Raw genomic sequence first — 288,358 nt, 5'->3', positions numbered from 1 at the left:
CTCGGAACTTGATTCTGCCAAAAATAATCGGCAAAAACCTCAGCAGCTACTTTTTAAAAACAACATACACAAATGTGTAGATAATAGAAATCGTGCTCTGAAATTCAAGGCTGGAATTTGAGAGTGATACATGTATTTGTAGGTGATAAAATATAAGTGCTAAAAGTCACCTAGCTAACACATAAATTTTTCAATTGTTACCTAAAATCTTCTTAAAAAGTCATTTAAGCGTCACCAATCAATTCTCATGGTATGGCATCACTCACGTCATAACGTCCGAGGTTCCGCATACCTCTACTATAATGGATAGCGTTTTCTCAATTTGCATGCTGTGCCGAGTTTGTACTTTGATAATATTACGAGGAAGTTATGCAAATTATTTCAATATATCAATCGTTATTCTTAAAAATAGTGTCTATAAGATTGAGTAGGGAATAAGTTTAAATATATTAAAATTCTTTTAATAGAGATGTATTCAAAAAAAAGATTTTAAGTTGAAGTTTTACTGTGAAAAAAGTGTTTTACAGCTATTTTCGCCTTTGCAATTATAACAAAACAATCCCGATTAAAATAACGCAATACTACATTAACCGTATCTAATATCTATGGCATAGATGCGAGATATGTAGTTATTAATGACATTCCACCGATACGCCCTTGCTGATGCTAATGTCATGACATTTGTTCCGAGATCGAGTCAGAGACATCGACAACATTCTCGACCTTCTACAAGTATGCATTGTCGTGAAATGTCTGATTGAAAATTTTTAAGGCTATTATTTTTCACAATCGTCAATCAATTAACAATGAAGTTCAAGGAAAACAATTGTAACAGTAACACATTTTTGTGATAATCATTGATAGTTTCATCATTTCATCATCACTTCTATCTATCGCAGTCCGCAGCTGGACATAATTATGCCTCCACAAGTTCGCGCCAAAAATTGCGTGGACCCGTGTGTGTTGCCCATAGTCACCACGCTATGCAGGCGAGTAGGTAAAAAATATATGTTACAAAATATACATCTACTTTTAATGAAACTTGGTGGCGGTCTTATGAGCTCTTTGATAGACCTTGTCCGGAAATTCGTTGATAAAGTAATAATACGAGACCATCGTCGATAGACCATGGGAACTCCTAAAAGACGTAACATAAAATCAATGTTGTTACTACATACAATTTTTTTTATTATATGTACCAATACGTTTTTATTTACATAATTTATTAATGAACAAGTAAGGTCAAGAGGCCAACCATTTCGATCGGTTTCAAATCTTTTGTATCTGACGAACCGAGATGCCATACAGTTGAAATAATGTCAAATGTCAATATAATAAACTAGAATAGTCGACAGCTGATATTATAAATACAACATACTAATAAACAGTTGTTTTCTGTTATATATTGCATTTATCATAGCAATAGTAGGTACGCTAATATTGATCACGCTTTCGCCCTTGACTTTACTTAGACTTTGGCTGCGATTAATAAAAATTAGTAGTAGAAGTCTGTGTGGCTACGGCACTAAAGAATATAGCCACCCCCCTCTCTTCCCGTGGGTGTCGTAAGAGGCGACTAAGGTATAACACAGTTCCACTACCATCTTGGAACTTATAAAGCCGACCGGTGGCGGGATAACTATCCAACTGCTTGCTGGCTTTGAAATGCACAAGCCAAAGACGGGAGCGTCTTAGGTGTGACGAAGCCAGCCCTGCGGTCACCAACCCGCCTGCCCAGCGTGGTGACTATAGGCAACACATATGTGTGGCGCTAAACCTATGTTCCAGCAGTGGACTGCAATAGGCTGAAATGATAATGATGATGAATCATGAATAAGAATTAAGCAAAAGCAATTTTGATATACAATATTTAATATTTAGTAGACAGCAGTCCTAGCAGGTTTGGGTAGATATAATATATTTTATTTTAGTTGATAAATTTTGTTTAAATATGTTCAAATGTGGTGATAATATATATATGATAATTGTTCCTGTATTGGAAGGAACATGGCAACGGAAATTTACAAAACGTCTGATAATGATAACAATCACACTGTTTAGTGCGATGCCTTGTGAAAATATAATCACGCAATGATCACGACATCGCCTTTTGTTTTTATTACTAATACTATAATCAAAATAATCAACATTAGACAGTCTTTACTTTCATTTATTTACACGTTTAAATATTAATAATATTTTTCATCAATAAAGATACGTCCAAATAAATGAAAGTAAAGCCTTTATTTGAACAACAAAAAATATAATGAAAAACAACTAGGTAGTTACAATTATAAGTTACTAGCTGTGCCCGCGGCTTCGCCCGCGTTGAAATTAGTGTGTCACAAAGTTTTCCCGGCAAACTTCCAGTGAAACTCTCAGAATCGGCTTAGCCGTTCCGTAAACCTTCCTCTTGCCTTCTTGGTGGAGCCCTCTCTCCACTGGCGAAACCGCATGAAAATGCGTTCCGTAGATTTTGAGCGAATCGATTACATACACTTTTGGGGACTTTGTTTTATAATACACTAACTGTTGCCCGTGACTACGTCCGCGTGGTTATGAAGATATGCATTGCTATTAAGATGTTTAACGCAAATTATTTTTTTTATTTCAGTCACTTGTAATGCTTATCAAACTGAGTAACTTTTAAAAGGCACAATTCAGTATAATTTAATAGTTATTTTTATAAAACCTCTTTATACACCACATTTTTAGTTTTATTTTTAGGCTGTACATGTTTCATACAAACTATCAACCCCAATCAAACTCCCTTAGTGGTGGAATATGGTAAAATCCGTTTTTAACGAACGTCTGCTAACTATAATCTACCTTCCCGCCAAATTTTATGTTTGTCCAACCTGGATGGATAGACACCATCCAGCGGTTTTTGAGTTCTCGTGATGAGTGAGTTAGTGGACTTTCTCTTTAATATATATAGATTACGATGTATTATTTGGACACCTCGTCACCATTTATAGAGCATACATTTTAAATTTCAAGTCTCTTACTTCAAAAACACAATATTTTCATACAAACTTCCGACCCCGATAAAATGTTATCCCCTTAGGGGTCGATTTTCATAAAATAAGTTCTTAGCGGATGTCTACGCCCTATAAGGAACCTACCTGCCAAATTTCAAGTTTGTAGCTGTTATAGTTTCGAAGGTTTCGTGATGAGTGAGTTAACCTACCATCCCCCGTTTTAACTCCAAAAGAGAGTTGATTTCTAAAGATACATTATTTGGACACCTCCTCACCATCTATAGAGCATACATTTTAAATTTCAAGTCTCTTACTTCAAAAACATGGGACTTTCACACAAATTTCCAACCACCGTTTTACCCCCTTAGGGGTCGAATTTCGTAAAATCAGTTCTTAACGGATGTTTACGCCCTATAAGGACCCTTCCTGCCAAATTTCAAGTTTGTAGGTGTCATAGTTTCGGAGATTTCGTGATAAGTGAGTCAACCTACCATCCCCCGTTTTAAACCCAAAAGGGAGTTGATTTCTAAAGATACATTATTTGGACACCTTCTTATCATCTATAGAGCATACATTTTAAATTTCAAGTCTCTTACTTCAAAAACATAGGATTTTCATACAAACTTGCAACCCCCGTTTTACCCCCTTAGGGGTCGAGTTTCGTAAAATCCGTTCTTAGCGGATGTCTACGTCCTATAAGGAGCCTACCTGCCAAATTTCAAGTTTGTAGGTGTTATAGTTTTGGAGATTTTGTGATGAGTGAGTGACCTTTCGCTTTTATATATATTATTATATTATATTATAGATTTACACACAAATGATGCAAAAACTAATATAATTGACATTACTAAACATAAATTTACTTCCTAATTTCTTTTAATTAAATAATTTATGATGATATAATTGTCTTAACTTGTTTTATTACATCGAAAACTCCAATAATTCATCGACCTAGATAAACTGGTAAGCAATAAAAGTACTAAATTGTCTCTTACTTTTTATTTGTGTATTTCAATTATACTTATCTAGGTGACTAGGTTAAATTGAGCCATGTTGTTATATCAACAGTGTAATAAGATACGATGTCCAAGTCAAATTACTTATCTATTATATTGTCATTAGACGAACCGCTCGGTTTCACCCGCTTTTTTGTTTCCTGCTCCGATTATGGCGTAACTTGATGTTTTAGAGCTTCGAATCTTTTCTTATGGATAGGTTTTCTAATGTAAATATTATTAAAAAAAACGGAGTTGTAAAACAGCACACTCAAAAAAAACAGACAATCAAACAAAACTTACTTTTTGTAATATTTGTACTAATTAATGATATACAAGTATTTATATAGCTATAATTAAACATGTTTTTTTTTTTAATTATTACAATTTTTTATCTTTTATAGATGAAATATCAAGCAATTATTTATGATAATCTGTATATGTTTTATTTATGTAACAAAATTGTAAAAGAAATAGCATTGCAATTAAAGGATATTATTTATAAAAGTTACTCTTATTTATAACTGTTGAATAAATAATTAGAGTTTTTTCCTTTAAATGTCAATAATATATTAATTATCTGTATTTAGTAGCGTTGATAACTCAATGTTTTTCAAAAGTTTGTTAAATAAATATTACTTCCTTTGCATTTATATAATAACGCATTTTGTTCAGCATAAAATAAACTTTTTCTTACAAATACTTAAGCATAAATCGAAGGAAGTACATTAAGTATTTAAATACGACAAAAAGTGAAATCAGACGAAATTGTTTTTTAATTTGACAGATTTAAAAATCGCAGAACAATTATGTTTGTTTAACACCGCATTTCACAAATCTTGCTGTTGTAATCTTTTGTTTCTAATTGTTTTGTGACGTCATCAAAATACTATTATATACTAAACAATGAATAAAACTACTAATTACGTACAATTATTTTGTCACGTAGGACAGTGACACGAAAGTCATATGCCTATCAAACAAACTCGTTGAGTCGTAAAAAAATGTATACCTCATCTAAGCTCATTTGGCACTATTGAAGGCCATTAAAAGAAGAAGAAGAAAAATTTACACTAATTTAATAAAATTGTAGACTTTGTTCGAAGATGCTAATCTCAGGTATAATATATATATCTAATCCAGTCCAATTTATATTTTATTCAAGCAATATATGTCGGCGCAACAACAATAGTTCGTTAATTTAACTGATTCAGTTATATATATATATATATATATATATATATATATATATATTGAATATTGATTGTTTTATAATTACCCACTTCATGTTGTTGATTCATCATTACACTGTAAAAATAATTACTTTTATTTTAAACATTATATTGTAATTCACGTGTAATTTTTTGAAAAGCTTCACCAACACATGTATCTACGTGCAATGAAGTGGTTAAATACGGCCGCACTCAGTGTGCTAGATTCCCTCCAGGGTTCGGTGCTCTCACCGCTTCTCTCTTCATTATATACGAATGACATACCTGTACCGAGAAATAATTCTTAAAGTTAGCTCTATTCGCTGACGACACAACAATTTATTCATCAGGAAGCTCTGTCAAGGCTATAATTTCTTGACTCTAATCCTCGATAACCGCTCTAGGCACGTGGTGTAGGAAATGGAGAATCGAAGTAAACCCTGCAAGTCTTGCAATATTTAGCAGAGTCTTGCCAATACATAGCTAGAGGAAAGCTACAGACTCAACTGAGACGTCCGATGCACGTCTTAAGCGACCTCGACGATAGGATGCCCCGTACACTAACACACACGCGGCACACATACTCCGCCGGCGGAGATGGGGTCCCCGGGTTCTGACGGCTCGCACGCGCTTAGCCCGCCAGTAGCTCGATATAGCACTCCGCACAGCGAACGAAATCAGTATGACATTTTGTCATGTTCTAAGCCGAGGTGCGATCTCGGTTGGTAGACGAAAGGACATCCCGAGCTCTCCTAAAAGGCTCCTCTTCTTCTTTTACGGCCTGGTCTCAGTACACCCCCCCCCCCGGGACGCTGTCAAGGTCGATAGGGCCAACAGTAATATTCACTTACACTCCGTCATACTTATACATACATATACTTATGTCTTCCAAACATTCTGGTGTACTGGCGCTGGTAGTCGTCTTAACGCTGACAGCCAAAAAAAAAAATCGCTGGAGGTCGCAAGTTTAATTTGCTCCAGGCAACATGTTTGTTTATTAAAAATATTTGTGTCTGGTCAGGGCATCCTTATGAGTCTCCCAAAAGTCTCTCGTCTATACCTGTATATCTCGGAGGGCACGCAAAGCCTTACATACCTACTCTCTTGAATCCGTCAAAATGAAGTACGTTTTAAAACGTAAAAAGGACTTTTAGAATCATATTCGTAAACTAAAAATAACACGACTATACAGACAAACAAACTTATCATTTTTTATATAACAAACTACGTATAAAATTTGATACATGCAAAAAACAATCAACGTATTATTAACTCACACAGATGATATAATTACGTAATTTAATATTTTGATGTAACTTTAATCATTAGATTTCTATTATTTCGATGGGCAAGCCTTCACATGTGGGGTCAACTATTATTCAACGTGGCGGAATGTTTGTACTGTGTCGGTGTTAAGGACGTCAACTTGTCTCGATTTTATTTCTAAGAATCTGCGTCTATTATGTACCTCGATTGTATTGTGCCTATTATTTGTAATAATACGCTTCAGCCTGTAATATCCCACTACTGGGCATAGGCCTCTTTCTCCATGTAGGAGAAGGATCAGAGCTTAATCCACCACGCTGCTCCAATGCGGGTTGGCGGATGTATTCCCTACTATGAGTAACGATGGCTGTCAGGTGTACATGATAACAACCGGGACCAACGGCTTAACGTGCTCTCCGAGGTAAGGTGGGGTGACCCACAAGGACTGCACAAAGACCCATACTACGGCAAACACCTGTATGGCCAATACAAATGTTTGTCATTTGTAATAATACGGATGTTTAAATGTTAGATTGTCGATACAAGGCACCAGTCAGATGTCAGTCGTACAACCGTTGATTTGAAACACAGTAAAATATCTAAAATAAATATTATTTTTAATAATAAGTACGTATAGAAATAGATTTTCCGGGTTACATTCTATGTCCCTGAATCTTAGCGCGATATCTTAAACCTTATAAACTTAATTAATAAACGCGCTTTTTAGCTTTGGAAAAAAATACAGTTTTTTTTATTGGACAGTTAGGATGTGATATTAGTGGGTACACACTGTTCTGCTTTATAATATAGATACAATAAATACTTTAATTTACATTTAGATCAAAAAATATCATTAAATAATTCTTTAAAGTAGCACAAATTAATAACCAACTTTTGTTGTAATAAATCGATACAAAAATATGGCTGTAAATTTATTGTTTAAGGTGAGAAATATGTTGATGATAAGGATTTATTACATATACCTACGTTTAATCGAAAAATTATCGTTGTGAAAAAATTATCGCTTAAAGGCGATTAAAAAATAATATATGTACTATCATCAAAATTTTGAGATTATATAGGTACAGATTATTGCACTAATTTTACAAAAATTAAAAAGGTTAGGTTAGGTTAGGTTATTAATTGATCATGATTACCATGACGATTTCAAAACTTAAAGAATCCTGTGTTAAATCTGATCTTTATCTATTTACTCACTACTGTTAGTGTTTCTGTAGTTTTGGTGTGAAAGAGTAACAAATTAATTATGTTCATACATTACAAACATTATATCTTTGCGAATAATTAACACTAATTCTAGAAATTTCTTTAGCGAATCAATTTAGAATAAGCGGATGTTTATTCAGATAGAGACTTGTTTTCGGTAATAATTAAAAAAAAAACAAGAATTAAAGATTCAGCCTTTTTCATTAAGATAAAAAAGGAAACTAAATGTCAATGTCTAAAAACGATGCTTTGTATTTTATATTTATAAAAATAATTTTGAATTTTGCTATTGGTCATCCTACTTAGTTCACGTGGAAGGAAAGTTATTTACATTCCTTTTATATCTCATTATGCACCCGTATTATCAATGACATACGTTGACAGACAGAAAGTTATTCTTTCGTATTCATAATACAATAAGTAGATATCAATACTTAAGAGATTTAAATGATACACAGTATTTATGATTAAATTTGATACCAGTCCTAATATTAAGAATGTGAAAGTGGAACTTCATTTTTATCGGCCTGTTCTGTTTCACACTTCAACAGACAAATTGTGAGCACACGAATTATTTAAGAAAAGACGATGAACAGTGTCGGTCTTTACTTTTTTTCTTCTTTAAAATTATTTGCATTATTGTGATCTCTAACCAAGTTAATTTTATTATTTAGAATTTTGCGTTTGTTTTTTAATTTCACATCTTTCTGTATATACAGGGTGTCCCAAAAAGTAGTGATAAGCGGAATTCCAGAGATAGAGCACCCCTTGGGGTATCCGAATCACCCCTATGTATGTTCAGCGATTTTGCATAGTTTTCGAGTTATGAATTTTTTTATATGTTTTTGAGAATTTTCCACCTGAACAACTTTAAAAATTTCTAAAAAAAAAATTGAAGACTTTTTAGAATTTTTGTTTTTGTATCTAAATAATCATGAGCTGTAACTTCCCGCTTAAAAGATTCAGCTTCTTAACTTTGATGGAAATTGTGAAAATCTAAGTGTAAAGTGAAAATTTTACGTTTTGAGAACTATGACTTCAATTTTCAACTTAGAATTAAAAATCAAAACAGGCGATTTTATGGTTTCTAATTAGGCTTAAAAACTTTTCCAGAGTCTCAGCTTTCATAATCATAAATAAAAAGTTGTACTTAATGGGGCTACTTTTGCTAAAATTTGCCTTCAAAGACATCAAGGTGGAAAATTCTTAAAATTACCAATTTGAATAAAAAAATTTTTTTGCTCAATTTATTATTCCTTTAAGGTTAAATAGTTTTGTCGGCGCTCTAGCTGGGTCATACGTATAGGATTCGTGCGGAGGAAAATGATAAATCCGTAGACTGAGTGATATGGTTCCAAAACGATGGTGCTCCATGCCACTTTGCAAGAATAGTCAGACAACATTTAACAGAAAGATTTAGAGACAGATGGATCGGCCGTGGAGGGCCCATTGCATGGCCGCCGCGGTCCCCAGACTTGAATCCAATCGATTTCTTTGTCTAGGGATATTATAAAGAAATAGTTTACGCTAAAAACATTAGCAACGTAGCGGAGTTAAGACGAAAATTGAGGCAGGCAGAAAAAACAATTAAAAACAACAGAATAGCATTCGTAAGACTCAAAGAAAACTTTTTAAGACGATGTAGAACATGTATCGAGCACGAAGGTCGACATATTGATAACTTTTTATAATAAATAATTTTCAGACGATTACTTTTCGTTTTATTAATTAAACCTAAATAACCTCCAAATGTTTATTAAATCTTCGATCTTAGTTTTCTTACAATCTTTTGGTTGGTTAACAGACTAATACTCTTAATAACAGACTAATATTCTTAATCTTACGAATGCTATTCTGTTGTTTTTAATTGTTTCTTCTGCCTGCCTCAATTTTCGTCTTAACTCCGCTACGTTGCTAATGTTTTTAGCGTAAACTATTTCTTTATAATATCCCTAGACAAAGAAATCGATTGGATTCAAGTCTGGGGACCGCGGCGGCCATGCAATGGGCCCTCCACGGCCGATCCATCTGTCTCTAAATCTTTCTGTTAAATGTTGTCTGACTATTCTTGCAAAGTGGCATGGAGCACCATCGTTTTGGAACCATATCACTCAGTCTACGGATTTATCATTTTCCTCCGCACGAATCCTATACGTATGACCCAGCTAGAGCGCCGACAAAACTATTTAACCTTAAAGGAATAATAAATTGAGCAAAAAAATTTTTTTATTCAAATTGGTAATTTTAAGAATTTTCCACCTTGATGTCTTTGAAGGCAAATTTTAGCAAAAGTAGCCCCATTAAGTACAACTTTTTATTTATGATTATGAAAGCTGAGACTCTGGAAAAGTTTTTAAGCCTAATTAGAAACCATAAAATCGCCTGTTTTGATTTTTAATTCTAAGTTGAAAATTGAAGTCATAGTTCTCAAAACGTAAAATTTTCACTTTACACTTAGATTTTCACAATTTCCATCAAAGTTAAGAAGCTGAATCTTTTAAGCGGGAAGTTACAGCTCATGATTATTTAGATACAAAAACAAAAATTCTAAAAAGTCTTCAATTTTTTTTTTAGAAATTTTTAAAGTTGTTCAGGTGGAAAATTCTCAAAAACATATAAAAAAATTCATAACTCGAAAACTATGCAAAATCGCTGAACATACATAGGGGTGATTCGGATACCCCAAGGGGTGCTCTATCTCTGGAATTCCGCTTATCACTACTTTTTGGGACATCCTGTATATTGTATTTTTTATTTTGCCAAGTTTATATTCTATTATCAAAGAATTTTATATTAAAATCATTGACATTTTATAACTTGTTTTGTTATAAATAGTGATAAAATTTTCATTTCTTTAAATATTGATATTTAAAATGTTATTTATCGCATAATTAATGTGCTTATTGATGAATGCGTGAGAGTTAGCACATTAATATTTTATTAAATAATGCTGAAGCATCATATTGATATTCTACTCTAACCATCTATACTTTTGTAGTGTTAATCAAACAATAAATTACTACACATAAAAAAATTAAAATACTAATAAAATAGTGATCTTTAGCAATATTTTATAGGTAAACATGATGCAAAGGATACACAAGCGAATATTATACGTGACTCATTCGCACAGAGAATTTAAGTGCTATTACGACATCTATTATCCGTGCAGCGAGAGCAGGATTCAATTTACATTCATCGCTCAGAACACGTACTCTATCGATCAATGTGAGTCGGCTGGCAAGATTATCGGATTGCGAAATATTTGCCATTGTACTAGGATCAGGCGCCACCGCGCGTGGTCGCATCCGTACCGCCCCGTCCGTGTCCTATGCCTATCCCATTCAAAAAACAGAAGCCTTGACGTCCATCACACTTTTAATAACTGGTGTTATTGTTCAAACACGTTATACATGCATTCCTGTCATTGTTACATTGCTGTAGATTGTATCGTAGACATAACCGAGGCGATTGCTTAAACATCACTCGTTCATACGTATTTGTTTTACCTTTCTCTATTTGTTTGTGCGTTTGTTAATAGTTGTTTTATGGATAGACTGCAAAATGGCTCTTTCTGTTTTAACAATAAAAATTTGGTTAAAATAGTCTAAATATTTTCTTTTGGTAAGTATACTTTCATTTTTTTTTTTATTGACCTCGCTATATTTTTATATTTAGTACCTGGGTGACCGAGCTTAGCTCGGTATTTTCAGTAAATCGTGTTTTTTGGAAATCATATTTAAATACGAATTACATATTGATAAAATATGAATAATATTTTCCGATTTTACCCGCATAATAATAAAAAATATGAACTGGTTATTTAAATAAAAAATCATGAGTGCAATGAGAAAAAAAAAGGAAAAAAGTAATCGATCTGGAGACATGGGGATTTGAACTTCTCGGTCGATTCCGACCGACCGATTTCCCACCTGAGCTATTACAACTTTATTGACCATTGTGAAATTTACCTTCGTATTCTAACGATATTGTAGCCATTTTTTCCTTGCCTAAAAACAGGGATAAAACGACATGTTCTAAAAATGAATCCTAGCTATATCGATTTATCGCCCCCGAAATCCCCTGCATACTAAATGTCATGAAAATCGTTGAAGCTTATATATATATAATTTAATTTTTAAATTTATATGCTTACAACTATCAATATTTATATCGTTAAATTTTAATTTAAAAAAAAAGTTAGATTTCACACGCACAATTAATTTGGCTAGTAAAATATATGTAATAGACAGAAGAGAATAACTATTCTATAACAATAAACTAAGGCTTATCTGTTTGTTAGTTCGTTTAGCACGATAATCTTGAAATCCAAATATTAACCGACAAAAAAGGAGGAGGTTCTCAATTATACTGTATTTTTAAGAGTATTACCTCATAACTTTTTATAGGGTGAACCAATTTTTTATATGAATATGATCTAGTCCTGAGCGGTACTTTTTGAGCTATCTCTAATAATGTGTATTTACTTGACTATTTTTTCGTTGTATTACTAACCTACGTTGTATTACTTGTCACTGTAATTGAAATCAGTATTTTCTCGTTTGCCAACAAACGCAGCTATATAATTATTTAACCTTTTTTTCTGTATTAGACCTGTCTTAGTTCCATATAATATAGTATATTGTTTATTTTACGTTTCTTTATTTTAAATTTTTGACTTATATAGAAATTGTAAAAACTGTAATCGCTTCAGCCTGTAATATCATACTGCTGGGCATAGGCCTCTTTCCGCATTTAGGAGAAGGATCAGAACTTAATCCACCACGCAGTTCCAATGAGGTTGGCGGATGTATTCCCCACTATGAGTAACGATGGCTGTCAGGTGTACATGATAACAACCGGGACCAACGGCTTAACTTGCTCTCCGAGGTAAGGTAGGGTGACCCACAAGGACTGCACAAAGACCCATACTACGGTAAACATCTGTATAACCAATACAAATGTTTATCATGTGCGGAGATCGAACCCACAACCGCCAGTGCAACAGCCACAAATCAGTGATGTAACCGTTGCGCCAACGCATCGTAAAAAAAAATTCTTTTGATTCAAAATGAGTGAATATATTGTATATGCGAACTTGGAATAAACATATTGAATAACGAAGAATATCAAAACAAATCAAAATAAAAATTTCGTTACAATCTTAACAAAAGAAAATTTAAATAAAATTTGAGTTAATAGACATAGGGTGACGTTAAATTAATTCATTCGTTCATATCGTTTTTAAAATTGTTTCATACCATCAATCATTTTTAAATACATTTTCAAGATGCTTATGACATTCGTAGTGACGTAAGATCGGTCGTGAGATACTTATAACATTTTGAGATTCGATTAAGTTTCAAAATGGAATAATTATTCGCTTTTAGCTTTTAAATGATTATAAAGAACGTTATCGGCATTTATCGTTAAATGTTTATTATGTCCTAAGAATTTTTATTATAATTTATTAGTTTTAGTAATTTTTTCGCAAATATTCGTCCAAAACTTTGATTTAAACTACGTTTCTTTATGAATTTCGGTTGAATGACTGACTGTGAATTCGTTTCAACATTATTTTATCAGATTTTTTTTTTAAATTTTGACAGATTCAATTTCTCCATTTCTATTTCTAACCTTTTGTTTATAATTGTCTGTAATAAAATAATTTAAACTCGATATCAAGCCTGAGAGCTTCTTATTAAAAAGTGCTAAAAAATAAATAAAATAAAAAGAAAATGTTTTTAGGTAATGTCTGAAATAAAATTAAAAATGTATATATCATTCACATATTATAATATTATATTAAGTATCGGTTATTCTTCCTATGAAACATGAAAGTTTAAATAATTTTCTTTCGTTTTATTACATATAGTTTACAATTGACTACGAATTATACCTATTGTAACAGTCATTTGTTTAGGACGTGAGTTACGTACTTTATCTAGGTTCAATGGAACGAATAATTTATTTTTTCTATAGTAGCCATGTATACACTTTGATAAAAAAATGAGCGTACTAAAAATAAAATTTATTAAATAAACAAGTTGTGTTGCCATCTGCCTGATAAGACGTGCACTAAATTGTAAATGTTTAATTTACTTTAAGGTATCAATCTACATATGTACGATATTATATTTAAGGATTCATTTACTTTTTCTTGTCGCGGCCTCTTACGGACAAAGGTATCACTGAAATCTTTCTATCTTTATAAATCTGTAATAAGGATTAATTAAATAATGGATGTTATTACATTCTAACTGGGGCTCATTTAAGGTGATACTTCTTAAAAATTTCTTTTAGAATGGCTTCACCCATTCAATTCAAGACTCGCAGTATACACTCATCGAACATATTTGGGTCAACCTTTATATTCTCGAGTTAGATGTCACCGCACCTTCCACAAGAGACATACCCGAAGAACGAATAAAGTAAAGAAGTCACAAAACTTTTTTTTAAATGTGCGCTAATACAATATAGTTTTTATCGAAATTTTATTTATCGTTTTTAATTAACATTTATATTGTAGATCATTGAACTCAATTCGTCTAAGCGTGCTCTACGAGCGAGTGAACTTATCTTTTATTTTACCCATATAAGTAGATACAGTCAGTCTATGCTTATAAAAATCACATATTCTTATTAAATTGTCAAATTTCCTTCAAAACGTATTATTATTTCTTTTTTTAATGTTACACCAAACAATAAATTCCAATTACAAAATTAAGAAAAGAAAACGGCTTTTTCACAAAGGATGTAATATCGAAAATATTATCTGTACAGAGGCGTAATGTAGGTATAAATTTACCATCAGGTTATTCGTCTATTCGTTGACTGTTTTTTTTTTGAACAAAAATTTAATTAATTTTACCTTTACCTTTAATTATTTTCTTAGCCAGTGTGGATGGATATCATAAATTCATATATAATTAATTAAAACAGGCCATGCCATTACAATTATATTATTATTCACACATTTTTGACTAATTTAGTTTTATACTCGTAATATAAAAAAAGACTTTTCAACATCAGAAAAAGAATGATTGAAATTTTTGATACATGCGTTTTGTATTCGTATAATTATATAAGGTATAAAAGGTACTACTAAGGTACTAAATATAAGGTAAATTACCTTATATTTAGGTATATTTTTTTGTTATTCTTTCTATGCTGCGATTTCTTAATTCTGAAGGTTTATATCAAAACATCACTTTAGCAAAACCAGTTAAAAAATGATAAGTTTAAAAATTTATTAACTTTAAAGGTTATTTATGGATATTTGAATGAAAGTGAATAGAATTTACTAGAGATTATTCGCAGTGATAAATTTGAGGGCATGTCGACACCTCGAAGTTATTAAGAGTCCATCAACACTGGCGTGGCGTCACGAAGATTTACCTACCTATAGACTCGAATCGTGCTCCGATTGAAATATTACAAGCCCGTTCAATGATTTCTTAAGAAACCTGGTAATTTTAGTTTGTTTTATTATTAGTTTCTAACATATATTGTCAGTGCCTTATTAATTAATGTTTGTTGTTAACGACTTGCAGTGTGTACCGTGATAGCGCAAGTCTACTAACTTAAGTCTCGTGATTATAGTTAAAGTATTGTGTAAACTTTTTAATGACAAAATTTTGACTGTTAAAACTACTTTTGGTAGATATATATATATATATATATATATATATATATTAATGTCTCACACGGACTCGAACTTTTTTAAACCGCAACATATTGGTGACATTTATTTTTTTAAATATATTTTATTTTTCTAATTATTCATGTTATTTATTATCTACATTAACATTTAATACTTTAGATCAGTATCTCCGCTCTCAAGAACGAATTAATTTTTAATTAAAATTTGTTTTATTACTGCTTACCTACATGTCTTAATTTGTACCATAGCTAAGCCATAAGCTAAAAGGGAATAAAATTGTAAAGCTATACAAATATTAGCAAAATTTAATTATAAAAATTTATTGTAGCTTAAAACTATACTACGAAATATTATAATATTTACTAATAATAAAATATACTTATTTTTCTGATTTTTAAGATTCTTTAATGTCGTATTGAAAAGTTTGTACACACGAATGAACCTTCTAAGTCCATGAACAATAACAAATATTTTAAATATGAAACAATTATAAAACTATTTGTACAGCAATAATTGCTTAAACCTCTGAATAGGCCAAGGCGAAAATCGCTTCCCATTGACTCATCAAAATGCGTTGGTGTTCAATACTCATTGTATGTAGGTTCGAACTTGGCAGGTGTTTCATTACCAAAACATTTATTAAAAGTCTATTCATGTCAAATATATTTTTTTATTATCTTTGTAAATGATATTTATTATTATATTGTTAATGTTCATGTGTAAATTATCTCATATTTGTTATGACAAAACTGATGTCTTTAACTGTACGACTCTTGTAATACTAAAGCTTATTACTACATATGACTCAATGCTTACCATCATAGTATGTATGTCATAGGCGTAACTACAGTATATATAAGTGTTATTCTAGGTGTATAAATAATGATGATCATTAGGTGTATATAAATTATATTCTTCTTAATGTAGAAATTATGTCTATATACTTATACACATAGATGAAACCACGCGGATCATATTACGTGTATCTAGTTTGTATTTGTAGATTTTTTTTGTTAAAAGGGCTTGATATAGCCCTTGATGTCTTGGATCTCATATAGAGTCGGAAAATTATAGCAGAAACACCTTAAATTCTAAGCATAACTATGTCATAATAAATTTATTTTTTAATATTAAAAAATATGAAAAATAGAGCGTTTAATTAATACTATATGCTTTAAAATACAGAATTTAGTTTTTTACTAACGTATTTATATTTTTAGTATTTATACATCTACACTCGTACTGATTATATTTTCTAAAGGCTGCAGGTTGACTTGATAACTTTACCGATTACTATACATATACATACCTACCATTTTCACACCTTTTTGTATATTTTTAGTATAGTGTACCTTAATTATTTAAAAATACAAAGAATTTGTATGTAAAACTCTCTGTATGTAAAATACTGTGTGTTGTGCACTTTGTTTTAATAATGTTATTTTGAAAAATAGACTTATGATTATAGATATAGTGAAAAATAATATTTAAATCTGAGGTAGAATCTGAGGAAATATCTGATAACTCCTGCTGTACCTGCCGTACGCTTGTTTGCCGAACTATATATACCAATATAAAAAAGAACGATTACATTATATCGAATACGTAATAGAAGAGGCAAGTATTTAGGTACTCTCTAAGTCAAGCGTGCATTAAGAACTTTTACTTCAAAAAGTGAGGCAGAACTTTGGTTATAAATTATAAGCGATAATGAGTGAATAATAAATAATAATGTACTTAATCTAAACTGCTATTAATAAGGATTCAGGGTATCTAGAACGTGCAGTGTAATGTAGGTCTTTCGGTATGCATTAATCACGCGCGCGCCGATTTGCGGACAATTTGCATGTAAAATACGCATTGTTGTATTGTTTCTCAACACTCGAAAAGCTTAGCCGTATTTGTCATTATTGTTATTATTATATTTAGCTTTTTATTACAGGCAAATATGTCGAGGTCTTTACTTATTTGGAAAAGGTTTTTTAAAGAAAGTTACGGAACAAAACATGACATTTGCACTTTTGTATGGATATATTTAACTAAAAATAAAATTCTATTCTTTATTTTTCGATGCAACGTTGTAGAACATTTATTAACGTTTAAGAATTGCATATGGTATTTTTTACGGTGTGGTTATCGTTTATTTCGTGTTTTATTGACGCTCGCTGGCAATTGTGTCTTTAATGCTTATTATTGACTGTTAAGATGCGCTCGCTTAATATTCAAACAAGTTATTCTCAAGGGCATGTGCATAAAAATCGCACGTTCTTGTTACTTTTATTAAAATATTCTGTACAAGTACGCTTCTATTTATTTAAATGCTTCTTGGAATTGTTAATTAAAACAGATAATTAAATTTTTTCGTCAATCATCATTTTATTTTAATATTAGGTACTTCTTAAAATTTAGGTACACGTAAGCTTTTTTGCTGTTTGAAATCAGTTTTATTCATCTCGGATGTTATAAGAAATTTAAATATTTTTATCTGTATAAAACGAAATTTGATATCATCTGTTAGGTACTCATTAGGTTACAAAATATAAAGAGAATGTTTACTAGATACATATAATATAAGTAATAATAATAATAATAATCTTTATTGGACACAATCATAAATTATACAATACAGATTACCCTGACTCCTGCACTAGTTTGCACTGTGTTGCAGACGCCAGTATCCTCCCCTTAAATATATGTAATAACAAATTATGCCCTTAAAAACTAGTTATTATCAATTCAATGGTACGAAAAAAATCAAAACTAGCTAACATTAACATTAAACTATAATTAACATTTAGATGGAAAACATGTGCCATGTGTGTTTAGTTGATCACTATTTATTACCATGTGTATGTGTGTGTGTGTGTGTGTTTGTGTTTGTGTGTGTGTGTGTTTGTGTCTGTATATATGTCTGTGTATATCACGTCAGTCAATAGTTATTATTTAACTGTTATTAAAAGATTCTCTGTAGCGTTGTAATCTAAGCATTTTAACCAGGCAAGTAATTTTTCCTTTAATGTATAGTTATTAAGCATTCAGATGTTGAAAATTGTGTTAATTTTATTATAAAGAGTTGGAGCATGGTGATTGTAATGTTTTCGTCCAAACGCTGTTTTCGTAGTGTACGTATAAGTGTACTAGAAGTTCGTGACGTTTCTACCTGCATCGATATTTATGTATACCTAATTACCTACTGATATCATGATTAGACCAATTTTTTATTGTAAAGTATGGTAGATTAGATTTTTAATTCCAAAGCATTATTAATGTATGTCTAATAATTTTAGAATTTATCAATAACTAACATGAGACTAAAATTTTCAGCCTTGCTGGAAAAGTCACTTACTTTAGTGACAGAAATTAAAAAAAAACAAATTACCATTATATGATAATATTTATAGTTGTAAAAAAACACCTGTACAACGTACATCAATAAGTTTTACTAATTGGAAGTGAAGACGGATACATTCGTTACAGGCCAACCTCAAAACATCAATATTAACAATGTAAAACCCGATTCCCTTTGATTCATTCCAATGTTTACTCAGTTTCGTGACCTGTCACCTGCCTAGTAATTGATTCAATAGAAACAAATCGAACGATTTGATACCGGGCGAGTAGAACGTACCATCAACATAAGTTAACGATTGCGTTACTTATTACACAATATAGTAACTTCATTGAACTTACGCAAACATAAAAGATGAAAAAGCATTCCAGATTGTGTTAGATAAAAGTTGTTCAAAAGCTATTGTTGTTTAATGTTTAGAATGTTTTATAAGTCGTGTTAAATAAAATGCGTTTAATACTAGGATTTAAGCTAGGGTAAAATGGTTAAATAAGTTCTACTTTTCTATTTTGTTAAATTAAAAACATTTAAATAAAATTATTATTATCTATTAGAAACTATCTATTACATAAACTAATCATGCCTTTATTATTTCGTAATTTAGCTAGTAATTTTTTTATTTTTCGGATTACATTCTGTAAAAAATGTCCTCAATTAATATATCAATAATAATAATAATCAATAATAGGAAAATCACGATAAGGATAATAAAAGCAAAATATGAAGGAAAGATCTAAAGAAAAAAGATAACTTGTTTATTGCCTCACATAATAGTTACATAATATATCTTCGACATCTACTGCTAATGATTCATAAAGAAATTACGCTTTTCCTTTTTTACTTTTCTCCTACTATTGTGTCCAATTTTTCTTTTATTTTTGGGCACATGTTTTTGTTCTTAGTTTGTTTTTTTAATAAATTATTTTCCGCTTCTCCTTGAGATCCAGAAGTTCCGAATAGTTCTTACAAGTTTTTCATTTTACTTCCATTTTCTTGGCTATGAATTTGGGTGATGTAAATATTGTCGTCTTTTGTTTTCTGTAGCGTTTTTTTAGTGTGATATTGAGGTATTACGGGATAGGTCTTGTAGCGCTTTTGATGTCTTCTAAGGTTTCAACTAGGATCCCATTTTGTCTGCTGGCTTGGCTGATTCTTATTGTCAATGTCCTAAATGAAGTTATTGATTCTTCTTTATTAATCAAAAAATGTAGACCCAATACCCTAAGAAATATTCAAAACTCAAAAAAAATTGTTAAACCGAAGGCTAGAAATTTTTACGGAGTTAGAATGTTAAACACCATTATACCCGTATTTGTTAATGAACTTCCCGAAGACCTACAAAAGTGGACCTGGACAAACGTAAATATAGAAGATCACTCAAAGAACAGTTATTGAAATCTTTAAGCGTTTAATAGTCACAAAATTTTGGTATTTTTTTTTTAAATATCACTAGGTCAGCAAACACGCTTACGGCTCACCTGATGGTAAGCGATTACCGTATCTTATAGACGCCTGCAACACCAGAAGCATCGCAAGCGCTTTGCTGACCCAATCCCCAATCCTCCCCAGGAGCTCACCTTACTCACCAACAGGAACACAATACTGCTTGAAAACAGTATTATTTAGCTGTGATCTTCTGTAAGGTCAAGGTACTACCCCAGTCGGGCTGCTCCATATTTTGAGCAGGAAATTCCTGCTGTGCCCTACCTCAGTTAATGAATTAATTACCTTAGTTTAAATTTAATTGCTATAATATGGTACGGTACGGTATAGATATTATATGATAAATATGGTATGCGACGCGGCGGCTTGTCCGGATAAGCTCTTGTGAGTTTTCGTGGCAGGATTATGTATAAGTTTTAAGTATGTGTTTTTTTGAGACATGGTCTGTGCTACAGGCTCTCCAGAGGTGCCAAGTGGACGGCAGGTACGTCGAGGTGCTGAGATACTTATACTTTAACGCCACAATGTCGATCCGATTACAGAGCTCGAAGCCAATACCATTTCAGCGAGGCGTGAGGCAAGGGGATGTCCAAAGCTATTTACAGCCGCGTTGGAGGACGCTTTCAAACTTTTGGACTAGAAAGGATTCGGCATCAAGATCAATAGCGAGTACCTTACCCACCACCGCTTTGCCGATGACGTAGTCCTTATGGCTGAGACCTTGGAAGACCTGAGCAGAATGCTCGAGCATCTCAACAGTGTTTCCCAAAGAGTGGGCTTCAAACTGAACATGGACAAGACGAAAATTATGTTGAACGTCCATGTCGCTCCCGCTCCAGTTCCCTTTGGTAACACTATTTTCGAAGTTGTTGACCATTACATCTACCTAGGGCAGTCAATTCAGTTAGGTAAGTCCAACTTCGAAAATGAGAGCTCTCGCCGAATTCAACTCGGATGAGCACTCGGGAAACTACGGAAAATCTTTGCGTCCAATATCCCGCAGTGTCTGAAGACGAAAGTCTTCAACCAGTGTGTGTTGCCAGTGATGACATATGGATCCGAAACGTGGTCGTTAAATATGGGCCTAATAAGAAGGCTCAAAGTCGCTCAGCGGGCGATGGAGGGGCAATGCTCGGTATTTCCCTGCGTGATAGAGTTAGAAATGAGGAGATCCGTAGGAAAACCAGGGTAAACTACATTTCTCGAAGGGTCACACAGCTGAAGTGACAATGGGCCAATGGGGCGGAAAGGTTCTCGAGTGGAAACCACGTACCGGGCGCCGCAGCGTTGGTAGGCCCCCCACGCGGTGGACCGACGTTCTGGCCAGGGTCGCGGAAAGCCGCTGGACGCGTGCTGCGTAGGACCGATCGTCGTGGAAAGTATTAGGGGAGGCTTATACTCAGCAGTGAACGTCCGTGACCTGATATGATGATGATGATGATGATGTGTTTTTTGTTTTTTTGAACAAAAAAATTCTTTTTCAGTGACCTTTGACATCACATCGTCTAGAGCTTCAGCCGTTCACGATGCTTTGGATGTTTTTATTTTGTAGTGTCTACCAAGAAATAATCTGTAAATAACAATTGTGGCAAAAATTTAGGAATATTTCATCTATAATATAAAACAGGGGCGTATTTCCTAGAATGGGAACAAATATGCCCCAGTGCTTTAAGTCTACGAAACTTGCACGAAATTCCGGTAATTTAATGGAGGTTATGTATTTACGAAAACATTGAATTCTATACACTCATAAAAATACTTAAATAAATTAAAAATATACACCTAAAAAACATACCCATATAAGTCCTGTTGAAATTCCAACAGTTTTTGTAAAATATATCGTTTTTTTTTTCTTGACAACACGAAGTACAGTCGTATCTATCGAATGGCGCGCTCACTGTTTAACTTGATAGTTTGGTGTGTGTTTTTAATCGACTTCCAAAAAAGGAGGTGGTTCTCAATTCGATTGTATTTTATATATGTACTAGCTTACTCGGCAAACGTTGTCTTGCCGCTAAATGCTATTTAAAAATAGGAGTTGGTGGTAGAAGGTGAAAATTTAGGGTTGTATGTATTCTTCAACGCCAAATCATAATAAAATAAAGAATAAATAATTTATCTAAAAATTAAAAAAAATATTAGGGTTTGACTACCCTTAGCATTTAGGGGGATGAAAAATAGATGTGGTCCGATTCTGAGATCTACCCGATATGCACACAAAATTTCATAAGAATCGGTCAAGCCGTTTCGGAGGAGTTTAACTACAAACACCGCGACACGAGAATTTTATATAGTAGATGTTACCTAAGAACTTTTGATTGGGTGGACCGATTACGATGATTTTTATTTTAATAGAAAGATGGCGCGTGTCATGTAAATTTAAATTAAATTGCGATCTAACAAGTACTTTTTGAGTTATATCTAATAATACGTATTTACTTAACTATTTTTTCGTTGACCTACATTGTATTATATCACATATAACTTTTCACTGAGCATACCAATTTTGATGATTCGTGTTTTATTCGAAATCTGATACTAGTCATGTATTCTAATTTGAATTTTATTGAGATCTGATCACTACTTTTTGAGTAATCTTTGATAACGCGTATTTACTTGCCTATTTTTTCGGCTACTTACGTTGTATTACTTGTCGATGTAATTGAAGTCGGCTTTTTTCGTTTGCGAACAAACGCAAATTTTAGTAATATAAGTACGTAAGGCCTATTTGCTAATGGCGCGTTTTTACCATTATACCCTATGCAAATCAAAGCTGAAGGAATTATAATTTCATTTCAAACTTTTTTACACCATCATTATACAGCTAAAAAACTACGTTATTATATAAACTAGTTCTACGAATGTTTTTGTATTTAATAATATCAAATAATATATGACAAGCAGTTTTTTAATATTTATCACGACAGAAATAGAACAGATGATCATCATCATCATCATTTCAGCCTAATACAGTCTACTGCTGGACATATAGGCCTCTATAAGTTCGTGCCAAAAATGGCGTGGACTCATGTGTTTTACCCATAGTCACCAGGCTGGGCAGGTGGATTGGTGAACGCAGGACTGGCTTTGTCGCACCAAAGACGCTGCTGCTCATCTTCGGCCTGCGTATTTGAAAGCCACCTGTTGGGTGGTTATCCCGCCATCAGTCGGCTTTTTAAGTTCCAAGGTAGTAGTGGAACTGTGTTATCCCTTAGTTGCCTCTTACATTACCCACGGGAAAAGAGAGGGGATGGCTATATTCTTTATTGACGTAACCACACAGCTGGATAGAAAAGATACAAGAAATAACTTCAACAGTAAACAGTACGGCATTCTTCAGACAACGAAGCGGTCTTTGTTTAATGACATTTAAGAACGATATCTATCAATCGAGAGGCTTAAATTTAAGCTGTTTCGTTTTCTAAACGTACTTTGATGATCGGGCAACAATGCGGATGGCATTCATAAACTCGTATCAAAGTTCAACTCACCTGACGTACCTCTGCTTTAGTGCACTCAAAATTATAAGAAATGTCAGGCAAAGGTCGCAGAAGTCTTTGAAGTCTTTGTTTTAAAATGTAGAACACGTATTAACTTTGTTCCGTAGTGTAGCCTTGAGTAGGAAAAATACGAATTAATTTGCGTGTATATTAGTGTTTTTTTTAAACTCAGCATATCATACGCCACATGACATCACTAAGACCTTCATAGCCAACATCGGACATAAAGAAAATCCTGTTTGTATTCTAGTCACCGTACTATTACAGTGTTATAATAAAATATTAAATAATAAAATATTTGTTGCAATCCCTCAAATTGCAAACCGGTGCCATAGCATCATCAATTACTTTAACGACCCCTTTCAATATTCTATCTATCTCTGAATTTGCTTACGAGGGATAAAATTTGTGTAAGCTCCATACAATTATGTTAAAAAATTATCGCCAGTATGCAAAACCACAGATTAATAGATTATTGAAACCGGCCGTAAGTTATTTTCTTGTGGCGTCTGAGCACCTCGCCATGTCAGATGCAACATAACTAATATGCGATTAAGATAAATGAAATAAAGCTTAGTTTGAAAAGATCGACACAGTAAAAAAGTAGGATACATTATTTATATTCCGATTACACAAATCACACATCAATTGAATTCTAGTTCATCGAATGACTCGCTGACATTTGACATTGCTGTCCATACCATAAATACAATTTGTTACGTTATGCATACTTTTATCTTTATTATTTAAGAAGTTAGATAACATATGCTGTTTATCTGTTTATGTCATACTTTACAAAAAATTTGTTCATTTTGAGCATCGATTTTGAGCAGGCTACATCCGGCTGTGCTAGTGCTGTTGTGTCTTAACTCAATTTTTTTTTTTTTTGATCATTGATATAATTTCTGTAGCCTACAATGTAACTCTTAATGCCATTTTAATAAAACTTCGTCTCCCGTTCCGGTGTCCCGCTCAATTCCACTAGCATTGACTTTGATTTATACTCATTGTTCCGCTCTAATAAATATTTATAAGTAATTTAATTTAAAAAAATTAGATCGGATCGGTAAACTGTAAAAATTTAACGATATTCCTAATAAAGCGCCTAAATATGCGCCTTAAATCAAACATTTCTACTTTATAATACTGTGGTAAAGGTGATAATACTATTTCATCATTTTAATTTCTAATGTTGGTTTATAAACTATATAACGATCATTGAGTTATGGAGTTAGTTTAATGCCTTCATGGTTTAATGGACGCTATGTCGTAAGAAGTTATGTTAAAAAACATAGGTAATTATTATAAGTACATATATAATTCCATAAAGAAAAGTCCAGTGTAGCTGCTAGTGTACATTTCGCAATAATATAATATCATTTTAAAGATGACGTGAATGAGATCGGAATTTACTACTTACGAGTTAAGTAAAGCTCGCTTCTATCCAGTTAAGTAATATTACAAAACCAGTTATCACAGATAATAAATGGATGCGCTACAATGATATACAACCTCCTAAGATTAATTGCCGTGAAACTCGATTACATGTTTGTCTTAACCATCAGATTTCAGACATAGCTTTTTATGTAATCCTTTGTCTAGTAATGTAACATGATTATAACAAAACAGTTACCTCATGCTAGGTATCATTTAGTAAAAAAATTAATAATGATCAATATATTTTAGTTAAATAGTAATAGGAAGCACGTAAAATATTGTAATATTATGTATATACAAATACATAGACGGGTCCGGGAGTACAGACCGCGTCTTGACAAACGCAGTGTGGGACGTCTTCCGGCCCAGCAGTGGACTAGGCGTAGGAGTGTATTAGGCTGAAGTGAGTGAGTGAGTGAGTGAAATACATAAATGAATCTAGAAAAATAAGTTCTATGTAGAAAAAACGAATATGTTACAGATACCTAACAAAAATAGAAATACTTACAAGGAATTTCCATCACTAGTTTCAATAAATTATCTAACCCAATGACCCTAGTCCGATAGAAAAAATTTTTTAAGAAAAATCTCTTGGTACTACATTCCAAATTTAAGGTCGTTATAGAAAAAAAATAAAATTCTGAAAATAGCCATGAAATTACCAGGACCAACACGAGATATCCAATCTGCTTACGATATTTTGAAACAAATCTGTAAAAGCAAAGATTGAACCGCAGCCTGGACTCCTATTATATATTACAATAGACATAAAGGAATGAACTTTTTTTTCTAAGCCGCCATTTAGGAAACATTAGTAAGTAAAAATGTTAGTAAGTAAAATTTCTCTATTAACAGTTGTTAACAATTGCAACGATTCAGTTATTCTGTTATATTAGTTCCAACTCTAGTATTCAGACCGTTAGCACTCTCAAGTGAATGAAGAGCTACAATAGAAGTGGTATAAGCTTGTGATTAATTCTTGTACGTTTTCATTTCAATGCACGGCACGTTACATGATTAAAATAATATTCACTCATATAAAGATTTGTTAGTTTTATGTAAATCTTGTATTTATTAATTTTTACACTACAGTATAAAAATATATATAATTTGAATTTAGAATTTTCAATATTAAAAATAAAACCATATATAAAAATAAGGGATAGCTGGAAAAGGCAATGTTTTATAAATCTAGTATATATTCAAATATTCATTTGTTTATGTTTGTCGCGGTTAAACTATATAAATGATTCTCTGTTTTAGTCGAAAAGGTCAGAATCGCTACTACTTAACTAGTATTTACAGGTCAGTCTGATTAAAACAGTTTCACTAATTCATCGTGATATTGGGAAGTGGTTTCAACCATATCTACTAATATTATAAAGGCGAAGAGTATGTTTGTTTTTTTTTTTGCATCAATCTCTTGTTCAGATAATATTTAGATTTTAGACGCCGCGTTGGCGTAATGGTCACAGCCATGGATTGTGCCGTAAAACATTTGTATTGGCCATACAGGTGTTTGCCGTGGTCTGGGTGTTTGTGCAGTCCTTGTGGGTCTCCCCACCGTGCCTCGGAGAGCACGTTAAGCCGTCGGTCCGGGTTGTTATCATGTACACCTGATAGCGATCGTTACTCATAGTAGGGAGTATATCCGCCAACCCGCATTGGAGCAGCGTGGATTAAGCTCTGATCCTTCTACTACGATGAGACACTATTTCCTTATATACTGTTAGTTTACAAACAACAAAACACGTCTCTTTTAATGTAAATAAAAATGATATGAATCAAAATCCGTAGCTATTGGACACATAACTAACTCGCTATTATGAGAATTAGAACGCTATTCAGGGTCCGTTCAAGGAAATAAGCAATATCAAATATACTTTACAACAATTAAGCAACATCGTGAATGTGATTCGTTCAAAAATAAAATAAAGAAGGTTTTACAGAATTTATAGTTAAACATTACTTATCTTAATAGTCTATGAATTTGTAGGCCTATCACGAAGATATCAATTGTTATTATTATACGTTACGCTCTTTCACTAACGTTAAAACTAATTTATGTAATTAAATAGTAATAGTCAGTACTAAAATTTTAGTATGTAATGTTATGTGATATAATATCACTATGTATATGTGTTTTTATATTTGTATATATTTTAAGTGTAAGTAACTTATGCCGAGTTGCACGAAAAGAAATTAAAATTTAAGTAGTGATTAAACTAATTTTTCGCAAGAATTGTATGAAATTCTTGTGATTAAATTAGTTTAATCTCTACTTAAATTTTAATTTTGTTTCGTGCAACTCGGCGTTAAACTTGAAAACCTATTGCAACATTTTCAAACTATTCATGGATTTGAAGTGAAAACAATACGATTATTATTTTGTATGAACGATTGTTATTTTTTCTCACTTAAATCATCAATAAGTATGCAAAAATACCTAAAAAGAGTTGTATAAATCTGTACAGTTGCAGATGAAATAATAGTATTTAGATTATGTGTCATGTACTTTGTGTCGTGTACTTGTGTACTTTTAGTCTAGCTAATAGGCCGGGTAGTACTATACTTTTAAAGAAAAACGTAATATAAATTTATTTTTATAAACTTTATATAATAATCAAAACCCAAGATCGGGAAAGTGTCAACACTCCCAATCTTAGCTCTCTATCTTTCTTTTAGCTTAGCATTAGACAAAACTAATGGATTATTTGCCACAATAAAAGAAACAGAACTATGTGAATGTTAACGATTACAAATCGGTTCAGTGAGTACTGTGAAACAACCAAAATTATCTACTAGTATCTTCTGGATATAATGGGTTGCGTAAAAATATTCTCAGGGTACCACGGTTGTCGACAATGTGGTGGTGCAACGGAGTGTCATCTGGCAGTCGCACGCGCAGCCCCATACTAACAACTCATGCGATTTCTTTGCTCATTGAAGCAGGTATCTGGTGTTCAACGCGTAACTTACTTGAAGTGATTTGCCCCGCGGACAATGTGCTGAACAATACTTTTATTGTTAGTTGACACGTTTGAACAGTTGTGCTGTGGAGTGCTTATAAACATGCGTAATGTGGCTTGTTGGTTATTTATGTAGTAGTAAAATATTGTTATACAGATAAAAACTGCAATCTTGATTAAATCGATTTGTTAGATTTTAAACCGGAAAATGTTTGAAATTGCTGAATAAATGTTTGGCTCTTTTAAAAAATGCTATGTTGAAAAACGAAGTTGCATTCTTTAAATATGTTGTTTAAAAATATATTTTTGCTATAAAAAAATCTAAATCCCTAGCTAGCTGTTTACGTACTTAGTTTTAAGTTAATCAGTTTAGTAATTTTTGAGAGAAAATAATCCATTATCAGCATTTTAAGTTTTTATCATATTTCATCAGAAATTTTCCATTTATAGTTTTGTCTTTATTGCCTATGTATTGATTGTACGGGATTTTTACGTTCCATAGTTATTAGTTCTATGATTTTGAAATAAATCTTTAAGTGACAATATCACATAACCGCTTAATGTTAATATTACATACAAATGAAAAGGTCGAAACTTAAAACATTATTTTTAATATTCAATGTGCAATACTCAAAAGTACTCTATCTACTCGAATTTAAATTTGATTTCTTGGTATAATAGTTTATTAGTATTACGTAAATGTAGTCAAAGTTAGAAAACAACTTAATATTTCCATTTGTCTTGCTATATATTATTTTGTGCAAGACACTTTTTAAATACTAGCCGCCCAGACAGACTTCGTTCTGTCAAAAGTTAATAGTTTTTTTTTTTTTATTAGTATTAAAACTTCCTTAGGGCCTTAAGGAACATACAAAAAAAATTAATTTGGCAAATTGGTCGAGCCAATCTCGAGTTATGCGCTTAGCAACATTCATTTTTATTTATATAGATTTTTTACATTTTTGTCCTTAATATTAAATATGTAAAATATGTGTCTTTTAAATTTCGAATAATGTTTCAAAACATTAGCTTTCATTTCAAAATTTACAAATAGCCATAATGAATCCTTATGGAAATTTAAAATTAAAAAAGACAAACTACAAGTTTTCATACATATCATTCTTTTATACTTGTAAATATAAGTCTACTTATTCTACGTGTCTCTACAAAAAATTTTTGTATGTGACTAAGTCAATTCATATATAAAATTTGACATTGGTAGGTAACGCTGAAATCGAGTTCTAGAATTTTTAGGACAGAAGCAGGAACTGACATATTTTCTGTCGGATCCTTTAGCAGCTACATACAATTCTATAAATTAAGTAATTTATCACATTTAGATTCATAAGAATGCATAGATTTAGGAATTTCATCGCGATTTCTAAGTCAATAATCGTTGAAAGTTTATCAACTGAGTGAACGAACGATGAGTTTCTCCTGAAGCCCTAATTACTAACGGTCGGTTGGAATAATGTCACAGTTCAATGCTCTGATAACTCGCTGAATATTAATTAAGCTTAACTGCAATTTTTTTAATACATGCGGTATATATATGATTTCTTTCTAGTTTTATAAATTAAAAGTAACAACAATTTGCAAGTCGCATGCAATTAATGTCGCGGTAATTATCGACGCATTTCCTGTTCAAACACGTTCAAATAACTGTCGTTATAACTACTGGTTAACATTTTAAATGTAATAAGAAAATTGCATACACTTAGAATAACAGTTGTAATATGGAAGTCACTCTAATATTAATGTAACTATATTGAAATTAATTTACAATTAAATTATTTTCCTTGACATCTGCTCTGTGGACAAGAAAAACGAAAATTCGTCGAGTACATAGATAAAGCTTAAAATAGTAAGTACTATTAACATTTACGAGTGGTCACCGCAAATGGCAGTCGCCGCATATAGTATTATATAGTATTTCGAGCATGTCGATCTCGCTACCTTTAACCTATTGCTGTTTGATTCGGTGGGAAATCTGTAGTTTCAATACATGTTGCTAAATACTGATCGTATCGTTTAACCGTATAGTACAAACGCCTAAATAAACCCATAACATTGTCTTCGGTGATGTATTATTATATAATTCTTTCGTCTTTATATAGGTACATAGATAAGCTTCTGTAGTAAGTAAGAAGGTGTACTTAGTATACAACTTTGGTGTATACTCGTCAGTAGTCGTCTAAAACACTGACGGTTTGCGGGTTCGATTCCCGCTCGGGATGGATATTTGTATTAGTACAAATATTTTTTTCTGGTTTCGACGTCTGTCTTGCGGGTCTCCTCACCGTGTCTCGGAAAGCGCGTTAAGCCCTTGGTCTCGGTTGTTATCATAAATACCTGATAGCGATCGTCACTCATGGTAGGGAAAATATCCGCCAAACCGCAGAGTGGTGCAGCTTGGTAGTTTAAGCTCCAATCCTTCTTCCATGCAGGAGGCCTATGCCCATCACTGGGATGTTAAAGCTGAATGCAACCTTCCAAAATTTTGCTGGTGTGCAAATTGCATTCCTGCGCTGTTCAATATTAATTTTTAGAAAGAAATTTTTTTCTTGGGTATCTTATAGCGGGAATTCAACTTGCCAAAAGCTTAAGTGTAAGATCTAAGCACAAAAAAGTGTGCTTCTGTGGTCTACCACACGACTGAAGTAAAATTTCTTTAGTTTCATCTAACTTATCTCCCTCTCAATTCCGTTCGCCTCGCCCGAACACACTTTTGGAAACGCTCTCGTCACGCATTCACCGTCTTACTCCCCAAGTTAAGCGTGCGTAAAGAAGTTTTACTTCAATAAAGCTATGCATTTATTGTCTTGATATATAGAACATCAAACGAAAACACTATTATTTAACTCCCAAATCATTTCAACACTTTTCAGCCATGCCCTCATGTTGGCCTACTATTCAATATTTAAATGAAGTCATAAAGGAGCTGTTAATTTTCACAGACGTAAGATAAAATCATTAAAGGCATGCACAGACGTGTAAATAAATGCTTTATTTTATTTTTTTACTAAATTTTTGGTCATCTGAATAACTTCGTTTCTGTAGTTGTTTTTTAATTAGAACTTCTTACTTTTATGTTTAACTATATAGTAGTAACACTATATAAGAACTTTATTTTGGGTTTTTTTCTACGATTACGAGGGTTTTCTTCTAAATTTTATCATCTCGTTTGAGAAGTTTTTATATGTACCTATTACTTTTTAAATTTTTATTAGCGCTAGTGTTAAGTATTGTAGTGTATTAGTTATTATCATTTAAACTATAAAAAAAAAATCCTACAATAACAGGATTAGGGACACATAAATGATTGTTCTGCCGCAAATTACACTTGAGTTTTATTAACAGTTTGACTGAAGTTCCACCATTTTAAAATTCGTTAGACAATCCTAGATGTTTGACAATAGTTGTGTAATGTGTGAATCGATTAATGATAAGTATAAAAAGGCACATTATTGTTTAAACGCTGTGAACGCACCGAACCGAATTACGAATGCCAAAAATATTGATATAAAATAATTATTATTTTTATGATAGAGCATACTTCGCACTACAAATTTTTCGTTAATGTATCATTTTTTTATTAGGTTCTCTTATACGAATCTTGTCCTGACAAATAACACTTTGGCGATTCTTATTTCTACAAAATACCGAAGTTAAGAATTATCATTTATTTTTACTGAGTGCCTTGATATTAAGATTTCTGCATCCATAAGGCCGCGGTGTCTATCCATGCAAAACGATGTTAGTACGCCTGCCAGTTACCGACTTACCGCTATGCGTTACGATTAGTAGTTAACTCATTACCGTATTAGACCGTCAAACTGTTATATGTCCGATATGCATTTTGATGCACAAGTGATCATAATGTGCATTGCTTTATTAGATTTTCCAATAGATACAATTTAGTTGTTTGTATCATTGAACTGTTGATAAATTATAATATTAATTTTATAACAAAAATATAGGAAATATAAAAGTAGTTATAAAAAAAGAATTTAAATTTGTTTCGAAGTAAGAAGCAAACATGATTGCACTAAATTTAATTTTTACACATTAAAAACAACAAAAATATTAATTGAACTTCAAAAAAGGCAGAAATATGTAAATTTCATGCTCTATTTCTTTCATCTATCCTCTTTAATGGTAAAATTTCAATAATTCCTCACTGTTTCCTTTTCCTAGGTACTTTACTCAAAAACAATAAATAATAATCGATATGTTTTAATTACATTTTATCATCAGTCATAATCATCAGGGATACATCTGGGATACAATTTATTGATCATCTATGTCGAGACTATGGCCTAAACAGATTTATAATATCTATTTGTGATTACTGGAATGTATTCAAATATCGTATTACAGTACAAGGCCTGAAGCTCAAATGTGCATTGAAATAATATTGTACGTTTGCCAAATACGGCAAGCCTATGCACATTCATAGTTCAAGGATTGTGTTTGTTATTTTGAGCCTGAGACACAAAGCAAACGATTACACAAATAATAGGTTTGTAGTATCATAATTATATTAAGGTATTTGAAATTGACTATACGCTTGCAAGTGTAGAACTATGGTTAGTAAGAATTTTCCATCGGACAAAGACGACTCCTGTCATAAGTCTCAGTGATTTAACTGTATCTAACATTGTTTACTACTCTATTTTTGCTAAAATTTTCATGGAATCATTCAAATACAAAATATATTTAAATATGTCAAAATTCTATCTCTGGCCAAAATCACAGATAGCCTGTTACGAGTAGCTAATCGTAAGTGGAAGTAAAGTTGTAAAATCAACAGCTATGGTTTAATCGACTTATCCGCCTAAATAACGCTCTTTATGCACAATCTACGCGTCATCTTTCTGTATTCAGATAAATATGATTATACTTTAATAGCATTTTATATTACCTAAATGTGGCGTATCATTTCGAAAAACAGTATTACGACATAAATAAGACATTAAATAACTACTGTTAACATCGCAGCGACGTTTAAAACATTTTTAAACATTATAATGTTGAAACGTAGTTATTTATTATTCAAGTAAACCCACAGATCATGCCATTATTATGTTAGTAAAACTTTAATTTTATTTTTATTCATTTTAATTAATACCTACAACTTCTTTACATAATAGTTTAGACCCTTAATGTACATGATAACTCACTCCGATTATTATGTAACATAAGTTGAAAACAGATTAAGATCAGGAAATAGACGAAGTACAAACGATCCAAGTCATCAGATCAGCAACATTAACGGCACATCAGTTGCATAAAGCGACCTGGCCGTTGCACAATCGCTTCCAATTCACTCTCGTTGCCTGTAGCCTGTAGCTGCCATTGTCGCGCACGCGCTTTACTGAGAACGTTCCCGCGTAAAGGGAGCAAAAAGCGCGGGAACCGAGTCATAATAATGGCCGACATAACGTTTCAAATGTTATCTATTGAGTACTTCCATTTACAACACAGCAAATGTTCTCATTATTTGTTACGAAGTACTTCGTTTGTTTGCATTTGATCGGTGAGATTTTTTTTACAAATAAAGAGCAATTAATATTAAAACATGACTTTTGTTAAAGTCGTTTTAAAGTTTTAGTAAGATATAGATTTCCATAGTACTAGTATATATTAGCTGACCCGGCAAACGTTGTTTTGCCAGTAAACGTTATTAAAAATTTAGGGTTGTATGTATTTTTCAATGCCAAATCATGATAAAATAAAAATAAAAAATGTTGCCACAAAAAGGAAAAAAAAGTTAATATTTTGGGGTTGCTATCCTTAAAACTTAGGGGTATTAAAAATAGATATTGGCCGATTTTGATATCTACCCAATATGTACACAAAATTTCATCAAAATCAGTCCAGCTGTTTCTGAGGAGTTTGGTAACAAGCACCGCGACACCAGAATATTATAAATTAGATAAAAGTTAGTCAGATCATAAATTAATTAAGAAAAAGTCTCCTTTTTAGGCTTCTTTAAATAGAGAAGAAATACTTGTTAAGTTCTTAGTCATGTTGCAATAACAGAAACTCCAATTGTAAACTAATACAGTATACGTTTACAGTTTGCATGTATACTGTTTTAACATTGCATAAATTACTACATAAGAATTTGCTACATCATTCAAAAACAAAACACGAAAAAATAAACAAACAAGCCACATTTGCAAAGCACTTCATTCATCACCAGTCTTGTGACCTAATGCCAATAGGTGTTTACAGGCATTGGTGCATTAAAATATTGCAAGTTAACTACATGATATAGCTCGTATATCATGGGTTAAAGCAATCAGTTGTTCAAGTGTTCTTGAATCGTGGGAAAGAAAAGTAATATTTACGCAACATGGTTAATGGCAACTATGTGTTGTATGGGGACAGACCCGCATCAGATTCGGAGATTGTGAGCGATCACGTTCAAACACGCACAGCTCAAAGAAAACCTAAAAGAAAAACCAATAGATCTACTTTCGGCAACGACAAGCATTTACGTGATGCGGCCGAGCTAGACAATGAAACAGATGCTGTTAAATATGAGAAAAAAATAAAGGAACCAAGACTTCTACGTTACGTACCAACTACAGACGTTGAGGAAAACTACATCACGGAGAAATTTGAAACGTATGATTTGAAAATCGAAGAACTGCCAAAAAGACACACTTTCACAAAAAAACCTAAAAATCCTGCCGATGGATCAGTGAACTATGCTTATTCGCGTTCCAGTAGTAACTGCAGCTCACCTAATTTACCAACGATATCGGAGCACGGCGAGCAGTATGGAACTTATAGAGTCAGGTCTCTACATTCTCCGACTGGTGGGATCGATAATGTTTATGAGAACAAACTCGATAGATATTTCTCTAAGCCGAGGGAAGTCAAGACATTTACAGCCAAGGTAGGATACAACGTAAGTTGTTTTGTAAAGTTTTTACATTTTTCCTTATAGAATATAAAGCTTCAATACTACGTTATAAATTGAATCAAATCTAAAACTGTAATGGACAAAATCACGAATTTTAAGTCTAAATATATACATGTCGTCAAGTTATATTGTTTAAAGGCATCTAAAATCAAAACAATTCTAAGAATTTTAAAAACACTCGAACTAAACCTTTGACAGAAAATGTAATGGATAAAAATGCGGTTCATACATTTTATGAATTTTGTGTTTATCATTTCGATTTTTGTGTATACTTAGTAACATAACAGATTCAAGTGAATTGTTGTAATTTTTATATTTTTAGGAGAATCCCATTGTAAAATACGTCGAATAACACTAAAATACGAACGTGTGTAAAACAATACACACACATTTGTGTGTAATGCATTAAACATTGCGTATTAATTGTATTTTAATATATCGCTACAATAATATTGAAGTAGGCCAATAAATTTTGTTATATCCGGGGCATATTGTATTAAAATAAATCGATTATGCAAATCCAATTGCACTCACACGTTATAAACTGTAACATAAGGGTCAGGTGAGCCTAAATCCTTTGGATATTATTGACATGTATGATATTAACTTATATAATTTAAGTATTAAAGGATACAATTTACCGCGTAATTTATCTCCACACGTGTCTAATATAGATTGCTAATATCAAAACTTGCATAAGATTGATAAGTGTTTCTCATGTATAATTTTAGTTTATATTATATTAATAAAACGAGGTTTATTGGTAATTAAGTTTGTATGTTAATCACAAAAAGTGGAGCAGTACCTAGTGGAACTGTATTTCATGCAAGAGGTTACTTAGTTTATAATTATTTACATTTTTTTTAAATAGTAAGCGCTTTCGAAGATTACTTGAATAAAGAGATTTTTTATTTTATTTTAAGTGATTGAACTTTTTAAGAGCATATTAATAAAAATAAAATAAAATCGTATACCACAAGAATTTTGTAGCATTTTTTGATTTAAGATAGTAGTAAAATTTGATTATAAAAACTTACTAGTAACTTGGGTAGTACCTGCATGGTTAAAATTCAAAGCTTACTTGGTTTTTTTTTGACATAAGATGGGTCAACAGGTCCAGGTTTGTGATAGTTGAATCAAAAAATCTGTCTACACTCTCACTACTAAATAGGCACATGGCGTTTTCTGTGAATAAGTTCGCACAAGTAATTTATATTGTAAAAGAAATACGTAATTAAATTAATAATTATGATTCAAAATATACACTAGCACTGCGTTTAAAGGAATATTGCAATATTTTTATATGGGTCAGTCCCGAAACGGACATGGGAAACGGGCATTTTTATATGTACGTATAAATTGCAATTTCACTTAATTTTAATAGATAATAGAATTGATAATTATAAAGATATAGGCGTTCGATCATATTAATAGTTATAATGTACAATAAGTATTTTTCTTGTCTACATTTTTTCTCAACAGATAAGAGCTATTTCATATGTAATTCCTGGAAGTTTAAAAAAAGCTTTTTTTGGAGTACTCCATAATGGGTTTAGGATTATGTCAATAACTATTAACTAACTGTGCATAGTCATTCAAACCAAACTAATATGCAAATTCGAGCTCGATCGGTTAGGGATAGCCATATTAAAATGCTGTTGCAAAATTTGAGTCATACACAATAACAAAATAAAAAGTTGTTTAAATTTTATTAAGTAAATAGTAAATAAAATAATATTTACTTTTAATTTTAATCAATAGATCTAAGATACGGTCCTGTATATTAGGGCGTATAGATAAAAAAAAATAAGTAAAATTTTTAGAATATTAAACGCAATACATTCCATTCGGCATTCTATCTCATAAAAGCCTCATAAATTTTGAAATCACATTTATTGAAAGTTACACAATGTTGTGTTATATATTTAAAGCATCGAAAAGTATCAAAACTAGTGTTACGATGCTACCCGGGTGACTTCAGCTTTCTCTAAGGTCAGGGGCCATCCCATCAGTGTGTCATCTCAACCTTAAATCGTCGTTATATTCTTTCAATACGAATAAATTATTCTGGGTTCCACTAGTCTCGTTAAAAACTAAAACTTGTTATATAACTTTTTTGTTACATAACATTGACGAACATTTAAATTGATATTTATTATTTTAATTGTAAGTAATAATAGAAACAACTAAATTATCATACCTAAATCAATATTATTTATCTACACAAATAAATAAAATTGAAGTGTCTATTTGTAATATTAAAATAACCGCTTTTACTAAATGTATATGGACTTATACACGGTACATATAACAAAAAACATTTTTTATAATTTTTGTCTGTCTGTCTGTTTGTTCCGGCTAATCTCTGAAACGGCTGAACCGATTTTACGTGACTTTCATTGGGAGATAGCTGACGTAATAAGGAGTAATTCAGACTACTTTTATTTTAGAAATTAATTTATTTTATAACTCTGCGAACTGAACAAAAGCTTTTTTCCTAAATTCCACGCGGCCGAAGTCGCGGGCACAGCTACAACATGCAATAAAATGATAAACTTTATTTTTATAATAGTAATGTTTAAAATTGTCTCTACAATATATTTTAAATCTGTACAAGGTCTAAAACGTATAGGTGTGTACCGTACCTATACAGTCCACTGCTGGACATAGGCCTCCACAAGTTTACGCTAAAAATAACGTGAACTCATGAGTTTTGCCCATAGTCACCACGCTGGGCAGGCGGGTTGGTGACCGCAGTATTGGCTTTGTCGCACCGAAGACGCTGCTGCCCGGTTTCGGCCTGTGTATTTCAAAGCCAGCAGTTGGATGGTTATCCCGCCATCGGTCGGCTTCTTAAGTTCCAAGATGGTTGTGGAACCTTGCTATCCCTTAGTCGCCTCTTACGACACCCATGGGAAGAGAGGGGGTGGCTAAATTCTTTAGTGCCGTAGCCACACAGCAGACCGTATATATATATATATATATATATACGGTCTGCTGTGTAAACATACATTATATATATATATATATATATATATATATATATATATATATATATATATATATATATTATGTATGTTTGGGGATAACTCCGGCCCGGCGGGCCGAACCGATTTGGATAATTCTTTTTTGTTGGAAAGGAGATATCCTTAGTTTGGTGCCATGATAAGGAAACCAGGATCTGATGATGGGATCCCAGAGAAATCGATGGAAACTCTCGAAAATCCGCATAACTTTTAACTGGGTGTACCGATTTTGATGATTTTTAATTTAATCGAAAGCCGATGTTTATCATGTGGTCACATTTAAATTTCATCGAGATCTGATTACAACTTTTGGAGTAATCTTTGATAATGCGTATTTACTTGACTATTTTTTCGTCTACCTATTTTGTATTACTTTTCTTCGTTTGCCTGCAAACACAATTATCAATAAATACTTTTTTATTAAAAAATATTTTGGCATCATAAAAATAAAAGATTTATAAATAATTTAATAAAATGTCTACAGCATATTTCAAATTACTTCAAGGGCAGACGCATAGACGTAAAACTAGTAGTTGTATATAGTTCCGATTTTATTTTTTATGAAATTCCTTTACGAAATACAAGAATTGTGCACAAAAAGTTTCATTTACTTTATAGTGTCTTAGGTCAATAAATGATATCATAGCATACAATGAATGCTATTTCACGTGAGGACTTATTATGTTATGTAGGAAATTGTTAAAACGGTGTCTTGGATGGATTAGTTTCAATATCTTTTTTTTTAAATTAAAGGTATAAAAGATATCTTGATCAACAAAAATAATAATTAGAACGTTTGTTTTGCAAATAATGACAATAGATGAAAAAATCTCTAAATTGACCCTAAAATCATTAATTGACTCTAATTGAAATTATAAAATCTCTATAACTGGAAACTAACTTATAAATTATATTTATTTTATGCAGGATATTCAACAATGTCTTCAAATGATCCCCTACTAGATTCCCTACACAGTTCTTGTTGCACGCGGTGCACGTCTTTCAGTTCTTTTACCACGCGTTCTTTTAATTTTTTAGTCATCACAGAGACGTAAAACGTTTGTCGATGTTTGGAGATTGTTTTGACCATATCGTTAAGTCAGTACGACGACGTTGCTGAGGCCGCTAACCAACTTCAGACCTTTCGTCAATCTCGTCACCAGGAGTGTCCCTCTCCTCGGACTCAGATTCAGATTTATGGTTCTGCTTTTCCAAATGTTCAATGTCTTCGGTAAGGCTGGGCTCAGCTTAAAACCTCGTTTTTATGATTGACTTCAGACGGCCATAACTAAATATATGTAATTTGTCTATTATTCACTTATATTCCTAAATTACAAAGTAATTATGTGTTATAATAAGCTTATGCTAATAAGTAATAACAACAACACGTCAAAGTTTACTTTAAAGTTAATTTTATCACAAGAAGAGTTAACGAGAAACAAAAATAATTATGTGTCAAAAATAGTAAGGTATTTATTTGGTCGCGTGGTTTACATTACTGACGTGGTTTACATATCTGATCTAAGCATGTTTGTGGAGATGTTGTGACAGAACCAAGTGGAGCTTGGGCTCATGTTTTACAGAGTACGTTTTTTGAAAATTCATTTGGAAATACCTGGAAGCACACAAAGCTAACGCTAACCAATTTTTAGAAATTATCGGATTTGTATGGATGGATTTAATATGTAATCCACGCGATCGATGCAAGGTACGAATCATTAAAAAACAATTAAGAAATGTCGACTTATAATTCTGAGCGGTATTCCCCCGTTGTAACGTATTATTTTATAATAGAAATCAATTAATAACTGAAAAAAAGAACCAAAAATAATTGCTTTTACAGTGCAAGAGTACCAGTACCAGTAAAATAAGAAAAACTAGTTTTTTCTATTTCGCGATTAGTATGATGTATTAAAAAGTCTTATTTCGTAAAAAAAACAGCTAACATTAACCTCGTACAGAAATGACCTCGCTACAATATTATTATGTGTGTAGAATATCGATTATGTAACAAAACTTTGATGAAACTGTAAATGAGGTGTTTCATATAAACGTATCAAATCATAAAATTTATATGAATCGAACATTTCACGCCTCTAATGTAAATAGTAGTTTTGATGATCCGTCTTATAATTCCGCGCCATAAAATTTTGTAACCTGCGTCAATAATCTCTTTAAACTTTTTATTAATATAATCTTTGATTTATATTTACCGTCACACTTAAAGAAAAAATTTAATTACGTAAAATGTTTCACTTCTTAGCGCTAATACAAAATTCCTTTTAAGTACTATAAATAAAATAATAGATAAATTAAATTTTATCTATATAATCTAAGTAGCTTCAATATAATGAAGATATAAGATAAACAATAATAATTAACGTTAAGTGTTTGTATTGAATTTATATTAGTAATAATCATATACCAAATATGTTAATTATATTATATACTACTTTTGGAATATAATTATCATAGTATAGTAAAATATCATTAAAATAAAATGATACTTAAATTACTATAAAACGTGTGTCATTTTAAAATAACCTTGAATTGAGGTCACAATAATATTGATGTACCTACCTATTTAAGAATCTTAAAGTTATATCTGTTTTAATGTTTGATATATATGTATTTAATATTTTTTAATCGGACAGACCATTATAATAAAACTATAATGAATATGCATTCAGCATGCATTACTTGCATATTTCTCCGTTTATAGACCTGAACCTTAATTTTGAAATACATACTACATGTACATAAACACAAATTTTGGTGTTTGGGGCTAACAATATTTTTAATTAATTATTTTTTTGATATTAAAAAAAATATATATATTATAATTTTAATGCCACTTTATATATTTAGAATTATATCCCTAGTTTAAATACAGTGTTAGTTTTTTTAATTTAAAACAAATATTGTTGCAGGGTTCACATCCAGACAGCTTATACCGCGTTGCTAATGATGGCAGTGTCGGCGCTGACAAGCTGGTTCGCGCACTACGTTTGCTGCGATGGCCGATTGCCTTGTTTACCGTATGCGTCGCACTCGCAGTCTTCGTTTATTTCCTAATGCCGGGTAATTTATTAACATATTTTATCATGAAATAAAATACACATTCTAAAAGTATAAACGTACAACTCGTAGGCGCATTGGAAAACATTTGTGTAGGTCCATCACATGTTTACCGTGGTCTGGGCGTTGCTCGTGCATAATGTATATTTCCGAACCCCTGAAACTGGAGTAAATTTTACTGGGAGGCATTAACTGGGGTACTTCGGAAATATTTTAATGTTATTAATTTATAAAATTAAATGTGCCTTTTGTTTTCGAGTCATTTGAATATATTTGAAACATAGAAAATTTTAACTAAATACTAGTTAAGTCGTACATCTTTAAATTGTTTTTTTAGTAGCCTTTAAATCCTTCTATATTATCTTATTTTAATAAAAAAAAGCTTTTAATGTAAAAACTTGTAATGTTATTGTCAATATAGGGCACAGCAGGGAATATCTTGCTCAAATTTTGAATACCCTTAAAGAAGATCACACTTAAATCATACTTTAGAGTAGCGTTTTTGTTCCTATGATGAGTAAGGTAGCCGAACTGATATATCGGGAGTATCGGAGGATAGAGTCGACTACGTGTTTGCGATGCTCCTAGTTTTGCTGGTTTCTCTCAACTAAGGTATCCGCTTACTGTCAGGCGGACCGTAGGCTTTTTAATAATAATAATGTATTAATAAAAATTTATATATTCTCAGGACCGAACTTAACATAATCTTAAATCATAACATGACGTATGAAAACAAGAAAAATATTATTAAATAACATTTAATACGAAAACTTACGATATTATACATATTTTAGCCACCCTTGTTGTAATAAAAAAATATGTTAAATACACACTTACACTTCAGCCTATCGCAGTCCACTGCTGGACATGGGCCTCCATAAGTTCGCGCCAAAAATGACGTGTATGGCCGTGTGTTGTCTATAGTCACCACGCTGGGCAGACGGGTTATTGACCGCAGGGCACCTTAGTCGCACCGAAGACGCTGCTATAGTTCAAAACTGTACTGTTATTCTGTATTTCAAAGCCAGCAGTTGGATGGTTATCCCGCCATCGGTCGGCTTTATAAGGTCCAAGGTGGTAGTGGAAGTGGTCCCTTAGTCGCCTTTTACGACACCCACGAGAAGAGAGTGGTTGGCTATTCTTTACTGCCGTAACCACACAGCAGATGTTAAATATATAACAAATTAAAGAAGACGATTGAATAGATTGGTAATGAGTCTTACTTCTTTTATTTGTGTAATTATGTAACGATTACAAATACATTTTTGTGTATTACTTTTTTGTTTTTGCAATTTGCCACAAATTTTATCACTCACTATAATAATCTATAATAATGATCTACTTCCATGTTCGTTTATTGCACTTACATTAACAATTAAAGTTATCGAAAATCCACTTCCTATGTTTACCTGCTATTCGATTCTATTGTGAATTACTTTCACCACTTTTAAAAACAATTGTATATCATCGATACCTTTCGTTCCTGTTATGTAATATTTAATGCTAAAAATTTATCTCAAAGTCGCAGAAACATTTGATGTAACTTAGTTAATAATAATTATGTTTGCCCGCAAACAAAAAAAATTGACTTCAATTACATCGACAAGTAATACAAGGTAAGTAGACGAAATTTTTTTTGAGGGATTTCCTCGTTTTCTCTGGGATTCCATCATCATATCCTGGTTTCCTTATCATGGTACCACACTTGGGATATCTCCTTTCCAACAAAAAAGAATTATCAAAATCGGTTCAGAAACGACGAAGTTAACCCTATAATATATATATATATATATATATATATATATATATATACTTTTTTTGAAGTCGGTTAAAAAATTCCATCAGAATGGTTGTGTTACAGTTGCTCGGGTGGATTAATGCCTACAGTCGGCTTAACGCTGAATGTCACGGATTCAATTATCAAAAACACCTAATTGTGTTTGCTCACAAACGAAAAAAAAACCGACTTCAATTTCATCGACGAGTAATACAACGTAGATCGACGAAAAAATAGTCAAAATCGGTACACCTAGTAAAAAATTATTGCGGATTTTCGAGAGTTTCCCTCGATTTCTCTGGCATCCCATCATCAGATCCTGGTTTCCTTATCATGGTTCCAAATTAAGGATATCCCCTTTCCAACATAAAAAGAATTGTCAAAATCGGTACATCCAGGAGAAAGTTATGCGGTATAATACAACGTAGGTCGACGAAAAAAGCGTCAAGTAAAAACGCATTATTAGATATAACTCGAAAATTAGTTGTTAGATCTCAAATAAAATTAAATGGGACCAATTGACACACACCACCTTTCGATTAAAAAAGAATTGTCGAAATCGGTCCACCCGGTCAAAAGTTCTGAGGTAACATACATAAAAAAAAAATACAGTCGAATTGAGAACCTCCTCCTTTTTTGGACGTCGGTTAAAAAAGGTCCTTTGCATAGTAATTGTGGATAAACGGATTAAAGTCTAAAGTAATTTGCAGTTTTTGTATTAAGTATTTACATAAAGTATAATGTAACTACTACAAATTCTATAAATATTATATAGTTATTATTTAACACCACAATTGGTATGTAATTTATTAATAGATGGAGAACTAGATAATATTTATTCTCAAACTAAAATTGATTTTAAACGTGTGTAATTTTCCAAGACAATTAGTGTCACATATAACTTGGAGCGTTCTTTGCTCAAAAGCGTTTTATGTAAATTATTTTAAAATAATTTATAGTAAATACAGATAACATGTAATTAACTGCCATATTGTAAAAAATAAAAATCGTCTCTTGCTTCATTTTCGAGGAAATTTAAAGCTGTGTTTTTTAGTATTTTAACTAACCAATTTTAGTATTTATTTTTTTTAAATAATAAATAAACATTTATTTAGTCACTTACGTACTATATTTAAAGTGATTATAAAATTTATAGATGTTTCTGAATCTTTACACGTTCATAAAACAATTTGTGACATAAATCACAAAATATTCATGATCACGATCAAAATTCAGCGTGTGGTATCCCACTGGTGGGCGCAGGGCTCCTTCTCCATGTGGGAAACGGATTCGTGGGTAATAAAAATAATATAAATATAAATTTTTCTATATGTGATAGCTTGTTATTAGCTTTTTTTTTATTCATATTCTGTATGAGGTATAGTTATAATAAGCTGTAAGCTATCCAAATAAAATAAAATAAAATAAATAAAAATAAGAAATAATTCTAAACATAAATCTTACGTATGTAATATCGCTTCAGCCTGTAATATCCCACTGCTGGGCCTGTCCTTTCCTCATATAGGAGAATAATTCACCTCACTGCTCTAATGCGGGTTGGCGTTTGTATTCCCTACTATGATTAACGATGGCTATCAGGTGTACATGATAACAACCGGGACAGACGGCTTAACGTGCTCCCCCAAACACCCAGGCTACGGCAAACATCTGCATTACCAATACAAATGTTTGTCACGTGCGGGAATCGAACCCGCAACCGCCAGCGCAACAGCCACAAACCAGTGCTGTGACCATTGCGTCAATGCGTCGTATGTAATTACCAATATCGATACTTCGTGAATCGTGACTCCATTCAATAACTTTACTTTCTTTTATAATTTTTAGTCACTTTTTATAAACAATTATTTTGTCGTTTGATTGAATTCTTGTGTTGTTTGATTATTTCGTGTTGTGTCGGCTGTTTTATATAAAACACAAATTTTCAAATTTTAGACTAATCTTAGATTATGTTGATATGATTGTTAATTAAAGGAAAACTAATGACTCCAATTACATACTAATATTCCATAATAATATCATTATAGTTGTTTGCATCTTAATCTTGTTGGTCCATTCAAAGTTAAACTTAAAATACAATTTGCCAAGTCACACTTCTAAGCTACTCTCAAAGTATGGTTACATAGGTGCGTTTCGAAATTACAGAGTTATCTGTGACTATATGCAAGTTGAAAATTAAATAACATACTTCATCTATGTATCAAGAACATTAATTCATTAACAAGTTATTTAACAACCACTTATATGTTTAGATTATTTAGTGAAAAAAACATTTTCTAATTTTATCTGAAACTACCCTCAGGTAATAGAAGTGTTATTTTGCATAATAAGATAAAATACACGATGCATATCCTGTAACATCCCACAGCTGGGCATAGGCCTCTTTCTCCATGTAGGAGAAGGATAACAATGGATATTTTTTTTTCACTTAAACAAATGTATCTCTAGAATCTAGACAGATACAGAAAGCATATAACCGCCTCATCTCTTCCCGTGGCTGTCGCAATTAAGGGATAACAAAGTTCCACTAGCACCTTGGAACTTAAAAAGCCGACTGATTGCGGTATACCATCCAACTGGTGGCTATGAAATACACAGGCCGAAGACTGCCAGCAATGTCTTCGGTGCGACAAAGGCAGCCCTGCGGTCACCAACCCGCCTCCCCAGCGTGGTGACTATGGGCAACACACATGAGTTCACGCCATTTTTGGCGCGAGCTAATAGAGGCATATGTCCAGCAGTGAGCTGCGACATGCTGAAGTGATGAAGACCGATACGGATCAATTTATAATAATCTATGTCGATTTCTAGAAGTAAAAATTCTTAACCCTAAGTATGTAGATTATTCGAAAACCAATACGATGAATCAAATGAGCCAGTGCGGCAGTTTCCTTTTAAAAATCAACATATTTATAGCGAATAATACTAAAATAATACCTGAAAAAGTACAAAAATGCCCTTTGAATACAATAAGGCAACTAAAATATGCACATCGTAAACTTTGCGACAGTTTCAGGCACATAAATATATATATATTATAGTAGAAAGTTAAGAGATAATCGAAAATTACCAACACAATTATTTTCCCTATATCTGTATATATTATCTTACGTTGTTTTTGTGACCATTTAAAACCAATTAGCCGAAATACTGCCAGCGACATCGTTTACCAGCTAATATAACTGGTAAAAATACGATAATTACAGGAGGGCAGCTCGGAAGGGTCGTAAATAACTTTCTAACCAATTACAGTCCTTTTCGTATGTACTCATTTATTTTGTTACCTATGAGCCTTTTACCGAGCCTTTGATCTCTTCATAAATATTCGGACACTTTCTCATTTCACACGCGAAGGGCTAACAGCCAATTATAAAAATACAATCAATTTATCGCTTAAGGTTCAGACGAGATTGCGTACCCGAAATCCCCATATCTCTTTAAGGTACTTTGAATTGACTTTTTACAATATATTGTATGGATTGTCGAAAATGAAAGTTGACCTCACAACAGCTATTGTGCATCTTTGCAGTGCGTACATAATGCATGAATTTTACACAATAAGCCCTCTGACCCCACTTTCTTTTATGCATTTTTTACGTGTAGTATAAAATTGATATAAAAAAAAATTGTTGCACTTGAATAAACATGTAACATATGACACTAATATTTTATTTATTATATAGTTTAAATTTTGTTAAATATTTAAGTTAAATCCAAATGATTGATTAAGAGTATGATTCACTTGTTATATGGGTAGATAATAATCCGGCCGCAAACACAGCCATGGGACACAGTAACCATTAAACATCAAGTGCCGTCTGCTCGTTTGCTCCGCGTTTTATTTGTTAAAAAATATACTAGTTAAATACACGATACTTAATTAGAACTGACTATTTTCTATTTTATTATTATAATATGGTTGCTGCATAAATTTAACAAACGAAATAGTCTTATTTTACTAAAATATTCTATTAATATACTCGGACCCCCAACACAAGAGTAAATTCTATTACTACTATTAGTATTTATGGTTTATTATTTTCAAGCTTTGATCACATACTTTTTTTTTAATTATATAGATTTTAAAGGAGACAGTGGTTCTAAATTATGCTTACGATATACATATGTCACTAGAATAAGTATTATATTAACATGTTTCCGAGAAATTGCTTTTAATTTGAACGTGTTCATTACATAAGATAAGTAAGATTATAACTATTAGCTACAAGCTACATAGCAATAGCCACAAGTTACATAATTAGCAGTAATTAACTAACAGTTTCCTCTGACGTCATATATTTTGACAGTCCTATATTAATTAAACGAGTTCATAATTATGTACAAGTAGTTGATGCCTTGATCGTCACGGGCTCGATTTCCTCTTGAAATAAAAGAGTAGCAAATATGGGTATCTAATTGAAAAAATAAAACTTAAAAAATTTATTCTAGGTTTTATGGATGTGTCTTTTTACTTTTATATATATTATCCGCTTGTTATTGGTAAAACTTAACAGCAGTCATTACACTTAGGGAGTGAAACTATTCTAATCTGACTGGTTATTGTTTTATACTGATTATAGGAGTCATAAGTACTATGAGAACTGTTTACCAAAATTAAAAGAAATATTTTAGGAATTATAAATTAAGTTCATAAAGTATTTTATTTTAAGTATTTTATATTAAACTATAAGATTAGTGTATGTGTTTTTATTAACATGTGTCATGTCAACAATAAAGTAGCATGCAATTACTGACATCAAATTTAAGATTACATAGAACAGAGATTAAAAATAATATCGTTTTATGTTATGAGGTCATTTTTAATATGAACTATGCCGCTAGCTGAAATAAATTTCGACTATTACTGTGTCATTCTAAAAATTAGAACAATTTGTATGCAATTAAAATAACAAGCCAGCAACTTAATACATAACGCTCGGATAATTGGTCCGCATGTTGAGCGTTCAACTATAAATCTACATAAGCTATATATCTAATAAATGTCTTTTATGAGGGCTATATTGATTAACTGTTTGAAGGAATATTACGTATAGGAAGGTACTTAGTTGCTTCGCTAATTTCTCATACTTGAGTGCTTATAGATTCAAAGCTATATGCTAACATAGTTGCTTGATTTCGTGCTTGATTCGTCAGCTGATGTTATTAAAATCCATAATACGTTCTAAGATGAAAGAAGTTGTGTAACTGATAAGGATTAATGCTGAGCAGGTCGAGCTCGTCTTGCGTAGTTGTGGGGGCGTGCTAGTGACTTCTTTAACCCCGCTTTCACTGTCTCACGTCCTCTCGTGCAGTTACATCAATTCGAATATAATTACTTTAATTGTAATAAAAAATTACTCGTGTTAATATATTACTTGATATCGAGCTTTTTGTCTTCATTTACAAAGATTTTTTTTTCTATATATTTTTTTAATTTTAATTATTGTAGGTATCTGATGATCGATCTGAGACGCCGCGTTGATGTAACGGTCACAGCCATGGATTGTATCTGTTGCGCTGGCGGTTGCGGGTTCGATCCCCGCAAATGACAAACATTTGTATTGGCCATACAAGTGTTTGCCGTGGTCTGGGTGTTTGTGCAGTCCTTGTGGGTCTCCCCACCGTGCCTCGGAGAGCACGTTAAGCCGTCGGTCCCGGTTGTTATCATGTACAACTGATAGCGATCGTTACTCATAGTAGGGAATATATCCGCCAACCCGCATTGGAGCAGCGTGGTGGATAAGCTCCTTCTCCTACATGGGGAAAGAGGCCTATGCCCAGTAGTGGGATATTAAAGGCCGAAGCGTAGATATCTGATTATAATATAAAATGGTAGTGAACCAATAGACAGATACGTAAATTGACACCAAATGATCGTCCATTTGTATCAGGGCTCAGTTTTAAGTAAGTGCCAGATCTGTATTAATTTCATTTCGTTCTCGGCGATGTTTAATGTATGTCAGAAAACATTATAAGCAATCCTGCATATTTAGGCAGAAATTCTGTGACCTATATGTCCACTAACACGCAATGAAAGAGTTTGGCCGATTAAGCTTCAAACCTCCTCCTGAAAAGGATTAAATTAATGATATTAAGAGTATAAGGAGGTCACTTTAGTCTAGTTTAAGTTTTTAGTTCGCCACTACACCTGTTAAAATATGCAAAGCAATCTTTTTATGACAAAAAGATTCGGATTTTAATGGAAGGCGCATTGTTTATTATCACGTCCATGGATGCGACACAGTATCGAACATAATTCTGTGTTTATTGCGCATATGTGTAAATTTCATTCAAACTCACAAAATTCTTAATTTATCACGCTCTAATTTTACTTTAAAAGGAAATAAACATCCGAAACATATGAATTAAGTAGTCGGTGTCTTACTCAAGCTTGCTCAGATGTCTGTTAAATGTATTTAGCAATGATTGTTTTAATATTTATGATAATGGATATAATGAATATATTTCATATTAAAATTACTACATAAGGTAGATTGATATTTGATACAAATTTTATTATTAAATGACGAAAGATGTGAGTATATAAAATAGTAAATACAGTCTCATTGATGAATAAAATGTGATTCTTTACCGAAAGTAATTGTTCCCTCCTGAATCACTCTCTTAGCCATAAGATCGCTTTTTTACATTTTTCTGTATAAAAAATACGTAAAAGCTTTACATGTTTATGTTTCGGTGTATAATATTCATTACAGCCTATACAGTCCACTGCTGGACATAGGCCTCCACAAGTTTACGCCAAAAATAACGTGAACTCATGTGTTTTGCCCATAGTCACCACGCTGGGCAGGCGGGTTGGTGACCGCAGTACTGGCTTTGTCGCACCGAAGACGCTGCTGCCCGTCTTCGGCCTGTGTATTTCAAAGCCAGCAGTTGGATGGTTATCCCGCCATCGGTCGGCTTCTTAAGTTCCAAGGTGGTTGTGGAACCTTGTTATCCCTTAGTCGCCTCTTACGACACCCACGGGAAGAGAGGGGGTGGCTAAATTCTTTAGTGCCGTAGCCACACAGCACACGGTGTATAATAAAGAATAAATAAATTATAAAAATACATAAAGTTGTGTAATAGTTATGTTACTGTACTCTGATAAACAATATTATGCGATAATTCTAATATTATTTATTACAGTTAATATGGACGCTGCAATGGACACTGTGAATACAACGTACTGGGAGAAGACTCTTTCAGAAGCACAATCAATTAATAAGGCAAGCGAACTAACCGTCAAACCAACTTTAAATAAAGGGACGGAAAAGTCACTATCAAAAGGTATTTGTATTCTTTTCAATTATTGATGTTAATAATGTTTGGTCTTGTTTTGAATGTATACACAATATCGTATTAGCTTGAACTCCATCACTATGTTGTTTTGGGTGTTAAATGCTGTTTGTTAAAAAACAGAATTTTCTTTCTTATGTTGCTTGTCACTTTAAACAACAAATATCATCTTTAAAAAAAACAGGTTCAAAACCACCGGAAATCGACTTTTACGATTCTGATCACAACTACGATTTAACTTCTGTGGTTGACATAGTAACTGAAACATTGCCGAAAAGAAAATTACCCCTACCACCAGTATTTCCAACACACCTTTCTCCTGAAGTACAATATGGGAATGAAGAAGCAGATTCAGAAAATTTACGCTCTCCAAAATTACTCAAGATCTCTACAATTGTACCCAGCGATTCAACATTAAAACCACACATAACGCAAAAACCAGAGAAACCTCTAGCTATTTACTTCAGAGACGGTAACGGAATAACAACAAGTACCGAAACTGTACCGATTACCGAGAGCATCACACACGCAGAATCATCCAACGATATATCTAATTACTTAAAACAACAGGCAAACAAAAACAACATGGAATATTCTAAACCTGAAATTCAAATTCAAAAATCTTCATCTTCTCCGCTTGTACCGCACGTCGGTACGAAAAAAATGAATCAGCCATTCGAAACCACACCTGACGTTCCTCCTGAAATACAAGAATACTACAGACGACCCGTCGTCAACACCGATGTGAAATTCACCTCAGGTCATTCGAAACTTTTTGGTATTTCTATAGAAGACGCGGAAAATATGAAGTCGACCACTCAAAATTCTCTTTATAACACAAGAGTTTCTCCAACTCTACCAACATGGCGGGATAGAGATTCCACCACAAAAAAGTATCCCATAAACGGTAACTTCGATGGTAAGTTAAAATCTTATTACATTAATACCATGGTGCTTTTGGGTGGTGGTATATGTATGTGATAAGGTAAGTTTGAACTTGTTTTCTTTTTACATTTTTTTTTTTGTAAGTATGCCAACAGTAGTTACGTTGTCACAAAACAAATTAATGTTGCACTATTACCTAATAAATGTTAAGAAAATAACATTAAAATAAGGAAAAAAAAAACGTTTTATTATACAAATCTATTCATAAGTTAATTAGCAACTTTAAATGTATAACCACTTATGTGGTTTATACATTTTTTTATTTAAATAAAATATTAAAAGAATCCGCAGATATAAATATGTAATTATGGTAAATATATAAAATGTTGAAACTAATACCCAATGATTTGGCATAATACCTACAGATATATCGAATTATTTAATCAAATATTTTTTTTTTAATTACAGTGCCTCAATGTCGTTCAACTCGCATCCCTCTATGCCGTGGAGTTCTACCATATGACTTAGCTGGTCCTCCAGCTACTATCGGTAATGTGGACGTCACGACTTTGTTACCGCAAATAGAGTACCTTGTCAGTACAAACTGCAGTCAACGAGTTAAACACTTCGTTTGTTCACTTCTCGAGCCAGAGTGTAGTCCACAGCCTTACTCGCCGCAACTACCGTGTTATAACTTTTGTAAAGGTAAATTTACTAATACAAAAAGTATTTTAGTGCTTTTGAAACGAAGATTAAAATTATACTATATAACTAACTATGCTTATAAAAATATGACCTTTTAAATTAGGCAATCCAAACTTGTATACCAATTATTATACTGTCTGTCGTTACGGCAGTAAGAAATATAGCCATCCTCTCTCTATGGGTGTAAGAGGTTACTAAGGGATAACACCACTTCCACTACCACCTTGGAACTTAAAAAGCCGACCGATGGCGGGATAACCAATGCTTGCTTTGAAATACACCGGCCGAAGACAGGCAGCAGCGTCTTCGGTGCGACAAAGTCAGCCCTGCGGTCACCAACCCCAGCGTGGTGACTATGGGCAACACATATGAGTTCACGCTATTTCTGCCCTGAAATTGTGGAGGTCTATGTCCAGCAGTGGACAGCGATTGCTGAAGTGAATTATTTATAAGCGCCTATAAATTTTTTGTGGTACCCTAAAGGCAGAACAATTTATCTTATTGACATTTGTAGCTATCGCCGATAACTGTGACGGAATGATGCCAGCTGAGCTACAGGCTATGTTCAATTGTAACCAGTATTCTAGTAATAATTGTGCAACTGCCCGCATGCCTTGTTTTATCCGTGAGCTTGCTTGTGGAGACGGTTCCTGCGTGCCGAGAGACTGGGTGTGTGATGGGACCAGGGATTGTCCAGGTGGAGAAGACGAATTACCTTGTTCTACTTGCGAAGAAAATGAATATCGGTAAATATAAATTAATTACCAGTATTTACTTCAATTGAAACACATGGGTTCACGTTATTTTTGGCGTAAACTTGTGGAGGCCTATGTCCAGCAGTGGACTGTATAGGCTGTAATGATGATGATGATGATGATGATTTACTTCAATTTATAAACTAATGTAACAGGAAAATAAAAGTACATTAGAAAAAAAAATGAATCGTTACTTTCATACATACATCGTCATTTCATAGAATTGAGTCAGCAGATGAAGTTGTTTCTACGTAGTGAACTAGAACTGAAGAAGTTACATTCCTTATTTTCAGGTGCAGCTCTGGTATGTGTATCACTAAGCGATGGCTATGCGATGGATACGCGGACTGTCCTAGTGGTGAGGACGAGAAAGATGACCTGTGTCGTGGGAGATCTCGAGCTGGTGATGCGTTCGAAGTAGATGTGAGAGAACCCGGAGAGGAATTAGCTGGTTCAGCCCCAGCACCTTCAGTACGCAAGCCAAATAGGCTACCTGTTCCACAAGATAAGAACTATAGTGGACATCGTAATGGTAAGTGTAAGATATAGTTTTGTTAATTGAATTAATGATATAAATGAGAAAGTCCATGGTGTTTATAGAGATATGGATGAAAAGTATGTTAAAAAGGCTAAACATGTAAACAAATAAAGTACGAATGATAACTTATAACTCCTTAGTTAAATCTAACATTGAATATTTAATAGAATGTGTTATCAGCAATTCAATACACTCCAACATCAAAATTGGTACTAAACATAATTTAAGAACATACAAATGCAAAGTATGGTAAGAAAGCAATATACAAATACCAATAAATAAATAATAATTTACCAAATCATCTTCGAGATTCGGATAGCATGAATATTTTTAAATCAAAATTAAAAGAACACGTATATACAATGTAATTGTAAACATTTCGATTCGCTCCAGAGGTAAAAATTGTTACATCCTATATAGTATATTGATTGTATCTCATTATAAGTGAACGTTATGTTTTTGTGAGAAATAAATTCTTTAAACCTAAATATGACTTTTTTTAGGAGAAAATGATAGTAGCCAGGAACTACTCATGACTAGTGATAGTAATAACGCATTTAGACGTAACTTCACGCGTCGGCCTTCACCCTCACGTTTAACTCCATATAAACGTCCTACGCCATTACCGATCAAACAAGAATCAGAAGAAAAAGAAGAGACAAGCGCTACTCCGATAAGATCAACAATGGCGCCACATGAAAAGAGACCAAAACCATTTTCAAAAACTGTAAATACAAAGGAAGAATTAGAAGAGTCGACCAAAAACATTAATTTAGGTGATTTGGGATTATTCGGTGATATTGAGAAGGAGAAAAACAATGATGCAGAGAAAAAAGACACTAAGAAACAACGTCAAAGGCCAAATAGATTCAAACCAACTAATGCGCCTGGGTCTGGACCGACGAGGTTAGACAAAACTATGAATAAACTAGAAAAAGTGATCGACGGAGCAGCCATGCTGAGGGTAATTTATTATTTGTTTAATAGTAGATAGGAATATAAAACTTTATTGTTGGTAATCAGTGAATGTACAGTAGGTATTGAAAAAACGACTGATAACTTTTTTACTAAGTTATATTTACAGCATCGACGGGCTTTTAGATGCCCATGCCATTTTTACTACATAAAATATTTGTTACTATACGGCGTGCGTATTTTTTTTACAATAGTTTAACTTCAGACCAGCAGTTCTAAAACCGTCTAGAATTGCTAGGATGGTCTGACACTGACAGCTTTTTGTTGCTATAACAATATAAAATATGTAATAAATTTATTAAACATATAATAAAGATACTAACCTATCTATGCCCGCGACTTCGTCCGCGTGGAATTTAACAAAACAATTATTGTTCAGTTCGCAGACTTATAAAATGAAACTAAAATAAAAAATTACTCCTTATTACATCACCTAGCCAGTGAAAGTCCCGTCAAAATCTGTCCAGCCGTTTCAGAGATTAGCCGGAACAAACAGGCAGACAGACAAAAATTACAAAAAATGTTATTTTGGTATATATACCGTGTATATATACATATGAATTTAGTTAAAAGCGGTTATTTTAATATTACAAACAGACATTCAAGTTTTATTTATTTGTATAGATACTATATATTAGATTTTATATATTTGTAATAGCTAACGACATCTAGTTCCTATTAAAAATAGTAATATAGTTTCTAATTAGAATGACATTCTACTTACTATAGGTATTTATTCCTTATTAGATTTTTTTTTTTTAATAAATATCTACACATACAATGGCACTAAAGAAGTGGCTGCCATGTACATAATTAATATACGGACTACTATTTGTAATGCTACTACAGAAATGAATAGATAGTACAACACCCCAACAATTTGTGTTACAGAAAGCAGCACGTGACAACGAACAACAACAACATGCTATGGAGTCAGTAGAGAGCAAGGCGGAAAACAAGACGGAGCAATTTGACGCGTACGCTTACAACAGTGCACATGCGTCTCCGTGCCCTAGCGGTGAGTTACGTTGTGTGGACGGACGGTGTATCACACTAGCGCAACTTTGCGATGGGGCCGTCGATTGCTCCGATCACGCCGATGAAGACAATTGCTACACGTAGGTTACAGGTTCACTATACCTATCTTTTATTATTGGAGATAGAGTCTCAGTCAGAGAGTCAGAGATCTGTCTTCAGGTATTATAATGGATGTGTGGATAGAGTAGTAGCATAGGAATACGTGATTTAAGTTCTGGACAAAAGTCCAAAAGCCATGTCAGTACTGTGCGTTTATAGTTTACGCAAAGTCTAGCAAAACTTATTGAACACAATAGAGCTGTTTAACGGTGTTAGTAGAGTGTATTTTACAATTTTATCAGCGGAATTGTATGTCTTTTAATTTACGCGCATTCGATAACGCGCAGTGGGTATACGGCCTTAATGTCAAATTCAAGCCTTGGAAACCAGTGATTTATTTAAATAATAAATTTATTTTAATTATAAGAATTTTGAAATCAACGATGAAACTTTCTTTATTATGTCATATAAGTAGTTGTTATGTCTTGTCTTAATGCATAAATGTACATGGCTTACCTTTTATTATAATAATGATTATATAGATATCTATTTCTTTCTTGATATCGACAAGATCAACTAAATTTTTCATGAAATGATTGTCAATTTTATTTTATTGGTTTCGTACAAATAATTCATCTTCTATGTGGTAGAGTCATAAAACACCGTCTACGGCAAAAACTTTAAACTCTTACAGGTCACTGTTGCATAAAAAATAACGTCACAGCAGACCAATATTACAATACACAGTATAAAAATAGGAACTTTATGTTTTTACAATGTATTCCGTGTGTTTCGTAATATTATGTCGTAAGTTATAATTATACTAAGTCTAAATTACCAATAGATGCTTTTATCAGAAAAAAAAATTGGTTGTCTGTAAAGTTCGTTTACGGACGACAGTTTAACGTGACAACGTCATAACAAAACATCTCCTCGGACGCACAGGCCAATCGAGTGGGCCACTGAGCGTAAAGCTACAATGTGCGTAACGCTACATTAAGTCATCCTTTTTCATGCATGCCGCCGGCGTTCATCGATTTGTTAAATGTTGTCACGTCAAAAATATCTCAACGGAAATTTGTATTATTTGATAATGTGTTTTTCGTTTATAAGTTAGTAATAAGTTAAGTGTAATGTATAATTTATTATTCAAAATTACATTGTTTAACTTTTCATTTAGGTACTTATATTTATTTTAAAGTGTCTGTTTTGAAAAAGATTTTTTGTTATAATTCCATATTTCCGCTTTTTAGTCTTAAGTAGCTTTTACCAGTTTATTTAAATTTTGCATGGGGGGGGGGGCAGGCTTACACCGTTTTTTAAGCAAATAACGATTTTGATATCGTGTTATAGAATTATATTAATGAATTATCATTTATATTTAGTTTTACTATAATTATAAGCTGTGATAAAGCAATGCACGTTATCGGTAGAATAAGTATGTAATATTAACATACGAATTTATACGTATTTTAATACGTATACCCATTAAAATAATAATGTTTTCAGGTACTTTCAAATTAAGTTTAGTTTTTTTTTGGATTACAAATTTGAAATTGTTTCTAATGAGCACAGACAATCTAAAATGATGAGTTACTGTTATTATATTCAACCTTTTTAGTTCATTAAGTATGACTAAATTGTAGGTGATTGGATATTCGATAGGATTCCGAAACTAATTTTGAAATAGTTTTAATATTATTGTCATTAAGTTTTATTTGTAAATATTATTTGCTCTATTTATTTATTGCTTGATGATTGGTTTGTGAAAAACGCTTACTTCTTAAAAAGGCAGTGTACTTAAAACACATTTTTTTTTTCTTTGCCTCGCTGTATGTTTAAAGATATTTTAAACATTTTTAATCTAAGACCACACACAAATCACACAGAATGACAAAGTTTGTAGAGTAATGTTCAACATTTTAAAACATACAAGTGTTAAGAATAGAAGAGAAATTCAAAATTTTCGTAGAATATTGTAGGTACCACACTATTAATACGTTATAAAATGACTATACTTCGTTAGTAAATTATTGATTTTTTTAATCAGTACGATGTTTTAATCTGTTAACTAATTTAGGATTATACAAAACTTTAAGTGAAAAACACTTTTTTTCCTGACTATCCTTTGTGGCCACATTTTTAATAAAATACTGGACACGACAATGTTTATTTCAGCCATTCATTATTACTACGCAATGTTGACGCATTAGAGTAAAAAAAACTTATTTATACTATTAATTCCCATTGATCTATTCTATAGTGTACTCGTATATTTTAAGCAGAATATCCAAAGTAATACGTCATAATAACATCATTATAATACGCCGTAATTATAAGTTATTAATGCAAATATTGATTAAGTAATATACAGTTTTGTTCAAAAACAATTTTCTGTTATTAATATTACTATTTCTTGTAAATAAAAAGCTTTTATTTCAGCGATTATGATAAGTTCTTTTTGTAATTTTGATATGATAATAAATATATTGCCATGTTATATTTTATTTTATTGTCTTATATCTATCTATCTATTGATATCTATAATTTTATTTTAATATTTCTTTAATATTTAAAAATTTGTGATGTGGGTACTTATTATGGACAAATAGTCGTTTTATTTAAATCTAATACTATTAAACGAGCAATTCTTGTACATACATATATATATATATATATATATATATATATATATATATAATCTGAATCTGGGAAACGGCTCCATCGATTTTCATGAAATTTATATGCCGGGGATTTCGGGGGCGATAAATCGATATAGCTAAGATTCATTTTTAGAAAATGTCGTTTTATGCCTGTTCTTAGACAGTGAAAAAATGGCTACTATATTGTTAGAATGCGAAGGTAAATTTCGACATCGTCAATATAGTTGTCATAGCTCAGGTGGGAAATCGGCCGGTCGGGATCGACCGAAAAGACCACGGTTCAAATCCCATATCTTCCAAATCGATAACACGATTTACTAAAAATACTGAGCAAAGCTCGGTCGCCCAGGTAGGTAGGTACTAATATTATATTATTACAAATAACTATAGATAAGCGTAAAGAATATTCCAGCCCTACAAGCTATGAGCTTATAATATACTCCTTTTACTTAGTTTTTGTTTGGATACTCTCAGTTAGATAAAAATTATAGCCTTAATATCTTCTTAAAATTTATATTAATTTTAAATTAAAAATAGTAGAGTCCGACGTAGGTAGAGCAAGGTAGGCCCTATCTCGAGTTCGTTTCGTTCCCAGAATTGACACTTGGTGACTGCCTTTGTTCTGATTTGGAGAGCAGGCGAATGCTTAGGAATCGTTATGTAACGTAAGTAATCGAGTTTGTAGTGAGAACAATTTATACGATAATTTATACGAATTTATGTTCAGAGATTTGTTCTAATTATTTGAAGTTAATTGAGTTTTATCGTTTTCTCATACTCCACCCCAAATTTGTCGCCGTCGGAAAAACGGAAACCCAGAAAATTCAAAAATCCGGAGAAAGTTATTACACTAGAATAGAAAATTTAAACTTTTATACAGATCGCAAGTAGAGACCGTCTGACAACTTAAATTTGAATAACATATCGCTTCATATAACAAAACTAAATTTGAAGAGCAGGACTAACGAAGACAAAAATATACGAACTCTACATAATAAATACTTATGGCTTATCTGACTATAGGTAGTTTTCTAGCATTAAATTAAAGACCGCTTAAAAATATTTGTAGCTTACAAAATAGGAAGAATATTTAACATCGCTTTAGTTGTATGTTACAAAATTTTAGATATGTAATTCTCAAAATGTGTCCACTTATTGCTAGCAATTTTATGTCGAGATTGATAAAACTACCGATTGCGAAACTTAACTCTAATGGCTATTTAGAAATATTTTACGAAACTCCTATTTAATTCATCTTACGAATCTTGTTTTTCGCTAAATCTAAATATAATTTAGGTGGAATAATTTAACAGTTAATATTGCTAAGCATTAAAGCATTTCGTTCACGCTCTGTGATCTGCATTAGAAACTGTGATTCATGTTTCGTATTTAATAGATCTGACGAATTTTGTTCTAAAGTATTAACTACGTGAAGATACACGAAAATCTTCTTTTTCTTTTAATGATACGGCTTATTTTCCAGCGCAGGTAAATTTAATTACGGCCTTACGCAGCTACGGCCGAATGTTTTTGTAGGTATATATTTTTTCATTCACAGAATCGAGCGATTACCTCATCGGTATTGCTGTTCTGCGCAAAACTAAATCTGCTTCGATTACACGGCGATCTCCTTGTTTTTATCGTTTTGGAGGATTCGAACTTCGGTTTGAGGTCAAACAGTTTCCTGTTACTGTGTTACAGACATTCATAAATTTATTCATAGTAACTTTTTATACACTATATCTATAAATAAAACTGGCTATGTGTAGAACTGTAGAGTTTGTAGGTTGTAGCGACCAGAAATATGATGATACTTATAAATAAATGCAATTCATATGTATGTATGGAGAACAATACAATTTAAATTGTTTTTTATAAAAGTGTTATTATATTCTTATTTTAGCGAATATTGGGGTATTTTGATATCATATGATATGATAACTTTAAAACTCAAAACATCAAGAAATCTCTCGTAGGTACATGTCAATTAATTAAAATATATACTTATTATTTTTATTTACCCTATATACCTAGGTATATGTGGCGCTTAGTTAGGTGGCGAGTGTCATCGACCGCTGGTTGGTAGAAAGCGGTGAGTCAGAGACCGACGTGGCTCCGGGCTACCTTGACGACACCGCGGACCGCCGGTTGCACCTCACCACCTCGCCGTCAACTACTAGTCTTTCTCAATCTTATATAGGCACGGGATTACCCGCGAGAAATATATCTAAGTATTATTACTCATAAATTTTAATTAGACAATGTAACTAACTGCTATTAAAGTAAATTTTTATAAACATTTTTAACTGAACTGTTTCATATAGGTATATAAAGTAAAATAGAAATATATGAAATACAAATTGAGTAAAATTAAATAACCTAAAAAACTTTAATAACTAACAAGCTATAGTAGGTTATTAAAAGTGCGAGGTGGCGAATGCTAACGCGACCCCATCTCGCCCCACCCAGGCGGACGACTGCTCACACGTGGTGGTTTTTAGTCAGTAGGAGTCTGACATAACCCTCTGGCGCCCCCGTGCTGGAGGGATCCATGATGGATTTTCCCCACGTAAAAAAAAAAAAGGTTATTAAAAGTGAGTAAAGCTATCATAAATAAAGTAGATATTAATCGTAAATCCTTTAAGTGACTAAAGGTATAGGTAGGTCGTATGAAAGAGAAATTGTAATAAATACCTATTCCCTGTATGTCGTCTGCTTGTCTACGTAGTATAGCATCTATAAGTCTGTCCATGCCCATCTAAGGTCGTACAGGCTTTTCTGTGCAGACAGGTTAGAAGAACACAATCAAACGAAAGTAAATAAACATTGCATTCTCGAGGTAAACAAACCTCAAGACTGGTTTCATGCCTCGTTAGACTGACTAGACGTAGGTATTTATAGCTAATACTTTCTAAATGTCTGAAATCATGTTTAACTAAGTACCTATATTGCATATGACACTAAGTTTGATGATTAACAAAATCGTAATATGTTTAAAAAAAAGGTAATTTTTACACTTTTTTGTGTTCGTTGTTGCTGACTGTTTGCCTATTATTTCAATTATATTTAAAACATGAGAATTATTATTGTAAATGTTAGTATGTACATAGATTGGATGGAATAACAAAATCTGATGGAGTTGAATTATGACAAATTAGATTAAATATCTCAATTTTATTAAAATTTCTATCATAAAGGTTTTTAAAAATGACTATAGTCATCAAACAATTTTCAACGAGTTCTAATTTTTTTCTTTTTTTTTTTGGCACATTATAACTAAATATTTTTATGCAATATCGTAGTACGTTGGCTTTATTTTAAGCTCAATGTTTCGATACACATGTATCAATAACAAGTTTAACCTTATTAGGTACTTACTGAAAATTAAATACTGTTATTGCACACGAATATTACATAATAAAATAAAATACATACATAAAATTACAAAATTAACAATTACTAATAATAAGAGATGTGTAAATTATACTACCTGCTAACAGACAGATTAGATTATTTACGTACCCTATTCATGCTCTAAGTAGGTAGTAGGTATGAGATGGTTCTCAATAAGACTGTATTTTTTAAAATGTGCGTTTATAACTTTCATTGGGTGGACCCATTCCGACGATTCTTTTTTAATCGAAAGGTGGTGCTTGTTATGTGGTCCCATTTAAATTTGATCGAGATACCTATTATGAGCGCTTTTCGAGTTATCTCTAATATCCCGTATTTACTTGGCTTTTTCTCCGTCGTCCTTACATTCTATTACTTGTCGAAGTAATTGAAGTCGGTTTTTTCGTTTGTAAGCAAACACAATTTTAATTAATTTTTCGCTGCCTTTTTTCGCACAGAAAAAGTATCTACAATTATCATATACTAATATGATTATCTTAATAATAACGCCGTAGAAGATACTTTATTCATTTTGACTTGATATGTACCTATTGTGAAAAATGTTGTTGTTTGCGTAAAACACTTATGGTACTTAAAATACAAAAAATGTTTACCCATTATATTTCGTTTAATTCTTTATCTGGTTTCATTTACCAGATATAATAGCGACGTTGCGGTGTGCGGTAACGCGTAGTACTTATGGCATTGCAGAACTGAGTACGCTGGATGGTGATTCATTTCTCGGAATTGACCTTGCTATGAGTCATTCGCTGGAAGGCAGAGTCGGGGATACCGCGCCTGTCTGCCGGCTGCTTTCTAGACGCTCTCCGTTCACTGTGAACGCTTTTATGTCTAAAGTGTTTTGTGTAAAATCTAATTCCAATCAAGTTTTTTAAAATGTGTTTAATAAAAAAGCGTAGGAAATTAAATAGTTTATATTTCGCTTAATCAAATATTTGTAAATATTTTTGTGTTTCCAAAGTTGGATATCATGATAACAACCATGACGTCATTCATATTGTTGAAGGTAAGATTATTTTGTACTTCATATTTAATCTTAATCTAAATAAGATATTTAACAATCATAGCCACTTAATTTTGATGACTAATTAACAAAAAAAAATAATCAGTTTCTTATTTGACCTAACTGGATACTTGACGTTTGACGTTTACATTTCTACTATTATTGAATGTTGTACACAAGCAATCTATCTCTTTTTGACTTTGCGTAAATACGGCGTCTGTAAAAGAGACAACGGAATTTTACTAGAATTTAAAACATTCAGGCTATTTAGTGCTATGAGCTGTAGGTTAGAAAGAAATAAAAGACAAAAACTTGTTGATCTCTGCGTAAGGTAATTTGTTGATAATCTATTTTCATGATTGTTGTTGTAAAACCTTAAAACTTGCTAAGAATGAAATAAATGTTTAAGCAACGTAAACTAAAATACAAGTGGCGATGTGTTTTTTGTTACAAACGTACGAGAATTTCGATCATCTGTTGCGTTGAGTGACACTTGTTGAACAAGTTTCAACTTTTCAGACAAACTCTTTTTTGTTGAGAATGAATAGAGAGGATAACGTAAACTGGTTTCATGGGAAAATATCTCGGGAGACCGCAGAAAAGCTTTTAAAAGAAGGTAAGTACTTTCGTAAAATTGAAAACAAAGCTGACATTGTTGACGAACGTACTGACCATCTCGTTTCACGTTTCAGAGGGCGAAGATGGTGTTTTCTTAGTGCGTGAGAGTAACTCTTCACCTGGAGATTTCGTACTTTCCGTACTACATCAGGTAAAATTAGTTGTATTTGTTAAAATAGTTTATTTCAAATTACTTTTAATTGTAATAATAAAACTAGTGATAATGTTTGCTACAAAAATAAGTCGGCTTTCAGTGTTTCCTTTTAACCTAAAATGTTGAATTCAGTCTCTGGGCAACCTTATAGTAGAGCTTACGATTTGTGAAAGAAAGTGACTCGTGAAAGATGTATTTTAAGAACAAAAAATATAGTGAAATAATTGGTTACATATTTGATTACTTAATGCTTTTTAGGGTGAAGTAGTCCACTACCAAATCAGGAGACATGGGGAAGATGCATTTTTTTCCATTGAAGAGCACACCACAGTGCATGGTCTGGATACACTCATACAGCACTACCGTGGAGACTCCAATGGGCTTGTCACGAGGCTCTCCGTTGTGTGCAAAGGGCAGCCGCCTCCACATGAATCTAGAACTCAGGGAACAACTAATCTATTGCATAGGTAAGTTCTTATATATACCTTTTTTTGGGTGACTTATTCTACTTATTTTGAAGTCATTATTTCATACTTAGTGTTTGTTTAATGTTTTTAACATTTAGGCCATCAGATCGATGGCTCCTAAGTATACTGAGTCAACTAACAACTTTTGACTATTTCATTTTTTTAAGATATTAATAACATTTGCTTCATTTTCTATCTACCTGTGTAACAAAAAAATAAAGTTATTAGAAGTAGAGTTGACTCAGTATACTTAGGAGCCATCGAGATACCAGTTTAATGGCTACTTATTAAAAACCATATAATTTAGCGGCGTTTTCAATAAACAGACAGATTCAGTCACGTTATTGTATGTTTGTATGTAATAAGACCAAAAGATAGTTGTAAATATTCTATAAAAGTATTTCAAATCATTTGCCTTATGTAGAAAAGTTTCCTTTTAGGTAAATACTGAATAATATTGGTGTCCAGGACAATTGTTTCATAATGCAATTGGTAATGCTAACTAATTGATTAAATCATATATATCATGACGGAACAGTTCTATTCAATATTTAGTTGTAGCCACGCTAAAACATGGTAGATTTCGAACAATCAAATTAGTACTGTTTGCAATTTCGATTGTCATTTATATGTAAACATAATTGTGTTTGCTCGCAAACGAAAAAAAACCGACTTCAAAAAAATCGAAGAGTTATACAACGTAGATCGACGAAAAAATAGTCAAGTAACTACGCGTTATTAAAGATTACTCTAAAAGCAGTTATCAGATCTCGATAAAATTTATATGTGACCACATGATAAACATCAGCTTTCGATTAAATTAAAAATTATCAAAATCGGTACACCCAGTAAAAACTTATTGCGGGTTTTCGAGAGTTTCCCTCGATTTCTCAAGGATCCCATCATCAGATCCTGGTTTTCTTATCATGGTACCAAACTAGGGATATCCCCATTCCAACAATAAAGAATTATCAAAATCGGTACATCCAGTAGAAAGTTATGCGGTATAATACAATGTAGGTCGACGAAAAAAGCGTCAAGTAAAAACGCATTATTAGATATAACTCGAAAAGTAGTTGTTAAATCTCAAATAAATTTAAATGGGACCAATTGACACACACCACCTTTCGATTAAAAAAAAAAATTGTCGAAATCGGTCCACCCGGTCAAAAGTTCTGATGTAACATACATTAAAAAAAAATACAGTCAAATTGAGAACCTCCATTTTTGGAAGTCGGTTAAAAAAATAACTATATAGCCTATAATACTACTAAAAGTTATTCAAGATATTAAACCTAAAATGATTAAAAATACCAATCATATTTAATAAAAAATACTTTAACATATTTTTTTATCACATAGTTCAACTAGCTGATAAATTTATATTTTGGAATGGACTTGAATTTAATTTTTTTAACCAGTCATCATTATTAAAATTTTTTAACATTGTTTGAAAAATGAATACTTTGTTATTAATAACATTACAGAAACAACCAATGACTAACAAAATTGTATTTATCAGCATATTATGTTTATGTGATCCATTAGCTAATTGACATTCTTCTATAGCTTATAATATTTGTGTTGTAACTGACACAGCATTCCATGCAAGCAAACATTGAAATTGTTTATTGTGATTGTCAATAACAATAACAGTTGAAGGAGGAAGTCCTATTAAGAAGTGAGCTACACAAATTGCCCTTAATTTTTCTTGTTGTTTTATTGCAACAGCGACTAGAAAAGAATAAAAGGGATTAATCTTTTATTAGATAGGCTCATATACTATACAGTTTTAGGATTATTTTAATAATATATTTTGTCATAATTTTACAGTTAAAAAATATATATGTTAATTAATTAATTTTTGAAGTGAAACTTTATAATACTTGTGATTTGAAACTCGATGGATAATGCGTTACGATAAAGAAACAAACACATACATGCATAGTATAGAATTGGATAGAATACATCACTACTTAAATCACGTAAGCGACTTGTTTTGCATAGCGTATCGACTCTTATCACAAGACAGTGATCATCATTGATAGAACAAATTGCTATGACCTTCTTACGACTTTTCAGAAGTTTCACTACTGCTGCTCTTTTATACTATTATAACATTTTAAATAATTAATAGATTTATTTTAGGAGACCATACATTCCAATAAAACGTCTAATTAGCAATAAATAAATTTAAAAGTATACTAATTTAGAATATTATATACAAATGTTTATAGGATTTGCTATACATTTTAGTCGATCATAAATGTGTTTATTAAAAAAAACCAATAAACTAGAATCTTTATCATGAAAACTTTAGGACCAACTTTGCAAGCTATATTTATTACATGTTTTGTCTATAAAGTATTTGTAAAGTTATAGAATTTGATCGTATTGCTTGATCATAATCAAGATTTTGTTTTAATGTTGTCAAAAACTATATGAGACTATAAGGAAAATGAAAGGCATAAGGTTGATAGCCTTGTGTTTTACGATATTGCATTAGTTGATGTACTGTAAACAGTGACAAGTTTTATTGATGATTTCCTGCTCTGCAGCCAATATACCCATACAATAAATATTAAGAAACACTGACCATCTGAATGATAAGGTCATTTGTTGTACCGAGTTCAAGTACTGTTTTAAAGTCAGGGAGAATTAAAAATAAAGTAAATGTATATAATATGTTAAAGAATAACAATAAATTTAAATAATCATTATAAAATTGCTGAATAAAAGCTATTGTAATAGTTATCTTTTGGTTGTTTATGTTTTTTCGTTGTTTTAGTAAAACATTTAGCATTGTGACTTGATACTTTTGTTTTGATATTAGGATCAATGTGGAAATAAATTATTTGTACTGTGTTTAAAATTATTACTTGTATGTAGTCCAAAAAACATCTCACTTGACAAGAAGGTAGATTAAAAAAAGTAAATATAAAAAAATATATATTAATCCCTCATTTAATTATGTTATAAACGTGACAAACTGCTTATCCGCTTATCATGGAACTCTGTATACATATTCTTGGAGGTATTAGAAGTAACATAGGATACCTTTTATTTAAAAAAAAATCAATGCAAGCTAGCGTAAAAGCTAGTATTTTTTATAATTAATAGGTCACTACTACGACTAATGTTATTAAAGATCAGACAAAAGTTATTATCGAATTGTAAGTCCACTTTAAATACATATTCGAATTGTTCTTAAAATTTTCTAAAGGTAATTCTATCATGTGTTACTTAATATTTAAATGGTAATCTAAAAAATAAATATATAATAACATCACTGAGAAGTGTTAATGTAATTAATGAATCATTAACACAAATAATGACTCATCACAAAGCACAGATGTATCTTGAATTATCTCTATGATAATATTGTCATATGAACATTCTCAAGACATGACTAATATTATTTAGGTATTAAAAATATACTTTGAGAATTAATTATTTCATATACTTTGTATTCTGAGAATTTTTACTGGGAAAAAAATTATCTCAAGATTAAAATTTAAACAAACTATACAAAAAAAAACAACATAAATGGTAATATGTGAAGGTATTTAAGTGATGAAACAAGAATAAACCATCCTTAACACAATTTTTTTTTATCTCGTTATAACATAGTTCTTACATTAATGAGACACACAGAAACGATATTGTACAAAAAATATTGTTAAAAACTGTTGCAGTTTATATACATTTAAATTATTTAGGTGGTACCGTAATGTCATATTTTTACTGAATAAATAATGAATATAACAAAAATTTATAGTTGTTATATTTAGTAACTGTGAAAACCAAAAACCTATCTTCGATAATATAGGTATATACACAGTGGCAAAGTTATCCTGCAAATAAGTTACGAATAGACTTTAACAGCAAGAGCTAGAATAGACAATTAGGACCTGTTTCTCCACAATTAATACTACAACTTCAGATTCATATTTACAAATAGAAATACGTTATAAATATAGTGCAATTCAATGATAAAAAGGAATAATATTTCAAAAGCTTTTGTCTGTCGGATACCGCCATCTGTCAAATAGCTTTACTGGTGAAACAGAACCTGATTGTATTTAAAAATTAGATCTTAAAGTTGATGTTGACTGATTGTAAATACTTTTTATTTATTACCAGGGCAACGGAAGCTGGTGACTACAACATTGTGTCGAAGCTGCTAGCATGTGGTTACCGCAGTAGAGACGCAAAGAATCAAGATGGACAGACCGCAGTACATATCGCCGCTAAGGCGGGTCGCGATAATATTCTAGCGAAGCTGATAGAGAGCGGCGCCACTGTCAATGTACGGGACTCATTTGGTTACACTCCATTACATGTGAGTATATTTGAGTTTTTCATTATAGTCATTGATATTTTTTTATACGACTAAGGTGGCAAACAAGCTTACGGCCCATCTAATGGTTACCATAGATCATAAACACCTGCAGCGCGCTGCAAACTCTCGTCCTCACAGGAGGTCTGGCTACCTTATTGACCATAGGAACCCAACACTAATTCAAGGCAGCAATATTTGGCTGTGATCTTTTATAAGGTTGAGGAACTGCTCCAAATTTTGAGGAAGATACTTGTATAACTTTTATTAATCTGCTGTATGTTCTTAAACTTTCGTATTGAGGCCTATTTAGTTTTTTAAATTACAAAACATTGAAAAGTATTTTTATAATATTGTGCTCTTTGTAAAATGAAAACAATTTGTGTTTTTGGAGTATTATTAAGGCATCAATAAAGTAGCAAGTAGTTTTAAATAGGAATCTCATTGTTAAACAGTACACATGTCAAAACAACTTGGCAAGTACAACGGAACTACTGATAACTAAAGGAAACGCTAACTATCAAATGAGACACGCGCCTACTGGGAAGGTTCCGCTACACGACGCTGCACAAAGAGGACATATTGAATGCATAAAGGTACATTTATATTTTTTATCTATTATATTTAATTAATTAGCTGCGCTTGGCAGTTTTACCAGTATAGCAGCTTCCGATCCCGTGGAAATATCAGCACAATGAGTAGCCCTAGTTTTATACTGGATTTCCAGTTATATAAGTACTAAATTTTATCCATACAAACTTTTCCATATATAAAGTTAGTAGGATAATATCATTAAGTGCAAACATTTTTTTTTTTTTTTTGAGTAATAATGCTGACTTACTAGTGAATATTTGTACGCAGTAAAAACCATGACATGAAAGTAATGAAATCAAAATATGAATAATAAAACTGCTACTAATCTCGCGGCTAGAATAAAATATTTGAATTTTCGAATTTGTAAGTGTAAATAAGCTAATTGGGTTTTTAATGTTTTTTTAAGGTGTTGTTGAGATTGAAAGCTCCGGCTCATCCACGAACATTAACCAACGACACTCCTGCTCAACTAGCTAAGCATTATGGTCATACAGAATGTTACCAATTACTAAGTAAGTATAAATATGGAGTTACTGGACTAGAACTTATAATTAAAAAAAAAAAAAACTACCAAACCAATTGTCAAAACATCAAAATTAATAAATTTAAGTACTAACTATATATTATACATGTTATTATATGCATATTAAATGAGTTACTAATTAATATCAAAATCATTCCAGAAAATTATAAGCCAGAGGAATCAAATACCACAAAAATACAGTGGTATCATGGAACATTAAATCGTGAAGAAGCAGTTAAAACATTGGAAGAATACTGCAAACAACATAACCTGAAAGACAAAGTTACAGACGGTGTATTTCTAGTGCGATACAGTGAAAGACACACAGGGGCGTATGTACTGACGATGCTTAGTGAAAACACACCATATAATTTCATAATAAGAAACGAGGTATCTAACTTTAGTTAGCATAATATATTAAAAAGTGTGTATCAGCTCAGACACACGACTTGAGTTTACTCTTTAAGAATGATTGATGATATTTAAAAAATTAAAATGTTTATTAAATCCAATTAATTTTAATAAACCTTTAAAATCAACATAAATTAGTGGCTATCCATATTGGTACAGTATTTAAGTACTAAGTTTAACTGAGGTAGGGCACAGCAGGAATTACCTGCTCAAAATATGGAGCAGCCCGACTGGGGTAGTACCTCGACCTTACAGAAGATCACAGCAAAATAATACTGTTTTCAAGCAGTATTGTGTTCCTGTTGATGAGTAAGGTGACCAGAGCTCCTGGGGTTGTTAGGGATTGGGTCGGCAACGCGCTTGCGATGCTTCTGGTGTTGCAGGTGTCTATAAGCTACGGTAATCGCTTACCATCAGGCGAACTGGACGCTTGTTTGCCGACCTAGTGACATTTAAAAAAAAAAAAAAAAAAAATATTACTATAGGCTAAGATACATATATATCTTACATAAACAGCTAAAAATGCGGTAAAACGTCACTCAACGTTACTGTTTGACATGATTTATTATATTATAGATTTTATTTATATTTTCCATACCATGGGTCTTACATCTTTTTTTTTTTATTTGCAGAATGAATGGCTATTTATAGATGACGGTCCATATTTAGAGTCACTAGAAAGACTCATAGAACACTATAGCAGTGTGCCAGATGGATTACCCACTAGACTGACTACACCCGTACCTCCCAAGCCTAAGCCACCCTTGCCAGAGGTAAGATTTTAGCAATGTCATTTTATATGAAAGAAAACACATAATATTTGCAAATTTTTAAGTTATTATGTTTTAATTTTTTTAGTTCTCAACAATGCCACGAACAAAGAAATCACCGTCAAAGCGACATAACTTGAATCAGTCATTGTCGCTTGTAAAGCACAATGTGTTGAATGATGAACAAACATCCATCAATAATAACGCATTTGAACTCCTTACAAGAAATTTATCTTTCTCTTCCGACTTCAACAACGACAGTATAAACAATAATGACGACGGACAACTAGACAATGACACATATAAAGTACCAGTTAATAACAGTGCTGTTGTGTCCCTTGCTGAAAATTACAATGAAATATCAATTAACTCTGATGGCCAGCTATCCACGCTGCAAGGTAATTGTGTTAATTTAACCTGTTCTTAAACGAATTTTTTTTTTTTTTTTTTGAAAATAGTACATACCAATTGCAAAAAAAATCCACTATGAAAAAAAAAATTGCTATGCATAATCTGTGAACAGAATAAGGATATTTTTCTGGGAAAAAATAAGTAAAAAGGCTCCTATCAATATACATAACATATGACTTCATGAATTAAGCTAATTTAGGAATCTAAACATGTATTTCCTAACAATAAAATTGCATATACAGGGTGGCCGATCACTTGACGTCATAAAAAAAAATTTAGGTCCGGTATGTTGTGGGGTATCCGAATCACCCCCATGTATGTTACGCGATTTTTTATAGTTTAGGAGTTATGAATTTTTTTCGATTTTATGAGAAATTTCGACTTGACCACCTTAAAAAATTTCTAAAAAAAAAGCAAAAAATTTTTTAGGGTTTTATTTTTTGCAACTGAATTCGCATAAGTTATACTTTTATGAATAAAATAATCAGCTTCGTCGCTTTGATGAAAGTTATGAAAATGTTGGTCTAAAGTCAAAAATCTACGTTCCGTGAATTAGGACTTAAATTTTCAACTTTAAATTAAAAATCTAAACAGGTGATCTTATGATTTCTTAGTTAGTCTTAAAAATGCGCCAGACTCTCAGCTTTCATAATAATAAAAAAAAGCCGTACTTAATATGGAAAATTTGGCTAAAATCGGTCTTCAAAGACAGCAAGGTGGAGAATTCTTAAAATTAGCCTATTGATTAAAAAAAATTTTTTATCATTCCTAAGGCTAATTAATGATTAGAAAATGCTGGAAACCTATTTTGTTGGTTGGATAAAAAAAGTTTTAGGCTTTTAAGTAAGAACGAGATCATAATGTTAAAATCATTTAATATTTTTAAAATTTATAATAAATGTTCAACGTGGCCACCTTCAGCAGCAATGAAATAACGAATGGTGACACAAGTAGCAGTAAACACAATGTGAGCACAACTGAGATCAGTAACTAACGAACTAGCTTTGATCGGTTGCGATCGGCCTCTTTGCCACCGAGAGTGAGGGAGATAGCAATATAGTTTCTTATTCTTTTAGCCCATTGTTATTGCAGGTAAAATTTGCCGTTTTTTACGACGGTATAGAATGTGTATTGTTTCTGGAACTGGCCACGTTGAACATTTATTATAAATTTTAAAAATATTAAATGATTTTAACATTATGATCTCGTTCTTACTTAAAAGCCTAAAACTTTTCTTATCCAACCAACAAAATAGGTTTCCAGCATTTTCTAATCATTAATTAGCCTTAGGAATGATAAAAAAATTTTTTTAATCAATAGGCTAATTTTAAGAATTCTCCACCTTGCTGTCTTTGAAGACCGATTTTAGCCAAATTTTCCATATTAAGTACGGCTTTTTTATTATTATTATGAAAGCTGAGAGTCTGGCGCATTTTTAAGACTAACTAAGAAATCATAAGGTCACCTGTTTAGATTTTTAATTTAAAGTTGAAAATTTAAGTCCTAATTCACGGAACGTAGATTTTTGACTTTAGACCAACATTTTCATAACTTTCATTAAAGCGACGAAGCTGATTATTTTATTCATAAAAGTATAACTTATGCGAATTCAGTTGCAAAAAATAAAACCCTAAAAAATTTTTTGCTTTTTTTTTTAGAAATTTTTTAAGGTGGTCAAGTCGAAATTTCTCATAAAATCGAAAAAAATTCATAACTCCTAAATTATAAAAAATCGCGTAACATACATGGGGGTGAATCGGATACCCCACAACATACCGGACCTAAATTTTTTTTTATGACGTCAAGTGATCGGCCACCCTGTATAATAGTATATTTAAAGTGTTATATAATATACTAGCCGACCTGGCGAACTTCGGACCGCCTTATTTTTTTTTTTTTTTCTTGACTATAATAATTATAAATATATAGAAATAAAATAAAGCCTATCTTTAAATTTGGATCAAACTACAAATGGTGACCAAATTTGATTAAAATCGGATAAGTAGTTTAGGAGGCCATCGCGGACAAATAATGTGACGCGTGATTTATATATATTAAGATATAGATAGATGTGACTCTGTAGGACGTGAATTATCACGTTGTACTGTATCAAGTCCTCGATACATCGAGTCAAAAGAGTCGCATCAGGCAGATCCGAGAGGACAATAGAATGGTGCGGTTCTTCTGGTTGAAGGCCCCTGAAGTTCCCTGCGCGTGGAAAGCTTCACGGACGCGCGAATCTCTGCAAGACAGAACTGGACCCTATACTTAGTTTTCACGCAGAAAGAGAAGAAGTTGCTGGTGGACCAAGGATACGGAAAGGGGAGGGGTCCGTGTCTTGACTATCCACGAGGCCCAGGGCCAGACGAGTGAGTGTCATCGTCATCCAGACGAGGAATGGGAGGCTGCGAATACACGACAGCGTTTCGCACGCGGTAGTCGCGGTGACTAGACACACCAAGGCTTGTCTCTACTACATCGACGACAGGGATGACGCGATCTGTCGTTTCGTCAGGAGGGCGGACGGGACGGCGAAGACTACAGGAAAAAACATTCTCGAGCATAATCTCAAGATGGCGGTTCATAGAGACACCGCCGTCGTTGAAAGTGTTCTCGCGATGTTAAAGTAAAATGCGAATAGATTGCTTTGCTTGGGGGCAGTAGGTGGCGATATGATACTCGTATAATATTAAAATAGGATTTTTTAGAAAACGTTTAGGCGTGTAAATAATGTAAGATTATGTTAGACTAGCGGACCCGGCAGACGTTGTCCTGCCCGGAAAACAGCTACCAAATTTGATAGCTTACATACCGATAGCAGCGCCACCTAACGGGTCCAATTGAGATAAAAACTAGCATATCTTCCAAGTTAGACAAAATTACAAATACACAAACAACAAAGTTACATGCATTTAAAATTTTCATTGTTAACGCCCACCCCCGTAATACTTATTGGGCATGAGTTATCCTAAAATCCGCTCATCGATCATTTCTACATTACAGGAGTTTCGTACCGAATTTGGATTCGATAGTTTAAAAACGGGAATTTTCCTATTGTTAACGCCCTCTCAACAATATAATAGGTTATGTGAAATTGCTAGTTAACACCATTTTTACTGTATGTAAATTAAATTAAAATGCGGTCTAATAAGATCAATTTAATCATTAATAACTTACGTAAAATGCGCCCTAATATATTATTTAACATGAACTTTATTGAATGGCAATAAAATTTCAATTGACTCTACATTTTATTTAGAAAACGTTTATATGGGAAAAAGAAAAGGGCTGCTTTTAGGGTTTTCCCGGCAATTATTCGAATTTTTCTCACCTTTTAAACCTTCCCTAGACCTCCACGAACATTTCAAGACCAAGATAAGATAAATCCTTTCAGCCGTTCTCGAGTTTTAGCGAGACTAACGAACAGCAATTGATTTTTATATATAAGAAGATTATGTTAGATATAAATATATTATTATTGGGAAAACGTGTTGTTCGTTTAGATAATGTAAGATATAATTATATAAAATAACTTTAACAAAAAAAAAATTAAAAAGACAATAAAATAATAATAATAATAAAAAATTATTAATAAATTTATACATCTAAAATAAATAATAGATTAGTTACAAAAAAAAAAATGTATCATACGTTAGAATAAGAACCGGTTGGTGGACTCACATCTCTGTTAGAGACACTAAGTTAGTCTAACTTAAACAATGATGTTCCTACTCATACGTCTCGGGTAGGAGGGCTCTCGGTGAGAACCCCACGTTGGACGGGATCCTACGGGTGCGCCGGATGGGGCAAGAAGCACCAATGGGGAGGTGGGGGAGCAGCCGCATGGCACACGCGTAACGGCTGCCTTGCGCCCGGTCCTTGAGCGGTGGATGCGCCGTAAGCGCAAACCCCTCACCTTCCGTCTGACGCAAGTTCTCACCGGGCAGGGCTGCTTTGGTGAATACTTGTGTCGGGCGGCCCAAAGAGAGCCGACGACTGGATGTCACGATTGTGGCGCGACGGTGGACTCGGCCCAGCACACCCTCGAGGTGTGCCCGAGATGGGCGGCGCTACGTCGCGATCTGACGACAGTCCTCGGAGGGGACTTGTTACTGCCAAGCGTTATCACCGCGATGCTCGGCGACGACGAGTCCTGGACGGCGATGGTCTCCTTCTGCGAGACAGTAATGTTCCAGAAGGAGAACGACGAGCGGATGAGAGAGGAGGCCACCGACGAGGCCTCCGTCCGCAGGCGACGAACAGAGGTGCGTAGGAGGCGCTACTTAATGCACCTCCAGTAACGCCCCTGTGCTCGTGTCGGGCTGGTCCTGCTAGACATGGCGTCGTCGGGATTGTTCAGAGGTGAGCCGGACAGTCCCCATGGAGGAGAAGTCTGGCCTTTTCGCCGAGGCCAGCCTGTCGCTGGAAGGATCCTGTTGCCTGCAGATCCGGGACCCTCCAATTAAAGCGGCTGAAGGCTCCCGCAGGGGTTTTGGTCGGTAGTGTACCCCCAAGTGCTGAAGCCAACATACGGTCTCGGAATGCCTACCCGGGCATCCTGGATATCACCCGTAAATGGGTTACCCTGCGATATCAAAAAAAAAAAGAAAAGTTGTTGAATAACGCCTACCTTGATTTAAAAAAAAAAATAGCATGTTTAAAAAATAGAAAAAGATATGGGTTTCAAAAGCCCGTGGATGTATTTTAATTAAATAAAAAAAAATATCATCGTCTTGCAGAATTCATCCCCTTCAGCGAATTAACGCTGGGCGCGGTGCTCGGCGAGGGCGAGTTCGGGTCAGTACTACGGGCGGTCTATGCGGCGCCCGGCCAGCAGCCCATCGCCGTCGCCGTCAAGACACTGCATGTACAGCACACTGACACCAATAAACAGGAGTTCCTGGCTGAGGCCAAGGTCATTGTTTTTACTATATTATTTTATTTTAATTTTTTTGTAAAATAACATTTATTTGTTTCTATGCGTATAGTTATATATATATATATATATATATATATATATATATATATATATATATTTGTTTAAACAACATTTTAAAGTAGATTCACCACTAAGGCAATCTGTCCGGGTGCCCAGTGTTGAGTCCGTTTCGGGTGATATCACCGTCAGATTTACCGAAAAAGACGTTGCCACGGTTATATCATCTATGAAGAGAGGTAAGTCACCCGGCCATGACGGTCTCAGCATTGAGCATTTGCAACACGCAGGTGTGCACCTGCCTCGAATTTTGGCTATGTTTTTTAACCTTTGTATAAGTCACTGCTATTTACCTAAAGACCTTATGTATACTGTGGTAGTACCAATTGTTAAAAATAAGACTGGGGATGCATCTGATATTAATAACTATCGGCCAATATCTCTGGCGACAATCATGGCCAAAATACTGGACAGTTTGCTTGACAAACAATTACTTAAAAACATTAATCTTAATGATAATCAGTTCGGCTTTAGACCTGGTCTATCCACAGAGAGTGCAATTTTATGTCTTAAGCAGACTGTCCAGTACTACACTGGCAGATGTACCCCCGTGATTGCCTGTTTTTTAGACCTGTCTAGGGCGTTCGACTTGGTTGATTACGGGGTTTTGTGGCAGAAACTTCATCGTGAAACCACATTACCACGTGAAATAATCAATATCTTTGGTTATTGGTACAGTAACCAACTCAACAGTGTAAAGTGGGGGGAATCATTTTCAAATGTTTACCGGTTGGAATGCGGAGTGAGGCAGGGGGGCCTGAGCTCGCCTCGTCTTTTCAACCTATACATGAATCATCTGATCGATGAGCTCAGTAACAGTAGCATAGGGTGTCATGTGGACGGAGTGAGCATCAATAACATTAGTTATGCAGATGATATGGTGTTGCTGAGCCCATCGGTCAGTGCATTAAGACGATTACTGTCTATATGTGAAGTATATGCTGAGGCTCATGGACTCAAGTACAATGCCAAGAAAAGCGAAATCATGGTTTTTAAGGCGGGTGCAAAAGGTTATAAAACCATACCTGAGGTATCGCTCTGCGGATCACCGCTACTTAGGGTGACCAGCTTTAAGTACTTGGGTCATTGGGTAACCGAAAACTTAGGCGATAATAAGGATATAGACAGGGAGCGAAGGTCACTGTCAGTTCGCTGCAACATGCTGGCTCGCAGATTTGCACGTTGTACAGAAGATGTCAAAATAACTCTTTTTAAAGCCTTCTGCCAATCGTTTTATACGTGCAGTCTGTGGACCAGCTATAGCTTGCGTGCTTACAGTGACCTCCGCGTACAATACAATAATGCGTTCAGGATGCTGCTGGGGCTGCCGTGGCGCTGTAGTGCCTCACTGATGTTCGCGGAAAGGCGCGTCGATGACTTCAAAGCTATCATGCGCAAGAGGTGCGCGTCATTACTTAAGCGTTTCCGCGGCAGCCACAATAGTATTCTGAGAGTATTTGTAGATAGATGGGAGAGTCCAATGCTGCGACATTGGATAAAACTCCATGTGATTTGAAAAAAAAAAATGTATAAATATAAAAACTATTTTATATTTATTCTCTGTTGTTGTACTAACACTAGGTTATAAGAAACATTGTTACTAACACTATATGGGCTAGTCCCGAAATAAATGTCATTATTATTATTATTATATATATATATATTGTGTATTGTACTCGAAAATTGATATCGTTCTCGGTGACACTAATCGTCACTTCTTTTTGTACACTTCCCTACCGCTTTCACTACGCTGTCCTATATGCCCAAAGGTTGCCTGGAAGAAATCACTCCTCTAGCGATAAGACCGCCTTTGTACACTGTTTTTTATTAGTAATATGTTGTGTTGATTGTTGTTGTGAACAATAAAAAATATTATTATTATTATAACTATAAATAGACGTAAAACGCGGTATAAAGCCATCGGTAGTGTAACACGCTTGCTCCCGGACGCGCGCAGGTGATGATGTCGCTGCGGCACCCGTGCATCGTGCGGCTGCTGGGCGTGTCGCCGGGCCCGCCGCTGGCCATGCTGCAGGAGCTGCTGCCGCTGGGCTCGCTGCTGGCCGCGCTGCTGCGCGAGCGCGCCGCCGCGCACGAGCTGCGCCTGTGGGCCTGCCAGGTCTTTGTTTTGGCTCTCTTCCTCCCAATGTTCATGTTGTATCGAATTTTGACTTTGACTTTAAATGGAATTTTAATTTCAATGGCTTTCAATGGTGCTGTGTGGCTACGGCACTAAAGAATTTAGCCACCCCCTCTCTTCCCGTGGATGTCGTAAGAGGCGACTAAGGGATAACAAGATTCCACAACCACCTTGGAACTTAAGAAGCCGACCGATGGCGGGATAAACATCCAACTGCTGGCTTTGAAATACACAGGCCGAAGACTGTGGTCACCAACCCGCCTGCCCAGCGTGGTGACTATGGGCAAAACACATGAGTTCACGTTATTTTTGGCGTAAACTTGTGGAGGCCGATGTCCAGCAGTGAACTGTATAGGCTGTAATGATTGATTGATGATGATTTTAATTTTATTGTTTCTTTTGTTTTTTCTTTAAATTTTATTGTTGTCTTTTGTGTAGAAAATTTACGAATGTTGTGTACACTTCGCTAATGACATTTATACCAGTGATTGTTTATTTATTTTTTTAAATATTTACAGCATACACTTTATTGTGATTGTGATTTTGTGTTTGCTGTATCAATTAAAATTACGAAATAATTGAATTTAAAAAAAAAATACGTGACAGGTGGCAGCCGGCATGCGCTACCTGGAGCGACGGCGCTTCGTGCACCGAGATCTCGCCGCTAGGAACATACTACTCGCTAGCAGGTACCACACCCTAAGGACCTGCCGTACATTCCAACAGACATTTATATATATATACATAACATGGTGGAACCAAATCACTGAACTGCTCAAATCTGAAGCAGCCCGTCTGGCGAAGTACCTTAACCTTATAGAAGATAACGGTTAAATAATAGGTACTACTCTCAACTAGTGTTGTATTCCTGTGGTGAGTAAGGTGGCCAGGGCTCCAGAGGAGGATCGGGGATAGGGTCGGCAACGCGTTTGCCATTCTTCTGGTGCTTCAGACATCTATAAGCTAAAGGAAGCTTAGCGGCTTAAAGTCAAATTGCCATGAAACGATTCACAATTCAGCTTGTAACATCCCACTGCTGCTATGCCCATAGGCCACTTTCTCCATGTAGGAGAAAGATTCGAGCTTAATCTTAATTAAAGAGTCTACTAGTCACTTCCTAATCCTTCTCGATTGGGAAGTAACTAGTAGATTTAAAGTAATACTCATACAAAAAATCAATTTATTTTTCAAGGCACCAAGTGAAAATAAGTGACTTTGGCTTATCACGCGCCCTGTCAGCTGACAGTTCTTACTATAAGGCGAGTCACGGCGGCAAGTGGCCCATCAAATGGTACGCTCCAGAGTCCTACAACTACGGCACCTTCAGCCACAAGTCAGATGTCTGGAGTTACGGTGTCACCTTGTGGGAAATGTTCTCTTATGGCCAGCAACCATATGGTGACATGAGAGGAATCGAGGTTAGTATTCCGATATTTATTTATCTTAATATTTCAGACTGATATTGAAGATTTGATGTGCATTATTCAACTGGTAGGTTATTAGACATATTACATTAATTATTGATTGATATTATCATTACTACCTTTCCTAGTAGTCATAACAAAATATTTTATTCTTTAATTATTGAAGAACCTATACAAAATGTTTCTTTAACTTAACAAGAAACTAATAACGGAAGAAATTAAAAAAAATAGTAAGTTATTGTTTATTTTTGAACCAAAAGCCTTATTTCATTTAAAGCTATAGTTTCCATCTCTATTTAATGTCAATATATTTAAGATAGCAACATTCAGACAGATTATACATATAAATGTTAAATATTACAATATATATATTTTTACAGGCTATACAAATAGTAGAAAGCGGTCAACGCTTAGAGCAACCTGAAGACTGCCCGGACGAGATCTACCAAGTTATGCTTGACTGTTGGGCATACAGCCCGGACCTCAGACCAACTTTCAGCAAACTTGTTGACGTATTTGCTCAGAATCCAGACTACGTCAACATTTGTCAGATAGCTATAGACAATGAATGATTTATTGAACAAAAATATATAAATTAGGATATTTTTCTAGATATCATGACATTTGAAACTGATACATTTAATATATGAATTATTTAATCTTTTGCCACTAGCAAAACTAGCAAAATAATTAGACAAAGAAAAAATAGTAAAGACAAAAAGTGGTGTTCAAAGCATGACAATTCCAATTTATAGTGCATTCAACGAGCCGAGATACCAAACGTAAACAAACAAAATGCGAGGTCATTCAACTATGCAGTGTTTTGTAACCTTTTTTTACTTACACAAATTTTTAAAATGCAAAATATATTTCTATTTTACTTAATTAAATATAATTAATTAAATGTAACTATGTATATAAGGTTTGATACTCCTTAAATAATAATTATCAAAATATAAAAATCATCCCGAGCGCTTCAGGACACGGAATGAAATAAAAATAAATAATACAAAATCAAAGGGTCATCTGCGGTCCGAATGTTTTCAAAGCCAGTTAAAATATCGTTCGATCTTGCAGAAAGACGTGCAGCAGATAGCAAACAAACAAGATACTACGAAAAAATGATGGGTTTTGTTTACGTTTGGTATCTCTTCTCGTTGAACAGACTTTAGGTTTATTACTTTTGTTGGGAATTATCGTTAATTTTATTATGAATTCCCTAAATGCAAATTATAAAACGTTTATGTGTGATCAAATTATTTATTTACTAAAATTGTTTATAAATCTGTATAATTTTAATTACCACTAAAGTATTTAATGTTATAATCAAATTTCAAATGAAATATATATATTTTTAATTTAAATTATAGAATTATAGAATCGTATCGGCTATGTAGTATGAAATATTCAATTTAATTTTAGTAGATCTAAAAAATTATTTTTACAAAAATGCCATGATGTGCCTGATGACGAATAAATTACAAATAGGACTTGTAAGTTAATATGTACAAAGTAATTGTAAGTATTTTTTGCAGTGATACAAATTACATAGTGGATTATATTTTTTGTAGTGTATTATTTATTCTTTTACAAATATTTGAATGCTCGAGTAATGTTCATTTAAAAATATGATAATTTTTATTTTTATATGTTATCTATCTATCATTCTTTAATTTATTCTAATGAGTGTTTTTGTTTTTTCTAAAGCTATCAAATTAATTTTTATAACTATTTACATAGGATTAAAATCATTATTTTACAATATAATTTATAATATTTTTACGTTCCTTTAGATTAATATATACAAATGTGTAATAAAATTATTTCAAAGAGCAAAAAACTAATTTCATACTATTTTACATTCCCGTTTACGTGTTAATCATATTTAGATGTAAGCTTTTGTGTGTAAATTGACAACCGATTTTATAAGTATTTTTATAATTAAAATATTTCTTTAGATTTATATAATTATTATTTCAGTAACCTACAATGGTGAAATAATGCCATGAAAATGCCATAAAGTATTTTGATGCAATTATTGCCATGAGGTTGTGTTATATTATGTACAAAAATCTATTTAGTTACCTATATCATCGATTAGTTTATAAAGAATTTATATTAAATTCTATTTTACGAGTCTGACTAAACATAATTTTATATTAATTTAAAATCATTAATTACGTAAAAATGTGATAATGGTATTTATGAAGTAAATAAAATATTATATACTTTTGCTTATTTTTCTTTATTTCATTTCAACTATAAATACAAAATTGTCTTAAAAGTAAATAAAAACAATATTAAAATACTATCTTATAGTTTTTTGCTTAAAGTTGCAGTTGATGTTGGATCACAAACCGTTAACTACTTTTCCTTAAATCTACACTAAAACAGCACAAATGTCGAGAGAAAATAGACTTACATATATCAAATGCGTTGCTAAGCAACATCATAATTAAAATGAACACGTCTCTTTCATACTTACAATTATACAATTAAAAAAATCACATTGAGTAACAAGTATTACTTAGGTACTATAATACACAGTTCAGAATGTTTTTAATTTACCTTATACATACCTATTCTTAAATTATTTCTTACTGTAATACTGAAGCTGACTTATGCTAGCAAGTCTATGTACATATGTATAAGATCGCCAAAAACGCAGAAAAATATTTATGGAAATTTCCGCAAATGCCTCAATCAGATACAAAACTATATGAAATTAATTTTAGACAAATTAGACGTTACTTTTAATAGATAAGAGTAATAAGCAATAATAGGAAACTTCAATTCGAATAATCACAATAATTAAATAAATCTAACTGAACATTGCCTGTCTATACAAAATTATACTCCAGTAATTGCCTGATACCATACGTTAGTGTCGTGGAAGCAAAATGATGATTTATTTTGGTTTCCTTTGTCTGAAGTTTTTTTTTTTTTTTTTTTTTTTTAAGAAAAAAAGTGGAAAATGACAAATAATATTTCACACACGGAAACCACTTGATAAATTTTACCAATACGTAGTACATGCAGCCTTTTTCTGCGCAGCACAACAAAAGACTTTGTGTCAAGAAATACAAGTTAATTATATTAAATAATAAACAAATTTTATATACAGTATGGCGGACAAGGAACGACCTAATTTAACAATGAGTAAAAAGCACTTAAATTCTAGTTAATAAAGTTATATATATTCTAAAAATTATGTACTTAAACGGCATTCGTTATAAGGCGGTGGAGGTGTTTCCGACCTATCTTCAATGCGTATTGCGTCAACATGCAAGCCAGCGGCGCCATACGATGGAAAAGGTGGAGCTCTGTCAGGTAGTGATAATTCTCTACGATATACAGGTGGAGTTTCGAAGTCTGGATTTGAAACATGGCTCCTAAGTAGATTAGTTCTCATATCCCCATCTCTTTGTCTCCTTCTTTGTCGTTCCTGACCGCTCTTACAAAACGACGGAAAGCAACACCCCATTAACCAAATGTAAGTTATGAATGCACCGATCGTTAGACCTATTTCGAGGCCAATAATAAAAGCTTGAACGGCTGAAAAATCTCGATCAAATTTTTGAAATGGCGTCAACATTAGCGTCTTGTTTGTTTTATCTTTAATAGTGTTATTCTTTTCGATAGTTACATTCCATACTTTTACAATATCAACGCTATCTCTGTTAGGAACCAATGAAATCATCTTCTCGGACATTTTCGGTAATTTCTTTGTACATTTTTTTTCATATTTGATGTTGTGAGAAGTAATCCAAGTTTCGACGGCGATGAAGTCAGGGTTGCATTGCCAATAATCATTTCTTAATTCTATTCTATCTAGTTTTCTTAATGGTCGTATTACGTCCAAATTGAATGTGATCATATAATTTTCACTAAGATCTAGTTTTTTTAAGTTGGGCAGTCTATTAAATAGACGCTCAGGTAATGACTTAATACGGCAATCATTAAGATTTAAAACCTGAAAAAAAAAATAGCAACTGTTAATCTATAATATAAAAATGAGTCGCTGAATGTGTTGCTAAGCGCAAAACTCGAGAACGGTTGGACCGATTTCGCTAATTCTTTTTTTTAAATATTCCTTGAAGTACGAGGATGGTTCTTACGGAGAGAAAAATTCTAAAAAAAATAATTAAATTTTCTGAAAAAGTCTAAAAACAACACTTTTCTATACTCCCATACAAAAGATTTGTGATAATACTTAAAAGTCACTGTTAGGCGATACGAAGTTCGCCGGGTCAGCTAGTACGACATAAAAATATGTATAAATGAGCAGATTATTTTATCGAATACGATATAACTGCTTTTTAAATTATTGTTTCATACATTTATTCGTAGGTTAATTAAATTGAAACAATTTTCAGTTTTAATGGATCAATTTTCATCTTTATTTCGTTGGCAAAGTGTTAATGGTGGCTATGATTTATACCCTTATAAAAAACGTATTTTTTTGTTTGTTTTTTTCGGTGATTGTTGTTAATTTAATATAAATTATGAAAAATAAACGTTAATAAAATTTAATTAACTTATAATTTCAAGTTATGAGCTATCAATATTATGAAAAATCATAAAAAATGAGCAATGTTATACACACCTCTAACTTTGGGTGTATTATAAACGGTTCATTCTTCAGTTTCTCGAAAACGTTCGACGACAAGTCCAATATTTGTAGTTCTGGTGTATCCCAGAATAAGTCTGAAGGTATAAACCTTAGTCTATTGTTACTGATATCTAAGTTCACCAATTTGTCCAGACCAGAAAATGCGTGTAGTCCAATCCAAAATATTAGATTATATGATAAATCCAATCTTTGAAGGTTGGTGTAGCCAACAGTCTGTAAGAGAAAAACACAAATTTAGTATTATTAATTCTTGTTAACACATTCCATCCCATGTGTGTATGTACATGGGAAGGTATATCAAACAAATTATTGACCACAAATAGGGTCATTGCGCCTGTTCGCGTCCACCGCCCAATTCGCGTCCATTTTACGGATCTCACTTTGAAAAGTCTCGAAATTAAGTATACTAAGACGCCAATAAGTCGAAAAATAATTACCGGCTAATACCTCAATGTATAAGAGGCACGTACGCATAGACAAAAGTTCCGTGCATCCAAGCAATCCTGGGTAAAAAAAATAGTTAGTGAGGGCTGTTCAACAAGAGAGCGCGAAGGCACGGAATAATGAGAAGAAAATAGTGGGCAGCGGTTCGTTTGAAGGTGAGTCTTTTATTGTTTTATGTCTATTTTGGATACATAGCTGTTTCTAGGCGTTGGTTATGATAAAAGGAATTATAATAATTATGAATTTGCTTATTTTTTTTATAGTTAATAGTTAAAATAAGGTGGACGCGAACTGCTACACCGAATTTATAAAACTTCCACTTTGCGTCCGCAGTGGACGCAAACTATACCTAAAGGGATTAATAATAAAACTAAATCGCGTCCATTTTTTAAATTAATTCTATAAGTTTAATACATAAAACTAAAAGTTTAATACCTATTCTACTTTGAATGAAATAAGTAATTTCTTTCTTATTTTTTTTTTTCTATTTAAGATGAGTTCTTTGCAGATAAGAAAGAAGAAGGAAAAAAGAACATACACAAAGGAAGATTTAAGGGAAGATTTGCAAGAGAAGAAGAAATCGGTAAGACAAGCACCTATGCAAAAAATATGCTATTTCGATATTGGACAAAATCAGTGGGTGCAGACCAAGAGGGTACAAAACTTATCTACACAAATAAATAAAATTGGAGTGTCTGTTTGTAATATTAAAGTAACACCTTTTTACTAAATGTATATTGATTTATACACGGTACATATACCAAAATAAGCAATCTCTTTACTGTATGATGCCCTAATAAGAAGTCAGCTTGAGTATAATGCGGTAGTATGGTCTCCACATGAAGTCAAATACAGTCTCATACTGGAACGTGTTCAAAATAAATTCACCAGGTTTCTTTACCATAGGCTTTATGGCGTGTATCCCTTGATGTATCCAACATTGTTTGTATTGGGCATGGTTGGATACAAGTTGGAGACTAAGAGAGAGCTGGCTCTGGCAACTTATATTTTAAATTATTCCGCGTTGTTGTCAATAATCCAGGGGTACTTCAGTGGATAGGTTTGAGCGTACCCGATAGGTATCATCTACAACGAAGACAGCGACCGAGCTTATTTGCAGTACCCCACGGCAGAACCGAGCTAGTGCGCAACGGTCCCCTTGCTCGTTCAGTCAGAACGCTAAACTTGGTGGCTGAAACACTAGACCTTTTTTCTTGTTCGTGGAATGAATTCGCAAAAGTTACTTTGTATATAATATGTTATGAGAAATGAATTTAATATTTTTATATTTATTATTGTTTTGTTTTTAGTATTATGTTCAAGTCAGCCAATTCTTTTTTAATTATAGTTTACATTTTTTTCCTTTCGCTTTTTGTCTCCTTTACTATGTCTAATGAATTGGGTTATGCCTGTAATATTAGATGTAAGAAAATAAATAAATAAATAAAAACATTTTTTAGAATTTTTGTCTGTCTGTCTGTTTGCTCCGGCTAATCACTGAAACGACTGGACTGATTTTGACGTTACCATCTAGATAGCTAATGAAATAAGGAGTAAATTAGGCTACTTTTATTTTAGAAATTTATTTATTTTGTAATTCTACGAACAGAACAATTTTTTTTTTATTATAATTATAATTATAATTCCACGCGGATGAAGTCGCGAGCACAGCTAGTATCAAATAAAACCAAGTAACGAAGAAGAAAACAGCGGTATTATTAATATTTAATGCGAATGGAGATATGTGTGCACCTCGTATTTGGTTTCCATAATTATTATTAATCAAGGCTGATCTTTGTGGTGCTGTGTGCTTAAGAATATAAACACCCCCTCTTTTCCCGTGGGTGTCGTAAGAGGCGATTAAGTTCCTCTACTACCTCGGAACTTAAAAAGCCGACCGATGGCGGGATATCCATCCAACTGCTGGCTTTGAAATACACAGGACGAAGACGGGCAGCAGCGTCTTCGGTACGACAATGCCAGGCCTGTGGTCACCAACCCGTCAGCCCAGCGTGGTGACTATGAGCAAAACACAGGAGTGAACTTGTCAAGGCCTATGTCCAGTTTAATTTTAAGTTCTATCAATGTTTAGAAGAATAAATAGGTGTATTATTTTCTTTATAGTGATTTATTAATGTTAATGTGTTGATTTTTAAATAACTATAATTCTTCAATAAATAAATTATTAAAATCCAATGTCTCTTTAGATTATCATAAAAATACCACCTCTTTATTCCTTTTCTAAGCTGGTGGACGCGAAGTGGTCCAGCGGGTGGACGCAAATTGGATTTTATGGACGCAAACTGGGTAAATCGCCTAATTCTGACGTTTGTATTTAAATAAAATAATAACAAGATGTTTCGAACATAACTGAAAATTAATCTTTAAATAGACTATATAATGAACACAGTAAATAAATTTTTCATAGAAATTAGTGCGGGGTCATTTTTATTTTCTTCTTCAAACTTGCCAACTGCACTAAGTGGACGCGAACAGGCGCAATGACCCTAATATATTTCTAAACATAAATGTGAAGTACATTTTTATACTTTTGTTAATCACAAGTAGCTCATACCTTTATAATCATTTTTTATCTTCTAGAAAAGTTTCGTAATACCTATTTCAATTGCTTATTATGAACACAATCTAAATCATGATTTAACAACAAAGACTAACAAAAATTATATTAAAATAAAATATAAACTCTCCCGAATTAGACCACCTATTATTTTTTATAATCTATTATCATAGCATAACTTACATTGTTATGAAATGCGTAAGAGCGGAAAAGCTATATTACATATATACAATTATACATAGATCATAAATCATATCAATAAATAAAGTAAAAAAAAAACAAGATACCTTTATCTATGTATATTTACAAACTTACCTTAAAACAGAAGTTTTCAAGTTCACTTATGACATTTCTAGTCAAACTGTAAATTTGCACTTCCTTAGGCACACCCACATCCACACTCACAATTTTTTGGTCAACACACGTAGCCCTGTTTAGGCCGTCTGTCATATCACAGTCGCATTGTTTAGGACAAAGGGTACTTTGACAACTGCTAATCGTTGCAAATATCACGAAAAATACTAAGACCAACATTGTTCTTTACAAATAAACAGAATTATCGCACTCTGATTTAACTATGCACTAAAACTTGTGATCTGACACATTCAAGTAGAAATGGGACAGCGTTGGATGATCTGATAAACTGATAACGGCACGATATGATAACGTAGTTGTCTTTGCGACTGCGAGGTAAATACTAAAGTTGAAATGAAAGTTCGACCACTATTTATTCGAAATAAACTTTATTTGTACATCATTAATTAATTACGTTATAGAAGTACATTAATGAAAATCGATTACTTTAGTAAATTTTATTTAAACACTTTAATTAGTTATCAACTAATCACTAAAGACTTGACAAATTGACATTAATACTGATTATAGTCATTACAAATATTCACAAAGACATTCTCTTATTAATATTAATTTTATTACTGAAACTTTAATACTGATTAATATTGTCGATTGAAATATTTACTATAACATGATTTTTTTTTTAAATTATTGTAGACTAATGATTGTCATTAGCTAAAGAGATTCGTACTATGTCGGTGTTGAGTCACGGCTGTAGAAAAACATCTTTTCATTGTATAATCGATACTCATAATGGCATTTCTTAGATCGTATGCTGAAGCATTAATTGTTTCAAATGTACCGGCCAATTTGTCGACAGCTATGGCCTGAAAATTAATGTAGAATATTATATGTACCCTGTTAATAACTACTAACTAAATATGTTATTTTCGCAACATTTACTTGTACACCTAACACTTGTTAGATATAATGAATATTTCATTAACTGTTTATACATTCTTTTCTTTAAATATAAGCCAAAAACTAAATATTTGGCGATATTCAGGCTATACAACTAACTCTAATATTTGTTAATAAAAAGACATTAGCAGTTACAGAGACTGCCGATAGAAATGAAAACTTAGAACTTTAAGTATTAAAGTTGAAATTTCATAATGTTCGAATTAAAATTATATGTACCTATAATATTGTACAATACGTCAGCTGTATAGCTACAGATATACTGCTATATGCGTGTCGGTGACGCGAACGCACGAGATTTTCCCCTACCAAAAAGTGGTCAACGCGGCTAAGAAGTTTTCACTTCAAAAACTGTATCAGGCGCAGTTTGCTTATGAAGAATGAACTACTAAACATATAAATAAATATTTAATTTTCTATATTCTTCTATTTTTAAACCTTACATTTTGCCTGATCAGATTATGAGATACATACATTTATATTATTTTACACATTTATGAATATTCAGTACCAGCTTTTATATATAATCTTTAAAAAACTCTGGTTCAAAGATAAAACATACATACATAGGTAATGTAAAGATAAAACGTGCACCAGTTTTCAAGTTAGATCTTCAGAAAAACAACCGCGACCATCATTACTACATTAAATTACATTCAGTAGTTTTTGCGTCACGTAGGACAAACATACAGACAGGCGGACAAAAATTCTAGAAATAATATATTTTTGGCTTCTACTTGCCCTATATATAAAGACCCACCATATATTTTTTTATACATATCTTCTACACATAGACACAAATCAGTTACAGTTTTGCAGTGAGAATAGATTACGGACTTACCTGTTTATGTGATGCTTCTGCTATTCTTTCCATTGCTTTTGAGTTGTTGACAGTAGCTTTTGCTATTTGCGTCAAGGCTGAAGCCTGCTGATCCATAACTTCCACCTAAACATGAGTTTTTAATATATATATCCATATATACTACTCTTAATATATAAAATTCTCGTGTCACAATGTTATTTACTATATTATCCGAAACGGCTGGACCGATTTTTATGAAATTTGTGTGCATATTGGGTAGGTCTAAGAATCGGACAACATCTATTTTTCATTCCATTAAGTTATAAGGGGGGGGGGGGTGTATTAATGGGGGTAAGCATATATGGGCAAGCAACGTTTGCGGGGTCAGATATTATTTTAAAAAAGGCCCTTTTCAATATCTATACTAATATTATAAAGAGGTAAAATTTCTAACTTTATTTGTTTGTAGTGGGTAATCTTCACAAATATTGGTTAATATTGCTACGCTATTCAGGGGTGATATAGGCTATACTTTATTGTTATTGAAAAAATATCAGTAAAAAATAATAGTATACGTAAATCAAGTCGGAGAAATGAGAGGGCGATGAAAACTACTACGAGTATACATTTGCATCACAAAAATAATTAAGAGCCATTTCACATAAATCGGTAGCAAACTGCAAAATTGTAATATTTTGACATCGTTAATCTCAGTGTTGGATGCAATAATGTAATTTATATTCTTGAAATATAATAGAGCAACCTATGTTGTAGTAGGATAGTCAGATCAGAATTTTGATTTATATTATGTGTATAAAATTATTAACATTTTCATCAGCCTCTTCCCTGGGTAAACGGTCGCAATGTATACTTTGAAGTCCTACTTTTCAATAACATCTACGTTGAAACCGTTTAAAAAAATATCGTAATATGTGGAATATAATTTAGTTGAATACTAGAACGGATTTTATTCCATTTGTATCTCTATTAATCGATAAAAAAAAATTAGTTACGAATATTTTCCGAATAAGTACAATTTTAAAAGCGATATTTTTCTTAGAAAACTAAGAAATTTTAACGAACTATCTTCATCAAAGTAAACTTACATAATTAAAGAATACAAAAAAAAAAATAATTAAAATATGTAATTATTTTTAATACATTTTGTATTAAATAATAAAAAGATGGTATATATTACCACGCATCAAGCCCAGTAAATCAGTCGAGCGCCAGCGCTCTTAGAGGTAAGTTGCACGCCAAATTCTGCGCAGCCGTCTCTTTCGCTCACACGCGCCAAGCGCCTGTTGTTATAGTGTGATAAACCGCATTTGATACTTTCATAAAAATAAAAACATATTACGAAAATGACTGTAAATAATATAATGATAATTTCTGTAAACAAATGTATGATTTAATTTTTTTTCTCACATTATCAATACAAATAGTCATTTCAATCTGTTTGTCTTGTTATTTGTTAATTAATATGTTTGTCGGTGTCATTGAGTTTATAAAAAATTGAAAACGGCAAAATTTGATGGTCTACTTTCATCCAAAACTATGCAATTCACATTCACACACAGATTTTCTGGGGCATAATAATATGCTATTTTATTCATATCGTAAATATTAGATTCATTCGTAAACTCAAATTCTATTACTACTCTATTGTTGCATAAAATTGATTTTTTATTTTTATTTTAAATTTATTGACTGTTGTTATATAACATACTTGAAATTTTTAACAAATTAATTATGTAAAAAACATTTTATACCATAGTTATTAATTTTTATTATACATTAGAAAATGATCAAGATGGTATTTTGGTTGTCACACTATACTAACTAGAACAAAGATCCCGCGGCTCGTACGACTCGCGCGATGCGACCAAATTTACCTAAACTTGCAGAGCGAAAAATCGTGAAATGGCTCTTAACACCCAACGAAGTGGGCACGGATCGGCTAGTATATAATAATATGGAATATGGGTCATAATAAATTCCTCATTTTATAATTATAATAAATGTAACTCTGTAGAATCTTAGGGCAAATATAAGACTCAGTGTAATTACGATAAAATTATACGTAAACAAATAGGTATTAACATAATCACTAGTTCAAATATTTTAAGAAAACAAATAATTCAATTTTTACTATCAAAACTTGTAATTACTTATCAACTCCTACATCCAACAATGTACAATTTCCTATCCATAAATAAAAGAGTGATAGTTATATGTACCTATGTTTATATATTTTATAAAACAGCATTACTATATTAAGACATTTAATTCGGGCATAATTAGTACTGACACAAAATAATGTATCATAAATTCTATTTATTTAATTATTTATAAAAAGGTTGCTAATAGAGATAATTAATTTACCAATAATTAGCAACAACCACAATATGAAAAATTAAAACTTACAAAAACAATATCTGCAAATTTTATATATTTATATATACTAGTGGTCGCGCAATGGTCGAAATTCGACCATATGTATAACTAAACTAATAGATAATTATATTGTAATAAATAAATTTATTCCGGATATGTTTGATATTCAGTAAAGACAAACAACATTAATCTATAAACTATAATATATTCTCAATTTGACCACGGACTTTAACAATAAACAAAAAAGTATGCGTCTGTGTGTCAAATACATAGTAGTGTGTAATGTTTTTTTACTGATTTAATGTATTTTTTGAGGATATTTTTAAAAAAACATTAGCATTTTGCACACCTCTCTTCCTTCTTCCTTTCGTGAAATTTTTGCTTCACATATCATTACATAGTATAAAACAAGGTCGCTTCCCACTATCTGTATGCTTAAATCTTTAAAATAACGCAACGGATTTTGATGCGGTTTCCTTTAGTAAATAAATAGTAGAGGAACACTAAGTTTTTGCCATTGTGCAAAGCCAGGGAGGGGGTCACTAGTAATTATATAAATATATTTATTGAACTTATACATATTTCTTTGTATACATATAATATAATAATTGTACACCTGTAAATGATGAATATACTATTTCTGGAAAAGCAGATCACTAGTGGCCACACTCTGGTAACCTAATTTCCGTTTTTTTTTTCTATCGCAATGTTAATTAACTTGGTGTACAATAGAGTTATTATTATGATTATATATAATAATTCAAGTAACTAAAAATAAAAAAATAATAATTTTTTTACACAAAATCATAAAAAAAAATATTTACCATTTTTTCCATAATATTCATATGGCGTTCATCAGTTTCAGTTGACAGTAGCCGACTTGTATCCTGAATTTCTATATCACTTTCATCTTTACTAAATATATCGTCCCCAGAATCATTATCTCCATTGCATGGCTCTTTTTTTACTGCTTTATGTCTATCTAAAATAAATAAAAGTTGTAAAATATAAACGAAAAACGGCTGGTCGGGATCGACTGAGAAGACCATGGTTCAAATCCCCGTGTCTACAGATCGATTTTTTTTCTAATTGCACTCATGATTTTTGATTTCAATAACCAGTTCATTTATTATTTGTTTATTATTCAGTTTTATCATTATGTTGGTGAAATCGGAAAATATTATTCATAATTTATCAATTTGTAATTTGTAGTTAAATACGATTTTCAAAAAATACCATTTACTAAAAATAACTGATACAGATTAGAAAACCACATATTAAAATAATAATGATGTTGCATTAGCATTTTTTTAGAATACTTTTTAATTTTCAAAACTATTTCAGTGCACTTTCCACAATTCTATCTAAAAATAATTAAAAGTAAACTCATTTGTAATAAACCCATTTGGTAATTGGCTACATTAGTAAACTTTATGTAAACATGTTAATGATAACTAATCACTAAAGACTTGTCAAATAGACCTTAATACTGAATATAATCATTTCAAATATTCACAGACATTCTTTTATTACTATTGATTATTGAAACTTTAGTATTGATTAATATTGTCATTTGATATTTTTACATTTTTTTTTCTATTATTGAAAACTAATAATTGTTATTAGCTAAAGAGATTTGTATTATGCAGATGCTGTGTCACCGCTGTAGAAAAACATTTTTCAGTATTTTTTCAGTGTTCATTTGAACTCATTTGTAATAGTAAAAAAAAGCCATTTACAAAAGACCTTATTATTATTACTGGATATATTAGACAACTTAAAATTAATCATCTGAAAACATTTATTTAAAAAAAAAACTAATTTCAGATTTTTGCTAATTATCTCTTATCTCATGTTATCTTTTATGTCTATTGGCAAAGTATTATATGATGACTATCTAAGATTTAGATGGTTGAAATTAAATTACTCACTGGCTGTCTTCCCTGTAAAACATATGTTTAATATCTTCCGCTCTAAAGGTGTGAGTTTATCTTGGGATTTTCCTTCATTGTAATGTTTATGTTTTAACATAACACTTCTTCTTTTATCTGACCAAAACTATAAAATGAAACTTACACATAAATAGTGAACTAAGTATTGTATTCAATATCAAATTTATAATAATTAACTAAACAATTTTTAAGTTATTTTCAATCTGTGTTAAGCTGAAATTATTCAGAGCTAATGAATTCTACCTTTATCCAGCCTTTAGTGGATTTCATAGCTCCCTTCATTGAGTTGGCAGTGTTAGAGAGCTCTATCCACAGTTTTTTAAATTTTTCGTGACTCATTCCATATCTTAGCTTTCTGTGTGCCAGATCAGGGTACTTTTGCATAAAATCTATTACAACCTTCACTTGTGCTAAAGAAGGTCTTGTCGGCTAAAAGTGAAGTTTTTTTATTAAATTGTTGCAAACGTTTGGTATATACAAGCTTTCAGCTATTAATTAAATAAATAAAATGCTTACACGTTCTGTACTTTCAGAATTTTCAGTATCCGTCAATATTTCTGCCATAATTTCTTTTTTTTTTATATTGGTATATTTGATTAAATATTTAACTTAAATATACTGTATAATTTTGTACTAAAATTATCTCTTCCCGGCTGTTCATGTGCGTTCTGAGCATCAAAATAATTTCAGTCTGTTTTTGCTTATATTAGAGCAATTAGAATACTTTATATTTATATGTCTCAAAGTTTACAATGATTATAAAAGCATACCACACATAAGGAATAGTATTTTTGGTACTTTTATGAGAAATAACAAATTAAATAAATAAAGAATAATACCGATTGTTTGACAGCTTCGACAATTGACATTACCTTTTACCTACATAAGCAACAAAGACCATGGGCGCATTCCACCTATAGTCTATTTCACGTAAGATGGGTACGGTGACACATGCCAAATTAACTCTATAGTGAGGTGACCGTGCATAATTAATTGATTTAATTCGATTATCGAGTACAAATGCGGTTAACCTTTAATCGATTATATAAAAAAAAATTTAACTGCTTATTAAAAATTAATCATTGCTATAGTGAATAAATAATATTTTAAGGGAATATTTGAAGGGTGTTAAACGCGAGAAATGAGTTATCGACAAACCCATTAACACAGCTCACGTGGCAAATTATTAGTCGTTCGCCTTTACCCTCCGGTACTTTAGTCGAAGAATGAGCAGTGTCGTCTGTCCATACTTTGCCAACAGTATGATTGGCGTTCAATCATGTCTAGTCAAGGAATACTAAGTTGTTCCAATCCGTAATGTTTTCGCCTTTTCTAAGAATGTCACAAAGTTTTCACGCACTTTTCCGTTTGTTAACTTTTTTTATTTTATGGAAATCCAATTTTATTTAAAAGTCGCCATAACGATGTCACACTTCCATTAAATAATTTAGCACCTTTCAAAGACATTAATTATTGTAAAACTGTGGGCAAGTCATTTCTCCGCTAACAATCATATTCAACCTCAACGACCAAACATTTATTTCCTTTGCCTCTTTTTGGGAGTCGATAACTTATTATCTTCCATATTGGTGTCACCATACTTTTCTTTACTTATTTTTGACACTAAGCTGTGTGGCTACGGCAATAAAGAATATAGCCACCAGCGTCTCTTCCCGTGGGTGTCGTAGGAGGCGGCTAAGGGATAACACAGTTCCACTACCACCTTGAAACTTATAAAGCCGACCGATAGCGGGATAACCATTCAACTGCTGGCTTTGAAATACACAGGCCGAAGACGGGCAGCAGCGTCTTGGGTGCGACAAAGCCAGCCCTGCGGTCACTAACCCGCCTGCTGAGCGTGGTGACTATGGGCAACACACATGAGTTCACGCCATTTTTTGGCACGAGCTTGTAGAGGCCTATGTCCAACAGTGGACTGCGATAGGCTGAAGTAATGTTTGACACTGTATTACGGCTAATTTCAAGTGCCTGTGCAACTTGATCCACTACTATGTGGTTGACAGATAATAATGGACCGCTATTTTCTCACTCCCGTTCAAAGTATTCCTGAAAGCGGACAACCAATTGACTGTTTGAAACGGTCTTCTTATGTTCTTTTCGGCATTTTACAGAACAGAACACACACACAAAATGAATAACTAAAAAAATAATAATAACAGAACTAAACAACAATAAAACAGCAACAAATACAACTATAGCAACTGGCAAAACCAAAACACGGGAAGCATACAAGAGGCAGAAGGTACTGATTGAGATATCTCGAGTCAGTGAGATGACGCGTTTCACAAGATGGCCGTTACGATTATTTATTTTAGCCGATTACTACGTGTCAATCCCTATCATTAAACGTTTCGTTTCATGCCTGTAATTTTAAGTTATCATTTTTTCTGTACCTTTTTTATTTTGTTTAAAATGTAAAAACGCATATATAAATACAATTTCAATCTAATCAAGCATTATTATTTACTTTGGAAACTAATTGGTGATTTTTAAAAATGTATATTTATCCGATTTGTTGAAAATAGTGAGCGTGTATTGGAACATATCAAATGTCACCGTACCCATCCTATGTGAAATAGATTATAAGGCTCACCTAAGGACCGCTGAAATTGCCGTTCCACTAACGTAAAAAAACGCCGCGGGTGTTGTGGGCGAATTTCACAAGTAGAACGCATATTTGGGCGCTATTAGGTGTCAGCTGTGTACTCGCAATATGGCGGCATGGTGAAGTGAAAACATGCAGCTGTGGGGCAAGGGCAGATCGGGGGGGGGGTTGTCATGGAGGTCATGACCTTCCCCTGTGCTGTGTCCAGTATCTAGATGGACATCTAATTAAAATTGTTACACATAATATTTGTGTATATTTTTTGTCACAATATAGATATTTTAAGTACAGTACTTACATACATTAATAAAATACCTACTTTTTACGTGTATCTATTATTATAAAAATAAAATTATAACTTTTCGTGACTTGACCACGACTATGTGACCCCCCCCCCCCACCGAAGCTGGATCCGCTTTTGCTGTGGGGGTTGTAAATATTTTGTATGGATTGGAGTAAAAAATAATGGATTCCCAGGAATTTATCGTTGCGTTTTTGACGAATCGAATGAGAGATAACATTCACAATTTGACATTGACAGTTGCTTTTTCAAATTCTCACCAGGTTTTGATAAAAGGCAACTCTGACCCACCTATATTTTATGTGCGAAGTGAGCGCAATGTGTTCGTGATTATTGACGTCGTTTTACACGTCGAGCGATCGTTCGCGACGACCACGGGCTTTTGTTATGGTGGTTTCTTCTTAAATAACGATGGCGCTATAAATAACGAACTTCTTCTTCTTCTTCTTCTTCTTCTTCTTCTTCTTCTTCTTCTTCTTCTTCTTCTTCTTCGTCTTCTTCTTCTTCTTCTTCTTCTTCTTCTTCTTCTTCTTCTTCTTCTTCTTCTTCTTCTTTATTAGGATTACAAGGTCAATTCCGGCCCTACTCACCACAGGAACACACAACAAACACGACTTGAGGTTAATTTCGTTCTTTTCTATATCTACAGATATACAAAATTCTCGAACACAAACTCATCAAACCAAACAGTGCCGAAGCCAGTTATAATCAAAGCATTCGAAAATTTACAAAAATTAGAAATAATAATGCCAGTAAAAAACAGTGACTCCATATACAATACAGATACAACAACCGTTCGGGTACAGAAAGAATACAAGTTATTTATTTTAGCGTTCCAGGTGGAAGCAGTGAAAGGGCTTAAGGTTCTGCCGACTGAAATCAATCATTGGTTCAATAATTCTGTTTTGTAAATAAATTTTTGTTAGATATTTGCTATTTTGTTTTTTTTTTTTTTTTTTTGAGAGTACATTGTCATAAAAGGTAAGGGTGTATAGAGCTTTCTCTCTAGATGAGTGAGTAATAGCAAATAGAAAGAGAAAATATGAAAAGTAGATAGTGAATGAACTGAGAAGTGGATACAAGGAATACTATTTCGCGAGTTTTTTAATAATTAACCCTTTAATCGGCACCAATGCAATAACACGAGTACATTCAGCTAATTGTAAATAATTTTATGGTTTTTACCAAAACAGAAAAAATCGAATGTCGATTTTCAAGGGTGAAATATCGATTCACTGAATCGATTCAGTACAACATATCGTTTTAATAATTGTGTTTGCTCGCAAACGAAAAAAAAACCGACTTCAATTACATCGAAGAGTAATACAACGTAGATCAACGAAAAACTAGTCTAGTAACTACGCGTTATCAAAGATTACCAGTGGCGTAGCGTAGTGGGGGCGGGGGGGGGGGGCGGCCCGCCCCGGGCGGCACTTTTTAGGGGGCGGCAAAATTGAACAACACTTAAATAATAAAAACAATTAGTAAATACTAGCGGCCCGGTACGTGCTTCGCTACGTATAAAGTGAAATAATAAAAAAAAAATTACATCAAATTCATTTGTTAATACAAAAAAAAATATATATTAATTGCTAGGCTATTTTAAAACTTAATCCAAAACATTTGGATAAACAGTATTTTTTGTTTTTCCATTTTGAGAAGCAATAGTCGAAGACTTTTTCGTAGTCCACAAATGCCATACACAGCGGCTGATTATATTCTTCTGTCTTTTGTATAATCTACCGAACAGTATGGATGTGGTCTACAGTGCTGTAGTCATTTCGAAACCCCGCTGCTCTGGTAGTTGGAATTCGTCGAGTCTTCTGGCGAGACGATTCGTAACAACACTCGAAAACAGCTTATAGATATGGCTCAGAAGTGAGATCGATGTGTAATTCTTTGACAGAGACTTGTCACCTCTCTTAAAGAACAGCACCAAACACACTACTGGACCACACCTCTGGCGTGGTACCTCGGTGGGTGACAGCGTGAAAGAGTCTCGCCAAGACTTTTAGGGCAGGTCGCCCTGTGGCTTTAAGTAGCTCAGTCGTAACTACGTCATCCCTATTCTGCTCAATCAGAGTAGCAATCTCTCTTGTATTTGAGCAGTGGAGGTCTTGGCGTACAAGTTTTCGTATCTTCTTGGAAAGAGCCCTCTGTTCTGGCGAAGCTGCTTGAGCAGTGAGTAACTCGCGCCTCCGCCACATTAGATCCAAGGCTTCAGAAGAGAGTTGGACTGCTTTGTTGACTTCGTCGGCGGAAAGTGCCTACGACCTAGTGTACACACCGTCTTCACCACGTTGTCGGTCATCTCTTCCACGTTGCCAGTAGTTTCCAGCGAATCGAATCGGTTTTGAAGTTCCCATTGAAACTGCTCGGAGCCACATAGTAATTGGGGCAGCGTACGTCGGAGAGTAGATTTCACTAAGCGGGCCCGCTCTTTTCGGAGGTATATATTTAAAGTGCTCCGCAATAGCCGGTGGTTACTGCCAGTGTTAAACCAATTAACCAAGGAGACATCTCTGAATATATGTCTTTGATCCGCTATGATGAATCTATCTCGTTCCTCATCATAGTGTTGGGGCTTTGCCATGTACACCGCCTTTGGGGCTTCTTCTCAAAAAATTGAATTCATCAAGAAGAGCCCCTCTGACTCGTAGTAGTTGACGAGCATCTGCCTCCTGCGATTCCTGCGCCCCTACCCGTGTGGTCCGATCCTCGATTCGTCGCGGTCTTGTATTCCCACTTTAGCGTTGAAGTCTCCCATAACAACGTTGTAGAAGGCCGAAGTAGTCCCATGCATGGCCCTAGTAATATCGTCATACAAGGCTTCGACTTCATTGTCAGATTGTGCTGAGGTCGGCGCATAGAGCTGCATCACTTCTAGGGAGTACCTGTCAGTGAGTTTAAGTACAAGGTACGCTACCCGGTTCAACACATTGCTGACTTCCACAACGTTGTTAGTGAGAGTCTTGTGGACCAGAAAATCGACGCCACCTTGGGAAAGCCCATCACCTTCACGGAAGCCGAACAAGTGCCCGGAGTCCAGGATCATCGTGTCTTCGCCCTCTTTTCAAACTTCAGACAACCCCAGTATGCTTCACTTAAGTTTAAGTTTAAGACTCGGTTTTACTTCCAGTTCGGTAAGGTTGTGGTCCAGCCGTAACATGCCTCCATTATACGTAACCGGTACGTAGTACCTGTAGTTTTGAGTGGCAGCCTCCCGTATCCCGGTGATCCTCAGCACCCTCCGCCCCACCGTTACCGCGGCCGCTGCTGTAGCCGGGAATAGTGGTGGAGCTACCGAGAACTGAGGGCCTAAAATTCTATAGCGAACTCATGAGGGTTTTTGTCCATAGTCACTACGCTGGGCAGGCGGGTTAGTGACCGCAGGGCTAGCTTTGTCGCACCGAAGACGCTGCTGCTCGTCTTCGGTTGTGTATTTAAAAAGCTAGCTCTAGGATGGCTATACCGCCATCGGTCGGCTTCACTAGTTCCACAGTGGTATTGGAACTTTGCTATTTCATATTATTAACTAGCTGACCCGGCATACGTTGTTTTGCCAATAAACTATCTACTATAATATAAGTGTGCGGGGATTTACTTATAAACGAAAACGTTGTAGACAATGAAAGTATGCTTTATTTAGTGCACAGAAAAATTAAAATAATACGTATAACAGTCACTACTACGATCGGTACACAAATAAAACCAAAAAAAAAACAATGGCCGAAAACAGTATAGTGAGTAAGACCGGCTTTATTCTCATCCCCGTGATGTTTGCTGGATGAGAGGTGACAACGTAATGTAGACCTCTAGCGGGGATAACTGATCGATTGATAGTTATCGACCGGCGAAGGCAGGAGATCAAATTTGAGTTCGATTTATCGGGATTTATACCATGTACCTTTTTACCTTTGAGGAGATCAAATTGAATTGAGAAAAAAATCACAATTAAAGGAAATTGTTAAAAATAATAAAAAATAAAAATTGTGATGGAAAAATAGGGTTTGATCGTAGAAAGGTTGAAAATTAAGAGTAATATAATTTTTTTTTATTCTAAGTCATGACAAATAAATATAAAAATCCTGCCAAAAAAATAAAGTTTATAATTAACAAATAAAATATAGGGGTTGATCGTAGAAGGTTGAAAATTTAGGGTTGTATGTATTTTTTAATGATGTATCATAAAAAAATAAAAATATAAATAATTCATCTAAAAATAAAAAAATAATAAATAAAAATTAGGGGTGGACTACAGTTAACATTTAGGGGGATGAAAAATAGATGTTGTTCGATTCTCAGACCTACCCAATATGCACACAAAACTTCATGAGAATCGGTCTAGCCTTTCGGAGGAGTTTAACTACAAACACCGCGACACGAGAATTTTATATATTAGATTAATTTATTTATTTTACATGAAATAGTATGTCTTAATAATGATCACTAATCTAATAAAATGTAATAAGTACTATTAATTATTTTGTATTGTTATTTAATTGATTCAAATTTTGATTTGGGCAAATTGAGATAAGGATTGATGAATTTTGCATGGAATTAAATAAAGCTTTATCATTATTATTATTATTATTGGAACTTTTCTATCCCTTAGTCGCCTCTTACGACACCCACGGGATGAAAGGGGGTGGCTAAATTCTATATGTCGTAGCCACTCAGCTAAGTAAGTTTTAGTATACTTTAAATTGAAATACCTAAATAAGGGGGCGGCAAAATTTTCTTCCGCCCCGGGCGGCCGACAACCACGCTACGCCACTGAAGATTACTCAAAAAGTAGTTATCAGATCTCGATAAAATTTATATGTTACATATACCCATGCCACATGGCCACATGATAAACATCAGCTTTCGATTAAATTTAAAATTATCAAAATCGGTACACCCAGTAAAAAGTTATTGCGGATTTTCGAGAGTTTCCCTCGATTTCTCTGGGATTCCATCATCAGATCCTGGTTTCCTTATCATGGTACCAAACTAGGAATATCCCCTTTCCAACAAAAAAAGAATTATCAAAATCGGTACATCCAGTAAAAAGTTATGCGGTATAATACAAATTAGGTCGACGAAAAAAGTGTCAAGTAAAAACGCATTATTAGATATAACTCGAAAAGTAGTTGTTAGATCTCAAATAAATTTAAATGGGACCAATTGGCACACACCACCTTTCGATTAAAACAAAATTTGTCGAAATCGGTCTACCCGGACAAAAGTTCTGATGTAACATACATAAAAAAAAAAAAATACAGTCGAATTGAGAACCTCCTCCTTTTTTGGAAGTCGGTTAAAAAATTGATTTATTTGGTCCGAGGAATGAATTCTTCGATTAATCGATTACAGAATTCAGATCATCTTACCTACTTCATACAGTTGGTAATTTAAATACTCTATGGTTGATAATGTTGGTATTTCGGCGATTGTGTTTTGTGTCCATGCAGTTTATAGCAAAGAGTAAAATAACTTGCCTAATTGTTCTATGTGTATGGCATTTTTAAATTGCCATTAATATTCGTTGAAAATGACTGACATAAACAGTATATTTGATTGTTTTGAAGAATCAGTCCAAAACGAAGCTGCGACTCAATTGCCAAATATAGACCCCAATGAAAAAACGTTAGTATTATAACCTCCGTTACTGTGTGTATACAACTGGGTTGAATTGTGATAAGGATATTTTAAGCATAAAATCATAAAATATAATTTGATTTTAGAATACCTGATGAAAATTTGTCTTCCAGCAAGAAACGACCGCATGAAGAGGTTCAATATGCAGACACAAAAAAACCAAAACAGGAAGAAGAAGACGAAGAAGATTTAATGAGTGATATAAAGTAAGTTTTATTACACTCACAAACTGATTTACATTAAGAATATTTCAATTCATATAGGTTATAACAACATAATTTAAAATTGAAATTAAAAAAAATGTCTAAATTATTTGAATAATATTGTTTAATCATTTTTTATTTTCAGTGTTGAAATGTTAAGTTCAAGAATAGTAATACACACACTAGAGACACATGAAGGTTGTACTCATGAAGTAGCTATACCTCCAAATCATGAGTATGCACCATTAATACAAACTACGTCCGAACCTGCTAAGCAGTATAGTTTTATACTTGACCCTTTTCAAAAAGAAGCCATTTTATGTATTGACAACCTACAATCTGTGCTGGTCTCTGCTCATACATCTGCTGGAAAAACTGTTGTTGCAGAGTGAGTATTTTCTAGACAATAAAATCCTTAAACTACTCTTTAAGTCCCTTAGCTTTTTCCAATATAATTTTACCGTATAAGTAATGTTTAATTTTCTGTCCAGTGTTAATATTTATTTATTTTTGAACAAAATTGTAAAGAATATCTAGTCGTCATATAAGAAAAATAGTAAGAAAACATCCAATTGTCTGGATGTGGCTGTCTTTGGTTGCATTGATTTTCAATTATTTTTAACACATATAAAATGTTAAGTAATCCTTTTCTTTAGGTATGCAATTGCATTATCTCTAAAAAATAAGCAGAGGGTGATATACACCACCCCGATCAAGGCCCTCTCTAATCAGAAATACAGAGAGTTTTCAGAAGAATTCCACGACGTGGGTTTGATTACTGGAGATGTCACTATTAATCCATCTGCATCATGTCTCATAATGACAACGGAGGTAAAAACTAAATTATGCTTATGATTTTGAACATTCTTGGTTTTTTAATATGCTTCAGCCTGTAATACCCCACTGCAGGACTTTTTCCCCATGTAGGAGAAGGATCAGAGCTCAGAGTTACTCCAATGCGGGTTGGCGGATATATTCCCTACTATGAGTAACAATCACTATTAGGTGTACATAATAACAACTGGGACCGACGGTTTAACGTGCTCTCTGAGGCACGGTGGGATGTCCACCAAGGACTGCACAAAAACTCAGACCACGGCAAACATCTGTATGGCCAATACAAATGTTTGTCATGTGTAGAGAAGGAACCCAATACCGCCAGTCACAAACCAGTGCTCTGACCGTTGCGCCAATGCGTCATTTTAATGTTTTTTTTTTTTTTTCTGTGAGATTTAATAGTTAAATGCTGTAACTGTAGGCAGCTGTAGCTTTACGCAGCTGAGTAGTATAAGATAGAAAACATGTAATGCATTGAAATGGTATGGGTTACCCACTGAAAAGGCCATAGTTGAGACATAAAACTTTATGGTATGAAAAACACATTCATATTATAATTCAATTGTACTAAAAGACCAAACAAAACTTACTATATTTAATATATATTATATTTAATAAGTTTTGTTTGTTTGAAGGAAGTCTAACTATTTAGTAATTATTTATATTTATTTATTTATTTATTTATTTATTTATTAGGATTACCAATAAAAATTACAGAAATAAAACAAAAAGAAATATTTTACTTAATAGATTAAAGAAGTTTAATTGTATTTCTTTTTAAAGGTAATCACAACATGCAATAATCAAACAGTAAATCACTACTCGAAATGCGGTTTGTGCCCCCGGTTGTAACTTGAATTGCATATAAATTAATTTTGTGTATCGATTCTCATGATATGTAGAAATATTCATATTTATTTTTATGAATTTTTTATATGTGTACCAATTTTTAATATTAATTATTGTTATGGTTTTATTAATGTTTTTTTTTTTAATGATAACCGCTTTGAATTGCTTTGTGTCTGAAAATCGGTGTTGAAGGATCTTGATTCTCCAACAAATGCTAAGCGTCATCCTTTTCAGTACTCCCATAAATTCATTGCTATGCAGATTGTCAATTTCTTTTTTTTTTCATATTTTTCATTTTCTTTATATATATATTTTTAAATTATTGCTATTGTTTTTATGTTGGTATTTACCTATAGTTCAATGGAGTAATTATCTTGTAATTTTGATTTTTTTGTCTAGTCTTTAAGTTGTCTGTATATTGATGTATGTGAGTGTGAATAAACCATTATTATTAATATTATTATTATAAATAAAAAAAAAATTAAAAGCCAGATTGTATAATTAGATAAATTGATATAGATTTTTTTTATATAAAAAAAAATTATAAATTTGTGGATTTTGTTTCATTACAGATTTTAAGAAATATGTTGTATAGAGGATCAGAAATTATGCGAGAAGTTGGTTGGGTCGTATTTGATGAGATACATTATATGAGAGATAAAGAGAGAGGTGTTGTGTGGGAAGGTGGGATCACAAATTACACTTTTAAGTAATATTTTATTAGTGTAATTCTACACAATATTTACCAAGGCAAAAAGATTTGATACCATTGCATCGAACTGTCGAAATAATTATTAAAAATATATCTATAATAATATATGAATTATATTAATTGTATTTTATTTAAATATAACAAAATGTTTATACCGGGTGATTTTGAAAGCGTTTTGGAAACGAAAATTTTGAATTATTTATCAATAACAGAACCTATATATAACGTTAATTTAATAATATATGTATTTTTTTTTTTCATCAAAGTCGATATTCATATCGTTTACAGATAAAAAGTGAGAACCAGTAGTAGCGCTACACGGTAGGTACATTCTAAAAATAGAAATACTATACGTTTTAATAGCGAGTCACAAAATCGTATTAGCCAATAAAAACAAAGCTACCGAGTTGCGCCGGAGTCGACCAATGAAGGCGTTGCTCACTTGTCCTTGTAATCGTCGGCGTCCCGCGTCCCTGGCTTTCAGTCGGTCAGTAATACCATAGCGGTACATGCGTAAACAAGGTCAAGGACGTTTAAATTATTATTCGGCGGAGTTTGAAGATGTTATTGAGTACTTCGAGCGCGATCCCTGGCGGAGGACAAGGATGGCAGCAAGAGAATTCGATGTTAGCCAAAACTTCGTATGGAAGATATTACGTACACAAGGATTACACCCGTATCATTTTCGTAAGGCTCACGTAATAAACAACGCACCGGAAAGAATCGCCTTTTGCCAGTGGTTGTTAAATAATACAAACGACAACATACTCTGGACGGACGAGTCACTGTTTACTCGAGTGGGACTATACAATGTGCACAATGAGCATTACTGGGCTCTAATTAACCCCCACTTGATACGAGAAAACCATCACCAGGTTTGTTTCAGTGTGAACGTGTAGGCCGGTATTATTAACGACCAACTAATAGGGCCTATTTTTATTGAAGGTCATCTAACCGGCAATTCGTACTTAGAGATGTTAAGGAGAGTAATATCTGAGTTAGTAGACGATGTACCTGGACAGTGAGTTTAGTGATAGGTGGATAGGTCGAGGAGGGCCTGTGTCTTGGCCACCTGGAAGTCCTGACTTAACGCCCCTGGATTTTTTCTTGTGATCGGAAATAAAAAGTTATACACGTCAGTCAATATGAAAGCTGTGATGATTTACGCATTGCGATAGTGGACGCTTTTGATAAAGTGAAAAGTGATCAAGACACATTAAGAAAATTAAAAGACAATTGTATTAAACGCGTACGTTTGTGTATTGAACGCAGCGGACTCCATTTTGAGCAGTTGCTTCGATACAGAGAAGTGTAAATAGTGTAAATAAACTGTTAATAGGTATGTAAGTTAATTATTCTGTAGAAAACTCCGACTTTTTAAATACGCCTGAAGTTTATACCTACAGTCCGTTTATAAATTGATTTGTTGTGAAAAGAACAATCGTGGTTAATAATCGAAAAGAAGTTTAAATAAAATAGGTATTTCTGACGGTCCTAAGCCCGTGTAAAGTATGAAGGACAAACGAGTCTATCTACGTAAGTACTCGCTAGCTCGCGCCTATAGGTATACTTTTATCAACCGAAACGCGCACGGACGTGTTTCATTCATATAAAATAATGAATGAATGATCAGTGCCTTACTACTTTCCAAGTCGATCGAATAAAAATGAATATTAAAATTGAAACTTTTTTTTAGTCAACATTACAATTGATTTATCCATTTTTATATGTACTATAGATGATTCCAAAGTAAAATATTTCGTTTCCAAAACGGTTATAAAATCACCGTGTATTTCGTAATTCAATTAAATTTACAAACAATTTAAAATTATAAGTTTATTGAACAATGCAGAAATAGTTTTAAACATTGTTTTTTCCTTTGCAGAGACTCTGATTTTATTGCCAGATAATGTCCACTACGTGTTTTTGTCGGCTACAATTCCAAATGCGCGCCAATTCGCCGAATGGGTGTGTCGCTTACATTCCCAGCCTTGTCATGTAGTGTACACCGAGTACAGACCAACACCTCTCCAACATTATATATTCCCTGCGGGAGGAGACGGCATTCATCTTGTTGTAGATGAGAAAGTATGTATAATTTTAACTAAATGTAAAGCTATTTATTTTAAATATTGTGTGTAAAATTATTTTAATTAGCCGATTTCAAAAAAGGAGGAGGTTCTCTGTAATTTTTTTTGTCTGTACTTTTGGTTAAAAAACCAGACTGATACTAACACAATCTATAAGAAAGAAAAAAAATTGAAAAAAAAAACAGTTAAATTAGTACGCTTCATCAAAGATAACTTAAAAAGTAGGTTTAATTCAAACTTAAATGGGACTACAAGACAAGCATCAGCTTTCGATTAAAAACAGAATTATCAAAATCGATACACGTCATTAAATACATCATTATTAAATAACAATTACATACTTAATGTACTTTTTTTTATTCAATAACTTGGTATTTAATATAATATTTTTGTTTATGAATATTCCATATCTTATAAATTCTAACATTATGTCTCATCACTACTGTCGGATAAATACGACATAGGCGTTGGAAGTCAATACACTTTCTCCGGGATAATATTAGTAAATTTACCTTAATTGAAATAGTATTTTATTTTGTTTCTTGATATAGTAAATCTGAATTGTAACACTAATTAAAAGGTTGAATTGATAAACTTTCGAGAAAAAAATGTATTTTAGGCTAAAACATCATAATACGTTTAGAAATTAAATATATAGTACACAGGGTTTTGTGTCGATAAATCCAACTCAGGCGGTGAAAGGGTTAAATAAATGACCCTTTTTATATTATATAGTCAGTCTGGCGACATTCGTGGAAAACGTTAGCGTAATAGTAATTGAAAAAAAAAAGTATTCTCCGATTATAATCAACGTATCACTAAAATCAATGATGTAAATAAAATAATATTTATACATTTTTTATTAAATAAACATTTGATGTTTAATTTTTAATAGGTATGTTCGATGTCGACTAATTTCTTTTAAAACTAGTGTTTTTTACCAATCAAGTCTAAAATTCGTCTTTTGTTTTTCTCAGAACGTGCTCTAATTTAATAAAATCAGCACCCCTTTCAGCTATCATCATCGTAGGCGCGTTAGTATTTACACTAGTAATAGTAGGCATTATACTTGCGTCAACTACTCTTAAATCTTTTATACCTAGAACTCTTAGTTCATTGTCTACTACACTGGTTGGGTTATCAGCTGCTCCCATTTTAGCTGTTCCTACTGGATGATAAACGTTATATGTCAAAGTTCTCGCCATACATTCCCAGTAATCATCGCTACGAAACTCAAAATTATTGCAATCTTTAAACTTTATTCTCTCAAGTTTTGCTCCAATTTCTTTAAAAATTTTTGTGTCGACTATATCAGTAACTCTTTTCAAACTTTCTATGAAAATGTCCATATCTTGTTTATCATTGAAATATTTCGGATATATCTTTGGATGATCAGTAGGTATTTTAGAGCGTAACAGAATTTTCCCTCTCGAGTATGGTCTACATAAGGAAACGAAAAATATTATCATTTCGCTATTTGCGTTCATCTCTTCGAACTGTTTACAAATTTCATCCGTAAATGACATTATATTTCGACACATGGGATAAACATATGACGTATTTGGAAGAAAATAATTATGATCAATTTGTACATCGGGTAATTTTTTTCCATCTGGTACAGAAATAAAAGCGTTAATATTAGGTTGATCGAAGTTGATAGCATGTGGTCCATCTTGTTCCAGTAAATATTGCGCTGCTGCTTTCAGCCAAAAAGTATCCGAAAGCTGTTTCGCTCTTGTATTCAAAGTGACAGGTACAGGTATTCGTACGTGGTCTTGTAAGTTTTCACCCACCGGCAAGTCTGCAACAACCTCTATCTTTAGTTCTTCCAAATGTTGCTTTGGTCCAATACCAGATAACATAAGAAGAACTGGAGTATTCACTGCGCCAGCACTCACGATTACTTCTTTTGATGCATAAAACTTTAAAGATTTTCCTTTGATATCTGTAGCTTTTATTCCGACTGCTTTTGAATCTTCAAAAATAATTTGATTAACAAATGTATTTTTTAAAATATATAAATTATCACGATTCTTAATCGGATTAAGAAATGCTGTCGCCGTACTAACTCTTCTGCCCTTGTGATTTCCACCTTGTAATCTCCCAATTCCCATCTGTGTAGGTCCATTTAAGTCATCCAGATAAGTTAATCCCATTTCAAGGTATGCATTGATGAGCTTATTAGCAATTTCAGTATGAGTGAAATTTAATTTGTCAACGACGAATTCTCCGTCAGTTCCGTGATTATTTCGTAACTCAGGATTATTAAGAATCAGTGGATCAACCATTTTTTCACTTTTCATGAAGTATTTTTTTATACTTTGCCAATCCCAACCGTCGCCATCTTTTAAATGCCATGGTTTGTAATCACCAGGACTGCCTTTCATGTGAAGAAGACCATTGATAGATCCAGTGCCACCAAGCATCTTGCCTCGAGGCCAAAATGATTTTCCATCAAAACATCCTTTATTTGTTGTTTCATCTTTTTCAGTAAAATATTGCCATACTTGGTCCAATCTGTGAGTTGCTCCAGAAAAGTTTGGAATCTAAAATCATGAAAATTATTAACTTTGTGTTAATATATACAAGATAAAACCTAAAACTTCGGTTATCAGGACTTTTTTACCGGAGTACATTAGTATTCCTTTTAATTTGGTGTTTACCAAATATCTTACTAAACTTTTCTTTTTAGTTTTCTTAAAGTTATAATATAAATTTTACATAATCATTTTGACACTTGAAATTTGTGTTTGTATGTTAAGAGCCATTTCACATTTTTTCAATCTGCAAGTTTAGGTAATTTTGGTTCCAGCGCGCGAGTCGCACGAGCCTCACGGTCTGTGTATAGTGTGACAACCAAAAAACCATCTTGATATTTTTCTAATCTATACATCTATACCACTTCACTTCAGCCTATTGCAGTCCACTGCTGGACAAAGACCTCCACAAGTTCGCGTCAAAAAAAGGCGTGTACTCATGTGTTTTGCCCATAGTCACCACGCTGGGCAGGCGGGTTAGGTATACATCTATACAAATAAATAAAATTGGAGTGTCTGTAATATTAAAATATCTGCTCTTTACTAAATGCATATGGATGTATACATGGTATATATACCAAAATAACTTTTTTTTTCATTTTTTGTCTGTCTTGTCTGTCTATTTGTTCCGGCGAATCTCTGAAACGACTGGACTGATTTTGACGGGACTTTCAACCGCAGATAGCTGATGTAATAAGGAGTAACTTAGGCTACTTTTATTTTAAAAATTTATTAATCTCATAAGCCTGCGAACTGAAAAATAACTTTTCGTTAAATTCCACTCGGACGAAGTGGCGGGCACAGCTGGTGTATAATAAAAATTAATAACTAACACGTGGTTCAATAAGTCCCGAGACTAAGTACTAAAAAAAGGTCTTTTTTATAAAATTAATTTTTATTCATCAACATAGTCTCCTCCAAGAGCGATACAGTCCCTCCAACGCTTTTCTAACTTTTCTATCCCATGTGTGTAGAACGATTTGTCTTTGGCTTCAAAATAAGCCTCCGTTGCTGCGATAACTTCACTATTTGAGTCAAATTTCTTACCCTGAAGCATTTTTTTGAGGTCTGCAAACAGCCAGTAATCGCTGGGGGCCAAGTCTGGCGAATAAGGGGGATGAGGAAGCAATTCGAAGCCCAATTCGTTAATTTTGTCCATCGTTCTCACGGACTTGTGACAAGGCGCGTTGTCCTGGTGAAACACCACTTTCTTTTTGTTCATGTGAGGCCGTTTATCCGCAATTTCGTACTTTAATCGCTCCAATAAGCACATGTAATAGTCACTATTTATATTTTGCCCCTTTTCAAGGTAGTCGATGAAAAGTATTCCATGCGCATCCCAAAATATAGACGCCATAACCTTACCGGCCGATTTCTGAGTCTTTGGACGTTTCGGGCGGCTTTCACCAGCCGCTCTCCACTCCGCCGCCTGCCGATTGGATTCCGAAGTGAAATGGTATATCCAGGTTTCATCCATTGTTACATACCGACGTAAAAAATCCTTTTTATTATGATTCGTCAGCGCCAAACATCGCTCTGAATCATTGATATGTTGTTCCTTTTGATTAGTTGTAAGCAAACACGGCACCCACTTAGAAAAAAGCTTTTTCATGGCCAAATTTTTATGTAAAATAGGGAAAACACTACCAGCTGAAATCTTCACTATCTCGGCTATCTCTCGCACCTTCCGATCTTCCAATACGATTTTGAGGACTTGGTTAATATTTTGTTGAGTCACTGCTTCATTTGGACGACCTGAGCGTTCCCCATCATTGGTGTCCATGCGACCGCGTTTGAAGTCGGCATACCACCGACAAATGGTTGCTTTAGAGGGAGCTGATCCTGCATAACATTTTATAAGCCATTGCTGTTCTTCAACGGTATTTTTTCCCATTAAAAAACAATGTTTTATCAACAAGCGAAACTCGTTTTTTTTCCATTGTATCGAAATTACAACCGTAGCGTCACTTAAATGTTTCAAAATCAATAATTTTATTGTTCCATTTTTAAAAATTTGACACATATTCTTGTATTGATAGCCAGTACTTTTTAAAAATCAAAAGAGTTTTTAATATATGCGCCATTTCTAGGTTAGTCTCGGGACTTATTGAACGATCTAGTATTTAATAACTAAGCGCTGGCGCTCTACTAATTAGACGTGAGGCGTATTTATTGGAACAGATAAAAATAACAGGTATTTGAAAGTAACAAATAACAACTGTTATTCTGAATTTGAAATAACTGTTATCTAAAATAACATTAAATACAGATATATAAATATCAAATACTTATACCAAATACTATTGTTATTATTTTGTTACCGCAACTGTTATAAGCAGTCTGTTATTTCTCAAAATCTTATAACTTTTCTTATCTCACTCTAGCTCATAAGTATCGCGCCGTGCAAAGCAGAGAAACACCTAGTTTTTTATATTCACAATTACACATGTTTACCTCTCAGTTGCACTACAATGCCTATACCATGCCAAAAAGAGAAGCACCTAGTATTTATTACCCCAAAAATATAGTTGATAGATTTTAAGAACAAATGTCATTGAAAAATTAACTCCCAAATGTGGTCATGTTATGTATTGTCTTCTTATTCGGATACATTGTAAGAATTGTAGTGCCATATTATGTGAACCATTTAAAACTAAAATAAATAAACATATTACCAACTAAATGTTTATATTATAATACGTTAATAATAAATAATATTTTATGAATCAAGTACTGTAAAACCAATTTTATTATTTAAATATAAGTATTTTAATAGCTAAACATTGTTAAATAAAATATGTGTCACTCGTTTGAAATCATACTGCTTATCCAAACATTGGGTCATCCCGGTTTGACATGATTGATCAATAAATTAACCTTGTAAATTCAACTTTACAACATGAGAAATAAGAATGATATTCAGTTGTGATTATGATTGATAATGTTTAAACTTTAAAATTCCCTCTTTATTAAAATTTCATAATCGAACGAATTACAAAGCGTTTTGAATTTTGGAAGTGATAGAAGAAATTTTAAGATTCTTGTATTTCTTGTTTTTTAAATTAGTTTAATAGCTAGTTAGTTAGTGTTGTTAGTTAGTAATAGTTATTTAGTATTTATATTCATTGTATATATAGTTTAGATTTCGGTTAAAAATAGTATATAGTTAGTTAGTTTTCTTATTATTTGTTAGGACTTAGGTTTAGGTGTAAATTTTTTAACTATTTAGGTATAAAAATGTCTTTCAATAAAAAAGTGAGTGAATTTTCGAAATCGGTCTACCCAGTGAAAAGTTCTGAGGTAATACATAAAAAAAATACAATCGAATTGAGAGCCTTCTCCTTTTTTGGAAGTCGGTTGATGAAGGGAATTGTTCAGTTTACAATTTACAAGAACAAACTTCGTTATCCGCATAAACTTAAATAACAGGCTGTTATTTTATAACAGGTATTGATATCTGTTATTTTTCCATAACAGTAACAGATATAACAGGTAACATGTTTCACCTGTTATAACCCACGTCTACTACTAATATACTGGGTTGGATGCGTGGTATTAAAAATAATTTTTTTTCTGTTCCTTAATGATGTAAGTTTAGGTATAGATAGTTCGTTCAAATTTCTTAGTTTTCTAAGAAAAATATTGCTTTTAAAATTGTATTTATTTAGAAAATATTCGTAACTTTACTATGGATTGACGGAGACACAAATGGAAAAAAAATCTAAATTATGTATCAACAAAAACATATTCCACATATTACGATATTTTTTTAAACAGTTTCAAGGTAAAGATTATTGAACAATAGGACTTCAAAGTATACATTTCGACCGTTTAAACAGGGGGCAGTTGATGAAAAGTTTAATAATTTTGTACACACAATATTAATCAAAATTCAGATGCATTGTGTTACTACAACAAAGGTTGCTCTATTACATTTCAATAATAGAAATTATATTATTGCATCCAATACTGAGATTAACGACGTCAAAATGTTACGATTCCGCGGATTGTTACCGATTTTTGTGAAATGGCTCTTAATCGTCACAGCATATTTTAAATAACCATGGAATCTGAACTTAGTTTTAACTAAATCTTCTTAACAAATAGTATTATTTTTACTACTTACAATACTTTCAACTGGAGGATTATCACCAGCTTCTACTAACAAGACCTTCCATTCTTCAATCTGTGTCAATCGATTGGCAATAATCGATCCAGCCGTTCCAGAACCAACGATAATGAAATCAAACTTATCATCTGCAAACAAGTTAATAGGAAAGAAATAAATGAACTGAACATAAAAAAATACTTATTTAAGATAACATTGATACAAATAAAAATAACAAAACAAGTTATGACGTATGTGAATGTAAAATGTCTTGTCTCAATAAGCGGTTCAGATTTGACATATCGGCTATTTTGGCTCTGGCAATACTAATGTCATTCTTGCTTTTTCAGAAATTCAGTATATTATTAATAGTTGACGAAATGAGTCTCTTTACGCTTCAGCAAAAGAGAAGGATTGAACTTTTAAACAAAAAAAAAAAAAATTTGGAAAAATATTAAGCCGTTTTTTGTTTTATTAATTTTTTTAAATCTGAACTTCTAATTGGGACTCACCTAACATATATGAATTTAAAATACGAGATCCCACAAATTATTACTCTGTACATGCTGCTCGACTTTGGAATTCCTTTCCCTTGTGGATTAAATGTTCTCAATCTCTTCCTATTTTTACACGCTTTTTATTAGCTTCACTTGTATGTTTGTAACCGACTCCTTAGACTTCGTTTTAACCTACTTCAAACGTTCGAATTTCATTTAAACTTAGTAGACTTATCGAGGACCGATGACAATAGACTAATTTGATAAGATTATTTCTGTTTAGTTTGTTTTATTTACATATTAATACGTTAAGAAAAAAACTTTCTACCCATTTTTACGAAAATTGCGCGGACGGAGGAGTATGAAATTTAGCACACTCGTGGTTTAAATTATGCATAAAAATACATTAATCAATAAAAAAAAAAAACATTACAAATCCTACCATGTGTTTGATACACACGAGTATATACTCTTTTGTTTATTGTTAAAGTCTGCGTGTTGAATTATTGTCGAATTTCGACCACTGGACGACCACTAGTTTATATAAAAGTTTGTTTTTTAGCTTTTTTTTTTTAACTATTATTAAATAATCGTTGAACAACACTTTCTTAAAATGGATGGGATTTAATCTTTAGATTTGGGTTTCTAGTTTTTTTTTTTTTTATTTAAAATTAACATCCACGGGTTCAAAATGTCCATGCCTTTTGTTAAACATGCATTATAAAACCACAGGCGATTTATTATTAGAACCACAAATCGACAGTCCTGTGACGTTGTTCTGTGTTTAGGCATACTAAATCTACGACGTGGTCCGACGTATCACTTTAGGTTTTCAGTATAACGATTATCGCCTGTTGCTATTAATCTTGTTTACAAACTTATTTATGTAATTTAATTAACATATAGTTCTTATATATCTTTGGTTGAGGTACTTCCCAAAATGGGCTGCTCCAGATTTTGAACAGGATATGTCCTGCTGTACCCTACCTCAATGATAGTTGTAAAAGTAAAGCTTCATAATACCTTTGATTCGATGCCTCTGGTTTTCTGGCCATGGCTCAGTGATGAAGCATTGAGCTGTCATCAAATGTGTCACCAAGTTTACAAAAGCAGCTCCTGCTGAGCTATGACTCGGTAACGAACAAGGATTGCTTAAACAGGCCATTACCTATTAAATTACTTGACTACAACAAAAAAAAAGAGAAATAATAACTATAATCGGACCGATGGAGGTGAAATGGTCACTGTAGGATGAAACCTAATAAATATTAAAAAAAAAAAAAAAAAATCAACTCCGCTACAACTTTAAACCGATGACGACTTTGGACTGATAATGAACAAATAACTCAGTAATAAAACATTATTATCATTTATATACAGTTATTATCGCATAGATTGTACAATAACAAACTTTCATAACTCTGTCGGTATCACATTCATTATTAGTGATACTATTAATAGGAAAAAATTTAATTAAACTTAAAGATCGAATAATAATAGGAATAAAATTGTCGTACGGTTATTTCTAAAATTAATAAAGTATTTTTCTGTCTTAAATAGAACTGTATTTCTGTAAGAAATCTCTACCTATTATTCCTTGTTGCATACATGGTAAGGTAATCTATAACAAAATTTGTGTTCGAATTCCGGACCGATTTTTTTTATTTTTTTTTGTAAGTGCCCATGCCTTTTTTATTTATATTTTTATCATCAAAACGTTGAGGCGAATTATTTTCAACACTGCATGCTTCAAATTATGAACTAAAGCTTATTTTCTCTAATTCAATGGTGAGTCCAAAACTGACTGTGATATATGTAGATTAATAATTAAGATAAGTATTTACGACGTTTGGCAATGGTTTTTTTTTTTTTCATCCTAAATACTCTATGCATTACTAACGGGTGATTTTTTAAGCGTAGATTTTTGAAAAATCAAATAGAACACTCAAATTTGCATCACACATTCAATTTTTTTATTGAAACCGATAAAGTGGCCTTTGCTATTTACGTTTTAAAAATAACTTCATGTAAATGTTGTCTGCGACTCCGTTTCAAATGGTTCATGCGGAAGGTCCAATTTTGCGTCACTTTTTCGAGCATTTCGGCCTGTATTCCACGAATTACGCGTGTTATGTTATCCTGTTAGGCCTCAATCGTGTTAAATTCGTGTAAGTATTACAAGCGAATGTCATACACCAGAAAGGACTCCTTTCTGGGCTATGATATTAGCATATGTAATAAAATTCCACAAACAATTTTGCAATTGTCTCAACATAAATGTAGTGTTTATTAAAAAGGAATTCATAGATAAAGCGTACCTATTATTCGTGCAAGATTACATAGGGGGCGTTCATAAAATACGTGAGATGTTTAAAGGGGGGAGAGGGTCGAGTCAAATCTCATCTAATCTTACGTTGGAGAGAGGGGGGGGCCTCGGCAAATATCATGCTATTTTTTTTCTTATTGAAACAAAGAATACTATTTTGGTCCATTTAATCCAGATTGTACATGCTTAAGGTTTAATCTTAAGCGTAATCGTAATACGATTAAGATCATTCAATAATTCGTTCGAAAGAAAATAATTTCATTCATACTTCGACGTTATACATCTACTGACTGTCAAACCACCATATTTGTTTTATGAAAACGATTTAGAGTGGCTAGATCAGAACGAAGTTGAAGGAGCAGATGATTTTACTGAAAATCATATGGACATGTTGGTTCCAATATTGTAAAATTGGCTCTTGATGCCGCGCATGATTTTCCATGGACTGAATTAGAGTGGATATTGTTTTTTTAATCACAGTGGTTACGATTTAAGTATTCTATTATTAAATTTTTATTACACTCATAATTAAATTCTCAGCAATAGTTATCACTAGTCTTAACTAGTCGCAAATAAAAGCACGAAGCAATTTTTTTTTTTCTTTTTACAATAACAATCCAACGCGTTTACGTAAGAAACCCACATTTTGAAAAATCTCACCTGAGATTGGGGGAGGGGGAGGGGGTTGAATAAAATCTCACGACATCTCACCAGGGGGGGGGGGGGGCAGAAATTTTAAAAGAACACCTTACGTAATTTATGGACGTCCCCCATAGTTGATGAAGATGTGTGGACTTGGTGACGCTGTATTTGATGCAAGATATTACTAATTTTGTACTAAAATACAGTTTGTATATTATTTTCAAAAGAATAACTGCAGAGTTTCTTGTCGATTCTTCTCTGCAGAATCTAAAATCGATGGTAGCTTTACTTAAAATAATAATCACTTTAAAATGTTAATTTGTAAAATGACGATTCGAAGGGGCTTTTGAGGCCTGTTTAAATAAAGAGATTTTTGATTGATTGGTTGAATGAATCGGTTTTTCTATCTCGACTGATAACTTATTATTAGAAATCTCTATCTAAAAATATTGGATTAATCAATAAAAACCATTATCAATAAAAAGATGCGTAATTTTATTCTCAACAATAATGGTCTTAATAACTATTGCCCTGAGGTACATAGTTTCCGGATATCGCCCAAAAACGTTTTTTCAAGATAAGCTTGAAGCTCCACGTTAATCTGTCAGCATTTTGTGTTTTTATACTCAGTAAGAGACTTAAAAAAAAAATTGGATCGAAAATTTAGTGCGAGGGTAATATTATATTTACTGGCCTAAATTAAAACTGAAAATATGTATGAAATAACTGAAACATTTTGAGTATAAAAACAGGAAACACGTCAGATGATGCCATCCAAAACGCACGCTAAGTGGTGGCGTTTGAGCGGCACAAATTTATTTGAATATTTTTAAGCATATTTATATATTTTTCTACGTAATAAAGTTGTAAATAATGAATTTGAGGCAACAAAATCATGCATATTCCCAATTATACGTATTTACTTGACTATTTTTTCATCGACCTACGTTGTATTATAGCGAGCGGAGAGCGAGATCGGACTAGTACGTTTTGAGTTATCCCTATAAACAATGCGTATTTAATGGTTATTAATTTATTGGACTACCTACGTTATTTATCGGTGTAAATTGAAGTCGGGTTTTATTCGTTTGCAATAAACACAATTATTGTATTATATAACAATTCAATAAATGGCTGAGGAAAAATGACTAATAAGAATAACGATACAAGTCACAGGGTCGAAATTATGGCAACTATTGAGTTTTCGGGAAGTTTTTTTGTTTAAAACATCTTTGCTTAGCGGTGAGTGTAAAGAAACTTGAATGTTTCGAAAAAGTTGTAACCTCTTGACATTCTATTTTAGTCATTTTTGAGGTATGCAAATATAAACATGTACAACAATGTGCTTAAATGTTTGTTTCTTCGTAGGGACCTTAAAATTATATTATGTAGAATCTACAATTACTTTTATACATATTCAATTGTACTAATATTTATTTCAATGATATAGAATATTAATTATTATATTTTTTAAGGGTTTATTCAAAGAAGATAATTTCAACACAGCAATGGCAGTACTAAGTAATGCCGGGGACGCAGGCAAGGGTGACCAGCGCGGACGCAAGGGTGGCCCACGGGGAGGGAATAGTAACACAAACATTTTTAATATAGTCAAGATGATAATGGAAAGAAATTTTGCTCCAGTGATCATATTCAGTTTTAGTAAAAAGGACTGTGAATTGTACGCTATGCAGATGGCCAAATTGGACTTTAATACAAGTAAGTAATTGTAAAATGTCTCTAATATCCTAGATTGTTGATAAATGAATATTTACAAAATATTAATTAAATTTGGGATCATAAGAAAAAAAAATCCCTTCTTTATAGTATTACTAGCTGACTCGGCAAACGTTGTCTTGCCGCTAAACGCTATTTAAAAATAAGGGTTGGCGGTAGAAGGGTGAAAATTTAGGGTTGTATGTATTTTTCAACGCCAAATCATAATAAAATAAAAAATAAATAATTTATCTAAAAATAAAAAAAAAATGGGTTGGACTACCCTTAACGTTTAGGAGGATGAAAAATGGATGTTGTTCGATTCTCAACCTACTCAATATGCACACAAAATTTCATGAGAATCGGTCAAACCGTTTTGGAGGAGTTTAACTACAAACACCGCGACACGAGAATTTTATTATATATTAGATTACTAATATAGTTTTTCAAATATTTTGAGATTTGGGTTCTCCTTTATAGCTTATTCTGTTAGTAGTAGAACATGCTTATACATAATATAGTGATTGTTTCTTTTTTTCCAATAAGTTAAAAAATACACAATTTTTACATCAACATGATTGCAATTAAGCTTTATTTATATTTTGCTGACTCAAATAACAAAAGCAATAACAAAACATGTTTCTTGGACATTGATTACTGTGTTATTATCACACCAATAAAAAATAATATGTAGTTACTATACACACATACCCAAGTCTTGGCTGCTATACTAAGATGAGTTGACCCATATACACATAAATTCCAATTTTTTTTTTGCAATTACATGTATCCCAGTAACCTACAAAATATCTAAATATATTATTATTAATTTTAGTTGAAGAAAAGAAGCTTGTAGATGAAGTATTCAATAATGCAATGGATGTGTTGTCCGAAGAAGACCGGAAACTGCCTCAAGTGGAAAATGTGATACCATTATTGAGGCGTGGCATTGGCATTCACCATGGAGGATTGTTACCAATATTGAAAGAAACTATTGAAATATTATTCGGTTTAGGACTTATAAAGGTATATACTATACAATAGATTATCTGCATCTAAGTAGTATAATAATTTAAGTATAATTTTCGGATAGCTTATTTTTTCTTACACATACTTTGTTAAAAACAAAGAAAACAATAGAATATTAATTTCTAAATATTATTTTTTCACAATTTTACAACAAAAGTTCTTTGAGGTACGGAACCCTAAAAATAGTTAATAAATGTATGTGTAATGTTTATAATATTTTATGTATATTATTGTAAATATTTTATATGTCAATATTTATAAATTTATTTAATTACCAAATTGTAATTTTCAAAATCAGAGCTGAAATTTAGCAAACAAACTTCGTATGATAATTTGTTCTTATTTTTAGGCATTATTTGCAACAGAAACTTTTGCCATGGGATTGAACATGCCTGCTAGAACAGTGGTCTTTACAAATTGCCAGAAGTTTGATGGAAAGGATTTCCGATTTGTAAGTAATAATTTCAATACTGTTAATAAATTGAACTAGTTAAATAATACAAATTATAAATTTTTATATCTGTATAAAGTAAACTTATACCTATGCAGAAAAACACCATTGTTGGGGCCAGTGCCCTGTGCCGTAATGGTTAGGGAAAACTGGTACCCGATGCTGGTTAATAAAAGTGGACTGTATTTTTTCGTATCGTATATTGTAGTTTAAAATACAAAAATATATAAAACTATGGACGGCTTGGCGTCGCGGATAAAGAAAAAATAGTGTTGACGGCTCGGCGTCGCGGATGACAGCTTAATACGTCGGCGCTGCGCTCGCATCGTCGCCGGCACTCCCCGCCGCCTCGCGTCGCCTGCGCCCCACGCGATCATCAGGCGCGCACGTACTCAAACATACTCCCCGCGTTGAAGAGTCGTCTTCAATATTTACAGTCGGCAGGGGGGGGCATATATCATGTTGAAGACTCGTCTGACTGCGACCTTCCTGGTGCGAATGTCTGCCACCTTGCAACTCCATCTTCACCCGTAAGCACTCGAACAATTTGCCCCAGCAACCACATGACTGGTTGACTGGCTGGACTGGAGACTGGACTTGTTCTTTATCACAACCAATGCACCCTCCTTCAGCGTCTATTGTGACAGCATCCACTTTGTTTTCTGCTGAAGTAAAGTAACATATTCATTAGAGAACTGATTTCAAAAGTGTTGCTTCAGTAGTTCGATTCTGTTGAATCTCGCAAGAGATGACATTTTCGTGACAGTGATCACAGACTGCGGCGCGAATAAGAGAGATCGTCCAATAAGGAGATGAGCTGGTGTCAAAGGACAAAGATCAGATGGATCGTTGGACAAGGGTGTAAGGGGACGTGAATTTAATATTGCCTCTAATTGAATTAATAAACTATTCATTTCTTCGTAGTCCAGGAACGTTAAAATCAAAACATAGAATAGGCTGGAATAAATGTAAACCTTATACCTTCTTCAGTCGTGTCTGCCGGTGAGAGCCGCTTAAGAAGTATTGACAAGGCATAAAATGCATCTTCTAACAAATCTAACCTATAAATAAACCTAAAGCTAATTTAAAATAAATTAAAAGCTTCCTTCGTCAGGTCCAAAACATGCTATAAATGCAAAGTCCCTATTGCTCAGCATACAAAATCACAGACGTAAGATTTTATATGTTTGCAGTCTTGTTTCTAGGTACTATCATTACTGGCTGGTATGATAAAAAAAGGGAAATAATACGTTGTTATTTTGAAAATAATCTAAATCTAGAAATTAAATTACAAAATATATAGTTTTATTAAACGTAAAAGAAAACACTGACCATCGTATAAAGAAGACAACAAGCACGTCTGTTCTTAACCTTCGTGAACCGATATCTGCGGGATAGACCTTGGAAAGGATACCACACGATTTGGAATTTGAGACACTTTCTTATATTTTGATATAAAATATATTCAAAAAATAAAAATCTGCGTAGAGTTAAAAGAAAAGAATACCCTAAAGTCGTGGGTGATTCCTGAAGTATTTTGATTACAGATGGAATACAGAACGACGAGGGTATCATCTGTATGTTATTTAAATTAATACAAGTCGAAGGAAGACATTTGATGACGTTAGGTAAAATTATATAATTATTGCCTTCCTTATAGTCACTAGCATCAGACTCCATTATAAGAGAGCGTGACTGTGAACTATTAAGGGACTGATTACTGGTATCAGAAGTTTGAGTTTTAATTGGAGTCGTATTAAGTACGCCTGCAGTACCATCTAGCTCATGAAATTCATTTAAATGTTCACTAGTGATATCCGAATGCACTGAAGTATTCATCGTATGCCCAGAACCAAGCCAGTACTGATATTCATCATTAAGATCTGGCAAGTCTATGTTAGGAAGTTCAACAACCTTACGCTTGTGTGAATGTGCATAAGAGCAAACCGGAACCGAAGTGTCCCGCGAAGGAAGTGAAAGACTCTGGATCAAGGCACGACCGGCAGACACGAGAGAGTAGTACTGGCAATCGAAGGCCTCGCGTCCCTGAGCCTCGTCCTCAAGTATATCCGAACACTCGTCCAGCTCACTCTGTAAAGCATCGAAATCATCGTATAAACCTTCAATTTTATCTAAACGCAATTGAAGTTCGATCTGTGTTTGCAAATCATTAGTTAGTTTACTGTGCGTAAGCGATTTCAAAAATTTACTAAAGCTAATAAGCTTTCGCTTAATTATAACTTGTTGTCCAATCAAATGTTTTATTTGTTTATCACTCATTGTTAACTTTGATTAAAATATTAAATATTATTCTCAGTTATTATAATTTGTTAACAATGAGTTATTAATTTGCAAGAATTATTTTAAAGATTGTTTTTTAAGCAAAGGCAAGCAAGGTTTTAGTACGTAAGAAACAAATTTAAACTTCAATTCATTAAAATTTTAAAAGCAATTTGTTTGAGTTAAAATCCTTATGAAAAAGTAAAGCAACCAACTACTAGTATATGCGATTGCTATTTAAAATAGCTAGGTACCTAATATTGCAACTACAATGGTACAATTTTATTTTTGAAATACCGACCTGTAAATAAAAAATTATAGATTAGCAAATTTGTTAAAAAATCAATTTGAATGCGAGCTACAACTAATGAAAATGATGATATAAGCTATTATTTAATGAATAGTAATGCTAATGATTGTAAAAAGCTGGCGATTAATTTATTTACGTAGGTAGATGCTAAATTTATAAAAAGTTAAAATATAAAAATATTTACGTAAAATATTATGATTTAATCTTATTTCTATAGAATTTTATTGGATGAATACTCTAGTTACTGATTATGATGATCTAACGAATCCAAGACTACGAAATAATGAGATGAATAAAATTTTAAAAAGGGTATGAAATGAATCGAAAATGAAATGATGATTGATGAATGATAGGATGACACTAGGATATGGAACGATCTCACGTGTATCCTTGATGTATGATGATCGCAGCTTCTGTCGTATCCAAGACCTGATGTATTCCTGCTGACTAATGAATTGCTTCTTGTCCGGGAATGTCAGCTATGAGTGCAGCAATGTTCACTCCGGCGAAACAACTTGAACAGGAACAATGCAAGGCGGTGACTTTCGCTCGACCTTTGATGTAGCCGTTTCGATGTTTTATGCGGCTCGATGAACCATATGTTGGGGCCAGTGCCCTGTGCCGTAATGGTTAGGGAAAACTGGTACCCGATGCTGGTTAATAAAAGTGGACTGTATTTTTTCGTATCGTATATTGTAGTTTAAAATACAAAAATATATAAAACTATGGACGGCTTGGCGTCGCGGATAAAGAAAAAATAGTGTTGACGGCTCGGCGTCGCGGATGACAGCTTAATACGTCGGCGCTGCGCTCGCATCGTCGCCGGCACTCCCCGCCGCCTCGCGTCGCCTGCGCCCCACGCGATCATCAGGCGCGCACGTACTCAAACAACCATTTATGCTTTTTTTTTAACTGTGTGTTATAATTTTATGAGCTTGTAAACCATTCAGCTTATAGCCAGCTCATAAAATTGATTAAAAGGTAAATTTTGTATTATATAAATGTTTTGGAGAAATGAATACAATCAAAACTTAATTAACTTTTAGATAACGTCTGGAGAGTACATCCAGATGTCTGGGCGCGCGGGTCGTCGTGGTCTGGACGACAAGGGTATCGTAATATTGATGATCGACCAGAAAGTAACCCCCAGCGTCGTTAAATCTATGGTGCAGGGGAAAGCTGATCCTATCAATTCGGCTTTCCATCTAACCTATAATATGGTATGTTTATTTCCTTTTGGTAATAATATGGAACTAATTTTTAGTCGTAACATTTTAAGAATATTTTTTTTGTATTTAATACTATAAAATATATATATTTTTTTTGTATATTAAATAGGTTTTGAACCTACTGCGTGTGGAGGAAATCAATCCAGAATACATGTTGGAGAGGAGCTTTTTTCAGTTTCAAAATCAAGCAGCAATTCCGGAATTAATTGACAGTAAGAAACGCTCGTATATTTTTTATAGCTTAAGTAAGTTGCGATAGCCGGTAAATGCAGCTGTTGCTATTACATTAAGTTAAATTACAATATGCAAGTACTTATTACAATTTAATTTTGTATATGTATATAAATGTTGGTACTGCAGAAGTGTTGTTTCATTATAAATTTGGAAAAAAACTTAACAGTACTTCAGTCACGCACTCGCAGCTAAATTTGGAGTAGGAGATTTTTTTTATAAGACATACAAGCGTACGATTCACCTGATGGTAAGCAGATACCGTAGCTGCCTGCAACCTGCAATACCAGAAGCATCGCAAGCGCGTTGCCGACCCTACCCCTGACCCCTTTCAAGAGCTCTGGTCACTTTACTCACTGCAGGAGTACAACACTACTTTAGAGCAAAGCTATGATCTTCTGTATGGTTGAGATACTTTCCCAGGTGGGCTGCTCTGAGATTAAAGGACTTAGGATATGAGAAGTGAACGAGTTAGTGTTTTACTTTGAACTTGAAAAAAATAATCACAGCCGTACTTTAATCATGCACAGACATCTTAACTATCCAAGCTCCACGCTCACAGATTACAAAAACACTTGGAACTAAGCCTCCACGGAGCTTACAACGCTAATAAACCATCCCCAGAGCTAAAGGAGAAGCAGCGCCAGCTGGCGCGCCTGGAGGTCCCGCAGGAGGCGGCGGTGGCGGCCTACTGCGGCACGCGCGCGCAGCTGGCGCAGCTGGCGGCGCAGTTCCGCAGCTTCGTCACGCGCCCCGAATACCTCAAGCCGTTCCTGCAGCCCGGCCGGCTCGTCAAGGTATACCTCTACGTGAGATCACAACTGGCGCTGCTGGCGGCGCAGTTCCGCAGCTTCGTCACGCGCCCCGAATACCTCAAGCCGTTCCTGCAGCCCGGCCGGCTCGTCAAGGTATACCTCTACGTGAGATCACAACTGGCGCTGCTGGCGGCGCAGTTCCGCAGCTTCGTCACGCGCCCCGAATACCTCAAGCCGTTCCTGCAGCCCGGCCGGCTCGTCAAGGTATACCTCTACGTGAGATCACAACTGGCGCTGCTGGCGGCGCAGTTCCGCAGCTTCGTCACGCGCCCCGAATACCTCAAGCCGTTCCTGCAGCCCGGCCGGCTCGTCAAGGTATACCTCTACGTGAGATCACAACTGGCGCTGCTGGCGGCGCAGTTCCGCAGCTTCGTCACGCGCCCCGAATACCTCAAGCCGTTCCTGCAGCCCGGCCGGCTCGTCAAGGTATACCTCTACGTGAGATCACAACTGGCGCTGCTGGCGGCGCAGTTCCGCAGCTTCGTCACGCGCCCCGAATACCTCAAGCCGTTCCTGCAGCCCGGCCGGCTCGTCAAGGTATACCTCTACGTGAGATCACAACTGGCGCTGCTGGCGGCGCAGTTCCGCAGCTTCGTCACGCGCCCCGACTACCTCAAGCCGTTCCTGCAGCCCGGCCGGCTCGTCAAGGTATACCTCTACGTGAGATCACAACTGGCGCTGCTGGCGGCGCAGTTCCGGAGCTTCATCATACGTCCGGAGTACCTCGAGCCCTTTCTTGTAGCCCGAGCGACTTATCAACAGTCTGAGACTACAAGTTTTCTTAAAATTTTACTATAGTCAGTACTAACGCAGTTTAATACATGCAAATATTTTTTAAATTACTTCAAAAAAGGAAAAGAAAAAGAAGTAAGAGAATGTTCTTAATTTTGTGTGTTACCTCATAACTTTTTAGTGTTGTACCGATTTTATCATTTTTTTTAATCGAAAGGTAGTCCATTTCGTGTGGTATAATTTAAATTTTGGCACAAACCTTTTGGGTGTATCCGATTTTGATGATTCTGTTTTTAATCGAAATCTAATACTCGTCATGTGGTCCCATTTGAATTAGATTGACGAGAATTGTTTGATTTATCCCAATAAAGAGTATTTAATTTACTGTTTTATCGACTACTTAGGTACGTATTACTTGTCGCTGTAATTGAAGTCGGTCTTTTTTCGTTTATGAGCAAACATTATTATTATCAAAACATACTTAGTTTTATTTATTTTTTGAAAAACACAGTGTATGTGTGTGTATCAATCTGAGGTTAATGATTGGAATTGTCGATTTAGAAACTTATTACATACTAGATATTATATATATTTTTATTTTTAGATGAATATAAATATGTAGTTTCTGTATGTTCATTGTGTTGTGAGAATTTTTTTACAATTGAGTAATATGTTAACAAACAAAATGACCCTATTTATGTTAAAAGCCCTAAGGAAGCTTCCCAATTAGTACAACGTGGGCATTATCCGACTTCAGTGATGGTTTGGTGGGGTGTTAGCTATGAAGGAGTGACTGAATCATACATTTTTTTAAAAAGGTATCAAAACATCGGCACAAGTGTATCAAGATACCATTCTTGAGAAGGTAGTTCAGCCCCCTTAACAACACCATGTTCCATGTCCTTTCAGCAAGACTCGGCGTCGGGTCATAAAGCTCGATCCACCCAATCTTGGTATGAAACCTCCTAGTGCCGATCTTAATCCGCTAGATTATGATTTATGGTTAGTTTCAGAGAGTTTGGCTTTCTCTAAATGCCATGATAAGTTGGAGTCCCTAAAATAATCCATAAGATTGGCAGTGAAGAAATTTTCCGTTGAAAGAGCGCGTGCTGCTATTGATAACTGTCCTCAACGTTTAAAAGTCTATTTCAGTCAATGGAGATCGCTTCGAATAAGTTTTAATATTTTTAATGGTTTTATATTAATGTATTAAATTACTACACTGTAATAGTCATAAATGTTACGTGCAATAGAAAAGATGTATTTTTTTCCTTTGTAACAATATTTAGGGCAAGACTATGTATATGTCTTACTTTGTTACAACTATTTTTTCTATAGATTGTATAAGTCTTATGGAGGTTGTCAGGTTTTTCCTAGCGAAAAAATTAATAAAAATTAAATAATTCTCAGGTTAAAACAGAAAAGTACGAATACGATTGGGGAATTATCGTCAACTTTAAACACAAAACAGGAAAGGGTAAAAAGCCGCAAGATGAAAACCCATTAACAGCGGAAACTGTTATAATAGTTGATATCCTGCTTCACGTGAAAAAGAGTAATCCTGATGACCCCGACATTAACGCGCCTTGCCCGCCGGGAGAGGTATCTACGATAATTAATCTATACTATCGATTCAATTTAGTGATATTTGGTTTTAAAAAAGTCTTTATATGTTTTAATTGTCGCAGCAATATTTTTGTGTTTCATGTACTTTAATTGTAATAAATACTTCATTTTAATTTAAATTTTTAAATTTAATTAAATTTCTGACATGTGACAATGAACAAAAAAATTGTCTATGTTTTTCGTTTTGTAGCCCGGTGATGTCGAAGTAGTGCCCGTCCTACACACTCTCATATACCAGATCAGTTCACTGCGTGTCTATTATCCTAAAGACCTTAGACCGCCAGATAACAGGAAATCAGTTCTCAAGACTATAGGTGAAGTAAAGAAACGCTTTCCTGAAGGGCCACCGCTGCTGAATCCTATAAAAGATATGAAAATTGAGGATCCAGTGTTTAAAGAATGCGTTGATAGAATTAAGATTTTAGAAGAAAGGTAATTTGAAGAAAAATTTTATTTTTATTTTTATAATAATCGCTTATTTATTTTCAAATGTATTTACATAAGAGCTTACAGGTAAGTATATATTAGGTACTGATTAAATAGATACAGATTTGAGTTGTTTTAGCCAAGTGGGTCTGTGACTATAGATAATCGTCATATTTCTGTTTTATTTGTTCACCTTGTAATTCTAATAACTGTTTAATTTCTTATAGACTATATGCCCACCCCTTACACAAGGACAAAAACCGAGGAGCACTCGTAGCGGCGTATGAAAATAAACAGGAAATACACGAGCAAATGATGTCCGTTAAGTCAGAATTAAAGAAAGCGAAAAGTATATTGCAAATGGACGAATTAAAGAAAAGAAAACGTGTGCTCAGGAGATTAGGATACTGTACGTTATCTGATGTAATAGAACTGAAAGGCCGGATAGCCTGTGAACTAAGCAGGTGAGTAACTTTGTAAATATCTTTTGAAATTTTAGAAGATGGAAGGATTTACCATGATTTGTATTCTTCTTGGCTGTAACTTAGTAATGAAATAATGTTTATTATTCAAACTTGATAATCTCGTTGCAATGTGGCTAAACGCTGTAATTTTTAGGTCATTTTGTTGCATATCGAGATTTTTCATTTAGTATAACATTTGAATCGGAGAAGCTACGTTGTTCGTCACGCTTCAAAAACTAACTAAAATTGGGACTGTATATAGTAAGCTGTCAAAATGTGTATAAATTTTTTTATTAAAAAATTATATTGTCGGTCTGTACGCGTCGAAGAGCCAAATCAAATTATAGGTGAAGGGGAAACTGCCGCCATTTTGAGGTCATTTTTATTACTTTTAAACATTAAAATTAAAACTGGTTTTAATTTTCATTTATTTATTTATCATACTTTGAAGAAGGAAGTTTGCACTATCTGAAAGCATTGCGGCTCGCGCTAGCTTAAAAAAGCTGCGTCACAGGCCAGAGTGTCTTTACCAAAACTGTTTTGCCATTACAATCAGACTGGTTTTAGATAGTAAAAACGTAAAGGCAACGAGTTTGTATACAAAGATGATAAAAACGTAGTATAGTAAAGAGTGTGTCGTGGTGTTCAGCGCGGACGAGCTGCTGCTGACGGAGCTGATCTTCAACGGCGTGTTCAACTCGCTGAGCGCGGCGCAGAGCGCGGCGCTGGTGAGCTGCTTCGTGTGCGACGAGAACTCCGCGCAGGCCTCCGGCGCCGGCGACGAGCTGCGCGCCGTGCTGCGCCAGCTGCAGGCGAGCGCCAACCTACCACATGCCCTCACACGCACACGCGCACATGCTACATGCTGTCTCACACACGCGCACGCGCACATGCGACATGCTCTCTCACACACGCACACGCGCACATTCTACATGCTCTCTCACACACGCACACGCTTACATGCTACATGCTCTCTCACACACGCACACGCGTACACACGTACACGCTAACAAACTCACACGTGCACCCACATGGACGAAGGCACACCGACACCTGCGTCAACACATAACATACCCACACATACGTATACCTAACTTCTCATACTAGCACTAGTTATAAGAATGTGTTGATATATATACAACAGCGCGTTGACGTAGCGACTACAACACTGGCTGTTGGTCTGGCGATTGCGGGTACACCATACACACTCACTCACATTGTAACTGTGTTTGATCTCAAACGAAAAAAAAAAACCGACTTCAATTACATCGACAACGTATATAGACGAAAAAATTGTCAAAGAAATGGATGTTATTAGAGCTCAATCAAAAAGTACTTGGCAAATTTCGTTTAAATTTAAATGACCAGATGACAAGCACTAGCTTTAGAAAAAAGAATCATCCAAATCGGTCGACCAAGTAAAAAGTAATGAGGTATAATACACATAAAAAATTCAGTCGAATTGAGGATCTCCTCCTATTTTGTAGTCGGTTAAAAACAACACAACCACATACGCATGTAATGCGCACACTTTTTTTACTATTGCACATACGACATAGTATTCTGTAGCTAATAGTTTTTTTCTAATCGATCAGGAATATGCGCGTCGCATAGCCAAGGTGTCGATAGACGCTAAGATGGACCTGGACGAGGACGAGTACGTGGGCAAGTTCAAGTGCACGCTCATGGACGTGGTGCTGGCGTGGGCCAACGGGGCATCCTTCCTGCAGATATGCAAGATGACTGACGTCTTCGAAGGTAATCATACCATATTTACTTTATTTTATATGGTCGTGTATTGTACACGTCACTGCTGTAAATAGGTCTCTTTTGTTATGTTGTTGTACGTCTCTTGTAGTATATAATTATATATATATATATGACTAGCCCGTTGGCGCAGTTTGTAGTGACCCTGCTTTCCGCTCCGAGGGTTGTGGGTCCGATTCCCACCCCGAGTCTTGGTGTAATATAAATAATTATATATGTATTATTTATGGGGCAAAACACATGAGTTCACGCTATTTTTGGCGTAAACTTGTGGAGGCCTATGTCCAGCAGTGGACTGTGATAGGCTGTAATGATGATGTATTATTTATAAGTATGTTTATTGAAAAAAAAAATGTAGCTATACCAGTCTGCTGTTACCTATAACACAAGCATTAAGTTGCTTACTTTAGGATCAGACGACCGTGTGTGTATTGTGTAGATATTTATTTATATATCAGCGCCGTCAGCCTAGATGAAGATAGTTTTGTATCTATTTACATATTCTGTCAGCATTCATTTCACATCTCGGCTGTTTAATTTATATATCCTACATACCTACTCTACTGCTCCTGCTCTCCAAGGGAGTTTCTTATTGAAAAAGTCGAAAACATGGAACTATTTTGACTTGTTCGTTCCAAGAAAAATCACGCTATATAATTAAATGAAAGCAATAACCGTAAATATAAACAAATCTGACGGGTACCAAAAATCGATGCTGGTAATGTCTCGTTATAAATTCTCTTTATAAAATGTCTTAAATCTGCATTCCAGGTTCAATAATCCGTTGTATGCGTCGTCTAGAAGAGGTCCTGCGTCAGTTATGCCAGGCCGCCAAGAACATCGGCAACACGGACCTCGAGAACAAGTTCAGTGATGCTATCAAGATGTTGAAGCGAGACATCGTGTTCGCGGCCAGCTTGTATATGTGAATCTACTGCTCTAGATTTAGTAAATTTTGTATTAAGTTCTAACAAGCTGTTTTTATTTTTTTGTATAATGAAATCGAAGCCATTGTGTTACCTATTCCATTATCATATAAAATTTATTGGCAACCCATCTACAAATACTATGGTAAGTATAAGTCTAAGGTTTTTTGTTGAGTATTAATATTAAGAACTCCACCTGGCTGACATATTGTATTTTATACTGAAACTGGGTCACAGAACTAGACTTTATACGAGGTACGAGTACCTGGGTGCTTCTAACCTGCCACACCTGTATTTTTTAATTTATAAAATATACACCTCGCGATCAACGGCGCCGACTAGAATTTTCTCCTGTGACGGGGCTCCGGAAACAATACACAAGCAAACGTCCAACCATGGGAAACACTGCTGCGCCAACGCGTCGTCAGGTTATAAATAATAAATAAATAAACGCTTCACACTTGATATAAAATGAATAACATCAATCTGAGATTTTTTACGCTTCAGCTTGTAATATCCCACTAATCGGCATAGGCCTCTTTCCCCATGTAGGAGAAGGATCAGAGCTTAATCCACCACGCTGCTCCTATGCGGGTTGGCGAATATATTCCCTACTATGAGTAACGATCGCTATCATGTGAACATGATAACAACCGGGACCGACGGCTTAATGTGCTCTCCGAGGCACTGTGGGGAGACCCACAAGGACTGCACAAACACTCAGACCACGGCAAACACCTGTATAGCCAACACAAATGTTTGTCATGAGCGGGGATCGAACCCGCAACCGCCAGCGCAACAGGCACAATCCATAGCTGTGAGCGTTGCGCCAACGCGGCGGAGATTTTTTAAATATCACGTTAAAAAGATGTAATTCTTAAAAGTTATTTTTGTACAGTCGAAGGGAAGGGGGGTTCAAGGCCTCAGAAAAAAATAGACAGAAATAATTTTTCACAATATTATAAGAGAACTTTATTTTTGTAATTACGGTTTATCTATAGCATGAACGGGCAAGTAACAAAAAGAAACAGTATTCGACTAGAATTACACTAGAGAACCATGTTCACAGTCGGCCGTGCCCAGTACACAACAACTATATCACTTAAACTAATTATAATAAAATATAATTAAAAAACAGCGACGTCGAAATTTACTTCCCATCTTCCAAAATTTTGAATATTATCTAATATCTAAAAGCGTTAACAAGATAATGATTAGTGATATGAAACAGGATACGAAATAAACAAGTAAATGTCTCGTAGAAAAGTACACCGATATACACCGATAATTGAACGTGGCATAATTTTAAAAATCACTGTTCCTTACATAAAGAATTATTGCACATATATCTTAAAACGAGCCCATTGAGACCTCCTTCCGTCTCCGAGTCTGATCTCTGACGTATACACATCGACGTTACTACCAGTGCGGTTGTTGTTTAATAAAATATTGTTCTATCTTATTTTTATTTATACTTCGAGCAGCCATCGGACACGAAAAGGAGGTCTCCAGAACTTCTAATAATATAACAATCGAAAATATTCAAAAAATCGCTTACGCTATAGTCTCATTTGGTGCCTGAATTGATATGTCCAATAACTAAACGCGAAATGAACACTAAATTCTGTCTAGCTATTATTGCGTAACTAAACGAGGTAATTGTTTCGTGTCTATACTCGTGTACATACCCGCCGCGAGGCCGCCTACGCTATAAGTATACTATATTATTATCGTTTAATACTTAGGTAAAACAATCGCCCCGCGTTCGACTGCTATGGAAGACTCGACGCTTACAAGAAGCACTTTCAATACATTACCACGCCACTCACCAGTTGAAACTATTCGACACAACGACTCCTTACTGTATTTATATCTATACAAAATGTACAATATTTCAAAAGCGTCCTCACAATTATTAACGCAGGTTGTGAGAGCACGGTATGATAAATATAGTGATAATTTCAGAACTCTGTCGGTAAATCGATCACAGTAAACAATATCTCATAACTTGTTTTATAACAGTACGTAATTTTGACAATAAGTGATCGGTTTATATGAAATAAGATAACATGTTACAATTTTTGTTATAGTCAAATAAGAGAGAGCTATGATAGTACTGTGATTTTCCCAAGACTGGACTTGCGAGCATGCTATTGTCCTTTGTTTCTTTCACGTAACGGTCCCTTATAAAATCCATAAATCATGAACGCTCTGGTTTGGCACACAATGCGAGATTTTATATATATTTGTACTATTTCAGATTATTGTTTCAAGGGTAAAAATAATTTGAAGTGGACAACAGCAAGCTCCAACTGTATTGCCGCATTATACTCGATTTTACTTTATATAATCTATATTTTATAATGTTAATATGAACGTGATTTAAGTTTCTAAATAACGTTTTATGATAGGTTACAAACAGATTATTCAATTAAAGTTTATTAGATGTTTCATTTATATATTTAACGTTACATAGCTAGGCCGTGTATATAGCGTTATGAATTCTCGTATAGAATGAGTAATGTAGATATCCGAATAATTTGTGAGGTCGACACGATTTGTTTACAATGTAGGACAGAACAAGTCGAATTCGAACTATAAACGTAGCAACACACATTAGTATATAGTAGGCCTTCAAAGGTAAATATTTACAATAAAAATGAGACCGTTTATAAAATCTCATATAGATTAGATACATTATTCGAAGATTAGACAAGTCTGCCAACAACTAGATGAATTGGAGTCGGCCGAGAGGACATCGCGAGAAATTTTGGAGCAAAAGTTAAATTTTGTTAACACCAATCAAGTAATTAAGGTTGAACGGTATTATTATAAGATTACGAGTAGCTGACCCTGCAAACATTGTTTTGCCATATATGTTATTAACCCCCTTAATCCCCCCCCCCTTTTAAAATAGGGGTATGAAAAATTGATGTTGGCCGATTCTCAGACCTACCTGATATGCACTAACATTGTGACACGAGAATTTTATATATATAATTAAGATGATGCCAGTTCTAATACAACCCTGTACAGCAATATGTTAAAATATCTAATTTACGATAAATCGAAATGATATTTTTGATGAATATAAAAATTTCGGACTATTTTAATGTCTTTTTAAATGATGGTCTTAATTTATAATATAAAGTTACGTAGCAATGAGAGTACATTTGATTTTGATGCTTTAGTACTTTCATTCTGCTCCTTATGGGACATTAAAAATGATTTTAGAGTTGACACATAGTCATTATTTAATTAACTCTACGATGCTTACTCGTCGACTCGTTAATTTAATACTAGTATTGATAATTATACACAAGCACACATAAACATAGCAAAGGAATTGCCTACAACAAAACATCTCTTATTTACAATAGAACACAATAAATCTAGGCAACTAGTAATATATTATTTTGCAATCAATTTGTTGAAACTATAATATAAAGAAATAAATCGTGTTAGGATCAACATAGGTAAATTTTTCTAAAACATTTTTTAAACGATATTATTATTATTTTACATTTATTATATTTAAATATCTATTAACATTAGCTATAATTTATAAGTTCATCAAGTTTGTGATAATCATCAATTAAATTTAACAAGATATTACCTACCTATTAAAAGTATGCGACCGCATCGTAGTTACAATATCGAAAACGTCAACTTAACGGAGGAGAAAATGTTTTAAACGTTACCTTAACCTAGTTCGAATCGATAATCCTGTCTCAAAACAAGATCAAAAGTTCACTTGGTCGGACCAAAACTTCAGTCTGTAAAATCGTCAAAACATTAAACATCTCGCAAACACTTACAAAACGCACCGCGCCGGATCTGAGGCGCGCGGTGACGCTAATTATATTAATGTTACCCGCTCGCCGCACCCCAGCTCGCCCGGACCGGCCCGGACCGACCCGTGGCTGACCGGACCGGCCCGGGCGTCCGGCGCGGGGACTCTTGCACAAAAAGGTTCATACAAACTGTCCATTCACTCTGAAACGCGAACACTTAGGTACAGTGACTGGCGAAGCTTTCGAATAGAAGACTACGAAACGACGATTCGGTAAAATTATTGTTATCTTTGATATGGAACTCGATATGGTTTTGTAGAAAGCTTCAGACGGTCGAGAGACCTGCGGTCAGATAGTGGTTTTGTGGTCGGTTTAGACGTTGGACAGTCACGTTGAGAGAGTGAAGGCGAGCCGGAAGATGACCGCGGCGACCGCGGCGAACAACGGTCTCGGGATAGCGCTGCGACTGCACGACTGTATCTCAATTTCCTGAAAGTAATAACATAATCTATTGATTGTAACATTCATATATTTCTAAGTTGAAAACTTTATCGTTTGTAGGCTGCTACAGCTACGGACCTATATTTGTATACTTAATATTAAGGTCAATTTATAACAGATCTGGCACTGATGAAATGTCATGCTTGGAGGTATTCCTAAGCATACCTCGGAACACACATGTTAGCCCCTTATACTTAAACGGTCCGAACGGTAAATATTCACAGTAATAATGTGATATGCTCATATGAGGATATCTCTCTGATATCTAGTGCGTTTGCGGTGTATGCGCCAAAATATCGGCGATTCCGGATTCGATTCTCGCTCAGGATGAATATTTGTTTTTGGGCAAATATTTCTTTCTGGTCTGGGTGTCCTTGTGGGACCACCGTACCTCGGAGAGCACGTTAGCTGTCGGTCCCGGTTGTTATCATAAATACCTCATAGCGATCGTTACTCAAAGTAGGGAATATATCCGCGTACCCGCAGTGGAGCAGCGTGGTGGATTAAGCTCAGACTCTTATTAGGATATGAATAATCTTATTGGAAGGAGAAAGAGAGGAGAGAGAGAAAGTGTTCAGCAGTGGGATGTTATAGGCTAAATCAATCAATTAAAATGGTTACATGACGTGACATGATATTGTTCTTGTTCCCTGGTTCTTAGTAGAGAAAATGGCACAGCAGAGGTATATTTATAGAAAATTACAGAAGGGCAGATATTTTCGCTAGACTTCTGTGAGAATGGGAGCGCTGTAAACGTGATTACTATATTGAGAAAACGGTTAGTTTTACTTACGAACCCTTAAATTTAAAACAAGACGTGTTCTAAATTTAACAGTTCTAAAGTAAAACGAATCGTTAATATAGCAATCGGACATAAATCAGTGGCAAACGCAGTGTGAGATGTTTTCTGGCCTGCTGAACTAACGATTTACGTAAAATTGCTGGTGGAGGTTGGATGAGGATTACGAAGAATCGGCACGTTTGGTGCTTATTTGGGGAAATCATATGTCCAAAAGTGGACTGTGATAGTCTGAAGAGAGAGAGAGAGGTTGGCAAAGTATATTTGTCGGCCTACTTGATGGTAAGCGGTTACTCTAGTCTATAGACGTCTGCAACACTAGAAGTATCGCAAGCCCATTGTTGATCCTATCCTCCTCAAGAGCTCTGGCGATCTTATTAGCAACAGGAATACAACACTACTTGAGAGCCGTATCATTTAGCTGCGATCTTCTGTAAGGTTAAGGCACTTCCCCGGGCGGAATGCACAAGATAAAGTGAATCTGGAGTTAGTTTTTTCAAATCACTCAGCGAGCCCTTTATTTTGATACCCATACTGTAGGACAACATAAAAAGTCCGCCATATCGGTATTGGGCAGGAGATATCCCGCCGTGCCCTACCTCGACGAACGCAAAGCAAGCGGTACCTCGGGGTGGTAGGACACGCAGGCGGGCGGGCGGCGGCGCGGCAGCGCGCGCGGCGCGCGGCGGCAGGCGGCGCGCGCCGGCGCCTCGCGCGCGCGCACGTCCAGGCGCTTGGCGCCGCACGGGCACAGCGTGTCCACCACCAGCAGGATCAGGTTGCTGTGCGGGATCTTCTGCACGCTGAACGGCCTGCACGTCACAAGCTCGATCATTGACGATGCACAGTGTTCTTGAATTGATACATCGCTTGGTATTTTATAAGAACGCGGGTCGATACACAAAAAAAAATGTATGTCTGTCTGTCGGTGGATAATGAAAGCATATTTTTTTCGTCTTTAAAGAATTAATGTTTAACAAGTTTTAATAAGGTACTTACTAAATCGTGAAAGTTTTTCTCTTCTCAACTATTTGGATGGTATAATATAGTACTCGTAAATATTCAGATAATTATGCTTTAAAGTCTACGCGGTAGAGGTAGTATATATTTTACCCGTTGGGGCAGTTTGTAGTGGCCCTGCTTTCTGCTCCGCGGGTTGCGGGTTCGATTCCCACCTGAGTCTGGATGCAATATTGGTATTTATGTATTTATTATTTCTATGCGTATTTATTAATAATAAAAAATAAAAAATAGGTATATCAGTCGACTATTACCTATATAACACAAGCATTAAGTTGTTTACCATAGGAACAGATGACCGTGTGTATGTTATAAGATAAGATTTGATTTTATACATGTTGTAAAAATCTAATTTGAAAGCATTTTCTTTTAATAAAAATAAATACCAATAAAAATTATTATTTGAGTAAAACAACAACAAAGTTACCTTTCGCATCCGGAGTTATGACAGTTGGTGAGTTTCCCCTTGAGCGGTTGCGCGGCATTGAGGCGGCCGGACTGCAAGGTGAAGAGCTCCGCGCTGGTGTCGCAGGGGCGCACGGCGGCCGAGCGCACGGCGGAGCGCGGCGGCTCGCGCGCCGGCCCGGGGCTCGCGGCCGGGGCGCCGCCCTCGCGAGACACCTCCCCTAGCCCGTCTATAATGATCTCGTAGGTTCCACGGTCTCGGTCCGGGTCGTCCTCGTTCTCCATATCCTCGTTTTCGTAATCTTCGTAGTCTTAAAGAAACGTTTAGCATTTTTAGGTTTCGTTCCTTGATCATCGACTGATTCATCATTATCATCGTTTCACTGAGGTAGGGCACAGGAGGAAATATCTGGAATGGAGCAGGCCGACTGGGGAAGTACCTCGACCTTACAGAAGATCACAGCTAAATAATGCTGCTTTAAAGCAGCGTTGTGTTCCTGTGTTGCGTGAGGTGACCAGAGCTCCTGGGAGATTGAGGATAGGGTCGGCAACACACTTGCGATGCTTCTGGTGTTGCAAGCGTCTATAAGCTACGCTAATCGCTTACCATTAGATGAGTCGCACGCTTGTTAGCTGACCTAGTCGTATAAAAAAATTGTAACTTTAAACTACAACTGTTTAACAGTGTATAATATACCTAAATCTTCTTCGGTGTGTGCACGAGGACGCGCTTGTATGGTCTCCCATAACGGAAACCAAACTGCTAGCAAATTTATCACGTATCTACCAAGCCAGGACAACGGTTTCATAGGTGTCAACTTGTTGCCGTCCCCACTGAAGGGATTCCTTGAATCTGGGCATCGACCCTGATGGTCGTGTACCGTCACCTTTTTGTAAATTCTATCTTGTACAAGAGAATCCATTATAGTTCCATCCACCTGGCCAAAGAATCTACCCGTTTGGGAGAGATCTTCTGATAAAATTATAAAACCGTTGTCATCTAGAATGTAGCAGTCCAACTCGTCACCGGCGCATGTCTTCTTACAAACACTTCCCGGTGTACACTGTTAATAACAAATCCTAATATTTAATATTACTAATAACAAGAAATCGACGTTAATTTTAAAATTTTCGTATTTTCACATCTTTCGTGCTTAAGTGGACATTTAAAAATTATATTAATTCTATGTTAATGCTCATTCAAAATATTACAGATTTATTTATTGAGATATAGAATAGTACGAATTTTAATCATAGCATAATTGACTGTTGTTTATGAATTTCATTGTAAGTTATATTTTGTCGTGAGAGTATAAAGCTATGAATAGTAACAGTAAGGGTAAACGAACCGTTGATGTAACGTTTAAGAAATGTTTCGCTAGCGAGTCCAGTTGAAAGTACAATCCGACGACGGCCGCTGGAGCTCTATGCCCTCTAGATTCTACGAATACTGCATGAGTTGCGAGAACAAGAGGAGGTTTCCCACTAAAATCTTCCGGCTCCGAACCATCGCGAAAGGGAACCGAGTAGACGAAACTTTCTGGTTCAATGGAGTGATGTTCTACGGCGCGGCGGTACCATTCGGAGTCGTATGCACGCGCATATTTTTCGCTGAAATGTCTGGAAATAGATTTATGTATTTTTAATGCAGTAGCTTACAAATAAAATTAAAAAAAAAAAAATTAATGTATTTACAAATTAGTTACATAATTATACTTACGGTTCAGAAGAGTCAGATGACCTTGAGCTATTGATATTTTCATTCCACTTGAGAAGGCCGCTTCTAGTAGCGATGAAAGACAAATTCACCACAAACTTGTGAAAACGCCCTTGTCTGTAAAAATATCAGTTCTATCTTACAAAAGGAACTTGCCTATAGGTTTTCATAATAAAAATAGCATCTGATATAAAAGTTTCACATCCATTTACATAATTATACATTAATAAATGCAAGTTATAATTTTTTTCGTTACACTACTGTTTCATTACATAATTGTAAAATAACATTACAATTTTCCGATTTATTTTGAATTTAAACATTTTTAAATCACAGCTTTGTCTTTTCTAATGTAGAAACAATAATCTTTCATTTTGAAATAACGTTAAATCGTTATTTAATTAATTATTTTAATAATATAATTGAGTAAGGGTAATCAAACATCAATGAATATAAATATAAAAGAAGTTTACATGACATAATTGTTTTTTTCGAAAACGAAAAAAAAACCGACTTCAATTACATCGACGAGTAATACAAGATAAGTAGATAGAAAATTCCGTAATCGGAACAAACGAAGTAATCGTAATGGCTTCTAAAGAAAGTGTTAGTTTTATATAAAATCATAAACCTAGTCAAGATAGTGATTATTCTTATAGAGCAGTTTCAAAAATCTTGTATGAGAAATAGTTTCGGTTTAAAAAAAAAAAAACTCGAATCTTCGACCGTTCCTAAGCTTAATGCTTGCGATTTCTTAATCTTATAATGTTTACTCAGTTCATACATCAGGTGTGATTTAAAGTTATGATAATAAAAACCATAGCTTTTAACATGACTCTCCTTTTATTTCTTGGTTGACATTTGAAGTATCTACGTGTAAAGACTATTATCGCACCCAGCACAGAGAGGATCTCAGGGGATCTTGAAGATAATGAGTATCCTTTGTATATCATTGCAAACGACTGTGTTTCTGTTAAATGTGGTTCTTATATTGTACACATTACCATCTCCGTAGATGATATAAGGGGGAACAACACTTTACATATAATAATGTCTGGTTAATGCTCTGACCAACTTAAACTTCTTAGACTATACGTGGACATCTATAGTATGTGCAACCAACAATTATAAAAAGGGAATTCTTCTAATATTTGAACCATTTCAACACAAGTTTTACTAATACGAGTAGGTTGAATGCATATAAGTAGGTATTTATGACGGTTCTCATTAAGTTAATATTTTAAAAACAATTCATTTTTCAACAGTTTGCCATTGCTGTCATTGTTTGAGTGCTATGCTTATTTTTCAAGCTTTTAAATTTTTTTTTTCATGAAAAATTAATTTATCATCACACCGAATCTTGCTAGCTCTTAGGCGGGTTTGCAATGTACCCAATTTTCAGAATAACTTTTATCTAATTATGCATTAGCGGAGCAACCGGTTCGTAGGATAAAGTTTTGGAGTCAAGAACTTTTTTTAATATCTATTTATACGTTTATATTATCCTATATACGTTTTATTAATCGTAAATAAATCCGTATTTGTAAATAACGCAATGTATAAGTTTTACATATTAGAAAACAAACGAATTACGAAATTCGAAACATATACATTACAATTCAAAAACTTGAGTTTATGTTGAGTTTGGAGTTTCTAACCAAAAGTCGACTATTTGGGATCAAAGTGGCCAGTTCTAGTAAACGTCAAATTCCAATGTAAGGGCCTAATAGTATAAAATTACATACTGCGTGATACAACATTTTTGGTGTGTCGAAGTTTGTCTATAATTGATTTGAAGAGGATATATATTATAATATTTCCCTCATATCTTAAAAAATACATTGAAACTTTTTAAGTACTAAAAATGTATGTACATTTAAGACCTAAAATTTTGTTTATGTTTATAATAATACCTTATATATAATACCAAACCCTTATTGCTTTTAATTCCTTACATTATAACATAGTAATGTCAAAAATCCATTGTCCAAGCTAGCTAGAAAACTCTTTAGGAATAAAACAACATTATTTCTACCATAAAATTACCTTTATCCTTGGCCGCTTAGTAAAATTTGAAAAGCAATCGCATCGTATACGTTACGAAATACCCTAATCTCTACAGACTCCAGACTGACATAATTAATAATACACAGATTTGTTTCCCAATAAAAAATAAAAATATGTTTAAACAATTAATAAAAAGATTTTTTAAAGTTTTTTATTTTATTTTATGCATATTGCTTTTCATAAAAAAAAAATATACTTAAGACTTTTTTAAGAATACAAGTGAAAACGTTCATAAGGGACATTGATTTTTTAGCACTACATTGTACGCCACTTATATCGTTGCGATTGTGCAAGCTGATGACGATATGTCAAAGATATTATTCATCAAGAACACACCTCGAGGTTGAGGCACATAAAAATCATGATCTAGCCGCTATGGTTTTTAAATGGAATACTCATCTATATAAAGGGATAAAGGGAAAAGTGGGTTAATTTACGCAATTAGAATATTCTTATCTCTAAGCGTTTTTAAAGGAACTAAATCATATAGCCTACAAATTAGACAATACTCAATTTCACGCAAAAACTCCTAGGGTCTTACAGGTCCACACAGTTCTTTTAATCTACTTTTTAAAACATTTTTATCGTTATCTAATTAGCATCGATTGTCTAATTGCTTATCTATGCGAAAAGTTAAAATGGATTAGTTTCTTTTACTGTACCTTGCAAGTAGAACCATTAATGTCGCTATCGGGCTATTCGTGTAAAACATATAGAAATTAGTGATCAAAATAAAATTAAAATAAAGTGCATTTAGGTGTTACTTAAAATCTATGTGTGCAAGTGTTGCATGCAACATTTACGGCCGGTCTCAATAATTTACAAATAGTTAAACTCCACCATCTACTAGCTTTTCTACATGTTTTTTGACATCTAATTATTTTTTTTTCTCATATATAATTATAAATGGTACATTGAACTAATAACATTAAATATTTATGGACTCTTTTACCCAATGAGATAAACATCTAAATATAATAGATACGAGTACGTTATTTTGAAATAATATAATATTTTAAGCTGAACAGTTTTTTTTTTCTGTTGCTCTGCCTGTCTGTAGACTTGACAGATGGACAATTTTAAGTAGGTACAAAATCCAATCTATTCCACTTTTTCGACAGGCAAGTTTCAACATGACTTCAGTGACAGCTAATATTATAAAAATATGATATCTAATTTAACAAGTTATTGAAGGTACATTATGTTATTGAAACCGGCCATTAAACAGTTTGTCGATGACAAATTCCATTCTATTCTTTTCCATAAAATTTTGTGGCTTTAATAGTTTGAATTGTTCTGTTTTATATTGGTAATAAAGACTTTATTAAAACCAATAATCATGCTATTTATTTTGATGTTACTTACTGAGAGTGATGGCTCGTATGTCCAGTGTGAGCGTCCAATTCTTTTATTACCATTGCATCCCGTACTAAGGATTGCACTAATGTTTTATCACCTGTGCAAAAAAAAATATATATTTTATTTTGGAAGCCCTGATACAACCGTTTAACTGTTTCCTAATCAATTTATCAATATTATTGAGAGTAGTAATGTTATTGTAATTGCACGTCTCCAAGGATGCTGTGCTTTACTTTTACAAAATAAAAATTACGGGAAGCGCCTACACTAAAAACTCTATATTTTTATAACAATGCATTAATATGCTATAATATAAAACCCTGTTAGAACCACTTGACTTTATTATTATATATTATGTCAGGAAACTATTGATTTAAAATGCTATTGAATATGAAGGTCGAAATATTCTTTTATTTTTTACAATAAACATCTGCACGCTTCCAAGGCTGTGCTTTATTTTATATTTTTATGCTATTATCAGATATTAAATAATTGAAACTCAAATCTTCTTTCGACAGTAATAAAGGACATACAATATCGGACATACCTATATTAAGCATTCAAAAGAGGCTTACATTCAGAAAATTATTCGTTTTGCTCGAGTACCTTTAAATTTCGAACACGACATGTTCTTATTTTAATGTTTTGTACGCAAAACGAATCGTTTTCTAAATGAATACGAAATAATAATAAAAAATAACGATAAGCGCCACACACTCAACGGTCTCCACTAGCATCTGCTCCAGCCAAGCACAAACGCCCAGGCCACGGCAAACATCTATATGGCGAACATAAATGTAAGCCATGTGTGGGAATGGAACCCGTATCCGTCAACGCAACAGCCACAATCCAACGCAGCGACCACTTCGCTAACGCGTCGACGAAAATGTTTCAAATTTAACGCATCGTAAGCAAAACGAATCGTTTTCATAATGTAGAAACCGGGCCTTAATTTATGTACTCACAGTAATAGGCGTCGCGGTCTTGCTTCTTGTGCGCGTTGTGTAGCGTGAGCGCACGCGGCCGCAGAGACATCCACTTCCAGCCGGGCCGGCCGGTGCGCGTCAGGAAGTGCACCAGCTGTTCCTCCGCCGACGTGAACGTTTGCTCCGATGTTGATGCATATTCGCAATACACCCTGATAGAATTCATTATAATTGACTTGACTTAATTGTAAGGAAACAACTTTTTCGGATTTTATCGTGGTTTATTAAGTTTTTGATGCCAAACGTTTTGGATATTTTACAGCAAACATGGTCACGAGAGGATTCTCTATATCTCTATATTCGCCAAACCACAGTGAAGCGGTGTGGTAGATTAAGCTCAATCCTTCTTCTACGTGAAGAAAGGGACCTAGGCCCAGCTGTGGGATGTTATAGATTGAATGCCGCTCTATATTTGTAAAATGAATCGTCAAAATGTAGAGGTATACCTGCATTACTTTTGAACGAATGCACAAAATTTAGTAAGTGTTTCCGGTTACCTTAGTGTCGGGAAGGTTTTTAAACTGATAGAGTTAATAGTAATGGACACACCATTTATAAAATGTATATAGTGCAAAATTTATGAACAAATGCAGCAAAAAAATTAAATATTTTTTCCTAAGATCGGCAAACAAGGGTACGGCTCACCTTATAGTAAGCAATTACCATAGCTTATAGACACCTACTACACCAGAAATATCGTAAGGGTGTTGGCGACCCTACCCCCAATACCCCCAGGAGCTCTGGTTACTTTGCTCATCACAGGAACACAACACTGCTTGAAAGCAGTATTATTTAGCTGTGATCTTCTGTAAGGTCGAGGTACTTCCCCAGTCGGGCTGCTCCATATTTAGAGCAGGAATTTTTCTGCTGTGCCCTACTTTAGTTGAAATTAGCAGCACCGTCTAGTAGCTTGTTTAGGAACTAATGATCGACCATGCATATATAGCTGTGATCTTCTTTAAAATCAAGGTACATCCTCAGTCGGGATACTCGAGATATTGAGCAGGATATTTCAAGCTGTGCCCTACCTGAGTACTTAAATTTATATTCAAAGGATATAAAAACTGTAGATTTATCTTCCTAATAAACATGAATAAATAAACTCACCAGTCGGGATGAATTTTCCAGTTATCGCCTTTAAAGTATTCTGTGACTGTGTGAAAAAAATAACAACTTATATTAATATTTATCATCATATATATTAAAACGTTAAAGTTAAGATGTTTGCCTCCCTTTTTCGCAAAAACCTCACAATTACGCCACATAAATTATTTCTTATTTTAGATCATTGCTTGCTCTACCGATATCCACAACAAAAAAAATATTATTGAATTTGTTTTTTTAAATTAATTAATTATTAAAATTATATATATGACGGTTTTAATTTTAAAACAACGTCAACGACGTATATAATGTAACGTGACAGTCGGTAATTTTTTTTCTTATTTAGTGCGAGTTATTCATACGGGTATGATAGGAAATTCGCAAAACATTCGCAATAACATAAAAGTGTGAAGGACCTCCATCTCATGTTGGAACTTGTTTAGTAGGTTTTTTTACAAATACACAGATAGGTATGAGGTTTGAATGATTCAAAACTTCTATTAATAAGAAAATTAAACGCTGCAATGTATGTACGCGCATAAGTTTCGAATGACTGCACCAATTTAAATAATTTTTCTCTTTAAGCGTTATCAGCGTTGTCAGGACACATTAAATATTAAATCATATTAAAAAAAAAATTAAAAAAAGACAATTTATTGACCAATTTTTTTTTCTTTGTTTGTCATTTGTCAAGACAAAGTTTTTATAAAAAAAAAACGAGTGTGATTTAAGCCACATGACTGAAGTAAAACTTTCTATCTCCCACTCAACTTCCGTTCGCTTCGCCCGATCACTCTTCTCGTAACGCTCTCATCACGCATTCACCAGCTTACTCCCGAAGTCAAGCGTGCGTAAGTTTTACTTCAAAAAGTAAAAGCAATCAATATTTTCACCATTCACCTGGTCTGTTGGAGATAAATAAGTTTTAAAGGATATAAGGATACATTGATGTGAGAATTACCATTGATAGGGCTGTGCTTGATCTCCTGCTCGGCCTGCAGCTCGTACATGCCGTACCCGTCCGGCAGCACGGCGGCCAGCGAGTACGGCGTGCCCTCCACTGGGCTGTAGAAGTAGCGCTGCCTCCGAGTCGACACGCGTCGCATGCCATCGTACTGGACTTTCACACCCATCTCAGTCTCCCCCTCGCGCTGCTCTATCATGTCATGTCGCAACTAGTGGACAAAAATAGTATTGTTTATTGTATCCAAGTAATGCTGCCTGCAGATGGACAAGCGGCGCATGCCTTCCTATTAGACCTTTACCACTCATCTCTGTCTCCCCTCCGCGTTGCTCTATCCTCTCATGTTTCAACTGGTTAACGAAAATCATATCTATATTTGTCTATACTGATGATGATGATTCAGCCTATAACATCCCATCTGCTGGGGAAAAGGCTTTTTTCTTCCTACATTATTAAATTAAAAATCTGCCACTATTGGTCGTATATATAGTCTTATTATTTTAAATACGCGTTGGCGTTTCAGTCACAGCACTGTTCTGTGGCTGTTGCGCTGGCGGTTGCGTGTTCGATCCCCGCACATTACCATACAGATGCCATGAGATGATGTGTACACCTGACAGCGATCGTTACTCATAGTATATAGCTTATCTGGCAATCCGCATTGGTGGATTAAGCTCTAATCCTTCTCCTACATGGGGAAAGAGACCTATGCGCAGTAGTGGAAGATTACAAGTAATAGCAAGCGATATTTTAAATAATTTTTAACTCAGTCTTTCAAGACAGATTCTTGTTCATCAGATACAAGGCCATATTGGCCATTAGTAATTAATGAGAAAGTATTATAATATTATTATTAATACTAGCGACCCGCCCCGGCTTCGCACGGGTGCAATACTAATACTAAATATACTACAGAATGTCTTTATTTATAGTGTGAAGCTAGCTTATAGCATGGTTATTAAGTTAATAACAACATAATATGCGTCGTAAGATTACACGTTGTTACAGAATGCGTTGAAGAAATAAAGGTTCACTACTCGTTCTCCGTAGGTGATAGCGTGATAATATGTAGCCTATATGTTGACCCGATTTCATAATATTATTCGTGCCAAATTTGAAGTAAATCCATGCAGTACTTTTTGAGTTTATCCCGGACATACATACAGACAAACAGACAAACAGACAAAAATTCTAAAAATTATATTTTTGGCTTCGGTATCGATTGTAAATCACACCCCAAGTATTCTTTAAAAAAAATATTCAATGTACAGTTTTGACTTCCTTACCATTTCATTATATGTATAGATAATTAATGTATTTAAATCTACCATAATATTTAAGTATTCGAATACATTGAATTTATATTTAATTATGACCATATACGAAGTCTTAGTATCTAGTTTTAATTTTGTAAAATTAATGCAATAGTCATATATTTGTAATATACTTACATCAAGAAGAAGAGATGTTAGATTGACTCGAGGATTGTCTTCTGAGTCAACTAGAAGCTCTACGTCTGTTATATCGACGCTGGAGTACAGAGGTCGTAGCGTTTCCGTGTACTGTAGTGAAGAACGGAAGACACATTAATAACTAAATATATTAGTTTTTGTCTAATACAAGTTTTTACAGTCGATTTGTGTTAAGAAAATAGTGATTTATTGCTGTCGAGAGCGCTTGATTGAAGAGTTAACTTCCACTGATAAAATTTGAAGACGTCGTTCTAATTTACTATGATTTAGTTGATCAAGGGGCGTGAGCTTGATAACAGAGATAAATCATTATTTTCTTAACGATAGGTATAAGTCTAATCAAACAAGTAAATCAATAATTTTTTCTTTCTTACCTCCTCATTGGTGTGCTGAAACAAAATAATTATAAAATTATTATTTGAACCAAAGTTCGTGTTTAATAAATTTTATTAAATCAAAGTAAAAGAAACTTACCAAAGGCCTTAGATCAGGATGATACAAAACATGCCCGTTGTTATCCACCATAAATGAGTATCCATTTACGCCTAACTGTAAAAAATATTTTTCGATTAATGATTATATTACCCTATATAATTAAAATTTAGTTTCTAATGCTTGTTTTTTTACATTCAAAGTTGACTTTATGAAAGTTTAGTTTTTTAAACATATGTATTGAAGTTTACTCCTTAAAAACCGATTTTCATATAAGGCCCTCAGTACGGAAAAAATATGAGGAAAAATCTACTAAATGAATAACCTCGTTACGTTTTTGTGCACCATCTCCAACCCAATATTTGATTCGTTTATTTACTATTTGATATGGTATTTATATTTTTCTTAGACTAGTAAGCCTTTTTTATGCCTGTTTAGACAGTCAATCTGAAGGAGTAAACTCCAGTCATGCGTCGAAGGTGACACACACATTTTTTTAAATTATTGTTTAGTTATATCTACGATTTTATTTTTTGTGTTACCCACACATTAGGGATTCTAAACATTTTTGAATATCATATCAATCTCCGACACGGTCAGTCGGAGACGCCGGTTCGAACCCCGCTGGAGCGATCAATTTTTGATATGATATTCAAAAATATTGTTTAGTTGTCTAGTAACGTACAGTATAATGGGAGAGTAGAAGATATGTGAGCTATTTGTATGTGAAAAAATGTCGATCAATTAAATTTTATTTTGCTAGCCAAAATTGAACCTTATATGGTGGCACGAGCTTCTTAATTTGATCGACAGGAACGTCGGTACCAACTACTCCGAGTAAGTTGGCTTCTCTTTGCTGAAAAAGACACATTTAATCAGTAAGACTTTTCTTACTCATATCTTAAAAAGATAGAACAATTTTTAATAGATAAAAGATATGTACCGTACGATTTCTCCTGTCGAAAATTGGAACTGAGACGGATGTCATCAATTGCCCCATACCGTCATCGTCCAGACTGCTGCTCTGTTTTGTGCAATAAATTTCCAACCATCAATTTTTAATTTGGTTTTTGACGAATAAGGTAAAATAAATTGGATAAAAGAAATAAATTGGTGGTATTTTGTATGCAGAATGTTGAGTGGTGAGTTAACAAATCAGAAACAAGTTTTTATAGAATCAATATCTTTACAAAGATATTATTAACGTAGAGAGCAACTGTATTTTCGAGGAAATAACCATAACTAGTATGCGTGAGTATGTTAAATAAGTGATCACTGGCGCATAATTGGAGCGATAGAAAAAATTAATTAACAACAGATATGACAGGAGTCAGGGACGGAGTGGAGATAATGGGGGAGAGAAGATGTTGTTGGCTTCTTATGTTATGTAATATTTACCCTTCCACCGACATAAACGGGGCTCCAGTGCACTGGGTGTATGGTTTGGTACATGACCATCGGTCGTGCCAGCACTTCCATGAAGTGGAGCACTTTACCACGAATCTCCCCGTGGTCATTGATTGTAACGTGGAAACCTTATAACAATAAAAATATTTTTAAGGCATATAATTAAAAATGTAGTACTTTCATTTACTTCTTTCGGCAATAAGAAAGCCATTTCAAAACAATTGATCGATTTTCCTTTAAATTTAACCAAAGATGGTAAGTTAAATTTGAAGAGCGTCATCTAAAATGGTCTATATATCTAACCTAGCCTTACCTTAAACAACCTACACGTCTTACTAACCTTTATTTGTGCAAGCCATGTCCATCATATTATGGCCGGAAGCCGCATCTCCCCCCACACGATAAGTGAAGATGCGCACAGGCATATGCGGCCAGTTCCATGTACGGAACACGGCCTTTACTCCCCCTGCACCGCCGCCCGCCCCCACCACTGCTATCGCTTGGTTACACTGACATCCTTGACCAGTGCGGTTATACTGTGTGTACACATAAAATTACATTGAAGTAACATTAATAATGGTAAAAAGTTATTTTAGAATTTTCATAATTATAACTCGTATCTTACACTTTAAGTCAGGTAAATCTTGTTGTACTAATCGTTTAAACCTATTGTATATTAATAGCAATACTTTAAGATCACAATGTATCGATAAAAAAGGTCAACGAGACTAAGAGTTAACGTTCTATACAAAAGAGTTTTTATACCCGTTGGAGTATCGCAAAGGCCGTGGTGAGAGCGCCGGTGAGGTTGGCAGCGCCACCTGACGCCTCAGATGCCCACAGCGCACTTTTCAACTCCCGTATAGTTTCAGGTACAGCCTGAAAGACGTGATTTAACAATATCTTTTCCTATAGATAGAGATCCTATCTATAGACAAAATAATGTGTTTAGTATTTTTTTAAATAGCAGGCAGGAAGATTTTTTTTAATAATTGTATATAATGTTCTAGGTATATTATTATTTAATTTATTATCTTTCTAAAGAATCTACGACAATTACCAAAAGAAAGTGAAACTGTACTATCTTGTAGTAATAATCTCAATGAAAACAAAATCAGGCAATTTTATAATTAATTATATTGTTGGGGTATGTATAACTAAAAAGACATTGTCACATAAATGGGACTTCGTAACTTCGGACCAGCTCGATTGTATATTTAGACTGTACTAGTAAAATAATGAAAAAGCTTTGATTTTATTCGTAAAAAAGTGCCTTATATGTTTTTTTTTCTGTTAACTTTAAACGCTGATTAGGAGAGAATGCCACTAGGCACTAATTCCGTTATTCTTCCAACTGTTTTATTTGAAAATGTTTGTTCATAAAGTTTTTAAATAAATAAATCGATTACATATTATTTTTAACGTAAAAGTAAGTTTGTTGGTACTAGAGAGCCTCTATAATAGCCGAGAGTATTCCCTCCCCCTGTGAAGGTTAAAAAAACTTGAGAGGGCCAAGGATTAATGTAACGAATCCATTTTGATGTATTGCTCGGTTATGTGTATTAATAAAATATATAATTTCATAATTTATTACAGTTATATGGAAGAGTTACTACAATATTGCATTTAAATATTTATTTGATAGAAAGTTATTTATTTATATTGTTAAGATAATTAATTAAATCAACACATGTGGAAACTTTCGTTTCACGTGGGACTTCTTTAGCAGAAAATATTTACAAAATCTTTAAATTTACTCTAGTATGTAATCTTTCTATACATCTTTAAGTCTATTGATAATCGACTACATCAGAGTATTAATTTTTTGTATTCGTTATGTTTTGTTGGTATTGCTAAAGAAAAAAAAAAAGATATATTCACGAAATAAAAATAGGGCAGTACAAAGTTCGCCAGTTCAGATAGTAAGATATAAAAATGTCCACAAAATTTTGGAATATACAAAAACATTCATTAATATCGTGTATATTCTACAATTAGTGCTTGTATTTTGATTCTTTAAATCTGTAGGTATTATTTGCAATGTCAGTACAAAGTTTCCTTTTATAGAGTTAGCTATATTTCTCATTAGATTACCATCCATATAGTAAAATATATTTTTCATGTAGTGCATTGGGGTTCAACACTTAATTATTATTCTTAAGAGCCATTTCACAATTATACGCTCTGCGAGTTTAGGTAAATTTGGTCGCATCGGGCGAATCGTACGAGCCGCGCGATCTTTGTGCTAGTGAGTATAGTGTGACAACCAAAAGACCATCTTGATCATTTTCTAATGTATAATAAAAATTAATAACTATGGTATAAAATGTTTTTTACATAATTAATTTGTTAAAAATTTCAAGTATGTTATATAACAACAGTCAATAAATTTAAAATAAAAATAAAAAATCAATTTTATGAAACAATTTTTTTTTAATTGATTTAGTTTTTTCAGTTTACGAATGAATCTAATATTTACGATATGAATAAAATAGAATTTTATGACATCGACACCGACAAACATATTAAATAACAAATAACAAGACAAACAGATTGAAATGCCTATTTGTATTGATAGTGTGAGAAAAGAAAATTAAATTATACATTTGTTTACAGAAATTATCATTATATTATTTTACAGTCATTTTCGTAATATGGTTTTATTTTTATGAAAGTATCAAATACGGTTTATCACACTATAACAACAGGCGCTTGGCGCGTTTGAGCGAAAGAGACGGCTGCGCAGAATTTGGCGTGGACCTTACCTCTAAGAGCGCTAGCGCTCGACTGATTTACTGGGCTTGATGTGTAGTAATATATACTATATTTTTATTATTTAATATAAAATGTATTAAAAATAATCACATCTTTTAATTATTATTTTTTTATTCCTTAATGATGTAAGTTTACTTTGATGAAGATAGTTCGTTAAAATTTCTTAGTTTTCTAAGAGCAATATCGCTTTTAAAATTGTACTTATATGGAAAATATTCGTAACTTTAAATTTTTTTTATCGTTTAATAGAGATACAAATGGAATAAAAATCTATAATAGTGTGCAACAAAATTATATTCCACATATTATGATATTTTTTAAAAATGGTTTCAACGTAGAGGTTATTGAAAAGTAGGACTTCAAAGTATACATTGCGACCGTTTACCTAGGGAGGAGGCTGATGAAAAGGTTAATAATTTTATACACATAATATAAATCTAAATTCTGATCCGACTATGGACTACAACAAAGGTTGCTTTATTATATTTCAAGAATATAAATTACATTATTGCATCCAACACTGAGATTATTGACGTCTTAATATTACAATTTCGCAGATTGTTACCGATTTTTGTGAAATGGCTCTTAATACATAAATCAAAAATTCCTATAATTTATCTTTTCTTCTTATGTCTGCCAATATCACAATTTGTCTTTTTGAAACTCCATTCTTTGGTAACAACTAACAATACCGATTTAAAACGTTTTACATTGCACACCTCCAAGGAGGCTGTACTTTATTCTCACAAAATGAAAAATACGGGAAGCGCTTACTCTTAAACCTCTATATTTTTATAGCAATGCATTAATATGCTATAAAATATACACTTATATACAGAATACACATCAAGCTAAAAATTAAATATCGTTTGAAATATTTTTTGAATACTATTTATATTATAATAAAAAGAATCGATTAAATACATTTTATGTTGGGCATATTATAATATTAAATCATACTTTTCACTGAAAATCGATAAAAACTAATTCACTCAAAAACTATAAATCCGATCCGATTTATTTGCAGCTGTCACGATAACGCTATGAAATCGACTGGAAAAAGATAAAAGAAAATGAATACTTTGTACGAAACCGACGTTCCTTAAAAGAAAAAATTATAATATCAAGTTACCGTTGAAATTAGTACGCAGTTTTGATTTAGTTTATCTCAATTTTTTTCTTCAACATATTGCAACTATTGACCGCGACTTCATTCACATATAAAGTTTTAATATTTTAGGTTCTAAATGATTTATAAAGATGAAACATACACCAGTTTTTAAGTTAGACCTAAACCGCATCAAATTTTATTTAGGAGTTTTTGAAAGAAAACCGAAAGTAACGAATTTTAAAATTAATATTTTTAGCTTCTATTGGCCCCATGAAGATATTTCATACATTGTTTTTAAACATCTATGTACAGATATACACCAGTTATAGTTTTACTTTCGGTACAGATAATCGCTTAATATTTTTATACGGAACTTCTGTAAGCTAACTGAAAAAAAAAATTTATACACAATACCAATACACGTGTACAACCAAAACTATTAGAAGAAGAAAATAGCAGAAAACTGTTCCTGCAGTTTTGCAAAGAAATTGCTGTACTTGTAAATAATAGAAATAGGACTTAAAAAATTATGTTTTTTAAATATTGTACATATATTTACATAAACATATAGTTATAGTTAGTATAAGTAATATAAGGAATAGTTATAAGTTTTGTAATTATTAAAAAATTGATTTGTAAAAATCGATGCCTAATTGAAAATTTGTAAATAGACATAAACGGTCTCCATAGTGTTAAGCATGTATGTATAAGTTTAATTGTAAAAAATATAATATTGTAGCAATAAGGGAAAAAAAAGAATACATAAATAAATATATATATGCTCCCTCCCTATGTCACTCCCCCCTGGTGTGTTGCACACAGTGCGAATAGTTTAGATTTAGATTTGCCTTATTTGTATTGAGGGGAAATACCCCATAATGAATGAATGTGGACGGATGAAAGAAGAAATTGGTATGCAGAATGTCTGTGGAATAAAAGCGAGAAGTATGACAAAGAGGACTAGCTTAAGTAATATAGTAAATTTGTAAAAAAGGACTCCGAAAAATAAAAATCGGAGGCGTACGAAAAAAAAAAAAAAAAAAATACACGTGTACATTTTAGTTAACGTTCGTATACTTACGCGGAAAAGCATTACACATATAATCGCGCACGGTGTCTCAGACCGAGATAAGACTAAATCTAAAATAAATAAAAATTATTAATTCGTCGGTCTGTGAGACCGTTGCGCGAGAATATGAAGGCTAATCAATAGAACGTCTCTTCAAATGTTGGCCACATACTTGTCAGTAAAGGAAACACATAGCATTGCAGTAGTCATAGTACATTGTCGTGGATAAAACCACACGGTTTGTTTAGTATATGTATTGCATATTCGGTAGTATCAAAAGTAATACTATTTAATATTCCATAATTCATGTTTGGTAATACCCGCCGACGTGTCGAACTTGTCATTTCGAATACTAGTCGTGTGTGGAAGTCGAAGCGAACTTTCCAACTTGGCCGATAAGGGTGCTTGTCACGAAAGTCACGAGCTAGCCCACTCTTCTACGTGGATTTTATCTCAAAACTTTACAATTTTATGAAAGGTCGAAGTAAAGCTAAGTGAAAATCAGTTACTCTGTCACTTTAAATACATCTTTACTGTTATTACGATATCATTAGAATATGGGTCGATCATTATTTTCCAAACAAGTTTTTAGAGGCAGCTGCTAGGTATAAGCTGTAAACAGTACTTACAGTATTGTTCGAATTAATGTGAACACATCAACATTTTTCACAATTTAACTTTTTTTCACAGTTGGCAATACTTTTATGTCAAAGGAGCGGCCATTTTGTTTTACTGTTTTGTCAGTCAGTAATTGGTCAGTAAGTAATAGCATATAACAAGGTACAGACGCGTTGCATTTGTTGTTTTTGCGAATTATTGTATTTTGAGTGAACTAAGGCTTTATTTGCTTTTTATTTGTGAAGATGGATATTACTCCCAAAAAGCGTACTAAAATTGTGACTTTGAATGAACACACCTCCATGACTCAAAGAGATATTGCCAAGGAGTGTGGTGTAAGTTTAGGAGCTGTCAACAAAATTTTGCAACAGAAAAGGGACACTGGGACGATTGAAGTAAACAGAAAAGGGAAATGTGGAAGGAAAAGAAAGACAACAGCAAGGGACGAAGTTTTTTTAATTAGAGAAAGTAAATTAAACCCTAGGAAAACCAGCCAAGACCTTCAGCAAGACTTAGCACACGCTGGAGTTATTATTCATGACTCCACCGTACGAAAACGACTCATTGAAGGGGGAAGAAAAACAATTAGACCTCAAAAAAAACAGTTACTGACTGCTGCTATGATGAAAAAACGATATGATTGGGCAAAGAAATATGTGAGCTGGACTGTTGAAGATTGGAGAAAAGTGTTGTTCTCAGATGAGAGCCATTTTTTGGTACAAGGACAGCGATCTCGTTTCGTTAGAAAAAGTGACAACGAAAAGATTACGGCAGCTCATATTGATCAAGCTGTTAAACATCCATTAAAGAAGATGTTTTGGGGCTGCTTTTCTTATAAAGGTACCGGATGCCTTGTGCCAATTGAAGGGATGATGAACTCGCAAAAATACAGAGACTTGCTAGAACAAAGATTGGAAGTTGAACTAAGAAAAGTTGATGCTAACGGTCAAGAAGTTTTTCAACAAGATTCGGCTCCATGCCACGTGTCCAAGATCATGAAGAAATATTTCAAGGACAACAATATATCATGCCTTGAATGGCCAGGGAACTCGCCGGACCTTAATCCCATTGAAAATCTGTGGGCTATTGTAAAAGCTAGACTTCGTAAAATGGATTGCACAACAAAAACAAAACTAATTGAGGCTGTAATCCATACATGGTTTCGAGACCAGCAAATAAAAGAAAACTGTAAAAAACTTGTCGATTCCATGCCAAAACGTGTTGAAGAAGTTATAAAAGCCAAAGGGGGACACATTTTCTATTAAAACAATTTAAATTGTATTCATTTCTCTATTTTTTTTGTCTTATGACTAATAAATGTTGATTTTTTCAAATTATCATTTGTGTTCACATTAATTCGAACAATACTGTATAAAGGAGTGCGTTGAAGCGTGCAATTTTTTTTTTTTTTTTTAATCTTTATCCAAATCTTAATTTATCTTAATCTTAAATTATCTCAATTGATGTTATTAGTAGTTTTCATACATTTAGTAATAATAATGGTCGTCTAGTGGTTGAAATTCGACCACAATTAATATCGATTATAAGTTTGAACATGAGGTTCTGTTGTCAAAGGCAATACTTCTATGATAATAAACAAAGGAGGGATATATGCGTGTGTGTGTCAAATGAGTACGCGGTAGTGTGTGTAATGTTTATTTTATTAATTTAATATAATAAATTGCATTCTACACTTCCTCTCTATATAAACTATAAGTGTGCGAAATTTCATACTCCTGCGTTCGCGCAATTTTCGTAAAAAGGGGTACAAAGTTTTTGCTTCACGTATTAATATAAAGATGAGTACTTAATTCAAATCATCTTACTTGTAAATGACACAGTAACCGTGTATGCATAATAAAGTCAATTTTTTTAACATATATAAATAAAATATTAAAAATTGACAACGCTTTGTTATCACAAATTTCTGTCATACAAATCAGAGATGTTTTTATATATGCGTATACTTCACGTCACTTCAAGATTAATAAACTACATATATACTTTTAAGGATCCACGCAAGATTTTTGTCGAAGGCTGGCTTATCCAGCGGTGGACTGCGGACAATCTTTAGCCAATGAAGCGAAATATATACTTTTATTACATACATTTTTACAAAGCTTTTGCCCGCGAATTCGACAGCGTTTTTTATTTTTTAGGATATTAATTTTGCGAATAAATACACTTCTTCAATTGCTTGATGCGTTTTATTCCCGATAAAAAGTAATTTTGTCCTTTCTCGAGCTTTAATTAAATGTTGTATCAAATTTCATTAAAATTTGTCAAGTGGTTTAGGCGAAGAAGTGTAACAGACAGACCCAGTTACTTTCGCATTTACAATATTACTAGAGATTATTAAAACTATGTATCTTCAAAGAAAAAATATAGTTTAGAAACCATAAATTTTGTCGAGGAATATAAGAGCTAACTTTTCACTTAATACAAGCGATGTCTTATGGTTTTCAAACTTCACCGTCACTGTGGGTGAAGCGACTGAAAAGTTGGCGAATTTAATGAGATGTTTTGAGAATATATTTATGTATTCATAAGGCGAAAAAAAGAAAAAGAAGAAAGTAGCAACAACTTAGTTGAAACGAGTAATTAATTAATAAACGTTTCTTTTTTCAACTTTTTTTAATTAAGGTGCTTATATTATATAACTATTTTTACATAAATAATTAAATTTTAAATGAAAAAGCAAATCTAAAAGTGTTTAAAAGTAAATTAGCAAGTAAATGAGTATTAAAAATCAATGAATAAAAATTACCATTATTTTTTAATACGCGATTACTAACATTTTTATTATAATTATATATTTTATATAAATATAATGTAAGTATTTAAATGTACATAATTTGTGAGTTATTGCATCAATTGATTTTTTTGTGTGTGTTCGTTTTTGTATTACTCGTAGTAGTGACAAGTTTTATGATGTATAGAAAATAAAAAAATAAATAATTGCTGTCCGTTTGCCTAGTTATTCACAGATTAGTTATACATGTATTAAATTAAAACAAATTTGTGTCAATTTCCAGAATGTTTTCTTATTTGTACAATTGTACAGACATAACGAACCTAAAAAGACTTTGGTCCTTTTCCTTCCATATTATCTGGTTTAACAAAAGGTTCGTTTGTTCGACCGTTGTTGTTTAGTACATTATATAAAAATGAACCTATATCATTATTTGAGTGAAAAAGATTTAATCTATTTTAGCATTTTCCAAAAGTCTGATATACTGTTTTAGTCTGCGCTATATTTTACATTACCTACGCTAAACTGCAAATGCCTCTGTATTATCATTTATCTATATGAACGGATTGCCGAGTTCACCAAGTTTTCATATAGAGACGACTGTCGATGAATACCGACGGAAGGCAAGGTAACCGACGTGACAAGAATTGGAACCAGAAGGATCAGAACAGCAGACCGCTACTTATAGTATGATTATCTAATGTTAAATTCGAATGTTAAAGTTGAATTGTATTTAAATTTACAAATTTAAATTTCGAGAACCAAATAAACACGAATCACTTTAATTACTAGTAATTAAGCTTACTAAACACAGAGTCAATCACGGAAAAATTCACATTTTATTTCAAACTAATCTGTAAAAAAAATTGAAAAAGTAATTTTTATGACGTACTTTATTATAAAATATATGACGACGCGTTGGCGCAACGCTCACAGCACTGGTTTGTGGCTGTTGCGTTGGCGGTTGGGGATTCGATCTCCGCACACAACAAACATTTATATTGGTAATAAAGATGTTTGCCGTGGTCGGGGTATTTGTGCAGTCTTTGTGGGTCTCCCCACCGTGCCTCGGAGAGCATTTTAAGCCTTCGGTCCTGTTTGTTATCATATACACCTGCTAGCGATCGTTACTCATAGTAGGGAATATATCCGTCAACTTGCATTGGAGCAGCGTAGTGGATTAAGCTCTGTCCTAGATGGGGAAAGTAGATACAGGATATTACAGGCTGAAGCATGAAGTGTATAAAATTATAATCTACTACACACGGTTACCTTTTTTGTTTTACAATATCTCCACATAGATTTGAATACCATCTTGAACTTAAAATGTATTGGCATTATTATTTATTTTATTTATTTATTAAATTTTATTGCACACACAAAAAGAAGATACATTTTAGAACGATTAGATACAAAAACAAATAATGTATGCAAAGGCGGCCTTATCCCTTATAGCGATCTCTTCCGTAACCTTTAATAAAAGTATTATATGAAAAATATGTCGGTAATAGGTAGCGCGCAATCAACAACGCAAGTTTATTACACATAATTAAATCAATTTATAATACTAATTTGTATTAACTGATATTAATTTAAAATTATTAATTTGTATTAACTGATGATAGATATACATAACGTTGACTAGCCCGTTCGCGAAGTTTGTGGCCATGCTTTCTGTTCCGCGAGTTTCGGGTCGATTCTCGCCCGAGTCTGCGTGTAATATTTATATATTATGTATTATTTCTGTGTATATTTATCAAAACAAAAAATATTTAGCTATAACAGTCGGCTGTTATCTATAACACAAGCATTAAGTTTTATACTTTAGGAACAGATGACCATGTGTTTATGTTATATATTTATATAAAAAAAAGAATTATTAATATTTTCTACGACAGAGGCAGTGTCCTGCGAAGCTAAAGCTAACCAATTACAAGTCTTGACGTGTAATACTTCTTGCATGGTACTGCACTCGTATATTTGAAATGTTAAGTAAAAGTAGCTTCACATGAAAATTTAAAAATATCTTTTAGTTTTCACGACGCACTTGTTTCTAGTGCTTTCTAAAATGAATTTTAGGAACTTTTATCTTTAAAAATTTTTGACATAGCATTAGAAGTGATTTAAAAATAGACAAATTTCGAGCTTGACGACAATTTTCACACTTGAATCTTGTTATGCAGTTGAAATACGTGTAATAATTTATAATTAATTTATATTTTTTTAGATTGGAAGAATTTCCCAGCCTGAAGTAAATCACGCCTGAAGAAACGTATGTATGTATGTATTCCGCTCTAAAAAATACACGCTTCCCTTGGAATAACGTAATATATGGGATAACATAAACTTTCTACGAGAACGAAATCACAAACAAGAGCTAGTAGTCCATAAACTCACTCAAGCGCGTTCAATCAAACCATCTCTTCAGTTTTCTAAATGCATTGTTAACATTTAATTTTGAAAAAAGCAAAGCGTTTCATTTGTTTTGAAATTTTAACTAAGAAAGCTTGCTTGAATGATAATGTATATATGTATAGATAATATAGTTTCAGAACATCATAGACTCAATTGAAGACTAAATTGATGTACCGGAGTTACGAAATTACATTATTTGTGTCCCTTTTTTAATGGATCTGTACATTAAAGTTCTTTTGATTTAATCCATTAGGGACGTACACACTACGGCCAGATGTGTATCGGGCCTAGCACGCGATCCGTGCATTTGCTTCATACTTTCCTAAAAATTTCAACGAAGCATTATTCTTTATTTTTAACGAATCTCAACTGGTTTTATTTAACAGTAGAAATAATACCTAGTTAATTTGTTTGTATTGAAGTAAAACTTCTTTACGCCCGCTTGAACGGCATTTGAGAGGGAGATATAAGTTAATGAAGATAGAAAGAGAGAGAGTTACGTTTCGTAAGTTTTACTTCAGTCGCGTGATCTAAAGCACACTCGTTTTTTTATATGATATATATAACTTTTATATTTTTCTAGATGATCCGGTGACCTTTGTAAATAATAATAACCTTGTCCTGACTACAACGAAAAAAAAAATCATTTATTGTAGTCGTACACAAGTTATGAACGTACATACACTTTTGCGATTTTTGGTTAAAAATTAATAATCTTCTATAAATATAAAAATGAATTGATCCAATTGACATTCAAATATCAAACTCCAATAAAATTAATCTAAAGTTAATGAGATTTAACACAAAAAAAAAAATAGAAATCATTACTATAAAGCATAATTTTACAATTTCATTAAGCTTTAATATGCGTCTAAAATTTCTCAACGTGAAATTCAGAAAGGATTTATAAAGCGAGATCAAAGACTCGCTCTTCTTTATAGTACCTCTATATCCATCCTACGCAATGATGAATTCCACGTGTATGTAAATTATTATCGGTCTCATCCTGCGAATATGTTTACGTGAGCGATTTGACTACGTCTATTTACCGAGCTCGATTGATTTAATAACAACTGAGGAAAATATTATACGTCTAAGTTATATTTAATGTCCCTACATATATTTTTTTTATATGTTACATTTTATTCACGACAAGTGAGAATTTTAAAAATAGATATTTTTTGGCATTTATCATGTGGTAAAGAGCTACTTATACTTTACGCCTTTAAATGTCAAGTACAAAACGGTAATATTAATAGCATCATCTCTTAAATTAAATGTTTCTTCTAGAATAAAATCTATTAATTTCTATTTACATACCTGGGCTAAAATTTTCGTATAGCAGGGATGCAACTCATTCACAGAATCATTGTATTTGTACACGTTAACAAAGTCGTTGGGGCCGAGTGTATCGAGCAGAGCCGATACTGTAGCCTTCGCGAGGCGGCGGTACGACGAGCCGAGGTCGTCGGAGTCGTCTAATAGGATCACGAGGTCTTTAGGCGAGGTAGCGGCTTCGACGAACCAGTTCGACGACCTGAAGTCGTAGAAATCGCGTGCGTGGTGCGAGTAACCGTCCTCCGGTGGCCAAGACATCGCTAATAGGAAAACGATACAGAGATTAGACTTGTTAAATCAAATTAATTCACATCAGGCGTACATACGCGTGACATAATTTCATTTTATATAAAGTGTATAGAGGCTCTATATGCGGATATACAGGCTACTGTGTGCAAAAAAAATTATAATAAAACAAATTGTTCAAGTAACATATGCATGTACCTGGGTAACGTCTCATGAAGCCAGTGGATGAGGCGTAGTACTGCCACGAGAGGGTTGGGTCGATTTCATAATTGTTCACAAAAAGAGGATCTAAGTGTTCGGACCATGCAATCTGGTTTTGTACCTCGCCATCTGTAAAAAACAAAGCAAAATAACGTCACGCAGCAATATAAAATTGTATAACGTAATTGAAATTCTAAAATAAAAATATTATCATTCAAATTATATTCTGTAATTTTAAGAACATGTATAATTTGGTTGGTAAAAATCACAAATATTTAGATAATAATTTGGAAAGGCCAAAATATTTAAAGGATAAAATATGTGAATTAACATGTTAGGCAGTCACAGGAACAAATCAAAGTTAGTACCGCTGCTATTTAAACTGCTCAATTGGGGTAATAACTGTTGGGGTTAGCGGTGTAAGAACCATGCACATATTGTAAAAATCTGAGATAAATGTATTCGTCAACTCACGATGGAGTCTTATGAGGGAAAAACTTTATCCCTTCTTCATCAAAGAAAGTATTTTGGCCTAGAATAAGAGAAATTAGGGACGATTGAAATATAGATACAACGGCATAACTGCATTATACAGCTTTTTTAAATCGACTTCAAAAAAAGGATGAGGTTCTCAATTCAACTATATTTTTTTATTTATATAATATTACCTCTGAACTTTTGACTATGAGGACCAATTCCGATGTTTGAAAGTTGGTGCGCGTCATGTGGTTATATTTAAATTTAATTGAGATCTGACTAGTAATTTGAGTTTTTTGATTTTGAGTCAACTCTAATAATGCGTATTTACTCGACAATTTTTTCACATCAAAGATTATATCTGTCAATAAAAAATGAATTGTTTCGTGTTTATATAAAAACAAAAATACAATTCCAGTAAGTAAATTTCGAACAATGAAGCATTTAAAAAAGAACTATGAAAATGAATTTATCTTCCATTAGCATCGGAAAAATATTTTTTACATAACGACTATGGCTTACAACGCATACCATCGCTATATCGAACTGATGACCCACTTTCGAAACAGGCGTTATATTTATATGTTATGTAAAACAAGAAAACAATAATTTATAAAATCACTTTCTACTTTATTGTACTAAGGGTAATATATAAAACGTTGTAGACGTGAAAAAATTCTGTCTTACAAATTAAAAAACAAATATCCGGTCCGCTTTAACCTTTTTTTAGAGAATACAGAGGTTTTTACGATCCTTTTGAATTACAATACAAGACTATGTTTTTCTGGTTTCTCAACATAGCCAGTTAATCCAACAACTCACTTTTTGACTTGTAGAAATTTTTATGTTATCGATTAATGAAACCATAGGGTGAACTGTAATTCCAGTAAAATAACGTTGATAAGGTTCTTGAACTAAAAAAGTAATTGTTTATAAAATTGTTCTGATATATAGCGCCTATATAAGAAGGTGAATTAAAAATAAAGTTTGACGGCTGTCAATCCGTATCTAGCAATGGTTGTTTTACTACAAAAATAAACCTATTTCTCGACTACGACAAAACACCCACCAAGATGTTAAGTTTTTTAACTTTAATCAAATTCGAAACTGGAAAGAATGATTTTACTATATTAGTTCTTGTCCGGGGTATCTTTGACGGCCATATAGACTTGAGAGAACTACGCATCATTAACTTGATCTGTTCATCTTTCTGGTAACCGATGACTACCCCTTCGGTGTTCTCAATCACAATATTTTTCCAAACTTTAGTTAACTCTTCATGTGATCCCCTTCGCCCCTTCGCTTCGAGGGATCGCCCCATGTGATCTAAGCACTTAAGAATGAATTTAGACCATGTGAGTCTTTTTTGGATAAGGTTAGGTTTGACCGATTGTTGTGTTTCGAAGTCCAGGGTATTTTTGACATTTCCTAGAACTATATTATGAAAGCATCTATCCTTTTCCTTTCTTAGTCCCAATCGGTAATATAATATTCCTATAACACTAATCGCCCAATGACAACCGCTCCAGTGCAGTGATCACAGTAGTCGCCTAAAACACAGACGGTTTTCGGTTTCGATTCCCGCTTGGGATGAATATTTGTATTTGTACAAATATTTCTTTCCAGTTTGGATTTCTAATCTTGAAGGTGTCCCCACCGTGCCTCGGAGAGCGTGTTAAGCCATCGGTCCCGGTTTTTATCACAAATACCTTATAGCGATCGTTACTCATAGGAGGGAATATATCCGCCAACCCGCAGTGGAGCAGCGTGGTGAATTAAGCTTTAAAATCCTTCTCTTATATGGAAAAAGAGGCCTATGCCCAGCAGTGGGTTGTCACAGGCTGAATGCGAATAACACTACCCATTACTATTTTCATATTCCATATATATTATTTATTGGGAATACCATCTTTACGAACAGAGGCTCGTTTTCAGATGAATAAACTTAGTTAACAAAACAAAACTACATTGGCGTAAATTTTCATAAATAAAATATTAATATACAAACAAAAACATTAGAGTTACGACTAACATCTGCAGTCGGAGGTTCGAATAAAATTACGAGTATCGATTTTCATTGATTCCACATGTTAAGAAACTTTTCTTCACTAGCAGTTCAAATTCAATGTAGGTTAATTGTGATCCCGGCTAAAAACCTTGGCGTAGAGTTCACTTATTGTAGCTTACAGCTGAAACGTAGAAACTCTACTATCTTAGAACACACGTTTTCATTGTAGCTATTTACTCCTTCTATACATTACATTTATTTTTAGACTGTTGTTAGTCTGTTGACTGTTATCGTTCGATTAATCTTTTCAATAGTATACTATTATACTATAATCATACATTTATATAGTTAAAGGTTAGACTAAATAATTTCAAATTAAATAAACTAACAACAACGCATCCATTTCACTTATTTTCGTTTACAAATCTATTGATACGGTCACTAAAATCAATTTTAGAGCAAATTAAGTTCAGCGATTGTGTCAGTTTAGTAAATGTTGTGGAGTCGGGGCTGAAAGCAAAAATAGGTAAGTACATTTGTTAATAAATCATTTCACCCGGTCACCCGACCTCTGCGCCTCCCCAAACCCTGACATGTCAACAACATATCGTATCGTTATTTAAAGGCGCAAGACTCTGACTGACATGTGGCGTTACCATGAGCAACTAGTGATACAAAATGTATAGGCAATTAATTTCGTATATAATAAGCTCCGTAAATTCAAACTCGTTTATATATTATTGTAATCAAACTCAAAATACTCTTTAATATAGAGCTCTGCCATGTCAGTTATACGTGTTGCTAGCAAAAGGATTATACTGCAGATTGTAACGAAAAATCGCTAAGCAACAGCTGATTTTAGTAGGTACTCGTAATAAGTACGAGTATAATCAGTAATTTTGCTTGAAATCTAACCTACATCAATTAAATGCTGTATATAATATCCTATAATCTGGAACTAGAAAAATAACAGCCGCCTAACATGAAATTTTAATACTATTTTTGGTTTTTATAGATATACTAAGTAGGTCATATCTGTACGAATCCAATTTAGGTGTCATACTTAATATCTACTAATAATTTATCGCTCGTTTCATGTTATATTGAAGTTACCTTATAAAGATAATGAGAAGCACTTGAATACATACATGTACAAAATAGCTAAAAATATTATAAAGAGATTGTTCGTTTGCTTACATTTCCGTTATCCAAGGTAGATTTAGGTTTCGCGTGTTTTTTTTTTCTTTGTTTTCCTGTTACGTTATTAACAATTTACCTTCAACCCTTATTTTATCTTCAGATCTTAAGATCATTTTGATAAAATATCTTGATCTACACACGCAAACAATTTTATTTTAAATTTTAAGTAACTTTATTTTAAACAAAACAATATTAAGATTAAATCGTCCCATTTTTAATAATTTAAGTACATATTTTGTTTTACAAAGTCAACTCCTTGTATGAGCTAAGACCTAAATAGTTTTAAATATTTATCATCAAACATTTTTAGCCACCACTCAAATATTAATATACATATTTATTTATTTAATATTTATTTATTGAGGATAGCCACAGCGCAAAAAAGTTATAAAAGAAACAAAATATAACTATTAAGGCCAATTACGACTACCCATTCGTTTAAAATTAAATTAAATAGAACGAACGTGCAAAAATATGACACAAAACTTTCCGTGTTTTTTAAGCCTCTATAATTTGATTTAAGTAGTATAGTTGTTTTTTTTTATTTGTTCGAATGAAACTTTTAAAAGGAACACAAAATATAAAGTAATAATCACTTATCATCACTTCAGCCTAATACAGTCCACTGCTGGACATAGGCCGCCATAAGTTCACGTCAAAAATGGCGTGAACTAATGTGTTTTGCCCATAGTCACCACGCTGGGCAGGCGGGTTGGTGACCGCAGGGCTGGCTTTGTCGCACCGAAGAGGCTGCTGCCCGTCTTCGGCCTGTGTATTTCAAAACCAGCAGTTGGATGGTTATCCCGTCATCGGTCGGCTTTATAAATTCCAAGGTGGTAGTGGAACTGTGTTATCCCTTAGTCGCCTCTTACGATTAAGTAATAATACTTCTGTCTTATTATTATATTATCTATATTCGTGATGAGATAACATATAATCGAAATAATTAAAAATGAAATATTAGAAATAAATAAATAGAGAAGGAAATTTTGAGTATTTAACATTCAAAATTAAAGTTAGTAAAAGTACCGAAGGCTGTACCAAAATATTCTTTTAACCACTAATAAGCTACTGGACGATCTTTTATTAAATCATATTCAATTATGCTTAGCTGCACTAATTTAGGTTCTATTCATTAGAGAATCGGACGTCATTTAGAAATCCCGAGGCTTGCAAATGCTTCAACTAATTGGATTAAGACTAAGGTTATTCAATTCGATCAAGACTGACTTGTCTTTATAATTGTTGAGCTCAAATGAGAACTCAAAAGCGGAACTCAAAAGAATGGATTCCTAACTAGATTTCTATAGAATTCGTAATGTTCAAATTTCAAAGTTTTTTTGTATTTAGGATTTTTTAAACTTATTTGCATTTATATGGAAAGCGACTTCATTAGAAAGAAAAGTCGCTTCAACAATACTTAGAATGATTTTAAAACTTTACACACTCACGAAAATATAATGCCAGGGGACCAAAAATATGCTTAAAAATATTAACACTATATATGCAAATATAGCAATCACGAAATTGCCTTATTATTACTCAGCCAAAAAATTTAAATTCCATTTTAGCACTTTTTTAAATTGATTTATATGAACTTAACGTACGGTACTATAAAAATTATCACAATGTATTTCCTTATGCTTACCTTCAGTGTTTATATAAGGTGGCATGAGCACCGCGCTGTAGCTGGTATTGACGGCAATATGATCGAAATGTCTGCTGGGTGATAGGAGCAGACGACGTGCCCGGGCAGCCAGCGTGCCGTCGTCTGCGTGTACATTCAACCAGCGCGCGTCGTAGTACGAGCCCGGGGAACCGTCGGTGCTGCTGCTGCCGGCTGATAGCGCCGCCGCCTCGGCTGAGTCCATGATACGCTGGAAAATTTTTACATTTAGGCAATTCCGTTCTCGTAAAAATACATTTGAGTTAAACATTATTTAAACTTAATATTGAAACAACTGAACAAAATATTCTTTTCAAAAAATAGTATAAGTACACGACTAATATTGTTTAAATAATAGAGAACAATCAAGTACGTTTTTGACACTTTAGTAGAGAGAGCGTAGAAACAATTAGAGTTTATGAGGCGAAGAATAGATTATTTTCTTCAATAATTACAGAGGCATGCAATAATATTCTTTTCTTCCTTCTATAAAATGATACGTATTCATATGTATGATGCAAAAAATATATATCCGCCAATTCGCATTGGAGCAGCGTGGTGGATTAAGCTCTGATCCTTCTCCTACACGGGGAAAGAGGCCTATGCCCAGTAGTGGGATATTACAAGTTGAAGCGTAAGCGTATGATGCAAAAAAATAATCTTAATTAATATACAGGGTTACTTGTAAAACACCAGCATCCTTGCAGGACAAGATAGCTACCATCATAAGTAACAACATTTGTTCCACGACTTTTGATAATTTATTAGATTTTATTTTCATACAAAAAAAATATTAATTTAATTTTCCGTTTGAATGTTATAAACTCTACGCGCATCCCAAATATTAGGTAAACAGTTACTACTTGCGGGTGTGAATGTGAGGGGGGAAGGAAGGGCCGGAGCTGCGCTAGCGCCCTTGAACTTGAACTATTTCGCTAGCCGAAGCAGTCGGCGCGGCGACTTTGATGCGCCCGCGTCATACGATTTTGTGTGCCACTCGTATTTATTTTACTCGTATCGATCGATGTATTGTATCTGTACTAAAGTAATTTTATAACCATGGCGTACCGCTATTCTAATGTCGAATACACGGAAATTGTGAGGATGCTGGCTAGGTGTGATGACAATGTATCGGAAGCCTGTCGGCAATATGCCGCTAGGTATCTGAACTTTCCTACACCGAGCCGTGAGACAATGTTTCCGGTCGATGGATTGGATATTACACCAATGGACTTTTATTTATGGGAACACATTACAATGGTGTGGTCGCGAAATTACGAGCGGTGACATGCTCATTGACAAAATAATTTGTGCGTTCAAACAAATTAAAACTAATTCGGAAGTGTTAGCACGTGTTAGTGAACAGCTGATTTTTAGGTGTGGTCTGTGTTGATTGTGATGGTGACTATTTTAAACGCTATCTACGCGATGTAGAGGTAATAGGAATTTAGTTTGTAAATATTATTTTATTGTCAATTATTTTTTATATTTTAATTATTGTAAACACGCTAATTCCACTTTTTAAATACGCCTGCATTACACAATGAAAAGTGAATTATACCTAGCTACCAATATTGAATATTAAATTGGTTTCATTAAACTTAGTAAACGTTAAAGAATAATAATTAGCTACGTCAATAATTTTCACATATTTTAGATTTTCAATATTCAGATAGCTAATCTACATACACATCCGTGTTGCTCTTTGTACATACACATTTACCTAAGTCACTGCGACATACATACTGTGATACTGTCTACAAACCCACCAAGCAATTTATATTATTAACTAGAATTATTTTATTAACTAGAATTATCGGGCAAAGTAAGTGTTATTTATTATTATTATTAGCAGTGCAAGCGCGCGCGAGCGTCGCGTCGTCCTTTCGACAATGAATGAATCAATGAAACATAGACTTACAAATGTCAGGACAGTACAATAAAAACTTAAAAAATCATTTTAAATTAATGTATTGAGTTATGTCAAAAGTCGTAGAACAAATGTTGTTGTACATAATATAAGCTATCTTGTCCTGCGAGGATGCTGGTGTTTTACAAGTAACCCTGTATAATTATGCATTCATGTTAGTAACAGTTGACGAAAAAACGCCAGTCGTTACAAATCGGCGCTAAAATAAAAATAACTTTTTCTGTAATACAAAATCGGGATTAGTCTTACTAGACATCTAAGAATCCTTTGAGAAAAAGATATGACTATACACAAAAGAAAAACGTTTTTAACGAAGTAGTATCTCATACCATCATTCATTCGTAGTTCGTATAGTAAAAAGAGAACAAGACGCAATTTAATAACGTTCAGCATATTTTTTTCATCTCGTTTTCAAAGATAACGTCACAGTATGAATTTTGTTTGTATTATAAACTATATATAATAATGTACATCTCCTATCCTAAAAGAGTTTAAACTCAAAAAAAGGGTTCTGTAGATGTATAAAAATGCAATAAAGAAAATATTCTTCATTCTACTTTAGAATGCTACAACTAAACGAAGTATAAAAATAAGACAGCGTAAATTTTTCTGTTCATACTTACATCAAATTTAAGTGAAGTAAAAAAGTTTCATCAAAGAAAAATCAAGTTAAAATATCGTCTAATCCAGAAATGTTGTGTGTTTAAAAATTCTCTTTCTTATGCTATTTTTGAGAGAATTTCAATCATATATTTGTGTTTGCAGGCAAACGAAAAAAAAACCGACTTTAATTATATCGTCAAGTAATACAACGTAGGTAGACGAAAAATTAGTCAAGTAAATACGTATTATCAAAGGTTACTCCAAAAGTTGTAATCAGATCTCGATGAAATTTAAATGTGACCACATGATAAACATCGGCTTTCGATTAAATTAAAAATTTTCAAAATCGGTACACCCAGTAAAAAGTTATGCGGATACAGACCAGCGGCCTTATTGCTGAAAAGCGATCCAGGCTCCTCGTATATTATTTTGTTAATTTCTTAAGGCAATAATTGTGCATTAACGAGTTAGCAAAAAAAAGTTGAATTCAGTTTATAAATGAGATGAGAGTTTTTAGTAACGAGACGGACTAGTCCCATCAGAGGAATAAGCTTGAACTAGAGGCGAAGTAATTAAAACTTGCACTCGTTCCTCCCGTTATAGCATTTGTAGAACTGGACGCGCACTTACTAAGTGTTTTACATAATTAAAAATCTAGTTAATTTTAAAACGACCAGTTAATGACTTATCTAGCCCTTTACCAATAAAACCGATTATTTCCATGCCACGACTGTATAATTGCTATTAAGATTTAAAGAGACTCTTTCGGAAAGTTTAATTATACAATCACTGTCTCTGTTGTATTTAATATAATTTATTATCATCATATTAATTTACTTGAAATGTTTTATTTTATTAAATTATATTTATTAAATTATGTAAGAAATAATCTGTAAAGGTATACCAATTTTAATTGCTTTCCTAAAATACGACAAATTCTACTTATAGCTACTATAATAAACTACTTGTACTATATAGTAAAGCAGATTGTCTACGTGAATGACTGCAATCAATCTTTAATTTAAAATGAGGTTTTTTTTTCTTTACTGGCTTTAGTAACGAATGAAAGATTTACATTTACACGCACTTAAAAAATATCTGAAACATGAAAAGAAAGTCATGTAGGAGCCGAATAATTGCAAAAATGTGATCTCGTTTATAAAACATAGGTTATGCATATATGTTAAACTGTCATATCAAAAGGTACAGAAATAATTAAAACGAGGTAGGACATGCTTATAAATTTCTTCTGTAAAATAGTTTTGTTTTATTTGAATCACGTTTTCATTTTCAATTATTAGTTTCGCCGAGGTCCTCAGAGAAACTTGGCATTGATTAAAAATAAAAGCGTCTGCAACACCTCAAATATTTTAATGTAGCCATTAAGACCCGCAATGAAAGGCTCCTTATTCCTGAAACAATACTTACTGCTCTATAAATGCGGAATGCCTTTATTTTGTTTCTGCTACAGTTTCATTAAGTGCGAAATGTTGGCGTCGTTTTTTCTTGGCGACGCCCGCAGCGTAATCTCCCCGATTTTTCAACTATATTGTTGAGCTAAGTTCTAGGTGCTTTGGCTCGAGCCTTGTTCACAACTTATTATGATACCGCCTATTCTTACTTCAACTTTATGTTCCCTTTAAGTACTTATTTTTTTCCATAATTATGGATATACTTTTAGCTTTCAATTATATACTTTTTCAGTTGCTTTCTTCATTTAACCGTTTGAAAATGATATTATAAGCTTTAATCAATACTTAAAAATGGGTTTCATATATTATATTTTAATTGTATTTTAGATATATCTTCTTTATATATGCAAAACTTAATGACCGCAATATATGTACGCGCCTAACTTAATAACGACAGCACCAAATTGGGTAGTTCTTTTTTTGAAGTTTTTATTATTTTCAGATTCATAAGGTTGTATAAAAGATAACTTTGAAAAATCGATAAATTCACGAAAATTATTATTAAGTTCGTTGGGTCGCCTAGTTCTAATTTAGCATAAAAGACTTTACGACGGAATAAAATCCTACTGCTAGAATACTAAACTGTAGTTTGGTTGTTTTACTCAGCCCGTAACATCTCACTGCTAGGCATAGACCTTTTTATCCGAGTAAGAGAAGGATCGGAGCTTAATCCACTACGCTGCTCCACTGCGAGTTGGCGGATATATTTCCATAAGCAAATATCACTATCACGTGTCTTTGATAACATCCGGGCCCGACAGCTTAACGTGTTCTCCGAGGCACGGTGGGGAGACTCACAAGAATAGGCACCCAGACCGGAAAAGAATGTTTGTACAAATACAAATATCCATCCCGAGCGGAAATCGAGAACGTAATCACCGGCTGTAGGCGCCTCACGGCGAACGCACATCAGAACGGCGGCTGCGTCAACTCTACTGTGGTTATAGCTATTTAAACTACAAATCTATTGCAATTAGTAGTACATATAATCAACCAATTCATTACATATCTTGTATTTCATTGATTAGCCGTAGCTTTAAGAACGAACAAATTTTACATATAAATGATAATTAAATAGTGTCTTATTATAACATGGTCATAACTACCATAATATAACAGGAAAATTACACAAAAAATAATAGGTTAAATGAATATGAGTGACATTTGCGTTTTTGAGTTCTTAGGGACTTAGAAGTACACTACGAGATGACGCGTCGACGCACGTCAACGACAGACGCCACTGCTCTCGTCAATGCAGACATATTGCATTATGTCAGGCGTCTAAGACGAGACCACGACGCGACGCCCCGTATAAACACTTTCAAACTACTTAGAACACTTAGCTAATTTAGCCTCAACGACTTGACTCATCTCCAAGGGGTACAATATTTACAAAATACTAGAATATATTAGTTTATACTCAAGCAAACTATTTACAACATTGAATATTTCATTGTTGAGTTATTCCGCTGTCTGTCGTTTTGTCATCTTTGGAACCGTAATTCGTACCGTAAGTACTTTAATTATTATTTTACATATATTATTAATATATATATATTAATGATAGTTTCAAAAATAATAATAAATATAAAATAGAAATATTTGTCTAGAAGAGATCTTTATAAAGCTTTTGATCATTATTTTTATTTGATTTACAATTAACCATTAAAATTAAATAAATTGTAGTGTTCAACATTTTTAGTTGGTACGGAACACTTTGTAAGGGTAAGTTATTCTAAAATTATACAGACTATACAGCCTTTGATTTAATATAAAGCATCTCAAAGAGATGTATCTATAAATATTAATTAATAATCTAATTATTATAATTTGTCAAGTAACTCGTTGATTACTAAATTTAGCCTTAGTACTTAATAAGGCTTGGCGTTTTTTAAATATACTACGAGTAGATGTTCTCAAGTGTCTTGTGGGTCACGTTGCAAGTTTCATTAATATTCATTAACATAATTAGAGTACTTCCTCACAATATTTTGATGATTTTTATCGTTCCTTCATGAATAAGCCTACATAATTTTGTTTTAATTTTTATCAAGAATCATTAATGAGCTAAGAGGTTTTTATTCTCAAGTCCTAAACATAAATAATTTTGTAGTTATAATTATATAACACATATTATTTGCCATTTTCATTACGAAACGTTACCGTCTATTCTATAGTAAAACACATAATACCTCCTTGGAAAATAAAAAATAAAAAACCAAGAAGATTTGCCAGTTACTTTAGTTTCTATAGTAAACTTTTTACTTATCCCTGTTCAAATCTAACCGAAACAAATCCATAAACAGGTAAAGTGTAAGTTGGAGACCCCGAACACAATAAAACATTTACGGGCGCTTGTTTATCGCGTACATATGTTAGAACATAGCCGCAATACTGTCGTCTCCAGCTCGTAATAGGAATCGTATTAGTGGAATGGTGCCAACGGCTACAGTTCTTTGTCGTGCGCTCTTTCTGTTCAAGCCCTGGATTTCAACTATGATAGTTAGACGTACATTGCAACTTTTAACTTGATAATTGTTTAATTTTTATTTTACTCATGCTTATTGAGTTTAACTTAGGCTAATAAGCTTTTTTTTTAAATTATTTTTCTAAATTATACAAGAAACATGTTTTTCTACGAGTCTTGAAAGGGCAACGTTTTTTGATTATTTTTATTGTGATTTTCATACCTTTCTCATGATTTTAAGCAAACAATATAAAAATATAGTTATTTTTCTATATTTTATTGACGTGCGTTAGTGCAACGATCACAGCACTGGTTTGTGGCTATTACGCTGATGGTTGCGGGTTCGATCCCCGCACATAACAAACATTTTTACTGGCCATACAGATGTTTGCCGTGGTCTGGGTGTTTCTGCAGTCATTGTAGGTATCCCCACCGTACCCCGAAGAACACGTTAAGTCGTCGGTCCCGCTTGTTATCATGTACACCTAATAGCGATCGTTATTCATAGTAAGGAATATATCCGCCAACTTGCATTGGAGCAGCGTGGTGAAATAAGCTCTGATCTTTCTCCTACATGGAGAAAGAGGCCTATGCCCAGCATTAGAATATTACAGGCTGAAGCGATAGCTATGTTTTATTGATTTACATTATTAATTTATAACACCTATTAACACTTCATAGTGCACGAAAAGGTTAGCTATAAATTAATATTACTTTTATAAACGCTTCACTTTGAATAGATTGATCAAATTTTAATCAAGGCGTCATAAAAATAGATTTTACTTTAGAATTATATTTCCGTCGAAGATATAAAAAAAGTCCGACAGTTTGCTTGCCCTTGCGTAACACAAATTACTATCTTTTGAAATTTAATAACAATATTCTGTCCTATCGGTTTTTTAATATTTGTACAATAATTAAATTCGTTTTATTGTAAATATGCGTGTCAGTGCAGTAGTCATTACATCTATAATATAAAAATGAGTCGCTGAGTGTGTTGCTAAGCGCAAAACTCGAGAACGGTTGGACCGATTTCGCTAATTCTTTTTTTAAATATTCCTTGAAGTACGAGGATGGTTCTTACGGAGAGAAAAATTCTAAAAAAAAAATTTAAATTTCCTGAAAAAGTCTAAAAACAATACTTTTCTATACTCCCATACAAAAGATTTGTGATAATACTTAAAAGTCAATTTGAACTTTAATACCATACGATAAAGTTTGTGTTAGGCGATACGAAGTTCGCCGGGTCAGCTAGTAACAGATAAAATTGCGTCAATAGAGAAATTTAAGTTGTAATGTATGTCGTAATGTACGCGACTTCAAGTATAAACAAATTATATAATAAAATAAAATTATTATGCCATAAAGCAGTTCTTTTCAGTTTTTATTAAGGATTTATGAATGCAATGGTGACACGTTTTACTCCAGATTCATTGTTGCGTGCCTTCAGTGTCTTCTCTCAGCTTTGCAATGCGAACAATTGCAATGTGATCGATGCAAATCGTAAAATTATATGTCTCTATATAAAATATATTAAATTTCACTATTCAAATATCAAAAAAAAGTAATCGTAAAGTATTATTTATATATTGTTAGAAAATTTTTATATTGAAATGAGACGTGAGTATCATGGAATTCTAGTAACTAACATAGATCATAATTATCTATTATAATTGTGTTTGCTCGCAAACGAAAAAAAAACCGACTTCAATTACATCGACAAGTAATACAACGTAGATCGACGAAAAAATAGTCAAGCAACTACGCGTTATCAAAGATTACTCAAAAAGTAGTTATCAGATCTCGATAAAATTTATATGTGACCATATGATAAACATCAGCTTTCGATTAAATTAAAAATTATCCAAATCGGTACACCCAGTAAAAAGTTATTACGGATTTTCGAGAGTTTCCCTTGATTTCTCTGGGATCCCATCATCAGATCCTGGTTTCCTTATCACGGTACCAAACTAGGGATATCCCCTTTCCAACAAATAAAGAATTATCAAAATCGGTACATCCAGTAGAAAGTTATGCGGTATAATACAACGTAGGTCGACGAAAAAAGCGTCAAGTAAAAACGCATTATTAGATATAACTCGAAAAGTAGTTGTTAGATCGCAAATGAATTTAAATGGGACCAATTGGCACACACCACCTTTCGATTAAAACAAAATTTGTCGAAGTCGGTCCACACGGTCAAAAGTTCTGATGTAACATACATAAAAAAAAAAAAATACAGTCGAATTGAGAACCTCCTCCTTTTTTGGAAGTCGGTTAAAAATATGTATCTATACACGCATATTAATGACATTCACTAGAATTTTTTTTGTTTTTTTTTTATTGTTTGGAATTTGGTCCTTGTTGGTCTTCCCACCGTGCCTCGGACTTTACTCTCAATTTCTTTGCGTTGTAATAGATACAATTTTTTTTTTTTTTCGATTATAAAACCTAGTCATTTATATGAAGTTGCTTTCGTTTTTAGTAAAACATAAATGTGAATAGAAATCAATAAAACGAACGATATCAAAAAAAGTGATTGTAGTAGTACAGACAGTGGCGAGCGCTACGTTGCGGCAGGTCGTCGACCCGCGCCCTTCACATAGCCCGTCGCTCGTCGCCCACGCGCTACGCTACCGCTACGCAGGGCTTCCCTCGCATAGCCAATTACGGCGTGTTTTCGTTGAATACTCTATTATCGATTAGTTAAAATGAATACGTAATAGGAATACAATGAATACGGAATCAAAACAATTATGGGTATGTTATTATGTTAGAACGTATACTGATTATGCTACTAGTAGTTATAAAAAAAAATCTTTTTTTTTTATTTATTGTTTTTTTTAATATAGGTACTTTGATTACTGATTTTTTTTAATTTTTTTACTTTCAAGTTTATTTTTTGTCTTTACTTTTTAAATTATTTAAATATGTGATAACACAATAAACATGCTAACCTAAGTGTTAATAAGCTTAACTGAAAAATACTTTTAATTTTAAACGAAGAGGCAGAAGCTTTGTCAGAATACAAAAAAAAACAGAGTCCTAAAAATAATGGACTAAGCATAAGTTATTTATGAAAGTTATCTCCTGTTTTATACTAAACATAAAAGTATTCAATAAAGTAATCTAGAACTTATTTAGAGTTTGTCAAAATTCATTAACGTATGTAATACAGTTGACTAGCCCATTGGCGCAGTTTGTAGTGACCCTGCTATCTGCTCCGGGGGTTATGGGTTCGACTCCCACCCCAAGTCTGGGTGTAATATAATATTTATACGTATTAAGTTGCTTACTTAGGAACAGACGACCGTGTGTGTATTGTGTAGATATTTATATATGTTATATCTTAGTTTATTATCTAACCTAACCTAACACACGAACTAGACGTGAATCTTCACCCATCTGCTTAGTGGATGAAAAATAAATATATTAACAATAATTCTCTTCTTTAGTATGTTAAAGATAAATCGCGATAAAGGTGAAAATTTCTTGTCAGGCTACATTATTTACGGCAAACACCATTCAAACCACACTTTTAGTAATCAACTCTATGTCATCTTATTTGCAATGAAATACTCATTACGATGTAAGATTTATTAATTAAACATGTGGGTGAAAGCAACTAGAACATTATATGTTATTATATCTATTTATACCTGACACCCAGTAGTTATGCCAGGATAATAATGAAAAACGCAACGTTTGTATTTTCTACAGGCTTTATATTGCCGATAGTTAAAATATTTAAACTCGTAAGTGCATTTTTTTAATTTTGTGTTAAATGGGGTCTGACCAGGATTTTCAATCAACCCTTTTGCGATTATTTTGTAATATAATAAAATAAATATAAAATAATTTTCAGATAGGTGAAGTTCGTCTCTAGTTCGAATAAACGTTAATGTGGTGGTAAAAATAACGTTATTGTATATGTGTATAAACACTAGCTGAGCCCGCGACTTCGTCCGCGTAAAATTTAAAAAGTTCTTGTTCAGTTCTCAGAGTTATTAATTAAATAAATTTGTAAAATAAAAGTAGCCTAAGCTCCTCCTTACTACATACACCTATACACAAGTGAAAGTCCCTTCAAAATCGGTCCAGCCGTTTCAGAGATAGCCGGAACAAACAAACAGACAGACAAACAGACAGTCAAAATTGTAAAAAATGTTATTTTTGTATATGTACCATGTACACATTCACATGCATAAAAAGCGTTATTTTAATATTATAAAAAGACACTCCAATTCTATTTATTTTTATAGATAACATAATTAATGTTCTGCTTATTGCATACATTTTTAAATAAAGAACAATAGAATAAAATAATTGTCGTATGTTTTAAAAGATATCGACTAATACATTTTTGTTATTTTTAAAAATATTTGTTTTAAAATACAAGTTTGAGTATACTTATTTATTTATTTATTTATTTATTCAAACTTTATTACACAACTCCAAAAAAAAAAAAACAACATAACAACACATCAAGATAGCACGTTGCGCAAAAGGCGGACTTAAGGCCGTACAGCCTTATCTACCAGTCAACCTTAAGGCGTAAAAAAATAGTAAAAGTAAGTGTTGAGGTAGGACTATAAAACAATACAAGCAAAATAAACATACGCATATAAATACATAAATATACTTATATATATACATATATACATACTACAAACAAAATATATAATATAAAATACTATATATGATATACAAAATATATAATATACTATATATGTATACAGTACACAAGCAAACAAGCGAAATCGCTCGGAGTGCGTGTTACTCAAGCTTTAGTGCAGGAGTCCCGCGGCTTCGGAATATTGAGTAAGTAGCCTGTGGGCCGCTCACATCTCGGGTGCGAGCGAGATGAAGCACCGTCTCAAGACTGCGAATCAATAAAGTCCACTCGTATAAGTCGGGTGCAGCGGATGTGGGTCACGGGTAGTCCGTGCATCCGGCGCACCCGCTATTTAATAACCCGCCCTAGACCAGACAGTTATTATTCGATCTACCATCCGATGTTTACACGAAGAATCCGAGCGATTTGAATGGTTAAGTGTTCCGTCATAAGCCTCGGAATGGCATTCGATAGCTATTACCACTGCATTGGGATTTCCCTTAATATACTTGTGGAAAACCGATGTTTATGTAGACTTTATGATTATATACCATGCTCGTATCATCATTTCACCTGCATTTTTAACAGAGTTCTGGTTTTGTGAATATCGTTTTAAGTTATTATAATAATAAATTCTTTATTTGGACCAAATATTTATTTACAATTTCTTAACCAGCCAAACTGCGTAACAGCTTATTGACATCGTCACAGTAAATACTTAATCACGTGGATGTAACAAACTACGACGGTTATTTCACTAAATATAATTCTACGTTTTTTTCTTCTTTGAAATTGTTCATTATTTATTAGTTGACTATTCTAATGAGTAACCTAAATAGTAATTAAACAACAGCAAATTTTATTTATTTATTTTATCTTGCCGTAGTAATTAGGTATATAATTATTGGCATAATAAAATGAGCTTGTAATTTAGAATTACTTTGCTCTACATATTTTTCAGATAAAGACTCTTTTTTTAACTTAAATTAAATAACGTATATTGCTTCTAAGAAAAGAGGTTATACATCATTTACAATTCTCAATCTTATAAATTGTTAAAGTTAATATTATTTTATACTGAGGTTTAGTTTTCCAAAAAAAACATGCAATTATTTTACAATTCCATACATCCATTTCTGATTATGGAATTCACTTTTTTAAATAGATACAATAGTTTGTCATATTGCTCCGAGTTTTGGTATTTATACCATCATTTGATATCCCTTTTTCGATTGGTACATGTACCAAAATACCAATAAATGTATTTTTTAAGTAGAAGAGCTTTTAAGCCTGTGATATGTCCATGTATTAAAAAAACTTAAAAGGTACCATAAAAACTAACAAGCTTATATTGGTTATTGTAATATTCTATTATAGATCATGTCCGTCAGCCACAAAGTTATGGTTAGAATAATGTCGGAGATTTCTTGTCACCAGCAGATGGTTTGCAATTTGCTGATGGCGGCATTAAGGTCGAGATGCAGCGAACTTATAGGGCCTCCCTCCCTCACTGCATGCACCCTGCACACTGTGGTATGCCTCTGGAATTTGGCGGCACGCCTTACACTACATAGTTACATACACGTAGCTAAAACTCATAAGAGACCCCAGCATTTTGTGGTTTATTTGGTCATGTGCCACTAAAAGTCAAAAGTTTGTCGTTAATTCCTTTAATGTTATAAAGAATATAGTTTTATTAAATTATATAATAATTTTAAATAAAGAATTAATTGTTATAAAAAATGTAGGTGATATTTATTTGCAAATGCTGAAACAAAAACTAACAGCAACAATATACAATGGTCTGTTTATACAAATTGGTCTGTATTGTACTGTTTATACAATGTTCATGTACGAGCATAAAACAGTTCACACGAAATCAGATTAACGCGATATTGATATTTCGACACGTGATCACAATGTGAGCGTGTGCGATTAGTTATTAGTAATAATTACGTACATGTCGAATAGCTATTAGCAAATTGGGAACTAGGCCGTATTTTATGCTGGTATTGCTGGTTCATTGCTCCTTAATATTAGATACGCACGGATATTACGCAGATATGACACATTGAACTATTGTTTGCGACGTTTAATTAAGTGCGTTGGGCGTAATTATAACCAAGTGTTTAAATTACAGATATTCATTGTAAATTTTTTATTCACTTTCTTAAAATATTTAAAAAATAATACAATGACGACTATACAGTATATGAATATACGCGAAAACCAAAATAAATAGATTAAGGTAAGAAAGACACTTTGAAATAATTTTATATAATAATTGGAATCTAATTCATATATTTTATTTTGATTTCATATGCTCAATTTCATTTTATCTATGAAAATGTTTGTTAGCTTTATCCCCTGATATGTACAATTATACTTTCATTTAGGGCATGATAAATCGACGACGCGTTAGCGCAACGGTCATAGCACTGGTTTGTGGCTGTTGCGCTGGCGGTTGCGGGTTCGATCCCCGCACATGATAAGATTATTGGCCATACAAATGTTTGCCGTGGTCTGGAAGTTTGTGCAGTCCTTGCGGGTCTCCCCACCGCGCATCGGAGAGCACGTTAAGCCGTCGGTCCCGGTTGTTATCATGTACACCTGATAGCGATCGTTACTCATAGTAGGGAATATATCCGCCAATCCGGACTGGAGCAGCGTGGTGGATCTCTGGTCCTTCTCCTGCATTAATAAAGAGGCCTATTACAGGGGGATATTACAGGCTGAAGTGTAAGCGTTGGAATTTTGATATTTATAATAATATTGCTATTAACTTATTTTACATTTGCGTTTATGACTTATTCATTACCTATGGCCGTAGCAGGATGTCTTATGATGTGTTCTTAATTGGTAAATAAGGTACTCAAAAGTAATTTTTTAAAACGGTTCGTTGGAACTCTAGAATAATATGCTTTATCAAATAAACAAACCTTTTTACTTTATTATATTTAGTTAACAACTGCTTTTTTAACCGACTTCCAAAAAAGGAGGAGGTTCTCAATTCGACTGTATTTTTTTTTTTTTTTTTTTTTTTTTTTTTATGTATGTTACATCAGAACTTTTGACCGGGTGGACCGATTTCGACAAATTTTGTTTTAATCGAAAGGTTTTGTGTGCCAATTGGTCCCATTTAAATTTATTTGAGATCTAACAACTACTTTTCGAGTTATATCTAATAATGCGTTTTTACTTGACGCTTTTTTCGTCGACCTACGTTGTATTATACCGCATAACTTTCTACTAGATGTACCGATTTTGATAATTCTTTTTTTGTTGGAAAGAGGATATCCCTAGTTTGGTACCAAGGAAACCAGGATCTGATGATGGAATCCCAGAGAAATCGAGGGAAACTCTCGAAAATCCGCAATATCTTTTTACTGGGTATACCGATTTTTATCATTTTTAATTTAATCGAAAGCTGATGTTAATCATGTGGTCACATATAAATTTTATCGAGATCTGATAACTACTTTTTGAGTAATCTTTGATAACGCGTAGTTACTTGACTATTTTTTCGTCGACCTACGTTGTATTACTCGTCGATGTAATTGAAGTCGGTTTTTTTTTCGTTTGCGAGCAAACACAATTATTTAGCAACCGCTCTGGTGTAGGTGTGCGTACGCGTCTAAACATGGTTTGCAAATTCGAATCCCACTCAGGGTGGATATTTTTAATTTGAACAAATACTTCGTTCCGGTTTGAATGTCTCGTTTTGTGGGTCTTCCCATCGTGCTTCGGAGAGCACTTTGAGCCGTCGGTCCCGGATGTTATCAAAGGTACGTGATAGTGATATTTAGTTATAGTAAGAAATATCCGCCAACTCGCAGTGGAGCAGCGTAGTGGATTAAGCTCCGATCCTTCTCTTACTCGGATAAAAAGGTGTTACAGATTGAATCATGATATTTAATTTACATTTAGCTACTTTATCATAACGTTATGCTTTTCAGTGAAATCGAAAAGGTGATAATACAAAAAATCCTAATGTCAATAATTTCACGTCAAACGGTAATATTCTAAGTAAGTAGCTCTGGTTTCTTAGCCCAGAAAGTTGGTACTTAGTGATTAAGTTAAAGTAACGCTATTAATATTATAGTTTTTAATTTGTCAACGTTGCTTGACATTTTTTGTCTCGTTAAATGAAGTATTGTTTGGAAAGCGGGCGGGGATGCCGAGGTTAGAGGGTGGCGTCCTGTTTACATTATAGCTAGCTATTATAATATTATGATTTATTGCTCAATCGGTGCCTCGCCAAGCATAGCGGCTTCGTAATTTCACCTGAATTTTGTTCACGTTCGCACACTTAGCTTGAGGAATTTAAACTACGCTTTAGCATGTAAAGGAAGGCTTTTGATATGGATTATTCACGTTTAAATGAGCTCAAAATACATATAAACTAGAAGGTTATATTGAACTGTATCAAATATAATATTATAATTTACTTTATGAAGTAAATTCTGTTTTTCAAAACTATTTTTTGAACCTTCGTATCAAACTACAGAATATTAAGATTTTTCATTACTTTGTGTATTTTTATTCAATATATTATTGTTTTATTTTTCATATTTTTTTTACAACATCAAACGTAAAATTCTATACTACTTCATTTTCTTTACAATAATAAAATGTAAAAACATAGTAGTTTAAAGTTTTGATGATGATGTTCATTTTGATGATGATTTGATTGATGTTCATTGTGTTTTTTCATTTTCGTGCCCCATACATTGTTAAATATTTTGTGATATTAAATTGGAGTGGGGTCATAAAGAAAACCGAATCGCTGTGATTGCATTACACAAAGTAGGTATGGAGCCAAATGCAATTTTTAAAACCCTCCATACGCTTGGTATTAGTCAAATGTTTGTGTACCGGGCAACAGCCAAGGTACGCAGAGGGAGGTCACAGAAAAATTTTGGTTACGGATAAGAAATTTTTTACAATTGAGTAATATTTTAACAAAAAAAATGACCCTATTTATGCTCAAAGCTCTAAGGAAGCTTCCCAATAAGTCAACAGAGTACAACGTGGGCATTATCCGACTTCATTGATGGTTTGGTGGGGTGTTAGCTATGAAGGAGCGACTTAGCTATATTTTTGTGAAAAATGTATCAAAATATCGGCGCAAGTGTATCAAGAAACCATTCTTGAAAATGTTGTTAAGCCCAACAACAACACCATGTTCAATAACCAAATGTGGCATGGCCGGTTAGAAACCAACGTTCCGGAATTCATCAGAGCTGAAGACTGGTCGTCATCTAGTCGCAATCTTAATCCACTAGATTATGATTTATGGTCAGTTTTAGAGAGTATGACTTGCTCTAAATGCCATGATGATTTTAAGTCCCTAAAATAATCTAAACGTTTTGTAGTGAAGAATTTTTCCATGAAAAGAGTGCGTGCTTCTATTGATGACTGGCCTCAATGCTTAAAGAACTGTATTGCAGCCAATGGAGACTACTTCGAATAAACTTTATATTTTTTTAATGGTTTTATATTAATGTAATAAACTAACATACTGTAATATTAATAAATGTTACGTGCAATAGAAAAAAATGTTTTTTTTTCTTTGTAACAATAAACATTTTTAAAAATCATATCAAAAATTGACCGCTCCAGCGGGGTTTCGAACCCGCGTCTCCGACTGACCGTGTCGGTCGAAGATTTTCAAAAATGCTTAGAATTCCTAATGTGTGGGTAACACAAAAATAAAATCGTACATATTTGTAACAATATTTAGGACAAGACTATGTATATTATATTCACGTGAATTTGTATAAATGTACTCATAAAATAATGTATAATTAAAATCTGAGGCTTACGTAATACATACATTACATAATGAATGTATGAAAATGAACAATAAACCAAATATAACTTCCTCAGAACCTTACAAATATCGTTTAGAAACATGTACGACATAAATATTTAAATGTCTTTTAAAACAGGCAACGACTATAGTTTTAAATAAAGGTGGTGCGTGTCATTTGGTCCCACTTAAATTTATTTGAATATATTATTATTATATAACAACTACTTCTCGAGTTATATCTAATAATGCGTTTTTACTTAACTATTTTTTCGTCAACCTACGTTGTATTCATTATACCGCATAACTTTTTACTGGGTGTACCGACTTTGATGATTTTTAACATAATCGAAAGCTGATGTTTATCGTGTGGTCACATTTAAGTTTCATCGAGATGTGATAACAACTTTTTGAGTAATCTTTGATAACGCGTATTTATTTGACTATTATTTCGTTTACTTACGTTGTATTACTTGTCGATGTAATTGAAGTCAGTTTTTTTCGTTTGCGAGCAAACACAATTGTTTTAAATAATACTTTTCAAAATAAGAACTAAAAATTCAATTAAATTTTGTGCTGCATGTAGTTAAACTATACTTAATGCAAGAATACATCAAATAAAGAGTGCTGAGTTAGATGGCGAATAGGGACACAGACGGCAAATTTAACCCACTAAATTCTCACAGGCGAGTTAGGCAAGCGAGTTTCCCTTTGAAATATTCGCATAATCGAGCTTTGCAACTACCAACCCATAGTTATAACGAACATACATATATGTAGAAGGACTGATATTTTAAATTTTTCCAATTTTGTGTTTAATAATTACTTTTAGTATCAACTAGTTAAATTATTTCTTGCTATCGAATAAGATTTCTCAAGTACAAATATTTCATGGAAACCCAAATCAAAATATCGAAATCAATATCAAATAAAGATAGCCTATTTGTCAATACAAATTGAAAAGAGGCCTGTAAGGACTACGAAAACTTTTGGGACGGTATAATTTTTAGTTTACAGGGCAATGAACTGAAGTACGCAGATGGAATTACGTATCGGGGTACAAATCACGAAACATTCCAATCTCTCCAGTTAATTGAACGCTGTAGACCTTCATTATGTCGGGTGGGGATGAATTGACAAAAAAGGAACTTTTACAGAACGGCGCTGATGGGTGGAGGAAACAAAAACCGCAAATGGCATTCGGGAGGTGGTTCGGATCGAATAATTACGTCGCATGGCTCATGCCCGAACTTAGCTTTCACACGCCAAACATTGTCGCTCTCCATAAATCTTTGCGTTCAAATCGACTGACATTAAATGTTTTATAGAACATTTAAGTATATTTTTAACAAACTTTGACACAATGAAATAACTCTGACAGCTTTCTTTGTAAAGTGAACCTCTATAGTAGTAATCTTTTGTAGGTTTTCGCTGTCGTCTTTTTGTAATTAATTAAAATATAATTTAAAAAATATTACTTTCTTTAAATCATTATTAAGAACGAATATAAGCGTCGAGTTATAAATTTTAACGTGTTTGTTTATATAACAAAATACAAAATATCATTTCAAAGTAAAATCGATAATCGCATGGATAAGTTTGCATAGATGAAAGTTAAGACGGATAACAGACGTAGTCAGATTAGTTCGGGATCGAGAAGAATTCCAATATCGATGGAGGAGAGGAAGTAGAAAATGGTAATGACGTCTGTCTCTACGTGAATATTTTTCACTACTAACGTATACTGTTCAAATTCATTTCCAATAGCTTCATTAACTTGCTTTTGTCTTTTTAAGTATCATTATTTTGTTTTACTAATTTATGTAACCCTAGTAAGAGCTGAGTTAGTTGTTTTTTGTTTTTTAATTTAATGATTCTTCAAGTGAACCTTCTTTAGAATTGGGTGAGTATTCGTCGTGATTTGAAACTCGATGCAACGAAAATGCGTCACAATAAAAAACAAACAAATAAATGTTTAGGAGAAAATGAGATAGAATACATAACATGGTATATTATATTCTCGGTGATAAAAATCTTTCGTAGGCTACATTTCAGAAGTTTCACTTCTACCGTTTGTGAATCGCACACACACGCTAGTCATCGATTTACTATATTAACACCAATTTCATTGTTATTATTGTTATTTTAATTAAACATTACTGATTGTAAAGCATGATGTAACCGACTTCAACGAAGTGAATGTTGAACAGTTTTACGTATATAATAATCAAAGAAACCTACTGCAATGCAAAAATTTTGAACTTTATTGATTATACAATAAAGCATTTTATTTTACATAACCACCTATTATATAATTATGAACACGCTAATAACTTTAGAAGTAATATTAAATATTAGCAATGACAATTTAATTGATTGTACTCGCTCGCTAAAGCAATAAAAACACATGTTGCTTTGACGACGCTTGCCGCACGCAAATCAAATCTACATATTTACAAGAACACCCACACAGCCCCGACGACAAGATGAGTTTAATTGTGTACATATGTAAACTGTAGTATATAGACTCTATATATGTATAGATTGTTAATTACTATTCCATTAACATACTAAGATACTGTCCATCAAAAAAAACTGCTTAATAAAGAGCTGGCTTTGAAGTTTTCTTGAAAGATCATTACTAAAAGATCAGGTCACCTTTGCTCGCTTTTATCTTTGTAACGATTATTTGACTTTTATGTCATTTCGTAATATTTATAATATTTTTTAACTAGATGCCCCGCACAGTTTTACCTGCATTAAATACAATTTAATGCAGGTTATTGCTGAACTTTTTGCAAACGTACTACGTATCCTACTAATATTATAAACGCGAAAGTTTGTATGTATGGATGTATGGATGTTTGTTCCTCTTTCACGCAAAAACTACCTAATGGATTTTAATAAAAGTTTAAAATAATATAGCTTATACATTAAAATATCACATAGGCTATAATTTTTAAAGATTGTGTGTGAATTGTTCAAAATATAACGATATAATTGTCAAGTAAGTCGGAAAAAAATCTGCCGTCTGTGAGCTATTCTGGCGTGCGCTGCAAAAACTGTAAAATTTACACGTATATAATGTATAAGAGAAATATTTATCTTAATTAGTTCTACAAAAAAGTCCGCGATAGCATATATCTATTTTTTATGGGTAAGCCATTGTTGAGAAAACGGTAAAAATTGATAATATATTTCTAATGCACAGGTAGCGACAAATTGATTTTTATGTCGCAGAACCAATTTTGATGAATTTTGGTATAAAGATAGATATTGAAAAGATAATAAGCTACTCGAAGTACTTACTAATCCTGTGCAGATGAAGTCGCGGGTACAAACTAGTATATAATATTTTTAAGTGTGGATTTATTAGTGCAAAAGGACGAAATATCAAAGTTCAAAAATAAAATTTGCTATCGAAGTTTAGTGAAAGATACAAAAATATACATCACAACATACTAAACGTTGGCCAAGTTGCAATTTTACAAGTGCCTACAATATGCTTCAGCCTGTAATATCCTACTGCTTGGTATAGGCCTCGTTCTCCACATAGGAGAAGGATCAGAGCTTAATCCCCCACGCTGCTCCAATGTGGGTTGGCGGATATATTTCCTATTATGAGTAACGATCGCTATCAGGTGTACATGATAACAACCGAGACCGACTTAACGCGCTCTCCGAGGCTCAGTGGGGAGACCCACAAGAACTGCAGAAACATCCAGACCACGGCAAACATCTGTATGGCCAATACAAATGTTTGTCATTTACGAGGATCGAACCCGCAACCACCATCGTAACAGCCACAAGCCAGTGTTGTGAAAATTGCGCCAACGTGTCGTCCCTACAATGTGGCTAGAAGTTATTTAATTATTAAATATATTCTTCATGAAGAACTAAACCCACTTTAATTATAATTGTGTTTGCAGGCAAACGAAGAAAAACCGACTTCAATTATATCGGCAAGTAATACAACGTAGGTAGACGAAAAAATAGCTAAGTAAATACGCATTATCAAAGATTACTCCAAAAGTTATAATCAGATCTCGATGAAATTTAAATGTGACCACATGATAAACATCGGCTTTCGATTAAATTAAAAATCATCAAAATCGGTACACCCAGTAAAAAGCTATGCAGATTTTCGAGAGTTTCCCTCGATTTCTCTGGGATCCCATCATCAGATCCTGGTTTCCTTATTATGGTACCAAACTATAGATATCCCCTTTCCAACAAAAAAAGAATTATCAAAATCGGTACATCCAGTAGAAAGTTATGCGGTATAATACAACGTAGGTCGACGAAAAAAGCGTCAAGTAAAAACGCATTATTAGATATAACTCGAAAACTAGTTGTTAGATCTCAAATAAATTTAAATGGGACCAATTGGCACACACCATTACCGATACTCATAATTTACCGATTTTCATAATTTTTAATTTAATCGAAAGCTGATGTTTATCATGTGGTCACATATAAATTTTATCGAGATCTGATAACTACTTTTTGAGTAATCTTTGATAACGCGTAGTTGCTTGACTATTTTTTCGTCTATCTACGTTGTATTACTTGTCGATGTAATTGAAGTCGGTTTTTTTTTCGTTTTTAGAAGAATAGAACTATTTCTATTTTACCTGTAATCTACATATATAAAAATAAATGTTTATCTGTGTCCTTTATACAGCAAAATGTTGTGCATGAGCGCACAAAGGTATGTGAGTCGGTAAGACCAAATAAAAAGCGTAGCAACGCGCGCAAGGTACAGCTTCATAAAAATAACACGTTCAAAACTGCATGGTCGATTCTACTAGACAGTAATGTAAGTAAGTACAACACTTTCTTTCAAAGTTGAAAATTTATTCGAAAATTAAATTATTAGAATGACGAGATCACCGCATCGAACATGTTCAAAATAAATCCAATATTATAAAATGAACTTGTCACCTTTGCTCGATGTTTGTATGATATTGTTACAAATATATTACTTACCATGACAGCGTTAATTTTGAAGTCCATATGATTCTTAACTTCAGCGGCGAGTTCTCGCACTAAGATCAGGCCGTCTTTTCGGTTCACCTCCACGTTGTACTCGCGGTATTTCTAAGTAACAAAAAAAACAGTACTTGTAATTAAAATTCAGTCCATATAGGAACTAAAACTTTTTGAAATAGAAGAAGTAGTTTGAGACTAGTATCCTTAAACCTTTATTCTGCTTAGTTTCATTTTAGTCCTTCGTTTTGTTAATTTCAAGTAATACCTTCTTGAATAAAAATAGTTGGGGAAAGTGTCACGTAGCATATAGTGGTTTAACATATTATGTACATATCTAATAAGTTTTGCACAATAATAATCTAAACCTTAGTATAAAATAGGCTTGTTCTGATTTGAGATACATACTAATAAATAAATAAAAAACAAGGAATGTGCTAATTATATATAATCATCAAAAGTGCTAATTTAAACAAAAAATAAATTTACTAAATAGTTTGATGCCGAGTTTATACTTATATGCTATTTATTTATTTGCAAAAATATATAAAAACTAAAATTAAAAATAATTGTTTGCTAAAAAAACGACAAAACCGACTTCAATTACATCGACAAGTACCTCATCACTATCACCTATTGCAGTCCACTGCTGGACAAAGGCCTCCACAAGTTTGCACCAAAAATAGCGTGAACTTATGTGTGTTGCCCATTGTCACCACGCTGGGCAGGCGGGTTGGTAACCGCAGGGCTGGCTTTGTCGCACCGAAGACGCTGCTGCCCGTCTTCGGCCTTTGTATTTCAAAGCTAGCAGTTGGATGGATATCTCGCCATCGGTCGGCTTTATAAGTTCCAAGGTGGTAGTTGAACTATGTTATCCTTTAGTCGCCTTTTGCGACACCCATGGGAATTAAGGGGGTGGCTATATTCTTTAATGCCGTAGCCACACAGCTTACCACTCGACATGTACCTAATACAAAATAAGTAGACAAAAAAAATTAACAAACGCACTAGTTGCCACTACGATCATGGGGATTGGGATATTTTCTTTCCTACAAAAAAGAATCGGCAAAATCGGTTCATAAACGACGAAGTTATCCGCGAAAAAATAAAAATATATACGGTTGAATTGAGAAACCTCCTCCTTTTTTAGGTCGGATAACAAGTAGGATATTTCGAAAGAAGCCACTCCCACATTGTATCCTTCAAACGATGTCAGGGTCGCCACAAGTTATTGATAAAATATGTATTTAATCAATAATAAAATAGTCGAGTACTCCTCTTTTACCAAAGAAAGTAATAATAAAACAGATTTTTAGCTGATGTAGGGCACAACAGGAAATTTCCTGCTCAAAATATGGAGCAGCCCGACTGGGGTAGTACCTCGAACTTACAGAAGATCACAGCTAAATAACACTGTTTTCAAGCAATGTTGTGTTCCTGTTGGTGAATAAGGTGACCAGAGCTCCTGAGGGGATTTGGGATAGGGTCGGCAACGCGCTTGCGATGCCTCTGGTGTTGCAGAGGTCTATAAGCTACGGTAATCGCTTACTATCAGGCGAGCCGTACACTTTTTACAAGCTTTTTATTAGCTTCACCTGTATGTTTGTATGTTTGTAACAGACTCTTTTGGCCTTCATTTTGACCCACGTTTGAACGTTCAGATTTCTTATAAGCTTAGTAGACTTATCGAGGACCGATGACAATTCACTAATTTGATAGATATTTTTTTTAGTTTGGTTTATTTATAAAAGCGTGTTATTTTAGTTTTTTTTTTAACTATTATTATTTGCTGATCTAATTATGTGTATTTACCTGTTATTATAGGTTTAGTAAATTAATATAACGATGGTAGTTCAGTACGGCTAGTAAAATCGGCTCCGAGCTGACGTGTAATTTAATGTTTTCATGGAGGTAGATATACATCAGGAGGAGTATAACGCTCGCATTATTTGCAAAAATGACAACAATTACGTCGCATTTACGCTACATTACGCGTCGATTTATTGGGCCCAATATGGCGGCTCAGATCTGTCAAATTTAAAAATAGAACGAACACGTCCGGAATTCGGCGTATGCTAGCTGCCAAATTATTGTTATTCGACAGAGGCTTCCGAGTTCCGAGCCGCGGGCGTTGTTATTGAATTTCGGATTGTACCCGATGACGCCTTTGTTATGGAGTCAAATCTAATTATGTAGCTTTAATATCATATACATTATGTAATGGCGTTATAGAAAAGTTTTAAAGGAAAAGCTTATTTCACAATATTTTTTGAACATTAAAAATGAAATTTTTCAAAAAGTTTTGTTTTAATTTTTTTTATTTTTTATTCATCACTGGACAGATTTCTCACTCTGTTATCCTCAGCAAACCTTTTTCTACCTTTCATACCCATAATGTAGGAAAACATAAAAGCTTAATCTGACATCTTTAAAAGTCTGCGATATTGAATTTAAAGTATTTTTCAAGTTACTCTCAGCAAGCCTTTTCATGATTCCCTTATTGTAAGAGTACATTAAAAATAACTACTTTGCCATCTTGGGCGTAGACGCCATGTTGGATTTAAACTGACGTCACATAGCTAAACATGCATTGTCATCCAAACTAAACGGGTACAAAAATTTCAGTTCAATCAATTAATGATATACGGTTAAAAATTGAGTTGCAAGGTTCCACCCTGACAAATACTTACATTGCAAGTTAAATAAAAGCTTTTAAAATAAACTAGTTACTATAAATTTAAATTTTTAAAATTTCAACCCCATATTTCACTTTTTCCTCGCACATCGTCAAAACACTTCATATTCTAATGAGATGCTTTAATGTTTCTCTTCAAAGGTGGGTCAAGATAATTTGTATGAATTTTCATATTTATAACAGGTTATCTGCATAATTTTCTGACATCAATTTTAATTTCAATCCTATTAAAATTTTGCTGAAACTAACTCGAAAACGACCCTATATTCATAGTAATCCTACTAACAATCAGGCTCATACATTATCAAAGCCCGACTAATTTGACATTATTGTTACTGATTAAAATTTTAAACGCTATACAAAACATCGTAAAAAATATAAACTAATATTTAATTTTCCGGAATATTAAATGAAGTAGGCGAATATTGCAGCAGAGGACCCTGGGGGACACATTGGCCGACAAGGAAGCTAGATTCAATTAAGGCCGTTAATTTAATCCGCTCTACAGTTTTGCCGTCCACACCTCGTTGATTGGAAGCTGTTTCGTACGAACACTAGTTTTACAACATGGGATCAAATATTGATGATAGTTTTAATACTATTTGTGATCTAAAGATTGACGGTTGATTATATAATTATTTTTTTGTAAATTAAAAACATTATTACTACACATTAATCCTTAGAATCTCCTCTTAATATTGCTGATGTTATAAAGTTAATATTTTTGTATGATTTAGTTAAATTTGAATAGATTCCATCATTTTTTTTAAAAGTAAATTGTATCTTAATCGTACAAAAATTTATAGGTATACTCGTAATACGTAATACAAGCATTTGACTGACAAAATGCTTTAGTCCGCATTGACTACAAATTGTGAATTTCGTATTAAACGAAAGAGGTTCGGTATGAAACTACATTATATAATATCATTGCATAACCCCTTTCGACCTCTAGCCATTGTTAGTCATTGGAAATGCCGCAATGTTATACTGAGTTAGGTCATAGTTACGAATTCAGTGTTGCTCACTTTTATCATGCAAGTGAAGTTTTTATGCTTTTATCTAAATGTACTGATGCGTATAAAGGAGGTTGTATAAATTAAATAGACAGTAATAGTCAGTTACACATATATTAAAACAAAGAATATGGTTTAAGATTAGTAGCAATCATCGTATCATTGTCAGTTTATTTTCGATGATCAATAGACTGTAAAACTAAATTCTATCGAAACCTAAATATTTCTCGCTCCATTTCACTTCTTAGCATCGTATTTCTTTATAAGCAACCTAAAAAAACGAATCGCCCGAAATTAAATTTAGAAACCTTATCGTAAATACTAAGAAGGTAAATACGCTAAGTCACGATACGTCGATGTGAACTGGACCAATGGACCGGCGTCCCTTGCCGTTAGACAGGACTTTCCACTTGGCCCGCATTTGTGCGTACCACACACAAGGGAACTCCATTTGTCCGCAAAAAATGTATCTAGAGTTAAGTCCCCGACTCGCCTTTACGATAGTATCCTGATTTTGATACGACTTTACGTTGATAAAATCTATTAACATCGTATGGAATACGATCGGCTGACCTGTTATCAGTTTAATTTTACATTAAAGCATGCGGTAGTCTAAGCGGCATGTAGGCGTTATTTGCGGTTTCTACTCGACCGCACTCAATTCAATTGGCGTGTCTCGCACATAATTGTGTTACACAATCGTGTTAAGCTCTTAGTTATAGAATTTGCACTGTTTGTTTGACAAATATTTTTTACCAGCTTTCTTTACCTTTTTAAGTCGCCTATTCCTATCCTGTCTAAAATGTTCGAATAATATGTCTATTTTTTGTAATGTATAATAGAATTTTGACAATATTTGGTAAACCATCTATATAATAGATTAATTAGCTTTAAAAAGACTTGGCGCTTTACATTTCATAGTGGTGTATTTTAAATTTTTCTAGTGTTCTGTTTTTATTGTTTTCGTTTTTAAAATTTAATAAAACATTGTCTCTATGTATGCAGTGTTACTTATAATTACTGCATAAATTAGTCATGAAACAAATTAATACATTATATATTTTAGACATTTTTTGTTAGCAAACTTTATTTAAATAAAATAAAATAAAATAATTATTTCACTTTATGAAAGCTGAAATAGGTTTTACAATAATTATTAGTAAGTAAATCCTAGTAAATTGGACATCTGACAGTTTTGGTCATTTAAATCCGGTATACCACGGCTAATGTGATTGAAAAATTTAACAGTATTATTTACATAATGTATCTTTAACTTTATTCAAAAGGTTCGGTTTATCAAAAATGCAGTAATTGTTCAAGCAATACATTGATATAGATTATAAGAAATAAATTTAAAGTTTTTGAAGCGCAAAAGAGTGAACAAAGCGTCTTGGAATTTTCAATCTGTTCAAATGTTCGATCCGCGCCAGATATTAATATTAAACATTTTTCTGAAGTTCGCTGCAGGATTTACTTTTATGTTTTCTTTAAGATGGCTTGTTAATGTATATTTTACCACATTTGCATGCATTCTTAATACTTTTATATTTACATAACTGTATTTATATTTAATTACTTTATTTTATTTTTATTTTTTTATAAATAATGTAGTTTAACAAAATGTGTAAATACGTGTCGAGAGCGATCATATTTTCAATTATCCAATTTTCGGAATTCTCAATCATGATCGATTTTTCTTTATAGTTATAACTAGCTGACCTGGCGAACTTTGTACCGCCTTCTTTATTTTTTTCTTAAATATAATAATTAATATATCAAAATAAAATATAGCCTATCTTTCAAGTTGGATCGAACTGCACATGGTGTGCGAATTTTATTATAATCGGTTAAGTGGTTTAGGAGTCCATTGAGGACAAACATTGTGACACGAGATTTATATATGTTAAGATAAAGTAACAATCAACTAACTCCGTAGACATTACGCGGCTAGACCTTTATTAGTTTTTATATTATTACTTGTTCAAAACTAGCGCTTTATAGACTAAATTGACATCACAAATTAAGTACTTGTGTGGTCAAATCTTAATTAGATTTATCAAAATCATTTAACTACGCTTTTTAATATTTGCTTTTTCATCCAAAAATAAAAAAACAAGCAACAATTGTTTAAAAAAAATCAAAGTATATTGACCTCGCTATAATTATATAAATTTTTTTTAATAATTATTTATAAAATGTTTTCAGCGAGTGCTCGTTCGACTTCGACATCACATAACCCACTGTTCTACCTTGCCCCACTTTTCACGCAGATAGTGACCTAAGCCCCGTTCATAAGGTCTTTATAAAATACTAGCGAATTAGGTTAAACTGAATTCAATCCGAGGCACGGCGAGAACATCCGACTGAGAGACAAACGCGTTTCAAAAGATTAGATAGAATCAAGCACTTTTATGTTCACAGATCATTTGATGTAACGGCTTTTGTAGGTATTCTATAATTCTTTATACTTCTTTCATTGTGACAATTGTATTAAACGTGTGAAAACATTTTTTAAGCACTAGCTGATACCTATAACTTCGTGGACGTTACTTCTATCAACAATATTTTTATATGAACAGAAAAGAACATCAAAAAATCACGAGCAAAACATTCTTTACAAAATTTCGTTTTAAAAACACGTAGCGCTTATACAAATTGTTGTTTTTAAAAGTTTAGAAGAAACCTTTTTTTAAACTAATATAAATATATTAAACGATAACACAATATTTTTAATAACAGTCAGTTGTCGAAGAAATAAATCTCAAAAGACTAAATAGAAATCTTGTAGTTTTTACGTGATGCACTCAAAAAAGTAGAACTCTATTATTTTATTTATATTAACATATTTGTAGCGTTGTAACTCACTTTAAAGCATAATAAATGTGTACCAACTTATATACAGAGGTATCGAATAACAATTGTGAGCCGAAGTAAATAAGAGTAAATAGAAGTGATTTATCGCTGTGATATCGCATAGGTAGTGCTAGACGACGCTAATATTGAATAAGTTCCAATGGCAAAGTTTCTCTTGCGAAACATTATATTACTTTTATCGAGATCTCGGGTAGAATTTTGATTTTTTTTTTTTTTCATTACAGAGTAGACACGGTAATGAAATATTTTGTCGATTCATGTTCGTAAACAGAATCTTATTATTATTTTTATAATAAAAAACAATCTTTTTCCTGGACTACAATTATGAATTAACCTGAATTTAAAACATGATTTTTTTGTTTCTACCTAGTTAAAATTTCGTATATACTAAAGCTAGAATGTTAAAAGCTGGTAAAAATTTTGCTTATTTTATCAATTATACATTTTGGAGAGGAACAAATGTAATTATGCTAGTATAAAGTAATGTAAGTTTTGCTCTAATCCTTGAACATCTGTCTATTTACGAACAACCTTCACAATGTACTTGGTACCCACCCGCCTGGTACGATCTTATAATTTACTGATATTTATCGCCATTGATTATTTACCCGATTTTATTACATTTATTGTTTTATTACTTTTAAATAACAATATTATTTAAACTTATTACTATGATTTTTTTTATTTGAAACTATGCAAATATAATTAAATATATGTATATTTTTTAATCTAGTAAACATTAAAAAATATAGTTTATATAGGCAACGTAAAAGAGTTTCGTCATTATTACTTTAGAAACATTGATAACTTATCTAAATTATGGAATCATAATGGTATAAACCCATATATTAACTTCATCGATCGAAGACCATTGGTAATTATTATCGTAGTGGTGAGAGTACTCGGGAGTACGGCGAGTGTATTTCAGCAGTCTCTGATATTTCCCCAACCCCTGTGTCGTAACTGGGTCGCGGGGGAGTGGCCCGACGGGAGGGACGGAGGAGCAGGGGGTGCGAACTCTCTCGTTGCGTTTTTGTAGCAGCGCGTCCGACCGATCGGCCCAGTGTTGCCCCTCGCTTCACTTCTAAAGCGAAAAGAATACCACACACTTCTCTGGAAAACCGGTGTAAAAATGCGTTTACTCACGTTCTGTATTTGATTCATTTTGGTGAAATGCCGGCCGAACTCCCACAGGTCGACGCCGAATTTTAGTGCCCAATTCTTGACTCTGAAACATAAAAAAAGTGATATACTTCACATGCGAATTAGTAAGTCTTATCAGACATTATTTGTCACGAAGCGACGTTTAATTAAGTGTCTGGGTGGATCTATGGCCTTGTTTCGACGTAAAAAATCTTATCTTGCCATTTCAAGGAAGCTCAAGGAACGAACGAACTCTTTCTATTTTTGTAAGTGTATATATAATGTTATATAGGTTTTTTCTTTATTCCCACCCCAGTCTAGTCCCATCTTGTTTGGATTATTTTTGTGGATTATGAAGACGATACTACAAAATGAAACAATGAGACAGTGAAAGAGATAAGAAATAAAAAAAAATTAATAAACAAAATTATGTTAACGAAATATACGTCATTTTCATTTGAAATAAATTGTCAAACTTTTTATTTTATATTTTCTGAGTTCTTCTAATGAGTTGTTTTTTAATTATGTGATTTTATAACAGAGTGTATTGTTTCAACACAATGCGTAAGGATAGGTACTATGAGACAGACGCACTAATTGCTATTATAACCCGTAGTGATGTACGCTTCCTCTAATAATAAACAACCTCACAACCTCTACTTAATCTATATAAATAAAAATGAAACGCCGAAATGTATGTACGTGCATAACTGCCAAACTACTGCACTACGTTTGATTCCTCTTCTGTTCTTGTCTTCGTTATTGTCATAACAAAGTTTGTATAAAAGAAAATTAAAAATTCGCTAAAAAATTGGTTGTCTGTTAAGTTGGTTTACGGACGATAGTTTAACGTGATAACGTCATAACAAAACATCTTCTCAGACGCTTAGGCTAATCAAGTGGCAGAGTGATAGGTGCGGCACACGCGTACAATGAGCGTAACGGGACAATGACTCATCCCTTTTCGCGTATGCAGCCGGCGTTTATCGATTTATTAGACGTTGTCACATCAAAAAATCGGCTACTGTTACTACTATTTTGCTGGGTCAGCTATTTTATTAAAAATCATTGTAATTCTAAACATGTGTTATAGTCCAAACATGCTAAATAAAATATTTTATCAAAGGTTACAGTCGCGTGCTGTCATCATGATGGGATAAATAACTCTATAAAGAACTGCAAAGCATGGCTTTTTGCAGAAACAGTACTGGTTGGTTTGTAATTTATAACAATATTGACACTTATCGAAATCGAAATTATTAAACGCGAAACTATAACTAGTATTTATTTAGTCTCTTAAAGGAGCCATAAACATCGCCGAGTGGTCAAAGAGCATTTATTTAGTTTTCTATACACATGTTACTGTTATTAGCTGAATACTTTTAAGTTTATAACGCTAAAATAATGTCTTAAATTAATTTTATGTGTTACAACATTGAAGTAAATCACTAACTACTGATATTTTTATCATTGTTTTACCCGTATTAAACTCGCCTATATATTATAGTATTACCGATTATTAGGGAACTTGACGTTGAGTATAGTTGACGTTGACTGTTTAGATTTTACGTTGATGTGTCGACATGTACATATGTATATACCCAACCTTTAAACTTATAATTAACGTACTTCTTAGTCTAAAGGTTTTCGGAGGAGTACCCTAGCCGGCAAAAAACGTCCATAACGTTAAAAAGCGTAAGATTTTTCTTATATATAGTCATCTATGATGGCTATAAAGTGTCTAATGAATAGTCTAGTCATGACTGTTATTATTATTGCAGTTTGCTATTATTACTACTAGTGGTCGCCCAGTAACTTTTGCTAAACTCGTAACTTATCGTAATCCGTAGTATTCTTTATTAATCAGTTCATTCTTTACAGGCTTTTTAATGCAATTTCACAACACTTTACCATATATCCCTCGATAGCGTGTATACGTAATTACATGACAAAAATGTAATACTCGTACAAATACACAAAATAGTTTTTACTTTGTTTTAGTAGTCATTGATAGATTTCATTAATTACTTTTTTCATGTTGCGTACAAAATTGGAAGCTTTTATTAGCATCAAATGATTCTAGATCTAGTCGATATAAAGATTAAAAAAGTTTATTACAGTTTCTATCCTTTTCGAAATTTCAACTTCTCGTCATCTATAAAATAAGCGCATACTACTTGTAGTCAGAAAAGTTTATTAACATGAGTCCTTGCATCAAAAATTTTATTATATAAAGTTAATTTATATTATTTAATTTATTAAGTTTAATTTATATTATTTATAAGCTTTTTGTATATATAGTTTGAGCGAAATAAATTCTAAAATGCTTTATTTTTTCAAAATAGTTTTGTCTTTCGAGATTCCATCTATTATCATGCGATAAAAAATATATTTGGAAAATAAAAAACATATAATAAAAACTTAAATCACAATTTAAAGTTTGTCTTGGAATAAATATGCACATATCTCTCACTGTAAATAAAAGTTGGTAAGCTGTCGTTGTATCGCAACCAATGATCGCCTGCAATATCAGAAGCATTACAATCGCGTTCTTAACTTTAATAGTTTGCCCCACTAACTCCAAATGATGTTAGTCCGATGTAATGTTGTCGTTAATTAGGAGCTTATATCATCGTTGTCTCTGTATATATATTTCAATAAAGAAACAAGACATAGTCAAGTTCTGGCATCTACCAGTTTATTTCTGTCGAACCTCTATAACGAAGAAAGTGACGGTATGACTAATTCTGACGGCACACGCTAAGGGCTACTTACCATTGGATTTTAAGTGACGTTTTCGTAACTGTGAATTGGGGCAAAATCTACCCTTCCGAGAAATCGTATCTGCAACTATTTGCAATTTTTCAGGTAGAAAACTGTGTTCTTTTCTTTGAAACCATTATAAAGTCCAGGAAGAGATGGATCGAAAGTATTGAAAGTATCTAGAGAGAGACACCTTAGTGATGGTAACAAAGACTATATATAATCATATATTTTTGTTTCTAAGGGCGGAGTTCACCGACTTTTAAAACGGCTGTTTATCAGTTAAACAACTGATGAAATCATTTTTACTGTTCACCATACGTTAACCAGTGTTTACAGCCCTTAAACAGCCGATTACTATAACCGAACTCTACGGCATTGTTTAACCGTCCATCAATGCCATATTCGGACATCTGCTCAACAGATTCTGCTGTGACTTTACAACAGTTGCAACATTTCGTTATTACTTGAAAGTTTTTGGTACGAGATAAACACGCAGTCATTGTTCAATTTCAATGTATTAATTGATAACTATCAAGACTTTAGGCCTTCTTGAAAATCTAGAAAATATAGAGACCAAAACAAGGAGACCTAGAGTACCTGTTTCAAATGCGTCGTAATTATTACGAAGAATACAATGATTCCTCATTTAAAACTAGATTCCGTTTGTCAAAATCATCGCTTGAAAAATCGTTTGTTCTCTTTTTTAAAGCTGCCATTTTTCAAGTAAACCGTAATTTAAAAATTAAACACTCACAACAGAACAAAATAACAATCAACACAGAGAATGTTAGCACGTGCAAAGAAATAATAATAAAAAAAAACATTTGACAATGGCAGCGCCGGGACGTTATTACCCATCCAAATTGGACACTACATGCTAACGTAACACTATCCAATGCGTTCTCGAACTTCTCAAGTAGAAAGCGTTTTATTTTATGCTGCTAACTATAGATGGCACCAAAACTCGTGTCGACTAAATAAAACTATGTGACTTCCCTAATGAGTAGACTTATAGCATTCATTCATTAGTGGTTCATTCGCTGTGAGCGTATGGTGATTGCCTGATTTAGTAACCACGGTTAAAATATTCGTGATGAACAGTGAATACTTTACCGGGTGCATAACCGATGTTTAGGAATTCATCGGCTAATTACTAAAACATTGGTTAAACGATAGTCGGTGAACTCCGCCCTAAGAAATGATAATAAGAAATGAAAGATTTAGGGCGGAGTTCACCGACTATCGTTTAACCAATGTTTTAGTAATTAGCCGATGAATTCCTAAACATCGGTTATGCACCCGGTAAAGTATTCACTGTTCATCACGAATATTTTAACCGTGGTTACTAAATCAGGCAATCACCATACGCTCACAGCGAATGAACCACTAATGAATGAATGCTATAAGTCTACTCATTAGGGAAGTCACATAGTTTTATTTAGTCGACACGAGTTTTGGTGCCATCTATAGTTAGCAGCATAAAATAAAACGCTTTCTACTTGAGAAGTTCGAGAACGCATTGGATAGTGTTACGTTAGCATGTAGTGTCCAATTTGGATGGGTAATAACGTCCCGGCGCTGCCATTGTCAAATGTTTTTTTTTATTATTATTTCTTTGCACGTGCTAACATTCTCTGTGTTGATTGTTATTTTGTTCTGTTGTGAGTGTTTAATTTTTAAATTACGGTTTACTTGAAAAATGGCAGCTTTAAAAAAGAGAACAAACGATTTTTCAAGCGATGATTTTGACAAACGGAATCTAGTTTTAAATGAGGAATCATTGTATTCTTCGTAATAATTACGACGCATTTGAAACAGGTACTCTAGGTCTCCTTGTTTTGGTCTCTATATTTTCTAGATTTTCAAGAAGGCCTAAAGTCTTGATAGTTATCAATTAATACATTGAAATTGAACAATGACTGCGTGTTTATCTCGTACCAAAAACTTTCAAGTAATAACGAAATGTTGCAACTGTTGTAAAGTCACAGCAGAATCTGTTGAGCAGATGTCCGAATATGGCATTGATGGACGGTTAAACAATGCCGTAGAGTTCGGTTATAGTAATCGGCTGTTTAAGGGCTGTAAACACTGGTTAACGTATGGTGAACAGTAAAAATGATTTCATCAGTTGTTTAACTGATAAACAGCCGTTTTAAAAGTCGGTGAACTCCGCCCTTAGTTGAACTCAAGGTTAATTTAGCCTTTAAATCATTAACATAATAAATAAAATTGCAGTCGTTAGGACCTTTTACTTGCCTTTCGAACCTTTGAATCATTACACCTTTTGAACATGTATACCTGATAGCGATTGTTACTCATAAACTAAAATATATCCGCCAACCCGCATTGGAGCAGCGTGGCGGATTAAGCTCTGATCCTCCTCCTACGTGGGAAAAGAGGCTTATGCCCAGCAGTAGGATATTAAGAACTGAAGCGAACCTTTGAAAGAGTGTTGGCTGACAGGTTGATATTAATTTCAGATTTATTTGATAGCGTTAGCAACGAGCGAAGCAAGGCAAGAGGTACCATACCATATAGGTACAGTATTTGTTAAAAAATGGAAGAATTTCGTTTCCTCTGCTTGACTAAACAAAATTTAAGGCTCTGCTTGACTAAACAAAAAAAAAAAAACTACTCATCGCTGTGCACAAGGTCTTATCTAAAATACTGTGCATTTAAATATTTTTTTTATATAGAATATTCAGAAAAAAAAATTGTAGCGTTGACTATTTTTTACTATGCGTATTCGATTGATCAAACTCAACTCAAGGATTGCAAAATTAATTAAAATATTAATTTCTTTTTTCATTAGAATAGAGTAGAGTTCGTTGTTTTGTTGGATGTAAATATATATATATATATATATAAATAACAAAACAACGAACTCTACTCGTATAGGCCAATAACTATTTACTCTTAGGATGAAAAATCCTTCTTAATACTACTTACTTATTTTCACAAACAAATATAACTATATAATTGTATAAAAAAATCTATTTAACTTACGAAAAATGCGTTTTATTTCATAAAAATATATTTTTAATTTCCAAATTAGATGAATTAATACCTAGGTATCATAGCGTTTAAATTAATATCAATTATTATTTACGTAAAATTAAGTCGGTTTTTGTAAAATAAATTAATTTAAAGTAATGAAAAATCCTTCTTAATACTACTTACTTATTTTCACAAACAAATATAACTATATAATTGTATAAAAAAATCTATTTAACTTACGAAAAATGGGTTTTATTTCATAAAAATATATTTTTAATTTCTAAATTAGATGAATTAATACCTAGGTAACATAGCGTTTAAATTAATATCAATTATTATTTACGTAAAATTAAGTCGGTTTTTGTAAAATAAATTAATTTAAAGTAATGTAATACTTATTAGGAAATGATATATATGTAAAACTCGCTTTTATAAAAATAACCACAAATGTCCTCATTAGTAATCAGATTTTCGCGGTCATTGTACTCCTACGTTGGATCGTCAACGACAGAAGTTGCAAATATTAAATAATTTAAAACGCTCGAAGGATGCCCGCTGCTGCGCCGCCAGGTGTTCGCAAGCGGTTCTTAGGACCACTGAAAGTACAATCCACCGAAATAAAATAATGCCAAACCATATTTTAAGACTTATCTAAGTTTTTTTTTTTGCCTCTTTATTTTATACCTTAATTTTTAAAAACTATAGTCTCAATTCATAAGAAAAGAAAACCGTGTCGAAATTCTGGAAATATATATATACAGAGTCTTTGCTCGTAGTATGAACGCAAATCAGACCCGTTTTCAATTCTTGAAGTACCTACTTTTGGCGTAATAATAAATGGATTTAAAAACAGACAAAAAAAATGCCTCAGTGTCTATTATGACTTTAAAATATCATTAATGTAAAGAAAAATTGTGCTATTATGGGACACCAGGTAGGAACGAAGTTCCTTCGGATAGTATAGAAGCAACACAATTTGAAAAAAAAATGGTTTAATTTTATGTATATTTTCTAGTTCTTTCATTTTGTTGATTGGTTTTTAATTAAGTACCTATATAAAAGTATTTAGGAAATTTAGTATTTTAGAAAATAACAAATAGGTACCGTAATATAAAATAAATCAAACAAAAAATAATAATAAAAATATTCAGTATGTTATCAGGTTTTAAAATAATTTCAACAATATTTGAATATAAAATTAATTTTATTGTTCATTCATTTGCTCTTTGTGTCACTTTACTAAATTACACTAACTATATAATTTTCTGTGGTCGGACTTCCATACTTACGCCAAATTTGTTTACCATTTAGGAGACTTCAAAAAAATGAACTATACAAATAGACACTACACCCCAACGATAGCTATTTTAATTCATTTTTTTTTTTTACCAAAAAACGCCAAACATTTATAGCTCTTAATGTTAAATGAGTTCGTTTTTACATACGTCATACTATACAGTCGTGTGACTGATATTACGTCACTTCCGTTATATATTTTTCTTACGGTTTTTAGTCTCACATTTTTTTTCAGTTCGGTCGCCCAGCCAAATGTCAAGCCTGCCTAAGGAACTTCGTTCCAATAGGACGTATATCAGTTTTATTATAAGAATACATTTTAAAGCAATTTTATAAGAATACTATCTGTGCCCGCGACCTCGTCCATAATAAATAAATATTGTTTAGTTCGCAGAGTTACAAAATAAATAAATTTCTAAAACAAAAGTAGCCTAAGTTACTCCTTGTTACATGATTACATCAGCTATCTGCCAGTTAAAGTCCCGTCAAAATCGGCCCAGCCGCTTCAAAGATTAACCGGAAGAAACAGACAGACAGACAGACACACAAAAATTGTAATAAATGTTATTTTGGTATATGTACCGTACCATCCATATGCATTTAGCAAAAATTATAGTTAAAAAAAACTAAAAAACCACGCTTTTATTGCTAATCGAACTAAAAAGTAAAAATTAATTTTTAACTACAAATAATTATTTATATATATCGATATCGAAATCGCTGCAACAAGGCGTGTAGGGATACCCAAGGACGCCACATTCAAAAGTCTGTGTTGGAGGAATCTGACCCTGCGAAAGTCTGAAGATTCCTCAAGTCACTCGGAGTTGGCAAAATTAGACAACAAATTGCTTCAAATTCTGTTGATGTTAATAATCTCAATAAATACTTTTCATCTACTGTCACTTTAGACGATACGACAAAGGCTAATTAATACTCTTAACCATCTTTCTTCCATTAGGACTCCCTTTACCTTCTTCAAATTTTGCCTTCTCTCAATTATCCGTATGTGATGTCAAGGCGAGCATTTTAGCTATAAGTTCAAACGCGGTGGGTTCTGACTCCATCAGTCATAACATGATCATCCCTATTATAGATTCTGTTCTACCTGTCCTTACCCACATTTTTAATGAATCTTTAACTTCCAATACCTTTCCTACATGCTGGAAAGACGCTCAATTCATTCCTCTACCCAAAAAAACTAATTCAAAAGGTTTTTCCGATTTTCGTCCAATTGCAATCCTTCCTTTTCTGTCCAAAGTTTTCGAGCGCCTCGTTCGTCAACAACTGACATCATTCCTTACCTCAAACAAGTCCTTGCTAGTCCGGTTTACGTAAAGGCCATACATAGTACAGCTACGGCTCTCGGTAAGACATGACATCAGACTCGCCATGGAAAATCAGAGTCTTACGGTATTGACCTTGCTAGACTTTAACAATGCGTACAGCACTGTAGATTTTGATATATTGCTTGCAGTCATGAGTTCCCTTGACATATCTCCCATCGGTAATTGAGTGGTTTCGTAGCTACTTCTTTGGACATCGGCAGAGTTTGCGCTTCCAGGATATTTTCTCAGACTGGTTAGACGTAAAAGCTGGCATCCCGCAAGGAGGCGTCTTATCTCCTGTCCTCTTTTCAATTTTTATAAATACCATCTGTCCCTATATATCTTCTCCCTACCACCTTTACGCAGACGATCTCCAGATTTACTCCCACGCCAAACTGATTGATTTACCAACATGAATTCAAAGGATATATAGCGATTTAAACAACATTCTTGATTGGTGCAACTCATATTGATTAAACATCAATCCACCAAAGTGTCAAGTGACTATTATTGGTAGTCCAAAACTAGTGGGCCGAATAGATTGGTCACACATACCGCCTGTCATTTTTAATAATTCCGCTATTAGTTACAGCGACAAGGTAAAAAATCTCGGAGTTATTTTCGATAGCCACTTCTCTTGGGTACCTCAACTGAGCGAGTTGAGCCGCAAGCTATTCGCAGCCGTCGGATCACTTCGAAGACTTCAGCATTTCCTTCCACTGCCCACTAAAATTACGTTAGCACAGTCACTTCTTCTACCAACTCTTGACTACGCTGATACTTGTTATCTTGACCTCAACGAGGAGCAATTGAATAAGCTTGAGCTCCTTCAGAATCTTTGCATACGGTTCATATTTGGTCTCCGCAAAAATGACCATATCTCTAACTTTCGTAAGCAACTCAAGTGGCTCCTAATCCGTCTTCGCAGGAATACTCATATTCTCTCGTTGTTATATTGTAGATTATTGAGTATATGTGAATGTATGTAAGTGTGTATGCATATGTATGTATGTATAAATGTATATATAATTTTATATTCTATTTAATGTGTTCTAATTTCTATAACAATTATTTGCACACTTCCTAACCGCTTTTCTATGCGCTGTCCTAAACCTGTTGTCTGGAAGAAATCGCTCTTTTAGCAATAAGACCGCCTTTGTACATCTTCCTCTAATTATACTACTTTTGTTTGTATCTTTTAATGGTGTGCAATAAAGAATATTATTATTATTATGAACTATAATTACTGTAATATAAATTCTTTGTAATTAAAAATTATTTTCTACTTTTTATTTCGATTAGCTATAAAAGCGTGGTTTTTTTAGTTTTTTTTAATTATAATTTATTTTTTATTTTTAGTTCGATTTTTCAATTAATTGTTTGCGGACATGTGATAGTTTTCCATTATTAATGTAAACAATAAAAGGATAACTATTCCGCGCGGAGCGAAGCCATGAACTTACGCCACGCGGAGCGGGCAGGAAACAGCTAGTAAGGAATAAACAAGGTAAATTTGGAACTAGCCTGAAAAAGTATCTGCCTCCGTTGTTCAGTGCCGATTGCCCAAGCGAAAGAGTAAATCCGAAACTGCAGGCATGCGCAGATCACGCGCTAGCTTTATCTCTCTTACTTCCTTACAGAAGATCCACGAAAGAATTTATTAATCCTGGCGGTCCTAATAAGGATATTGGGAAACTGTTATTAAATTATTGCATTGTCATCGGTCCTTGATACGTGTGCAAAGTTTCAAATTAATCAAACTTCTGGAAATCGGTGAAAATTATGCTCAAAGATTCCATTACATACATACATACATACAGCCCAAGCTAATAGAAGTGTGGTAAAAAGCGGTTATTTTAATATTACAACCAGACACTCCAATTTTATTTATTTGTATAGATGTACTGTAATATCTCTTAGCGTCAAATGTATATCTTTACAATAGAAATAACTAAGTAAGCTTTAGTAAAAAGCGTGGTTGAATCCCACAAGGAAGCTGCGGGCGTCAACGAGTACACTCAAAAGAAACTTTAAACACAATCTATCGCAGTGCAAAAGTTCTGAAAGGCCACGAGAAAAAAAGCTAAAAGCTCGTTGCTCGAAAACGTCGTAAAACAAATCTATATTGCGTAAACACGGATTTAAAGTGCAGAAATCCGTTTTAAATATCTTGTTACCGTAATTGGTTTACCCTGGGGCCAGGGGATCCGGCTACACCGGACACTTCGAATAACTAACCTGATTTCAGGCTTTCCCTGATTTCGAATCTTACTTTCGCCCAGTATAAATTAAGAGAAACCGACTTTCTCTCCCCTTCTCAAGTCTCAAGGACTCAAATATTTACATTCATTTTGCTGTTTGAGCGACGACATGGAAAATAAAAAAAAATTGTTGATATTGATATATGAGTATTTGCAACAATATATTCAACTACAACTACTCGTACAATATATTTAAACCTTTTTATACACAAAAGTCACGTATTTGTATATACCTACTGTAAATTATCAAATTAATCATGATAGTTTGATCAAACATAATTTGATTAGATGGTCGAAACGTGAAACAAGTTAAAGTTAACAGTACAATCAACAAACAGACAGGCGCGAACAATCGTAGCCTGCGGTTAAAGTTAGTTCATTAAAGATGGTATGCGCCGATACCTCGTTGCATTCGATAGTTATTTTATTAATCAGCTTCGTCGTAGCAGACGGGATGTCAGACGCGAGCCCTTACGTAAGCCAGCCTCCGTACTACACCGCCGCCCGGGCCCCGCCCCCCACCCGCCCCGCGCTAGATCAATACCCGCGCCGGTCGCCTTTGACATGTGCCTCGAGTGCCGCTCTGCAAATATTTACGTTGTGGAAACAGATCATAACTAGTTTCATTTGCCTATTTGTACGCCGACGAGCAAAAAAAAATAGTGGGTGAAGATTACGTCTTAATCAGTTGTCAATAGTCGTAGTAGTATTTTTAACACATCGGGCCTGTAAATTTTATCAAGGAAAACTTCTCAATAATAAGTTAAAGGATTTAGGAAATTTTATGTTTTTTATTTATAAGGTTAAAAAATAAAACAAGATTATTATCAATCTTTAGTTAACATGGAGTACAGAGGATTTTATTGAAGGCGCATTGGCGCCCTAATAACTACTAGTTAATAACTCTAGCGAAAAGCGAAGGCGTGTTCGATCCGCATCATGCAGACGTTCCTTTTGTCGCGTCGGTATTCTAATTTCTAAGATTATATATTTTAATAAAATATAATAAATACTTAAGCAGTTGACCTTTCGTAGATTTCTTAATAACTACAAAAAATGTTGACTTTTAATATACATAAATAATCATTGTAAAATTAATTTAGTATAGAAGTATAAAATAACATGAGTAAAGTGGTTTCTCATTAGAATTATTCAATGTTGCTGCTGAATCAAAGATTTGTGAAATTGATATTAAATCTTACCAGTATCTGTCTTTAAAAAAAATAACTAAGAACACAAAAAATAAAAACGTTAGACATATAAAAATAACTATCAAATCTGATTATATAATTATTTAGCAAATAAAAGGTGTGTAAATATGTATAGAGTACCTATTTCTTTTTAAAAATAAACTAATTGCATTGCTCGGAAAATAAAGTTTTTATTTCGTTAAATTTTTTTTACAATGTAAGAAAAGTCACTTAAATCTATGACACTCTCACCTGAAAATAAAGAGACGACTATTTATGTTTATTATTTCTAACACTTACATTATTACTTATACTTTATTATTATTATTATACATCTTCATCAGCCTCCATATTTTTTATACTTTAATTATTCTTCCATGTCATCTGACAATGACACTTCAAAACACTAAATTTAAATATTTAAAGAAAGGATACTCCTTATATGTGTACGCTAGATTTTAAAAAGCCTTGTTTATTCTTCTCTAACAATTCCATTAATTATTATGAATTAGGTCACATTTATGTAATTGTTTTAATACTGTACGAAGAAATTACATAGAGAGAATATACATGAAATTTGATTCTACAAATGTATGTAGGTATCATTGAAAAGGTCCTCCCTTCGACTTGTGGCTTTTGGGAGTATTTTTTTTTCTTTACCACCCCAACTTCCTGCTCGGAAGTTAACAATAACTCTTCACGGAAACTCCATCCAATTCGTTTACGCAGTTTTTGTTTGTTTGTGTGTTAGCTTTTAATAACAAGACGAATGTATTTTACATTTTGTCAAGTAAAAAATTATAAGCACTACTTTGTGTATATAATAATTATTCCGTGTTTACATAATGATATGATGAAAAGCGCGATTTTAACTCACAAAGAAAACAGGCAAACATTCGACATGTTACCACCACCTTTATTTTATAATTTACGTTATTTATTTTGAATCTTAAGCTGTGTGGCTACGTCAATAAGGAATATAGCCACCCCCTCTCTTCCCGTGGGTGATGTAAGAGGCGACTAAGGGATAACACAGTTCCACTACCACCTTGGAACTTAAAAAGACGACCGATGGCGGGATAACCATCCAACTGCTGGCTTTGAAATACACAGGTCGAAGACGGGCAGCAGCGTCTTCGGTGTGACAAAATCAGCCCTGCGGTCTCCAACCCGCCTGCCCAGCGTTGTGGCTATGAGCAAAACATGAGTTCACGCCATTTTTGGTGCAAACTTGTGTAGGCCTATGTCCAGCAGTGTACTGTGATAGGCTGAAGTGATATCTCTTGCTCATAAGTGAAGGTTGATATCGTTATAAATCCTGCATGTATCATAATAAATTCAAGACTCATCCATACATGATATAAAGTAAACTTAGCTAAAGAACACTAAACTCTATTTAAATAGATCGTGTACCCCAAATTTCAGATGGGTACGACACGTAATTGGTTTACTGAATAGAGGCTTTTACTAACCAATTGGACATTTAGGTACAGCCAAAAGTACAGCTCTCTAACCTTATTATTCAGTTACCATATCTTAAATGTAATTTAACTCCTCAATCAATGTCTATATTGAAGAACATACCAATATTCAATAGATGTCTTTACCAAAACTGAATACATTATGTGAATCTTATATATCTTCCTATCTAGGCAAAAGATGAAAGTTGAATTTATGAAATTATGTATTTTAAATGGGAATATTATATGGTATTTTAATCGAGGAAGTTTGTCGATAATGCGTCACTCAATCAATGATAAATAGTGTATTTACTACCCTCATGCTGATACCTAGTGTCGGCCGAGTTGCATATTTTGAAAATATAATAAGTATAGTAATACCTAAGTAGTAATTAACGCATGACGTTGGTGGATTTTTTTTTCGGAAATTTGTACAAAGAAAGATTATTGAAACATTTACCAAACATTTAAATCATTACTACAATATAACTTTGAAATCTTAGCAGATATGTGATGTTAACTTTTACAAAGCCATAAGAAATCATCAGATGTCTCGTTTTAGAAAATAATTTATGTATATCTGTGACAAACGGCAACAAATAAGCAAGTAATTTAAAGATAAAAACAACCTGTATTAGAAGTATCTTAAAAAAATTATTAAATGTTTGTTTTTACAGATCTTGCCACTTGTAATAGCGTATTCCTAAGGGAAAATGCGCTACGTGGTTCACTGCAAACAGCGGTCCCGTGACCGTATACTAAGTACTGAAAAGACGAGACAAATTGTTCACAAGTGTAAAAATAGAAATTATGTGGTGTCATGGGACCCTAGGTAGGAACGAAGTTCCTTCGGATAGTATAGAAGCAACACAATTTGAAAAAAAAATGCTGAATTTTATATATATTTTCTAGTTCTTGTAGTGTTTTAGAAAATAACAAATACCGTAAAATAAAATAAATCAAACAAAATAATAATAATAATAATTCAAACTATTAAGTGAAATAAAAAACATATGTCTTTATTTATTTTTTGTTGATAGTATAAAATTACATAAATAATTAAAAAAAAGTTTATTAGTAATATTTTAGTTTTACAAACGTCATATTATACAATCGTGTGACTGATATTGCGTCACTTCCGTCATATATTTTTCTTACGGTTTTAGTATCACATTTTTTTTAGTACGGTCACCCAGCCAAATGTCAAGCCTGCCGTAAGGAATTTCGTTCCAAAAATGTGACAGTAAGCATAGACCGCTTGAAGCTGGCCTACTTGTTGTCCATACGCTACTGTACCATCAGAAAATACAGAAACGCCAGATTCTTCTTCCTTTCTATATCCCTATATATCCCTACAACTTACCACACCTCTCATTACAGACTAAAACAACACGATCGAGAAGTCGTCCGGCTTTCGGATTTTTATAGCTCCTAACCAGGTCTCTGGGGGGTGATGTTGGAAACAAATAATTTATTTTTTTAAGTATATTATATTAATATATATTGCACATATAACATTCCTGTATCCGGCGGATTTAACATTAACTAGTAATCGCCTAGTGGTCGAAATTTGACCATAATTTGACCACAGAATTCAACAATAAACTAAAGGGTATATATGTGTATATGTTTGTCAAACACATAGTAGCATGCGTAATGTTTTTTTTATTGATTTAATGCATTTTTTATACATAATTAGAAAAAAAAGAGCATTCTGCACTCCTCTATATAAACCTTTAAGTGTGCGAAATTTAATACTACTGTTCTTCGTAAAAAGGGGTACAAAATTTTTGCTTCACGTATTTTATAATATATAGATTTTTCCTCTTGCTACTTATACTGACATTTATTTTGTCATTATATAGTAACGATCTAAAAAGACCTTACCACGCATGATCGATCAATTGAAAGTCGTGATGCGTCTCCAAAATAGCTCTGCAGATGCTAAATATTTAATTAAATAGCTAAATAGCACATAGCTAAAAGCATAACGTCGTGCTCTTCGTTCGATTATAAATTATAGTAAATGTAAAATTAAATGTGAAATCCACGAAATAGTCAACTAGGGACGAATTAAAAAGCATAATAATTGCTCAAAAATGATTAATCATTTTGTGTAATCGATTTACAAACAATTTGCGCATGTGTGACGAGCATTTTTACGCGAGGGTAAAATTATTAATAACACACATTTAAATGCTTAGTAAATATTACTTATTAGTAAATATTTGAGTAAAATTCTCAACTAATGAGCAATAATCTATGAAAAACTATTTTGGTGTACAAAAAAAGGATATAAATAAATTTAAAAAGTTGGTTTTACTTGGTATGGTTAAATTTTCTATATAATATCTGATTTATGACTATGAATATATATATATATATATATATATATATATATAATAAAAATGTACTGGATCGCTGTCTGTATTTGGAGGATATAAGAGAAAAAATATTATTGAGACCTTTTTCAACGCAAATAGTCAATGTCTGTTTGTCTGTGCATTTGTGCACGCTAATCTCAGGAAAGGCTTGTCCGATTTAGATGTAACTTTCACTAATATATTGTAGTAAGTTTTGCTTAACATTTACTGTTTGTTTCATGTCAATCGGTTCATAAATAAAAAAGTAATGCCAATTTAAATAATCATGTTGAACATCTAAAGTCACTATTCCACGCAGACGAAGTCGCGAGCACAGCTAGTTCATTAATATAATTTGTGATTGTTTTTATTTCTCTTGTAACTTGAGTAAAATTTTAAAATAGGTAAGTACTCTAATGAACATTTATTGCTTAGTCTGAAATGAAGGAGGGAAATGGGTTATACTAACTCCGTTAACCCCGGTCATTAACCCCGTTACTGAAAAAAGCACATGTTTGGTGCGTGCATGGCTTTATTTTCTGGTTTTTGGATTCAATTGATATTAGGTTTCTTTTTTATTATGCTAGTGATTATTTTAAAAGATATGAATACCTGTAAATTATCGTCACCAGATATGAATACCTGTAAATTATCGTGACCTTGAATGAGCCTAATTTTCTATAAATGGCTCTATATAATGAAAATGCGAATAAAGCCTTTCTACTTATAATTTTCATCCAAAATCTACCCATATAAAGAAACTTTAACTCATTTTTAATTTCAATTTTATGTTATTTCAAAATACTAAACTTATAATTGAATAGGTTGTACGAATAAAACTTTAAGACTTAATATTTTAGTTTAGTACTATATGATCTGATACTATCAAACCACAGTGGTAAGTTAGAATAGTTATCTTTAAATTTTCGATTTTAACATCTTTAGCGTCATGTATTTTAATATTAAAACATCGATATTGTATTTGAAAGACATACGAGTGAGCCTACGAAGTTTCTTTTTTACTATTTTCGACATTTTATTTCGGTTTCATCGAAATAAAAATTCGATAACAAAACATACAAGATGGAAGTATTACGAATTACTATAGTGGAATAAATAGCGGTGCATTTATTGGAACTAATGAAACGGAAACGCGTAGCTACGGGCTACGAAGCTACGAAGCGCTACAACGCCACTCGATAAATAATCGAAATATCTGACCTTACAGTATCGGCAACAAAAGAATAATAATTTTGTCGTCTGTATAAAATATTATTCATTGATTCATTAATAATTAATTATTATTGACGACTATTGTGATACCAGATATACTACAAATGTACTAATATATATATATGATTGCTGTGTGGCTACGGCACTAAAGAATTTAGCCACCCCCTCTCTTTCCGTGGGTGTCGTAAGAGGCGACTAAGGGATATCACAGTTTCACTACCACCTTGGAACTTAAAAAGCCGACCGGTGGCGGGATAACCATCCAACTGCTGGCTTTGAAATACACAGGCCGAAGACGGGCAGCAGCGTCTTCGGTGCGACAAAGCCAGCCTTGCGGTCACCAACCCGCCTGCCCAGCGTGGTGACTATGGGCAAAACACATGAGTTCACGTTGTGTTTGGCGTAAACTTGTGGAGGCCTATGTCCAGCAGTGGACTGTATAGGCTGTAATGATGATGATGATATATATGATTGCAAATGTACTATTAACGACGATTGTTAGTATCTTGAATCCCCACCGGTGACACTTAGATCATTAAAAAGATTTTTTTTTCTTTTGTCTGCGAGTAGCTAACTCGCTTTAAAGCAGATATTAAAATTTGAATACTAATATGTAGTCTAGTAGGCAATACATTCTAATATAAGAATACCACCGATTACTTATAAACCTCGCCAAAGTGCAAATCGCTTTATGTAAAATCATTAACTGGTTTATTAGAGACAACAATCTGTTAAACTCTTCCAAAAGTGCTTAAAGAAAATGTAGAGAAATGCTAAGGTTATATTAAATCAAATATTATGCAAAAGTATAATATAGTACAGAAAAATTATCTTCAAAAAAATAATCGGTAACCTTATTAAATTAAAAAACAAAAATAAATAAAAGACCATAAACATAATATACTTATTGACTATGTATAATTGACGTTGAACGTTAGAATATATTAGAATATAGCAACAGAAAAGATTTTTTTACGTAGGTATGTTACACGTTCCAGTCTTAATGCTGAAATATGAGTCCAGCGTTAATTAATAATGGTGATGTTTTGATATACGATAAATTGGATTAATAAAATCGTATTACGTTCGTGTTCTTAAAAAAGCCACAAGATTAGTCAATTATTGACATAAACTGTTTTTTTTATTGTTCAAATCAATAAAAATTTCCGTTAGATTATGATCAAATACATCTTAATTAAAACGATCGTAAGCTTCATATGTAAAAATAAATTAATTAAATATGTTTATAATAAACAAATTAAAAGAATAACATCACTAATTGGTAATAATTTATTTAAATGTTGTAAATATGCACAATAATTATAGAGTATTTCTAAAGCTAAATGACTGTATATTGACTACAATGGAGATAATTAACGAATGCTAATCAACACTGACTGTGATATACTTTTTCAGAACAATTTGTAACAGATAAATATATGTTTTTATGTTCGCATTGTTCATTGCTTTTTTTAATAACAATAAGGTAAACACTTTTGCCATTGACTACCAAACATTTGGCTATTTATATAAAAAGAAACTGTCAACAGCTGTTGGACAATTTATTTTTGTTATTGCTTTCCCTCTATATTAAAATGCATCAATCTGGAATGTCCTTGATAGTATTGCATCCAAATAGATACACAAAGGATTTACGTATAAATATTTTTTTCTTTGATATGTCCTTGATTCTAATCCGTCTAAGAAATCAGATTTTTGAGATCTAATATACATTAATATAATAATGATGAATAAATGGTTGGTTCGTTTCAAATTGATAAAGTTTGTATTCATTAAACTTATTGCCATTTAAAAGCTACCTAGATAAAAATTAATGTAGACTCACATAGTTTTCGACTCAATGCATTATTTAATAGTACCTAACTATAAATCTGTGTTCTCATTTGTTTAACTACGTTTTTTTTTTTACTTTTTAAACACGACGCGAAAAAGACATTTATATTATACGAAGAAGGTTTTTAATTTTACTATATTTTTTGGAGTTTACTCCTTAAGAATCGATTTTCATGTAATGAACGGTATGAAAAAAATGTGAGCAGTAAAATCTACTGAACGAATGACCTTGTTACGTTTTCGTTAACGCCATCTATCGGCACCTAATAGGGTTATTTGATTCGTTTATTCACTATTTGATATTGTGTTAATCTTTTCCTTAGACTTGCCTTTTCTGTGCCTATTTAGACAGTCGAACTGAAGGAGTAAACTCCAGTCGTGCGTCGGAGAAAAAAAGTGTGTCTCACACACATTTTTTTTAACGTAACTTTTTACTGGGTGTACTGATTTTTCAATCGATTCGAGAAGTTTTTATATAATCTCTAATGTCTATTAAATTTACTATTTGTTCAACCACCATATATTCGTCGTATTATTTGTCGATTTAAGTTGAGGTTGTCGTTTTTTTTTTTCGTTTGCGAGCAAAGAAAATTATATTGACTATTATTTTTGTTTCCATAATAAAAGAAAATAAAGTAAAAATATTTTTTTAATGAAACATATTTTTACTATAAATGGATTTGTATTTACATAAAATGTTAAACTTTTTATTAAATTTAAGTTTATTAAGCTTTATTTGATTATATGGACCATTTATGTTAATTTAACATCAAGAATGGTTAAATTCAATTTACCCTTGATTTGCGTAGGCGTATTAGCCATTGTGTGGGTTTATATGTAACGACCAACCAAGTTAAAATAAAAAATATTGCCAATATCTCGTTAATTGTTCAATAAACTCCTACATATTCTTCTAGTAATTACCCCTTGATATAAATTTTTAGGGTTCCTGAACTTGGGTTACTGATCGTAGTGGCCCTGCTATCTGTTCCGCGGTTTGCAGGTTCGATTCCCGCCTGAGCCTGGGTGTAACATTTGTATTTATATATTTATATATGTATTATTTCTATGTACATTTAGTAAAATATAGTTATAACAGTCGGCTGTTACCTGTAACAAAAGCATTAAGTTGTTTATCATAGGAACAGAAGACCGTGTGTGTAAGCTATAAGATATATATTTATTGATTTATTGTGTCATATACCATTCGATATACCGATGTATTAAATAATAAAATTACTTATTTTTTATTATTTATAGTTAAAAGTATTATTTTATTGAGACCTTTCGATGACCTGTGCTTTTAACGGAGCCTTGGAACAACGAAAATGCGGTCTATTAACACTCATTCACAGACTCCACAGACAGACAGACAGGACATATGGCATTTGGTGATTAGAATAAAATGTAGACAACTATTAACAATAGATGATTGAAATAATGTATTTGCATATGCTTAAAATCATAAATGAAAATTTCAAATGTAGAAGGTGAGCATGCAAATTTATACCTACATTGTTTCAATACACGTTTGTGGGTAGGATGCGTGGAATTCTTTGAAAATGTCTTTAATAATATTATTGAGGTAGAGGCACAGTAGGAAATATCTTGCTCAAAATTTGGAGCAGCCTGATTTAGAAAGTACTTTACTACGCCTCGACCTTACAAAAGAGCACAGTTAAATCATTTTCTCAAGTAATCTTGAAAGCTCAGTCTAATAAATTAACTTGAATAAACATATTTTATCTAAACAGTACATATCTTTATTCTAAACGTTGACTCAAAAGACTTATAAAGACTCGTATTTAAGATATTCAGGGTCAAGGGTCGTTCGTGGCATCGCAAATGTCTCGCGTTTGATAAAATTGTCTTCAAATTTTGTCTCGAAAATTATAAATACGTTATATCGTTTTTAAAATTGTACGGGCTAAATACGACGCAATTAACAATCCATATCTGGTAAAAAACATTGTAATTGTAAAGTTAATATTATTTGTTATAGCTTAAAGATTTGCAAATTTAGTGCAAATAAACTTATTTTTAAAAACGGCTATAACGGCTTTGGACAACGAAAACATACAAACATATGTCATCATCATTACAGCCTATACAGTTCACTGCTGGATATAGGTCTCCACAAGTTTACGCCAAAAATAACGTGAACTCATGTGCTTTGCCCATAGTCACCACGCTGGGCAAGCAGGTTGGTGACCGCAGCAGGGCTGGCTTTGTTGCACTGAAGACACTGCTGCCCGTCTTCGGCCTGTGTATTTCAAAGCCAGCAGTTGGATGGTTATCCCGCCACCGGCCGGCTTTTAAGTTCCAAGGTGGTAGCGGAACTGTGTTATCCCTTAGTCGCTTCTTACGACACCCTTGGAAAAAAAAAGGGGGTGGCTATATTCTTGAGTACCGTAGCCACACAGTACACATGACATACACACACACACACATACGTACAAACATATGTAAGTTTTAAGAATTATTAGGGACTTTTTGCTAGCTTTAAAACTTCTCTTATAAGATTAGTGCGGCGCTCGAGCAGCTTAAAAATGAGAGGGCCCCGGGGGAGGACGGAGTTACGACTGAGCTTCTTAAGGCTGCAGTGCGACCTGTCCTAAAAGCCTTGGTGAGAGTCTTTAACGCCGTCATCCACTAGGGCACCACGTCGCCGAAGGCGTGATCCAGGAATGTTAAGGTGTTGTTTTTTTTTTTTTTTTTTTTTTTTTTTTTTTTTTTTTTTTTTTTTTTTTTTTTTTTTTTATGACACTAGCACGGCAAACAAGCGTACGGCTCACCTGATGGTAAGCGATTACCGTAGCTTATAGACACCTGCAACACCAGAAGCATCGCAAGCGCGTTGCCAACCCAATCCCCAATCCCCCCAGGAGCTCTGGTCACCTTACTCACCAACAGGAACACAATACTGCTTGAAAACAGTATTATTTTGCTGTGATCTTCTGCAAGGTCGAGGTACTACCCCAGTCAGGCTGCTCCATATTTTGAGCAGGAAATTTCTGCTATGCCCTACCTCAGTTGTTCTTCCAGACAGACGAAAAGTCTCTGTTTAAAAATTACAGACTGATCTCACTTCTGAGGCAAGTCTATAAGATATTTTCGAGGGTCGCCTCGCCACAATACTAAACTAATTCCAAATACCGGAGCAGTTTGGGTTTCGAAATGGCTACAGCACCGTATCACATCCATACTGTTCGATAGATTATACAGAAGTATATAATTAGCCACTGTGTATGGCGTTTGTGGAAAGCTAGAAAGCCATCTTTCTACTCAGTCGGGATTCTCTGCAAAAGTGTAATATCGACTGGTGATATATCGAGGTATTGAGATGTATTTATGACACGGCGACGATAACCGTCCATATCCAATACTACAGAACAAGACCCATTTTTCTCCGGCGCGGGGTAAGGCAGCGAGATGTGATATCACTAAAACTATTTAGCACTGCGCTGGAGGATGTCTTTAAGGCCTTGGTTTGGAGGGGACGAGGCGTCAACGTCAACGATGATGAAGAATATTGTCTATTTAAAAATTAAAGATCGTTGATTTTAATTTAATTACATAAAGAAAATCAAACTATCGATTTGTACTCAGACAAATGTTTCAAAGTTCCATTACCACAAATCGTATCATACTTAACATAAAGCGAAGAGCAGTTTGTCATCAATTGATCCATCATGGCCTCACGTTCCAAGCTATTACTCGGAAACTTATTCGTTTAACGATGGTGAGTTTTAAACGTCACTATATTTTACTTAAGTAGTTTCCTGTCTATTATACTTATATCCTAAAGCATTTCTTGATAAACAGGTTCTCTAGAAAAAAAAAGTATTTATGTTCTTGAACAAAAAAAACAGATTTATCATATATACCTATAAAAATTCAGGTATTTATACGTTACTCAGTTCGTGTGATTTTTTTTCGCGTATCGTAAAGATACTATTTAATTGAAAAACATATTATATACTTTTCTAATGTTTTCATTACAAACATATTATATAATAATCCTTCCTTAGCAGTCAGGTAGTTAAGTTTTTAAACATATCATATACCTGATTAAGATTTTACTATGTTTCGCCATTCTCAAAAATAACAAAAAAACGACATCAGAAAAGAAGAGAGAGAGAAACATCATATCCAAACTGCAAAAAACGATACCTACCAACGTTAATACAATGATTTAAATCGAGAATCTATTTCACTGTTCCTGAACTCGAGTTACTGTTGTGTATTGAAAATTTCCTAGCTTGTGTTATAGGGATAATGTAAGGATTCTAATGAAACCATATATGTGTAACTCGATTGAGGCGATTAAACATTATCAGCTAATAAAAACATTCACACACACATATACGAAATAATAATATCGAAATAAGCCGCTGTTTAAGTACCAACGCATGACAGAGAGATGTACCTACGGATTAAGCAGCTACCAGAGCGATCGTAAAGTGTCCTTACGTGTTCTTATTGTTTATTAGTACGGTAGCAACACGGTGAGTTTGGCACAAAGCCGGATGAAATAAACGCCCACACTCCGAGCTGCACATGTGCCCTAAACACGAAATGAAAACACTGGTGCACGAAAGCTCGTGTCGTCTCTACAGTGTTACATAGGGATTTTGAATTATAGCCTTATAGGAACCATAGTGTAAGGACAGTATATCAAGAGGTACTAATAAAGTCTAGATCTAATATCTATGCTAAAGTATGTTTTAGAAAAAAATATATGTGTACGTCTTGAAACTTGAACTTTGATTCCACAAATTATATACGATATAACAACATTTGATATGTGCAATATGTTATATTTCAATATTTGCCTTAAATATAATTGGACTCCAATTTTTTTCATATGTATTCTTACTACATCATGTCGCTGTATAAAGTCCCTCATGCATATAAACTCTACAACCTTTTATTTTGACAGATGGTTGGATTAAGTTTTTCCGGAATTCAATCCTAACATGAAAAATATGTTGGCTCAAGTTCAAGTTATATAAATATTTCAAGTCTCTCGTAAATATGAGTATGAGTAATTCACATGAATTAAAATATTCTCTCGCTATAAGAATTGCTAAAAGGTTTTATTTGAGTAGGAAGTAAGCTATTTTTCGCTAGGTAGTTGATAAAAGAGAAACAAAAGAAAAAATACAAAAGGCTGAACTTTTGAAATGGCCGAAATTGTATTAACAATGATATGATTATATAATAAATGGAATATACTTACGTACATATCATACGATGGATATAGTAAGGTATGTTTAAATTAGCATTTAATATGAATAGCAAGTTGTAAAAACTGTGAATACTTACTCATTGTGAGGAATATCTTCGAGCTGATTAGCGAGCGCAACCGCCAGCAGGGCGAGAAGCAAAAGCGGTCGCCGGGTCATAGTGCCTAACGCCATCGCACTCCCCACATGTCAAGTGAACACCACACCACTGGCTCTCTTACATGTAATTACACCACCGTTCGCACTGCACTGCAATGTCACCAGGACTGAGTCATCGGCTCGTGCGGACTGGGTCGACTGGAGTCTGACGTGAGGCGGACGGGCCGCAGGGCAACAGAGTGTCGCGCGAGGAGCCGCGCCGCCGCGCGCCCCGCCCCGCCCAGCCGCAGTGACGCTGCGCGCGAATCATACGCCCAATAACGCAGCCTTATTATTGAGATTTATTTGATCATGCATAGGGTTGATGGTCAGCGCCGGTCAACCCTATTATTACGCTCTAATCGAGGATGAGGTCGGCGCGCGGCCGTATGTCGCGTGTTGTAAAATATGATTTTTATTAACACGCTATCCGTCGGATTCTAATGAGGGTTGTTTAAAACGGATTACGAAGGATGTCGGAGACGATGGACGAGGTTCAGGACCTCGGGCGCCACGCACATGCGTGGGCACGCCGCCAGGAAATCCTTTATTGATTCCCGCGTTCCCGCTTTCTAAGGAATTTCGCAGGCGTTGTTGCCGCCGAAACTCTGTCTGTCCCGATCACTGAATCACAATACGATCTAAGGATCACCATACGCGGTGAAATTAGTTTCAATTTAACAAAATTCCACAATTCAATAAGAGCTTTAATTTTCGTCACAGTTATTATTGAATTTATGTAGCTAAAAAATAAACTCAAGGAAATGTTACATATTAATTTTGGTATTTATTTGCAAGAAAAACTAGGATAAGACGTGCAAGTATGTCAGGAAACAAATGTTGCCTTTTAATTTTGTAATTATCTTATACTCGTATATATTTACTACTTGCTTAGATTGCGTTTTGAAAATAATGAGTTACGACTTATCTCTTCAGTTTGCTAAGTCAGCGACGCGACATCTGACTTGGCAAACTCCTCAATAATAATAACAAAATTTAATATAATCTCAAATAGTAACAAGACATAATATGTTCAATTTGTATCCAATTAAAACAACTATGTTTTTTACATTAAAATATTTTATTTTAAACAGAAATATGAAGAACATTTTCCGTTAAACGTTATTAAATTTCAGAACATTTATATTTCACGTTTTACAAAATTGTATGTTTTAAATAAAAACCATTTACCGTCTATTTAAGCTCTAATACATTTAATCTCAGTATAATTTTAATATCTTCATCAGAAATTTCGTTGTATTGTGGAAAATTATTCGACAATTTCTTTCATTAAAGAAAATTTACTATTTTTTTTAATAAATGAGTCAAAATAAAAAATTGGATTACAGTTATAGAGCACATAGAGGCACTTGACATAAAATCTTTAACTCTTTAAAATATTTTTGATCTTCTTTTTAATTTTATTTATTTACTTATTTATTCTTAATGTACACCGAAATAAGAAACATATAAAGAAAGATACAATACAAGATATACAAAGTGATGTTAGCGCTAAAGAGCGATTTCTTCCAGATAACCTTTGGGTACTGGACACGATAGTAGTAGTAGTAGTATAGTAGGACAATAGCAGCAGTAAGAAGTGTGCACATTTTAAGGAGGAAAAATCAATAATAAATAACCCTAAATAAGTTGTTTACATCATACGTTAATATGATAGACTTACATAAACATAAAATATTTATATATAAATAAATAAATATTTTAGTATATAATATATAATACACATATACAAATACAAATACTCTTTATTGTACACCGAAAGAAAGAAAATATAGACATGTACAAAAGGCGGTCTTAAAAGAGCGATCTCTTCCAGACAACATCATTAAAAGGACAAGACAAAAGAATTAGACGGCGTGGAGGTGTACATACATATAATCATACACACATACATACATATATATATATAAATTAATTAATTATTTATTAAATATTTAGTTTTTCATGAAAATAAATACCAAAATTAATATTATAAATTATTTTTTTAAGATGTGTCGATTAAAAGATATTTGTTTTGTATTTTATTATAAATCCAATTTTAATATTCAAATACATAAAATGCAACAAGGTTATATAATAACGGTTTGTTAACAATACGTCAATTACATTTGTATAAAAATATAAACCACAAGGTCAAACTCTTTCGTTCATTGTGCGTTGGCATCGCGTTTTAATCGAATACTTACACTATTTATCACTATATTTACAAAACATTAACTTACAATAGCATAAATTAATATAAACTAGTAAGTACTCTGCACAAAATGTCACAACACTAATCACTAATTTGATTTACTGAGGTCAGTTGATTCTTAGCTCAGATCTTTAGAGGTTCGATCACAGATTTAAATATATAATTATTTACGATAGTCATTACAATATGTTATGACCCAAAAATTATATAAAATAGAGAACACTTAAACCCATTTACCCCTTTTAAAAAAACCATCTGTGACCTTTGGTCGATTCTTATGAATTGTCGCTAAGATTTCGAGTTTTCAATCGTTTAATGCAGTCTTCTTCGTTAAAGTAGTGACCGTAGTAAACGATCACAAAAATACAATTAGGTATATAAACTTCTAAGTAATCTCATAAATAAATGCCTTACTTAATATACAATCTACTTAAATAATTTGTACAATAAATCTGATCGAATTCACAGATTCTTCTGGTGAGGTTAATAATATTTATAGACACATAATAAATAATATGATAAATTATTAAAAATATTCGACCACAGTCTTTAGACGTGAAATTGTAACAAAAATATTGATAAGACAATAAACGAAGAACGTCTTTAAAATAGGAACACGTAAGATAAACATATACGTCGGTTATAATGGTTATTTGGTCTATACCTAACAGTAAAAACTGTACTTCGCTACAATAAATCACAATATAGAAGCACTAGTGTCACTCTATGGAATGATTTCGGACTTACACAATATACTTCTGATACAAGCGCTTCCAAAACGCATCGACTACGATAGCCTCGAGCTTACCACAATTTACTGGCGAATTTAAAATTACAACCCACATAATTCAGTTTTACGACACCCATTAGAGATTCAAAATTTCCGACTGGCATATCCACGAGTATTTGACAAAACAACTGGCATCCCGTATGTTTAGTGGAATTCCAGGCTTCATTGCTGGCAAGTTTGCTATTTAATCTCATTTTCAATGACGCGACGAGTCACTTTCGTGTCCAGAATCTCTGCCGTTCTCTCTCGGCGACGCGCGGTGGTCTCTCTCGTCCCTGTATCGGTCCCTCCTGTCCCTCGAACGGTCCCTATCCCGGTCCCTGTCCCGGTCGCGATCCCTGTCACGGTCTCGGTCACGATCCCTGTCCCTGTCACGATCTCTACTGTCCCTGTCGTCGTCTCGCTCCCGTCGACGGTCGTAGTAGTGGTAAGAGCGGCGCGACTTTCTATCACTAGGCGTGACCACTTCGACCTTAATGTTCGCCGTGGCCGTTACCTGCAGGAAAAAAAACAAAGTACATATAAATAGCCGTCTAGTCAATTTCGTTACTTTTAGCTAACCTCGTACGTATTTAAAATAAAATATCATTCCATCATCACCATTCCAGCCTATTGAAGTCCACTGCAGGACATAGGTCTCCACAAGTTCGCGCCAAAAATGCGTGAACTTATATATGTTGCCCATAGTCACCACGCTGGGCAGGCGGGTTGGTGACCGCAGGGCTGGCTACGCTGTGTTATGTGGCTACGGCACCAAAGAATATAGCCACCCCCTCTCTTCCCGTGGGTGTCGTAAGAGGCGACTAAGGGATAACAAGGTTCCACTACCACCTTGGAACTTAAGAAGTCGATCGATGGCGGGATAACGACCTAACCGCTAGCTTTGAAACACACAGGCCGAAGACGGGCAGCAGCGTCCTAGGTGCGACAAAATAAAATACACACGAAGATAAATATACCTTAGTAGTAATAGCTCCACCGTGGGACGACTTGGTGGGCGTCGACCGTCCCGACGCAGAATCGCTGCCATTGTATGTGGTGGTCTCCACCACGAGCTCGGGCTGCACCACAATGGACTGCATGGAGGACTGCACGGAGTGCGCGGAGCTGTGCCAGCTGGACGGCTCCTCGGTGATGGTGGTGAGCGACGGCGCGCTGGGCCGCGGCGCGGGGCGCGCGCGCGCTCGCTCGCCGGCCGCGCGGCGCGCGCGCGCGGGCGAGCGCGGCGGCGACGGCGTCGACAGCCGCTCGGGGTGCTCCAGCGGCCGCACCTGCGGCACAAACTACGCTGCACACTCGTTTTTCCCAACAAAACCTTTATAGGCACATATTTTGTAACTATTTTTCATGCATATTAATATAAATATTAAAATTCTAGTCCTCTGCCCAAAGGTTGCCTGGAAGAAATCGCTGCTTTAGCGATAAGGCCGCCTGTTGCAACTAATGCAAATTTATTATTTTTTTTTAACCTCATTAAACTTATTTTACTTTTGTGTTGTGCAAAAAGTGTAAATAAATAAATAAAATAAATTTACAGTGAAAAAATTATAATTCATACTTTTTATTAATCCTTAAATCCTTAAATAAAAACTTACATAATTAATGTTATTAAACTTATACATTTAATTATTATGAAAAAAAATACTAACCTCAGCAGCCGGTCCCAATATCGATAGGATTATCGGGAAGAACAGTAGGCCGTCGACTAGTCCCAAGACCACTAGTGCCAGTAACAATCTTAAGAAGAGTCTGGCGACGAAACCAAACTCACTGGCTGCTAGCATAGAGGCAGCCAACGCGGCCGCCAGTGCTCCGTGCACCACTGGCGCCAGTACAGACTCTAGTGCCAGCGATGCACGACGACGCTTACAACCTATCGATGTTACGAAACCCTGGAAACACATAGAAAGACAGATTAAAATTACATATCAACTGGTACAAAATAAGATTGCCAGAGTGGGCCGGATGAGAATTGCGGAAAACCGGGATGTCTGGCACAATTTTGGGGAGGCCAATGTCTAACAATGGACTGCAATAGGCTGAACTGACTGACTAACGGGTACAAAATATCTCTGACATTTAATTTTTGGATCAACTTTTTAATCAAACACAGTAAAAACTTACCAAGCACAAATGCACAGTAAAATGGACTCCCCTTCCAACGGCCAATACTAGCAGCACGGCCGGCATCGCAGATAGCTTCACCCCCAACAGAGCCATCACTCCCAGTAATTGCAACACTAATGTCGCCAACGCCAGCGTTACTAGCACAGCGGCCCACGCGTTTAGTAGGAGCACCATTACAGCCTAAAATATATAGAGGACAGTAAGCTACTGCGTATTTTACCAATATTTAGATGTTTAATAATGAATGATATAACTTTCAAAATATAATTTAGATACTTACAATGAATACAGCTGCCAAAGCGCACGCCAAAGCCAACAGTAAAGACGTCCTCAAATATAAATACTGTTCCCAAAAAAGAAACGGAATGCCGGATGGGAAATTCGGTAAACCTTTTGCTTCATACTTCAAGCACAAATCTCGCACCGATCTTATCAAACTTTTAATGCTGTCGGTGTCACTGAGGCCGGAAAGGTAGAATGGTAACTGGGTGTAAATCAATGGTGACGATTTTTTTATTTCTAAATGCACATCTTCTGGAGAATGTATCCATCTTTGAGGTTGAGGTTTTAAGTTCCCTTGTGATGCCCCATACGCCAATGCGTCGTTTGTAGCCCACGCAGACAGATAATTATAAAATGCTTTCGGATTTATAATACCATCTTTATCAACTAATCTGTGGCCCGCCGTGATGAGAGATTTATCGATCGGATTATCAACATGGCCTGTCTGTACCATAAGTTTATAAGCTAAAATACCTTCGTCGCTGGCATTCTTGCACCAATACTCTTGAGTTATACAGCCACTGGCGACTTCTTTGTCGAAGGCGACTTGCAAGTCTAACAACCAATCGCGGAACAAACTCAACCAAAACTTTGTAAGACCACCATTATCATTTTTAATTATATTAGGTATTCTGACAAATTGATCGTGATACTCATATAACAGCTTCTGATTGGTAGGGTATTCAAAATCACCCTGTGTCACAGCATACATATTATAAAACCCGAAGTATTTTTCCTGGCGGGATAGAAATTCGTGTTCGCCTGTATTTTCCGGTACAATATCGGTTAAATCTAAGCCATCTTTTACTTTCGTAGCTCCCCAGACACTGGTTAGGATAATTGCTATCAATGCTAACATGGACATAACCTGTAATAGAAAAGGTTTCATTAGAAAATATTTTTAGTTATTTTAAGTTAGAAGTTTAGCTTAAACTGCAATATGGAAATCTAAGAATTTACATAATAATACCTTAACAGAGGGGCGCATGATAAAAGGTGCGTAATGTTTCTTGGTCCACTTGGTGAGTGAGATACTTAGACAGCAAGTTTTGGTTGCATTAGCGGATACATCTGGGTCTAAAGGCTGCCTCGTAGTATCCGCGCTATGTGTCTGGAATTGTTAAAGATTAGTGTTATTTTTACTAACTTTATTTAACCTACGTGACTAAATAAAACTAAGTACAAGGCGATGAATCGAAACTTAATTATAAACTATGAACTCAATCCGATTTCACACCTGTTTCAATGGTACACATATATGTAGTTTTATTATATATAATAATTACCTTGTCGTTTTTTCTAGTTTTACTTCTTTCAGCGACTTTTTTCTTCGGTAGCGGACTTTCAGGCATCAAGCAACATAATAAATCAGCTCTCGCAGCCGATCTACGCCTGAGGTCTAGTGAGATCATGGCAGGAAAAACCAGCAACATTGATCCCAAGTTGAAGAGGAGAAGTATGGCAGCCTAAAATATGTAGTTCTTATTTAAATCAAATCTTTTTATAAATAACTAAAATAAAAACTGTTGGTGAATACTTTTAATAAAATATTACTGTATGTTACATACCTGTAAACAAAATACTCGGAAGGCTGGAATAGGTAAAAGAGCTGCAGCCAAAAACGCCATAACATTGCACAAGGACGCCAAAAGTACACTTAAACCGCTCTTTTTTAATACGAGACCTGTTCTTTCCTCTCTAGGCACATCCCCCGCTTGCTCCACGTACGTATGAGTAAGTAGAAACATATCTTGAACTCCTAGCCCAAGTGCTAGGAACGGCACTATTTGAGTACTTGAAGCGTTGAATGGTATTCCTATAAAATAGATACATATTTTATAATAAAGAACACAGTATTATTGACTTGCTTAGAGGGTAAATAAGTAAAAGAAAGACTAAACGGATAAAACTAAAATATCACCTAATAAAGCACAAAATCCTAAGCCAGCGGCAACAGTTATGGAGAGAAGAAGAACTCCAGCTATACCCACGCCTGCTTGTGAACGTATTGGGTCCCGCCATTGTATCAAAGTAATGGCAACGTAAATTAACTGAAAATAAAATTTAAATAAAAATAAAACAACTAGAAAAATAATATTTAAACAACATTAATATTCAAAAAAAATATTTAAACAACTAGAAATAAAAAACAAAAACAAAAAAGAAATTTCAAAATAAGTATATATTTACCATAAACATATAGCCTAAAATGATGTTCTTTAGTGACACTTCGGAGAATTTTCCAAGTATATCATTAAGGGTTGAGGTGGAGAAAGGATAGAAGCTATAAGCCGGTGATACTGATCCTGAGGTAGTAATTTTTTTTACTTCCTAAAAAAATTTATAAACATTAAACTGTTATTTTTTAACATTGCGCTATAAACGTTTTACAAAAAGCGACACATTACATAAACGTAGAATAAAAATGTTTCTTACAGCGGAAAACTTTCTCTGCCAGGCATCCAGTACGGCGGCTGCCTTCTCTTGATTCCAGCCAATTTGATGTACTTTATAATGATCGGCCCAGTACTCGTACATTTCTCTCTCGCCCATCAACTGAACTACGGTCTGTAGAGCGCGTGCACTTCGAAGGGCCGACGTCGAGTTCCTCGTAGCTCCCCCGACAATTAACTGTTCGGGCCAGTGCATATAAGCCGCCGCGAAACCGTAACATCCGTGAGACAGCTCCGCCGCTACGTCTGGAATCTAAAAAGGACACTCGCTCTAAAAATTGTTATACAATTCCGAAAATTTGAGAACAAAGCGTTATACAAAATTTACGATTACGTAGAACTTTTCGTTTGTACAAATATTATTGATACAATAGTGTCATTGTGACCGAGAGAGCCGGTAAGCGAGATCTATTGAATCGTGCATAATGCGCCCGTATAATACGAACAATGCGCGCCCGTTCGGTGCCGCAGAGTTGCTCCAAACGTGGGTGGCACCTCACCTCGCACAAAAATGGACCCTACCCAGTATTACCGGCCGACTAGCATACTACTTTCTTAACTCTATCGTTGAAACCCTTTAATGCACGAAAAACAAACGCGTACCTTTCATTTCAAAATGTGGTCAATCAATGTGCTAATAAGAGAAATAATGTCTTCATTCGAGTTTAATTACAATTACAATTTAAACGTTTCATAGTTAACTTTCTCGGACTCGAATTTGCAGACTGATGCCTCGAGGCAGGTAGTCGCACCATCTGCTACGGGGCGACCGCTTTCATCCTACATTAGTGCCGTTTCCAAAAATATTTTATTATAATGGAGTTTTTAAACTTTATACAGTTGCCTCGATAAAGCTGCTTTATTCGTCGCGATATGTTTTATTTATACGCCTGTAAAACAGCCGTAAATCGAACTCTTTATAAAAGAACCGGGAGTTGTAATGTGTCCCTGATGTGAGTCTCACGCGACCGTAACAAATGAATCGAACATTTCAATCATTATTCCGTTTAAAAAAGGAGCGATAATTTATGACTTTAAATCTAATGGAGATGGAATTTTTCGAGTAAAGTTTACATTTCGAGTTTATAATTTAGTCATAATCTGATAGGTTATTGGTATTTTCATGAATCGTGTGGTATAAAGACATACTAATGTATTTATATTTTTAATAATATAAATTAAAAAAAAAATGCTTACATGGCCAGACTTTTTGTTTGGTGCCGTGGCTGGACAGTGTGGGTCGGTGGGGTCTAAGCACGGCTTTTTCATGTAGGCGGTAGTGATGCCGGCTCTCTTCATGTACGCCTCCATTGTGCTCAGAGGAAATTGAAACTTTAACTTTTTCACCTCTTCTAAAACTTCCAATGGATTTAAATGTGTCCATTGTAGTTTGTTTTTAAGATGTCTGAAAAGAAACAGGATGCGTTAATGTAACGAGACACTTTTTTATATATAATAAATATATATTTACTAATAGACAAAATATACATGACATACAAAGAAACTTAATACAACTTTAAAACTTAATACTCACGGAACAAATATAGGATAATCTGGACCAAGCAATTTGGAACCCTCCCAGAAACAATCAAGAGGGGTGATGATTGCGCAAGGAATGACGTTATCGATGATTGATTCTATGTGGTGGTAACCTTCAAAGTCTGGTATGCTTGGACTGTAACACAGGTCTTTGAGTCGCCACTCGATATCGTACATGTGAATTGTCACCCTTGTTGCTGCGTGCACCACCTGAGATCAAAGCAAACAACTTTATTAACTAACAATATTAATGTATTTTTATTTTGGAAATAAATGAAAGAATCATCTCTTTACTACGAAAAGATGACAAAAAACTTGTCCTAACAAACTTTTGCCTTTCGATCCTTAGTACCTTCAAAACCTGCTAGAGTTTTGAATGTCTTTGAAAAACGAGAAAAGATGTAACTATTAACTAACCTTAAGGTGTTCGAGTAACGCGCCTGCGTGCAGCAAAGATACGTCTGGATCTTTGGCAGTTTGTATTACAAGTTGGTGCGTCGAAGAATCTGCCTCGCCTAAAGCTTGTGCTGTATACTTCAACTCCGCTTCTAACCTACCACCCTCTGAAATGAAAATTAATATTTAGTCATACTAGAAGAACTATGTTTGTCGAGAATAGCTTTAAATAACCTAATTTCAGTTCAAATTACAAAAAACTTCTTAAACAGAAGTCATCGAACTGTCTTGACCTCAAAAAAGCATTTATCAAGTCGATTTATCTATGATTTTCCAGAGATCTCATTTTGTATCAATACTGCAATTGTTTAATCATAAGGTCAACGACACCAGAAGTAATAATGTAAGCAGATGTCCCTGCGCCGTCAAACATATAAAATTTAATGCCTGAGTGAATGTTTACTAGCCGCCTAGTTATCAATAGTGTCATTTATCGAATCTATTCATAGAAAAGTTGACAACTGACTAAATTTTAAACAAGGAATTTTTCTTAAGTCCTGTTTCTAATCACGTTAACAAGATGTATAAACAAGATAAATAAAAAGAAAATAAAAAATGTAAATGATATTTAAAAGTATTAATTCTTATTCCCAATATCAATATTGATTTGTTTACTTTTAAACATATAAGTAACGATAAATAAACATTACGATTGAGAGCGAAGACAATGACAATGTAATGGAGGAATAAAGATGTAAATTAAATTAATATCGTTTTTCTTCCGCAGATGCGAGCCATGTCGACCATATTGACTCATTAAATTGTCACTTAATGCGTTTCTTATTACTCTTGGACATCTTAATTTATTTATTCGTGCTCCTTACTCCTCACGTATCAGATAATAACTTCTTTTTATATATACGTGAATAGAAATCGTTGTTTGCATCTGACTCTTAAGTCTACGAATATAAATATACGTAACTACATTGAGCTTAAGACATTTTCTTATTATTTTAAACTACATATATACGTTTTATCATTAATTGTAAGCATCTACAGCATTTAAACAAGCATATATGTAGTTTTAAAATGATATCAAAAAAGCACATGAAACATTAACTTATGGAAAAGTAATGTTCGCTAGGTAAAAATACTCTATCTTGTCTAATTTTAGCTTATCCCATCAACAGCTTGGGGACTCGACAGGAGTGTCGACACATTTGTTATGGAGACGCGAAAGACACGCGATAGTTAAACACGACTGATTTATAGAAAATGTGACGTTCGAATACCGATGGCTGAAAGCCAACAAATTAATGAATTCATTAGAAATTCTAAGTAATTTAAATATATAATGACAAAGTTTAATGCCTAAAGTTATTTTATTTCTTTCGTAAACTCTATACAATAATGATTCAAGCATTCATCGTATATAATATCATGTACACCTGATAGCGATCTTTACTCTAGTAGGGAATATATCCCGCCAACCCGCATTGGAGCAGCGTGATGGATTAAGCTCTGACCCTTCTCCTACATGGGGAAAGAGGCCTATGCCCAGTAGTGGGATATTATAGGCTGAAGCGTATATAATATAGGGGCGGGTGAGGGAATCACAGACGGCGAGTAATGGCGGACGCAAAGGTTTAACTATGTTAGAACAGGACTGTAGATATTTTGAATGACACAATCGTAAGTCAGCCAAATAGCTCAGTTGGATGAATCAATTCCACTTCAGGAAATTGTTACTATTCTCCAAATATAACAACCCAAAACAAGACAAACTTCTAGAAAGGGCATTAAATTATAATAACCCGCTCTCCTATGAAAGATGCTTTAGAAGAAAAAGAACGAAAAAGGAAGAAAAAACACCATATTAAAGTAAATGTAAAGATTAACAGTAAAAATAAAAGTAATAAATGCATGAAGAATCTGAAAGCATTTAAAAATGATACATAAAAAATATATAATATAAAAGCCAAATCGAAGGATTAAGAATATTTTTGTCTGATTTGTAACGAAATAGATGTCCAACCGATCACCGAAGACTGGATAATGTGTTATAAATGTATATTATGGGTCCATGAGAAATGCACAAGTGGGGAAAGCACTTTGAAGGGCTTTTTAGGAGATTTTTCGCGCTAGTTAGATTTTGTCCGAGATTACCCCACTCAGTATCCCTCAGTTACCCCATAGTGTAGAGGTAATCCCGAACACAAGATGTTTAGTTTTTTTTCATTATAACTTGATTATATTCAAAAATGTATAACTGTTAACTATAAAAACATAAGCTTGATTAGTATAACTAAAAATGATTAATAAATGACTTTGCTAAATTAATTTGGTTTCATTTTATTTCATTTTCCCTTAGGTGTTCGCAATTCCTCTACCCTCTCCTACAACGCTACGGTATAGTAAATCACAATTGAAATGCACAACGATTCCAAATGAATTCTAACAAACTCGAGCTTAAAAAATGATTTTTATTATATCTCGAGCTCCACATTATTATTTTATTATAAGAGAATACTTTGTCAGGTATTAGTCACACCACACCACAGCCCTGATTTATAATACGTTTTACTGCATTTTTTGCTTTAAATAAAACACGCAAGATGTTAGAATGTCTACAGGCCCAACTTCTGTCATCGGTTTATTGAGGTTGATTTATATTTAAATGAGAATAGATTTAGCATATTTTGAATTCTTGTAGATAAATTGTTTGTGTTCTTAAAGCATTTTTTTAATCATTTATATTAAATGGGATCATTTTTAATTAATAACAGCACTATAACTACAATACAGCGAAAGGCCGGGCGAACTTTGCAACATTTTTCCCCTCGAGTGCTTAGAGTTTATTCCACTTAGTTTGTTTAAAAATGTTTTACTAGGAATGGACATTTGTGTGCATTTGTTAGACACATATTCGAAACTGTCTCACAAATGTTCTACGTGCAACAGAGGCAGTTGACGCCTTCACAGTACACAACGAATACCTTTTATTTTAGTCGTTTATTTATGGCGGAGCTGTCGTCGGGAATACTTGTAAATTAAAACAAATATATTTGTTAAAATTTTTAGTGTTATTCCTGAGACTAACTCTTAAGCACATGTTCATGCACATGTTCGTCCGGTAGACACTATCTATATTCACTTTGTTAACCTAATTAGTATTATCAAATCAATAGCACAAATATTATTCACCTGTCTCCCTATCTATACCTGCCCTATCTATATACTGTCTTCTAAATATGTTAACGCTATTGTAATTCGCAGAACAGTCTATATGTTAATGAAGCAAAATCACTCAGGGCTAAAAACATGATTGACGCTTCCAAATTTTTTGTGATTATATCTTGCGAATGAGAGTAAAAAATGACTATTTTAAATTGTATCAGGTTGAAGATATACAGAGTGATCGACTTTTAACTGCGTTCCTTCAATTGAGGGGTTCTGTAGGTGTAATAGTTCACGTTCCACGTGAAAAAGCAATTCCTAATCCACTTTTAGATTTGACTTTGTTTAAATAGACGAGTTACTTTGATAGACTCGTTCCGCATAGCTTTACTTGAGCGTATAAGCGCGGCTATAATATACATAATGAAAAAAAAAATACTCTTCCAGAAAAAGAATTCGTTTCAATATACGGTTGCAGTATGCGGCAATCAGTACTATTATTTCACTTTATCGAAGTTTTCGTCTGAGAAAAATAGTATTGGAAAAGTATCTTGCTGGAGTAGCTCGTATATTAAGGCAGTGTAAAATTAAAAAAAGGTCTAGAATATTTTTACACGTGTAACGTGATCTGTACACCTACAGAACCCCTAATTTGAAGAAACATAGTTAGGAGTTAAACAACCTATATACGAAGACACGCAACAACTATATCACGAAGATTTTGAATAAAAAAAAAACACGGATGACAGTATACGACAGAAAAAAGTTTTTGGTTCATTACTCTTTTTGCCGTCGAATTCTACTATGTTTATGAGATATTTCTATTCGCATCTGAATTCTGCATCATCTTGAACTTGCAGTTTATTAATTGAGGAGAATCAGGTCTTACTGGCCAATTCTACCTCCCACTGTCAAAGTCTATTAGCATCGTCATCTGTCAAATAGCGTTATCCACATCTGGTGAAACAGGCACTAAACCGAAGCTTCGAAAAGCCGCTGATTATAGAAAAGTATTTAGTAATAGCATGTCGTTTAAGCTAAACATAGCCACAGTGACTGCTCGACTCCCGGATATTAGGGATTATCATAAAGCAAGTGGAATGAAATAGAGCGTGTTGCGCCCGCACAGGGCGTCTCTATTTTAACACCTACCGAGCCGTGGGCGCGATTTACGACACACGGTCACTCCAACCTATTGACATCGTATCATCTGAATATTACCAGACATAAGAACATAATTATTAGGGTTCCCAGAACCAGCCTATTTTTGAGAACCGGGATTTTTGGTACTCTGTCTTAACGGAACCGGGATTTCCTGATTTTTTCGGTACTTTCGGGCTTATTGGTTTTTATTATACACATATTCTTCAAGACTGTACTACAATTAAACATTTAAGTAGTTTTCATCGAATCTCAAAATATAATTTTAAAAAATAGAACTAAATCACTCAGTCTTCTCATCCACTTTTCTTTGCTTTTTTTATTCTCGTAATATATAAATAAGTCAAAATCAAGTAGCCTTTTTATTAAGTTAGCATCTGCACATAGCATCATCTGTTAGCATTTGCACAGCTACCGTCGTTAATTGTCTATATCGGCGTGACACGTGTCATTATTGCTCTAAACAGGAGTTATATTTTTCATGTAGCTATACTGCTGTACTAATTGCATGGATATATTATTCTGGAGAAGAGATTCTTTAAAGAAATGTTATCTCTGAGTTTTGCAAGAAGTAAACTGTTAGGATAAATTTTAAATACAAATGCTGGGCTTGCCAAGTAGAACCTATGCTTTTTGGTGTTTTGGTAAAGCCAGCATTCACTAACATCGTGGCATGAACCAACGGGCACATAATGCAACAAAAAGGTCGTTTTCAATTTCTACATCGAATTAAACTATTGACAAATTGACAATAAGGGAAATGCATCGCCAATCATCCTCTGATACGGACACACGACGCGTGAAGTGAGTTTTGATTAAAGAGCTAGTCGTCTTAAAGTTAATTAGTACAACAGTAGCTAGTATTTGTTATAGCACAGATGTTAACTTTTATACTGATAGGCCATTTATCTCTGGGATGGAAGTCGAAGAGAAGACAGTTTGAACGCTTATCTCTTATAAAGTTCCGTTTGGCTCCGAATTTCAACAACACTTCCCTGAATTTAAGATCCTTAAGGCTTATATAATGAATGAAGTCTTACTCCAAAATCGTTTGAAGAATAATGCCAAACTGATTGCTAAAAAGCTCAAGGTACTGAACTGACGATGTTTAAAATTGGGGTATTGACTTCTTTTTGCAAACGACGATCTGTCTCTATGTTGAATATTGTTTGCGCCTTTGTAGGTGTCCTCCAATATAAACTTCAACTTCGAGACTCCATCAACACCGGGCAGTTCGTAATGTCTTCTATGCCATTTAGGTATCCTTTCATTTCCCCATAGAGACTACATGAATTTTTACCAGAGAGACTACATGAATTTTTACCATTATTTGAGAAATTTCTAAGGAGCTCATTGACATCGTTCCATCGTAATCTTGCTACCATCGTAGCCTTCTCTTCATTATTAATATCATCACGTGAATATCCAGTTTGTATCTCTAGTTTGCTTTAGTAAGAACTTCGTAATTGAAATAAAATTGCCGAAAGTACCGAAAGAACCGGGACTGAAATTTGATTTCCCGATTCCATTTGACTAACCAAAGAACCGGGAAATCTCCGTTCTTCCGGTTCTAAACCCTATTAATTATGTTATTGTCAATTCAAAAAAATCACAAACATGTGTATAAGAAACAAAATGAAATTATTTTTACAGGCTTCGAAATACTAAATGACAAGATTATATAAAAATACTAGCTGACTCGGTAAACGTTGTCTTGCCACTAAACGCTATTTAAAAATAGGAGTTGGTGGTAGAAGGGTGAAAATTTAGGGTTGTGTATGTATTTTTCAACGCCAAATCATAATAAATTAAAAAATAAATAATTTATCTAAAAATTAAAAAAATTAGGGGTGGACTATCCTTAACATTTAGGGGGATGAAAAATAGATGTTGTTCGATTCTCAGACCTACCCAATAGGCACACAAAATTTCATGAGAATCGGTCAAGGCGTTTCGGAGGAGCTTAACTACAAACACCACGACACGAGAATTTTATATATTAGATATATAAAATATCTATTAAAGCATTTCTATTAGAATTTTCGCAGACATAAACAACAACAAGGTCGACATGGGTTATCGGTGCATTTCATAATTATGGCTTTATAACTCGCCGCCTTTTGTAATAAATTTTATTTGTTATCAACAGCTTTCACATCAAAACAGTCAACGTAGCCCGTACGTGTCTTAATTTCCTAAAATGTACAAAATATGAACCTCGATTGTACCTGCGACAAAATGTCACATGCATGCAATAATAACTAAATCTCTAAACATTTAAAGAATACATATTATCGGCGAAATGAATGCGAATGTCAGGTCTTTCATTACATTCTCAATGCGTGCGCGCCGATAATGACAACATTTCTACTCGATGCGGTAGCGAGCGATCAGCGCGGTCGATCGCAATGAATGACGTCGGGGAGGGGCGCGGGCGCGGGAGGCGCTCGCGCATGTGGTTGTGGCCACCCGCGCGCGCTGCGCGGAGCCCGTGTGGTCCTCCTCCTTCCCGCTCCCGCGTGGCCCCGCCGAGCCCTCTATGCAAATTAGCCAGCGTAGACAACAGATGGATAGCGGAATAAACAACCATGTCCTTTTCAGAGGATTACGGCCAATAATCAATCGTGAAACAGAAAAGTTTTGCAACTATATTTAAAGTGTAGCATATTTACAAAATTGGCACTGTACTCAGGTACTATTACATTAAAACCGTTAACTATTTTTACGCATACACAAGTAACTCGTTTTTTTTTTTTTATATGAGAGATACCTACAAATCATTTCTGCCGTATTGAAACTTAAATGATAGCTACAATTAGGTTTATGAACAAAAAAAAAAAAAACATTAAAGACCCGTTTGTCGTTATTTTTAGTCTTGAATGTTCTACATCTTGGTGTTAATTGGTGTATTTTATATCGTATTAAAATCGATACAGGCGAATTTACAAAACATAAATCAAATAACTTTATATTACCTACTGCTGTGTTAAAATATACAAATTGAAACCACCATTTGACCGAGTCCACAGAATGAAATGTAGTTCTATTCTAAGCATAAATGTGACCCTCCACTGAAGTTAAATTTTTGTCTGGCCGCAGTTAAAATTGAGATGACTAAGCCAGTTTATTATGGTCCGTGTCACAGTTTATATTCGTCGGAGGAGAAGAAGAGGTCTCAATCTCGTGGGGATCCAACAGATGCCGCATCTTTCGACCGTTGTAACATTCGAGACGCAGCACGACGTCTTTACATAAAAGCGAGTCGGACAATCAAATCACCGTTTTTTGTGACTCGATAGATGTGTTATGCATTTTTTTCTTTTATTGGTCGTAATTTCACGTGGAAATATTTATGAGCGGCCGCGGGCCATCTAATTAAGTTGTTAGGTGACTTCAGGACGTTTCGTATTGTTTAACACACGCGGCTTTGTAGCGCGATAAGGCTTTGAGGCCGTTAGCTGTGAATGTTTGTTATTTGGACGGTAGCCGATAATATCGTTTTGGGTATTGTTTATTTTTAAGAAATATTTTAAATGGATAATTTGATTGTTGTTATGATAAATTTAAATTTATATACTAATACAAGATTAAAGATTGTTTATAGTTATTTAAATATGTGTTTTTATTCGTTGTATAAGTAAAACTAATGCAATTTTTAAAGTTCTGGAACATATAAGGTACCGATAATATTCGGGGGTCACTGAAGGGCTCGCGACGCGACAGGTGCATCAATAAATTCTTCACTTCCTTTTAAAGTACGTCTGCAGTTTTTGCAAAGATAAAATTTAATGAATTCATTATTTTTAATGATTTCAGAGTTATTGTACGTTGCTTGCCATTACTAAAAAAAAGATAATTATGTAATAAATAATAAGCAAAGATTAATCAGGAAAAAACAAAAATAAAACAGAAGGAGTAATCGGTAAAACCCGTTATTTTTTTATTTTTTTGCAATTTTATTTGCAAATCTAAGACGTTATTAACGCCTATCAGTTTTCTGATTTAACCATACAGAATTAACAACCATAAAGTATTATCGGCACTAAATATTTATTCATTTATATGATAACTGATAATTCAATCAAATAATTCAATAAATCAAAAACTTCGACATAATTCTCAACAATGAAGTAAATACCTTAATTTTTGACCCTTTTTGACCTTTGACCACCAATGCCCAATCGATTGTAATTATATATCTTACTTCACAATGCAGAGATTAAGGACAGACCATGCATGGAACACAATGGGCGAGGAGGCGAGCAAATAAAATTTTACAACACATTATTTTATCTAAAGTGATAAAACAAGCTCGTTATTACAACCCTTTAGTGTCTTGTTCGAGTTACATTTCAATACACACTATACAACAGATATATTTGTAAATTCTTAAAACATAGGAAATTAAAAAAGACATAAATGCAATAAAATGATAAAATTAAATTGAAACATCAGTTACACTGTAATTTATAAGAAACTGATTACACTTATTTATAAACATAGTAACAACATTACACGCTAATTTTCACTTAATGATCTATTTATTTATTTTTATAAACTATTTGTATAGAAATTATAGGTATTGGTATTCCACGCGCAACGTCATACCCGCATAGGATGCACTCGTACAACATCCTCTTTGAAAGACTTAGTTCCTGGTTCTATTAACGTTGCTAGTCCTTAACTAAATTCTAACCTGGGAACTTCCGACTTTCGTTGAGAACTCATGACATAAAAAAATAACGAACTACATATTAATAAATTTTAATATTGATCAATCTCGCAGTATAATAATTAATATCTGTTCGTAATAGACTCGTCTTTATGTTTGTTTTTATTATAATTACCGTTTATCAAATTCATATATGTTTATTACGTTATAACTACCGTTTTGTTTATGTTTCGATAACTATTTACGCTATACGAAGGAGACCGGTTAGATAAGACAAATATAAAGGCACGGATACCTGTCCGAAGTATTTATGAGAGAATTTTACGAGTTGACAGTCGACCACCCAATGAATTCAATAAACAACGCTCGGCCGGCAATAAATTGCCAACAAAACGTTAGAAAGGTATTGTAAAATCATTTCGCAGAGGAATTAAATAATTATAAAATTATAATTAAACAATTTTTTCAGATTTTATCGCGGTTTATTATTAGGTTTTTTAGATGGTTGACGTTCGTATTTACATTAGGTATATATACATATAAAAATTATGCGTTTGTATCGGTTATATATTGTACTTATCTTTTTCTTAGTCCTATAGTGTATAAAGTATTTTAAGTTACTATAAGAATTAAAAAAAATACTTTATTACCATAAATAAATATACATATTATGATCATCAGTCGCTATTACCTTCTTAAACAATTGGAAAGCAAATCACATTACATTGCTAATCACTATCGATGAATGAGCTTAAAAATGAATGAATAAGCTTAAATTCGTACGTCCCAAACATCCTGCTCGTCAAGTATCAAAGACTTTCCCGTCTGGCTCACTGCACACGTCTCGAACATTAAACAGCCGTGTCGTCTACAATTATACGTTCGGTCGAGCTATACCCAGTGCAATAAAGATTTATTTAAAATGCAATGACAATACCGAATGAACCGGACACATGTACACATTAAATAAATGTTCAAGGAATTTAAATTCGCCATATTTGTCGCATAAGGGGTCCAATACACGCGGCGCGCTGTGTAGTCGCAGTCAGATGCCGCTCACGTCCACGCGAGACGGAAGCGGTTCGGCTCAGACACGAGACTCGCCCTTAGCTGGCTTGCAGTCCGTTTTATTAGTATTCATAAAGATGCGCAATGTGTTACAATGTGTTTTTCTGATGTACTTTTACGGTTTTTAGATTGTAGCTGATAATGACGCATAGTCGGTCAAGAGTTGAATAATTACGATCCACATTTAACGTACCTTGAACCCAAAGTTGGTCGATTCGCGTATGTATTTGAGCAGACTTAAGACCGACGCAGAACGTCGAAAGGACGAGGATAGCGACAAAAAGGACTTTTCCTGCGTCCCCCTGAAGAAAGCAGCCCAAAATAAACAGCTGCTCTTGTAGCCACGCTCGTATCCACAGTGAGGTCCTTCCCCCTTCGATATTGCCCTGCAAAACAGAAATAAACGATATTTACAACTACCTAAATAAACAAAGTACTAATTTGATTTCATTGCCAAGTGTGAATGCGTTATACAGTCGTCGAAAATAGATTTTATATCAAATGTTTTAAATATCTAAAAAAATATTTAAACGGTAGCTCGTACTTTTATCACTGAAATCAACATTTGAAGTCAATCATTACAGCGATAACTTTAGCGGAAGATATAATGGCAGCGAAGTTTTTAACCATCGAAATAATTTCTCAGTTGATTGTGATTAATGAGAGATGCGGGCGGGCCCCGGCGGCGAATACGTGGCGCCATGAAGCGGCCGTGCCGACCACGAAACGTACCTAGGCGCTGCACACACGGGCTGAGAGTAACATACCATTGAACTTGATATTGAAAATGAATAATAGTACTATCACGAGTTCGGAGACTGAGTTTTATTCATAACATTTTATATTAAAAGGTTTATTGTTGTCATTTATAAATAATTGTTTTATATTATTTTAATGCATTTTATATACGAGAATCATGTATTATTCAAGTCATATATACAAAAATCAACGTTCCCAAGTGAATATTTTTGTAAATTGTAAATTGAAATTTGTGTAAAGCCCGCCTTATTTGTTTCAACCGTTCAACTGACTCTGTTTTATAATATAAAACAGAACATGAACGATTTTGGTTAATAAAATAATGTAATGCATTTCTTACGAAATAATTTTCAATAACAATTTATTCATATTTGTAATATAACTTGCAATATATCAAGACCATATTAATACTTCCTTAAAAACTTAATAATATTAATTCTACAAATACTTCAGGGTACATAATCAATCTATAATATAAATACATCAATTGAATAGCTACCATTTCATTAATTCACCGTTTAACTGAGTGGAAAGACCGTAAAAAAAAATATTACAAAAGGCTTCTCGATATTTTGTATCCTTCTTACGCATATGGCTAATAATTTCAACGTAATATTATGCAGAACAAAATGGATATCACACAGAGGATAATTTAAATATAAGTATGTTCAGTTTTATTATTTTATTTTGGCTATAAATTAAGAAATTAAGTAGGTTAGTGTAAATTTATGGAGGCAAGATGTTTGCCAGGTAACTGTTAAAAAAAGATAAGACCTGTCGGGCAACTTCAGCAAACGTGCGTAAAATATTTATGCCTTAAAACTTTAAACAAAAAAACTACTACTTAATGAATATGTTACCCATTCTAATAGAGTGCTTAAAGATAAATCTACCAAAAAACCCGAATGTCTATATTCAGCTTCGTATTATGAAAAAAATTGTGTCTGTTGTGTGCATGTGTGTGGGTGTAAGTATTAATTCACTCGTTAATTCATAGATTAAAAATAAATTTATATTAAATAAAGTTCCATTTTTTTAGATTTAGCTCTGATCCTTCTCCTATATGGGGAAAGACGCATGTGCCCAGCTGTGGGATAGATATTACAGGCTGAAGCGAAAGTTTCATTCTATTGAAACTCAGCTCGCCACTTTTTCGTCCATCTAATATAGAAGTACGTAATAGTAAAATTAGCATAAAATTAACAATCAAATTTATTGGATTTTATCGTTATTATAGTTAAATATTTAGTCTAATAAGTTTACTAGTTTATTTGATACTAAGTTTTGGTGATCTAAATAACAACAGCACTATTATTTTGGATTTGTTCTTGGGATGAATGCAGAATAAATCAGGCGAGTCGGTGGGTGGGCGTGACGTCACAGCCGGAATGCGCCCGCACAGCCTGCACCACAGTTTACGGCTTACGTGGACTGAGCAATATCACTATCATCGACCAATAGTTTTTCATACAATATTATATTATTTTTTGTATTATTTGTGCTCTCACTTGACAAATCAAAATTTGTAATTGTTAATCAAACGTCTGTTTTTTAAAAGTGACTCATTATACGCACTTCAAAATTACTGTATTTTTCGTTATTTTACAATATTAGTTTTAAGTCGAAATCGAATCAGTATAAAGATTGTTTAGAATATAGAATTATCTCGTTAAATTTTCCTGCCATATTCCTATCCATTATTAAATATATTACCTCGTACTTGATATTATTCTTTATGTCGATACAGTTGTACATTTTAATATAAGTTTGGTATATAACGCAATTGCGTAGTCCGTTGTCTTTACTCAATATCCCCTCTGACGCAAGCGCTAGGGCATTAGTTTGTGATCTGCAATACGGTCGCGCCACAGCCACTTCCTCAGATAACAGATCAGGTCATCGTGGGCACGTTCTCACGTCTACCGGCGCCCGAGCCCGTCGCTCTGATAAATCTCTCTCACATTGAAACCTTTCTCACAACACAGCATGTAAACACGAGATAAGACATAACGACGTGTTTCCGGCAATTGTGCCTGCATACGCTCGCTCACAATCGTTTTATTGAACATCAACTTGTTGGACTTTCTGCATATTTCGCTGCCTATTAATACACTTTTATGTAAACATTCGTCTTTATCATCCTGCAGGAAACGGTCTAGAGATATATTTAGACTACATCCTAATGATATGCCGCCCGCTGGCGAGTTTGTCTCTTCTTAGAAGTCGAATTCATTGTAGTAATCAATTCGTTATTACTAAGTAAAGAGCTTGAAAATTGATTTACATCATTCAAGATATTATAGCCTTTGATGCTTCTAGGTTATCGTTCTTGAAATCCTTACTTATTCGTGTGTATAATGAAGTTAGAACAAAAATTCTTTTAGTTTCTTGGAGTACAAAATTATACTGCGCGCGTTGCTAAGCTTTAATTTATTATTTTTTTTTTGTCGTTTCATCGCAGAAACCTTTATGGGCTCATGCACAAGACTTTGCTGAAGATCATGACATGATCAGAATGCGTAGTTTACGATTCTATAAAGGACATACAGACAAACATTCATTTATATGTATATATAATTTGACAAACTATAACATGACATTTGTCAATCTATATTTATATTGTTTTATAGAAAATCTAATACGAATGTATGTAATTTACTACATATATCTTAATAAATAGCAAGAGGACACCATAGGAGATTTAGTAAATTGCTATGAGTATTGTATTGAACGACCGTGTACAAGGGCATCGTTGTCACCAGCTGATCAGTCGTTAACCGGCACTGGCTACTAACTTCCGATAAGTATTCGAATGTCAATGACACATGCATAACTTTACGTAATTTTAAAATAGTTGTCACTACCTCACTACTAATACTCGACATCTTTAGGAGGTAATTTTAAAGAATAGTCTTCTTTAGAGATCTATTGACCTTACGACTTTCTTCTAAGCAGGTGCCAACATAAATAATAATAAAACTGATAACGCAAATAATAGTAACGGACTAGGTAGGTATCTTTACAGTGTAGGCATTATAATATATTTATATTACTTTATTACTACTATAACGTAAAATTACTTATAAATTAATTACGCACAATTAGTTCTATGTTCTATTTGTTCTATTTATTCTATGTTTCTAATTTAATTTTTTTTTACAAATATTAAGAAATACATTTGTTTGAGGACACAAATTAATGTCTAAAAAAATATATTATCTGACGTAACACACGAGGAGTTTATCCAAATTTGATGTAGGTACATCGTTATGCGTTGGAAGTATCGATTTCGAAGCGGAAAGCTAATAATAATCAATAAAATCGTGAAAGTTATCAGTTACAAGTTAGGTAAAAGAACCGGTCAGAACGGCCATGTGGCATTTGTTTTACCGGTAAAGCCCTAGGATCCTAAAATTTTTTTAAATCAAAATAAGCGGCCATTTACATTTTAAGCCTGACTTTTTACCATACAATACGATAAATATAGTAAAAGTATGTTAAAGAATGCTGCTGTTTTTAGTTGGAATTCCATTGTATTGTGTATTACTATCAGGTAGCTTTAAAGTCGCGTTAATTAGTTACAATGACAAACATCAAATCAGGTTTGTGCAACAATATGTTGCACAAACCTGATTTAACAACATGAGCATATGACCTAGAACAACAGACCCCATTTAATTCAAAGACTTGGTTTCGTAAATACTAAATATGAAGATAGTTACAGTAAGTAGACCAGTGTTGATAATTTTTCAAACCAAACAAAAATATAGTCGGTACAATGAAACCCCACTATAAAAGGAAGAGAATAAAACGGAAATGAAAGGAAAAATAAATTACGGGCGATCTGAGGTCGGTAGGTGCTAGAGGTGGAGGGAGGCTGGCTTAAGGGTGAAAAATACAGTTTATCTCGATTTCCGGCTAAACTAGAAGTCCTGTGGAAAAAAGTTCAATGGCAAAGTTGTAAGTAATAAAAAGATCTACAACTTTTGTTTTTACACTTTTTACACCTAACCACAAAATTCTTGTGAAAATTCCAAAAAACCAAATTTCTGGTTTATATGTCTTTTACAAATGTTTTTTTTTTTTACGAAATTTGGTGAAAACTTGACTTTTTATGTCCCAAATACACTGTAATTTTTTTGATTTAAAATATTTATTTTTCACTTTATTTTGACTTCAATATCGAAAAATCACCCTTATTTTCGATCTAAAATTCTCACGTAAAAATATCGCTTCAGCCTGTAATATCCCACTACTGGGCATAGGCCTCTTTCCCCATGTAGAGGAAGAATCAGAGCTTAATCCACCACGCTGCTCCAATGCGGGTTGGCGGGTATATTGCCTACTATGAGTAACGATCGCTATCAGGCGTAGATGGTAACAACTGTTATCGACGGCTTAAGGTGCTCTCCGAGGCACGATGGGGAGACGCACAAGGACTGCACAATCACCAAGACCACGGCAAACACCTGTATGGCCAATACAAATGTTTGTCATGTGCGGGGATCAAACCTGCAACCGCCAGCGCAACAAGCACAATCCATAGCTGTGACCGTAGCGCCAACGCGGCGTCTAACGTAACGTAACGTAAAAATATCAGCTTTTATAAAAAAAGTCGGTGGGTTTTATGTTCGTTGAAATCTCTACTTTCTGATGGTGTAAAAAAAATATACTATGGTAAATGTTTTCAGAAAGTGCAAAGAAATGCTCAAAAAATGAAAAGAATATTTAATAAAATATCTACAATATTTTGAGTAAGTTGTATTTCTTTAAATTATATGCGTAGATGGTTATTAATCGCTATTTTAAGATAACATATATACCTGAGTGACCTGCGGAAAATTTTAGCCCATCAAAAGGTATTTCATAAAGAAGTGAGCAAGGGGCCAGGAGGATCTGGGCCATACTACCTGTTATTTCTTTGCATTTTCATGACACAATTGGCATTTACAAAAGATCGCATCTAACTGGAAACCGTTTAGTATTAATCGGTTAAATAAAAATGATGTTCTTAAATTTTAAACGAGTTTTATCGCAAATCGGGTCTAGGCAAAAGGACATATGGCAAATTACTATATTACATAGGAAACAAGAGGTAATGATGGGGAAAATGACAATATTCACTCATGTGTGTGAGCCACGTGTTGCGTTCACTGAACACCGGGCTGGTAATCACTAAAATGAATCATCACTGTAACTCTACACTTGTGGTTAACCAGCGCAAATTGCCCGAATTCCTTGCGGTTTGTCCTGATTTCATAAAATAAGAAATTACGCGCGCAAATGGAATACCATCTCAACTTTAAAGAAACACCTGGCAACTTTCTCCGAATTTAATTATACACAGTTTTAAGTTAGTATGAACATCAATCTTAAGATTGTAAACGACAAAGCTGAGTTCTACGAAAGCTCTCTTTCGTAGAACTACTCTTTTCTTTGATCAAACTATTTTAAACAAATGCTGTTAGCATGCATATAGTTAGATAAGTATGCCTTTACATTAAATTAAAGATTTAGAAAATGGAGTAGACGATAGAAATAGGCTATTTTTGAAGAAAACATTCGGAAGGCCAATGCACATTTGAAAATCGTGGGTGTTGTAACAATCATTTATAGGTTTCCAGCGCAGCTGCCGACCGCCGGTGCACGCAATGTTTGGAGAAAGATAAAATATACAAAATAGGATAAGTTGAAAAGAGATGAAAGACGACTTTTAAAGAAGAGGAAAGCGTCACTTCTTTAGGTGAGAAAGAAAGGGATGCCTGATCGGAAACCACAAGATGTCTCAATTCCACGAGCCGAACGCTGTGCGGTCCCACCAGATATATAAATTTTTAGAAGTGCATTCTTTATTTTTGAAAAGTTATCAGAATTTTTGTAGTCATTACGTAATATGACTTAAAATGTTAATAGAACTTAATTTGTGACGAATCACGTAATACATTAGGATTTAGCTATATTTAGAAATGTAAAAAAAAACATATTACATTTTTGGGTTTCATAATTTCATTTAAGAGCTAAGCACACAAAGCTAAAGAAATACCGTAATGTATTAAATAGCTATATTATCTCTCCTAAGAGAGCGATCAGTGAGCGGCATTCTCTGCGTTGATGTCTCTATCGGCGCCGCTGGCTGCGCGTGCGCAGCCCCGCGCCTTTCCCGCTGCGCCTTAATTGCTTCATCTCGCATACGACCGATTTACATTATACCTGCCCATATTACTATTCACTATATAATCATTGTAAGTACAGCTGTTTTTGTAGCTCAGTCTGATGTTTTTTTAAGTTATAATTTTTTTTTACACACAGCAGTTATTTTTAAATACGAAGCGATTTACACCTTTATGTTGTCCAGTGTATATAGCATTTAATAAAATGTAAGGCAAAATAACGTCATACACAGCACTGGTAGGAACGAAGAGCCCTCAGAGAGTCAAGGCCTTCTAGGAAAACTGTACCTTTGTCATTTTGTATAAGATGGGTTAAAAATTACCTACATTACTTCATAGCAAGAATCATTTAAAATATTATTATTGTTGATAAACTGAACACATTTTATTTACACGAAGTCTTTTCACATTTATTTTTATATGTAGATACATGCACATCAGTGTTTACGAGAGATTTCGAGTAAGAAATAAAGAGATGATTGATCATCTAAAATACCTATGCCTGATATCAATGACATTTATTTGCGTAAAGGCCTTTAAAGTACGCACGGCCTTGATAGTACTCACGATTTTCACTAGCCGGCGCCACAGTTCCGCTACCGCGCTCTTAAACGAATTGACATTCGCAGAAAAACAATCACACGTGCAATATGACAATCGTAATTTGACACTGACGCTTTCGGATAAGTAGTCAACACTTCACCTTTTCGAGTTCGGAGAGAGCTAGAGCGGCATCGACCCAGCTGGTACGTATATAAAGATCAGCACTGTGGCGCGCCTCGGTGGCGCAGGGGCTCTCGTGTGCAGCCGTTATCCGAGGATTCGAAGGAGCCTCGGAATCGGGAGCCACCATGATCTCAGGGCCAGACTTGTCACCGATATCCTCATGAAGACGGCTGGAATCCGACTGGCGGCGCACGCTGTCATATCACTCGCCGCCACATAACCACACACTTGTACACCCAAATTCTTCACTCTTGTTTCTCACTGACCGAATAAATCACGAAACGGTACAAAGTTTCGATTGTTTTGTGATTACATATCAACGTGTATACACTGGCGCGACCCGAGCAGCACTGAAGCAAACACTAGCGGGATACATGGACTGAATGTTTGTCGAGCCGCCATCATGATTCGGCCGATTATGTTGCCTCTCTTGTTTACGGAGTCGCACGATCGTATCCGACAATAGCCGAAGCTAGAGCTGAAGGACCACACACGTAATATCGCTGTCTCGCTCTTGATTTGAGAGGAAGGGATGTGACGCAGTAAAATAAAAGCATTGAATGAAACTGCATGCGCGAGCATCACGATAAGTTACGTTTGATACGCTACACATCAACTATTTTATTCAAACACGCAGTGTTTCGTAAATTTACGAACAGCGTAATTTTACAATTCGAAAATTACATATCGCATCAGAAGCATTACGATATTTATGTATAGAGCTGTAAATCTCTATGCCGTTTTTACTTTCAAGTCTTAAGAGAAGTAGGTAATCACTTAGGTCAATTCAACAAAAAGTGAATGTTTGCTAGTTAAACATTTTCAGTGTACCGATTATAAAGGTGGATCAAACATTTCGGTCGTACCTTATTTTGTTTACAGAGTTTTCTTAGTAAAAAGTCGAACGATCGCGCCCCTGGCAGAGCGGCAGACTGGGCCTTTGAAGTTACCGACATAAAACGCCGCCGGCGGTGATTTAACTAATGAATTTATTTAGCGGGCGTGCCGAGAGAGTGCCGCCGAGTCCACCCGCAGGAACGACCATAGAAAACTACAAAAACCACACGGAAGTACCATATTATCTTAATGTCAATCAAAAATGATCTTTCGAGCCATGAAAGAATAATCTCGTGGCAAGTACGAGAACTCGTTCGATCGATCAACATTAACGACATCTTACAAAACCTTTCTTGTCTCTCCAGGACTAAATGTACACAAACAATGAAAGAAGAAAAATATGTAATGTATATTATATATACATTCAAAGTAGTATGAAACATTATTATATTAAAGTAGCTGTGCCCGCGACTTCGTCTGCATACAATTTAACGAAAAAGTTATTGTTCAGTTCACAGTTATAAAATAAATAAATTTCTAAAAAAAAGTAGCTTAAGTTAGGTACTCCTTATTACATCAGCTATCTGCCAGTGAAAGTCCCGTCAAAATCGGTCCAGCCGTTTCAGAGATTATCAGGAACAAACAGACAGACAGACAAAAATTGTAAAAAATGTTATTTTGGTATATATACCATGTATTATTTACATGTATTTAAAAAAAAAAAACAGTTATCTATTTTAGTATTACAAACAGACACTCCAATTTCATTTATTTGTATAGATGTATGTATGACACATTATCGTAATTTCTGTGATTCTAAAAAAAACATTTTGATAAATATCTACTATGTTCTACAATACTTAAAATTTTATTGATACTACCAGAGCTGGTAAATGTTCTCTGACGCTATGTAAGTAATACCCTTTAAAAGTTGGACGTAAAATTAAAACACTTAAACTTTATTAGCTTTTAGTTCTTCGATATATTTTCCATTTAAGGCTCTATTACGACCCGGTCTTCTGGTGTCGTTTTTATCCGTGCTGATTTCTAAGCTCGAAGTTAATTTATATTAAAAAATTAAAACTTAATAATATAAACGATTGTCTACAAATATTAATTAAGTATCAATAAGAAAACAATATTAATAATGAACTCCATTTATGACGACCGCTCTGATGTAGTGATGCGTGTGCTGTGTAGGTGCCTCTGCACCGGCGGTCGCGGGTTCAATTCCCGATTAACAATTATTATAGTAAGTAAATCAAATGACAAATAATTTCTGTTTTATGGTTTTATTGCAAAATGTATTTAAAATAACAATCACAGTATAATAAATAAAAGGCTCATTAATACTCAGTAGTAGTCAATGGTATATAATATTATTCTTACCACCTATCGGTCGGCCATTAAAACGTCACTTTGACGAATGTGCCAACTCTGCCAAAATGCCGCAACAAACGCTGCCTGAATCTAGTATATTAAGATTGCTCAATTTAGAATCCCAGAAAGTTCGTGTAAAGTTTACGCATACAAATGTAAATTCATAAAAAACTAATGCCGTAGCATAAATGCGTCCTGCCTGTTTTGACAATTGATAAAAATAATGCTGTAATATTATCCTACAAATTTTCCTAGGTACAGTTTATGCATTATCTAAAATTCAAAAGAAATATTTATTCTATACATCTATACAAATAAATAAAATTCGAGTGTCTGTTTGTAATACTAAAATAGATAACTGCTTTTTAATAAATAAATGTAGATGTATACATGGGACATAATTATGTATACCAAAATAACATTTTTTACAATTTTTGTCTATCTGTCTGTCTGTCTGTTTGTTCCTGATAATCTCTGAAACGGCTGGACCGATTTTGACAGGACTTTCACTGGCTTATTTCTGATGTAATAAGGAGTAACTTAGGCTACTTTTATTTCAGAAATTTATTTATATTTTAACTCTGCGCACTGAAAAAATAACTTTTTTGTTAAAATCCACGCGGACGAAGTGGGGGGCACAGCTAGTTTATTATAAATATGGTATAATCATCTATCTTATTGTTTTCTAATATTTATGCGAATTTCACTTATTATAATGAAACAACTTTTTCGGATTTTATCGCGGTGTGTTGCGTTTTTTAGATGCCCGACGTTTCGAATACTTAACAGCAAAAACGGTCAATAAACCGCAATAAAATTCGAAAAAGTTGTTCATATCAATCTTCACATAAATCCTGTTATCAATCATAAAAACATGTAAAAAATATTAAAAAATGTCGTTGCTTTCGCTTTACATACTGCATTTCACTGACAATTCTACTCCATTTCGCGTACGACGACGTGACGACGCGTTAGCGCAGCGGTCATAGCACTGGATGTTGCGCTGGCGGTCGCGGGTTCGATTCCCGCTCACGACAGACATTTGTATCGGCCATATTGATGTTTGTCGTGATCTGGGCGTGGAGCTTGTGTATTGTGTGTGTATCCGGACCCCCAACACAGGAGAGAATCCTACTGGGGCCGTTGAGTGTGAAGCGTTTATTAATATTATTAATTATTAATTTCACACCATTGCTTGTCTATAGATGATAAAAATCATCATCATCGTAATTTACGCATAATGTTTCAACAACGTATCCGATTACGACAACAATAAAATGAATTAAGGATCAGTCAAATAACGTCAGCTACACCTGACGACAACGCGATTTTACAATCCCTTCCGAGAAACCTTCTGGGACCGTAAATGTTTCTATTGAATCAAACTTACTGGGAGTCAAGAATGCAACGAGATCTATCCCGTGATATTAGTCACCGCAAATATACAACGAAAGTAGGTTTACTTATGCTGTAGGATACGCCTTATTGACATACAATTAAGGTTCATTTTAATTAAACGAGTTATACTAAAAAATATATTTTATGGTACCGTCGGGGTGGCTTACCTCGAACATTTTGACACTGGGTAAAACGCAGCAGGGCGTCTCTTTATACACGTTGTAGGTAAGTTGCGAATGACAATTGAGACCACAATGTCAAACATTTCTATTATAAGAACAGAGTACGCGAAAATTTTAACAATTGTTAAATAGCACTGTAATTTATTTTAGCCGAAATTTTTTTTAATATATGCGAAGAATTCAGCTTAAATTACGCGAATAAATGTAGTTAATCTAAGTAAAGATACACATCCTGAAAGTTATGTTATCAGTCGGGGGTCAAAATGACCCCAGCGGCGTTGTAACGTATTATATAAAAAAGTTTCATTCTGCCTTTATACTTCGGTTTATTTATTACTAAACAGCTTATTAACTACACGTTTTTCAGTTTTAATGATGCTTTTTTGTAAATTATATATTTTTAAACAATTTCAAATTCTATCAAATTTTTTTATAATTATTTGAACAATATCGACTTCAGGTGTCTTTATCTATAAAAATAAAATAAAAATTACATAGAAACTGTTATTTATATAGCTTCCTGATATGAAACTTATAACAAAACTAAAAACTTATTTTGAGATCAAGTAAAACTAAGAAATTGACAGCCTCAAACTAAAATCTTCCAAACATTCAACTACTATAGTGTAACACTTGGTACAAGTGACGTTTTTGCACTATGCTCTTTACACACAACAGTAAGCTCTTGCTACACTTTAGATAATATTTCAGGTACTTTTTACGATCGCAATAATATTTTCTCGTATGACTGTTTATTTGAGTGACATTAGCAGCTATTATACCTCCTTCCTCTTAATTTTAATGAGACTAATATTCTGTTAGTTTTTTTTTTGTTTGTATCGCTAGCTAGCTGGCTCGCCCTCAACCTATCGCCTAGCCAGTCTATCCACTGCTGGTCGTAGGACCTTAACTTCGCGCGAAATTTCCCGGTTCTCCGCAGTCCTCGTCTGTATCAAGGCATATAATTTCTATTATCAGTCATGAAGAAATAACGATTGTCAGAACATGGACACCAGGTTACATATCGAAGACGTTCACTTTCTCACGAGCTTCTTTTATAAGACCTGGAAGATGCGTAACAAAGTTGCTTGTTGTTTTTGAATGAAGAAAGGATGTTTCTGGACCACTTAAATCTGTTTTTACCACAATAAAAATCGAGTCCGTGTTATTTCTTCTTTTTATGCGCTGTTTGAACTGGTCAGCATTTATCGCTGTCTCAAGTGTCGAAACAGATGAGTTCTTCCACTTCCTCAAGGTCATTGATTTCTTTGTCTTCACAGGCAAGTAGTGCGATATAAGAGACAGATTTTGGATCCGATCTATCAAACTTATCTTCTAATAACTGTGTAATCAGTGGTCATTTAAAAACCGGCCAAAACTTAAATCATTTATTTGTAAACATAGATCAAGTAAAAAAAGGTAGATAACGCATCTAGAACAGAAAACTGAAGCCACTTTTTTAAAGATGTGTGAGTGAGTGAAGTGTTGACATCTTTTAAAAAAAGTCCCTAAAATTTTTATTAAACAATTAATTTAATATAGGTAAAATGGGTATGTGAAAATAAAAACCTGTTTATAGTTTTAAATAAATTTAATAAAAATAAAACAAAAAATCGGTAGAATAATAAAAAAATATATTCGTAAGATAGTCGTATGAATGGACACTTCCTATCCCCTCTTTTTATCTCTTTTCAGTTTGCAGTCGGTTTTTTTTAACTATCTTTCTTAAACCTAGAATCCTTTATGTTGTATAAGTTTTTTAAATTTTTGTCGCTTAGAACTCAGAGTCATCGTCATTGTTTGCATTTTACTAATATGATGTAGTCTTATGTTCAAATATTTTTCAATCATTAATCGTATTAAATTGACTTTATGCGCATGGCCAGCATAATCGTGGTCATTTTCTCAGTCTTACAGCCGCTACCCATTCACCTCTTATTAAAATATTCGTTGGAAACCTAAAACCATGAAATTTGATAGTAAAATATGGGTACCTAGTTTACTCAAAAATTGTAAAAAGTTAAAACATAAAACAAATGAGTTAATAATTCATAAATATATTTTGAATTTTTTATTTTCAATTTATGTAACATAAAATAACACGAGAAAAAAAAAACAATAACTATGTCTACTTTTTACTTAATTATTTTTCTGATTGCGTACAATTTACTTACCCACATTTTGGGGTATTGAAAAAAAGAACTACTGGCAACACTCCCGTGGTACGTCATTTCGTGACATTGAAATTATAAGTTCCGGATAACCTCAATATTATTTTGGAATAACAATAAATTTAAAGTTTTATATGTACTTACGTGTGAAACGATATTCCTTCAGATTTTTTGTTTACTTTGGTATTGTTTTTGCACCATTTAATCACACAAGACGGCATTTTATAAGCAAAGTTACTGTATGAAGCCTCGTGACATACTAACGAAAATGAGCGTAGTTTGATGCATATGTGTGCGTGAGCGCGTGTATTTACTTGAAGGAGCCGAGTTTTGTGGCTTCACTAACAACAAAGGCCGCGCATTATCTACTTTTTTTTACTATATCTATGTTTGTAAAACAAAAACTACTAAATAAATTGATAATAATATAACCATTCCCGGAGTAAAGGGTCATCTTTGACCGCACATGTCTACATACCTTCACTTCTAGGAATGTTAGACCAACGTTTTTCCGTCACTCGCCGCACCCCATGATGTAATGAGATTACTTAAGCACACAGTATTAAAAGGTCGTAGATCTCAAAAGTCATTGGGTCTTTTCCCCCCTAATTCCAGCTGAGGTAATTCATAAAATTATCTCCGTAAGGAAACAACTCTATTCATATTATACTACTACCCTAAATATCAAGATAGTATCTATAACATACTTATGTAGTTAGTACATATAACAAAAAAAAAATCACTATTTATAATTACATTTGTATTCTTAGTACAATACCTACTGTGTTAGTATTCCAGTAACTTTTTGGTTTCCCACCTGAAATTCATTGCAAGAAGTGTGTTAGTTGTGTGAAGTTATTCGTGCAATTGAAAGCTTGAATATATTTTATATTCTGTTTGAAATCAAAGTTTTGTGATTCCGGTCAGTGACCAATGTCTGCTTAGTAAATTTGCTGAGTCTAGACACAAGACGTTGACAAATTTATAACCGTGTTTCATTGAGCTGACTTGAATTTAAGCCAATGATCATATAATTTTAGGCTGGCCATTCGTTTTCCTGGTGGCGGACATTCAATTCTCGAACATTTATTAACATTTTGTTTTGGTGATTTGTTGTCATTTCATCAGTTAATGCAATGAACGATCTTTGTGTGACTTAAAGTTAGGAAGTAGCTGATAACTTAGGAAATCATAACGCTATATTCTTAAACATATCTGACTTGTTAATCTTGTGATATATACGTATTCTTTATTATTTGATATTTTACTCAAATACGACATAGTACTGACAAGTGGAAGGAAATAAGCTAGTTTGAAAACGATTCACCATCATCATTGTTAACCGGTGAACGTCCACTGCTAGATATAGCTCTCTTGCAAAGTCTTTCACCCTTCGCGGTCTAAGGCCACTTACATCCAGCGGTTGCCAGCGACCCATTTGATGTCATCTATCCACCTAGTGATCCTCTTCCAACGATGCGTTTACTGGTGTGAGGCCGAAATTTCAGTACCTTGGGAGCAGCCCAACTGGGAGAATACCTTGACCTTACAGTAGATCACAGCTAAATAATACTGCTTTGAAGCAATGTTGTGTTCCTGTTGTGAGTAAGGTTCGTTCTGCAAAAGAGTAAGCCGTTTTTCTGTACACCTTTTCATCGATTTAATCTCTGTAGGACCACATCTCAATGTTATAAGATATTTATTATTTATAAAATAATTATTATTTATAAAATATTTATTATTATTATAAGTACCTAACTGGGTGACCGAGCTTTGCTCGGTAGTTTTAGTAAATCGTGTTTTTGGAAATCATATTTATATACAAATTACATATAGATAAAATATGAATAATATTTTCCGATTTTACCGACGTAATAATAAAAAATATGAACTGGTTACTTATGAGTGCAATTAGAAAAAAAAGAAAAATAATAATAATCGGCCTGGAGATTTGAACCGTGGCATTTTCGGTCGATCCCGAGCGGCCGATTTCCCACCTGAGCTATTACAACTTTATTAACAATTGCGAAATTTATTTTTGTATTCTAACGATATTGTAGCTTTTTTTCTTATTGCCTAAAAACAGGGATAAAACGAAGTTTTCTAAAAATGAATCCTAGCGTTATCAATTTATCGCCCCCGAAATCCCCCGCATACTAAATTTTATGAAAATCGTTGGAGCCGCTTCCGAGATTCAGATTATATATATATATATATATATATACACACAAGAATTGCTCGTTTAATGGTATTAGATCTCTGTAGGGCGGGATTACGTCGGAATCGGAAGGTACGAGCATACTACGCGTAGTGTGCATTTATAATCAAATAAAAAACAAAGCGATGTGCTTTTTTTATCTTTACATCAAGAACTTCATCGCTTTTAGTAAAATCCCATATCGTCGTGTGCACACGCAAAATAGGCGCAATATCGTCGAGCTGGGGAAACCAGCCCGTGCTTACCATACCATTACCTTACCATCGTTATGTGCATAAATATACGTCAAATTACGTGTCTTCTTGCCCGCTAAAACAGTTGAAATTGAGTATTTTCCCTAAAACGAACTTGTTAAATAAAACCTATTTTTCGAAACATTACACACTGAACACCATAAAAAAAGTATTAGGATTTATAGTCATCTAGCTGAGTCTAATTTCGGAGTCCTTAAGCAAGCACTTAGGCTTTCAAAAAGCTTAAGTTATAATGCCACCGAGGTAGCCTTCACACTCCCTTTCAGCTTTTTGTAACACCCATTAATTGCCAAGCATATCAATAAACTTATAATCATCAACGATTTAGACCGCTTAAGACTCCGGAAAGACTTTAGCTTCTATATAGACGAATAGTATTTAAATAAAATGATAATACCACCGCTACCTTACGCAGAACGTTTTAAAATAGACTCTCCGTCACCAGTGTGATCGTAAAAACAAAACCTACACATAATCTGAATTATATTTCATTGTATACCCAGTATAATAAGCCTCAAATGTTAATGTTTGCCAATAATGTTTCAGAACAAATGATTATGTAAAATAACGTGCCTGCTGCAACATGCGTAAAAGGTGTCTCATAAAATCCCTAGCAATAATCGCGAAACACTCATAAAACCTGCCAAACACTGCGAACAGTGAAAACAATAAAACGTGTAATATAAATACAGTCAGCAAAATTTATTTCAAGTTTAAAATTACAATCCTTACACGTATATTTTTAATATATATATATATTTTTTAACACAAAATAAAATAGTTAAACACTATATTTAAGGTGTGACCGCTGCCTTTAATTAATATTTATTATATAGACCTAAACCATAAACTTACTTTTTTGGATACAACTAATAGGTACACTATGTACATACTAAGACGATGAATCTTATGTTAAGAGATCAGTTTTGTTTATCAATCCTTACACCAGAAAAGGAACCACGAATGCTTTATGCTTCACTGACTGAAAAACTAAAATTTGTTAGGAAGGAGCTAAAAGGAAAAGAGTGGACGATATTGATTTCTGGATTTAACAAAAGTATAATATATTAATTATAATAGTTATTATTTTTAATTATAATAGTTATTATTTTTACCAAAAGTATATAAGTTGTTATTTTAGGCCGGTTATTTTGTGACAAATCAATACTATTATCAAGCCAGCTTTAAAATCAAAAATTGATATTACTAAAGTTTATATGTACTTTTTTGTTTAATAGTATTATAGTAAAATTATATTTCTCAAAGGTGAGAAACTTATGTATGGATTATTTTCAACAAGCGGATAAACATCGGTTTATTTTATTACAAGAGTAAAATACACTTAAGTACCTTAAAATATTTATAGCTCACGTACCTATATATTTCATAATCGTCTTTGAACGACGGAAACAAGAAACAAGTTTAAGTAAGTACTTATTCTAATATGTATATCTTGTTGTATCTAACGAGGAAATCTGTTAAAAAAAGTGCTTTGATTATTGCTGTCGTCAGCTTATTAAGTATTATGTATGTATGTATGTATGTATGTTTGTCTGTATGTATTTATATGTGTATGTATGTATGCAAGTTTGTATCTGTTTATGTATGTATATATTTGTATGATATATATATGAATTATTACTCGTGTATATAATACGAGTATAACGATTGCCACTAACGTTACCTTATTATTCCTCCCTTCTTTTCTTCTTCTTAATGTGAATATTAATTTTTCACACCTACAAACGTCTGCTCTTGTACGTCCTAAGGTTAGCTGGTAAAGTTTGCTCTTTTGTACAGTTCTTTAATGTATTGTGGAATAAAGTATTAATAAATAAATAAATAAATAGATGTATAAGATAAGAAATTTTTAAATTTGCGAATCGATCTTTACTAGGATGCTTTTTACAAATTTATAAGGTTATTATTGCTATAGAGTGTAGGTCTAACGCTCTCTCGAAACAAAAACATTTGAACCAGTTGAATATACTGCCAACAACTGGTTGAAATTCCACTTATAAACGGCTTAGTTATCAAACAACTAGTCTAAAGATACATATAAATCAAACATCAAAGCTGCTAATCCATTAAAAGTCTTAACTTCAATCCGCAGACGAAAAATTACATTCAAACACGCTCCCATTCCGGTCTTAAATCGGTTGCTGTCCAAAATAAAGGCAAGTAAATAAATTATAATTTAGCTTTAATAGCCCCGCTTCGTGGGTGGTCTGAGAGCGAGACACTTAATTGGATAAATTGCTCTGTTAGATACCATAAGCAGTATTAAGCAAATTGTTGCTTTACTCACATTGTGTAACGTGTACGAGTAACAACAACGAGCCTAAATTGCAAACTCCACGGATTATGCGCAGATATTGCGTATTGCATATTAGTTGCAGAGTCGGTCGAATAGTAGTGACTTTAGTAATAAATTATACTTCTAATATATTCCTCTGACTCTCTTTTGAAGACTTATAGTTTTCTTCGTCAAGTTTTAGTTTTTTTAATTTATAAAAACTCGCATAAAACACTGTTGATGTGTACAAATATTAAATTCAAACTCCAGAGTTAATATTATTTGACCGAAAATGATTTAAAGACATACATTTCATTTCGAAGCCAATATGTAATAAAATTAAGGAAATGTTTTAAATGAAACAAATGCTTTCCCATAAACTTACACTTCGCTATGAACTCCAATAAGAGAGACGTGCCATCTGACGCGTTCGATTGGTTTTATATTGAAAATTGATTACAATGTACGATAGTTGGTAGCTTCTCGCTGGGTGGTCCAATTGACGTCTCTATATGCTGTCCTGCCTGAACACGCATCTAAATGTCCTTATAATTCACTACATCTGCCACTTCGCTGTATAGGGTAACCATGTTATCGTTGCTTTTTTAAGAATATTAATAATTAGTACTAGTAGCTATTAATAATTAGTAGTAGTAGAAAGAATATTTTGAAAAAAAAAATTATATTAAAAATATTCATTATTCAAGGTTCACTAAGTAATTTAGAATCAGTTTAGATATCACAAACACAAAGTATTTTTAGTTTTATTAGAACGAAGTTCCTAATGACGCGATGTATAGTCTACATGATGAAGTTATTATTATTGCAGTTTGCTATTATTATTATGTCGTGTAGTGTCGGCCGAGTAGAATAGCACCACCCTCTTTCTTCCCGTAGGGGTCGTAAAAGGCGACCGAGGGATAAACCTGGCTCAAAATCATCTGGGTCCTGGAGAAGGAAAACTTCATTTGAAACCCGGGATGGGGTCTCCGTCAAACATTCGTGGCATAGCGCTAAAATGCGAAAGACTCCTGCAGCCGAACTGGCTCCACACGTATCGACTCGTCGTTCCCGTGGGCCTAGCCAGTAAGGTCGAGAGGGTGGCGCAGAGCTTAGGCAACTCTGCGTTTTCCTGAAGAGTGTCCTAGGCGACACAGTGTCTGTCTGACACTGTCTAAATAGTCAGCAAAAGACGGACTAAGGCCAATGACGATGATATTATTATTATTTCATATTATATAAGATAATTATTATATAAGAATATATATAAGGCACGTGTCACATTGTTTGTCCGCGATGGACGCCTAAACTACTTATCCGATTTTAATCAAATTTGTACACTGTGTGCAGTTTGATCCAACTTGAAAGATAGGCTATATTTTATTTCAATATACGGTTACGCAAAACACGTTCGGAGTTCGCCAAGTTAGCTACTATTTTTTTTAAATCAATGTAAATAAAATAAAGGTGTTAAAATAATTTTGTAAAGAAGTTTTTATTTTTTATTTTTATCGATTAAAAAATCATAGTAAAAAATGTATACCCGAATAATTATTTTCTTTAACACCTGGAATAGTAATAATTTGAAATTAATATTTTATAATAAGGAACTTCGATCCTATCTGGTGTCCCACGACACCACACAGTTTTTTTCAGTAAAGATACTTTAGACTGGGAATGAGCAACCGATAAGCATTGGCTGAACTACAACAGTTACTCTCTTAAAATGAGTTCCGTACACGTTGAACCGACTGCATCAAAGATTATGGGTAGTGTTATGTTTTTACCAGTTAGTGTGTAAAATTAAAAATAAAATAAAATGAATTCTGACAGAGCCTAAGAAAGTACCATTTTTAGGGTTCTTTACTTCAAAAGGAAAAAACGGAACCCTTATAGGATCACTTTGTTGTCCGTCTGTCTGTCAAGACCCTTTTTCTCAGGAACGCGTGGAGTTATTGAGCTGAAATTCATATCAAATACTCAATCTATGTATGGCCAATACAAATGTTTTTCATGTGCGGGGATCGAACCCGCAACCGCCAGCGCTTCAGGTACAATCCATGGCTATGACCAAATATAGCACATATCAACCAAATCACAAACACAACGAGAACAGCACAAGCTGTCAAAAATTCAAGTAATCGTGTTGCCCGACAACAGCATCAACAATCGGGTTCTATTACGCGGGTACTATAGGCTGTCCCGGGGCCTAACCAACCCTGCAGTATACCACGTTCGCAGAGCTACTAAATAAAAAGGGTGAGCGACCCTAATATAAAAACGCAGGCTCTGCTCTTTTCATGAGGAGTGATACAGAAAAGATAGGAATTGGCTTCTGTCGACCGAAGGGCCCAGATCGACTGTGGTAGTGCCGGGACTTGCCTTCCTGATAAAAAAGCACATCTAAAACGAGCATAAAGTGCAATAAAATCATCGCGCTCGACGCTCGATGCAGACGACGCACAACTCAGCTTTTTGAATTTTACGAAACCATTAAAAAGTTATCGGTGGTGGAAAATACTTTTCGAATAGGACGGGAACCACCATTCGCGAGAGTTTACTCGATGCTTTCAAGACTTGGCGAGGACAGTTAGAATGATGGGTCACGTAAGCTTAGTGTGGATGTTATGAGGGTCGGCATTGTGAAAGATGAAGTAGCCTATCATTATGGAACCCTCATGGCCTCAGCGAAACACGAGGTTATAGCATAAAAAACAGAAAGGAATATTTAAACTTCCTAAAAATATTCAGTTCAATGACCATTCCCCTATGTAGAGCCGCTCCTCGTGCTCCCTCGCAGAGCGAGTCTGGGTACCCCTAACTTAAAATAGCGTCACAAAGATGAGATAAAAAAAAGATTAGAAGACAAAAACGGTAAATCATTTCTTGGTACCTACATAATAGCGCTGCAGAATTCTGCTCACTGTATAAAAAGTTCCTAAAATGGCATATAACTCATCTAGGTTTGCCTCTGAACTCTTCTAAAAACGCATTCGTTAAGTTCTTGGCCAAATGACCGCGACTCACGAATCCAACACGACCACTTGCAAAGAGATCCTGCAAACTTACCAGCGAGGAAGCGAAAAGCCGCTAGAGGCAGAGCTCAAAGAGGCGGATGCAGCTACATATTTATTATAATGATACATCTCAGGTATTAAAAGAAAATATGTCTGAAAAATATATGGCAGCATATTGCATATATGAGGTGAGGGTTGATATATGAGGGTGGATTCCATTCCATTTTGTTCGAAAACTTGCCGCCATTTCGTTAGCGATGACAGGATTCCGTTGCTGTAAAAATTTTGGGACTTCTCAATAAAAAACCGCGACAAGTAGTTTTGACAGTTCGCTCTTGATGTTAACTTTACACTACCTAAAAAATTTGAACAGACCGAAATAGATGGAAATCTGAGGTTACAAGATCAGCACTATATGGTGAAAGCATTAAGACTTCCCAGTCAATTTATCACTATTTTTTTGAGTAGCTAAAGACGTATGTTGTCGAGCACTGTCGTGATAAAAAATTCTGGCCACTTATTCTCAATTTTTTGCTTAAGTTTCATCAGCTGTTGATAGTAGAAATCCGAATCGATGGCTTTGCCTGGTGGTAAAAGCTAATAATGAATGATGCCCTACCAATCCCACCATACACTAAACTATTGCTTGTCAACCCGAGGCTCGCGATAGTCTGAGCAGCTTGACCGACCCACCACGATTTCTTTCGTATATTTTTATCGTAGATGGTCCTCTTTTGTGATTAATCTCTTCAAAATGGTTCGATATCATTACGTCTTAAGAGAGAATCACAAATGAGAACAGAGTCCATATATCGAGCTTTTTTATATAGGCAACATTTTTCAAATGGGTCACTGTTTTATGATTTATTCTCAGATTTTCAACTATATTTTAATTACTCAAATGTTGATCTAGCTCCACCAGAGTGGCCAGAGTGAAATGCACTTTGACATCTAAGTTTTCTGACTGAAAATGCTTAAACCAATTTTGTGTACTGACACCACATTCCGTCCATAAACGTCACAAATTTTTCGCGGATTGAGTTTCATTTTTCCCTTTTTAAAGTGAAACTTTAAAATTTACCGAATTTTTTCGTTGTATTTACTCATTTTGACGAACAGAAAAACAATTTTAAAAAGGCGTGGTGATAGAACCGAATGTAGTCCAACCCTACATGCACCTTGATTAAGGATTCGAAAACCGTATATTTGTTAGGATAGTCACAAATATGACATGTAATCCTTATTTGTTCTAATAAAGTAGTAAACATATAGAACGCATGAGTTTGTCGAAATAATTACTGTAAAAGATTACTTCAATAATAATTTTTATGCAACTAGACACTTTTTATAAAGCTTTAAAAATAATTATATACTAATATTAAAAATAAAAAGCGTGTAATGACATGTTTCAAGTTACCTTGTGTCACATGGTCACTCTAGGGAACTGTATCTATAATTACTGACATTACCCATCATTGGTAGATTTACTATTTTTTGCTACAAACCTAATTAGCACTTAAATGTGCGTTGAAAGCTCGCTTAGCTGCTTAACTTGTCTCTGTGGAGTCACTTATGCTTCTACTTTATTATACCTTCACGATTATGAATAAGGATTACCTACTCGTAAGCTTAAATATTTATAAAGGACTCATACACCTTTAATTTATGTTAATACGATGAACATTTCGTTTCCTCCTTTATACCAAATACTTTCATATGCATATATAATAAATTGCAGATTTATCTTTTATGTGACAATTGTAATTACTTGTTTTACCATTTGTTTTGTAATTTTATTGCTCATATTCCTCATATCACAATAAAAGAAGTGATATTGTACTAGCGTCAAGCGCAAATGCTTTCGGAAGGTTTTCGGTAAACAAAAACGACTTTATAAATAAAAATTTAACTAGCCATATGAAGCAATAAATTTATTTATTGTATAATAAAATAATATGGCGAGTCGTCTTGGGTGGTCCATGATGCGGTACAAAAAGCGGGCGAGATGCTCAGCAACCCGTTAACATAGAGACGTGACGTCCTCACCGCGACTCACTACCGCTACTATTATAATTTTTGGACGTATTTTAAAAAAATGTATTAAAACTTATATTATCTTAGCAAAAAAAATTGATATGATAAGAAGAGGCGAAGGTTCTTTATTCGTGTAGTTTTAGGTCTTATCTTGAGATATTGATCCCATTAGCAATTTTTAAATTTTTGAAAATTTGTGTTACATTAATCTTTTAAGCGACGAGCGATAAAATTCGTAAAGTTGAATAAATAAAAAAGTAATTAGTTGTTGAAAAGCAACTTTGGCCTTGGAATAAAATTAGTCCTAAGCTTTAAACGAAACTGGAAGCCGATGGGCTCATTTTGTTTGATTTATAGCAAAATAATTGTCAACAACTGCATTTTTAGTAAAAAAAAGTAAAACAGAAAATGGTATTCATATCCTTTTATTTTTTACAGTGTAATCAAAGAAAATTACAGGGTAATTTTTGTCAACTCAACGTTTATTTTTGGAGAGGTTTGAAAATTGATAAGATTCTGATTGAGCACGTTCACTGCAATTTCCCTCTAATACTTAAAATAACCACTCGATATCTGGTGAAGTAAACTATTTTCTTTAAACTTGAGAGTTTTATAACAACGTAGCTGAAAGCTATAATCCCCACACTTTAATTTTTTAACCGACTTCAAAAAAAGGAGGAGGTTACTCAATTCGACCGTATACGGTATATATATATATATATATATATATATACGGTCGAATTGGGTAACCTCCCTATATATATATATAATGTATGTTCGAGGATAACTCCGTCCCTTATGAACCGATTTAGATAATTCTTTTTTTGTTGGAAAGGACATATCCCTAGTTTGGTACCATGATTAGGAAACCAGGACCTGATGACGGGATCCCAGAGAAATCGAGGGATACTCTCGGAAATCTGCATAACTTTTACTGGGTGTACCAGTTTTGATGATTTTTAATTTAATCGAAAGCCGGTTGAAGTCGGTTTTTCTTCGCTTGCCTGCAAACACAACCCTTCTATCTTCCAAATTTTACTTTCCAATGAACCTTCTATGTCTAAACCAAAACCTAACTCTTATTTTGCTGCAAGTGTTTTTAAGAAACGGTGAACCTACTGATATGTTTAATCAGTTAGCACTTATCTATAAGCGGACACAGGCCTTCCTTTGACAAAAAGAAATATGTCATAAATAAAATAAAATTATATATGTAACCAATATGTACATATTGGTAATGTATAATGTATGTACATATTGGTACATTTGGTACTACATGTACACACATGGTGGTAAGAAAACTCTTAAAATGTCTATTCACAGAACGAAATGTAATGAATTAAAACGACTCTAAAGACATAAACGTATAAGCAAAGAAAAACAAGGAAAGAAGATTACAGTCTCTTCGACTTTTTACGCAACTAGGTCGGCAAACAAGCTTACGGCTCACCAGATCCCCAATCCACACCAGGAGTTCTGGTTACCTTACTAGGTACTTCCCCAAGCTGACTGCCAGATTTTGAGCAGGATATTTCCTGCGGTCACCTACGTTAGTAAAATCTCACTCACTCACTTCACTTCAGCCTATCGCAGTCCACCAGGCGGGTTGGTTACCACAGAGCTGGCTTTGTCGCACCGAAGACGCTGCTGCCCGTCTTCAGCCTGTGTATTTCAAATCCAGCACTTGGATGGCTATCTCGCTATCGGTTGGTTTTATAAGTTCCAAGGTGGTAGTGGAACTGTGTTATCCCTTAGTCGCCTGTTACGGGAAGAGAGCAAGTGGCTATATTCTTTATTGCCGTAGCCACATGGCTTCAACGGCAAAATTTTAGCTAATACTTATTCAATGAAACGCTGGAACGGCCTAGAACTAAGTCAGTACTAGTTCAGTGAGTCCTACATAAACTATAAGGCCTGTTTTCCGGATGATAATGGTTATCTCGTACAAAAGGCGAAAGGATATGCTAGTAATTATGTAAGCCTATAGGCTATAGCCTATTTATATATGTATGATTCCCCTCAACTAATAAATTAAACTTTTAGATTTACCTGTTGCGAAATTTATCGAGCAAGTAAAGTTGAGTTTGAAGATGAAATAGAAAAATATACAATTTTATCCATTGGATACCTTCATACGTCAAATTGCTTTATAAATAAACCGTGAAACAGGCCCATAACCATTTAACTACAGCTAGATCCTACATTCAATTAAATATTGAAACACATAATCACTTCTCGAGTTATACAAATCTCACGTCCTACTTTATCGGTTCGTGCACATACGCTATAATTTTGAATAGAAGTGACTACGATTGTATTATTTGAAGCATTTTAAGCATCAACGCTATTTATTTGTGTTGTTTAGTATTTACTAAATAATAGTCCAAGGCAAAATAATGATAGAGGTAACTGCTAAAATTAAATGATCGCACAAAGTAGCACGATATTGCTAACTATCATAACGCTTTAAAAAAGTATGTATATGGATGTCGAAATATTAAGTTTTACTCATTAAATCTTACTTTTTTTGCTTCGAAACTAACCTAAAATGCATATATTGCATACACATTATTGAATCGAAATACAGTTACAAGTTATTATTGTTATTCTCCATAATGAAAAGGTAATCCCTCGTATGTTACATTACTTTCAGCTTCTTGCTACGTTCTTTATCTATTCGTGTAAGTCATCGTCATTACAAATAAATACCATTTGAATTAGCAGTTAATTTTAAGTAATAAAATTAAATATTAAATAACGAGTTTCTTCAAATGATATCATAAATCTTTGATAAATAATTCTTAGAAATATGAAGGAATTCGTTTGAATGATCCGTCTGTCAGAAGCGCCAGCTATGCGAATACCTCTTATTAGTGCTGGCGCCGGCATCCGACTGTCTCAATATCACCTATCTTAATAACCTGATAAACAAAAACATGACAAAATAATTAGTATATACATTTACGATTCAAATAAACTTTAATGCCGCTTATGTCGTAAGGAAAGAGTTTAAATTCGCTTAATAAATTTTAACCTTTTAAACGTTATCATTGGGCACCGTAGCCACGAAAGGTGGTCATTCATTTGTCAAGGAACGAACGAAAAGCTATTCCAGAAAAAATTACATAAATGTCGGTCTCAATAGGAGAACAGGATGTTCCCACCGACATCATTTGTAGCGACGATTGAGATATTAATTTACCTATGCCTGGTAAAATTTTTGTTTTAACAACCTTGCATCTTTTTTAGGTTTAGGTATACTGGAACATAAATGACTTAAGTCGGCGCCTTCTGAGAAAAAAAAATCATAAATACCTCGTTTATTTGTATTGAAATAAAATACATATATGATTAACTGTTCATCTTTCTTGTGAATAAATGTTTAACATGCAATATAATAAACGAATACTTAATCATATAAAATATGTAGTTTGTATATCAAATAATTGCCATAACATTTACAATTTAACTCTCATTAGTAAATGTTATAACACGTATGATGACGCGTTGGCGTAGCGGTCACAGCACTGGCTGTTGCGCTTGCGGTCGCGGGTTAGGTGTATAAGGTGTGTTTCCGGACCTCCAACATGGGAGAAAATCTTACTGGGAGCTGTTGAGTGTGAATCGTTTATTAATTTATTTATTTAAACATATAACCTCAATACAATAATCTTCATAATCGTTACAACTACTCATATCAGTAATGTATACCTACTGTAGAATTACTTTCATTAATACTGGCTAAGAACAGAAAGAAAAGAACAACAGTTCATCAATCATCAATAGCACAGTCAACATTGATAGTTAATTTGATGTAACGATTCAGCGTTTTTAGACCGTTGCTTTTAGCTTTTGAAACCAAAAAAATAAAATATAGGAGGATGACACCCACTGTAAAAGAAAGAGAATACAACGAAAATGAAGTGAAGTCGGGAAGTGGTAGGAGGGGCGTTTAAGGGTAAAAAACGGTTTATCTCGATTTCCGGCTAAACTACAAGTCCTATGGAAAAAAGTTCAATGGCAAAGTTGTTGTATTAAAAAGATCTACAACTTTTATATTTACACTTTTTTCGCATAACCTCAAAATTCATGTGAAAAATTCAAAAAATCAAGTTTTCAGTTTCCAAGTTTTATCTTTTACAAGAAAAGGCTAAAAGCAGTGGTCTATTTCAGCTTAGTTATACTTATATGCTTAAAGCGTACGTTGCCTTGATAGATACGTTTTAATTTTTACTTACGTGAAATTTTAAATTAGGTTTACCCCGTTGGTGCGGCGGTCACAGCACTGGCCGTTGCACGGGCGGTCGCGGGTTCGATCCCCGCTCACGACAGATATTTGTATTGGCCAAGCATGTCGTGGTCTGAGCATTTGTGCTTGTGTATTGTGTGTTTTTCTGGTCCCCTGACACAGAAAAAAATCCTACTGGGGGTCTATTATTTATATATTTGGGGTCTGTTTATTTATTTAAAAAAAATGTGTGCGTCTACTAGTGTACACACGTAAGAAGTGAAACTTCTTTATGACCTTATTTTTCGAAAAATAATCTACTATATGCAACTTTACAGAAATTGGATATTAAAATTAAATTAGATAAAGTCAAACAAAAGGCTTTTATTATCATAGACATGAATACAAATAATACAATTATTTCATTTTACCTTATTAGGTACTACTAAGATTATTACAGCATTTCATTAATTGTACTTAATAGAATTATAACTATCGTTGTTATCGTTATTATATATTTTTTTATTAATGGCTTATGGTAACTGAAATATGAAATATATTGTTTACATTCCACAAGATTTAGTAACCGAGTAAAAACTCCATTCGAATCAACCATGGTAGGGACAAGAAAAAGATGGCGCGTAACGGAAAAATGTGACGCGTAACCGAAAAATGTGACTCGTAACCGAAAAATGTGACGGTACATTTTTTCCAACGGCGATAAAGAAGTTTCACTTCAAAATCTTTAAATAAGTGTAGTATTAACTTTAAGGGCGTATTTTCAAGAATAATTTTGAAGTAGGTCTTTTAAATATTTTTTCTTCAATAACAACTTCAAAAAGTGTAAATAAGTCATAATTTTAATTTCAAATATTTTCCCGTCTCAAATATGATTTATATGTACCCGTGACGTTATTTCAAGAATTATACAATACACGAATGTTATTCTCATTTGTCGCCTGAGACAACGTTGGCGAAATTCGGCAGCGCTCGGCGCACGCGACGCCTGGCAGGTGTTATGCACTCTTAATACAATGCATAATTTATTTAGTTTATTATTAACTGAAAAATGATTTATCGAAATATATTAAGGTCAAATTAAGACATAAATAATTCTAGGAAGCTACTCCCTTTGAAAGTATTTATAAACAAGTTATTATTAAAGAATACCATATTTCTTTATAACCTTACAAACATTAATTTATTATTCCATTTTGTGCTTGATGGACGTCAGTTAATTTTGTTGCAGTGTTTAACTGAACACTTATGTTCATTACCGCTTAAACGTGAATAATGTAGGTTTGTGGAAATATGTCAAGTAACAACACTGTACTCTTGACCTTTTGCGTACTCATAAATAACGTACTCTCGTTATCTAAGCACCTTAAAGTGCTTGATATTTCTATATCATTATATCATTTATTCACCTTCTGGTGAACTAAGCACAATTCAAGGTTGATAAAATGGCCATACCTTAAATTCTTTAAGAATAAATACCTAAGGTAAAAATAAATACCTTGAATATTCCAAGTCATTCGAATTGCTATTTTTTTTTTTTTGTTGAAAGAAATAATTGTGATTTGAATCATTAAATAATATTATTACGTAACGTACGTACGTAAATGTGCTTAAAGTTCAACAACTTCGCAAAATTCGAAATTAACTCTACAACTGGCCATAAACTAGACATATAATAAGTATTCCTTAGCTTATGAGTTATCGGAACGATTCAACGTACGGCGCACAAGGGCATAGGTACTTATCAGACAAATCAGATTTCAATTGAATGACCGTATGGGCGAAGTGGCGTACGTCAATCAGGGCATATCGATGTCCAGCGCCGGTAGCGGTTTGGCAGAAGAGCGATAGTGAGTGCGGGCCGCGGCTCGGCGCCCCTGCCACGTGGGTGGGCGCCGCGTGTGGCCGCGCGCTGGGTGGCCCATCGCGCTCACACACACGCGCCGCACCAACACACGCCACGCGCAAATAAACACAATAATCAACTAACGATACTTTACTCCGTCACCGGATAGAGTAATCGCTCGGGGATGTTATTGCAGCGACCGCGTCAAGTGACATGCGCTGCGACTGCGCCCTGTACTCACCTTCGGTCCTAAACCTATCGCGTATGACAATGATGACAAGCACCAAAAGCTAATAACTATATTAGTTGCATCTATTTGTAGACTTATACCCCACTCATTAAGACAATTCTACTCATTAACTAGAAACTACGGCGAGTCACCACCTAGCAATAAAAACATTGCTATTCGGACCGAGTCTTAATCTAGGTTGTCTAAACTAAATAAGGCCAGTGAGAGTTGGCAACAATGCCCCTTCAACGAATCGTTTAAATAGAAAATCGATTGTAAGAAATAGTATAAGCAAAAACTTTGTACCCCTTTTTACAAAAATTGGGCGGACGGAGGACTATGAAATTTCGCACACTTATAGTTTTTATAGCGAAGGAGTGCAGAATGCTAATATTTCTTTTAAATTATTTATAAAAATATATTAAATCAATAAAAAAAAGCATTACACCATGTATTTGACGCACTCACGCCTATTGCACTCTTTTGATGATTGTCAAAATCTGTAGTCTAATTGAAAAATATTAAAAAAGGTTCTTTATTTTCATAAATTTTTGATTTTCTGTAATTTAAATTTTTAATTATGGACCAATTTCGACCTCTGGGCGACTTATTATTTATTAAGAGATCATTTTTAATAGATTAAAATTGTAGGTTATTACTAAACTGTGACAACGTGTCTCTAAAAGGTAAGTGTCTGTAAAATAAAAAACTAAATTATATACTTTTAAAATTCTTCAAAGTTAATTTCACTAAAACTTACACGTGTAAAGAGAGAAGTCTTAGAGATTTTTTTTTTTAACCTAGAACTTAATAGACCTACTTTTCAATCTTAAAACAAAGGCCTTGCATAGAAAATTCAAATGATGAATACTGTACCGGTACCTACTATCATTAAAAAAAATATATGGGCAAGACAAAGTCATATTCAAATTCTAATAATTATTCTAATCTTGAATTTGTATTTCGTTACCTTTTTTGTGTTCAAGGAGCTACAAAGAAAAACTAAAGGAACTTTTTTTATTCACTTAAAACTTGCTTTTTTGAATCGCATCAGGAAAAATTGGACCGTTTGTAAGAAATAGTACCTGGGTGACCGAGCTAAGCTTGATATATTTTTTAAATAAGTCGTGTTTTTTTTTTGGAAATCATATATAAACATACGATACGATACGAATTACATATTGATGTGTATATAAATACGAATTACATATTGATGTGAACTCATGTGTTTTGCCCATAATCACCTGCTGGCAGGCGGGTTGGTGACCGCAGGGCTGGCTTTGGCTGCGCACCGAAGACGCTGCTGCTCGTCTTCAGCCTGTGTATTTCAAAGCCAGCAGTTGGATGGTTATCCCGCTATCGGTTGGCTTTTTTAAGTTCCAAGGTGGTAGTGGAACTGTGTTATCCCTTAGTCGCCTCTTACGACACCCACACGAAGAGAGGGGGTGGCTATATTCTTTAATGCCGTAAACACACAGGGCAAAACACATGACTTCACGCCATTTTTGGCTCGAACTTGTGGAGGCCTATATCCATTAGTGGACTGCGATAGGCTGATGTGATGATGATGATGATATGATACATATTGATAAAATATGAATACTATTTTTCGATCTTACCGACATCTACTTGCTGGTATGTGGATTTGAACCAGGGTTCTCTCCTTTCGGGACCGAGGGATTTCCCACCAGAGCTGTTATAGCTTTTACCTTCGTATTCTAATGATACTCTAGCAGTTTTTCATTTGCCTGAAAACAGGGACAAAACAACATTTTCTAAAAATGAATCCTAGCTAGAACGATTAATCGCCCTCGAAACCTCCTACATACTGAATTTTATGAAAATCATTGGAGCCGTTTCCAAGATTCAGATTATATGTATGTACTAGCTGTGCCCGCGACTTCGTCCGCATGAAATTTAACAAAAAGTTATGGTTCAGTTTGCAGATTCTTAAAATAAATAAATTTCTAAAATAAATAGGAAAAAAGTAACCTAAGTTACTCCTTACTACACCAGCTATCTGTCAGTGAAAGTCCTGTTAAAATTGGTTCAGCCGTTTCAGAGATTAGCCGGAACAAACAGAGAGACAGACAGACAAAAATTTTAAAAAATGTTATTTTGGTATATGTACCGCATATACATCCATATGCATTTAGTAAAAAGCGGTTTTCTTAATATTACAAACAGACACTCCAATTTTATTTATTTGTCTAGAATATTTAATTTTACTAAAAAAGCTTACAAATTACTGATGCAGCCCTATTAAAGGAATCCCGGTCGTATTAGTTTCATCACATTCCTAATACCTATTAAGAACGTTTACGAATATTTAATAAAGCATTATGGTCAATTAAAATGCTGTAGACAAATCAACGTCAGTGACGTTATAACAGACCACCTGCAACAGAGTTACAAAAGTAATAATTCAAAGCTCAAAAAACAAGCGCTCATAAAAACAATTAGGTTTGACCGCTTTACCATAAAAGAGAGTAACACGACCAATCTTAGAGCAATTAAGGATTCTAATAGCACGAAAGGATAGGAACGTACGTGAGCGGCCATTACTGAGGGAGGTATCACCATAATATTTATTCTATGAGCTTAGAAGTGAGTTTTATTTAGCAAACAAAGGTAATATTTTTGTTTTATTGCTTGAGATTTTAAATCGAGACGACAATATATATAATTACGTTTTTTTTAAAAAATATTATTGTATACACCTGATTGATTTATAACATAGTACTAACCAAAGAACAAATAACTCGTCGTTCGAGTCGTTTTATTTCAAAAATATACCGACTTTAATTTCATATAATAACTTTTTATAGAAATACTGAAAATAAATCAATATTTCAACAGCAATATACCTCTTATATTTAGAACCACTATTACCTAATTCAATTCAGCTATAAAATATTTATTTTTAAGATTTTATAAATAAATAATTAAAATAATCATAAAGATAGCAGCACCTCTTATTTGGATTTAGATTTTAAATAATGTGTACCACTTCCTGCTAATTAAATGTTCGCAAAATTTGCTTATTAAGTCTTCTTTTTAGTCGCACACTCATGTCGTTGAGTGGTCGTGGCTGCGCTGACAAGGTACATAGTGGAGTGTTTGGTGGGTCGATAATATTTCCGAGGGTAGCTCTCCTGGTGATGTGCTTCCATTTCTCTCTGTTGGAGGCGTCGCGAGTACACCGGAACATTGTGGACTCAGTAGCTCTTGTGATGACGTCCATCCAGCGGGTTGGTGGTCGACCGCGTGCTCGCTTACCTTCCACCTGACCCTGTACCACTAGTCTCTCTATCGAGTTTTCATTCCTAGAGATGTGACCAAAGAACTTCAGTATTCGTAGTTGTACAATTACTGATAGTCTATCTTTACTATCTAATACGAAGTTCTCTGAAGATGGATACGTTGGTGCGAATCGCCGTCCACGGGATATTTAGGAGGCGTCTCCAGCACCACATCTCTAATGCGTCGATTTTACGGCGATCTGGTTGCCCACATCCTGGTGGTCGGTATGCCATTTAACACCCTCAGCCGCGGAAAACTCAGGGCGCCGGTCGCTACGCGGGTTGCCAGGCGGTCTCACAAAGTCTTTACGCATACTCATCATTGCAACTCTCATGGGATAAATAATGTAGTAGGTTCCCGTTACTCTACATCGCGGTACTATAACCTCAGTAGCTATAGTAATCTAAGAGTGAATCGATTCAGAACATATGGTTCATTCGCTTCACTTCTACTGATGGTAACCGCTGCCCTCCATCAGGATTCAGGTACTACACCCCTGTGGCTTGCCTCCTCCGCTGGTTAGTCCGTACCGACAACTGTTGTCTCCGCATTTACCACCGTTGAGGTCTTCACCCGTAACCCTGGGCAGGATTACTGCGTTATACCCCGCAGCACTGGGTCCCTGCTGAACTCCGCCATCTACACACTCCGGCTTACTGAAGACAGGACCTGCCCAAGTAAAAAGTAGAAAAGATGACCTTACTCTCCCAGGGGCCGGGTTAATGGACGTGTATAATCCCACGCCCAAAGGTATATCTGTATAAGTATACTGTATAAGTAATATCTGTATTAAGTAGGTATATTTGTAGTATATCTTATAACAAATTTATACAAACCGACAATAAATACTTAAAAAAAATTATCAACACTCATTTGCAGGAAGCGCGAGCCCAGTTGTGTCATAAAAATAAAAACAATTATAAAATCAAAATAAATAAAACTTTTTATGGCGGCAATGAAGCAATAAACAAGTTTGTAAGGAATGTTAAATTTTTAGATTAATCTTATAAAATCATAAAAAATTTGTTATGGTCATATAAATTTTTGTACGTATCATGTTACTTACGTCAACAAACGTGTTTGAAATAGGCTTACTCGCCTTCAAATAATTGTGTTTGCTCGTAAACGAAAAAAAAACCGACTACAATAAGATAATTCATAAAGAAGTAAGATGACCTAGGTAGACGAAAATATAGTCAAGTAAATACGCATTACAAGAGATAACTCGAAAAGTACTTGTCAGATCTCAATCAAATTTAAATGTGAGGAAATGACAAGCACCAGATTTCGATTTTAAAAAAAGAATAATTTAAATTAGTGTATTCAGTAAAAATTATGAGGTATACTTAATACAACAACTGTCGACGAAAAAATAGTCAAGTAAATACGCGTTATGGAAGAAAACTCAAAAGATACTCGTAAGCTCTCGATTACATTTTAACAGAACCACGTGTCATGCACCAGCATTCGATTAAAAATATAATAATCAAAATCGGTAAACCCAGTAAAAAGTATGTATTTTACCTCCGAACTGTACTGTGTGGACCAATCTCGATGATTTTTAAAATCGAAAAGTGGTGTGTGTCGTGTGGTCCCATTTAAATTTATTTGCGATCTAATAAGTATTTTACAAGTCATATCTAATAATTCGTGTTTTCTTGACTAAATGATCGTTATAGCTATCTAATACGCTGCTACAGAAGATAGTGACGACGCGTTGGCGCAATGATCACAGCTCTGGTTTGTTGCCTTTGCGCTGGCGGTTACGGGTCCCATCCCCACACATGAAAAACATTTTTATTGGCTATACAAACGTTGTTCGCGGTCTGGGTTTTTGTTCTTGTGTATTGTGTGATATTCTTTGTTGAATAGTTCATATAGCACCGGGATTATAGGAGCAAATAAGTTACCTTAATTTCCAATTAGTTATCATAATGAATACATTGTAAACTGACACTGATTGCCTCTGATTGATTCTGAAAGTACAGATATCACTCTAATCCCGGTAAAATTTTAAGTGGATAATCACAATTGTCAATTATGCAACTAAGCGCACATATAAATTTACTCGTCATATCGACAGAAAAAAACTGTACTATACGTGTGATGGAATGATCTAATTGCTGTATGCTATAAATGCAATATATTAATGAAATATAGAGATTAAATCTTTTTTGGATGGCGACTGCCCAATCAGAAAATTAGTATTAACTATTCGGAAGATGATGTTTCCATCTTTATACTCTTCCGGCACTTCAACAAATAATAATTAAACAGTAAGAACAATACAATCTTATAAAATTATTAGAAGCATAAATTTAAATGAGTATTTATTGTGTATCTACCCTACACCTACCTAACAGATAACAAAGATAGCGACTGACTAATCGTAAATGAATATTAACCATTCGGAAGATGGTGTCGTCATCTTTGTACTGTTCCGGTATTAAACGAATAAATAATAAGAGTAATATCGACACAAAATCCAATATTTTAATAATTGTCAGAATTACCAATTTAAATGCTTTTTTTAATTATTAATAACTTATAACTAAAATGTTCATGGGATAACGCTCGTAATTATAACTGACTTTCTCAAGTTCAAATCTGGCACAGTACCATTAAGTTTTTTAGTATAATTTAACTTCTTTATATAATTTCTGAAACACAAAATCTTTATCAGAAATTTGCATTTATCTTTGAAAACTAAGTATCACCATAAACATAAACCAACATAACATAAACCAACGTTAATATATTAGATTCTAATCTTACTGCTATACCTATTTTGGGAAAAAGCCAAAATAAGCATCAAACATTTTTGATTTTATAGAGTAAAAATATCTTCTTGAATTTTATTAATTTAATGTATCTTTTTGCACAAAATATGATAAATGTAATGAAACTAAGGCACAGTGTGGGTGGTCGTTGTCATTTCGCAGTTGTATCGTAATCGATTTTACGCCTAGCTCTACACCGTCAGTCCGTAACTCTATGGCAGATAGATCATTTGTTACGGTTCCTGTTTGTAATACCTACTTCTTTTTAATGTTTTTAGATTTTTAAAATTATTTCTATAAAAGTTATATCGATGATTCTAAATACATTTGTCCCCAAAACCGTAAGTAATGCAAATATAAACCATGTAAGGTTGTAAGGTAACGTATTATAACTTCTTCAATTTTTACAATATGGTAAATCTTTATTTTATATATCATACTAATAATCGTTTGACATGAACAAATCTTAAAACTATAATAAAGAAAGACGAAGAGTAATAGACAGAAAACTATAAATATAATCAAATGAAATACAATGGAATGTGAATAAGACCACCCACATTAGCCGTCTCTTGCGGCTTAGTTACGGCAAAGTTTTGCAAACAATGCTAGCTCTGGTGTGGGATGACTCAATTAGTAGGATCCAGGAGATAATAGGATACGAAATGGGCCGTAAATAGTTCCAAACGCCCCTTGGAGTTTTAGTGATGTCCATACTGAAAGGATTACTTTACAGTGTGTTTCTGTCTCCTTTGTGAGAACTGAGAACTTTTGTTACAGATCATCGGGGGTGTGCTGTGCATTGAAGGCCTCATAAAAAACGTGAAATAATGTCACACATTTTTTTTCATTTACACAAAAACAACGGTCAACGATCAGAAATTTTAAGACAACTTCAGATTGTGTTTACATTTCATTTTATAGCTAAGTAATCATGACATTTTAAACTTCTAAGTTGTAAACAAAATAATCAATCATTACAGCTTTAACAAAATAATCAATCTTTAACGCTTTAACTAAATAAAAAAAAACTAAAAGTTCTTTAATGTTGCGTCAGGATGTCTTCGGTTCCCATACAATTTTTCGAGTTTTTCTGATTTCGTCAAGGTGGCATTCGGCTGAACAAACTTAGCCTCGAGCGCAACAGAAATTTACCTCACAGACCATATACTTACATAGATATCGGCACTGTTTCCATTTCATCCTCTAGAAAATACTCAATTTTAATAAAATGTATTCGCTTGATACTACATTACTTAAAGCAATTTATAAAAATACTAGCGACCCGCCCCGACATCGCACGGGTGCAATGCTGATACTAATTATACTACAGAATGTCTTTATTTATAGTATGAAGCTAGCTTATAGCATGGTTAATAACATAATAACAACATTCAAATATGCGTCGTTAGATTATACGTTGTTACAGAATGCGTTGAAGAAATAAAGGTTCACTGCTCGTTCCCCGTAGGTGATAGCGTGATAATTTGTAGCCTATATGTTGACCCGACTTCTTAATAATATTCGTGCTAAATTTGAAGTAAATCCATGCAGTACTTTTTGAGTTTATTCCGGACATACATACAGACAAACAGACAAAAATTCTAAAAATTATATTTTTGGCTTCGGTATCGATTGTAGATCACACCCCAAGTATTCTTTTAAAAAAATATTCCATGTACAGTTTTCCTAGTTAGCACAATTTTTTTAGTTCCTTACAATTATTTTAATGTATCAATAGCTAGAAAACTTAGTCACATGAACAGATTCTAAATAGTAATTTAAAAAATTTAAGAACGTATAGAAAAAAATAAACGATCTTATGAACTGTAAATTCAAGACTTACTTTATAAAATCGTATCGGGATATGGTGTCGGTTTTAATTGATCAGTTGTCCAATAGGAAAATAATATATTATATACACATAAAAATTTATACTTATAGGTTAGAATGTATGAGGCTTTGAGCTCACCTAAGCTTTTTAACCTGATTCATTCTCAATGCGCTGATTAATGGGCTCAGCAGCATGAGCGTCGGATGCTATATTGGTGGTGTATATTTGACTAATATCAGCTACAGACATGATGCTGTTGCCCCCCTCTGTCAATGCGATTAGGAGGATACTGGCTTTTTGTGAGTCATACGCTGTGGCGCATGGATTAGTGTATAATAACAAGAAAAGTGAATACCTTTTTTTTAATTCTTTTTTTTAGGGGCTTTTGTCTACACAGACATGCCAGCCCCATCATACCCTAATTCTCACTATGTTTAAGAAATGGAGAAAGAATCATTGATGATGTAAGATTATATTAACTAACAAATTTGCTGCATCAGACAAAGGTTCTGTTAACACAGAAATAAAACTACCCATATCAAATTTATTTATACTAAAACGTTTCATCAATGATTCTCTCTCCGTTTCGTATTTGTAACATTCACTTAGTATGTGGTGTACATCATCTAGCAGGCCGTATGTGTCACAATAAGGGGATTCAGCTTTTTTCATTAAAAAGGCAATCTTTTTGGATGGAAAATGGCCTGAACGTAATTTGAATGCTGTAGTGATGTACTTCCTACCAATCCTTGCTTTTATTAACCAAGGTAAACGAGGGGGCTGATTTTGAATAATTTTGTACCATATACCCATTACTTCTTTGGTCAAAATATTCTTTAAATTTTTGATGACAATCAATTTTAAATTTTCTGAAAAAGTAGGTAAAACATGAAGTTCCAATCCTTCTATCAATCTTTGCTAGACAGTCAGCCTTCTCGTTACCACTAAGACCTATATGCGATGGAACCGACTGCAGCTTCATATTTATATTCCTAATCCGAAGTTCGTTTAAAATGTTTACGATTGTGTAGGCTATCAATACACCTCTGCTATATCCAGAGGCGCATCGAGCCAACTGTTGTAAACTACTTTTAATATCCGTGAAAATGACAATATTTTGGTTATTCAATGGACTGAGATATTTTAAAGCCTCTGAAACTGCAATGAGTTCTGCCGTCATTATACAAATATTTGATAAAATTTTAAATTGACCAAAAAGATACCCTTTCTGGTTAATATAAGCACATCCAAGTCCAGTTTCGCTCCTCGACCCATCTGTAAATATTTGTGTCCAACCAGAATACTTTTCTTACAATTCTTTCATAACACTAATTTTCAGAAATGCGCTTTCATAGCTTCTTTTAGATAATTTAATACAATTCAAATTAGTTTCTATGACATTACTTAAATCAATACTACTGACCCATAAATTCAATTAAAACATTTATAATAGGTTCGATGACTTGTTTACATTCACGATATACTAATAAAAGTAATGGGTGTTTAATATTTTGCCAGTATCTCTCATATCTTGAGGAACTTAAATCGCCCAAAAGTTTAATTGTTGCATTATTTGACCAAGATCTACATTTCATACAATATTTATATGCTAAATACAATCTCCTAATAAACAATGGTTGAATACACAATTCATTCTCCATTACATGTATAGTACTTCTAATGAATCCACCTATTATTCGAAGGGCCTGGTTTTGAACCTTGTCAATTTTATAAAGATGTGTTTTTGCACTGTTATCGTAAAAATAGCAACCATAATCAAACCTGCTCCTAATCAAAGACAAGTACAAGGATCGAATATGCCTTGGATGGATACCCCAACCAGACCCAGCCAACACTTTTAATAAATTTAAAAATTTTGTAGATTTCTCAACAATCTCATTGATATGTTTGCTCCAACGCAACGATCGATCTAGCCAGAAGCCTAAATATTTAATATTATCATTCAATGGCAAAACATCATTATTAATTTTTAACTTAACTTTTCCTCTACGGCGACTTCTACTAAATATTATTAAACCTTAGATTTACTTCCAAATAATTGAAGGCCAATATTATCCAATATTTTAACAACCGAGTTCAAAGCTTTTTGTAATTCCGTTTCACAGTGCTTTAAATCGTTATGACAAATGTGGAAAATAAAGTCATCTGCATACTGTGCAACACATACATTTTTTATTTCAGTACATATTTCAAAAGTTGCTATATTAAAAAGTAACGGAGAAATTGGGTCGCCTTGGGCCAGACCCCTATTAGTATACCTAGTTACCTGATCCATTGTACTATCTTTGATCATTAGCTATCTGTTGCTCAGAAATGACCAGATGTAATTGCATATTCTCTTACAAACTCCTAATTTATCCAAGTGAATACCTAGGCTGGCAACAAACTGCTGGAAAATGTACCCTTACAAAAGCTAAACGGGGCACATCTTGTTAGAGTACACCAATTCAAGTACCTAGGTGACATTTTCACAAAAGGCCTAAAGGACAATGTTGGTACTGAGCGAGAACGCAGGGCGTTGTCGATCAGGGCGAACATGTTGGCTCGATGCTGGCTCCAGTTCAGATCACGCTTTTTTTAAGCTTACTGTACTTCCTTTTATACGAGCAGTCTGTGAATCAGCTATACTCAGAGGTCATATAACACCTTGCGTGTACAATGCAACAACGCCTTCAGGGCATAATTGAGACTGCCACGGTACTGTAGTGCCTCTGGTATCTTCGTGCAGGGAGGGGGTCGACAGTTTCCCGGCCATTGTACGCAAAAAAGCAAGCTCACTTTTAAGGCGAATGCGTGAGAGCCGTAAAAATGTCTCATATCCCGATATCATCGCCGATAGCGGGGACTGTCCTCTAGTCGAACATATGTGTGACATTACGATGTCACTTTTAGTTCTTAAGTACTAACTATAGTTATCAGCTTTTATTTTTAACATTTAATTATTTTTACTAACAATTGTGGATCTTTTGTTATCCGAGTAATAAATATTTTTCTTTTTTTATTTCATAAACTCACTAAATATAATAACTAATAATGACAATCTAGGGCTTAGCGAAAATTTAGGCCTGATAAGCTAGGACTAAAAATACAGCTTAAAAAAGCTTATAGTTTTAAAAAAACGAGTGTCCTTTAGACCACGTGACTGCTTTGTTCTTCGTTCGCCTCACCAGGTCACACTTTTCGTAACGCTTTCGTCACGAATTCACCAGCTTATTCCCCAAATAAAGCGTGCTTAAAGATGTTTTAACTTCAAAAATTGCTATTTAAACTTAATTTTCGTGCTTTACTACTGCATCAATAAAGTGGAAACAAGCAGCAGGTGACAGATATCCGTTACGGTGCTGACCGTGCTTCCTGATTAAACATCATCGAACCGCGTAGATAATCTTCGTGCGATTATTTACATTATTCCGTCCCAGTCTCTCCCGCCTTTATAGAAACAACTCCCAGGACTAATTCAAATTACAAGGATAATTTTTGTGTACCATAGAAACTGTATAATTGTCCTTACATCTTTATTTTCTTTTTTTAATCTGTTTCTACAATGTCAGAGCATTTTAGAGATGAATAGAAAAACGTCCAGGTATGAGTTGGACTAACAATAGAAACGTTTCGTTTGTGCTACCGTTAAATATTTTAAAATAAACATTTCGTGTTATATAACATATTATTTCTTATTTTGAGATGCCCTTATAACTCAAAAAAATATATTTTAAATACATATACGTAAATCATTAATCAAAAGTCGTGACGAATAATCTTAAGTTCAATTATATGTATAAAATATATCTTTTCTTCACAAAAAATGGTAGTAATTATGAAAAAGATTATGACAATTTAATATACAAAAAAAAAAAAACGTTAAGTGGGTATAATCTAAGAATAAAAAGGATGCTTGTTATATCGTAGTTTTTATTTTTTTCTTTAATGCGCTTGTGACGGCGTGCTGTCATCAGTTTCGAGAAGTGTAAAAAATGTCAACAAGTGTGGGACAGAGATGACTGTGTTTACGCAGCCAGTTATCGGGCGCTTGCTACTTCGAGTGGCAACGAATAAATAACCACCCTAATTCAACTACTACTGAATTGTTAGACTCTAACGTTTCGCATAGTCTATAGATTGTACATGATTTGTATATAAATACTTATTTAACTTTATTTTTGGTTTAAGAAAACGTTTTTTTTTTTTAATTGTCATTTGCATTACTTTTTCACGATTAGTCTGAAATGATATCTAGTAATAATTGAGCAATATAAGTGCATATATGTACAATTTTAAATTAATGTAGAGCAATCAATAAAAAGATTGGTTGTCTCACTCTCTTTATCTTCACTAACTTATATCTCCCTCTCAACTTACATTCGCCTCGCTCGATCACACTTTTCGTAACGCTCTTGTCACCAGCTTACTCCCCAAGTCAAGCGCGTGTAAAGAAGTTTTACTTCAATAAATAATAAATTCATGACTCTATCACATTTGTTATTACACTGAGTCTAAACTTGGGGTTGGTACGTGTATTCAACTAAAGGAGTTTTTAAGTATATGTATAATACATTGAACTACTGATAAGACTTTTTTCTCTGTAATATTTATGGTAATTACAATAATTGTATATTCCATTATAATATTTAATTATCATGTACGTTACTTCATTCTTATGAACTTTGTTTTCTTTAGTTAATTTCTGATGGCATCGTGTTGCAAAGTAATATTATACTACATTAGAATAAAACTATATGTTCAAATGGAGCACAAAGTTTTGACAAAACGATAAATTTTGTCTTTACTATTACAATTATATCAAAATCGGGACGGTAGATACTGTTAACATAGGTACCTACTCGTAATGGCATTATGTAGCAAGTGTCAGTAATTTACACAAAAAAGCAACGTTTCTCATTCGCTTCATTGGCTACCGGTGGGCGTGTCAGTCTAACGTTTTCTACGTCTCCTTGATAACTTTTTTTAATCTATGAGCACACGTTCGAATTAGCTATTATAAACCAAACTTATTTAAGAAATAATATCATCGAGAAAAAACAAACAGAAAATAAGCTGTGTTCGTTATAAAACAAGCTTAAATTATATTATTAATTTATTATTACCATAGTTTAACAAAATTAAAATACCTACTTTGATTAATTTTTGGAACGAAGTTCCTTACGGCAGGCTTGACATTTGGCTGGCCGACCGAACTGAAAAAAATGTGATACTAAAACCGTAAGAAAAATATATAACGGAAGTGACGTAATATCAGTCACACGACTGTATAATATGACGTTTGTAAAACTAAAATATTTCTTCTTCTTCTTCTTCTTAAAGTGCCATCTTCTCACGAAGTTCAGCGATTATTTTGGCAACTTGTATCCTTGATACCGCAGCCCTGAATAACGAACGGGTGCTTTTCCCAAACCATTGGCGTAGATTTTTTAGCCAAGATGTTCTTCTACGACCTACACTGCGCTTGCCCTGGATCTTGCCCTGGATAATAAGTCGAAGCAGCTGGTACTTAGAGTTTCTCATGATGTGGCCGAAGTATTCAAGCTTTCTCTTCTTAACCGCGTACACAACTTCCGCTTTCTTCTTCACACGACTTAGCACAGTTACGTTCTTTATTTTATCTCTCCAGGATATCCTTAACATTCTCCTGTATACCCACATTTCGAAAGCTTCAACCTTCTTACAGGTCGATTCGGTGAGGGTCCATGCTTCAACACCATACAAGAGAATGGAGAAAACGTAACAGCGTGCTAATCGTACTCGTAGCTCGATGTTCAACTTCTTATTGCATAGAAGTGGTTTAAGCCGAAAGAAAGCATTACGGGCTTGTTCTATGCGGCACCTTATTTCCAGATAAAAAAATATTACTAATAAACTTTTTTTTTAATTATTTATGTAATTTTATACATAAATACATAAAGACACATGTTTTTTATTTCACTTAATAGTTTGAATTATTATTATTTTACGGTATTTGTTATTTTCTAAAATACTAAATTTCCTAAATACTTTTATGTACTTAATTAAAAACCAACCAACAAAATTAAAAAAAAATGAAGAACTAGAAAATATATAAAAAATTCAACATTATTTTTTTCAAATTGTGTTGCTTCTATACTATCCGAAGGAACTTCATTCCTCCCTGATGTCCCATGACACCACATGAATTACTCTGTAAATATGTATTTTTGTGTGTCTTTTTTAAGATTTTTATAAAAGCGTTATCTATATGTGCAAAAACTATCGGTTAAATAGTAACAAATTGTGGTCCACATTGTCGTTTCATTGTCTGAGTACTCAGTGCAGACTGCCGTGTTGTTGTGTACTCAGGACGCACAGTAGCTGTTTACGCTACCTGTGCTACGCGCTACCTGCCTGCCTGCAGTCTCGACCCTCTAAACAACGCAAACAATCCTTATCATACCATAAAAATAATAAGCCCTCGGGTAACAGACGGATTCAAAGTATAAACATACCAACCGTTAAAATAAGAGATAAAATATTTGATTCGGTCCAACTCATTTTAATTAAACTTTACAATTTTACGTTTACATGACCGCAAGGTTATATTGAAGAAAGAACCAAATCATAAATCTTAGCTCTGAGACATGTTTAAAGTGAAAAAGTAACACATGTCCAAGTCGTGTTATAGAGGGACTAATTCTTTTCGGTTTTTTTTTCTTGTTTTTGAGTAACAAAGGCGAAATGCCACCCACGACGATTGCAAGACGACGACATTATATGAGGAGGAAGATAATATCATCAAGCATTAGTTTGAATGGCCCATTGAATGTACTTGTTTGAGCCTACGTACGACGAGCTTCATGAAATACCTACTTTGTATACGTAGGTATAATTAGTACGATTTCATAGACTTTTTACCGCGCTTGTAATTAGAGTGTAATAAAGAATGTCTGTATATTAAACTCATTAAATTTAATAATTATTGCACATTTATCTCTTCTAAGGAACAGTTGCTACAAGTTAAACCATATTTTTGTTATAATTAAATAATATTTAACAAAAGATTATTATGAGACTGAAAAAATGTTTCTATGTTAATAAGTAATATAAGTTTACTGTCACATTATTTTTATATTCTATATTTAATAACAATATAATTATGTATGTACTTATAGGTAAAATGCAAGATATTTGTCCTTAAAGTAATTAATTATAAAGTTAGTGATAAATATGAAAATCGATTAGGAAAGAATAAAAAACAGCATAATCTATGCGGTTTGGACGCTTGACATAATGACCGCGGCGAGAAATTCCCATAAACAGACTTCTTTAAATATATACGAGTATGAGGGTCGAGAAAAGCGAATAATACAAATCAAACCTAATTAAACCAAATTTACGACTAAAATTATGTAATTTTATTATTATCATAAAATGTTTTATTGTATAGAAATTAATCATGTAATGAGATCAAGCTCTGATACACAAGTATCGATAGTTGGTAAAAGATTGGGCCGCAAGTAATTTATGAGTAACTTTTATAACGCATTGTACTAAACGACGCGATAATCAGATTCCATCATCAGAGAATCGATTCTTAAGCCGAATAAGAACTTGGATTGCGTTCCTTCGGCAACGTTATATCATCCGTGTACATATACCTAAATAATAAACATAGACGCCTTATATGTGTTTAGGAGTGGTAGTCGACTTGGGTGGTCTGTCGTGGGCTGTTGGCTAGCAGACAGAATAAGGCCGAGATTTGTGTGATATCGTATCCGCTCCAGTAATAATAAAATAGATAGCGAGTATTTATCTCGCGTCATATCAGATCTAGTGCAGCGGTGCGTCTAGATGCGTCACCTCGTAACATTTTCAACGTCAAGAACCTCATGTGCCGTTGTTATGAGCCGTTGTTATTTATGATGTGCCATAACAACGTATAACGTTATATTTATTCCATTGAATTAATTGAGTTTATTGCACGCTTACAGAATAACGATTATCTTATTTTTGTTATTAGATTTTACTTGTCGTTTTTGTATGTTTAGTTAAGTAGTTACTTTTTAACAATTTCAACAATACGTTAGAACAACAATAGTTTGTTAGGATTTGCTAATAGAACTATTAAATAACAATATTTTTTTATAAGACTAGTATCGTATACTAGTATCGGATAGTAAATTAATGAAATACCCTTTTAGAGGCGTAATACAAAAGCTCGTGTAGAGGTATAAGTATATAGCAACCATCAAATATGCATACAATGTCCATGATTACTTAAACCGGGCAGTTTCGCCCACTCGAAATGTTTACACGCACCCGATTCCGATGTATAATGAAACTGGGATAAGTTACTTAACAAAACAAAAGAGCTCTTTATCAATTACATACTAGTTGTGCCCTGCTTCTTCACTCGCACTGATCATACACATTTGAAATTCGTCGTGAAGTCGTTCCGACCATGGGAAGACGACGTGGGTCCATAGACCCTTCAAACCGTTTTTTTAATGAACTTTGACAAGAGATCGAAAAAATAATGATTTTGTGACTTACCTACGTACATATATTTGTTATAGAATGCTTTTTTTCGCTTCATGACCTGAGTGCAAGTTAGGCTCTCAGGAGATGTTTTTATTTACTTATTACACAACTATCGAAGAAGGGGTTATGTTTGTCGAGCGTGTTTATACGTACCTAAATTTTATGTACCATATTCATCATATTAAACTAAATCGTTTAAACGAGTTGACTGGTTTTAGCATATGATTATATTATGTGAAACTTTTTTATAAATTAACTGTAACTTAGTATATAAGAATCAAATAAGTTTTAAATTTTATTAATTTATGCAATTACGATAAACCTTTCTAACTAAAAAAAAAATAACAACATTACTTTTTTTAACAAAGCCACCTACAGAGGAAAGCAATTATTAGTTTCTCTGAGTATCTAATCTATTTCCTCATTCTTGCGACTGACAGGTAAGTTCCCTATAATTACAGGCTTAGCGCAGTTTTACGAGTCAATAGACTAAGGCTTTATAACACAAAGTCTACGCCGATGACCTTCCAAGAAATGGCGTGCCCCGACAATGTTGGCAGTGACCACCCTCAGAGACGATTGTTAAGTGAAGCTTTGTTAAAGACACTCGACGCCTTTATTTCGTCTTAACAATGCAAATTAAGACATTACGTTCTTCATAATTTCAAAGAACACGTTCCCTATTCGAGAATTTGTACATGCGTGAAATTTGATTTATTCGTTGAAATTTCATATTTCAAAGAATGCGACAGTCTTAGCTACAATCAATAATGATGACGTACTTTCGAGCCGGTTAACATAATTTATTACACACGTCTCGCATATATAATTATTATAATTTGTATGTTATATTTGCCATCGAATCAAGTCACGACGATTTAAAAATCAAATCATTGACCGAGGTCGATAATGAGCATGATGTATCTTCTATTCAGTTGTCGTATTGTGATGTCAAGTAACTTTCCAGGGAAGATTACAAGTATTTGCAGTTTGGCGAACAATGTTGCAAATTAAATAAGCAAGCCGAATTGGTAAGACAATCGTTACGGACGCGCGTGCCTGCGTGTATGGCATGCTTAAATCAAACTCATATTGGGTTAATAATAGGGATAATCCGAGTGCATCAGTCGATTAAATTTTAAGCACGTTTCAGTACGCACATTGAAACCGCAAAATAATGCATGATTAATAATTAGGAATATCTACAAACGTATTTTCTATGTTTCATCAGTACATGTAATAAAAATGTAACGGATTGATGTCTGTACACTTAAGATATATAAGAAAAAATATTATTGGGACCTTTATCAACGCAAGTAGCAGCTAAAATAATGATTGTCAGAATTTTTGTCCGTTTGCCTGTGTGTTTGTGCACGCTAATCTCAGAAACGGCTTATCCGATTTAGATTCGGTTTTTACTAATATATTGTGGCAAGCTTAGCTTGACATCTAGTGTTTGTTTCATGTCAATCAGTTCATAAATAGATAAGTTATGCCAATTTAAAGAATCACGTTGAACACGTTAAGTCACTATTCCACGCGTACGAGGTCGCGAGCACAGCTAGTATTTAATAGTCTCATCAGTAGATAATTATTAATTTTATCTATTATTCAATTATTCATACATTATTGATAAGATGATAGTACATTTTTGAGTTCTAGTGACCTTTTGATTGAATCCGATTACAAATCTAAATTAACACACTTTTATTTTCTTGTGTTTAATATTGAACAACGATATGAAAAAAAATATGCGTGTTTTAGAACAAATTTAATGCTATGATATAGAGAACATAAATAATAAAGCCTTTCCATATTTTAGACGTATCCTATTCATTAGAAGAATACTAAAATTTAATATTTAGAAACTATTATTTGATAGACTTTTTTCTGTAATAGACAAATTATGTTCCCCAATAATTATCTTTTCAAAAACACACATATATCCTATAAATACCTTGAAACATCCTGATATAAAAATACTCCATACAAATATTTATAATAAAAACACAAAAACTCTCATAAACTGCAACAGAATGAAGGATTCCGTTTCTTAAATGCACCAGTCATTCCTTTCTAAAGGGAGCATTCAATCACTGTAGACTTGTAGAGGTTACCTTACGGCT

At 33.6% G+C, this 288,358-nt stretch overlaps 8 protein-coding genes and 1 long non-coding RNA gene across 9 annotated transcripts; 4 read left to right on the top strand and 5 right to left on the bottom strand.

The window, feature by feature from the left end:
• The first annotated feature begins 34,314 nt into the window (after positions 1 to 34,314).
• LOC123657506 lies at positions 34,315 to 55,156 on the top strand. The gene is made up of 9 exons (XM_045593049.1): positions 34,315 to 34,951; positions 40,935 to 41,085; positions 50,027 to 50,167; positions 50,361 to 51,095; positions 51,530 to 51,766; positions 52,281 to 52,512; positions 52,815 to 53,053; positions 53,563 to 54,023; positions 54,926 to 55,156. The coding sequence occupies exons 1-9, from the start codon at positions 34,403 to 34,405 to the stop codon at positions 55,154 to 55,156; spliced, it is 2,976 nt and encodes a 991-aa protein (XP_045449005.1). The 5' UTR covers positions 34,315 to 34,402.
• Positions 55,157 to 62,666: 7,510 nt separating this feature from the next.
• On the top strand, positions 62,667 to 79,702 carry LOC123670026 (tyrosine-protein kinase Shark). Its single transcript, XM_045603524.1, has 14 exons — positions 62,667 to 62,807; positions 62,884 to 62,960; positions 63,222 to 63,430; positions 67,574 to 67,772; positions 68,225 to 68,365; positions 68,770 to 68,875; positions 69,047 to 69,276; positions 69,930 to 70,070; positions 70,156 to 70,465; positions 75,218 to 75,393; positions 77,432 to 77,593; positions 78,221 to 78,303; positions 78,807 to 79,032; positions 79,419 to 79,702. Exons 1-14 carry the CDS (start codon positions 62,732 to 62,734, stop codon positions 79,608 to 79,610), a joined length of 2,328 nt encoding a protein of 775 aa, XP_045459480.1. The 5' UTR covers positions 62,667 to 62,731; the 3' UTR covers positions 79,611 to 79,702.
• Positions 79,703 to 81,290: 1,588 nt separating this feature from the next.
• On the bottom strand, positions 81,291 to 87,227 carry LOC123654079 (leucine-rich repeat transmembrane neuronal protein 2). The gene is made up of 3 exons (XM_045590043.1): positions 87,009 to 87,227; positions 83,645 to 83,884; positions 81,291 to 83,011 (listed from the first exon to the last, which is right to left on the bottom strand). The coding sequence occupies exons 1-3, from the start codon at positions 87,225 to 87,227 to the stop codon at positions 82,247 to 82,249; spliced, it is 1,224 nt and encodes a 407-aa protein (XP_045445999.1). The 3' UTR covers positions 81,291 to 82,246.
• Positions 87,228 to 87,417: 190 nt separating this feature from the next.
• LOC123670014 lies at positions 87,418 to 94,014 on the bottom strand. Its single transcript, XM_045603513.1, has 6 exons — positions 93,636 to 94,014; positions 93,363 to 93,548; positions 93,099 to 93,225; positions 91,992 to 92,149; positions 88,810 to 88,914; positions 87,418 to 87,874 (listed from the first exon to the last, which is right to left on the bottom strand). Exons 1-6 carry the CDS (start codon positions 93,681 to 93,683, stop codon positions 87,719 to 87,721), a joined length of 780 nt encoding a protein of 259 aa, XP_045459469.1. The 5' UTR covers positions 93,684 to 94,014; the 3' UTR covers positions 87,418 to 87,718.
• Positions 94,015 to 101,437: 7,423 nt separating this feature from the next.
• On the top strand, positions 101,438 to 130,537 carry LOC123657490 (exosome RNA helicase MTR4). Its single transcript, XM_045593036.1, has 18 exons — positions 101,438 to 101,677; positions 101,776 to 101,895; positions 102,038 to 102,280; positions 102,549 to 102,723; positions 104,151 to 104,262; positions 106,176 to 106,378; positions 117,966 to 118,209; positions 119,042 to 119,232; positions 119,585 to 119,686; positions 123,323 to 123,496; positions 123,615 to 123,717; positions 124,361 to 124,533; positions 126,694 to 126,885; positions 127,100 to 127,341; positions 127,563 to 127,799; positions 128,449 to 128,611; positions 129,395 to 129,557; positions 130,338 to 130,537. The coding sequence occupies exons 1-18, from the start codon at positions 101,583 to 101,585 to the stop codon at positions 130,493 to 130,495; spliced, it is 3,090 nt and encodes a 1,029-aa protein (XP_045448992.1). The 5' UTR covers positions 101,438 to 101,582; the 3' UTR covers positions 130,496 to 130,537.
• Positions 106,709 to 113,469, top strand: LOC123657500. The gene is made up of 2 exons (XR_006743716.1): positions 106,709 to 106,990; positions 113,438 to 113,469. It is a non-coding gene; the product is annotated as an uncharacterized LOC123657500 (long non-coding RNA).
• Positions 107,269 to 114,852, bottom strand: LOC123657481 (glucose dehydrogenase [FAD, quinone]-like). The gene is made up of 3 exons (XM_045593026.1): positions 114,546 to 114,852; positions 113,044 to 113,174; positions 107,269 to 108,926 (listed from the first exon to the last, which is right to left on the bottom strand). The coding sequence occupies exons 1-3, from the start codon at positions 114,685 to 114,687 to the stop codon at positions 107,331 to 107,333; spliced, it is 1,869 nt and encodes a 622-aa protein (XP_045448982.1). The 5' UTR covers positions 114,688 to 114,852; the 3' UTR covers positions 107,269 to 107,330.
• Positions 130,538 to 134,673: 4,136 nt separating the features above from the next.
• LOC123654069 (voltage-dependent calcium channel subunit alpha-2/delta-3) lies at positions 134,674 to 220,368 on the bottom strand. The gene is made up of 25 exons (XM_045590033.1): positions 220,085 to 220,368; positions 196,015 to 196,096; positions 188,284 to 188,394; positions 166,378 to 166,606; positions 161,042 to 161,173; positions 160,580 to 160,857; positions 149,285 to 149,398; positions 148,860 to 149,055; positions 148,511 to 148,647; positions 148,056 to 148,136; positions 147,888 to 147,968; positions 147,155 to 147,229; positions 147,055 to 147,069; positions 146,660 to 146,770; positions 145,206 to 145,419; positions 144,248 to 144,293; positions 143,120 to 143,292; positions 142,161 to 142,251; positions 141,458 to 141,490; positions 138,732 to 138,845; positions 138,361 to 138,631; positions 137,709 to 138,075; positions 137,034 to 137,322; positions 136,212 to 136,398; positions 134,674 to 134,775 (listed from the first exon to the last, which is right to left on the bottom strand). Exons 1-25 carry the CDS (start codon positions 220,177 to 220,179, stop codon positions 134,674 to 134,676), a joined length of 3,624 nt encoding a protein of 1,207 aa, XP_045445989.1. The 5' UTR covers positions 220,180 to 220,368.
• Positions 220,369 to 223,344: 2,976 nt separating this feature from the next.
• On the bottom strand, positions 223,345 to 248,634 carry LOC123657471 (protein patched). Its single transcript, XM_045593017.1, has 17 exons — positions 248,545 to 248,634; positions 247,656 to 247,859; positions 240,217 to 240,409; positions 229,967 to 230,112; positions 229,545 to 229,759; positions 229,208 to 229,415; positions 227,994 to 228,263; positions 227,748 to 227,888; positions 227,479 to 227,608; positions 227,126 to 227,373; positions 226,844 to 227,023; positions 226,528 to 226,668; positions 225,556 to 226,425; positions 225,273 to 225,455; positions 224,798 to 225,040; positions 224,108 to 224,419; positions 223,345 to 223,644 (listed from the first exon to the last, which is right to left on the bottom strand). Exons 1-17 carry the CDS (start codon positions 248,632 to 248,634, stop codon positions 223,345 to 223,347), a joined length of 4,074 nt encoding a protein of 1,357 aa, XP_045448973.1.
• Positions 248,635 to 288,358: the final 39,724 nt, after the last annotated feature.

This window comes from Melitaea cinxia, chromosome 1 (genome assembly GCF_905220565.1).
Source record: "Melitaea cinxia chromosome 1, ilMelCinx1.1, whole genome shotgun sequence".
NCBI classification, from domain to species: Eukaryota; Metazoa; Arthropoda; class Insecta; order Lepidoptera; family Nymphalidae; genus Melitaea; species Melitaea cinxia.
This window is presented reverse-complemented; position numbering and strand designations above follow the sequence as displayed.

Excerpts from the sequence above, each read along its gene's own strand:
- LOC123654069 (XM_045590033.1), bottom strand. The coding sequence starts at position 220,179 with ATGGCGTTAGGCACTATGACCCGGCGACCGCTTTTGCTTCTCGCCCTG. Across the intron at positions 161,174-166,377 it reads ACCTTATATAAACACTGAAG|ATGGCGAGGTACAAAACCAG; the intron begins GTAAGCATAAGG and ends TGTTTTTTACAG. Across the intron at positions 134,776-136,211 it reads GCGTGTCCTACCACCCCGAG|GAAATTGAGATACAGTCGTG; the intron begins GTACCGCTTGCT and ends TATTACTTTCAG.
- LOC123670026 (XM_045603524.1), top strand. The coding sequence starts at position 62,732 with ATGAATAGAGAGGATAACGTAAACTGGTTTCATGGGAAAATATCTCGG. Across the intron at positions 68,366-68,769 it reads GACATATTGAATGCATAAAG|GTGTTGTTGAGATTGAAAGC; the intron begins GTACATTTATAT and ends TGTTTTTTTAAG. Across the intron at positions 78,304-78,806 it reads AACATACTACTCGCTAGCAG|GCACCAAGTGAAAATAAGTG; the intron begins GTACCACACCCT and ends TTATTTTTCAAG.
- LOC123670014 (XM_045603513.1), bottom strand. The coding sequence starts at position 93,683 with ATGGCAGAAATATTGACGGATACTGAAAATTCTGAAAGTACAGAACGT. Across the intron at positions 93,549-93,635 it reads ATTCTGAAAGTACAGAACGT|CCGACAAGACCTTCTTTAGC; the intron begins GTAAGCATTTTA and ends CTTCACTTTTAG. Across the intron at positions 92,150-93,098 it reads TTTTACAGGGAAGACAGCCA|ATAGACATAAAGCAGTAAAA; the intron begins GTGAGTAATTTA and ends TATTTATTTTAG.
- LOC123657490 (XM_045593036.1), top strand. The coding sequence starts at position 101,583 with ATGACTGACATAAACAGTATATTTGATTGTTTTGAAGAATCAGTCCAA. Across the intron at positions 102,281-102,548 it reads GGAAAAACTGTTGTTGCAGA|GTATGCAATTGCATTATCTC; the intron begins GTGAGTATTTTC and ends CCTTTTCTTTAG. Across the intron at positions 128,612-129,394 it reads CCGTGCTGCGCCAGCTGCAG|GAATATGCGCGTCGCATAGC; the intron begins GCGAGCGCCAAC and ends CTAATCGATCAG.
- LOC123657471 (XM_045593017.1), bottom strand. The coding sequence starts at position 248,634 with ATGTCGGTAACTTCAAAGGCCCAGTCTGCCGCTCTGCCAGGGGCGCGA. Across the intron at positions 247,860-248,544 it reads AACTCTGTAAACAAAATAAG|TCGGATTCCAGCCGTCTTCA; the intron begins GTACGACCGAAA and ends GTGCGCCGCCAG. Across the intron at positions 224,420-224,797 it reads TATTGGGACCGGCTGCTGAG|GTGCGGCCGCTGGAGCACCC; the intron begins GTTAGTATTTTT and ends TTTGTGCCGCAG.
- LOC123657481 (XM_045593026.1), bottom strand. The coding sequence starts at position 114,687 with ATGGCCTGTTTAAGCAATCCTTGTTCGTTACCGAGTCATAGCTCAGCA. Across the intron at positions 113,175-114,545 it reads CCAGAGGCATCGAATCAAAG|ATGATAAGTTTGATTTCATT; the intron begins GTATTATGAAGC and ends ACTTGTTTGCAG. Across the intron at positions 108,927-113,043 it reads ATCCTCCAGTTGAAAGTATT|ATTCCAAACTTTTCTGGAGC; the intron begins GTAAGTAGTAAA and ends TCATGATTTTAG.
- LOC123654079 (XM_045590043.1), bottom strand. The coding sequence starts at position 87,227 with ATGTTGGTCTTAGTATTTTTCGTGATATTTGCAACGATTAGCAGTTGT. Across the intron at positions 83,885-87,008 it reads TTGAAAACTTCTGTTTTAAG|ACTGTTGGCTACACCAACCT; the intron begins GTAAGTTTGTAA and ends TTTCTCTTACAG. Across the intron at positions 83,012-83,644 it reads TAATACACCCAAAGTTAGAG|GTTTTAAATCTTAATGATTG; the intron begins GTGTGTATAACA and ends TTTTTTTTTCAG.
- LOC123657506 (XM_045593049.1), top strand. The coding sequence starts at position 34,403 with ATGGTTAATGGCAACTATGTGTTGTATGGGGACAGACCCGCATCAGAT. Across the intron at positions 51,767-52,280 it reads GTGTTATAACTTTTGTAAAG|CTATCGCCGATAACTGTGAC; the intron begins GTAAATTTACTA and ends TGACATTTGTAG. Across the intron at positions 52,513-52,814 it reads TGCGAAGAAAATGAATATCG|GTGCAGCTCTGGTATGTGTA; the intron begins GTAAATATAAAT and ends CCTTATTTTCAG.